Source organism: Ambystoma mexicanum, chromosome 3q (assembly GCF_040938575.1).
Source record: "Ambystoma mexicanum isolate Mex_15411 chromosome 3q, UKY_AmexF1_1, whole genome shotgun sequence".
Classification (NCBI taxonomy): Eukaryota; Metazoa; Chordata; class Amphibia; order Caudata; family Ambystomatidae; genus Ambystoma; species Ambystoma mexicanum.
In genome coordinates this window covers 1,287,467,758-1,287,751,050 of record NC_090926.1, presented here as the reverse complement: position 1 = coordinate 1,287,751,050, position 283,293 = coordinate 1,287,467,758, and the positions used below count along the sequence as shown (strand labels likewise).

The window sequence follows — 283,293 nt, the reverse complement described above, 5'->3', positions numbered from 1 at the left end:
TGGCTACTCTATCTCTTCACCTCTCTCCCGACGATCCTACCAGATGCATTCTTCAAAACCCTACACTCCATGACCCAAAGATGTATCTGGAATAATAAGAGGCCAAGAATTAAATACACCACCCTGACTCTCCTGGGCTCTCGGGAGGGGGGGGGGGGGGGTTGGTTTCCCTGATTTACGGCAATACTATAAAGCGGCCCAACTTAGGGTAATGCTGGAACATATGAGAGATGAAATGCGCACTTACTGCACCTACATAGAAGACATCCACACACACCCCAAAAAAATAAGAGAACTCCTGTGTGCCCTGTCTAGAGATCTTTCCGACACCGTTAGAAGACACCCGACACTGTCTGTCCTGTGGGTCCTATGGAAGCATGACAAATCGAATGCAGCCCTCTCCTCCTGGCCCTCCACCCTGTCCTACTTGTGCCCCCCCCCCTTAATCTGGGCAAGAGAGGCTTCCGGGATACCCAAAGTTGGTTGGATATGGGACTGGAACAAGCTGCTCAGCTATTTCAACATAACACCTTTATCGAGTGCGACAAACTAGTGGAAGCCATGGCGGTCAGCCCGATGTCAATCTTTGAGTACCTCAGAGTAAAAGGAATCCTGACCAGCCCCCAGTGGGGCGAATCCCTGGTCCACCCTCTCCGGCACCTGGAGAGAGTACTCTCGGAGTCCACCTCGAGAAGAGGGTCTCTGTCTAGGATATACAAAGTTCTGATCACAGCGCAGTTTGAAGGGGTTCAAACGTTTCTGGGAGGAAAAACTGGGAGGGGTGCTGGAAGAAGAGACCTGGTCTAAACTTAAACACAACTTCCCACATGGCATCCCCCCCCCGACAGGTTGTCTAAAATGTTCTCTGGAGTTTCTCCCCTCTGTCCGAGGGAGTGTGGCCAACGGGGGACCTGGTATCACTTGTGGTGGGATTACCCCTACATCCAGACTTACTGGTCGGAGCTCTTGAGCTGGATCAAGGATATACTGGGCCTCTCTCTCCCCTTACACCCCATTGAACTCCTGTTTGGTATCCCCTCCCCTGAATCAGGAGTGAGTAGTATTCTTAAGGTGGTCCAGGCCGTGTTGAGAGCTGGGAGACTGGCCCTTGCTCAGAAATGGAAGAATACTTTAGTTCCCACCAGAGCAGAGTGGCTTGCCTTATGAGAAACTAACAGCACTGGCCCACGACACAATGAATGCCTTTTTGCTGGAATGGACAGTGGTGCTCCTTCATGAAGACTGTGGTACAATGAGACTCTGATGATCTCTGCCCTGAAATGACTCATCCTATTGCCTCCTCGCAAAACATTTCCAACACCCACATTGTTTTTATTGCATTCAGTGAAACCTACTTGTCAGCCTACATATGGCTTATGGTCCCCAAGCAATATCCAGTGCCCGGTTGGGCCTGATTGTTCACAAATGGGGGGAGGGGAGGGGGGGGCAAAAGTTGAATCTGATATTGTTCCTTGTGATGTATTGATTGTTCTGTCATTTGAAATTTTTCAATAAAAATTAAGTGGAAAAAAATATTAACTAAAGGGGGGAATGTTGGGGTGGTGAGGAAGGGTCCCCTTGATCACGAAGGGTTTACGTTGCATGCACCATTTTGATGACTGCGGGGCGGCGGCAAATTGGGCGCAAGGTTTCATTTTTATATATACATCGAGTGTAGGTAATTATGGATGGGCGATGTTGCTTTAGTGTTACTGTTGGTCTAGAAATTGATTCATATTAGCTTGTAGAAAGATAAAATGTTAAACCCACCAAATGTAAAAACATACATGCACAAAAATACAAATACATGGGGAATTTGTATTTATTTATTTATTTGCATATGGTTATGTTAGGCAGAAGCCTATGCAGTTCCCTTAGGGACCACTACACACAATTAAGACTACAAGTGGTAATACAAGTTCTTTTTTTTTTTTGTTTTTGTATTTTTCTTTGTATTTAATCATTTTAGATTTTTACAAATGAAGAAAACTTTCTTTGCTGACTAAGAGAAGGAAGTGTCGTTTCCTGGGTACAAGTAGTTTTCACAAACAAGCGTTTGACGAAAGTTCACTTTGCTGAATTTGCAGAGTTTTCTCCAAAGCAATGGTTATTAGTTTGGTAGCCGCTATTAGCCATCTCGTTTTGGCACCCGTGATCAGGCGATTCCACCAGATGTTGTTGTCGACAACGTATGAAGATTTGTACACAGTGCCGAGGAAGGCCTCTCTTTCATGGTCAATGGACGGACACGCCATCAAAAGATGCTTGATAGTTTCGGTGGCTTGCGGGTCTCTGCAAAGTCTACAAGATTTTTCTTTAGAAGCTGCCCGAATTTCTAGGACTTCCTGGGTAGGTAGGAGGTTTAAACGGGCTTTCAGCAGAGTTCTCATGAGGTGCTTGTTAGGATATTTCGTGCAGTATTCCATCGGTTGCTTTAGTTTATTGTAGGCTGGTGGCCGATGAGATAATAGCTTGTTCGAGACAGAGTTGTTGTTTGTTTTTATCCAATCAAGCCATTCCATTTTTGTTTTTATTCTCAATGGATTCTGGATGAATTCCTCTTCTGACCAGGCTATTTCTTGCAGCGTAAGCTTTTGTTTATCAGCCCAGTTGTTTAGGGATTTATTGCTTCCCTTAGATATTTCTTCGGAGATCATCTTGTATATTTCCAGGCTATCTTGGTTTCGTATTTTCCTGTAGAGCTGAATCGTACTCTGCGCGACAACTGCCTCTATGGAGAGCAACCCAGTTTGCGTCTTATGGGTGCCACAGCTGTCAATTTAGGCAAGCCTAAAGTTGCCCTCCAAATGAAACCTTCTAGTTTTGTCCATAGGGTCGTTGGAATTGAGAGATTGGCATCCATGCCATATGGCAATGTTGGAATTATTTTGGACTTGTAAAATTGGATTGCTGGAAGAAGGCTGAATTTGCCGTATTTTCTATCGACAGCGCGTAGTTGGGCTGTTAGGTTTTTTGTTTTAGACCACAGAGATTTCTGCATGCTTAGAGATTTTTTCAAACTGTCAATGACGACTCCCAGATATTTGAATGATGGAACGATTTTAATTTTCGATTGGTTCAAAAACCACTTCAATGATTCTTTTTTTTTATTCCCCTGCTTTTGCAGAATTAGTATTTTTGTTTTAGAGTTGTTAATCTCCAGATTGTTCTCCTTTGTGTACTTGTACAGATTGTCCAGCTGGCGTTGAAGGCCCACTTGGGTATGGTCCAAAATAATGAGATTGTCTGCGTATAGGAGTCTGGTAACTGTTGTCGTTCCGATTTTAGGAGGGAACGATCTAATCAGTTCTTGAGAAGTTTGAAAATCGCCAAGAAAGGAGATAAAAAGAGCTGGGGCCAGAGGACAGCCTTGTTTGACTCCTCGATTAGACGGTATGGACTTGGAGAGTAGACCATTATTGTTTAGCCTGACTGATATATGATTGTCCGTATGCAGAGCGATGATTGGGTCGAGAATCTGATTTGGGCAATTCCAGTTCTTCAGCTTGGACCACAGTTTAGATCTGTCTACTTTATCAAAAGCCTGGGAAAGATCCACAAAGGCGAGAAAGATTCTGGGAGCACCAAGCGAGCCCTTTTCTTTTAAGATGTTCAGGATCATTATGTTCGCCACAGTGCTGGCATTTTTTTGGAAACCTGATTGGAGAGGATCCCTGGCTGGAGAAGTAATTATCCAGTTCCGGAAGTGGCTCAGGAGAGTCGTAGCAAAGACTTTACCAATAACATCCAGTAGGGCAATAGGGCGGTAGTTGGATGGATCTTCTCTCGTGCCTTTTTTAAAGATCGGGACGATAATGGCTTGATTCCAGGAGCTCGGAATCATCCTTCGTTTCTTGCAATGTTTGAATATCAGGCTCAAGGCAGCTGACCAGGCCTCCGGATGTTGCTTCAAGTTGGTATTTGCTAGGCTGTCCGGTCCAGGTGCATGTGAAGGTTTCAATTTCATGATGATAGTCTTTATGTCGTCTGCATCAGATAGATCGACCCAATGAGATTTAGTTGGTGACTTTGCCCTCTCGGTATCTGTGGGAGGATGATCAAACAATTTAGAGAAGTGGCTGAACCAGCATTCTTCAGAAACTGCGTTTATCATTGGCGAGTTTGCATGAGGTTTCATGTCGTTGATCAATTTCCAAAATTCTCAGGTTTTTTTTGTTGGCTATAGTCTTGATCATGTTTTCGGCATCTGCTTGGTAGAGCGCTGATCTGTTGTTTCTTAGCCACTGTTTGTATGATCTGAGCTCCAGACGATAGGATTCCCATATATTAGTGGAGTTCACAGTGGTTGCCTCGTTTTTTAATTTTCTTAGGTGACGACGTCTGATCACTAGGGTCCGAATGTAGGAATGAGTAAAATTTCCTCTCTGACTATCAAGCCCTTTCCGAGGTTTTTTGAATTGCAGGAGCAGGGGGATGTAGCTAGTCCTGAATGTTGTATCATTAGCTTCTGTATCTGTGATGAGAGTATTATATTCGTCTGTCAAGGATCTGATGTCTTTAGCACTCATACGCAAACGGGAGAGCTGAGTGTTCACCTCGACCGCAACGTTGTAGACTTGGTGGTCATATCTCTTTGTTCTACATGTAAGGTTTAACAAGTTGTGGTCACTGAATTCCGTTCTGATTACTTCAAAAGAAGCTATGTTCGGGTAAATCTTTTCTGCAACAAAGATGTAATCAAGGGTTGCTGTAGAGTGGTCGCGCTCCCATGTAGGGATAGAAGGATGATTGTTGGATTTTGCGGCGTTTTGAAGGTTCTTAGTGTTCATTAACGAAACCCACAGTTTTCCTCTTTCTGTTGCTGGCGTATTGTCGGTCGACTTCAGGCAGTTACAGTTCAAATCTCCACAGATGAGAATGTTCGAAGTTTTGTGTTTAATCATTATTTCATCGATGTTGGCTGCTTCGTCACAGAATTTGCAGGATGAAGTTCTTTGGGGGTTCCAGTAAGTGTTAATGATAACCCAAACTTCAGAGTTATTTTCATTGTTCGTTCTTATGAGCACTGCCAAGAAAGCGTAGGTGGCTACAATTTTCTTGGTGATGAATATATTCGACCCAGTCCGAATGGCTGTCAATAGGCCAGAAGACGGTCTGCCGAAAGGACCCTTTACGGCTGGGGAGATCTCGATGGTGTAGCCGTCAAGTGCAGGTTTATTCACTAGCCACGTTTCTTGGAGACCTAGAATGTCATGGGTTCCTAGATTGTAGCTGCCGATTTTGGTTAGGTGCGTGTGGCCTCTAGTGTTCCATGACGCTATGGATAGGGTAGCATTTCGTGGAGCTTCCTTTTTGGATTCAGGTCGCCATGATGGTGAATTGGCCCCCCTCGCTCGCTGCTATCTTTTAAGACCCGGAGTAAAGGCATCTCGCAACCAGGACCATGTATCCTTTGTTGGTTTGGGGTGTAGGCGGGTCGTAGACTGGTATGTGTTTTGTTTCGGTCGTACACAGTGTACTGGGGATGGAGGTCTTCGTTCGTTTCGGCGCACTGATGATGTATGTGATGACGGGGATGTTCTTCTAAAGTTGTTGCAATTTCTTGAATCACTTCTATCTTCATGTCTTTCGTTAACATCCCTATAGTATTTCGAATGAGCGGTTCTAGATGAGTCTTTACCCGAAGTTCTGAATTCATGGTAGATGGGTTTTTCCCAGCAGGGCGGTGTTCTTCCCCGTCTTCTCAATCTATACAGGTCTTCAGTCTGTGATTTGTATCTGTAGTTCTTTACTGCAGGGATTTTGTTGCTTTCCGTCTGACTCTTGCTATTTTTTGTGGTCTGGATCTCCGTCAGGATGAAACCTTCATGGGCCACTTTTGCGTATGCTTCTTGAGGAATCGCTCGAAGCGCCAAATTTTTTATATGAAGATATGCCTTTGCTTGCTTGTTTCTGTGGTACGGCTCTATGAGCGTAAAGTCGTCAGACTTTAGTGTGTTAAGTATGTCGACCTGTTTGAGGATTTTGAGAACAGTTCTTCTATTCAGGATCATATAATTATCTTCTGATGATTTTTGTTCGATCTTGAATAAGCGCACTGAATCAGAAGTCTTGCCATTGGATCTTGTAGTGGATTCATGCTGATATTTAGATTTAGCCCCTTTTTCTTTGGTAGGCAAAGATTTGCTCGAGACGATTGGTCTGGTGGATTTTAATTTATTGATCAATTGTTCGATACTCAAGTCATCCGCCTGATTTTAGTTAGAGGGTCCCTTGCTCAGGTGGGTGGGTGCAGATTTGTTGGCGCCTTTTATTGGTGTGCGCGATTGAGTTTCAAGTTGATTTCCAGGGCTGTCTCCCGTTTCAGTGTCAAGTTCAATGATTTCCGCTGAGTCCTCGTGTTGTGATAAATCAATCAGCGAACTTTGGCAGATAAATTTGTCGGGAGTTCGTGGTGATTGAATGAACTGGTTGGTAGTAGTAGTACCGTTTTCGTAGTCCGTCACTTCATTCGTGGAAGCTGTTCTAATTTCTTTAGGGTTTCCCTTAGGAGAGGACGGTGGGTCTACTATGGATTCTTTACGCCTTATGCTCGAATCTTGTTGAGGGCTTATTGTTAGCTTCAATAGGGGTTGTTTGAGCGTAGGGAATGACGGTTTTTTGGAAGTGACTTTTGTGAGTGTCATTTTCAGGGGCTCTGTCGTTTGAGAAGGTGATTTATTTTTTCGGTTAACGAAGAGCGGTGCAGTTTTCATGGATTGTGTTTGAGGTATGGTCTGGGTTTCTTTATCATCTGAGTTCCTTTTTTCCAGACTTTCGGATTGTAGCAGTCGTATCTTTTCTTCCAATACCGATAGCTTCAGGTCCCAGGTTTCTCTGTGTTTCTTGTTTGTTTGCTCCAAGGCAGTGATGAAACCTTCTACAAATGTCAACTTGGTATGCATCATTGCTGTTACTGTGATGCTGTCCTTTAACGATTCGTTGATGTTTTCATAGAGCTTCCCAAATGGTGCTAGGGATATTGTAATTGCCGACATGATGGTGGCTAAGTCATTTTTTTTTGACGGAGAGTCCTTTGGGTTAGGAGGAACTATTTTGCTTAGTCTCCTGTTCCTTGGTGGCGAACGTGGACGTGGTGTTGAATTCAACAATTGCTCTGGGAGAAGTAGACTTTCATCTGTTTGAGTAGGTTGGTCTTGATTTTTAGGTTTCCCAATTTGTTGATGCAGAGGAAGTTGTGTCGATGGTTGCGTCCCGAATAATTGTCAGTTGTTAGGGACTGAGGGAAACAGTGGTGCATTTTTGTCAACAGGTTTTTCTTTAATAGGGGATTCAGTGATTAGTGGCAGCAGTACGCCAGTTCGATCTTCCCCTTTTGGAGGTGTAAGAGATTTGTTATTAATTGCAGCCTCTGTTGTTCCCAAGCTACTCACGCTCGATGGAGATAAGTGCACGGGATTCAAGGTGGTGGACATGGAATCCGGAGTGCTTTCTTTCAAGATGGGTGGAGTTGCTTCATCTTGGATTTTCGTAGAAAGTCTTCCTTTTTTTAGGGCATCGTTTAAATCAGGTTCACTTTTGTCGGCACTTGCAGGATCCATTTGTTTTTTGACGTGCAAAGTTGTTTTTCTTGCTTTGGTGGTGGGTGGGAGATCCTGGATTGCTTCCAGAATTTCCGCATCCGAAAGTTCATTTGCCTCGTCCAACTTTCTTTTGCATTGTTTTTTGAAGAAGTCTTTTAACGCTGATGATAGCAATGGGCACGGTAGGTTTTTTTTCCTATGTCTTTTTTCTTATATTTTCTTTTTATGCTTTGCGATTTTTTTGGGTCGAGCGTCTTGTTGTAAATTCTTTGCCAATGTTTGGGGAACAGTAGATTCAGGGACCGATTCTTCCGGTAGTTCTTCAATAAGTTTGTAGGATGTATTGGCCTTGCAGGTTTTATTTGTTCTAGGAATAGAAGGATTTTTGGCACTTGGATGGTTTCCCGCATTTAATTCCAGGGTGTTTTGTCCGGCTTGCTCGCCTGTGGGAGAGTTCTTGTTGGTTCGACTGCTCGCCGATTTTGTCGTTGATTGTTTATTAAACGGGGTTTTCGTGTGAACACTGTTGTTTTTTTTCCTTTGCGGACTTGTTGAGCAACTTGTTCCTTGGCTGAGTGGATTTGGGCCAGAGTTGTGGCTGGCGACAACAGTGAATTATCTGGGTAACAGATGGGCTCCTGAACGGGCGCCGCAGAGCTGGTCGCACGCTCTTCTGGTACGGAGTAGGTTACTGCCACAGGTCTCAGAGCCTTGCTTGGAGCGGCATCTACGCTGCCAAGAGAACAGAGTTCCCGCATTGGTGCACAAGACTGCGTCTCTACAGTCATGGGGTCTCTTCCTTCGTCCGGGAGGTCACCCGCTGTTTCCTCCTCATCCCTGTTTTCTGCCCAGGGTACTAGCACAGGGGCAGACGCCGACCGTCCTCCGACCGTCGAATCGTCCGCACCTCTCGCCACCGTGAGGGCCTGGCGGGAAGGCTGAGCAGGCTGGGCGTTGATGGAGGAAGAGGAGGAAGAAGATTCCAGTGCGGTGGACTGCGGGAGTGTCGTAGAGGCCGCCGCGTCTTGGGCGTTCAGTGAATCCGGTGGGTCCTCCATGCTCCGACCCCTCCCTACAGGGGAGACGGGAGACTCCAAGGTAAGAACGTCTATGTTTATTGTAGCACATGAGGGTTTAGATGGCACTTCCTCCGCTCCTGTAGCGCACGGTAGTGGCTCTGTGGGAGTCGAGCAGGATATGGAAGGCGAACGCTGGGCCCCGTCAAAAGGATTTTCAAAGTCGAAACGGGTTGCCGGGGTTGGCAAGGTACCGCTGGCTATATCACAGACTGAGGGGGTCAGGGAAATAATCCTTGGAGCCTTCGTTTTAAGTGTAGATGGTTTCATTGACATAACTTCTACACTTTTAAAGTTACTTCTTAGAAGTCGTTGCTCCGCAGCGCGTTCTGTGTGTAGTTCTTGCGGACATGTAGAAATCGTTGAGCTTTCGTGCAAGTGGGTTTCACAAGGTCCACAAGGTTTCATTACGAGGGGTTGTGGGCCACGAGAGCCGCAGGGATGCCGCGGACTGCCGGAGACTGCCTCAACCTCACCTCAAGCTCCGCTCACCGCTCCGCGGTATACACTGGTTTTAAGTAGTTCTGTGGGATCCTCCCACAATAGACAAGGTAGAGACTGCCGGAGACTGCCTCAACCTCGCCTCAAGCTCCGCCTTTGGTACAAGCCTGTACTACACTGTTAAAGTGGTAGCAGTAGCGGAGCAGCCAGCCAGACTTATCTCAATGAGCAGTAGTAGAGATTACACAAAGGACTACAATTACTGTGACTCAAGCAAACACTGACTCATGGTTTTTGGTTAAAAAGTAAAAGTACATTTATTTCTCGACCATCTGTTCACAAAACACTTCACTTCTATTAATTTAAAACCACACGTAAAATACACTACACACAACCAATTCACTTTGTGCAGCACAATTCAAGGTTAGTACCTTTGGCTTTGACAGACCGGTGTTGTGAAACAACGACGTTACCGAGGATACAGATGCGATCACTTTTTGACAGTAATGACAGTTCGGTCTTACAAAAGACCCACGTACCTGCGGGACTAAATATTACTGGAGTTAAAACACACTTAGCACATGAATCAACACAAGAGAGTTGGGGATACAAATCATAGGCAATACTTTTGTCAAGGCAGATAGAATCAGAAGACACTTTCCTACAAGTGAATAAAAGTCAATAGGCCTGCGCCAGTGTCAAGTGGAACAGGGTTCCTGTTGCCGAGGATCACACGGGTAGTACAGTTCACGATTCGAGATTGCCAGGATTACTTAGATATTGTCAAAAGAGGAAGCAAAAGTTATAAGAGGGAAGGAAGATAAGGACAAGCCTTTAGTGAGGAGAAAGGGGTTCACCCCAGTTCCTCGAAGTTGGACACAGTACCTTATTCAAAGTGAAGAAGAGCTGGTGCTATGGCAGTTGTTCGTGGTAGTTCCTGCAGACTCACGGTTCCTGTGGCTTCAGTCGTGGAGAAAAGAAGGACGACGTCTGGAGCGATCTGCACTACCCAGGGATGAAGCCAGCAGCAGCAAAAGCAACAGTGAATAAAAGGTGCGCTCCTTTAACCCTTTAAGTGCCATGGGTATTTCTCCCCAGTGCCAGGGCCTTTTTTGGTGATTTTGGTATGTGGCCATTCAATGGCTTGTAACTTTTTCGTTACATGAGATATCTCGGCCAAATGTGGCTCTTTATTTTCCCACATGTAGGCGGTCGTAACGCCACCCAGGAATCCCAGGTTGCTGTAGGGGGGTCAGAGAAAATAAGCAAACAGGGCGAAAAGTTTGGGTTTTTTCAAAAAATGCCAATAAAATGATGTACAAACAAGCCTGTGGTTTTTTCCTTGTAAGAGCTAGGAACAAATGGTTTGCTGTGCTGAGTTCCCCAATTTCCTGGCTTTCGGGAACAGGTTGAGTGGAAATGGAAAAAAAATATTTTGATGTGGTTATCAACCGTTTTGTGAGAGGTAGGCGATTTTGGCCATTTTTGCCAATTGGACATGCATGGACGGAATGGAAGAAAAGGGCAGGAAAGCCAAATTGGAGGACAGAAAGGCATATATTTCTGAAAAGTAGACAGAATTCCAAGTTTAGGAAGGGGTGATTTGCATAGGTCAGGCAACAACTAGGAAGGGGAAACTGCCATCGAATGGGGGAAAAGCGGGAAAATGACTGAAAAAAAGGTATGTGTTGGACATGGTTGGCTTGGTATGGCAATGGCTTCTATGAATTTTGAGAAAAGCAATGCTCCGCTACATTCCCCCGACTCTTGCAGTTAGGAGAGCATACATTTTTTGTAGTGTTTTACAAAACAAGCAATACCACAAGCCAAACACTGAGCCATGGTACACAGGAGTTTTACGCTCACGGCCTGATCAGACGCACTTAGCATGTGTAAATCGGGAAAACCAATGTGGTGAGGAACGGCAAGCATACATTTTTTGAAAGAGCACAGGCAGACCTTTTCAAGGGTAGGTGACTTGTGCAGGTTACAAAAGTGTATGGTGGCTAAAGCAGCGACTAAATGTAGGTCACATTTGGGAAATAAAAGGGTTGTGAGACAAAGGGCACCAGCAAATGGGTCAAAACGTTATGAAAAACACACAAACACAACACATGGCCTACTGTCCTGCGTTCCCACAGGTGTCCTGATGGAAACGGTACCTCACATGTGTGGGTGCACCTACCTGGCCGCCAAGGGGAAAGCCTAAAACACAAGTAACCCCAAGTCTGTTTTGAGAGCGAAATCTCAGACATTCTGCCGACCGGCACAACATACAGATATGGGCCTCGGGTGTCCAAGCCACTGAGGAAAATAGGGAACCCCATGCATTTCTGAAAAGAGGACACCCGTGGGAATCCGCAGAGGTATGATTTGTGCACATCGCCCCAGAATTTTTTTACCCAGACAGCCCCGCAAAGTCTGAAATGTGGGGAAAAAAACACTTTTTGCGCACATTTCGCTCGACGCACCCATTGAAACACGCCCCCAACAACACATGGCCTACCGTCCCGCGTTCCCACAGGTGTCCCGATGAAAACGGTACCTCACATGTGTGGGTGCACCTAGCTGACTGCAAAGGGAAAAGCCTAAAACACAAGTAACCCCAAGTCTGTTTTCAGAGCGAAATCTCAGACATTCTGCCGTCCGGCACAACATACAGATATGGGCCTCGGGTGTCCAAGCCACCGAGGAAACCAGGGAACCCCATGCATTTCCGAAAAGAGGACACCCGTGGGAATCCGCAGAGGTCTGCCTTGAGCAAATTGCCCCAGTTTTTATTAGCCACAATCCCCGACAAAGTGTGATATTTGGTGGGGAAAAAACACAATGTTCACTTTGTCTGGGGTTCTGGGTAATAAATTCTGAGCCGCTTCGCGCAGGTCAGACCTCTGCGCATTCCCACGGGTGTCCTCTTTTGGGAAATGCATGGGGTTCCCCGTTTTCCTTGCTGGCTTCGACACCCTAGGCCCAAATCTGTAGGTTGCCCACATGAACAAATTGTGCTGTGGCGAAAGGCTTGGCGTTACCAGCGGGTTACCCTTTTCCTTTTGCGCCCCCGGTAGGTGCACCCACACATGTGAGGTACCTTTTTCGTCGGGACACCTGTGGGAACGCGAGAAGGTATGACATCTGTTGGTGACATTTCCCTCTGGCCACTCACCGAAACACACCGCCAACAGCACATGGCCTACTGCGCCGATCCGTGACCAGCAATGCCTCATATGTGGTGTTCTTGGAAAGGGGAGAAAGTCCCCTTTCCAGGGACACCACTTTTTGCTCAATCCCTGGTGGCCTAGTGGGCCCCAGGGCCCTAAACCCCCTCCTACCTCCCACCTCCGCTCGATTTTTTTAAATTTATTTATTTCTTTATTTTTATTTTCACCCCTGGGGGCAGTGATTATCTTCCCCCAGGGGTCTCTGGTGCTGTGGCCCCATGCTTTGGGGCCACAGGGGGAAGGGGGGCTGCTTACCTTGTAAGCAGCCTCCCTCCCCCCGCGTCACAAACGGATCTGAGTTGATCCGGTGACATTGCTGCCCACGGATCGCGCGCCCTGCACCCGATCCACGGGCAGCAATGCCACACAATGAGTATCGCTGGAAAGGGGACAATCTCCCCTTTCCAGCGATACCCGCCTCAATCTCTGGCTTGAAATACAGCTGGAGATCGAGGCTGACAAAGAAGGGCTCTTACCTTCTCTCTCCACCGCAGCAGCCGAAAATGGTTGCTGCGGTGGATTTACTTTCAGTTTCACGCCGACATGAAACTAAAGGTAATCCAGCCCCCTGACACCTCACATAGCCCGGTGGTTGGATTACTGTTTTGAGCGATCCCTGCTTTGCAGGGATCGCTACAACAACGTGCTGAAAAGGACGAGCTATCTCGTCCTTGGCGCTGCACATGCACTTCCAACGATGAGATACCTCGTCCTTGGCACTAAAGAGGTTAAAACAGGAGAGGCTCTTCAGGTGGCCATCTGGACCACTACAGCTGTGTGCAGTGATTTCGACCAAGAAGAGGATCCTCTGCCTGTGGAAGATGAGCTGGTTGATCCCACCAGGCTCAAGGGAAGAAGACTCTGGACTGGATCTTCTCTTGTCGTTGAAAGGTAGATAGCTCAGGACTGCAGCAGGGCTTCACCGGGACTCGGTAGTTGCAGCAGCCGTCTTCTTCTCCACTTCTCTTCGGTTCCTTGCAGTTCCAGTGGTGACTCTGACTTCCAGCCCAAGAGTCCTGCCTTTTATGCGAAAATCCCCCATTCACACTGCTTGGCTGTCAATCACTCAGCAGGGGGGTTGTCCAGCCTGTACAACCCATTCAGCCAATGGACGCAAAGTGCGACTTGGGTTTCCAAGGAGACCCTGTGCAGGGGGTGACTACACCCTCCCTCACATTCAGCCCACCTAGACACCCATGTGCCAAAAGGAGGGCTTCTTGGGAGAAGCCTGCCAAAAGACAGTGAACAAAGAAGGCAAACCTGGTTTGCCGCGCAAAGTAAAACACAAGAAGGACTTTAACAAAAAGAAATGGCGAATAAACCCAACCGGAGCCAAAAGAAAGAGTATTTGGTCAAGCGGGTTTATGTTCGAGGCTAATATAATAGCCTGGAACAGTACCACGGTTATATAGTATAATCGCGGTAGAAAAGTTAGGGTAGATACCACTGCCACCAGCCAAGTCTAAATGTTAAAAGAGCAAAACAAAGCTCAGAGAGGCACAGACAAAAAGGGATAGGAGTTAACCCTTTCCAGTACTCCATGTAAGATGGGGGGGGGTGTCCTGGGTCTGTAGTTTTAAATGACTACATAAAGTAAATGGCAACTTTACCTGTTTTCTGGGGGACAGTAGTCAGCCCCAGAAAACTTGAGTCAGTGGGAAGTCTCAAAGACAACCCTTTGTCACTGCACTGAAGGTGCTGTGTAACATACATAAAAAGTGGGGCTCGTGGAGTGGTGTACTCCAGAGCCCAGGATCACACAAACAGTAGAAGTACACATGGCAAAACACATGTAAGAGTGGTAAAAAGGCTCACACTCTTACCAAGTGGAAAAGGTAAACTCCAGAAATCCAGCAAAGCTGCTGCGGGACTCACTAGGTGAGGGAAATTAGCCATAGATTGAGAATTCTTCCTAACAGGTTAACAAAATAACCTTTGCAAAAAGAAAGAATAAACAGTCATACAAAAATTCCTTACATATACTGCAATTCAATACACTATAAACACTCAAACAGAAAAAAGTTAGAACATCTAACATTCATACTAATACAAGATATAAACTATTTCATTTGATAAAGAACAAATTTAAAAACTTTAAAACTGATATATTCAGGCAGAGTTCACAGCTGTTTAAAATACTTGACCAAAACCACTCAGTATTGAATGCGTCTTTGTCTTAGACAAAACAGGCAAAAAATGTAACACGTAATTCAGAGAGGGCAGGGCATTAAATTAAAGATGGAAAATTGTTTCAATTTGCATAGTGTAATACCTACAAATCTGCAAAGTGAATTTAATTCCTTCTCTAGCACCCATTCCCTTTCTGCTAGGGAGTAAGTTCAGTTTAAAATGTATAATTTCAAACCGATGTTTCCTTGAGGGGTGCTTTCTAAAATAAAAAGGCATCTTGTTAAATGCTCTTACTTTGTGCTCTAAATGGTAGAACAAATGATACTCCAGTGTTGTTGCTCTGTTCTTGATCCAATCTAACTCATAAATAGTCCTATTTTTATCTATCCACAAAGCAAAATGTTTCTTAAGGTCCAAATCGTAGTCAGCCAGAAGTTGTATACTTGCTTGAAACTATTTGACCAGGACTGTAGAGGTATTGCAAAACAGCACAGTGCGTAATTCAGACAGCACGCAGTTGTCTGGAGGAAGCAAGAGTGATCTCAAGAGTTACAGCCGCTTCCAATCTACACGCGCTTGAAGTGAAAGCAAACCCACCTCATGTCTTATAACAGAGATCGGGTCCCATTTGGAAGGACAAGCAACATTTTCCACACTAACGACTCCACTCCAGATATTGGGCAATAAACCTGTTTCAGCTACATAAAACAAGCGGGGGAACCACTTTTTGGTGTTAAAGCTTGACCATTGGTATAGCCGAAAACCTGCCAAATCTCCTGTCAACCACTGATATTTCAGACATATTCATTCTTGTTTTCTTCATCATCCGATCACAGTCAATTTGGTTGGTTTTCTTTGCACTAATCTCAATGCCAAGATATTTAAAATCCTGGATAGCTTCCAGGTGCTTTTTAGATATACACCAATTGAAATTCAATAAACTTTTTTTGACATAATTTATCAATAAGATTTTTGATTTATTTACACTCAATTGTAAATCTAATTATACAAAATAGGCGCTGGTTGCTGTCAAGGCCCTTTGGAGGCCAATAGGGTCATATCAGATATAACTATGTCGTTGGCGTATGCCAGGCAACTGATTGGCAAATGTCCTACCTTCGGTGGGAAGTTTTGAATTTTCCTAAAAACTTCACCCGTTTGCTAATATGTAAATTAAATAAAAATGGCGCCAGGACACATCTCTGGTGCAACCCGCAACAACTTTTTATCCACCTTGTGTAGTTCCCTTTTTGGTCAAGATGCACCCTCACCTGAGTGTCAGAGTGCAAGGCAATCAAAATATCCACCAATCCAAGAAGGCATCACATCTCAATGAGCTTTTTCCAAAGGCATCGATGGTTAACCCAATCAAAGGCCTTATAAATGTCCAAAAACGCACAGTACAATACTGTATGACCGGAGTTTGTAAGAGGTTAATTACAAAACAATTATGAGCAGTATTCAAATCTGGTCGAAAACCAGACGGAAATTTGTTGATGCTACCATTCTTATCTGCGCAAACCCATAGGCGATCCAGAATAATAGCCCCAAAAATCGTACTAGAGGCATCAATAGGGGAGATAGGACAAATATGTGATGGACTTGACTAATCTCCCTTCTTGTAAATGACCACAATGTTTGCTTTCCTCTATGAGTGCGGCAGGTGTTTATCCTTCACAATCTCACAGAATAAAGCATACAAGATTGCGGCCCAGAGGTTCGGATTTGATATTAATGTGGCATTCGCCAAACCATTGGGCCTGAAGTATTGGAAGCTTTGCTTTTTTAATTAACTCCTTTATCACCAACAGGACTATCTCCACCTGGTCCGACCAACTGATGTTATAAGAGGGAAACCATTGTATTCCTTTGTTTTGGCATATTCATGAAATACATGGGGAATTCATGAATCTCAGAAATGAATCAGAAACATGGTAGTTGGGGCCCTTTTGCCAAAATGCACTTTAACTTTTAAACTGACTTTGCCAGGTTTTCAGAAGGCAGAGGGCGGGTGAATGAGTAACTGCACAACCTTGGCGTTTAGCAGCTGCGTGATGAGTTTTAGATAGCTGGGACATTGTGGCTTTCTGGGCCAGTGAAAAGGTACGTTTGCAAACAGGGCAAGGGTTTGTGATTTAACAGTTCTGCAAGGGAACAGATGTAATCTCGCTCATAGCATTGAAGTTGCACAGAAGAGGGTTACCATTTGCTTAGGCCGGCAATAAAGATGTGGCCCGAGGATAGGGTGTTTGGCGGTCAATTGTTTTTGCAGGTTGAAACTAAAGGATTTATGTGCTGGAGTAGTGGTTGCATACATTAGTATGTCTTAAGAGGAATCAGGAGTCTAGGGCAGATGAAATTGCAATCAGTAGTTCAAAGAAAAACCTGTTTATTCAGGCCTTCCTAGTATTGCTAAAATATTGAAGCAGACCATGTGCAAACACACTTAAGGTTAAAGGCCCTAGGCCAGTTATTGCTAGTAATTAATTATGTTTCAATACCAATGTTTAACCATGTGCTGACGTCATGACCTACTACGAACGAAACCTAAGAAGACGTGTGTAATGAATATGATTTGAAGATGACTATTAAGATAAAACTGGCCAATGAAAACATAGGAATTAAGAAAAGATGGTATTTCTCTGTAGAGGTTTTTGTCCCGTCATGTTTAGGGAGTGGATTGTAATAAAATAGCCGGGAATTATCACTATGTAATTGGAATACGAGAGGATCAACACACATGATCCAAAATGAACAGTTTTCTTCGGCGCTTTCAGATAATCTGCTTACAAGAAACATGGCTTGTGATTCCTCCGTTATGTGAAGGCTACGAAGTACATATTAACCTGGCAATTAAAAAGGATAAAGATAAGGGTTGTCCAGCAGGCAGGGCTTATAACCCTAATTAGGCGCAATGGGAATTTAACCACCCTTGAATCCGTAAACCCAAACCCATGGATCCAAATGACTATATTACAACTTAAGACTTAAAGAAAATCCACAAACACCTAATATTAAAAAGATCATAGGAATATTTAATTTGTATTGGAATCCTGCGGCGATTGCAACCCAGACATTCATCGACATAGTCTCAACTAATATTGATGAAATAAGACTAAAATATAAAAACACTGATATTATAGTCTGTGGAGACCTCAATATACACTTATATTCAGAACAAGGAGATAGTCTTGGAAAACAACAAAAGACCATGAAAGCTCACTTATGGACTAAAGAAATGGGGAAGAAACAACTAATACTTATCAATGAAAAGATCTTTAATAACTCCATTCCTAAACCAACATGGAAAGGCCCAAAAGGAACAGCTATCTTGGATTGCATATATGTATCGAATAATTTAGCGTTAAAGCTGACAACCTTTACCAACAGTTAAACGAAAAATAGTGATCACAATAGAACATCCATTTCTTGGACAGAAACACTGATAAATCGTGAGACATGTAATCTCCCTAACCTGGAATTATATAGTGGAGCAACAAGACTGAGAATAGCGGCAAGAAAATTACCACAGTTGGTTGACCATGCTAGAAGCCTTTTAAGACAACATGATGGAAATGTAGACTACACAGAAACCCTAAAACCGTTCATAGTCATTTCAAAAGAGAACTCGAAAAAAACAGCGACTCATACACACGCATACAATACATTAATAGCACAGAAGAAAAAACAACTAAAAAAGAACCTAAGACAATTAAAAAGAACAACAACGGCATCATCGAAGGAAATAGCTTTGAAATTAAAACAACGCTATACCAACTGGATTAAATCAATCAAAGCAGACTTCCGCCAACATGATGCTGAAAGCATGTTACTCGCATTAAATAACCGGAATTCAAGAAATTTATGGGCACTATTAAATCAGAACTCAAACGATACAGAGAAAATGATCCAAAATGTATCGGAAGATGATTGGATTAAACATTTCACCTCTTTATACGCTTACTCAAGTCCACTGAAAACTCCAACTAACGAGAACAAATGGGACGTAAAGTGGGAAGATTCAGAGATACTAAATCAAATCAAAAAAATGAATCCATCCCATGCACCAGGCCCAGATGCAATGAGTAATGCCCTTATAAAACAACACCCCGGAATATTGGCCGAAATTTGCCAAGAAATATTCAGCGCTATCAACAGACAAAAAAAGATTCCTCAAACATGGAAAACAGCGGTCCTTATCCCAATTTACAAGACTGGCCCAAGGAATATACCAGTAAACTATAGACCAATAGCACTTTTAGATCCAATGGGGAAAATATTTGCCTCCCTACTATTGGAAAAGCTGGTAAATTGGGCCAAAGATAAAGGAAGGTTGGACTACAGACAAACCGGCTTTACTAAAAACGTTGGGACCAATATTATTGGTCTCCCGTCTTCATTTCCGGGACCCTGCATTCGGCATGAATTATGTCTCCAATCCCTCGAGGCAGTTCGGAATTGGAATTCCCTTATGTTGTTTAGGAAAACACAGGTAACAGAGACCATACCAGCAATAAGCATCATAAGAGATAATCACCTTGCAACAAACTCCATGGTACTAAACCAATGGAAACAAGCATGCAAAAACGTGTTAATTCGCGAAGATATACAGCTTGAGATGCTTTTGAATCGCCCTCAGAAGGCTAAACTAAGATTGCAGAGAAATGATTGGATCAAAACACTCACAATAAATGCAACTTATAAATTGTCTCTAACAAGCAATATTGAGAATAGGTCCCTGCATCATCTTCCGGAATATCTGACGAAATTTCCAGACATGAAAATTAGAAATACATTCTTACGACTTCGTCTCAATTTATTACCCACAAGACAGAGATTAGCCATGATAAATCAACTACCAGAAGAGAATGCATATTGTCGCTTCTGTAAAGACCAATCTATAATCAAAACCCTATATCATCTAATCATGGAGTGTCCGATGCTAACTGACAAAAGAAACTTGATTAGAGACAGATGGATAACTACAACAGTAACGCTGGATCCACAGCAAAGATTGTCGACAATTTTGGCAGGGAATGACCAAAAACGTATCAATGCAATTGTTAAATTCTGGGAAACCATCACGATGGACCCTTCATTCATGTAATACGAACTTCAAGTAAATGATCAAACCCCAGATCAGCAAGTTGACTATAGACATTCGTGGATCATCAAAAATAAAAGGGAAAGGAAAAGAGGGAAAAAGAAGAGCCAAAAGGAAAGTAAATAGAAAGAAAAAGAAGGATAGAAGATACAAAGAGCAAATCTGAAAGCGTCAAAGAAAAGAAGTGTGAACTTCGTCTGTGTTTTTTAGTTTTTCATGTTATTTTTAAAAATAAATGCGTTAAAGATATTTCATTACAAAATATGTAAATAGAATAATGAAAAAGTTTATGTATAAACTAAATCATTTAAAAAACTTTTTTTTTTAAAAAGTAATAAAATATCAGGGAGTATTTCAACTAATTGAGACTTTGGTTAGTTTGGTCCTGCAACACCATCTAACAGCTCCCCAGAAAAAATGTACAATAAACCTGCTTTATGTACAACCGTGTACTTGCTTATTTATTTATTTCTTTCATTTGTAGTGCGCACAAAACCCAGAGGGATCAAGGCGCTTGTTACAGTAAGGCAAAATCGTATATAGCATAAGAACAGACATGCGGAACAGACACATAAAACCATTACTTATTTTCCAGGTGGGCTGGAAATAATGGTGGGTCTGTTTGGGTTACAGTGATCAAAAGCCTATCCGCACAAGACCCTTTCCATTACTGCATGCAGTAACCGTATTCATTAGGTGAGTCCCCATTTTATTGAGTCCCATTAGACCCCATGGGGCTTGCATACTACTGCATGTGGTAATGTTGTTGTGTGGAGGAAAGTGTTTCCACACAAATGTAGCCCCTGTTTTCTTGCCCTAACCCAAGACAGAGAGCATCCATTCGTGGACTTGGTCAAGGACAGTTCGGATGGAACACCCCCTGCCCCCAACCTGCTGGGTAGGGAGGGACGCAGCACCTGCTAAATAAAATTGCTGATAACAGGAGCTGGGCTGCACCCTGAGTTCGTAGATCACTAAGGGACACAGACACAAGAGTTAATTTTGTAGGGATGCCAATGGGGACCCCTCTTTATTTATAAAAAAAAACACTTTCACTTTTATCTATCATTCCCTTTCTGTTTCCCTAGGATTCCCATGGTGTGAGATCCAACTAAATGGGAACCTGCTACATCAGCTAACCTTCCTTGGAGGGGTCTTGGGGACCCTTAGGATGAGTCTGATGCAACAGACCCCCTACTTAAACTCAGGTACCACCCACAGGGAGTGTGAGGCCAGAGGATGGCCTCTGTGGCTGGGCCCCATCGCACTAGGCGGCCTCTGGCCTATCCCATTATCTCACACCAGGGTACCCTTGCCCAATATTGTGGCGTTAATACAGTATTTGTTTCTGAGCATGTAGATAATGACCCAACCAACTATAGGCCAATCACCACCGTTCCCTACATCCTAAAAATCCTAGACAGAGTGGCCTACTTGCAAATTCAGAAGCACCTGGAAGAGAACAACCTCCTGGGCCTTAGACAATCAGGCTTCAGACCAAGGCACGGAACAGAGACACCTCTCCTGGACTTAAAAATCCAGATGGACGAGGCTAAAGACAAGGGCAATCTAGCCGTTCTCTTACTGCTAGATCTTTCTGCAGCCTTTGACCTTGTATACCATCAGATCCTCACAGAACATCTGACAGCATCTGCGGCTTTCTCTAACCAGGCAACGGCCTAGCCAACCGAACCACCCGGGTCTTCTCCCCGGGGGCCTCAGCCCATCCCTATCCTCTGCGGCATTCCTCAAGGTTCGTGCGTATCTCCGACCTTATACAATATCTTCACTAAGCTATTGTTCGACCGCCTTGACAACCTGGGCGTCACATACGCAAACTATGCGGATGACACCCCGGTTCTCATCACCTTATCAGGGTGCTATGAGGAGGACTCCACAAAGATCAACAATCTTTACCTGGAGATCCAAGCCTGGATGGCAGAGCACGGCTTATGCCTCAACAACGAGAAAACGGAGCTCCTTCTCGTCAGCTCACAACCACGGCTAAACAAACTGGACCCCCGTTACGCGTCCATCAACATAGACGGTAACCTTATCATTGTGGCCAAAGAAATAAAAACTCTTGGGGTCTATCTAGACTCGACGCTCTCGCTCAAAAGGCAGGTGAACGCCACAGCCTCAGCCACAGCTTATACTAATAAGCTCATCAACACCTGCAAACCCTTCCTCTCTCCGTCCAGCTGCATCACCCTAGCCAAAGCAATAGTGCTCTCAAAAATTGACTCTCTTTCTCGGCACCTCAGAACGCAATCTGAACAAACTGCAAGTGCTTCAGAACAATGCACTAAGAGCCGCCCTGAGTGTCCCACATCACGCACACATCTCTAGCTTCAGACAAGATGCTCATTGGCTGCCTGTTCGAGACAGAATTACTCTCAGATCCCTAGTTATCGTCCACAAATACCTCTCCAACGACGCCCCCAAATACTTGGCAGACAAGTTCTCTAAACATACTTCATCCAGACCAACCAGAACACCTTACGCACGCTTGCTTTCCATCCCCAAATTCTCCCTAAAAAAAGCACTGGCTTTTAAAAATGTTGTTATTAATAAATGATGCAGGTAATTCGATTTCAGGAAGGGAAATCTGCTGGTCAGATTTCCCTTTCACAAGCTCCTTGCCAAATGTGCACACTTGTGCCCTGCTTCATTAGTATCCTGATCTGCATAGCCTCTTCTCCAGTGGCACAGATTCAGAGGTCCCAGGTAGCCACTTGACAGCTGCAGTGACAGCCAAGTCTCTGCAGTGCAGGGGCTGCATTTAAGATATGCACCACTGTCCCAAAAATAACACTACTTTGTGTATGTTATCCTGGTGGCACGTATAACTTAGAATATAAGCCAAGAGTTGTTCTAAGGAAGAGTTGTTATAAGGAAGGGGGTACCGCGTCTCACCCATCAATGTCCCACTTCCACTCCCTGAGGATCCCTCATCCAGGTGAGCCTCCCGCACTGGTCCACACCCAGGAACTGGATCCAATAGTGATGACCGTGTCCTGGCCACCTGGATGACAGATCCCCGGGGACTAGTTGGTGAGATACCAATGTTCCATCTAAATATTTTTGGGTAAGTGCGGAAATGGTTGGCTTTTGTGCGCACATTGTTTTACATGTGTGCAACTGACTAATGACGTTATGGACATGGCCCAAGACCCAACGCATGCCTAGTTAGTGAGCTATCCTCTCTGAAGAGAGTTTGAAAGGCATTTTCCCCTCCCCAACCACTCCAATTGTTTATAAATCAGTGTAAAAGGTGGATCTCACAGCACTTTTTTCTGAAGATATACATTAAAAAAAACCTAATATTTTATATGCGATTATAACAGGAGCTCATCAATCAGTGCAAGAATTTGAGATTTGCCACAGTACCTACCAAATGTTTTCCTGTGCAGAGAATAATGTGTATGCACCAAGAAAGCATTGTATGCTCTGTATAAACAATAGGTTTATTTGTGGCTTTTCATTTGTTGACACTGCTCAGAGACAATGCGGAAAGTGTTTTATGCCATTCGAGGAAAAAAAAACACAATTATAAAAACAAATATCACTTCTCATAACTAATGTGGCTGTCAAAAAAACAATTAGACATGGTACAAAATGTACAGAGGGAACAATGGCAATTAAAAGGAACGTGTCATAAAACCTGCCAATCGGATTCATGAGCAACGTCAACGAAGTAATTCAAGGGCCAGGAGAACATGCATCTCAATTTGTGTAAGGATGTCAATTCCATCAGAATAACTGCATCAGAGTATGATGATCAGAATACATGTGCCTCTGCTTACTATCGGCATTACATTGTTCTATGAGCATGGTTGCGTCAACACTTGAACAAAACCAGCCTTACAGCTAAGAGGCCTGCACACAAACTCATTTTTACTCCCTAAAAACAGGAAAATGTGGACAACAAAAATGGGAAACAAAGAACATATAGGAGCCTAACCTCTGCTCATACCCACAATGTTTTTCTAATATTTTCGAATCCATGACCAGCAGAGTAGTCACATAGGAAGGACCTCTCATGATATTACTGCTCGATCCTAAGAGGAATTTTAATGGGAAAGAACACCTTTTAATAAGCATAATGTATCCTTATTGTCATAGCTTTTTTACTCTCTGAAAAATCACTTGATTCCAGGTAAGCAGTAAAATATGAAACCCTGCCATAAGAAGTAAAATGAGAGGGCACATAATACAGCTTTTGATTTTTCTCTCCCTTCCTTACTGCAGCCTCGTCAACACTCAACAAGGACCTTACAGAGGTTTCTTATGGAGCATCACAGTAAATCACATTTATTTGCCTTTTAGGTTAATAGCTGCAGTGCTCAGAGCTACAAATGAATGACTGCCTTCTTCTGAAACTAGGGACCCAACTTTTGCAATTCCCTGTTGTCAGTTAAACAAGATGTATGGGGATGCTAGAGTAAAAAAACACAGAATACATGGTTATATTGGAAAGCCCTCTGGAGCTGAGCATAGAAAGAGCAGAAGGTGCAGTTTCGTAGATTGTTACTAGAGTTTCCTACCTTTAGCAAACTAACGCATTGCCTTTACTGTACTGCTGAACAGTCTGGTTCTGTTCTTCAACCCCAAGGAGTGTACACCCTTGCCCATGCCCAGTACCCTTCCCTGGCTCCTGTGTTAGCATCCAATACTAGTTGACAAGGGTCTGTAAAAGTGAGGTATTGTATCTATTAAGCACTCACTGGGATATTTGCATACCCACAGTACTTTGCAAGCAAAACATATATTTTAAGCCTCATCATCATATCATGGGCATTTTAAGAAAATGCTATGAATCTGCACGGACACGGTTATTTTACAATACACAGAAGATTGTTTGCAGCATATCTCGTCCTAATATTGTTACGTAGAATTGTACAAGTGCTCACTGCAACTGTTTTTGTATAGCAGAGAGTTACTGTATAATTTGTTAAGGCCTGTGCCCACTGGAACTCTGAACGTCTTGCTCTCACACTTACAGGCTATTTATACTGTCGGCCGCATTCGATTTGGTAGATCACAAGACCCTATGTCATCATCTGTCCTCCACTGCCAACTTCTCCCCAAAAGCCTGCAAATGGATATCATCCTTCCTCAAAGAGAGAGTGATGAAGGTATTCTCTGACTCCTCTAGTGCCGTCCCTAGCCCTATCAAATGCCGTGTCCCTCAAGGGTCCTGCATATCACCAACTCTCTACAACCTCTTCATAAGGCGACTGTTCCAACTTCTTGACGCCATGGGCATCGCATATACCAACTATGCGGATGACACACAGGTGCTCATACCTCTGACTGGTGGTCTCATTACCCAGAGTTCTGCATCTTGCATATTGTGTGCTCTTTCTACAGGGGTGGGTTTTTACAGTGTTCTCTTGTTAGTTATTATTGTACATGGTGTGTTTCATTAAAATTTATATATCTCTATAGAACCTTGAGTGGACATTCCCTTATTTCGGGCTCTTATGCTTCGCTGTTTGGGTTGCTACTGAACCACATTCACACCCCTCTTAAAAGTATAGTCTTCCATCGGCCCCAGTTACCACAAAAGACGAAGGAGGTATATCTCTTAACTGTGCCTGTTTTACCTTTATGATTGCGTTGTATCTTGGTTTGTAGAAGTGTGAGGGCTGAGTAGGCACATGAGACTCTACTCATCCTTGTACTCCTGCGGTGCAGAATTCAACTTGTCACAGAGGTTTAGCCACTAGTTATCACTGTACTCTTGCAGAATAGTAGTAATTCTGTCACATGGGGGCTCTCCACTGATGGCCACTGCTCTTTGTTGATTCCCATGCTAGTCGTGGGCACTAACAGCCCTGGTGCTTGGTGTTCTGTCCTTGTTCCCACCCTGGCCAGGCTGGTGCTTGGTGGTCTGTTCTGGTTTCCAGTCTCACCCGGATGGTAACAGCATTGGTGTTCGGTCCTCTGTCAAGCTCCCACGCTCGTCTAGTGCTGTGTTCTGGTTCTCAGCCTGGCATTGGGCACTTGCTGTCCTGGTGCTCCATGCCCTGTCCTGTTACTCAGCTATCCCCAGGGCTCTTTACTGGTAACCAGACTGACTATCCCTGGGCACTTGCAGCCCTGGTAATTAGTGCTGTTTTCTGGTTCCCAGCCTGGTTGTGGACACTAGCAGACTTAGGGCCTGATCACGAGTTGGGCGGTAGCCCTTAAATGCAGCCTTAACAGTATTAGCGCCTGGAATACTGTTCCACCCGATCATGACCCTGCAAAATTAGCGCCAGACCCAAAAGGGACCACCGTTAATACAGCCAGCGTTATTACAGTCAGCGTCATTGCAGCTGACGGTAATACCACTGTCAACACATAGTGTTAACACAGACCTATCACAACTCAATTTCCAGTGGTATTACCACCCGAAAAACCGTTGATAATATAGCTGGAATTACCCCCAGCCTCCAGCTCTAGGTAAATGAACCCAGGTACCACCACACCTGGACCCACACATGGTGATGGACACAAACCGCTGCAAACACAACACATCTGACCCCAATGACCAGAATGCACCTTGAATGTGATACAGTGCAGAGCCACACCCCATCACCCAACATCGAGTCCACCCAGGGCCCAAGATAGAAATCCGAAGTGAGAGGATCACACTCCCTATTCCCTAAAGTAATGTGTGTGATGAATACCGAGGAGCAAACATGCACATCAACGTCACAGAGAGAGTATTCCATTAGTTCATCTAAACATGTGGTGTAATGAACGTTTATCAGCATCTAGTGATACAGGCACCTCAAAAGACAAATTCCTATTTCCCCTGATCAGTCAGTCATAACAGCCCCATCCTGTGGGACTCCATGCACCACTGGCCCAACCATATCCAAGGAGCGGTGCAGGTGGAACCCGGGGCAGAAGGCTTCCGGTGTCCCTTGCACAATGATTGAAGGGAATATTAGTACACCCTATTACAAGTCAGACATGGGAGTTCATGCCTATTCATAATGAGTAAAAGTGGCTCATGCACCCCCTTACCTGTTGTGCCGTGTCCACCCGTGCCACAGCAGCCATCTCATGTGCAGTCAACTGTCAGCCGCCACAGGACAACCACCTCAACAACCCAGGGTGCATGTACAGGACAAATAATGCATGGCATGAAATAGGAAGGACGTACACCCGTAATACATACACATTGCATGGCTCTGTTGCACACAGGAATGCCCACAGTGTATAATGGCTAAATATTTGGAATCTGCAAACCCATTAATGGTACAAATGCCTGATATTGTCATCCCATCTCATGCAGTTGACTCAGGATACCCGCAGCTCACCTGGCTGATGACTCCTGTGGGTGACCCAAGAACACCACATGACCACGCATACAACCATGCCCAGAGCCGGACACACATCTGCAACAAATACACTTTTGGACTATTGAAGGCACTATTCAGGTGCCTAGATCGCACTGGAGGGGACCTTCCTTAGAAAGTTGGAAAAATCGTCTTGACATGTGCAATGCTGCACAACAGTTGCCTCAGGCGGAATGTGCCCCAACCCCCCCGATGCTTACAGGCAACCCCCTGGGGAGGGGATGATGATGACAATGACCATGTGGCTGGAGCCAGGGCTGATACACACAGGGATGGGGTGAGGGAGGGGGGGCTGGCCCAGCAGGCACAGATAGATATTTTATTTTAGCACAGTGACCGGTCCCAGAACACGACATGCACATTTTGAATACAGAGCACTAGTACACAATCATGATTGCCCTTGCATTTTCTCATATTTATACGGGCTTTGATGTATGTGAAACTTAGCCCAACTCCCCAGCACAGTCCCCCTTTTCCCTCACCCACCACCATCTTCCCAGCACACAGTCCCCCCTGTCCCCGCCCAACCATGTGTCCATGTGATGGCCCCTCAAGCAACAGTGCACAGTCCATTCACTGGGGACATGACCGCTTCCCATGTGCACCGGATTCGGGAGAGCGCTGTAGCAGCCTGAGCTGTGACCTCCGCCGTGGGGTACCCTGTTGGAACTCCTCGATGGGGAGGGTGGAGGTAGATGGGATGGAGGCAGACAGTTGAATTTGCTGCCAGAGGAGGTTATTGGTTTCCCTCATTTGTTTTGCAAATGCAGAGTGCCCCTCCCATAGCTCCCTTAACCTCTGCCCAAACCCTGTGAGGGATGCTGTGCACGCCTCCACCACCAGCTCATGCGGGCATTGTCCCTGGCCATGGTCTTCATGCACCCCTGATGGCACGGCTGATGGCCTTTAGGGGTGTTGCCTATTCTGTTCTCTGGCAAGGCCCTCAATTTTTAGCTGATGTGCCTCTATCACGTCCAGTCGCACCCTCACAGCAGCCATGGAACCAGTAGGGGGTGTTGGGGTGGGGATGCCATACCTTGTGGGCTGTCCTGCCTGGCGGGGCTGTACCACCTTGGGGGGCTGCCTGATGATGAGGCTTATGATGGTGTGTCCTTGTCAGCCACCGGGGTGAAGGCGTGATGGCAGCGTGCCCGGCACTGTGGCCTTGCGCTGTGCGCCTCCACACAATTCATGGCTCGCCGGTGGTGTGCTCATTTCCGGCACATGCATGTCTTCAGGTGTGGGGGTCGGCAGCAGCCTGCTGGTCGTCGCTGTTTGCCCCTCTCTCCTCCTGGGTAGTTAATATTGGGGGCGCTTCAATGGCCTCCTCCTGGTCGGCCCTGGAGGGTTGGGCCATTGGTGGTGGTGTGGTACTGCTGCAGTGTGTAGTGATGGGGTGGGTGTTCCGCATTGAAGTGCCCTGTCGGCCCCTTTGCAACCCCGGTGATAGAAGCTGTGTTCTGGTTCCTAACCTGACTCTGGACACTTAAAGACCTGGTGCTATGTCCTTGTACCTGGTCTGGGCACAGACACTCACTGCCCTGGTGTTCGGTGCTGTGTACTGTTCCCAGCCTGGACACTTGCAGCCCTGATGATTGCTGCTATGCCCTGGTGCCTAGCCTGGCCCTGGACACTCTCAACCCTGATGTTCAGTGCTGCGGCCTGTTCCCAGCTTGGCTTTGGGCACTTGCAGCCCTGGTTATCAGTACAATGCCCTGATACCCTGTTTGGCACTGGGCACTGTGAAGGTATCAAGCAGCAGAAACAGACAACAGAAGCAAGTTTGATCTACAAACATTTATTAACTTAAAATGTAGGATGGAGTTAGGCCTAATTTGCCCTATACTAAGGTGGCAAATTCCTACCTAAAGAAAACTAAAGATAGGCTGTGTCAGGAAGTCCAATGCAAATGTCTGTCTATGTCCGAAACCTATACTTGCCCTCACAACCAACTGTATACAATGTGTAGGGATCTCACCATCAAAATGAGTAGTGTTCACAGGAAAGTTCACAGCTTCTTCCAGCTCTCGGCTGCAATCAGCTTCCCTTCCCCAAGTTTAAAATAGTTCATAAGGTACCGGGGTTCCCTCCCCCAAGAGTTCAAATATTCCAGCTTTTCAAAACAAACACAGTTCCTTGGGTAACTTCCCAGCTCTATTGGTGCTGTTACTGTTCACTAGTTCACATGGGTAGTCTGTCTTCCTTATTTCAGAACCACATATGCACTGTTGCAGTTTAAACACAAGCTTCTTTATGGGTTTCTCTCAGTGGCTTTTCTGTACAGGGGTGCACTAGGTCTAGGCGCAGTTGTTGGACCACACGGTCCACCCATTACAGGTCACACAACCGGTAACCCTTCTTTGCTGCTTTTCCATCAACATTGGGCCACTGCTTTAATCTTGGTAATACTGCTTGGTTGGTTCCCTTGTGTACCACTCTTCTGACCCTCTACCGTGACTGGATTGGCCACTATGCACTTGTTATGCTTGCTTGTGTTTTCTTGGCTCTTGCCCATGCGTGCTGTCACATAACAAACACTTCCTTGTATTCTCGTGGCTTCAGCCAATCATTGTTTTCTCATATAAAGCAGTTCTTGGTATCATCCAGATTTCACAAACTTTCTTTCACACCGCTCCAATATTCAAGAGGGCTCAAAACGTGCTTTTCACTCTGTTCAGTATTCAAAAAGTACTTTTGTTTTGCTTTCACTGAAATCGGCATTCATATAAATGCTTGTTTCTGTTCCAATCAATATTCATTGTCCGTTTTGCATATTTGCCGGCCAACCCGGTGGTTCCCCTTCTTGGTACTCACCGGTCAGAGCTTGCGGCTGTTGCGTGCTGTACCTCGCTTCTTCTCCAGGCACTCTCCGTGGCTCTGCTCACCAGGCGATGCTCCTCCTGCAGCTTGGGTCGCACACGACTGCTTTGCTTGGTCACGCCGGTGTCCATCTCGTGGCTTCCCACTGACCTCCAATGCCTCTCAGCTTCGCTTCTTGCTGCATAAACTCTGCATCCGTTCTTGCATCTCGAGCAATCTGCTTGCCCCACCGCTGATCCGGGAGAGGTCTGTCTGCACCCAAAAGTTCGAAGCACTGCCTCTGAAGCTGACACAATTTCCAGGAGGATTTCAGCTTTTAAATTTCCCGCCACCATGATTGTTGCAAAAACGACTAGACCACTCATTGCTGAAGCAGCAGTCCTGTGTCACTCTTGCTGTCCTCCTCCTCGTCTCAGTACACGGCTGAGGCTGGCATGTATGTGTGTTAATAAAATGAGGATGTGCTGTCGAGTTGGTCTCTTGCTCGTCTGAGTGTCAAATTGATGTTTTTGGGGACTGTTTGAAGGGAAGAACAGGGGAAGGACTGACAATAGCCTATTAAGGCTTAAGGAAAGGAGAGTGGGTTATGACAAGGAAATGGGGGATACCATGTCTCACATAAGGACATTCTCTCCCCACGTCTCCTCCACCCAGGGGATCCCCCCTCGAATATCCACCTCCAGGGTCCGGATCCAAAAGCAATTGCCTTTCCCTGGACAACCGATAGGGGGGAAAATAAGTGAGGACGCCCTCAGGTTCCTCACAGCACTCACAGCCCTGGTGCTCGATGCTGTGTCCTGATACCCAGCCTGGCCCTCGACACTTGCCGCCCTGGTGTTCGATGTTGTGTTCGGTTAGCAGCCTGGCCTTGGGCACTTGCAGCCCTGGTTATTGGTGCTTTGCCCTGATATCCAATCTGGCACTGGGCACTCACAACCCTGGTGCACAGTTCTGTGTCCTGGTACTGGGCACGGGCCCTGGCAGTCCTGGTGCTTGGTGCAATGCCCTGGTACCCAGCCTCACCGTGGGCTCTCACAGCTCCTGTGCTCAGTGCTGTGTCCTGGTACCAAGACTGGACATAGGAACATGCATCCCTGGTGCTCTATGCTGTGCCCTGGCTCCCAGCCTGGCTCTGAGTACTCACAGCCCTGGCGTCTGGTACCAACACATGAAAGAAGTTGGAAGACGAAATTCAGAGGAGGAATGCTTTGTTTGTGCACTCCTACCTTACAGCATGGGGAAATCAAAGATCTTTGTAGCTGTTGAAATAGATGTGCAGACGGTGCACTGTCTATCACATGTAGCTATGTGCAAGACCAGAGGCCAGTTCATGGGAAGTGATGCCTCATTGAAATGGGCAACTGAAGCAACGGATCGAAATGAAGACGATTATGTCCAGGACATAAAGACAAGGAACAATGGAAAAATAAAACACATTATGATCAGATATGAAAAGCCTGGAGTTAAAGGAGCAGAGATCAGAAGAGAAGCAAATCAAAAACTGAACGTTCTGGGCAGTCTTCAATTAAACGAAAGAATAGCACGCTGACAAGCCTATTCGCTTCTTCTTCTGCTTGGGACATTTGTTTTTTCCTCTCTGTATTCCGGAAGCAGGAGGAACTGCTCTGCGATCACAGTGAGCAGCCTCCTTATTGTCTTTTCGTTTTCAGGGTCTTGAAGAAATTCAGCAATGTTAGTGAGCCTTCCCACTAGCGACTGGTACGATCTCAAGACTAAGTCAATGTAATTTAGAGCGTCTTTAGTAATGTCACTGCTGTGGGACACCATAAGGGAGTCCAAATAATGCTCCTGTCTGGAACGAGTCTGGATACTGTATTTTCTTCCAGTTTGTGTGTCCTCGATCAAAATTTGGCATATCCTTTTCTCATCAAGGCTTAAATATGCCTCAGTCCAAAGTTGAAAGTCAATAGAATATGTTGTGACTTATACGTGCAATTTTCTTCTTCACCCTGCAACTAGGATGCACAGAGTGGATGCACAGAGTGTCTGTCTTTATGTCCTTTTCCCCTTTTTTGCATAGAGGAAATTTAGAGTAAGCTTCAACTTAGCTATCCTTTCCTTTAACAAGCCGTTGAGCTTCTCACATATGCCATTACCTTGTGGATGATATGCCAACGAGAACTTGTGCTTTATACCAAGCAGCAAGCTGATCTGTTCAAATACTGTATTAACAAAGTGAGGACCAGTATCTGGCCTCATGACCTCATACACTCCCTCCCCACCTGGGAAATACCTCTCTCACCAGAAATGTGGCCGCACAGTTAGAGTCTGGGTGTGTACATGGACCAGCTTCTATCCATCTAGAGAATGGACACACCACAACAATTAGATACCTGTACCCGTTACATACTTGAATCATATCGACATAATCGACATGCAAGTGCTGAAAAGGTCAATTGGGCCTTGGGATGACTCCTCTAATTACTCTTAGTGTATGCCCAGCCGTGAACTGTTGGCAGATTATACAGTTCACCATAAAAAATGCAAGGTGTTCTGCTAAATTTGGAATAAACCAGTCTTCAGCGATCGTTGCTGCTAGATTCTCTTTTGACATGTGCACTGGATAATGCAATTGTTCCAATGCTATTTTTAACAGGGCTATAGGCATACCTGGTTTACCAGTGCTGTCTTGTCGCCACAAGCTTTCGGAGGGATTTGAAGAACACCCTCGTCGCTTCCAGAGATTCTTTTCCTCCTGTGGTGCTTCCCCTTGGAGTTCCATTAACTGGGTTTGCCCCATGTTACTATAACCCTCAGGTTCACTTCGTGAAACAATAATTTTTTCATGTACATCAGTTATCTCCACATTCATTATTGTTTCGCCCTTGGTCGCCATACGCTTGGCTTCCGTGTCTGCTGCTTGAATTCCTCATGAGATAAATCTGTCCCTTTCGTGTGGGCAGCGCATTTCACGACTGCGATGCCCACTGGGAGCTGTAGTGCCTTAATCACTCTGTCCAATAGGGCTGAGTGCTGCACTGGCGTGCCATCCGCTCGGATGTAGCCCCTCCTTTTCCAGCACGCTAGGCCTGCGTGCACTGTTAACGTCACATAGGCGGAGTCGCTGTACACCATCACTTCCTGGTCTGCGTGATTCTGAATAGCGAGTATCAATGCCAATAATTCTGCAGCTGGCGCTGAATAATGAGATGGTAATCGTGCACTAATGAGTACTCGAAATTCTCCATTTGCTGTGTGCTTTACCACAGCAGTGCCTGTATATCTTTGCCCATCATTTTGATTGATTCTCGAGGATCTGTCAACGAAGACACTTTCTCCTTCTGCCAATGCATTTTCTTTCACTCTGGGAATCTCATCATAGAATTCTTCATAGTTTGCGCAGTCATGGATTGGCTCTCCGTCAGTGACTGGCTCTGCTATAAACATAGCTGGGTTCACTATATTACATCGAATTATCTTAATTGATGGGTTCGATATGATCCCTTCATATGCAGAAGCTCTCTGAGATGTCAATGTGCCTTTTGGTTTCTCTAGAATGGCAAATAATGTGTGCTCGACGAACAACAACATTGAGCATCCCATCACAATGGTTGCAGCCTTCTCTATGGCGAACGCTGCAGCAGGTAAACTTTGTTCGCAAGGCAAGTGACCTCTTATCACTGGGTCTAGATTTCCACTGTAGTACGCCAGGGGCTTGTACCCCAACGTGGTTCTCTGTTTGAGTACTGCTGTCATAACACTGCCATTCGTGTGTGAACACAGGTAGAATTCCTCTGCATAATTGGGAATCCCTAAAACTGGTGCCGTGCAAATGGCTCTTTTTAGTTCGACAAATCCTTCTTCCATAGTGTCAGTCCATTAAATGTTTTCTTTTATCCCCTGTGCCTTCTTTAGGGCTTGTAACAAGTATATGAGCTGTAGTCAAAGATCCATGCTCTGACATAATTGCATAATCCTAGGAAACTCTGTAACTGTTTTATCGTGTGTGGCTTAGCTGTGTTCAGTATGGCTTCAGCCCTTTCAGGGGTAACCCTTTTCCCCTCATGTGAGATTAGCTGGCCTATGTACAGCACTTCTTGCTGACAATATTGTAACTTTTCTTTGTCAACTTTATATCCTTTTTCAGCCAATATAGTCAATAGCTGGATAGAATCGTGTCTGCACGTTCCTTCTGTTGTGCTCCCGGCGCTTGCTGCTGCACCGTGTGATTTTGTGCAACTTCATTTCCACCCTCCTGTAAAAACATAGGTGGATTCACCATCCCTACTCTTGTTCCTTGGTCGTTTTGCACCATTCCTTGACTTCTGCATGTGCGTGCTAGATGCCCTGTCATTCCACACGTCCAACATATTGGCGGTGGTCCGATTATTTGCCCATTTGACATATCCTGATTGCCATTTTGAATGTTTTGAAAACCTCCCTGATTACCTTGGAAACCTCCTTGATTACTCTGCTATCCTCTTCCTCAAAAGCCTCTCCCTCTGGGGTAAAACCCATTACTGCCCTGATTAACCCGCTGTTGACTATTGACCTGCTGTATGTTCGATGCGTCTGTGCTAGTTATCATTGCCCCTTCAATGGCATATTTTGACAATTCTTTCTGCACTAATTTTGCCTCTTCAGCTTTTCGTGCAGCCTCTTTTTTGCGATTCTTTTCTTGCAGTAGCCTGCAATAGTGAGCTATGGTTAACTGTATTTTGGACCACGGTTTGGCCTTGATTCCTACCCATTTCTTGAGCTGCTTCTGTACCTGATCTGGCAGCCCTTGGCATAATATATGATAAAACACAGGTATAGATTTCCCCCAGAATTACCGCGTTTCCAGCACCCATGCATCTTGAAAATTCTGAATGTAAAGCAAAGGATCTTCTCATTCCTTCATTTTGTGTGTCATTATAGCTCCCATGTCAGATGTATCCGGGTATAGCAATCGTAATGCTTTCAATACCGCGGCTCTGCAATTGTTAAATGGAGCTCCATCGTGTGCAGTATTAACTGTAGGCACACCAGGATAACCTGCCTCTGCCCACACATCATCAGCTCTATCACCAAGTATAGCGATTAAAAGATCCTTAATATCCCCAATAGCCAATGTGTTCCCTTCCGTCATTTTTTCTAGCTCATGTATCCATTTTCCCGCTCCGGATGTTAACATTGGAAGCTTATTTTTCAGATTCTCTCGATCAATGTGTGGCCAGGGAATATACTGTGACCTCGTTCCTCCTTTTTCGAGCGAGGGGAATTGTAATACATGACACTCCTTTTCCTCTCTCATCATTTTTATATCCACTGGAGGGGTAATGGTCCCTCAGCGCCGTCTACCTGGCAATCTCCTTAGTCTACTCACATAAGGCGGTGGAGACACCCCCCTCTGAACATAAGATACTCCTTCATGTCGATCTGATTGTGTGGCTGACTCTGATGCCTTAGGTGCAGACTCGCTAGAATCCGACCATCTTATTGCTTTTCCTCCAGAGAAATGTTTTTCGCATCTCCTCTCATCTTCCTTTTCTTCATAGTCCTCTCTTTCTGCATCTGATATTGTCTGTGCCCAACTCGTGTAACTCCTCTCATCTTCCTCGTTCCTATTTAGTGTCATCCTATCTAGGGTCAGCTCTCTATTTCTACTACTTCGGGAGGCGTCCTCAGTGTCATACAACTGAGTGCTCTCAAGACGCTTGTCCTCTCCTCTCCCTTCGGGTACCTGTTCCAGCCCCATTTCATCATATATTCTATCAATTGTTTCTCCGATTCTTCTGGTGTCGAAGTCATCTTCTATATTTGCCCTAGCTGTGCCTGGTACTGAATCGTACTCATGAAAGAATTCTTCTATGTCTTCCCAGTCTACTACTGGATCGGGTTTTTTACCTCTCTCTCTCCAGATATCCGTGCTCTCTGTCTTAGCTTGTGTTCTATGTCGTCATCGAACTCTCTGCGCTTCCTCGCTTCCTCTCTGACCCTATCTTCTTCCTGTTTCTTCGCATCTCTACGTTCATTTGCCCTTCGTATTGTTAGGGAGAATTCTCACTTATGGCTAATTTCCCTTACCTATAGAGTCCCCCAGCAGCTTTGCTGGAAGTGAAGGGTTTATTTCTATTTTACCTGCTAAAAGTGAGACTCTTTTTCCCACTCTTAGGCATCTTCGCTATGTGTGTTCTAGGCTATTTTTGTGTTTAATGCCTATGGGATCTTTTCTCTCACCCATAGGAACCATCTTTATGCACATGTGTTACACAGCATCCCCAGTGCAGTGACACAGGGGTGTCGTAGCGACCCCCAAACATAGACTCCATACCCTGGGGCTGACTACTGTCTCCTAGGGCATGTAAAGTCCCCATTGACTTTACTAGTCAATCTCTATGAAATAAACCAGTACAACCCATCTTAATATGGAAGTACTGGAAGGGGTTAATAGTTTTTCCCCTATGTTTATTTTCTAGAGGGTACCTTAAAGTCCCCCTCTACAAAGTTTCTGGCTGGTGGCAGTGGTTACTACCTTTTATATTCGACCGTGAATATTTCCCTATGGGATTTTCCCATTCTTCGAGGCTAACACTTTTACTTACAGCCTCTAACATACCGCCGGTTTATTTTATTATTAACTTTACTCCGGTAGGTTTTATTTGCCAGAACTTTGATATAATTTCTTTCTCGTGTCTTACTCTAAACTCCTAACCCAGGTCGGGGATCCTTTGTTTGCTCTTTTGGCTGGGCTTCTGCCAAGAAGCCCTCCTTTCGGCGCCTCTGAGTCTAGGGTGGGTCTGTTGTTTGGGAGGGGGAGTAGAACCCCTGGACAGAGTTGCCGCAGCAACTCAGGTCGCACTCTAACCTGATAGGCTGGAGGGTCTCCCGCCAAGAAGACCACTCCACTGTGTGAGTGACAGCTAGGCTGTATGAATGGTCTCTTTCTGCATAAAAGCAGGGTCCTGAGGACTGGAAGAGCAAGACGTCACCACTGGAACTACGGAACCGAAGGGGAGAGAAGCCAGACATCTTCAGCATCTACACCATCGTTGAAGCCCTGCCGGATCGTCTCACCACTTTTCTTCCAAACGACGAGAGGAGATCTTCAGCGATCCTTCCCTTGAGCTGGTGGGGTCAACCAGTTCACCTATTGCTTCCTCGGATCTGCCTTGGTCGAATTGACAGTGCCCAGCACTTGGAGACGAGATAGCCAGGCAGCTATCGACCCGGACCGCGATTAAAAGGAGCATACCATTTAAACTTTGTTTTGGCAGCACCGCGGCTGGTTTCAACCCTGGGTAGTGCAGCGACTCGAACCTTCCTCCACGACGAGAGCCTCTCTTCCTCTGCTGGACCCCTTGACCTGCAGGAACTACCAGGAACAACCACCACCGCAGGAGCCGCTTCTTCACGTTTAAGGTACATTGTTCCGCTAGGCCGCCCTTTCTCCGTGGTAGCTCTAAAGGTGTTTTAAATCCTTTATCTACTTGTGGGGTCGGCCGCCCGCTCTCTTAACATTGTCTTTCGCCTCGCATCTACCTCTTCAATATTTTTCTACTAAAGACTTGACTGCAGCTACAAGAACATTTTTGCTCCTAAACTCTTGGTCTCACTAGATTGGTTTTCAATGAGAAATGTGTTGATGCACCTAAATCTTCTAAACCCCTCTTCCTTCCTACTGTTTTAACTTGTGGAGTGCCATTTTGCTCGTTTTTCATCCACTTATCTTTCTGCTAAAGTGTTACTGTGCATTACTTGTTCACAAAACTTCAGGGAAGTGTTGCTAGGGAGTGTCTGAAGGTATTTCGGTTTAACTTGTGCTTTCCCTCCCTTTCGTTAAATTGCTAGAGTGCCATTTGTAGTTGGTTTTCACTGTGCTGTTCTGCTCAGTTTTCACTCTACCACAAACTTGTCTACAATTGAATAGGGAGTTGTATTTACTTTTCCTTGACTGAATCTTAACTTATGAGAAGTAAGCTTGTGCCCGCACCCTCCTGCGCCAAGATAAGTCAGTAACAACAATGAAACAGCCGTTGTTTCTCAAGTGCAATTTTAATTTGTTTAGTTTGTTCTGTTTCTTAGCCCCTTATGGATGACACGTGTTTCGGCATATATACTGCGCCTTTTTCAAATCCAGGCTAGTCTTGTTCAAAAAAGAAAACAAATGGAAAAAAGAAACACATTGCAAAAAATAAAAATCATATATATAAACCTAATTGGTTATTAAGCATATAATGCTGAAAGTGACTTCTTTTGTGTGTACACCACTTTTCCCGTATTAGAAAACACGTTTCAACCATATCTTAAAACCTTGACACCTCGTGCATTTCACTAGTGAGTTTTATGGTACGTTATTTCGTATAGTGCAAAGGTAAAAGAGTTGCAGGTTCTGGTTCTTGGTATTAAAAACATCTGTTGTATTATGCACATTCATCAATAATTATGTCACTTCTTACCCTTTATATGATGCTGTGGTATCCCCTAAAAGGTACAATGTTTATCTTGTCCAGTGGCTAAACAATTCCTGGGTTCAATCCCACCTATGTTGAAAAACATAGATAATTATGTATCTTCATTCGTTTACATCTGGTTGAGCCTGTCACTAGTTAAATGTCAAAAAAGCCAACATATGGCTCCAGGTCTCATACCTGCTTTATTTATTCCCATATTCATATAGTCATAATGCCTACTCATGACACAAAATTCTTGCCACTTCGAAAATGTATTGCGGTGCTTGCAGGTAAGTGTAAGCGGTGCTTGATAAGAACATTGGTCTGCTCGTGTTATGTTAAACCCCAAAGACATTAACACCGGACCTGCCTCAAGCAGTGCATCGACAATGAGTTTCGACTGAAGATGTAGAATGACAACATCATTTTTCTTCAAATCACAAAATTCGACAATTCTAAGGTCATCTGATTCAATTGCCCTTAAGCTCCGGATCAGGTGACACAGGCAAAGTACATTATGTCGATTTAGAATTAAATCATCCGAGGATTCGATACGTTCTAATATTAGCCGATGCAGGCCCTGTTGACCTTGCTTCTGTAAGTGTCCCTCTTTCTTTTTATCGGCTTGAAGGTTCGTCTTCGTCAGTTTTCACCTATCATGTTGGGGATTATCCTGAGTTTTAGGAGATGGTAGGCTAGTAACCACTCTCACTTCACTTGGTAAGATAGACAGACCACAGGGCACTGTCGAGCCTACCACCGGCACAGTAGCCTGCCCATCCCGTTTAACTGTGCCAACCTTGCTGCACAACGGTACATTTAAGGTACTCGCCTTTGCCTCCAGGAGTTTTCTTTTGACATCCAGAGTTAAGAATTGTGGTCTCAAAGTAGCTTTTTCCTGGATAGGCCGTGTCGGCAGTTGAATCAGCTGACATGTTCTAGATGCTATATTAGGGTTAACTATGCCTTTTATTCCCTTGTTTGATGATTTCTGCAGCAGCATAGGGGGCAACTTTGCAGCACTTACGGCTGGATTAGTAGCCAACTGTTGATTACTTGCAGATTGAATCGGTGATGATAATTGGATCACTTTTGGCGCTATAGTTGGAGCAGCCTCTTCAGTTGGCCGCTCTTTTTGGGCGAGCATCTGGCTCGTAGCTGGATTCTTTGCTACGCCCCATGCCAAATTGTCGACAGCCATTACATCATGGAATGAAGGGTCTTGAGTGAACAAAGTGGCCGTCTGTACCTCGGCTGCAGTGGTGGCACTATCACACAACTGATCGTCCTCATACGTTGAAACATTCATTAGGGTGTCAGATGCATTACTGATGCAAGCATAAAACCCTTCCAATTCACTATCCACTTTTTTGGCATTTTTTGCAGGTGGAATAGTTTCTGGTAACACACCATTGACAGTTACGTTCACAGTTTTAATATTCTGCAAGAATTTTCGCGAATTGCTGTTGCCTGTCTTCACTTTGCTTGCCGGTTGATTTTTTTGTCTTCATTCCAAGAGCAGCATTCGCAAAGCCCTTAGGCTTACATGTCTTCTGTGGGTCTACAACAGATTTGAAGATGTCATATGTAGTCATAGGTTTTCCCACGACATTCGTTGGTACTTGTACTAGATCTTGAGAGCATGTCTCTTGAAGAGTGCCAGCTGTTGATGAGGAGGGCCTTTGCGGGTTGTGTAAGGCTAGATTTGCAGCGTCTTGAGACTCCTTTACAGCTTTTGCAAAGCCGCTAGTGGTTTTAGTTTGCTCGTTAGGTATGAGAATGTGGGCCTTTGCAAGGGTTAGGCAGCTATCTTTTGATGCATCTGGAAGGGGAGGACAGGGTTCAACATGAGAGCTCCTCTCTGGAAACATCTGGTCCTCTGTGGCGGCCTTTACCAGTACCTGGTCCTCATTTGTGTTTTTCGGGTGAAACATCTGTGGTGACTTAAATATCGTATGCCTGAACAAGAAAAATCAACTAGAACAGAAAGCAGCTCAATGGTGCCTAGAAATGGACATACGTGGTATGTACATGTTAAATGGCAACACTGTGTAGACACGCCAGCCCAGCCTACATGGAGACGAATGGATCAATCTTCGGTCCTTGATTATATTTTTGTCACAGAAAATCTTCACAAGAGAGTACAGCATCTAAACGTTCTTCAAATGACCTATAGTGACCATGGTATGGTACAACTCACACTTAACAACCAGGCTAACTGTGGCCAAGCGAACTGGCCTTACTTGGTAAGCACAGGGTGAAACAGTATCCGTCTAAACCTCCTGGACACTGAAGTAATTGACATAACATCAAACTTCATAGAAAACACAGAGGGTTTAGAATACCAACATCTCCTAGCTCAATTTGAAGAACGAAGATCTAAACTGAGACAGGTCGAATTGCGGCCAAAACACAAATTCGACTTGATCGTTCTGCAACTAAAAAGAGTGATGAGACAGGAATTAAGGAAAATAAAAGGGCAATATAACAAAATCACGAAACAGACCAGAAGGGCGATTAAGCAAAAGTATAAGAACTGGCTTAAGTCACACGCGGCCATCATGATGCAAAACGACTCGGAGATGATGTTGGCAAAAATGGAAGGGAAGAACTCAGCAGACTCTTCGAAATTGATAAATAACAGTCTGGCACCTCAGTATTCCATACAGGCCAACGTTGTCACGGAAAAAGCATGGATAGAGTTCTACTCAGCCCTGTTTTGTAAAGACGAAATAACAAATTCATGTGACCCACTGGCTGTAACCAAATGGAACCTGGAATTCGAAAGAGAAGACATCTTACTTATAATCTAGAATCCAGAGCCCCAGGCCCCGATGGTCTAACAAACCATACAATCAAACGTAATCCGGGACTGTGGGCAGACTTTTTTGTCACTTAATTTAACCGTAATACCAAGAGCCGCTCTACCCCTACTTCTTGGAAAAGCACTGTTGTGGTCCCCATCTTTAAAAAGGGGGATTGATCCAACCCTAAAAATTATCGACCTTTAGCACTTCTTGATGTTGTGGGGAAGATCTATGCCACTCTTCTCCAACGTAAAATCTTGAGGCGGGCTGAAGAATCCAACCATATAGACCCCCGCCAAGCAGGTTTTGTAAGAGGGGTAGGCTGCGGCTTAAATCTGTTCCTTTTGAACCTGCTAAAGATGGAGGCAATCAGATCCAATTCAAAGATCTATCTGGCCCTGATAGATCTCTCTCAGGCGTTTGATAGTATCAACAGAGAGCTCTTGTGGAGAAAACTAGTTAAGTGGAACTGCCCGCCCGGCCTAATGGGTGCAATTCGATAATTGCACACGAAAACGTCCATTAGAGTCCGACTCGATATGAAGGGCACATTGTCAACTAAAATCAAGACATTTAAGGGCGTTAAACAGGGCTGTCCTTTGGCAGCACAATATTCTATATGTTTAAATCAGACGTAAAAGATGTATTCTGTGGCGACAATTTGTTCCCCCCTAAAATACATGGATCACCCATCAACTATCTAGTGTACACTGACGACCTGGTATTAATAGATCAGACACCGATAGGTCTTCAGTGCAAAATGAACCTTATAGATAGTTACATAACATCGAACGGGCTGCAAATTAACAGATAAAAATCTGAAATCCTGATTTTAGAGAAACTATCAGGTCCACATGGTCGGAAGTTCAACTGGCATATAGCCAAGGAGCCAATTCAGCTTATAAAATATACAACATACTTAGGCATGACAATCAGTGCGAGCAAAAACGACGCACCGTGTCCAGAAGTAGCGAAAAGTAAGTGTAGACAGCTGGCATGTCAGGCATGTTTGATTAATAACAAATATGGAAAATTCTCGTTAAAACCTATCATTATGTTTTTCCAACAAAAAGCTGTGCCTAGTCTAATTTATGGAGGCGAAAATATTTGGTTGCTCCAGTGACTTATGGAACTCACTAGAAAATATTTTCTGGACTCGTGTGCTTCTTTTACCGAGGGGTACTGCAACCGTGTGCATACGATATGAACTAGGCTTAATCTCTATACATGCAAGTGTCTCATGGAATCTCTTGAGTCTGTATCGTAAAGCAATGTTGAAGACACCGGCATTACAATTTTCAATTCTTCACAACCCAGTATCCGCGAAGGACTACACAATTCTTTTTAAATAGAATCGGCTTTGCCAAGATCTGTTAGAAGAGTATGATATCACTCAGTCAATGCTAATAGAAAATCCAGAGTCAGCCAAAAAGAAGATGCGGAGGCTGGACTGGATTAAGACCTGCGATTTAAGAGCCAAATCTAAATCATTGCATGAAGCACCGGGAGAGGCGAAAGCCTTTAATCAACGCCATTCCTATTTAACTCGCCTGCCAAACCAGCACGCAAGAGCACTCTACATGTGCTTCAGATTAAATGCATTTCGTACAAAAGAATGCATATGTATTTGGCCAAAATACGCAGATCTTAACCCCATGTGCCGCTTTTGTAACCTTGCCAGAGAAACGTTAAAACATTTTTGTGATTGTGGACTCTGAAGTACACCACTTCAGTAGCTCTCTCCTTTTTGTGTGTCACACAGCACCTTCAGTGCCGTGGCACAGGGTTGTCTTTGAGACTTCCCTCGACTCCATTTCTGAGGCGACTACCGTCCCCCAGAAAAGGTTAAAGTTACCATTAACTTTACTTAGTCAAATCTACCACAGATCCAGTACACCCCATCTTCCATGGAGTGCTGGAAAGGGTTAATTCGTATCCCTTTGTATCTGAACCTCCTAGAGCATTGTTTCGCTCTTCTTCATTTAGACTTGGCTGGTGGCAGTGGCATCTACCCTAACTTTTCTACCGCAATTATATTAGATAAACGTGGTACTGTTCGTGGCTATTATATTAGCCTCGAACATAAACCCGCTTGACCAAATCGTCTTTCTTTTGGCTCCGGTTGGGTTTATTCGCCATTTCTTTTTGTTAAAGTCCTTCTTGTGTTTTACTTTGCGCGGCAAACTAGGTTCGCCTTCTTTGTTCACTGTCTTTTGGCGGGCTTCTGCTCAGAAGCCCTCCTCAAGGCGCCTGGGTGTCTAGTTGGCTGAATGTGAGGGAGGGGTGTAGTCACCCCCTGCCCAGGGTATCCTAGGAAACCCAAGTCACACTTTGTCATGATTGGCCAGGGTAGTTGTCCGGGCTGGACAACCCCCCTGCTGGGTGATTGACAGCCAGGCTGTGTGAATGGTTTTTTTTTCGCATAAAAGGCAGGTCTCTTGGGCTAGAAGTCAGAGAGTCGCCACTAGAACGACAAGGAACTGAAGAGAAGCGGAGAGAACAACAGCTGCTGCAACTACCCCGTCCCAGTGAAGCCCTGCTGCAGTCCTGAGCTATCTTCCCTTCAACGACTTAGAGAAGATCCAGTCCGGAGTCTTCATCCCTTGAGCTTGGTGGGGATAACCAGCTCATCTTCTACAGCCAGAGGATCCTCTTCCTTGGTCGAAATCGCTGCACGCTGCTGTAGTGGTCCGGATAGCCACCTGAAGAGCCTCTCCTGTTTTTAAGGAGCGCACCTTTTATTCCTCGTCGCTGCTGCCGGCTTCATCCCTGTGTGGTGCAGACCCCCTTCAGACGTCCTCCCTCACAACGAAGCTCCAGGAATCGTGGGTCTGCGGGAAACCAACAGGAACAACTGCCAGGGCACCAGCTGCACCTTTGGAACAAGGCACTGTGTTCTACTTGAGGAAACTGGGTGAATCCCTTTTCTTCATTTTCCAAGGCTTGCCCTTGTCTTCCCTCCTTCTTATAACTTTTGCTTCCGAACATTGAGAATATCGAAGTACTTTTGGCTACGTTGAATCGTGAACTGTCTGACTGTGTGATCTTCGGCAACAGGCCCCGGTGTCTTTCGACCCTGGCGCCGGCCCTTTCACTTTGAACTCGTGTCCCTGAGTGTCTCTTGATTCTGCCTGCCTAACAAAATATTGCCTGTGATTTTTGCCTCCAACTCCCTCTGGTTATCTCAGGTGCTAAGTGTGTTTTTGCCCCGGTAGCATTTCATGTCACAGATACGCGTTTATTTAGTAGAACGAACTGTCAAAAAGTGATCGCAATCGTATTCACAGTAACGTTTTTTTGTTCGTAACACCGGTTCATTGAAACATAGGGTACTTACCTTGAGACTTACTGTACAAAGTGAATTGTTTAGTTGTAGTATATTTAACTTGTGGTTTTTATTTAAGTTTAATCGAAGTGTTGTGTTTATAACGAATGGTTTAAGAATAAATGTACTTATATTTTTTACATGAAACCTTGAGTCAGTGTTTGCTTGAGTCACAGTAATTGTGGTCCCTTTGTGTAATCTCTGCTACTGCTCATATACTCTTGAGATAAGCCTGGCTGCTCCGCCACTGCTACCACTCTGACATAGTAGTACAGGCTTGTACCAAAGGTAAAACGTGTATTGCCACCTGTAGTCTTAATTGTGTGTAGTGGTCCCTAAGGGACTGTACAGGATTCTGCCTAACACTCCAATACCGTTTTTTCACAAAAAATTATTTTTCCTTTTCCAAACAACAACCATCAATTCATATTATACAATATCCTAGCTAAACAATCGTGCAATTTTTGTGCTAATTCCTCCCCAAAAAATTCTTATTCTGTGACGTCAGAAAAGAAGAAAGAACACAAGACAGACCTGACAGACTAGACAGACTCCGGCCGGCTACACAAATATCATGCCCCTAACATTATCGCGACATGGAATTTAAGCCCAAACCTTTCAGATCGCCTCTTTCATCGATTCTGGTTTTCTAGTGTGCCCTATCTTTTCAGGACTTTGAATGCAGGCTTCTTCTTGCGTTATATTAAAGCGTAGGTATCTGGGCGTATCTTCTCTCTGCTCAGGTATCCTCCTGGTATCCTCTCTCTAGCTCTGGTAACCTCCTGGTATCCTCTATCTAGCTCCGGTAACCTCCTGGTACCTTAATCTATTGCTCGGTCACCCTCGAGTCAATGTTTCTTTCCCCTTATATATATATACATTCTACTCTTATCCTAACGTTATTTTTGTCCCACCTCCCTCCGTTACCTTCCCTTACTTGTTGTAAGGCATGCAACTGTTTGCCAAAATATTCAGTCTTTTTCACTCACCGTTCGCATTTTTTTTCCTCTCTGGATGCTCGGGATCACCGCCTTCGTTACCGCCTCACCTTGCTTTTTGGCCAGTCAGCTGCTCGTGGAAGTGGGAAGGGGTTTGTGGGAGAAAACACAAGTTCCTTCAGACCTCAACCTGCAGGTTTCCCACATTAGTCTAGCCACTATCTACGGGGAGCCTCTCGGTCGACTTAGCCGGATGGCAAAGGACTTGTGATATTGCTGAGGACCTAGAGTTACTTTATGTCGACGGTCAATGGGTGTCTCATCTAATCGATAGTCGATAAACCATCCTCTGCTACCAAGTGTGCACTAGGACCGCAACCGGCCCATAGAGCTGGGGGTTACCCAATAGCACTTTAAGATGAGCCAGCATCACCTGTGAGATGGATGGGGATGCAGATTAATATTCACGCATCAGATCAATAATGACAACTCAATGGTTTGGCAAGGGAGTCCGTTTAATGACAAGTACAAAAAACGGGGAGTTAATGAATATCAGCAATCGCTCGATCTTCCTTGTCGCTTCAACTCCAATTAATTTCATAAAAAAACACATTATTTTTTTTTTTTTTTTTTTTTTTTTATTTACTTGTGTATAATCAAAGAAAATGATTTTTACAAGAAGTTGATGGTTATAGTAGATGAAAATCATAAAAAAAAATCAAAAGAAAGGTTCGCCAAGTTAAGACCCAGTGACTCAGCTGCACAGTAGTTTTTTAGAAGTAGCAGAAAATCATCAGTTAAACATCCATGGTCTGCAGGCCACTAGCTATGCCGCCAATTTTAGTGAAGGCTGCTTCTAATATTTTGGCCGTGACAACCGCCCAACGAGACTTCTCGCCAGATATTAAGCGGCACCACCATGTGTGCTCGTCGATCAAGACCGAGTCTGACCGAAGCGGAGACAGAAATGGGGCGCGAATGTCCAAAGCCGGGCAGGTTAGGAGCAGGTGGCGGATGTTCTCCACAGAGTCAGGGTCTTCACACAGTCTGCAAGTAGTTGAAGTGGTCTGCAGTCTTCTTCCCAAGGTTTCGCGGGTGTGGAGCAGATTTAAACGAGCCCTTAGAAAAGTTGAGCGCAGTTTTTTATCTGGAAATCGCAGACAGTACGTCATAGGAGATTTCAGTTTATTGTAGGTTGGAGGAAGATGGTTTAAGCACTTGATGGAAGCTGCTTTGTCCACAGTGGTGATCCAGTCCTGCAGTTTTAGTTTTTCACTTACTCTTTGTGGGTTCGTTATCAGGTCAGTAAGTGAACATTGCAGGCCTTCCAATTTGGTTTTTTGAAGATCCACCCACTTTTGGACCGACTTGGTAGTGGTTGATTCAAGTTCCTGCCCAATTGTTTTAAAAATTGGGAGACTGTCTTTAATTAAGGTTTTCCTGAATAGGGCAAGAGCAGCCCCACTGACAGTGGCGCCTAGAGACAAAAGGCCCAGATCTCGTCTGATTGCTTCTATGGGAATAGCGTTCGGCAGACCTAAAAGGGACTTCCATATGTAGGCCTCTAGTTTACGCCATAGTTGGGGCGGTATGGTGAACATGGCATCCATGCCGTAGGTCAGAGAGGGTACCATTTTACCCTTGTAGAAATTGATGGCCGGCATTAATGAAAATTTGCCAAACTTCCTGTCGAGTGCTCGTAATTGGGAAGTCAGTTGCCTTGTTTTGGACCAGAGGTGTTGCTGCATTTTGATTTCATGTGGCGACCCGTCTAAGAGCACACCTAGATATTTAAATTGTTGAACCACTTCGATTCTGGTTTTGCAAACTGACCAAGACCCGGTGGTTTTTGGCGGGTGGCGTGAAGAGGACAAGATCATAATTTTAGTTTTGGTCTGGTTTATTTGAAGATTGTTGGTGGTCATGTAGGTTGCCAGATTGTCCAGCTGCCTTTGGAGGCCGATCGGAGTTTGGTCAAACAGGATCATATCGTCGGCATATAAGAGGCGAGACAGAGGGAGATTGCCAAACTTTGGGGGGAAGCAGCGCACCAACGCTTCCGAATCTTTGAAGTCCCCCAAAAAAGCCACGAAAAGTGCCGGAGCTAGAGGACAGCCTTGTTTGACACCTCTGAACGTCTGAATATTTCTGGACAGGGCCCCCTGTCTGTTTAGACGGACGTTAAGGGAGGTATTGGTGTGCAGGGCTATTATAGGGTGTAATATGGCCGGTGGACAGTTCCAGTTTGCCAGCTTTCTCCATAGTCTAGGTCGGTCCACTTTGTCGAACGCCTGAGAAAGGTCGATAAAAGCCACGTACACCGCAGGAGATCCCTGTTTTATTTTGGCTTTTAGAATTGAAAGTATGAAGATGTTCACTGTGGTGCTACCGTTTTTCTTGAAGCCTAGTTGGTAAGGATCGCTGCAGGGAGCTGTTTTCTCCCAGCGGTGGAAATGATCTAAAAGAAGGGAGGCAAATATTTTTCCCATTATGTCCAATAGGGCAATCGGACGGTAGTTTTCCGGTGCTTCTCTGGTTCCACGTTTGAAAATAGGGATGATGATTGCTTTGCACCATGATGATGGGATCTGTCTGGTAGATCTGCAGTGGACGAACAGAATGCTCATAAAGGCAGCCCATTCCGCGTGGTACTTTTTTAGATCTATGTTCGACAGGCCGTCCGGGCCTGGGGCTCTGGAAGATTTTAACTTTTGGATGGCAGTACTTATGGTTGATGTTAGAGAGAGGTCGATCCAGGGTGCTCCGGTGGTGACAAAGGACGGATTCGTATCTCGGGCTAAGCTGGGGAAAAGATCAGTGTAGAACGTGACCCAAACTTGTTCTGGGACAGAATTACTCATGTTATAGGTTGTGGATCCTTGCGAGGCGTTTACCAAGTCCCAGAAATCTGCCGTTTTTTTTGCGTGTAGAACTTTCATCATAGCCTCTGCGTCCTGTTGGTATAAAACAGCACGACGTGTCCTGATCCATGATTTGTAGGCTTTTTTTGCAGATCTCCAGCAGTCCCATGCCTCTTCGGTGTTGGTGGTCTTTGCACGTCTTCTGAGATTTCTCAGGCCGTTTTTTTTCCCCGCAGTTTCCAGGTCATACTGGTGGGTGCAAGATTTGGGGGTGGATAGACCCACTACCGGGTGACTCGTATATTTTAAAAGCATGGGATAGTAGTCCGGCCTGGACGATGGCACGGAAGGTTGGTCGATCCCAAATTCAGCCACGTACTGATCGGTGATAGCTCTAATGTTGGTCCGGGTCAGTCGCAGGCGTGATTGTTTGGGATTTGTTTCAATCGATGGTAAATAGGAAGTTGAATTCCTCGCTAGGGAGCTCCAAGAAGTGGTGAGCATGTTATGGTCGCTGGCGGCCGTTTTAACCACCTTAAAGTCTTGAATTACAGCACACAAAGCTTGAGACGCAAAAATATAATCCAATGTGGCTGTCAGTCGGCCCCTCTCCCAGGTCGGGAGAAGCGTCTGCCCTTTGCGGATCCAGGCAACGTTGTGTAGATTCCGGGATGCCATGAGGGTCATCCATGCTTGTCCTCTGTGCTCTGCTTCAGTTGCGTCGGATGATTTTTTTCGGTCTGTCTTCTGCTGGCTGCACTTCGCATTGAGATCACCGCATACCAGTATGAAGGGAGTGTTCCATTCAATAAGGATCTCATCCAGGACCTCTGCCATATTTTGGCAGAAGAGTTGCGTTGTGGTTCTTTGCGGATTCCAGTACGTGGTGATCACAGCGAGTGGTGGGGATGAAGGTTGCTTTGACCGGCGATTTAGAGGTCCCGAAGCAGGGTTCCAATCAATTAGGACTGCCAATACTCCGTATGAACTAGCTGTGGTCCGGAGCATTTTTAGATTTTGGTCTGACTGTACACCGATGAGCAGACCCGCTGAGGGACGGCCTAGAGGCCCTTTTGTCGCCGGCGAAATCACAATGTCATACCCGTCCATAGAGGGTGTATCTTGGAGCCAAGTTTCTTGTAGACAGAAGATGTCAAAATGGCCCAGGTCAGAGGTATTAGGGTCAGTCAGATGGGCGTGACCTCTGGTATTCCAGGAGGCCAGTGACAAGAGTTTGTCGCATAGGTGGTCATCGGCTTCCTTGGGTAATTGCTATCTGAGGCGGTAGGATGATAGAGCCCCTTTTACCCAGTCCCAAGGGCCGGTTTGAGAGGCAGACTTTTTTGGAACTGGCGACGATGGTGGTTTGGGTTGCCCACCCGATCTGTGGGGTGCGAGGGCTCTTCGTGGAGATTGCTCTCTCCAACTTAGTTTCCTTTGCGCCCTGCGCGGTCGCTGATAAGGGGAGTGCCGCCGACGTTGTCTGGCTTGGTCTTGAGTGTCGATAGACCGCTTGGAAAGCTGTGATGGCCGTGGCAGTGGGTCCGGAGATCCCCCGGCGGGTCTTGTGGGGCGTTCAGGTGAGTCTTGTCTTGGCTTCCGGGTTCTTGATGGATAAAAAAAGTGCGACTTCAGTGTCTCTCTTCGATCGGTATGCCATTGGGATGGACTATGGGCATCAGGTCTTTCGAATGGGGATTGCCGGTCCTGTATGTTGTTCTTAAGGGCAGGAGTCTTTAATTCTGACAGTAGAAGGCCTTGTGCTTTAAGTTCCTCGCTAGCTAGGGGGCCTATATCCTGAGTTCCACACGAGTAGATGTGTAGGTAGGCTTTCGCTTTATTGCCTCTATGATAAGGCTCCACCCTTTTGAAATCATCCGAGGTTAATTTGCGTAGCGAGGGTGTAGTCGATGTGATTTTTAACACAGTTTTTCTATTCAAGATGATGTACTTATCTTTGTCAGAAAGTTGCTCTATTTTAAAGACGCGAGTAGAGTTGTCCCTTGTGCGGAGAGTGTGGTTGTCTGTTGCACTTCTGGATGTCCGCAGCTCCTGCAGGGACGATCTGGCTGAGTGGATTCTTGTCCTGGGTCTGCTTTGGGCATCCGACAAGTATCTTGATGGAGCATCAGTATGTCGGGTCTTCGTCGTTTTGTTCAGCTCAGGGGTCTCCCTCCGGCTGGAGTGATGAGGCGCTCTGGAATTCAGGTTAGTCTCACAGGGAGTAGAGTCGTTCGCTGGGGCGGAATGCCCCTTGCCAGGCGGCGTAGATGATTGTATGCCTGAGGTCACACATTCTGTTATCGGTCTAGGGGAATGGGTGAGATCCATCACGGAGCATACGCGTGTGATATTTACAGCCGTGCTTCCAGGATCTCTTGAGGTGGAGGGCAGGTCCTCCCGTGGGGGGGTACATTCATTTAGTTTGTCGACTAGTGGGATTGGAATATCGATCCCGCTTAATTTCAGGATTTTCTTTCCTTTAGGCAAGGGTTGAATCGGACCTAGGCAGGTTCCCAAAGCCAGGTTTGGGATCGGTGTAGGCAGGTTGGGTGTTTGCGACACTTTTGCTTTGTGTAGGAACACTGGAGCATTTTCGTTTGAATATTTTGCCTGGGACGTCTGTGTAGATTTGTGCTTTAACGTTGGAGGTAAAGGGCCATGTGTTGATGATGAGGCCACAGACCGCTCCAGATCTGAGGCTATCGCCTCTTTTGTTAAGGGCGGGGATTCGTACTTTAAGTCAATAGCTGTTATGTAGCCTTCTAAGAAGGTTAGCTTCGACTGTATACTTGCTAAGATGGCTGTGTTGTCTTTTGAAACATCACTTAGCGTTTCGTACAATTTGCAGAACGGGGCCATAGAGATGGTAATTGCCGACATTATTGTTGTCAGGTCTTTTCTGGTGTTGGGTGAGTCTTTCTGAAATGATGAGGACAGATCAGATCTGCCGTTTGCTGACGAGACCTTTGGTCCTGGAGCCGCCGGGTTTGCCAGGGAGTGCCTGCGCCTGGTATTGTGCTCTCCAGGATCAGACGTACTGAAAGATCTCAGATTTAGGTCCCTTGTTTGAGGAATCTGAGTCAAGGCGTCTTGGTGACTGGCAGCGGGCAGCGTGGTGAGCAGGTGGTTCGTTGTCCAGGGTTGAGGCGATGTTTCTCTTTGTGGCCCCCCTTTGGGGTGCTGTAAGTCAAAGATTTCTAAAAGGGGCTGATAGGAGGTCCTTTTGTTGCTTAGTGGATCGGTCGCTGTGGTGACCGCCGGCTTTGGAGGCGGTGGTGATGGGGCCTTCGCCTGACCAAGCTCTGGTGGACTTGAAGCTGAGACCTGCCATCTTGGCGTGGCTGGCGCTGGTGCAATTGGTTGAACAGCTTCGGATACGGTTTGAGTCAGGGTGACCAAATGGACGGATCCTACATCAGGTTGCGGGAAAGGCTTTTCTAGTGGCCTGCAGGGTGATGGCGTTGGAGCCGGGACTTGCCCGGGAAACGTGCCCTGAGGATTGACGGAAGTGGAGATTTTCCTAGACTTTGACGTCTGAGGCGTCTCATCCAGGGCTTGAAGGATTTCCGCATCTGAGAGTTCTGAGTCATTGGACAGTTTCCGTTTGCCTTGCGTCTGGAAGAAATTCAGCAGAGCATTCGACAGAAGTGGAATAGGTAGAGTAGTTTTTGTGTGGGGCTTCTTCTTCTGGCCTTGTTGCAAAGCAGCCTTTTTAGGCTGTCTGGAGGCGACTGTAGGTTTGACTGTGAGCAATGGGTCGGTGGACTTAGAAGCCGTATTGCCTTTTTTTTTGAAGATAGGTCTTTTTTTCTTTTGGTGAGTTGTCAGTTTACGGCTGCCCCTTTCTGAAGTTTCAGAACAGGGATCGGAGTCTGCCTCACTAGGCTCCTCCAGGAGGGGATTCGAGGAAGTTGGGAGATTATGCAAAACTGGGGACAGGATGTCGAACGTCCTTGATGCCCCGGTGTCAGGGATGTTGCCGGGCGAGGCTGGCGCTTTGCCCGTCTCTGGTGGTATAAACGCCTCCGGTGCGGGGTGGTGGACTATCTTAACTGGGGTGGGAGAGGCCGTTGGATTCTCTAGACGTCCTTCACCACCTTCAGTAGGAAGGGACCCGGCTGCCCGGCGTAGCAGGATGAATTAAGGCCGTGGTGGTGGTCTGAGCAGCCGGAATGACATGTGAAATGAAGAGCAGGTCCTGAGCGGAAAGGTTGGTGGTCCGGTGGAGTGACCGCTGGGCGTCTTGTGGCTGTTGGGACAAATCGGAAACACTTGAACTTTCTTGGAGGTTGGTGGCCGGCCGAGCAGGCGGGTTTGGAGGAAGTTGTGTTTCGCATGTCGCTTCACTTAGAACTGGGCCCGCCCCCAGACCCCCTGACAGGGGCCCTCCGGTCCCCGCACAGGGGTGGTCACTCGCCGAAGCGGTGCGGGGGGGGGCCGTGAAGGGTTCGATGTCCCAAGACTGCCGCTGGCCCAAGCGGCCTCCAAGTGCTCTGTCTTTGTGAGCCTGAAGAGACAGAGAGGACCGTGGCTCTAAAGGCGGGCAGAATGTAGGTAGTACAGATGCATTGCTTGGTCCCACCAGATGGAAGGGTGGGTTCTGTCCATGCTCATTGTCTCTACCAGGGAGAGAGAATTCTTTGGTGGACCCAGGGTGAGCGTGATCCAGGTTTTCTCGCGAAAGCGGGTTGCTGGCCGCTAACGCTCTTGACGAATGCAGAGACGGGACAGAACCTGCGGCGCTGCTGGGTGTTGATTTATACTAAAAACTCGTCATCGCTGACGTGTAACGGTTAAAATTTGGCATGCAAGTCTATTGGTTCTAGGAAGGTAACTTTAATATAGGTACTATATCTGTATATGTTAATGAAGTGAGGGGATTGGATAAACAGTGTCAGGTGGGGCATCTAAGCCCTTCCTTCAAAATGGCTACTGTAGACGTCACTAAAAGTATGACATCTCATTGGTTCTATTAACTATAGGGCCCAAGATTACTTGGTCCATTATGATTGAGTTGACATCAACTCCACTCATACTTTTCTAGTAGTTTAGCAGCGTGCAGAATAGCCGGCCAGGTGCAGGGAGTTCGTCTGCTCTCCCAGCTTCCCTCCAATTATTGCAACAATCAATCATCACTTCAGTGGTCATGTGTCAATTATTTCTTTGTATTTTGGCCTTGAAACAGCTTCTAGGTCTAGAAAAGTTAAGGCGTCTGGGCATGGCACAAATCCATGCGTAGGTGTGAAAGTTTCATCCCTTATGCTTGCTCGGTCACGTGATTTCGACACCGTGAAATCGTCTTATTCTTCATGCAATCTGTGTATTTGATTTAATTTTGCCAGCTATCTGCCTTCTGTGGCTTATCTTGACCTTTCAGAATAGGATACTTTGTTCTTCTCTTCATTAATTGTATGCACTGTTGGTCTATTTCAGCCGATATGACTTTGGCTTCTTGGCATGACCTTCATCTGCGTTTCGTTCTGTCTTTAATTCGTGATTTTCTTGCTGCCAGGCTCTCCTCTTGAGACCTTTAATAACCTTTGGTTGATTCTGCTCTTGTGCATAGTGGAAATATACTTGAATAAAGTGCTCCTTTTGAGGTAGATATGTATAGGTGGCGCTTGACGCAATCTATCTTATTACTAAGCTTAAGCAAGCCTCATGAATTCTCGCTTCTTGCCGTTCCTTGCGTATGTACACGTGTAAACTAACTGAGTATCTTCATCGTGCTCATGGCATAAGATTCTGACATTTTGACATTGTTATTTCACTTTAGGTTCATGATGTCCCTTATCCATTGTGTTTCGTCTCTTTTCATCATTCACAGGTCGTCATATCTTCTATATGTGAGTCAGTTGGTTCTTATGATGTCATCATTCGTCTTCTTTTCGTATCTTCTTGGCTTCTTCAGGTATTGCATTTTGACAATCATCATTCTGTCTCATTTGTCAGTATGGTTTTCTCAATGGGTACCTCACTGTCCAGGTTTTCTTCGGTGTTTGTATTTCAATAGGTGCTGTCAGTCTGAAAGGTACTGGACAGAGCCCCACTGCGGCTCACTGCTGGTTTATTTGTTCATCATACGTCACATATTTCGGCGTGAATGTTCCTGGTACTTCAAAATGGGTGCCTGGAGTGAGAATCGTGCTTGGGACCTCCTCTACACTGCTGTGTTCTGGTACCTAGCTTGGTGCCGGTGTTCTGGTACCCAGTGTGGCCCAAGGCACTCGCAGTCCTGGTGCTCAGTGCTGTGTTCTGGTACCTAGCTTGGGGCTGGGCAATCGTAGTCCTGTTGCAGTCCTGGTACTCGGTGCTGTGTTCTGGTACCTAGCTTGAGGTCAAGTAATTGCAGTCCTGGTGCTCGGTGCTGTGTTCTGGTACCTAGCTTGAGGCCAGGCGATTGCAGTCCTGGTGCTGGGTGCTGTGTTCTGGTACCCAGCATGGCCGAGGGCACTCACAGCCCTGGTGCTCGGTGCTGTGTTCTGGTACCTAGCTTGGGGCCGGGCACTCGCAGCATTGGTGCTCGGTGCTGTGTTCTGGTACCCAGCGTGGCCGAGGAAACTTGCAGTCCTGGTACTGTGTTCTGGTACCTAGCTTGGGACTGGGCACTCACAGCCCTGGTGCTCGGTGCTGTGTTCTGGTACCCAGCATGGCCCAGGGCACCTGTATCCCTGGTGCTCGGTGCTGTGTTCTGGTACCTAGTTTGGGGCCAGGCACTCACAGTCCTGGTGCTCGGTGCTGTGTTCTGGTACCTAACTTGGTGTCGGGGCACTCACAGACCTGGTTCTCAGTGCTGTGTTCTGGTACCCAGCGTGGCCGAAGGCACTCGCAGCCCTGGTGCTCGGTGCTGTGTTCTGGTACCTAGCTTGGGGCCGGGCACTCGCAGCCCTGGTGCTCAGTGCTGTGTTCTGGTACATAGCTTGGGGACGGGCACTCACAGCCCTGGTGCGCGGTGCTGTGTTCTGGTACCCAGCGTGGCCGAGGGCACTCGCAGCCCTGGTGCTCGGTGCTGTGTTCTGGTACCTAGGTTGGAGCCGGGCACTCGCAGCCCTGGTGCTTGATGCTGTGTACAGGTACCTAGCTTGGGACTGGGCACTCGCAGCCCTGGTACTTGGTGCTGTGTTCTGGTACCCAGCATGGCCCAGGGCACCTGTATCCCTGGTGCTCGGTGCTGTGTTCTGGTACCTAGTTTGGGGCCAGGCACTCACAGTCCTGGTGCTCGGTGCTGTGTTCTGGTACCTAGCTTGGTGTCGGGCACTCGCAGACCTGGTTCTCAGTGCTGTGTTCTGGTACCCAGCGTGGCCGAAGGCACTCGCAGCCCTGGTGCTCGGTGCTGTGTTCTGGTACCTAGCTTGGGGCTGGGCACTCGCAGCCCTGGTGCTCAGTGCTGTGTTCTGGTACACATCTTGGGGAAGGGCACTCACAGCCCTGGTGCGCGGTGCTGTGTTCTGGTACCCAGCGTGGCCGAGGGCACTCGCAGCCATGGTGCTCAGTGCTGTGTTCTGGTACCTAGGTTGGAGCCGGGCACTTGCAGCCCTGGTGCTTGGTGCTGTTTTCTGGTACCTAGCTTGGGGCTGGGCACTCGCAGCCCTGGTGCTCGGTGCTGTGTTCTGGTACCTAGCTTGGGGCTGGGCACCTGCATCCCTGGTGCTCAGCGCTGTGTTCTGGTACCTAGCTTGGTGTCGGGCACTCACAGGCCTGGTACTCAGTGCTGCGTACTGGTACCCAGCGTGGCTGCAGGCACTCGCAGCCCTGGTGCTCGGTGCTGTGTTCTGGTACCTAGCTTGGGGCCAGGCACTCGCAGCCTTGGTGCTCGGTGCTGTGTTCTGGTACCTAGCTTGGGGCCGGGCACTCACAGCCCTTGTGCTCGGTGCTGTGTTCTGGCACCCAGCGTGGCCAAGGGAACTTGCAGCCCTAGTGCTCAGTGCTGTGTTCTGGTACCTAGGTTGGAGCCGGGCACTCACAGTCCTGGTGCTTGGTGCTGTGTTCTGGTACCCAACTTGGGGTCAGGCACTCACAGCCCTCGTGCTCAGTGCTGTGTTCTGGTACCTAGGGTGGCCAAGGGCACTTGCAGTCCTGGTGCTCGGTGCTGTGTTCTGGTACACATCTTAGGGCCGGGCACTAGCAGCCCTGGTGCTCGGTGCTGTGTTCTGGTACCCAGTGTGGCCCAAGGCACTCGCAGTCCTGGTGCTCAGTGCTGTGTTCTGGTACCTAGCTTGGGGCTGGGCATTCGCAGCCCTGGAGCTCGTTGCTGTGTTTTGGTACCCAGCGTGGCCCAGGGCACTCGTAGCCATGGTGCTCGGAGCTGTGTTCTGGTACCTAGCTTGGGGTCGGGTACTCACAGCCCTGGTGCTCGGTGCTGTGTTCTGGTACCTAGCTTGGGGCTGGGCACTCGCAGCCCTGGTGTTCAGTGCTGAGTTCTGGTACCCAGCATGGCCCAGGGCACTCGCAGCCCTGGTGCTCGGTACTGTGTTCTGGTACCTAGCTTGGGGCTGGGCAATCGTAGTCCTGTGGCAGTCCTGGTACTCGGTGCTGTGTTCTGGTACCTAGCTTGAGGTCAAGTAATTGCAGTCCTGGTGCTCGGTGCTGTGTTCTGGTACCTAGCTTGAGGCCAGGCGATTGCAGTCCTGGTGCTGGGTGCTGTGTTCTGGTACCCAGCATGGCCGAGGGCACTCACAGCCCTGGTGCTCGGTGCTGTGTTCTGGTACCTAGCTTGGGGCCGGGCACTCGCAGCATTGGTGCTCGGTGCTGTGTTCTGGTACCCAGTGTGGCCGAGGAAACTTGCAGTCCTGGTGCTGTGTTCTGGTACCTAGCTTGGGGCTGGGCACTCACAGCCCTGGTGCTCGGTGCTGTGTTCTGGTACCTAGCTTGGGGCTGGGCACTCGCATCCCTGGTACTTGGTGCTCTGTTCTGGTACCCAGCATGGCCCAGAGCACCTGTATCCCTGGTGCTCGGCGATGTGTTCTGGTACCTAGCTTGGTGTCAGGCACTCGCAGACCTGGTTCTCAGTGCTGTGTTCTGGTAACCAGCATGGCCGAAGGCACTCGCAGCCCTGGTGCTCGGTGCTGTGTTCTGGTACCTAGCTTGGGGCCGGGCACTTGCAGCCCTGGTGCTCAGTGCTGTGTTCTGGTACATAGCTTGGGGACGGGCACTCACAGCCCTGGTGCGCGGTGCTGTGTTCTGGTACCCAGCGTGGCCGAGGGCACTCGCAGCCCTGGTGCTCGGTGCTGTGTTCTGATACCTAGGTTGGAGCTGGGCACTCGCAGCCCTGGTGCTTGGTGCTGTGTTCTGGTACCTAGCTTGGGGCCGGGCACTCGCAGCCCTGGTGCTCAGTGCTGTGTTCTGGTACCTAGCTTGGGGCTGGGCACTCGCAGCCCTGGTACTTGGTGCTGTGTTCTGGTACCCAGCATGGCCCAGGGCACCTGCATCGCTGGTGCTCGGTACTGTGTTCTGGTACCTAGCTTGGTGTCGGGCACTCACAGCCCTGGTTCTCAGTGCTGCGTTCTGGTACCCAGCGTGGCCGCAGGCACTCGTAGCCCTGGTGCTCGGTGCTGTGTTCTGGTACCTAGCTTGGGGCCAGGCACTCGCAGCCTTGGTGCTCAGTGCTGTGTTCTGGTACCTAGCTTGGGGCCGGGCACTCACAGCCCTGGTGCTCGGTGCTGTGTTCTGGTACCCAGCATGGCCGAGGGCACTCGCAGCCCTGGTGCTCGGTGCTGTGTTCTGGTACCTAGGTTGGAGCCGGGCAATCGCAGCCCTGGTGCTCGGTGCTGTGTTCTGGTACCCAGCATGGCCGAGGGCACTCGCAGCCCTGGTGCTCGGTGCTGTGTTCTGGTACCTAGGTTGGAGCCGGGCAATCGCAGCCCTGGTGCTTGGTGCTGTGTTCTGGTACCCAGCTTGGGGTCAGGCACTCACAGCCCTTGTGCTCAGTGCTGTGTTCTGGTACCCAGCATGGCCAAGGGCACTTGCAGTCCTGGTGCTCGGTGCTGTGTTCTGGTACACATCTTAGGGCCGGGCACTAGCAGCCCTGGTGCTTGGTGCTGTGTTCTGGTACCTAGCTTGGGGCCGGGCGTTCGCAGCCCTGGTGCTCGGTGCTGTGTTCTGGTACCTAGCTTGGGGCCGGGCATTCGCAGCCCTGGTGCTCGGTGCAGTGTTCTGGTACCTAGCTTGGGGCCGGGCACTTGCAGCCCTGGTGCTCGGTGCTGTGTTCCATGTGTTATGGTATCCAGCATGGCCACTCACAGCCCTGCTGCTCGGTGCTGTGTTGGCACTCGCAGCCCTGATGCTCAGTGCTGTATTCTGGTACCTAGCTTGGGGCCGGGCAATAACAGCCCTGGTGCTCGGTGCTGTGTTCTGGTACCTAGCTTGGGGCTGGCACTTGCAGCCCTGGTACTCGGTGCTGTGTTCTGGTACCTAGTTTTGGCCCGGGCACTCACAGTTTTGGTGCTTGGTGCTGTGTTCTGGTACCTAGCTTGGTGTCGGGCACTCGCAGCCCTGGTGGTTAGTGCTGTGTTCTGGTACCCAGCGTGGCCGAAAGCACTCGCAGCCCTGGTGCTCGGTGCTGTGTTCTAGTACCTATCTTGGGGCTGGGCACTCACAGCCCTGGTGCTCAGTGCTTTGTTCTAGTACCTAGTTGGGGCCGGGCACTCACAGCCCTGGTGCTCGGTGCTGTGTTCTGGTACCCAGCGTGGCCCAGGACACTCACAGCCCTGGTGCTCGGTGCTGTGTTCTGGTACCTAGCTTGGGTCTGGGCATTCGCAGCCCTGGTGCTCGGTGCTATGTTCTGGTACCTAGCTTGGGGCGGGGCACTCGCAGCCCTGGTGCTCAGTGCTGTGTTCTGTGTGTCATGGTATCCAGCGTGGCCACTCGCAGCCCTGGTGCTCGGTGCTGTGTTCTGGTACTTACCTTGGGGCCGTGCATTTGCAGCCCTGTTGCTCGGTGCTGCGTTCTGGTACCTAGCTTGGAGATGGGCACTAACCGCCCTGGTGCTCAGTGCTGTGTTCTGGTACCCAGCATGGCCCAGGACACTCCCAGCCCTTGCGCTCGGTACTATGTTCTGGTACCCAGCATGGCCCAGGGCACTCGCAGCCCTGGTTCTCCCTGTTGTGTTCTGGTACCTAGCTTGAGGCCGGGCACTCACAGCCCTGGCGCTTGGTGCTGTGTTCTGGTACCTAGCTTGGGGCTGGGCACCTGCATCCCTGGTGCTCAGCGCTGTGTTCTGGTACCTAGCTTGGTGTCGGGCACTCACAGGCCTGGTACTCAGTGCTGCGTACTGGTACCCAGCGTGGCTGCAGGCACTCGCAGCCCTGGTGCTCGGTGCTGTGTTCTGGTACCTAGCTTGGGGCCAGGCACTCGCAGCCTTGGTGCTCGGTGCTGTGTTCTGGTACCTAGCTTGGGGCCGGGCACTCACAGCCCTTGTGCTCGGTGCTGTGTTCTGGCACCCAGCGTGGCCAAGGGAACTTGCAGCCCTAGTACTCAGTGCTGTGTTCTGGTACCTAGGTTGGAGCCGGGCACTCACAGTCCTGGTGCTTGGTGCTGTGTTCTGGTACCCAACTTGGGGTCAGGCACTCACAGCCCTCGTGCTCAGTGCTGTGTTCTGGTACTTAGGGTGGCCAAGGGCACTTGCAGTCCTGGTGCTCGGTGCTGTGTTCTGGTACACATCTTAGGGCCGGGCACTAGCAGCCCTGGTGCTCGGTGCTGTGTTCTGGTACCCAGTGTGGCCCAAGGCACTCGCAGTCCTGGTGCTCAGTGCTGTGTTCTGGTACCTAGCTTGGGGCTGGGCATTCGCAGCCCTGGAGCTCGTTGCTGTGTTTTGGTACCCAGCGTGGCCCAGGGCACTCGTAGCCATGGTGCTCGGAGCTGTGTTCTGGTACCTAGCTTGGGGTCGGGTACTCACAGCCCTGGTGCTCGGTGCTGTGTTCTGGTACCTAGCTTGGGGCTGGGCACTCGCAGCCCTGGTGTTCAGTGCTGAGTTCTGGTACCCAGCATGGCCCAGGGCACTCGCAGCCCTGGTGCTCGGTACTGTGTTCTGGTACCTAGCTTGGGGCTGGGCAATCGTAGTCCTGTGGCAGTCCTGGTACTCGGTGCTGTGTTCTGGTACCTAGCTTGAGGTCAAGTAATTGCAGTCCTGGTGCTCGGTGCTGTGTTCTGGTACCTAGCTTGAGGCCAGGCGATTGCAGTCCTGGTGCTGGGTGCTGTGTTCTGGTACCCAGCATGGCCGAGGGCACTCACAGCCCTGGTGCTCGGTGCTGTGTTCTGGTACCTAGCTTGGGGCCGGGCACTCGCAGCATTGGTGCTCGGTGCTGTGTTCTGGTACCCAGTGTGGCCGAGGAAACTTGCAGTCCTGGTGCTGTGTTCTGGTACCTAGCTTGGGGCTGGGCACTCACAGCCCTGGTGCTCGGTGCTGTGTTCTGGTACCTAGCTTGGGGCTGGGCACTCGCATCCCTGGTACTTGGTGCTCTGTTCTGGTACCCAGCATGGCCCAGAGCACCTGTATCCCTGGTGCTCGGCGATGTGTTCTGGTACCTAGCTTGGTGTCAGGCACTCGCAGACCTGGTTCTCAGTGCTGTGTTCTGGTAACCAGCATGGCCGAAGGCACTCGCAGCCCTGGTGCTCGGTGCTGTGTTCTGGTACCTAGCTTGGGGCCGGGCACTTGCAGCCCTGGTGCTCAGTGCTGTGTTCTGGTACATAGCTTGGGGACGGGCACTCACAGCCCTGGTGCGCGGTGCTGTGTTCTGGTACCCAGCGTGGCCGAGGGCACTCGCAGCCCTGGTGCTCGGTGCTGTGTTCTGATACCTAGGTTGGAGCTGGGCACTCGCAGCCCTGGTGCTTGGTGCTGTGTTCTGGTACCTAGCTTGGGGCCGGGCACTCGCAGCCCTGGTGCTCAGTGCTGTGTTCTGGTACCTAGCTTGGGGCTGGGCACTCGCAGCCCTGGTACTTGGTGCTGTGTTCTGGTACCCAGCATGGCCCAGGGCACCTGCATCGCTGGTGCTCGGTACTGTGTTCTGGTACCTAGCTTGGTGTCGGGCACTCACAGCCCTGGTTCTCAGTGCTGCGTTCTGGTACCCAGCGTGGCCGCAGGCACTCGTAGCCCTGGTGCTCGGTGCTGTGTTCTGGTACCTAGCTTGGGGCCAGGCACTCGCAGCCTTGGTGCTCAGTGCTGTGTTCGGGTACCTAGCTTGGGGCCGGGCACTCACAGCCCTGGTGCTCGGTGCTGTGTTCTGGTACCCAGCATGGCCGAGGGCACTCGCAGCCCTGGTGCTCGGTGCTGTGTTCTGGTACCTAGGTTGGAGCCGGGCAATCGCAGCCCTGGTGCTTGGTGCTGTGTTCTGGTACCCAGCTTGGGGTCAGGCACTCACAGCCCTTGTGCTCAGTGCTGTGTTCTGGTACCCAGCATGGCCAAGGGCACTTGCAGTCCTGGTGCTCGGTGCTGTGTTCTGGTACACATCTTAGGGCCGGGCACTAGCAGCCCTGGTGCTTGGTGCTGTGTTCTGGTACCTAGCTTGGGGCCGGGCGTTCGCAGCCCTGGTGCTCGGTGCTGTGTTCTGGTACCTAGCTTGGGGCCGGGCATTCGCAGCCCTGGTGCTCGGTGCAGTGTTCTGGTACCTAGCTTGGGGCCGGGCACTTGCAGCCCTGGTGCTCGGTGCTGTGTTTCATGTGTTATGGTATCCAGCATGGCCACTCACAGCCCTGCTGCTCGGTGCTGTGTTGGCACTCGCAGCCCTGATGCTCAGTGCTGTATTCTGGTACCTAGCTTGGGGCCGGGCAATAACAGCCCTGGTGCTCGGTGCTGTGTTCTGGTACCTAGCTTGGGGCTGGCACTTGCAGCCCTGGTACTCGGTGCTGTGTTCTGGTACCCAGCATGGCCCAGGGCACCTGCATCCCTGGTGCTCGGCGCTGTGTTCTGGTACCTAGTTTTGGCCCGGGCACTCACAGTTTTGGTGCTTGGTGCTGTGTTCTGGTACCTAGCTTGGTGTCGGGCACTCGCAGCCCTGGTGGTTAGTGCTGTGTTCTGGTACCCAGCGTGGCCGAAAGCACTCGCAGCCCTGGTGCTCGGTGCTGTGTTCTAGTACCTATCTTGGGGCTGGGCACTCACAGCCGTGGTGCTCAGTGCTTTGTTCTAGTACCTAGTTGGGGCCGGGCACTCACAGCCCTGGTGCTCGGTGCTGTGTTCTGGTACCCAGCGTGGCCCAGGACACTCACAGCCCTGGTGCTCGGTGCTGTGTTCTGGTACCTAGCTTGGGTCTGGGCATTCGCAGCCCTGGTGCTCGGTGCTATGTTCTGGTACCTAGCTTGGGGCGGGGCACTCGCAGCCCTGGTGCTCAGTGCTGTGTTCTGTGTGTCATGGTATCCAGCGTGGCCACTCGCAGCCCTGGTGCTCGGTGCTGTGTTCTGGTACTTACCTTGGGGCCGTGCATTCGCAGCCCTGTTGCTCGGTGCTGCGTTCTGGTACCTAGCTTGGAGATGGGCACTAACCGCCCTGGTGCTCAGTGCTGTGTTCTGGTACCCAGCATGGCCCAGGACACTCCCAGCCCTTGCGCTCGGTACTATGTTCTGGTACCCAGCATGGCCCAGGGCACTCGCAGCCCTGGTTCTCCCTGTTGTGTTCTGGTACCTAGCTTGAGGCCGGGCACTCACAGCCCTGGCGCTTGGTGCTGTGTTCTGGTACCTAGCTTGGAGCCGGGCACTCGCAGCCCTGGTGCTTGGTGCTGTGCTCTGGTACCTAGCTTGGGGCCAGATACTTGCAGCCCTGGTGCTTGGTGCTGTGTTCTGGTACCCAGCGTGGCCCAGGGCACTCGCAGCTCTGGTTCTCGGTGCTGTGTTCTGGTACCTAGCTTGGGGCCAGGCACTCGCAGCCCTGGTGCTTGGTGCTGGGTTCTGGTGCCCAGTCTGGGCCAGGGCACCTGCAGCCCTGGTGCTCGGTGCTGTGTTCAGGTGCCCAGTGTGATCCTGGGAACACGCTGCCCTGGTGCTCGGTGCTGTGTTCTGGTTCCTAGCTTGGGGCCGGGCACTTGCAGCCCTGGTGCTCAGTGCTGTGTTCTGGTACCCAGCATGGCCCAGGGCACTCGCAGCCCTGGTTCTCGGTACTGTGTTCTGGTACCTAGCTTGGGGCCGGGCACTTGAGCCCTGGTGCTCAGTGCTGTGTTCTGGTATCCAGCATGGCCCAGGGCACTCGCAGCCCTGGTGCTCGGTACTGTGTTCTGGTACCTAGCTGGGGGCCGGGCACTTGCAGCCCTGGTGCTTAGTGCTGTATTCTGGTGACCAGTGTGGCCCTAGGAACCCACAGCCCTGGTGCTTGGTGCTGTGTTTGGGTACTAAGCTTGGGGCCAGGCATTCAAAGCCCTCGTGCTCGGTGCTGTGTTCTGGTGCTCCATGTGGGCCAGGGCACCTGTAGCCCTGGTGCTCGGTTCTGTGTTCTTGTGCCCAGCGTGGCCCTGGGCACTTACAGCCTTGGTGCTCGATGCTGTGTTCTGGTACCTAGCTTGGGCCCATGCACTCGCAGCCCTGGTGCTTCCTTCTGTGTTCTGGTACCTAGCTTGGGGCCGGGCACTTGCAACCCTGGTGCTCTGTGCTGTGTTTTGGTACCTACCCTGGAGCCGGGCACTCACAGCACTGGTGCTTGGTGCTGTGTTCCGGTGCCCAGGGTGGCCCTGGCAACCCACTCGCAGCCCTGGTGTTCGGTGCTTTGTTCTGGTGCCCAGCGTGGCCAAGGGCACCTGTAGCCCTGGTGCTCGGTGCTGTGTTCTGGTACCTAGTTTGGGACTGGGGACCTGCAGCCCTGGTGCTCCCTGCTGTGTTCTGGTATCTCGCTTGGGGCCGGGCACTCACAGCCCTGGTGCTCGGTGCTGAGTTCTGGTACCTAGCTTGGGGCCGGGCACTTGCAACCCTGGTGCTCTGTGCTGTGTTTTGGTACCTACCCTGGAGCCGGGCACTCACAGCACTGGTGCTTGGTGCTGTGTTCCGGTGCCCAGGGTCGCCCTGGCAACCCACTCGCAGCCCTGGTGTTCGGTGCTTTGTTCTTGTGCCCAGGGTGGCCCTGGGAACCCACTCGCAGCCCTGGTGCTCCCTGCTGTGTTCTGGTATCTCGCTTGGGGCCGGGCACCTGCATCCCTGGTGCTCGGTGCTTTGTTCTGGTACCTAGCTTGGGGCCAGGCACTCGCAGCCTTGGTGCTCGGTGCTGTGTTCTGGTGCCCGGGTGGCCCTGGGAACCCACTCGCAGCCCTGGTGCTCGGTGCTGTGTTCTGGTGCCCAGCGTGGCCCAGGGAACCTGCAGCCCTGGTTCCCAGCCGGGCCAGTGCTTTGTTTGGTGGTTGCTAGGTGACCGACGTCATGCGGAGTGCTCTGGGCTTTCCCTGGCTTCTTGCTACTGTTTTGCTCTGTTGTCTGTACACAGACTCACGTCAGACCCGGGCTCGGCCGAACACCCCCTAATACTGGGCCAGCCCACATCCTGTGGGTACCAAGGAGCCCTGGTACACTACTTGCAAAGGGGCATGTTAAACCCTTAAAATGGGCGGGCGGGGGACACGTGTATGGAAGAGACCATCATGCCCTTCTGTGCAGAACGGGCCCCGCTGCATTCCTTGCACAGGGGCCCCTGGTACACGAGAACAGAGTTACACATCCAACCCATGATGTGGCCCCAGCGTGTGCGAAACACCCAACATATGCAGAGGGGGTCTGTGACGACCAGAGTGTGTGCAGAGAGGGTCCTACGTCCCTAACATGTCCAGAGAGGGGCCCTCCCTGCTTTACCCCACGCCTTAGATTCCCCGCACCCCCCAGGGTGATGCTCCCGGGCGCCTCGCACCACAGTGTACACAGGTGGGCGCTGAACATGAGCAGTACAACACTAAAAGGCCACACCATAGAGGCGTGCAGTGAGAGCCTGCACTGTGCATCAGGTCTGGGCCGCGTGGCGGGTGCTGGGTTCCTGCACGGCATGTGATGTGCAGTGGACCCTGTTACACGGGGTGACCCCAAGGTGTACAGGGGTGGCCCTGCTGCACCCCTGATCTGGATACGATTGCAGAGTAGGGCTTCACACGGCTTAGAGGCGTGCAGGGAGTGGATGCCCCGTGCATGAGGCGTGGGCGTGGGCGTGGCGGTGCTGGTGCATGCACGGCCTGTGCTGGGGGCGCAGCTACACGCTACAATACGGCACTCCGTGCCCTCCGCTCCTGGTGGAGGCTTTAAAAGGAATCCCCTCCACGCAATGCGAGCCACAGCAGCGGGGCCTCTCTCTCTCCCTCTCCCTCTCCCTCTCCCTCTCCCTCTCTCTCTCTCTCTCCCCCTCTCTCCCTCTCCCTCTCTCTCCCTCTCCCCTCTCCCCCCCCGGGCTGGGGTCTGACCCCGTCGAGCTGTCTCAGTCCTTCTGTCTGCCTTTCTGTCCTCATTGTCTGTCTCTGTTCCTGTCTCTCTCCACTCCATGTCTCTGTCTCTGTCTGCTGTCTTCAGCCCTTTACCTGTATGTCTATTTACTTGTCCCCCACCTGCCTGTCTTCAGCTATTCCTGTCTCTTTTCACCTGGTTGTCCCCCCCACCCCCCAGCTCCCTCGTCTGTACCCGTCTCAGTCCTTCTGTTACCAGCGTCGAGCCCCCACCATGAACACCCACATGGTAAGTACCTGCCACCATGGACCACCGACTCACAGTGGCCTGCCGGGCCCACCACCTGAAGTACCCACCATGCAATGACCCACCGGGACGCCTCCACAACCATGGACCACAGACCCACAGTGGCCTACTGGCCCACCACCCGAAGTACCCACCATGGAACAGTGACCCACAGGGAGGCGCCCACAACCATGGACCACAGACCCACAGTCGGCTACTGGCCCACCACCCGAAGTACCCAACATGGAACAGTGAGCCACAGGGAGGCGCCCAACACCATGGACCACAGACCCACAGTGTACTACTGGCCCACCACCCGAAGTACCCACCATGGAACAGTGACCCACCGGGAGGCGCCCAATACCATGGACTACTGACCCACTGTGGCCTACTGCCCACCCTGGAGAAATGACACACACTGGATCTCACACCCCACCCAGAGTGGACCACCAGACCACCCGAACTACCCACCATGGAGCAAAGACCCCCAGTGGTGGAGCTCCCAATGTCTTGCCGCAACCTATACCGACACAGCCTACCCAGAGTGGATCACCGACCCACAGCGGACTTCTGGCCCACCTGATGTTACCAACCTGAAGCAGAGCCCACCCCGCCCCGGTGTGCGTTCACCCTTGGAGCACGCACCTCTCTGTGAGTACGACAGCCTTTGTTATTAACCAAGAACACGACACGTGGGCGGATGTGGGGGAGAGGCGGGGTGGGGGTGCAACAGGCCGCACAGCGGGCACCCCAGAGTGGAGGGTACCGGATGTCCGGGCCCGACCCACGCCATGTGTAGGCTCTAGGGCACGTTCCCACTGTGGGCAGGATGTAGGGCGGGATGTCTCACCACCGCACCCGCTACGCTCCATCCCCCTTCCTCGCCCGCTGAACCCCCGCCTGTGCCCCGCTTCACCCAGTTACTGCGTCCCTCTGCCCTGATCGGCTCTTGCTGCTTCAGCATAGCCACTGACCTACTGATCCTAAGAGCTTCCTTCAGTTGACCCCAAAAATCCCAACAACTATGTCCTGTGTCTTTCCCCACTACTCTAAAATCATTGTCCACCCACCCATCCCCCGTCAAAGTCTGAAGTTATCTGCCCCCCCCACCCCCCTCTACTTCTCTCACTGATATCCGTTCCCCCTGAACCCGCTGCCGCATCCCCTGAGGTTTGCAATCTCGGGCTCCAATGACAATTACCCGGCTCGACCTACACCACTCAATGCAGGGACGTCATTTCACCAAAGCCTGTCCGATAGCACAGCGAGTAGAGCGCTCGCTTTGACGTCTGTGCGGAGCCTGCTGACAGGTCCGAAACCCGGCAGTGCCAAACTCAGCCTTTCATCCTTCAGGGGTCAATAAACGAGCACCACACACCGTAATGCTTGAGGGTTCGTAGCGCTATATAAATGCTAAAAATAAAATGCCCGGTAGCAGAAGTCACCTCACACGACCCTTGACCTCCGATGACATCACAGGAAGTGATGTCATTTCACTCCATCCCGAAGTGACATCATGGTAAGCGATGACCTTGAACAAGACCTTTCACCCCTTGACAAAAAAGGAAGTGGCATCACATAGCATTGTTCCTCAGAACACTATGAAAAATATGGTTATGATATCACTGTAATGCGATATACATTTCATACAAGAATGGGTCACCATATGTACCGTTAATATCACTCTGTATAGGCCCATATCTTATTACTTACTAAAACCTTTACAAAATCAAAAATGAGATAAATACAACAATCTAATACAGTATAATGAGTTTCCTGCTCTGGACCTCCAGTCAAACTAGCTTCCCAGCCATGACACCAGCACTCATCCTATAGTATAATGAGTTTTACCTCTAGTGAGTCTAGCTTCCCAGCCATGACACCAGCACTCATCCTATAGTATAAACTCAGTTTCCTGCTCTGGACGGTACCTCTAGTGAGTCTAGCTTCCCAGCCATGACACCAGCACTCATCCTATAGTATAATGAGTTTCCTGCTCTGGACCTCGACCTCCAGTGAGTCTAGCTTCCCAGCCATGACACCAGCACTCATCCTATAGTATAATGAGTTTTACCTCTAGTGAGTCTATCTTCCCAGCCATGACACCAGCACTCATCCTTTAGTATAATGAGTTTCCTGCTCTGGATGGTACCTCTAGTGATTCTAGCTTCCCAGCCATGACACCAGCACTCATCCTATAGTATAATGAGTTTTACCTATAGGGAGTCTAGCTTCCCAGCCATGACACCAGCACTCATCCTATAGTATAATGAGGACAGTACCTCCAGTGAGTCTAGCTTCCCAGTCATGACACCAGCACTCATCCTATAGTATAATGAGTTTTACCTCTAGTGAGTCTAGCTTCCCAGCCATGACACCAGCACTCATCCTTTAGTATAATGAGTTTCCTGCTCTGGACGGTACCTCTAGTGATTCTAGCTTCCCAGCCATGACACCAGCACTCATCCTATAGTATAATGTGTTTTACCTCTAGGGAGTCCAGCTTCCCAGCCATGACACCAGCACTCATTCTATAGTATAATGAGGACAGTACCTCCAGTGAGTCTAGCTTCCCAGTAATGACACCAGCACTCATCCTATAGTATAATGAGTTTTACCTCTAGTGAGTCTAGCTTCCCAGCCATGACACCAGCACTCATCCTATAGTATAATGAGGACAGTACCTCCCAGTGAGTCTAGCTTCCCAGCCATGACACCAGCACCCATCCTATAATATAACGAGGACAGGACCTCCACTGAGTCTAGCTTCCCTGCCATGACACCAGCACTCATCCTATAGTATAATGAGTTTTACCTCCAGTGAGTCTAGCTTCCCAGCGATGACACCAGCACTCATCCTATAGTATAATGAGTTTCCTGCTCTGGACCTGGACCTCCAGTGAGTCTAGCTTCCCAGCCATGACACCAGCACTCATCCTATAGTATAATGAGGACAGTACCTCCAGTGAGTCTAGCTTCCCAGCCATGACACCAGCACTCATCCCATAGTCTAATGAGGTTTACCTCTAGTGAGTCTAGCTTCCCAGCCATGACACCAGCACTCATCCTATAGTATAATGAGGTTTACCTCTAGTGAGTCTAGCTTCCCAGCCATGACACCAGCACTCATCCTATAATATAATGAGGACAGTACCTCTAGTGAGTCTAGCTTCCCAGCCATGACACCAGCACTCATCCTACAGTATAATGAGGTTTACCTCTAGTGAGTCTAGCTTCCCAGCCATGACACCAGCACTCTTCCTATAGTATAATGAGGTTTACCTCTAGTGAGTCTAGCTTCCCAGCCATGACACCAGCACTCATCCTATAATATAATGAGGACAGTACCTCCAGTGAGTCTAGCTTCCCAGCCATGACACCAGCACGCATCCCATAGTATAATGGGGTTTACCTCTAGTGAGTCTAGCTTCCCAGCCATGACACCAGCACTCATCCTATAGTATAATGAGGTTTACCTCTAGTGAGTATAGCTTCCCAGCCATGACACCAGCACTCATCCCATAGTATAATGAGGTTTACCTCTAGTGAGTCTAGCTTCCCAGCCATGACACCAGCACTCATCCTATAGTATAATGAGGTTTACCTCTAGTGAGTATAGCTTCCCAGCCATGACACCAGCACTCATCCCATAGTATAATGAGGTTTACCTCTAGTGAGTCTAGCTTCCCAGCCATGACACCAGCACTCATCCTATAGTATAATGAGGTTTACCTCTAGTGAGTATAGCTTCCCAGCCATGACACCAGCACTCATCCCATAGTATAATGAGGTTTACCTCTAGTGAGTCTAGCTTCCCAGCCATGACACCAGCACTCATCCTATAGTATAATGAGGTTTACCTCTAGTGAGTATAGCTTCCCAGCCATGACACCAGCACTCATCCCATAGTATAATGAGGTTTACCTCTAGTGAGTCTAGCTTCCCAGCCATGACACCAGCACTCATCCTATAGTATAAACTCAGTTTCCTGCTCTGGACGGTACCTCTAGTGAGTCTAGCTTCCCAGCCATGACACCAGCACTCATCCTATAGTATAATGAGGTTTACCTCTAGTGAGTCTAGCTTCCCAGCCATGACACCAGCACTCATCCCATAGTATAATGAGGTTTACCTCTAGTGAGTCTAGCTTCCCAGCCATGACACCAGCACTCATCCCATAATTTAATGAGTTTTCCTTGTTGACATACAGTTTCCCAAGCAGATTTGATCTCTTCCATTGAATTTTATTTTAATTTTATTTATTTATTTATGTTATTTATTACATTTGTTACTCGCCCAGACCCGCAGGTATCACGGCGAAAATTCAATAAATAGTAGCATTTTTATACAGTGTTACAGTTACCATCACACAGAACATATTTAAACTAAAATGCACATGAATCATGTGATCACATTTCTTATACTGAATTCCAATCAGTCAGAAGCAGGTCATATTTTGTTTGAACACTAGTTGCAGATCTAGAGGCGACCCCTGGTGGAACATGAGGGCCATTGGGTAGCGTTAGTTGTTTAGATTCAAAGGGGGCGGTGACCCAATAGCATTTTGTTAGGTTATTTGTTAAATAACCAGGTTTTCAGTGCTTTTTTGAATCTTAGTAGGGAGTCCTCATTTTTGATACTAATGGGTAGTACGTTCCAGTGCGAAGGGGCTAGGACTTTGAAACTACTTCCTCCTGCTCTGCTGTATTTGTATTGAGGAACTTCCAAGAGGGCCAGTTTATTAGATCTCAGTGTCCTACAGGGGATTTTTTTTGGGATGATGTTGTTGAGGTAGCTAGGCGCTTTGTTGGTGATGCAGTGTTTTGAAGATGATTCTTGCTTCAATTGGCAGCCAGTGGTTGATGCTATGTAGAGAGAATAGACCTACGTCGTAAGGTATGCCTGTATACGTGACACTTTTCGGGATGTGAAATAACACTTGTCTCCATATCAGCGCCTCATATACATTAATCTCTTTTCGCGCCCAAGCAGGAAAAAATTCAAGCCCATAACAGAGTTTAAGAATCATTTTGGCAGCATAAAATCTAATAGCTGGAATCGCGATATCTACCAAATCTTTTATCAACGAGTCTTAGCTGGGCTGCCAATGTGAGAGCTCTGTCCCTCATATAGTTTCTGTAAAACGCCTGTGATGGATTTTCCAAGATTGCAGACCCCAAGTAAGCCATGATTCATTTGGCTGCTAGCCTTACATCACCTACTTTTCAAACGTTTCTTTTTTTCGAGATTTTTGAGACTTTGGATTTAGAAAATCCTAGAATAACTGTTTTTGCCGGGTTAATCCTCAAAACATTCAGCGTCAGGCACTAATCAAAGGCATCCATCTGTTCTTTGGTCCATATTACCAAATTACTGTGAATGCAAGCAGACGCCCATGGCCAAATGATAATGATGTGCTATTATATTACTCTTAAGCGCTTTAAATATACATGCAATATCACTCAACCCGTGTTGGTACTCATTTATCGACCTCAAAAGGCTGAGTTGAGGTGTTTAAGAACAGACTAAATCAGTGACTCACTCCCTGAAGTGTGCCTGAAACAAACCTTTAATGAGTCTAGCAATTATTGTATAGAATTCCATAAAGACACATTATTTGCTATTCCTATTCTTTCTTATTTAGGGTCAGTGCTGAAAGTGTCACACTTGGAGAACACCCTGTTTTTTAAGAGGCCTGACCAAGAAAGCCAGCCACTCTAGAAACAAAGAGCGACATGGCACTGGCCACAGCCCAGGAGCTTTCATTTAAAAAAAAAATATATATATTTTAGTAAATTGTTTTTCAGGGGTAGCAAGGGAGACCTCACCCCCAAATGACGGCCCTGCCTCCATTACTACTAACACTCCTAGGATGAACTTGATTCACATCAGGAAAATCAGCCCGAGTCTTCTCTTTGACACCCCCTCTTCCATTCTCCATTACAATTGCCAAATGCACCCTCTATAGTCTGCCCGCTCCTCCCCACTCCATGCCGGCTCTCTAGGAGGAACCCGTTTCCTATCAGATTCCTAGTACAGCGTCTATAGTCTCTCCTGCTCTTCTCCCACTTCCATCTCCCCCTCCATACTGGCTCTCTAGGAGGAACCCGTTTCCTATCAGATTCCTAGTGCAGCGTCTATAGTCTCTCCTGCTCTTCTCCCACTTCCATCTCCCCCTCCATACTGGCTCTCTAGGAGGAACCCGTTTCCTATCAGATTCCTAGTGCAGCGTCTATAGAGTCTCCTGCTCTTCCCCCACTTCCATCTCCCCCTCCATACTGGCTGTGTAGGAGGAACCCGTTTCCTATCTGATTCCTACTGCAGCGTCTATAGTCTCTCCTGCTCTTCTCCCACTTCCATCTCCCCCTCCATACTGGCTGTGTAGGAGGAACCCGTTTCCTATCAGATTCCTAGTGCAGCGTCTATAGTCTCTCCTGCTCTTCTCCCACTTCCATCTCCCCCTCCATACTGGCTCTCTAGGAGGAACCCGTTTCCTATCAGATTCCTAGTGCAGCGTCTATAGTCTCTCCTGCTCTTCTCCCACTTCCATCTCCCCCTCCATACTGGCTCTCTAGGAGGAACCCGTTTCCTATCAGATTCCTAGTGCAGCGTCTATAGTCTCTCCTGCTCTTCTCCCACTTCCATCTCCCCCTCCATACTGGCTCTCTAGGAGGAACCCGTTTCCTATCAGATTCCTAGTGCAGCGTCTATAGAGTCTCCTGCTCTTCCCCCACTTCCATCTCCCCCTCCATACTGGCTCTCTAGGAGGAACCCGTTTCCTATCAGATTCCTAGTGCAGCGTCTATAGTCTCTCCTGCTCTTCCCCCACTTCCATCTCCCCCTCCATACTGGCTCTCTTGGAGGAACCCGTTTCCTATCAGATTCCTAGTGCAGCGTCTATAGTCTCTCCTGCTCTTCTCCCACTTCCATCTCCCCCTCCATACTGGCTCTCTAGGAGGAACCCGTTTCCTATCAGATTCCTAGTGCAGCGTCTATAGTCTCTCCTGCTCTTCTCCCACTTCCATCTCCCCCTCCATACTGGCTCTCTAGGAGGAACCCGTTTCCTATCAGATTCCTAGTGCAGCGTCTATAGTCTCTCCTGCTCTTCTCCCACTTCCATCTCCCCCTCCATACTGGCTCTCTAGGAGGAACCCGTTTCCTATCAGATTCCTAGTGCAGCGTCTATAGAGTCTCCTGCTCTTCCCCCACTTCCATCTCCCCCTCCATACTGGCTCTCTAGGAGGAACCCGTTTCCTATCAGATTCCTAGTGCAGCGTCTATAGTCTCTCCTGCTCTTCCCCCACTTCCATCTCCCCCTCCATACTGGCTCTCTTGGAGGAACCCGTTTCCTATCAGATTCCTAGTGCAGCGTCTATAGAGTCTCCTGCTCTTCCCCCACTTCCATCTCCCCCTCCATACTGGCTCTCTAGGAGGAACCCGTTTCCTATCATATTCCTAGTGCAGCGTCTATAGTCTCTCCTGCTCTTCTCCCACTTCCATCTCCCCCTCCATACTGGCTCTCTAGGAGGAACCCGTTTCCTATCAGATTCCTAGTGCAGCGTCTATAGTCTCTCCTGCTCTTCTCCCACTTCCATCTCCCCCTCCATACTGGCTCTCTAGGAGGAACCCGTTTCCTATCAGATTCCTAGTGCAGCGTCTATAGTCTCTCCTTCTCTTCTCCCACTTCCATCTCCCCCTCCATACTGGCTCTCTAGGAGGAACCCGTTTCCTATCAGATTCCTAGTGCATCGTCTATAGTCTCTCCTGCTCTTCCCCCACTTCCATCTCCCCCTCCATACTGGCTCTCTAGGAGGAACCCGTTTCCTATCAGATTCCTAGTGCAGCGTCTATAGTCTCTCCTGCTCTTCCCCCACTTCCATCTCCCCCTCCATACTGGCTCTCTAGGAGGAACCCGTTTCCTATCAGATTCCTAGTGCAGCGTCTATAGAGTCTCCTGCTCTTCCCCCACTTCCATCTCCCCCTCCATACTGGCTCTCTAGGAGGAACCCGTTTCCTATCAGATTCCTAGTGCAGCGTCTATAGAGTCTCCTGCTCTTCCCCCACTTCCATCTCCCCCTCCATACTGGCTCTCTAGGAGGAACCCGTTTCCTATCAGATTCCTAGTGCAGCGTCTATAGTCTCTCCTGCTCTTCCCCCACTTCCATCTCCCCCTCCATACTGGCTCTCTTGGAGGAACCCGTTTCCTATCAGATTCCTAGTGCAGCGTCTATAGAGTCTCCTGCTCTTCCCCCACTTCCATCTCCCCCTCCATACTGGCTCTCTAGGAGGAACCCGTTTCCTATCAGATTCCTACTGCAGCGTCTATAGTCTCTCCTGCTCTGCCCCACTTCCATCACCCCCTCAATACTGGCTCTCTATGAACAATCAATCCCTTTTCAGTTTAATTCTACTGGCCTCTAGGCCCCCCCCATGGGTTGCTCTCCTCCTTACCGGGCCAAAATGATATCTCGGTACTCTCCTCCGCTCAAAGACTCTCCTTAATGTCTCTGCTCCTCACCCACCCCACACGTCCTGTCCCACCCCGCTCCTCAGCACTGCAATGCCGTGCCACCATGTCACTATCACCCACGCGTTTACATCTGCACTGGAGCTCCACCTACTTCCCAAGAAGGAGTACTCCCACCTCACCACGCACCAGATCCCCTGAGCAAGATCCCTAACTCCACCACATTCAGGACCGTGTACATACCCAGCCCCTGTGGACTACTGTCATTCCCTGGTTTATGTAGCCTGTGCTTCCCAACATCAACTGGTCACTCACCATCCTGCCCTCTTCTGTACAGCACCCGTTACAGTATTGCCCAATGTACTCTTCTTCCAATGTTTGTGTTTCCAGTCAACCCCCCCCCCTCACATAAATACATACACATATTATACAGAGGGTTCTGGACCAATCAAATTTCATCTTCCAAGGAGAGTTTATCGCAAGTGTACCGGGTAGCGATCAGCGAAGGGGTCGACAGCGCAGAGTTTTAATTTGGTAAAGGAGTGAGCAAGTGGAGGGGATGGAGCTTGGATTGAGATGTTTACTTGGTCGAGGTATGAGTTGGGCTTGAATTTACATTTCATGATAGATGTGGGAGGGGGGTGGGAGAGGAACAGTAGTGGTGAAGTGAACGAGAGAGCGGTCACAGGGCCCAGCAGCTCCAACATTAGCTACTCTCTTCAACTCACTAGTCAACCTGCATAACCCTCTGAACCACTCCCAAGTCCACTCTCTCGCTGCCGTGTTCCCATCGTCCAGCCTGATCTCCTCTGCTCCCACAGTATGCCCTTTCCCCCTCTGAGCACTCTCACATTCACTCCCCCTCCCTCAACCATCATTGAAGGCTGGCTCCATGCTCCCATACAAGGACCAAACCAACATCTCACTCCAGGTTCCCTCTCGGGCAGTTGGCACTCCATTGAACTCACCTTGTGCACCTCTCTCTACTCTTGTGCTACCTGTTGGTCTACACTGCTACTCTTTTTTGTTCTCGTCAACAAAGTCCTCAGCTTTGTGATACGCACCCTTTTCAACCTATCCAGATCCCCCCCCCACCGCTTCCAACCGTCACCACTGAGGCTGTCTCCATGCAAAATCACTCTCCCTTTACATTTCTGAAAGTCTGCTATTAATCCATCACTACGGCAGTGACTGCCTCTTGCTGTACTATTCCCTCTGGAACTCTCCGCTCTTTCTCTCATCACAACCTAGCAGTACCCCGCCTCCTGTGCCCCCTGGCGCTTTCGCTCCTTTGCCCTATGTTGAGATGGGCCTTTTGAGTAAGACAGATCATTCTGGAGCCTCAAGTGACAGGAGCAACTTTACTTAGGTTCACAGACGAAGGTAAGTACAGTAGGAAGTAAGTACAGTACATTCAGGACAAGTTCATGCTAAGAGAGACATCCACCGGTCCCCCTCTAGTCAAGCTCCAGGTACCAAGTGACACACAGTGGAATCTCCAGGAGACTTGCATCATCACAATCTACATAAAGCCTAACACTTCATACTCTCACACCCAGGTTGCAAACAGCCCAGGCAGATCACAACACCCTACTCTTCCCCCAACCCGCTCACTGGAATGCTCACTCTCCCACTATCAAAAGCATCTCTACAATGGAACCGTTCAAAATGAGGATCAAACTCCACCTGCTAGCAATGAAAGGAGCCTGTTAAGCCCTCCCACCCCCACTTCCAGAATCCTATCCTGTATTCTTCCCCCATCAACACTTTGTCATTTATAAATATGTAAACAATGGCCCCAGGCTCTCAATGCTAAGTTTTGTAATGCGCTCCAGCCCCTCTCCAAGTTCCATTTGTACCCCTTCATCCCCTGGTACACGTCATTCAGTCCAACAGTGCTCTCATGTAAAGGCTCCTTAGCCCCGGAAGGCCTCTGCCCCCTGTTAATGCCTGCTGGGTAAGTCATTTCTGTTCGATATGACACACTGTTCTTAAATATATACAAATATATTACGAGGCGCGTTCAGGACCAGTCAACGTTCACGTACAAGGAGGGTTCAGGTCCAGGCCACTTTCATCTGACAAGGAGGGTTCAGGACCAGTCAATGGTCCAGGACCAGTCAGCGTTCATCTTACAAGGAGGGTTCAGGACCAGGCCACTTTCATCTGACAAGGATGTAAGTCTCGGGAGGATAGCTCAGGGGCAACGTGCTCGCCTTGGAAGCAGGACGACACAGAGCAACACAGGTTTGATCCCCGGGTCCACGCTTAGAAACCTCTGGCTATTAAGCGCGTTATAAATAACCTATCATATCATATCAAGGAGGGTTCAAGACCAGTCACTGTTCATCTTACAAGGAGGGTTCAGAACCAGGCTACTTTCATCTGACAAGGAGGGTTCAGGACCAGGCTACTTTCATCTGACAAGGAGGGTTCATGACCAGGCCACTTTCCTCTGACAAGGAGGGTTCAGGAGCAGGCCACTTTCATCTTACAAGGAGGGTTCAGGACTAGGCCACTTTCATCTTACAAGGAGGGTTCAGGACTAGGCCACTTACATCTTACAAGGAGGGTTCAGGACTGGGCCACTTTCATCTTACAAGGAGGGTTCAGGACTAGGCCACTTACATCTTACAAGGAGGGTTCAGGACTGGGCCACTTTCATCTGACAAGGAGGGTTCAGGACTAGGCCACTTACATCTTACAAGGAGGGTTCAGGACTGGGCCACTTTCATCATACAAGGGGGGGTTCAGGACTGGGCCACTTTCATCTTACAAGGAGGGTTCAGGACTAGGCAACTTTCATGTCATAAGGAGGGGAGTCAGGAGGATGATTCCACGCTTATGCTGCTGGCAGGATCCAGGACCAGTCCATGTTCATTCCGCGGGCAATGGGGATTCCTGGTAATGGGATTTCATCTTGAAAGCAAGATCACATTGCCAGGGATTTCCAACTGACCGTGAGTTTCCATCTGCAATCGACAGGGCGCATGCGCATTGCCTCGGAGCCAGAGACACATACGGCAACTCGGAATCACAAATAGAAGAGAACCCCTCCCCCCAGCCACCGGCAACGTATGGGGGAGGTTCACTCCACAAACAGGACACGTGGGTGAGAGGGCAGAGTGTGGGCAGCACCACAGGTCACATGTCGGACAAGGTGAGTAGCCACACCTTGGACAGAGATCGGCACCACCCACACGCCTCATGTGGGTGAGGGTAGAGATTCACACCACTCACAGGCCGCAGAGGGAACACACTGGCACAACCCAGAGGCCTTAGGGGAGGAGGCAGAGACTGCTACCATCCACAGGCCTCAAGTGGAAGCAGAAAGCAATTCTAGGCTCAGATCTAGGGTGGGGAGGGTAGAGACCTATGTCGTGATGGCAAGAGGGAGTTATGCCACCCACAGGCCACTTCTGGTAGAGGGCAGAGCAAGGTACCGTGCAGAAGCGTCAAGTGGAAGAGGGCAGAGACTTCTATCAGATACAGGCCACACGTGTGAGTGGGCAGAGACTTCTGATATGATATGATAGTTTATTTATATAGCACCTATACACAATGTGTTTCAAAGCGCTTCAAGGCAAGGGAGCGATCAAGGGAAAATACGACATTCTTACAGGCCATGAACAGTAAGGATGTGAAATTAACTATCGTACTCGGCCTGAAGACATTTTAGATAGTGCAAGAGCTAAGACATAGATAAGGAAGGGAGGGGGAAGGAAATGGAAACAGACAGGCGACTACCGTACTAGGCCTGACAACATTTCATATAGTGCAAGAGCTAAGGAAGGGAGGGGGAGAGTGGGAAGGAAATGGAAACAGACAGGCAACTACCATACTAGGCCTGACAACATTTCTGGTAGAGCTGGAGAAAAACCAAAAGGTGAGGGCGAGGGGTGCAGAAAGGGAGGGGAGGAACAAAACAAGCGTCTATCATACTAGGCCTGACAACGTTTCAGATAGTGCTGGGGTGGAGGGGGGGCAGTAAGGGAAGGGGAGCAACAGACAAGGTTGCTATCATACTAGGTCCAGGGACAATTTTGATAGAGTAAGTGCATAGAAGAAAGTAAGGGGAGGAGGGGAGGAGATAGGAAAAAGGAGAGGGAGGAGAGAACAGAGAGTAAGTCGTCAAAAAGAGTGAAGCAAGAGTGAATACAAAGTCAGTAGTAACACATAATGTTGCAAGCCAGGATTTATTTATTTATTTGCATTTATTAAGCACCCAGTAGCCCGGGAGGATCGTGGCGTTGTTACAGAATATTCAACTTGGTGATTGATATTAACAGTGGTTACAGGCAAAAACATGTGTATTATTACAATAGAGAAGGGTGTTCCGTGTTTACAGTGGAACAGTGTGGGAGGCAGTAAGGAAGGTGCACAGTTTAGTTGAACAGCTTTGGTTTTAGCGCTTTTCTGAATGTGAGGAGGGATTCTTCGTTTCTTAGACTGGGCGGGAGTGAATTCCAGGCTTTAGGGGCTAGGACTTCAAAGCTGGTTCCCCTGGCTTTGCCTCTGTTGAATGTTGGGATTTGAAGTTGGTGTGAGTATTTTTTGAGTTTAGGTCTGTGGGTAGGCGCTTGATGTATTCTCTCTACTAGATAAGCTGGTGCTATCTGGGCAAGGCATCTGTGCGTGATTGTGAGGGCTTTGAATGTTATGCACTCTTTGACCGGGAGCCAGTGGGCATCTTTTCTTGCCTGGGAGATATGTTCTCTCTTAGGGATGCTGAGTGCTGCTCTAAGGGCATTGTTTTGTGCGATTTGCAGTCTGTTGATGTTGTTCGCGGAGGTGTCAAGGAGTAGGATGTTGCAATAATCCAGTTTTGTTCCAATTGTGGCTCTAGCATGGTTTAGGCAGTTCTTTGGCGATAGGTGAGGTTTCACTGCATTTATGATCTTTGAGGTGAGAGCTGCTGAGGATGAAATGGCGCTGACTTGCCTATTCATGGATAGTAGGTTTTTACTGCCGCTGAAGTGGTGATGTTTGTGTCTTCAATGATGAAGGAGTTATATGAGTCGTCTAGTCTTTTTAGGCCTTTTTTGGAGCCTACCAACAGTATTTTGTTTTTTTCCCCATTTAGGCATAAGCCATTGGCCGCCATCCAGGCCTGGATGCAGGCATATATGTCTTGGAGGGTGTTGAGGTCTTGTTCGTAGTTGCCTGTTAGTGGGACTAGAATTTGTGTGTCATCGGCATAGTTTGTAAAGGCTATGCCGAATTCTTCTAGGTCACTCAAGAGGGGGAGGGTGAAGAGATTGTAGAGTGTAGGAGAGGTACATGAGCCTTGTGGGACTCCACAATCGATGGGTGAAGGAGTGGCAGATGCTTGGTCAGAGAAGACTCTCATCGCTCGATAGTCTAAGAAGGAGGTAATCCAGGCGGTGGCTTCTTGGGAGAAATGGGCTGTGTCAGTCAGATGTCTGCAGAGGATCTTGTGATCAACCAGATCAAAGGCCGCCGAGAGGTCTAGGAGTAGGAGGAGTGATGTCTTGCCTTTGTCCATAGCCTCAAGTAGTTGGTTCTTGAGGTCAAGTAGAGCTGACTCTGTGCCATGGCGGGGCCGGAACCCCTATTGCCTTTTTCCGAGGATGTTGTGTGTTTCTAGATAGGACTGAATTTGTAGGTATGCATCCCTGTCTCGAATTTTCAACAGGAATGGCACGGTGGTAATGGGCTGATAGTTGTTTGGGGAGTCAGGGTCGAGGGTAGTTTTTTTTTAGTAAGGGCCGAACCCAGGCTTCCTTAAGGGAGGGTGGGACGGTACTGTTGGCGAAGGAGGCATTGACGAAAGTGGTGACAAAGTGGGCAAGGGCTGTGGCGCAGTCTTTGATTAAGTTAGCTGGGCAGATGTCTCCTTTGCATAACAATGGTTTAGTGTGTTTCATGATATGAAGGATACAAGATGAAGATGGGAACAGCATGATTCATGCCCTCTGACCTTTTGCCTCGCTCCCACTGACCCTCAGCCTCGCTCCCTCTGACCCTCACTCCCTCTGACCCATTCGCCTCACTCCCTCTGACCCATTCGCCTCACTCCCTCCTCCCCATTTGCCTCACTCCCTCTGACCCATTCGTCTGACTCCCTCTGACCCATTCGCCTTTGCCTTGCTCCCTCTGACACTTTGCCTTGCTCCCTCTGACCCTTTGCCTTGCTCCCTCTGACCCTTTGCCTTGCTTCCTCTGACCTTTTGCCTCGCTCCCTCTGACCCTTTGCCTCGCTCCCTCTGACCCTTTGCCTCGCTCCCTCTGACCCTTTGCCTCTCTCCCTCTGACCCTTTGCCTCGCTCCCTCTGACCCTTTGCCTCGCTCCCTCTGACCCTTTGCCTCGCTCCCTCTGGCCCTTTGCCTCGCTCCCTCTGGCCCTTGCTCTCTCTGACCCTTCTCCTCGCTCCCTCTGACCCTTTGCCTTGCTCCCTCTGACCCTTTGCCTTGCTCCCTCTGACCCTTTGCCTCGCTCCCTCTGACCCTTTGCCTCGCTCCCTCTGACCCCGCACCCTTTGCCTCATTCCCTCTAACCCTTTGCCTCACTCACTTTGACCCTTTGCCTCACTCACTTTGACCCTTTGCCTCACTCCCTCTGATCCTAAGCCTTGCTCCCTCTGACACTAAGCCTTGCTCCCTCTGACCCTCACTCCCTCTGACCCTTTGCCTCGCTCCCTCTGACCCTTTGCCTTGCTCCCTCTGACGCTTTGCCTCGCTCCCTCTGACGCTTTGCCTCGCTCCCTCTGACGCTTTGCCTCGCTCCCTCTGACGCTTTGCCTCGCTCTCTCTGACGCTTTGCCTCGCTCCCTCTGACCCTTTGCTTCGCTCCCTCTGACCCTTTGCTTCACTCCCGCTGACCCTTTGCTTCGCTCCCTCTGACCCTTTGCTTCGCTCCCTCTGACCCTTTGCTTCGCTCCCTCTGACCCTTTGCTTCGCTCCCGCTGACCCTTCGACTCGCTCCCGCTGACCCTTTGCCTCCTGCTGACCCTTTGAATTGCTCCCACTGATCCTTTGCCTCGCTCCCTCTGACCCTCTGCCTCGCTCCCTCTGACCCTTTGCCTCGCTCCCTCTGATCCTCGCTCCCTCTGACCCATTGCCTCGCTCCCTCTGACCCTTTGCCTCGCTCCCTCTGACCCTTTACCTCGCTCATCTTACCCTTTGCCTCGCTACCTCTTATCCTCGCTCCTTCTGACCCATTGCCTCGCTCCCTCTGATCCATTGCCTCGCTCCCTCTGACCCTTTGCCTCGCTCCCTCTGACCCTTTGCCTCAATCCCTCTGACCCTTTGCCTCACTCCCTCTGACCCTTTGCCTTGCTCCCTCTGACCCTCGCTCCCTCTGGCCCTTTGCCTCACTCCCTCTGACCCTTTGCCTCACTCCCTCTGATCCATTGCCTCGCTCCCTCTGACCCTTTGCCTCGCTCCCTCTAACCCTGCACCCTTTGCCTCGCTCCCTCTGACCCCGCACCCTTTGCCTCGCTCCCTCTGACTCTTTCCCTCGCTCCCTCTGACCCTTTTCCTGGCTCCCTCTGACCCTTTTCCTGGCTCCCTCTGACCCTTCTCCTTGCTCCCTCTGACCCTTCTCCTTGCTCCCTCTGACCCTTCTCCTTGCTCCCTCTGACCCTTCTCCTTGCTCCCTCTGACCCTTCTCCTTGCTCCCTCTGACCCTTTGCCTCGCTCCCTCTGGCCCTTTGCCTCGCTCCATCTGACCCTTTGCCTCGCTCCCTCTGGCCCTTTGCCTCACTCCCTCAGACCCTTTGCCTCGCTCCCTCAGACTTTTTTCCTCGCTCCCTCAGACTTTTTTCCTCGCTCCCTCTGACCCTTCTCCTTGCTCCCTCTGACCCTTCTCCTTGCTCCGTCTGACCCTTTGCCTCGCTCCCTCTGACCCTCGCTCCCTCTGGCCCTTTGCCTCGCTCCCTCTGACCCTTTGCCTCGCTCCCTCTGACCCTTTGCCTCACTCCCTCTGACCCATTGCCTCGCTCCCTCTGACCCTTTGCCTCGCTCCCTCTGACCCTGCACCCTTTGCCTCGCTCCCTCTGACCCTGCACCCTTTGCCTCGCTCCCTCTGACCCTGCACCCTTTGCCTCGCTCCCTCTGACTCTTTGCCTCACTCCCTCTGACTCTTTGCCTTGCTCTCTCTGACCCTTCTCCTTGCTCCCTCTGACCCTTCTCCTTGCTCCCTCTGGCCCTTTGCCTCACTCCCTCTGACCCATTGCCTTGCTCCCTCTAACCCTTTGCCTCGCTACCTCTAACCCCACACCCTTTGCCTCGCTCCCTCTGACTCTTTGCCTCGCTCCCTCTGACCCTTTGCCTCGCTCCATCTGACCCTTTGCCTCGCTCCATTTGACCTTGCCTCGCTCCATCTGACCCTTGCTCCCTCTGACCCATTGCCTCGCTCCCTCTGACCCATTGCCTCGCTCCGTCTGACCCTTTACCTCACTCCCTCTTACCCTTTGCCTCGCTCCCTCTTACCCTTTGCCTCGCTACCTCTTATCCTCGCTCCCTCTGACCCTTTGCCTCGCTCCCTCTGAGCTTTGCCTCACTCCCTCTGACCCTTTGCCTCGCTCCCTCTTACCCTCACTCCTTCTGACCCTTTGCCTCGCTCCCTCTGACTCTTTGCCTCGCTCCCTCTGACCCTTTGCCTTTCTCCCACTGACCCCTTGCCTCTCTCCCTCTGACCCTTTGCCTCACTCCCTCTGACCCTTTGCCTCGCTCCCTCTGACCCTTTGCCTTGATCCCTCTTACCCTTTGCCTCGCTCCCTCTTACCCTCACTCCCTCTGACCCTTTGCCTTGCTCCCTCTTACCCTCGCTCCCTCTGACTGTTTGCCTTGCTCCCTCTGACCCTTTGCCTCACTCCCTCTTACCCTCACTCCCTCTGACCCTTTGCCTCGCTCCCTCTTACCCTCGCTCCCTCTGACTGTTTGCCTTGCTCCATCTGACTGTTTGCCTCGCTCCCTCTGACCCTTTGCCTTGCACCCTCTGACCCTTTGCCTTGCTCCCTCTGACCCTTTGCCTCGCTCCCTCTGACCCTTGCTCCCTCTGACCCTTCTCCTTGCTCCCTCTGACCCTTCTCCTTGCTCCCTCTGACCCTCACTCCCTCTGACCCTCTCACCCTTTGCCTCGCTCCCTCTGACCCTTTGCCTCGCTCCCTCTGACCCATTGCCTCGCTCCCTCTGACCCTTTGCCTTGCTCCCTCTGACCCTGCACCCTTTGCCTCGCTCCCTCTGACCCTGCACCCTTTGCCTCGCTCCCTCTGACTCTTTGCCTCACTCCCTCTGACTCTTTGCCTCGCTCTCTCTGACCCTTCTCCTTGCTCCCTCTGACCCTTCTCCTTGCTCCCTCTGACCCTTCTCCTTGCTCCCTCTGACCATTTGCCTCGCTCCCTCTGACCCTTTGCCTCACTCCCTCTGACCCATTGGCTTGCTCCCTCGGACCCTTTGCCTCGCTACCTCTAACCCTGCACCCTTTGCCTCGCTCCCTCTGACCCCACACCCTTTGCCTTGCTCCCTCTGACCCTTTGCCTCGCTCCCTCTGACCCTTTGCCTCGCTCCCTCTGGCCCTTGCTCCCTCTGACCCTTCTCCTTGCTCCCTCTGACCCTTCTCCTTGCTCCCTCTGACCCTCACTCCCTCTGACCCTCTCACCCTTTGCCTCGCTCGCTCTGACCCTTTGCCTTGCTCCCTCTGACCCATTGCCTCGCTCCTTCTGATCCTTTGCCTTGCTCCCTCTAACCCTGCACCCTTTGCCTCGCTCCCTCTGACCCTGCACCCTTTGCCTCGCTCCCTCTGACTCTTTGCCTCACTCCCTCTGACTCTTTGCCTCGCTCTCTCTGACCCTTCTCCTTGCTCCCTCTGACCCTTCTCCTCGCTCCCTCTGACCCTTTGCCTCACTCCCTCTGACCCATTGCCTTGCTCCCTCTGACCCTTTGCCTCGCTACCTCTAACCCTGCACCCTTTGTCTCGCTCCCTCTGACCCCACACCCTTTGCCTCGCTCCCTCTGACCCTTTGCCTCGCTCCCTCTGACCCTTTGCCTCGCTCCCTCTGACCCTTTGCCTCACTCCATCTGACCCTTTGCCTCGCTCCATCTGACCCTTGCTCCCTCTGACCCATTGCCTCGCTCCCTTTGACCCATTGCCTCGCTCCCTCTGACCTTTTGCCTCGCTCCCTCTTACCCTTTGCCTCACTCCCTCTTACCCTTTGCCTCGCTACCTCTTATCCTCACTCCCTCTGACCCTTTGCCTTGCTCCCTCTGAGCTTTGCCTCGCTCCCTCTGACCCTTTGCCTCGCTCCATCTGACCCTTTGCCTTGATCCCTCTTACCCTTTGCCTCGCTCCCTCTTACCCTCACTCCTTCTGACCCTTTGCCTCGCTCCCTCTTACCCTCGCTCCCTCTGACTCTTTGCCTCGCTCCCTCTGACTCTTTGCCTCGCTCCCTCTGACCCTTTGCCTCTCTCCCTCTGACCCTTTGCCTCACTCCCTCTGACCCTTTGCCTCACTCCCTCTGACCCTTTGCCTCGCTCCCTCTGACCCTTTGCCTTGATCCCTCTTACCCTTTGCCTCACTCCCTCCTACCCTCTTACCCTCTGACTCTTTGCCTCACTCCCTCTGACCCTTTGCCTCGCTCCCTCTGGCCCTTTGCCTCGCTCCCTCTGACCCTTGCTCCCTCTGACCCTTCTCCTTGCTCCCTCTGACCCTTCTCCTTGCTCCCTCTGACCCTCTCACCCTTTGCCTCGCTCGCTCTGACCCTTTGCCTTGCTCCCTCTGACCCATTGCCTCGCTCCCTCTGACCCTTTGCCTTGCTCCCTCTAACCCTGCACCGTTTGCCTCGCTCCCTCTGACCCTGCACCCTTTGCCTCACGCCCTCTGACCCTGCACCCTTTGCCTCGCTCCCTCTGACCCTGCACCCTTTGCCTCACTCCCTCTGACTCTTTGCCTCGCTCTCTCTGACCCTTCTCCTCGCTCCCTCTGACCCTTCTCCTTGATCCCTCTGACCCTTCTCCTCGCTCCCTCTGACCCTTTTTCCTCGCTCCCTCTTATCCTTTGCCTTGATCCCTCTTACCCTTTGCCTCGCTCCCTCCTACCCTCGCTCTCTCTGACCCTTTGTCTCACTCCCTCTTACCCTCTTACCCTCTGACCATTTGCCTCGCGCTCTCTGACCCTCGCTCCCTCTGACTCTTTGCCTCGCTCCCTCTGACTCTTTGCCTCGCTCCCTCTGACTCTTTGCCTCGCTCCCTCTGACTCTTTGCCTCGCTCCCTTTGACTCTTTGCTTCGCTCCCTCTGACTCTTTTCCTCGCTCCCTCTGAACCTTCTCCTTGCTCTCTCTGACCCTTTGACTCGCTCCCTCTGACCCCTTGCCTCGCTCCCTCAGACCCTGGCTCCCTCTGGCCCTTTGCCTCGCTCCCTCTGGCCCTTTGCCTCGCTCTCTCTGGCCCTTCTCCTCGCTCCCTCTGACCCTTCTCCTTGCTCCCTCTGACCCTTTTCCTCGCTCCCTCTGACCCTTTTCCTCGCTCCCTCTGACCCTTCTCCTCGCTCCCTCTGACCCTTTGCCTCGCTCCCTCTGACCCTTTGCCTCGCTCCCTCTGACCCTTTGCCTCGCTCCCTCTGACCCTTTGCCTCGCTCCCTCTGACCCTTTGCCTCGCTCCCTCTGACCCTTTGCCTCGCTCCCTCTGACCCTTGCTCCCTCTGGCCCTTTGCCTCACTCCCTCTGACCCATTGCCTCACTCCCTCTGACCCATTGACTCGCTCCCTCTGACCCTTTGCCTCGCTCCCTCTGACCCTGCACCCTTTGCCTCGCTCCCTCTGACTCTTTGCCTCGCTCCCTCTGACTCGTTACCTCGCTCTCTCTGACCCTTCTCCTGGCTCCCTCTGACCCTTCTCCTTGCTCCCTCTGACCCTTTTCCTCGCTCCCTCTGACCCTTTTCCTCGCTCCCTCTGACCCTTTGCCTCGCTCCATCTGACCCTTGTTCCCTCTGGCCCTTTGCCTCGCTCCCTCTGGCCCTTTGCCTCGCTCCCTCAGACCCTTTGCCTCGCTCCCTCTGACCCTTTTCCTTGCTCCCTCTGACTCTTTTCCTCGCTCCCTCTGACCCTTCTCCTCGCTCCCTCTGACCCTTCTCCTTGCTCCCTCTGACCCTCGCTCTCTCTGGCCCTTTGCCTCGCTCCCTCTGACCCTCACTCCCTCTGACCCTTTGCCTCGCTCCCTCTGACCCTTTGCCTCGCTCCCTCTGACCCTTTGCCTCACTCCCTCTGACCCATTGCCTCGCTCCATCTGACCCTTTGCCTCGCTCCCACTAACCCTGCACCCTTTGCCTTGCTCCCTCTGACCCTGCACCCTTTGCCTCGCTCCCTCTGACTCTTTGCCTCACTCCCTCTGACTCTTTGCCTCGCTCTCTCTGACCCTTCTCCTTGCTCCCTCTGACCCTTATCCTTGCTCCCTCTGACCCTTTGCCTCACTCCCTCTGACCCATTGGCTTGCTCCCTCTGACCCTTTGCCTCGCTACCTCTAACTCTGCACCCTTTTCCTCGCTCCCTCTGACCCCACACCCTTTGCCTCGCTCCCTCTGACCCTTTGCCTCGCTCCCTCTGACCCTTTGCCTCGCTCCCTCTTACCCTTTACCTCGCTCCCTCTTACCCTTTGCCTCGCTACCTCTTATCCTCGCTCCCTCTGACCCTTTGCCTCGCTCCCTCTGAGCTTTGCCTCGCTCCCTCTGACCCTTTGCCTCGCTCCATCTGACCCTTTGCCTTGATCCCTCTTACCCTTTGCCTTACTCCCTCTTACCCTCACTCCTTCTGACTCTTTGCCTCGCTCCCTCTGACCCTTTGCCTCGCTCCCTCTGACCCTTTGCCTCTCTCCCTGTGACCCTTAGCCTCTCTCCCTGTGACCCTTTGCCTCTCTCCCTGTGACCCTTTGCCTCACTCCCTCTCACCCTTTGCCTCACTCCCTCTGACCCTTTGCCTCACTCCCTCTGACCCTTTGCCTCACTCCCTCCTACCCTCTTACCCTCTGACCCTTTGCCTCACTCCCTCTGACCCTTTGCCTCACTCCCTCTGGCCCTTTGCCTCGCTCCCTCTGGCCCTTGCTCCCTCTGACCCTTCTCCTTGCTCCCTCTGACCCTTCTCCTTGCTCCCTCTGACCCTTCTCCTTCCTCCCTCTTACCCTCACTCCCTCTGACCCTCTCACCCTTTGCCTCGCTCGCTCTGACCCTTTGCCTTGCTCCCTCTGAACCTTCGCATTGCTCCCTCTAACCCTGCACTCTTTGCCTCGCTCCCTTTGATCCTGCACCCTTTGCCTCACTCCCTCTGACTCTTTGCCTCGCTCCCTCTGACTCTTTGCCTCGCTCCCTCTGACTCTTTGCCTCGCTCCCTCTGACTCTTTGCCTCGCTCCCTCTGACTCTTTGCTTCGCTCCCTCTGACTCTTTTCCTCGCTCCCTCTGAACCTTCTCCTTGCTCTCTCTGACCCTTTGACTCGCTCCCTCTGACCCCTTGCCTCGCTCCCTCTGACCCTGGCTCCCTCTGGCCCTTTGCCTCGCTCCCTCTGGCCCTTTGCCTCGCTCTCTCTGGCCCTTCTCCTCGTTCCCTCTGACCCTTCTCCTTGCTCCCTCTGACCCTTTTCCTCACTCCCTCTGACCCTTTTCCTCGCTCCCTCTGACCCTTCTCCTCGCTCCCTCTGACCCTTCTCCTCGCTCCCTCTGACCCTTTGCCTCGCTCCCTCTGACCCTTTGCCTCGCTCCCTCTGACCCTTTGCCTCGCTCCCTCTGACCCTTTGCCTCGCTCCCTCTGACCCTTTGCCTCGCTCCCTCTGACCCTTGCTCCCTCTGGCCCTTTGCCTCACTCCCTCTGACCCATTGCCTCACTCCCTCTGACCCATTGACTCGCTCCCTCTGACCCTTTGCCTCGCTCCCTCTGACCCTGCACCCTTTGCCTCGCTCCCTCTGACTCTTTGCCTCGCTCCCTCTGACTCGTTACCTCGCTCTCTCTGACCCTTCTCCTGGCTCCCTCTGACCCTTCTCCTTGCTCCCTCTGACCCTTTTCCTCGCTCCCTCTGACCCTTTTCCTCGCTCCCTCTGACCCTTTGCCTCGCTCCATCTGACCCTTGTTCCCTCTGGCCCTTTGCCTCGCTCCCTCTGGCCCTTTGCCTCGCTCCCTCAGACCCTTTGCCTCGCTCCCTCTGACCCTTTTCCTTGCTCCCTCTGACTCTTTTCCTCGCTCCCTCTGACCCTTCTCCTCGCTCCCTCTGACCCTTCTCCTTGCTCCCTCTGACCCTCGCTCTCTCTGGCCCTTTGCCTCGCTCCCTCTGACCCTCACTCCCTCTGACCCTTTGCCTCGCTCCCTCTGACCCTTTGCCTCGCTCCCTCTGACCCTTTGCCTCACTCCCTCTGACCCATTGCCTCGCTCCATCTGACCCTTTGCCTCGCTCCCACTAACCCTGCACCCTTTGCCTTGCTCCCTCTGACCCTGCACCCTTTGCCTCGCTCCCTCTGACTCTTTGCCTCACTCCCTCTGACTCTTTGCCTCGCTCTCTCTGACCCTTCTCCTTGCTCCCTCTGACCCTTATCCTTGCTCCCTCTGACCCTTTGCCTCACTCCCTCTGACCCATTGGCTTGCTCCCTCTGACCCTTTGCCTCGCTACCTCTAACTCTGCACCCTTTTCCTCGCTCCCTCTGACCCCACACCCTTTGCCTCGCTCCCTCTGACCCTTTGCCTCGCTCCCTCTGACCCTTTGCCTCGCTCCCTCTGACCCTTTGCCTCGCTCCCTCTGACCCTTTGCCTCGCTCCCTCTTACCCTTTGCCTCGCTCCCTCTTACCCTTTGCCTCGCTACCTCTTATCCTCGCTCCCTCTGACCCTTTGCCTCGCTCCCTCTGAGCTTTGCCTCGCTCCCTCTGACCCTTTGCCTCGCTCCATCTGACCCTTTGCCTTGATCCCTCTTACCCTTTGCCTTACTCCCTCTTACCCTCACTCCTTCTGACTCTTTGCCTCGCTCCCTCTGACCCTTTGCCTCGCTCCCTCTGACCCTTTGCCTCTCTCCCTGTGACCCTTTGCCTCTCTCCCTGTGACCCTTTGCCTCTCTCCCTGTGACCCTTTGCCTCACTCCCTCTCACCCTTTGCCTCACTCCCTCTGACCCTTTGCCTCACTCCCTCTGACCCTTTGCCTCACTCCCTCCTACCCTCTTACCCTCTGACCCTTTGCCTCACTCCCTCTGACCCTTTGCCTCACTCCCTCTGGCCCTTTGCCTCGCTCCCTCTGGCCCTTGCTCCCTCTGACCCTTCTCCTTGCTCCCTCTGACCCTTCTCCTTGCTCCCTCTGACCCTTCTCCTTCCTCCCTCTTACCCTCACTCCCTCTGACCCTCTCACCCTTTGCCTCGCTCGCTCTGACCCTTTGCCTTGCTCCCTCTGAACCTTCGCATTGCTCCCTCTAACCCTGCACTCTTTGCCTCGCTCCCTTTGATCCTGCACCCTTTGCCTCACTCCCTCTGACTCTTTGCCTCGCTCCCTCTGACTCTTCTCCTTGCTCCCTCTGACCCTTCTCCTTGCTCCCTCTGACCCTTCTCCTTGCTCCCTCTGACCCTTTGCCTCACTCCCTCTGACCCATTGCCTTTCTCCCTCTGACCCTTTGCCTAGCTACCTCTAACCCTGCACCCTTTGCCTCACTCCCTCTGACCCCGCACCCTTTGCCTCGCTCCCTCAGACTCTTTACCTCGCTCCCTCAGACTCTTTGCCTCGCTCCCTCTGACTCTTTGCCTCGCTCCCTCTGACCCTTTGCCTCGCTCCATCTGACCCTTTGCCTCGCTCCCTTTGACCCTTTGCCTCGCTCCCTTTGACCCTTTGCCTCGCTCCATCTGACCCTTGCTCCCTCTGACCCTTTGCCTCGCTCCCTCTGGCCCTTTGCCTCGCTCCCTCTGGCCCTTTGCCTCGCTCCCTCTGACCCTTTGCCTCGCTCCCTCTGACCCTTTGCCTCACTCCCTCTGATCCTTTGCCTCACTCCCACTGACCATCAGCCTCGCTCCCTCTGACCCTCACTCCCTCTGACCCTTCGACTCACTCCCTCTGGCCCCTTCACCTTGCTCCCTCTGACCCTTTGCCTCGCTCCCTCTTACCCTTTGCCTCGCTCCCTCTGACCCTCAGCCTCGCTCCCTCTGACCCTCACTCCCACTGACCCATTCGCCTCACTCCCTCTGACCCATTCGCCTCGCTCCCTCTGACCCATTCGTCTCGCTCCCTCTGACCCATTTGCCTTGCTCCCTCTGACCCATTTGCCTTGCTCCCTCTGACCCATTCACCTCACTCCCTCTGACCCATTCACCTCACTCTGACCCTTTGCCTCACTCCCTCTGACCCTCTGCCTCGCTCCCTCTGACCCTTTGCCTCGCTCCCTCTGACCCTCACTCCCTCTGGCCCTTTGCCTCGCTCCCTCTGGCCCTTTGCCTCGCTCCCTCTGGCCCTTTGCCTCGCTCCCTCTGACCCTTTGCCTCGCTCCCTCTGACCCTAAGCCTCGCTCCCTCTGACCCTCACTCCCTCTGACCCATTGCCTCGCCCCCTCTGACCCTTTGCCTTGCTCCCTCTAACCCTGCACCCTTTGCCTCGCTGTCAAGAATGGCACTCTGTCAAGAGTGGCACAGGGTACCCAAGTAGGGTTTGGGTGGCTGTGCTGAGGTAAGGTAGCAGATAAGTACACACAGCAAGAAGTTCAACAAGAAAGAAGAGTAGGAAACAGTAGCTGTGAGCCAAAAGGGGCAAAAGATACAAAGGTACAAACAAACTGGATTCCCTCTTGGGGTGTATGCTGAAATGGGAAAGAGTGTTCCACGAACCTTAGGAAACTCCAGCCTTCTGCACAGATTGCTATAACAGAGGCCCACGCTGTATGCTCATGGCTGGGAACAACAGCAGTGGGTGTCTGTAACACTGAAAACGCAACAAAGGAAGGGGCAGATGTTGCCTGCCGGAAACCAACAGGCAAGCTCTGTACAAAGGGATTACATAAGACACATGAGAAGACAAGAACAGAAATATCCAGCGAAAAGGAAGTCAATGAGCAATCTAGCAGAAGGAAATGAAGGAAAGGCAGATAGACTGAAATAGATAACCTAAGGTGGAGTACAGAGGACTCAAGGAAGAGAACAAGGAGCAGCAGTCACGAAAACAGAAGGCTGCAAAGTAGGAAGCAGGTCTGCAGTCAAGAGTGGCACTAGGTGCAGGCAAACTGTATTGGACTGCGGAGGACTGTAGTAGGCTGAAAGGCAGGGAGTCCAGAAGAACAGGACAGAGAGAGATTAGTAGTAGGTGAGAGACAGAGAGCCCAAAAGAATAGGGCCGCTAGGTAGGGAGCCCAGAGGAGCAGGGCTGTAGGCAGCGAAGAGGTACAGGCTGCAAGGTAGGGAGCCCAGGGAACAAGGGCTTGGAGACAGCAGAAGGTTGCAAGCTGCACGGTAGGAGCCCAGAAGACAAGGACGGTAGGCAGCCGGAGTGAGGCAGGCTGCAGGGCAGGGAGCCCAGAGGACAAGGATTGTAGGCAGCCGGAGTGAGGCAGGCTGCAAGGCGGGCTGCAGAGGACTAGGACTGTAGGCAGCCGGAGTGAGGTAGGCTGCAGGATAGGGAGCCCAGAGGACAAGGACTGTAGGCAGCCGGAGTGAGGCAGGCTGCAGGGCAAGAAGCCCAGAGGAGCAGGGCAGCAAGGAGTGAGCCCAGAGGAGCAGGGCCGCTGACTGTAGAGGGCTGCAGAGGACTGTAATAGGCTGCAAGGCAGGAAGCCCAGAGGACAAGGGCTGTAGGTAGAAGGCAGCGGAGTGTGATCAGCTGCAAGGCAGGGAGCCCGGAAAGGGCACTGGAACAAAACAGGATAATGCAGCAACAGGAAATGCATACAAAGTAAAGGGTCAAGGCAAACAGGAGCGGGGAGAACTCAAGATGCAAGACCCTGTGCTCCTGCAGGCAGCTGCTTATATACAGCCCTGCCCTGTTCTGAGGCAGGCTAATTGGCAGCACACCTGAAGACAATCTGCCTCCTCCCTCTCTGGTCCTGAGCAGGTGGAAGCAGCACTGGCCGCTAGGGCTTCTGGGGATTGTGGTCCCAACACCGATGAATGAGAATAGCCAGGAATTTAGGACTGCAGCCAGGTGCATTATGGTAAATGTAGTTAATTGAATAAAATAAGAAAGAACCAAAGTTGAGCAAATGGAAATAAAAGACCAAGGCGTGAAAAGGAGTTGTTCAAGGACTATTAGGAGGATAAATGAGTACCAAGTAGTCCATGATGGTTGCCAATGCGTGCGCCTGCGGCGCGGGCATGACACTCGCTCCCTCTGACCCCGCACCCTTTGCCTCACTCCCTCTGACCCTTTGCCTCGCTCCCTCTGACCCTTTGCCTCGCTCCTCTGACCCTAAGCCTTGCTCCCTCTGATCCTAAACCTTGCTCACTCTGACCCTCACTCCCTCTGAACCTTTGCCTCGCTCCCTCTGAGCCTTTGCCATGCTCCCTCTGACCCTTTGCCTTGCTCCTGCTGACCCCTTGCCACACTCCCACTGACCCTTTGCCTCGCTCCCGCTGATCCTTTGCCTCGCTCCCGCTGATCCTTTGCCTTGCTCGCTCTGATCCTTTGCCTCGCTCCCTCCGACCCTCTGCCTCGCTCCCTCTGACCCTTTGCCTCGCTCCCTCTGATCCTCGCTCCCTCTGACCCATTGCCTCGCTCCCTCTGACCCTTTGCCTCACTCCCTCTGACCCTTTGCCTCGCTCCCTCTTACCCTTTGCCTCGCTACCTCTTATCCTCGCTCCCTCTGACCCTTTTCCTCGCTCCCTCTGACCCTTTGCCTCGCTCCCTCTGACCCTTTGCCTCGCTCCCTCTGACCCTTTGCCTTGCTTTCTCTGACCCTTTGCCTCGCTCCCTCTGACCCTTTGCCTTGCTCCCTCAGACCCTTTGCCTCAGTCCCTCTGACCCTTTGCCTTGATCCCTCTTACCCTTTGCCTCACTCCCTCCTACCCTTGCTCCCTCTGACCCTTTGCCTCGCTCCCTCTTACCCTCTTACCCTCTGACCCTTTGCCTCGCTCCCTCTGACCCTCGCTCCCTCTGACTCTTTGCCTCGCTCCCTCTGACACTTTGCCTCATTCCCTCTGACCCTCTACCACGCTCTCTCTGACCCTTTGCCTCACTCCCTCTGATCCTCGCTCCCTCTGACCCTTTGCATCACTCCCTCTGATGCTTTGCCTCGCTCCCTCTGACCCTTTGCCTCGCTCCCTCTTACCCTTTGCCTCGCTCCCTCTTATCCTTGCTCCCTCTGAACCTTTGCCTCGCTCCCTCAGACCCTTTGCCTCACTCCCTCTGACCCTTTGCCTCGCTCCCTCTGACCCTTTGCCTCGCTCCCTCTGACCCTTTGCCTCGCTCCCTCAGACCCTGTGCCTCGCTCCCTCAGACCCTTTGCCTCACTCCCTCTGACCCTTTGCCTTGATCCCTCTTACCCTTTGCATCGCTCCCTCTTACCCTCACTCCCTCTAACCCTTTGCCTCACTCCCTCCTACCCTCACTCCCTCTGACTCTTTGCCTCGCTCCCTCTGACCCTTTGCCTCGCTCCCTCTGACCCTTTGCCTCGCTCCCTTTGACTCTTTGCCTCGCTCCCTTTGACTCTTTGCCTCGCTCTCTCTGACCCTTTGCCTTGCTCCCTCTGACCCTTTGCCTCTCTCCCTCTGACCCTTTGCCTCGCTCCCTTTGACTCTTTGCCTCGCTCCCTTTGACTCTTTGCCTCGCTCTCTCTGACCCTTTGCCTCGCTCCCTCTGACCCTTTGCCTTGATCCCTCTTACCCTTTGCCTCTCTCCCTCCTACCCTCGCTCCCTCTGACCCTTTGCCGCGCTCCCTATTACCCTCTTACCCTCTGACCCTTTGCCTCGCTCCCTCTGACCCTTGCTCCCTCTGACTCTTTGCCTCGCTCCCTCTGACTCTTTGCCTCGCTCCCTCTGACTCTTTGCCTTGCTCTCTCTGACCCTTCTCTTTGCTCCCTCTGACCCTTCTCCTTGCTCCCTCTGACCCTTTGCCTCGCTCCCTCTGACCCTTTGCCTCGCTCCCTCTGACCCTTTGCCTCGCTCCCTCTGACCCTTTGCCTTGATCCCTCTTACCCTTTGCCTCGCTCCTCTTACCCTCACTCCCTCTGACCCTTTGCCTCACTCCCTCTTACCCTCGCTCCCTCTGACCCTTTGCCTCGCTCCCTCTTACCCTCACTCCCTCTGACCCTTTGCCTCGCTCCCTTTTACCCTCGCTCCCTCTGACCCTTTGCCTCGCTCCCTTTTACCCTCACTCCCTCTGACCCTTTGCCTCGCTCCCTTTTACCCTCGCTCCCTCTGACTCTTTGCTTTGCTCCCTCTGACTGTTTGCCTTGCTCCCTCTGACTGTTTGCCTTGCTCCCTCTGACCCTTTGCCTCACTCCCTCTTACCCTCACTCCCTCTGACCCTTTGCCTCGCTCCCTTTTACCCTCGCTCCCTCTGACTCTTTGCTTTGCTCCCTCTGACTGTTTGCCTTGCTCCCTCTGACCCTTTGCCTCGCTCCCTCTGACCATTTGCCTTGATCCCTCTTACCCTTTGCGTCACTCCCTCTTACCCTCACTCCCTCTGACCCTTTGCCTCGCTCCCTCTGACCCTTTGCCTCTCTCCCTCTGACCCTTTGCCTCACTCCCTCTGACCCTTTGCCTCGCTCCATCTTATCCTCGCTCCCTCTGAACCTTTGCCTCGCTCCCTCTGACCCTTTGCCTCGCTCCCCTGATCCTTGCTCCCTCTGACCCATTGCCTCGCTCCCTCTGACCTTTTGTCTCGCTTCCTCTGACCCTTTGCCTCGCTCCCTCTTACCCTTTGCCTCGCTCCATCTTATCCTCGCTCCCTCTGAACCTTTTCCTCGCTCCCTCTGACCCTTTGCCTCACTCCCTCTGACCCTTTGCCTCGCTCCCTCTGACCCTTTGCCTCGCTCCCTCTAACCCTTTGCCTCGCTCCCTCTGACCCTTTGCCTCACTCCCTCTGACCCTTTGCCTCGCTCCCTCTGACCCTTTGCCTTGATCCCTCTTACCCTTTACCTTGCTCCCTCTTACCCTCGCTCCCTCTGACCCTTTGCCTCGCTCCCTCTGACCCTTTGCCTCGCTCCCTCTGACCGTTTGCCTCACTCCCTCTGACCCTTTGCCTCACTCCCTCTGACCCTTTGCCTCACTCCCTCAGACCCTTTGCCTCACTCCCTCTGACCCTTTGCCTTGATCCCTCTTACCCTTTGCATTGCTTCCTCTTACCCTCGCTCCCTCTGACCCTTTGCCTCGCTCCCTCTGATCCTTTGCCTTGATCCCTCTTACCCTTTGCCTGATCCCTCTTACCCTTTGCCTCGTTCCCTCTTACCCTTTGCCTCGCTCCCTCCTACCCTCGCTCCCTCTGACCCTTTGCCTCGCTCCCTCTTACCCTCTTACCCTCTGATCCTTTGCCTCGCTCCCTCTGACCCTCGCTCCCACTGACTCTTTGCCTCGCTCCCTCTGACTCTTTGCCTCGCTCCCTCTGACTCTTTGCCTCGCTCCCTCTGACCCTTTGCCTCGCTCCCTCTGACCCTTTGCCTTGCTCCCTCTGACTCTTTGCCTCGCTCCCTCTGACTCTTTGCCTTGATCCCTCTTACCCTTTGCCTCGCTCCCTCCTACCCTCGCTCCCTCTGACCCTTTGCCTCGCTCCCTCTTACCCTCTTACCCTCTGACCCTTTGCCTCGCTCCCTCTGACCCTCGCTCCCTCTGACTCTTTGCCTCGCTCCCTCTGACTCTTTGCCTCGCTCCCTCTGACTTTTTGCCTCGCTCCCTCTGACTCTTTGCCTTGCTCTCTGACCCTTCTCTTTGCTCCCTCTGACCCTTCTCCTTGCTCCCTCTGACCCTTTGCCTCGCACCCTCTGACCCTTTGCCTCGCTCCCTCAGACCCTTTGCTTCGCTCCCTCTGACCCTTTGCCTTGATCCCTCTTACCCTTTGCCTTGCTCCCTCTTACCCTCACTCCCTCTGACCCTTTGCCTCGCTCCCTCTTACCCTTGCTCCCTCTGACTCTTTGCCTTGCTCCCTCTGACCCTTTGCCTTGCTCCTTCTGACCCTTTGCCTCGCTCCTTCTGACCCTTTGCCTCGCTCCCTCTGACCCTTTGCCTCAATCCCTCTTACCCTTTGCCTCGCTCCCTCTTACCCTCACTCCCTCTGACCCTTTGCCTTGCTCCCTCTTACCCTCGCTCCCTCTGACTGTTTGCCTTGCTCCCTCTGACCCTTTGCCTCACTCCCTCTTACCCTCACTCCCTCTCACCCTTTGCCTCGCTCCCTCTTACCCTCGCTCCCTCTGACCCTTTGCCTCGCTCCCTCTGACCCTTTGCCTCGCTCCCTCTGACCCTTTGCCTCGCTCCCTCTGACCCTTTGCCTTGATCCCTCTTACCCTTTGCCTCGCTCCCTCTTACCCTCACTCCCTCTGACCCTTTGCCTCGCTCCCTCTTACCCTCGCTCCCTCTGACTCTTTGCCTCGCTCCCTCTGACTCTTTGCCTCGCTCCCTCTGACTCTTTGCCTCGCTCCCTCTGACTCTTTGCCTTGCTCCCTCTGACTGCCTTGCTCCCTCTGACCCTTTGCCTCACTCCCTCTGGCCCTTTGCCTCGCTCCCTCTGGCCCTTTGCCTAGCTCCCTCTGGCCCTTTGCCTCGCTCCCTCTGGCCCTTTGCCTTGCTCCCTCTGACCCTTTGCCTCGCTCCCTCTGACCCTTTGCCTTGATCCCTCTTACCCTTTGCCTCGCTCCCTCCTACCCTCGCTCCCTCTGACCCTTTGCCTCGCTATCTCTTACCCTCTGACCCTTTGCCTCGCTCCCTTGAACCCTCGCTCCCTCTGACTCTTTGCCTCGCTCCCTCTGACTCTTTGCCTCACTACCTCTGACCCTCTACCACACTCCCTCTGACCCTTTGCCTCGCTCCCTCTGACCCTTTGCCTCGCTCCCTCTTACCCTTTGCCTCGCTCCCTCTTACCCTTTGCCTCGCTCCCTTTTATCCTTGCTCCCTCGGACCCTTTGCCTCGCTCCCTCGGACCCTTTGCCTCGCTCCCTCTGACCCTTTGCCTCGCTCCCTCTGACCCTTTGCCTCGCTCCCTCAGACCCTTTGCCTCGCTCCCTCAGACCCTTTGCCTCACTCCCTCTGACCCTTTGCCTTGATCCCTCTGGCCCTTTGCCTAGCTCCCTCTGGCCCTTTGCCTCGCTCCCTCTGGCCCTTTGCCTTGCTCCCTCTGACCCTTTGCCTCGCTCCCTCTGACCCTTTGCCTTGATCCCTCTTACCCTTTGCCTCGCTCCCTCCTACCCTCGCTCCCTCTGACCCTTTGCCTCGCTATCTCTTACCCTCTGACCCTTTGCCTCGCTCCCTTGAACCCTCGCTCCCTCTGACTCTTTGCCTCGCTCCCTCTGACTCTTTGCCTCACTACCTCTGACCCTCTACCACACTCCCTCTGACCCTTTGCCTCGCTCCCTCTGACCCTTTGCCTCGCTCCCTCTTACCCTTTGCCTCGCTCCCTCTTACCCTTTGCCTCGCTCCCTTTTATCCTTGCTCCCTCGGACCCTTTGCCTCGCTCCCTCGGACCCTTTGCCTCGCTCCCTCTGACCCTTTGCCTCGCTCCCTCAGACCCTTTGCCTCGCTCCCTCAGACCCTTTGCCTCACTCCCTCTGACCCTTTGCCTTGATCCCTCTTACCCTATGCATCGCTCCCTCTTACCCTCACTCCCTCTGACCCTTTGCCTCGCTCCCTCTTACCCTTTTACCCTCTGACCCTTTGCCTCGCTCCCTCTGACCCTCGCTCCCTCTGACTCTTTGCCTCGCTCCCTCTGACTCTTTGCCTCGCTCCCTCAGACCCTTTGCCCTGATCCCTCTTACCCTTTGCCTAGCTCCCTCTTACCCTCACTCCCTCTGACCCTTTGCCTCATTCCCTCTTACCCTTGCTCCCTCTGACTGTTTGCCTTGCTCCCTCTGACTGTTTGCCTTGCTCCCTCTGACCCTTTTCCTCACTCCCTCTTACCCTCACTCCCTCTGACCCTTTGCCTCGCTCCCTCTGACCCTTTGCCTCAATCCCTCTTACCCTTTGCCTCGCTCCCTCTTACCCTCACTCCCTCTGACCCTTTGCCTTGCTCCCTCTTACCCTCGCTCCCTCTGACTGTTTGCCTTGCTCCCTCTGACCCTTTGCCTCACTCCCTCTTACCCTCACTCCCTCTCACCCTTTGCCTCGCTCCCTCTTACCCTCGCTCCCTCTGACCCTTTGCCTCGCTCCCTCTGACCCTTTGCCTCGCTCCCTCTGACCCTTTGCCTCGCTCCCTCTGACCCTTTGCCTTGATCCCTCTTACCCTTTGCCTCGCTCCCTCTTACCCTCACTCCCTCTGACCCTTTGCCTCGCTCCCTCTTACCCTCGCTCCCTCTGACTCTTTGCCTCGCTCCCTCTGACTCTTTGCCTCGCTCCCTCTGACTCTTTGCCTCGCTCCCTCTGACTCTTTGCCTTGCTCCCTCTGACTGCCTTGCTCCCTCTGACCCTTTGCCTCACTCCCTCTGGCCCTTTGCCTCGCTCCCTCTGGCCCTTTGCCTAGCTCCCTCTGGCCCTTTGCCTCGCTCCCTCTGGCCCTTTGCCTTGCTCCCTCTGACCCTTTGCCTCGCTCCCTCTGACCCTTTGCCTTGATCCCTCTTACCCTTTGCCTCGCTCCCTCCTACCCTCGCTCCCTCTGACCCTTTGCCTCGCTATCTCTTACCCTCTGACCCTTTGCCTCGCTCCCTTGAACCCTCGCTCCCTCTGACTCTTTGCCTCGCTCCCTCTGACTCTTTGCCTCACTACCTCTGACCCTCTACCACACTCCCTCTGACCCTTTGCCTCGCTCCCTCTGACCCTTTGCCTCGCTCCCTCTTACCCTTTGCCTCGCTCCCTCTTACCCTTTGCCTCGCTCCCTTTTATCCTTGCTCCCTCGGACCCTTTGCCTCGCTCCCTCGGACCCTTTGCCTCGCTCCCTCTGACCCTTTGCCTCGCTCCCTCTGACCCTTTGCCTCGCTCCCTCAGACCCTTTGCCTCGCTCCCTCAGACCCTTTGCCTCACTCCCTCTGACCCTTTGCCTTGATCCCTCTGGCCCTTTGCCTAGCTCCCTCTGGCCCTTTGCCTCGCTCCCTCTGGCCCTTTGCCTTGCTCCCTCTGACCCTTTGCCTCGCTCCCTCTGACCCTTTGCCTTGATCCCTCTTACCCTTTGCCTCGCTCCCTCCTACCCTCGCTCCCTCTGACCCTTTGCCTCGCTATCTCTTACCCTCTGACCCTTTGCCTCGCTCCCTTGAACCCTCGCTCCCTCTGACTCTTTGCCTCGCTCCCTCTGACTCTTTGCCTCACTACCTCTGACCCTCTACCACACTCCCTCTGACCCTTTGCCTCGCTCCCTCTGACCCTTTGCCTCGCTCCCTCTTACCCTTTGCCTCGCTCCCTCTTACCCTTTGCCTCGCTCCCTTTTATCCTTGCTCCCTCGGACCCTTTGCCTCGCTCCCTCGGACCCTTTGCCTCGCTCCCTCTGACCCTTTGCCTCGCTCCCTCAGACCCTTTGCCTCGCTCCCTCAGACCCTTTGCCTCACTCCCTCTGACCCTTTGCCTTGATCCCTCTTACCCTATGCATCGCTCCCTCTTACCCTCACTCCCTCTGACCCTTTGCCTCGCTCCCTCTTACCCTTTTACCCTCTGACCCTTTGCCTCGCTCCCTCTGACCCTCGCTCCCTCTGACTCTTTGCCTCGCTCCCTCTGACTCTTTGCCTCGCTCCCTCAGACCCTTTGCCCTGATCCCTCTTACCCTTTGCCTAGCTCCCTCTTACCCTCACTCCCTCTGACCCTTTGCCTCATTCCCTCTTACCCTTGCTCCCTCTGACTGTTTGCCTTGCTCCCTCTGACTGTTTGCCTTGCTCCCTCTGACCCTTTTCCTCACTCCCTCTTACCCTCACTCCCTCTGACCCTTTGCCTCACTCCCTTTTACCCTCGCTCCCTCTGACCCTTTGCCTTGCTCCCTCTGACCCTTTGCCTTGCTCCCTCTGACCCTTTGCCTTGCTCCCTCTGACCCTTTGCCTCGCTCCCTCTGACCCTTTGCCTCGCTCCCTCTGACCCTTTGCCTCACTCCCTCTGACCCTTTGCCTTGATCCCTCTTACCCTTTGCCTCGCTCCCTCTTACTCTCACTCCCTCTGACCCTTTGCCTCGCTCCCTCTTACCCTCGCTCCCTCTGACTCTTTGCCTTGCTCCCTCTGACTCTTTGCCACGCTCCCTCTGACCCTTTGCCACGCTCCCTCTGACCCTTTGCCTCGCTCCCTCTGACCCTTTGCCTCGCTCCCTCTGACCCTTTGCCTCGCTCCCTCTGACCCTTTGCCTTGATCCCTCTTACCCTTTGCCTCGCTCCCTCCTACCCTCGCTCCCTCTGACCCTTTGCCTCACTCCCTCTTACCCTCTTACCCTCTGACCCTTTGCCTCACTCCCTCTGACCCTCTTCCCCTCTGACCCTTTGCCTCGCTCCCTCTGACTCTTTGCCTCACTACCTCTGACCCTCTACCATGCTCCCTCTGACCCTTTGCCTCGCTCCCTCTGATCCTTGCTCCCTCTGACCCATTGCCTCGCTCCCTCTGACCCATTGCCTCGCTCCCTCTGACCTTTTGCCTCGCTCCCTCTGACCCTTTGCCTCGCTCCCTCTTACCCTTTGCCTCGCTCCATCTTATCCTTGCTCCCTCTGAACCTTTGCCTCGCTCCCTCTGAACCTTTGCCTCGCTCCCTCTGACCCTTTGCCTCGCTCCCTCTGACCCTTTGCCTCGCTCCCTCTGACCCTTTGCCTCGCTCCCTCTGACCCTTTGCCTCGCTCCCTCTGACCCTTTGCCTCGCTCCCTTTGACTCTTTGCCTCGCTCTCTCTGACCCTTTGCCTTGCTCCCTCTGACCCTTTGGCTCGCTCCCTCTGACCCTTTGCCTCGCTCCCTCTGACTCGTTGCCTCGCTCCCTCTGACCCTTTGCCTTGATCCCTCTTACCCTTTGCCTCGCTCCCTCCTACCCTCTCTCCCTCTGACCCTTTGCCGCGCTCCCTATTACCCTCTTACCCTCTGACCCTTTGCCTCGCTCCCTCTGACCCTCGCTCCCTCTGACTCTTTGCCTCGCTCCCTCTGACTCTTTGCCTCGCTCCCTCTGACTCTTTGCCTTGCTCCCTCTGACTCTTTGCCTTGCTCTCTCTGGCCCTTCTCTTTGCTCCCTCTGACCCTTCTCCTTGCTCCCTCTGGCCCTTTGCCTCGCTCCCTCTGACCCTTTGCCTCGCTCCCTCTGACCCTTTGCCTCGCTCCCTCTGACCCTTTGCATTGATCCCTCTTACCCTTTGCCTCGCTCCTCTTACCCTCACTCCCTCTGACCCTTTGCCTCTTTCCCTCTGACCGTTTGCCTTGATCCCTCTTACCCTTTGTCTCGCTCCCTCTTACCCTCACTCCCTCTGACCCTTTGCCTTGCTCCCTCTTACCCTTGCTCCCTCTGACTGTTTGCCTTGCTCCCTCTGACCCTTTGCCTCACTCCCTCTTACCCTCACTCCCTCTGACCCTTTGCCTCGCTCCCTCTTACCCTCGCTCCCTCTGACTCTTTGCCTTGCTCCATCTGACTGTTTGCCTCGCTCCCTCTGACCCTTTGCCTCGCTCCCTCTGACCCTTTGCCTCGCACCCTCTGACCCTTTGCCTTGATCCCTCTTACCCTTTGCCTTGTTCCCTCTTACCCTCACTCCCTCTGACTCTTTGCCTCGCTCCCTCTGACTCTTTGCCTCGCTCCCTCTGACTCTTTGCCTCGCTCCCTCTGACTCTTTGCCTCGCTCCCTCTGACTCTTTGCCTCGCTCCCTCTGACTGCCTTGCTCCCGCTGACCCTTTGCCTCACTCCCTCTGGCCCTTTGCCTCGCTCCCTCTGGCCCTTTGCCTCGCTCCCTCTGGCCCTTTGCCTCGCTCCCTCTGACCCTTTGCCTCGCTCCCTCTGACCCTTTGCCTCGCTCCCTCTGACCCTTTGCCTCGATCCCTCTTACCCTTTGCCTCGCTCCCTCCTACCCTCGCTCCCTCTGACCCTTTGCCTCGCTATCTCTTACCCTCTGACCCTTTGCCTCACTCCCTTGAACCCTCGCTCCTTCTGACTCTTTGCCTCGCTCCCTCTGACTCTTTGCCTCACTACCTCTGACCTTCTACCACACTCCCTCTGACCCTTTTCCTCACTCCCTCTGATCCTTGCTCCCTCTGACCCTTTGCCTCGCTCCCTCTTACGCTTTGCCTCGCTCCCTTTTATCCTTGCTCCCTCTGAACCTTTGCCTCGCTCCCTCGGACCCTTTGCCTCGCTCCCTCAGACCCTTTGCCTCGCTCCCTCTGACCCTTTGCCTTGCTCCCTCTGACCCTTTGCCTTGCTCCCTCTGACCCTTTGCCTTGCTCCCTCTGACCCTTTGCCTCGTTCCCTCTGACCCTTTGCCTCGCTCCCTCAGACCCTTTGCCTCACTCCCTCTGACCCTTTGCCTTGATCCCTCTTACCCTATGCATCGCTCCCTCTTACCCTCACTCCCTCTGACCCTTTGCCTCGCTCCCTCTTACCCTTTTACCCTCTGACCCTTTGCCTCGCTCCCTCTGACCCTCGCTCCCTCTGACTCTTAACTCGCTCCCTCTGACTCTTTGCCTCGCTCCCTCAGACCCTTTGCCTTGATCCCTCTTACCCTTTGCCTCGCTCCCTCTTACCCTTGCTCCCTCTGACTCTTTGCCTTGCTCCCTCTGACTGTTTGCCTTGCTCCCTCTGACCCTTTTCCTCACTCCCTCTTACCCTCACTCCCTCTGACCCTTTGCCTCACTCCCTTTTACCCTCGCTCCCTCTGACTCTTTGCCTTGCTCCCTCTGACCCTTTGCCTCGCTCCCTCTGACCCTTTGCCTCGCTCCCTCTGACCCTTTGCCTCGCTCCCTCTGACCCTTTGCCTTGATCCCTCTTACCCTTTGCCTCGCTCCCTCTTACTCTCACTCCCTCTGACCCTTTGCCTCGCTCCCTCTTACCCTCGCTCCCTCTGACTCTTTGCCTTGCTCCCTCTGACTCTTTGCCACGCTCCCTCTGACCCTTTGCCACGCTCCCTCTGACCCTTTGCCTCGCTCCCTCTGACCCTTTGCCTTGATCCCTCTTACCCTTTGCCTCGCTCCCTCCTACCCTCGCTCCCTCTGACCCTTTGCCTCGCTCCCTCATACCCTCTTACCCTCTTACCCTCTGACCCTTTGCCTCACTCCCTCTGACCCTCTTCCCCTCTGACCCTTTGCCTCGCTCCCTCTGACTCTTTGCCTCACTACCTCTGACCCTCTACCATGCTCCCTCTGACCCTTTGCCTCGCTCCCTCTGATCCTTGCTCCCTCTGACCCATTGCCTCGCTCCCTCTGACCTTTTGCCTCGCTCCCTCTGACCCTTTGACTCGCTCCCTCTTACCCTTTGCCTCGCTCCATCTTATCCTTGCTCCCTCTGAACCTTTGCCTCGCTCCCTCTGAACCTTTGCCTCGCTCCCTCTGACCCTTTGCCTTGCTCCCTCTGACCCTTTGCCTCGCTCCCTCTGACTCGTTGCCTCGCTCCCTCTGACCCTTTGCCTTGATCCCTCTTACCCTTTGCCTCGCTCCCTCCTACCCTCGCTCCCTCTGACCCTTTGCCGCGCTCCCTATTACCCTCTTACCCTCTGACCCTTTGCCTCGCTCCCTCTGACCCTCGCTCCCTCTGACTCTTTGCCTCGCTCCCTCTGACTCTTTGCCTCGCTCCCTCTGACTCTTTGCCTCGCTCCCTCTGACTCTTTGCCTTGCTCTCTCTGGCCCTTCTCTTTGCTCCCTCTGACCCTTCTAGCTCCCTCTGACCCTTTGCCTCGCTCCCTCTGGACCTTTGCCTCGCTCCCTCTGGCCCTTTGCCTCGCTCCCTCTGACCCTTTGCCTCGCTCCCTCTGACCCTTTGCCTCGCTCCCTCTGGCCCTTTGCCTCGCTCCCTCTGGCCCTTTGCCTCGCTCCCTCTGACCCTTTGCCTCGCTCCCTCTGACCCTTTGCCTTGATCCCTCTTACCCTTTGCCTCGCTCCTCTTACCCTCACTCCCTCTGACCCTTTGCCTCACTCCCTCTTACCCTCGCTCCCTCTGACTCTTTGCCTTGCTCCCTCTGACTGTTTGCCATGCTCCCTCTGACCCTTTGCCTCACTCCCTCTTACCCTCACTCCCTCTGACCCTTTGCCTCGCTCCCTTTTACCCTCGCTCCCTCTGACTCTTTGCCTTGCTCCCTGTGACCCTTTGCCTCGCTCCCTGTGACCCTTTGCCTCGCTCCCTGTGACCCTTTGCCTCGCTCCCTGTGACCATTTGCCTCGCTCCCTCTGACCCTTTGCCTTGATCCCTCTTACCCTTTGCCTCACTCCCTCTTACCCTCACTCCCTCTGACCCTTTGCCTCGCTCCCTCTTACCCTCGCTCCCTCTGACTCTTTGCCTTGCTCCCTCTGACTCTTTGCCTTGCTCCCTCTGACCCTTTGCCTCGCTCCCTCTGACCCTTTGCCTCGCTCCCTCTGACCCTTTGCCTCACTTCCTCTGACCCTTTGCCTTGATCCCTCTGATCCTCGCTCCCTCTGACCCATTGCCTCGCTCCCTCTGACCTTTTGCTTCGCTCCCTCTGAACCTTTGCCTCGCTCCCTCTGACCCTTTGCCTCGCTCCCCTGATCCTCGCTTCCTCTGACCTTTTGTCTCGCTTCCTCTGACCCTTTGCCTCGCTCCCTCTTACCCTTTGCCTCGCTCCATCTTATCCTCGCTCCCTCTGAACCTTTGCCTTGCTCCCTCTGAACCTTTGCCTCGCTCCCTCTGACCCTTTGCCTCACTCCCTCTGACCCTTTGCCTCGCTCCCTCTGACCCTTCGCCTCGCTCCCGCTGACCCTTTGCCTCCTGCTGACCCTTTGAATCGCTCCCACTGATCCTTTGCCTCGCTCCCTCTGACCCTCTGCCTCGCTCCCTCTCACCCTTTGCCTCGTTCCCTCTGATCCTCGCTCCCTCTGACCCATTGCCTCGCTCCCTCTGACCCTTTGCCTCGCTCCCTCTGACCCTTTACCTCGCTCCATCTTACCCTTTGCCTCGCCACCTCTTATCCTCGCTCCTTCTGACCCATTGCCTCGCTCCCTCAGACCCTTTGCCTCGCTCCCTCAGACCCTTTGCCTCACTCCCTCTGACCCTTTGCCTTGATCCCTCTTACCCTATGCATCGCTCCCTCTTACCCTCACTCCCTCTGACCCTTTGCCTCGCTCCCTCTTACCCTTTTACCCTCTGACCCTTTGCCTCGCTCCCTCTGACCCTCGCTCCCTCTGACTCTTTGCCTTGCTCCCTCTGACTCTTTGCCTCGCTCCCTCAGACCCTTTGCCTTGATCCCTCTTACCCTTTGCCTCGCTCCCTCTTACCCTCACTCCCTCTGACCCTTTGCCTCACTCCCTCTTACCCTTGCTCCCTCTGACTCTTTGCCTTGCTCCCTCTGACTGTTTGCCTTGCTCCCTCTGACCCTTTTCCTCACTCCCTCTTACCCTCACTCCCTCTGACCCTTTGCCTCACTCCCTTTTACCCTCGCTCCCTCTGACTCTTTGCCTTGCTCCCTCTGACCCTTTGCCTCGCTCCCTCTGACCCTTTGCCTCGCTCCCTCTGACCCTTTGCCTCGCTCCCTCTGACCCTTTGCCTCGCTCCATCTTACCCTTTGCCTTGCTACCTCTTATCCTCGCTCCTTCTGACCCATTGCCTCGCTCCCTCAGACCCTTTGCCTCGCTCCCTCAGACCCTTTGCCTCACTCCCTCTGACCCTTTGCCTTGATCCCTCTTACCCTATGCATCGCTCCCTCTTACCCTCACTCCCTCTGACCCTTTGCCTCGCTCCCTCTTACCCTTTTACCCTCTGACCCTTTGCCTCGCTCCCTCTGACCCTCGCTCCCTCTGACTCTTTGCCTCGCTCCCTCAGACCCTTTGCCTCGCTCCCTCAGACCCTTTGCCTTGATCCCTCTTACCCTTTGCCTCGCTCCCTCTTACCCTCACTCCCTCTGACCCTTTGCCTCACTCCCTCTTACCCTTGCTCCCTCTGACTCTTTGCCTTGCTCCCTCTGACTGTTTGCCTTGCTCCCTCTGACCCTTTTCCTCACTCCCTCTTACCCTCACTCCCTCTGACCCTTTGCCTCACTCCCTTTTACCCTCGCTCCCTCTGACCCTTTGCCTTGCTCCCTCTGACCCTTTGCCTTGCTCCCTCTGACCCTTTGCCTTGCTCCCTCTGACCCTTTGCCTTGCTCCCTCTGACCCTTTGCCTTGCTCCCTCTGACCCTTTCCTCGCTCCCTCTGACCCTTTGCCTCGCTCCCTCTGACCCTTTGCCTCGCTCCCTCTGACCCTTTGCCTTGATCCCTCTTACCCTTTGCCTCGCTCCCTCTTACTCTCACTCCCTCTGACCCTTTGCCTCGCTCCCTCTTACCCTCGCTCCCTCTGACTCTTTGCCACGCTCCCTCTGACTCTTTGCCACGCTCCCTCTGACCCTTTGCCACGCTCCCTCTGACCCTTTGCCTCGCTCCCTCTGACCCTTTGCCTTGATCCCTCTTACCCTTTGCCTCGCTTCCTCCTACCCTCGCTCCCTCTGACCTTTTGCCTCACTCCCTCTTACCCTCTTACCCTCTGACCCTTTGCCTCACTCCCTCTGACCCTCTTCCCCTCTGACCCTTTGCCTCGCTCCCTCTGACTCTTTGCCTCACTACCTCTGACCCTCTACCACGCTCTCTCTGACCCTTTGCCTCGCTCCCTCTGATCCTTGCTCCCTCTGACCCATTGCCTCGCTCCCTCTGACCCATTGCCTCGCTCCCTCTGACCTTTTGCCTCGCTCCCTCTGACCCTTTGCCTCGCTCCCTCTTACCCTTTGCCTCGCTCCATCTTATCCTTGCTCCCTCTGAACCTTTGCCTTGCTCCCTCTGAACCTTTGCCTCACTCCCTCTGACCCTTTGCCTCGCTCCCTTTGACTCTTTGCCTCGCTCTCTCTGACCCTTTGCCTCGCTCCCTCTGACTCGTTGCCTCGCTCCCTCTGACCCTTTGCTTTGATCCCTCTTACCCTTTGCCTTGATCCCTCTTACCCTTTGCCTCGCTCCCTCCTACCCTCGCTCCCTCTGACCCTTTGCCGCGCTCCCTATTACCCTCTTACCCTCTGACCCTTTGCCTCGCTCCGTCTGACCCTCGCTCCCTCTGACTCTTTGCCTCGCTCCCTCTGACTCTTTGCCTTGCTCTCTCTGGCCCTTCTCTTTGCTCCCTCTGACCCTTCTCCTTGCTCCCTCTGACCCTTTGCCTCGCTCCCTCTGGCCCTTTGCCTCGCTCCCTCTGACCCTTTGCCTCGCTCCCTCTGACCCTTTGCCTTGATCCCTCTTACCCTTTGCTTCGCTCCTCTTACCCTCACTCCCTCTGACCCCTTGCCTCACTCCCTCTTACCCTCGCTCCCTCCGACTCTTTGCCTTGCTCCCTCTGACTGTTTGCCTTGCTCCCTCTGACCCTTTGCCTCACTCCCTCTTACCCTCACTCCCTCTGACCCTTTGCCTCGCTCCCTTTTACCCTCGCTCCCTCTGACTGTTTGCCTTGCTCCCTCTGACTGTTTGCCTTGCTCCCTCTGACCCTTTGCCTCGCTCCCTCTGACCATTTGCCTCGCTCCCTCTGACCCTTTGCCTTGATCCCTCTTACCCTTTGCCTCACTCCCTCTTACCCTCACTCCCTCTGACCCTTTGCCTCGCTCCCTCTTACCCTTGCTCCCTCTGACTCTTTGCCTTGCTCCCTCTGACTCTTTGCCTTGCTCCCTCTGACCCTTTGCCTCGCTCCCTCTGACCCTTTGCCTCGCTCCCTCTGACCCTTTGCCTCGCTCCCTCTGACCCTTTGCCTCACTCCCTCTGACCCTTTGCCTTGATCCCTCTGATCCTCGCTCCCTCTGACCCATTGCCTCGCTCCCTCTGACCTTTTGCCTCGCTCCCTCTGACCCTTTGCCTCACTCCCTCTTACCCTTTGCCTCGCTCCATCTTAGCCTTGCTCCCTCTGAACCTTTGCCTCGCTCCCTCTGACCCTTTGCCTCGCTCCCCTGATCCTCGCTCCCTCTGACCTTTTGTCTCGCTTCCTCTGACCTTTTGTCTCGCTTCCTCTGACCCTTTGCCTCGCTCCCTCTTACCCTTTGCCTCGCTCCATCTTATCCTCGCTCCCTCTGAACCTTTGCCTCGCTCCCTCTGAACCTTTGCCTCGCTCCCTCTGACCCTTTGCCTCGCTCCCTCTGACCCTTTGCCTCGCTCCCTCTGACCCTTTGCCTCGCTCCCTCTGACCCTTTGCCTCGCTCCCTCTGACCCTTTGCCTTGATCCCTCTGACCCTTTGCCTTGATCCCTCTGACCCTTTGCCTCACTCCCTCTGACCCTTTGCCTCACTCCCTCTGACCCTTTGCCTCACTCCCTCTGACCCTTTGCCTCACTCCCTCTGACCCTTTGCCTCACTCCCTCAGACCCTTTGCCTCACTCCCTCTGACCCTTTGCCTTGATCCCTCTTACCCTTTGCATCGCTCCCTCTTACCCTTTGCCTCGCTCCCTCCTACCCTCGCTCCCTCTGACCCTTTGCCTCGCTCCCTCTTACCCTCTGATCCTTTGCCTCGCTCCCTCTGACCCTCGCTCCCTCTGACTCTTTGCCTCGCTCCCTCTGACCCTTTGCCTCGCTCCCTCTGACCCTTTGCCTCGCTCCCTCTGACTCTTTGCCTCGCTCCCTCTGACTCTTTGCCTCGCTCCCTCTGACTCTTTGCCTCGCTCCCTCTGACTCTTTGCCTTGATCCCTCTTACCCTTTGCCTCACTCCCTCCTACCCTCGCTCCCTCTGACCCTTTGCCTCGCTCCCTCTTACCCTCTTACCCTCTGACCCTTTGCCTCGCTCCCTCTGAACCCTCGCTCCCTCTGACTCTTTGCCTCGCTCCCTCTGACTCTTTGCCTCGCTCCCTCTGACTTTTTGCCTCGCTCTCTCTGACCCTTCTCTTTGCTCTCTCTGACCCTTCTCTTTGCTCTCTCTGACCCTTCTCTTTGCTCCCTCTGACCCTTCTCCTTGCTCACTCTGACCCTTTGCCTCGCTCCCTCAGACCCTTTGTCTTGCTCCCTCAGACCCTTTGCTTCGCTCCCTCTGACCCTTTGCCTTGATCCCTCTTACCCTTTGCCTTGCTCCCTCTTACCCTCACTCCCTCTGACCCTTTGCCTTGCACCCTCGCTCCCTCTGACTGTTTGCCTTGCTCCCTCTGACCCTTTGCCTCACTCCCTCTTACCCTCACTCCCTCTGACCCTTTGCCTCGCTCCCTCTTACCCTCGCTCCCTCTGACTGTTTGCCTTGCTCCATCTGACTGTTTGCCTCGCTCCCTCTGACCCTTTGCCTCACTCCCTCTGACCCTTTGCCTCGCTCCCTCTGACCCTTTGCCTCGCTCCCTCTGACCCTTTGCCTCGCTCCCTCTGACCCTTTGCCTTGATCCCTCTTACCCTTTGCCTCGCTCCCTCTGACCCTTTGCCTCACTCCCTCTGACCCTTTGCCTCACTCCCTCTGACCCTTTGCCTCACTCCCTCTGACCCTTTGCCTCACTCCCTCTGACCCTTTGCCTCACTCCCTCAGACCCTTTGCCTCACTCCCTCTGACCCTTTGCCTTGATCCCTCTTACCCTTTGCATCGCTCCCTCTTACCCTTTGCCTCGCTCCCTCCTAACCTCGCTCCCTCTGACCCTTTGCCTCGCTCCCTCTTACCCTCTGATCCTTTGCCTCGCTCCCTCTGACCCTCGCTCCCTCTGACTCTTTGCCTCGCTCCCTCTGACTCTTTGCCTCGCTCCCTCTGACCCTTTGCCTCGCTCCCTCTGACCCTTTGCCTCGCTCCCTCTGACTCTTTGCCTCGCTCCCTCTGACTCTTTGCCTCGCTCCCTCTGACTCTTTGCCTTGATCCCTCTTACCCTTTGCCTCACTCCCTCCTACCCTCGCTCCCTCTGACCCTTTGCCTCGCTCCCTCTTACCCTCTTACCCTCTGACCCTTTGCCTCGCTCCCTCTGAACCCTCGCTCCCTCTGACTCTTTGCCTCGCTCCCTCTGACTCTTTGCCTCGCTCCCTCTGACTTTTTGCCTCGCTCTCTCTGACCCTTCTCTTTGCTCTCTCTGACCCTTCTCTTTGCTCTCTCTGACCCTTCTCTTTGCTCCCTCTGACCCTTCTCCTTGCTCCCTCTGACCCTTTGCCTCGCTCCCTCAGACCCTTTGCCTTGCTCCCTCAGACCCTTTGCTTCGCTCCCTCTGACCCTTTGCCTTGATCCCTCTTACCCTTTGCCTTGCTCCCTCTTACCCTCACTCCCTCTGACCCTTTGCCTTGCACCCTCGCTCCCTCTGACTGTTTGCCTTGCTCCCTCTGACCCTTTGCCTCACTCCCTCTTACCCTCACTCCCTCTGACCCTTTGCCTCGCTCCCTCTTACCCTCGCTCCCTCTGACTGTTTGCCTTGCTCCATCTGACTGTTTGCCTCGCTCCCTCTGACCCTTTGCCTCGCTCCCTCTGACCCTTTGCCTCTCTCCCTCTGACCCTTTGCCTTGATCCCTCTTACCCTTTGCCTCGCTCCCTCCTACCCTCACTCCCTCTGACCCTTTGCCTCACTCCCTCTTACCCTCTTACCCTCTGACCCTTTGCCTCGCTCCCTCTGACCCCCGCTCCCTCTGACTCTTTGCCACGCTCCCTCTGACCCTTTGCCACGCTCCCTCTGACCCTTTGCCTCGCTCCCTCTGACCCTTTGCCTTGATCCCTCTTACCCTTTGCCTCGCTCCCTCTTACCCTTGCTCCCTCTGACTCTTTGCCTTGCTCCCTCTGACTGTTTGCCTTGCTCCCTCTGACCCTTTTCCTCACTCCCTCTTACCCTCACTCCCTCTGACCCTTTGCCTCACTCCCTTTTACCCTCGCTCCCTCTGACTCTTTGCCTTGCTCCCTCTGACCCTTTGCCTCGCTCCCTCTGACCCTTTGCCTCGCTCCCTCTGACCCTTTGCCTCGCTCCCTCTGACCCTTTGCCTTGATCCCTCTTACCCTTTGCCTCGCTCCCTCTTACTCTCACTCCCTCTGACCCTTTGCCTCGCTCCCTCTTACCCTCGCTCCCTCTGACTCTTTGCCTTGCTCCCTCTGACTCTTTGCCACGCTCCCTCTGACCCTTTGCCACGCTCCCTCTGACCCTTTGCCTGCTCCCTCTGACCCTTTGCCTTGATCCCTCTTACCCTTTGCCTCGCTCCCTCCTACCCTCGCTCCCTCTGACCCTTTGCCTCGCTCCCTCATACCCTCTTACCCTCTTACCCTCTGACCCTTTGCCTCACTCCCTCTGACCCTCTTCCCCTCTGACCCTTTGCCTCGCTCCCTCTGACTCTTTGCCTCACTACCTCTGACCCTCTACCATGCTCCCTCTGACCCTTTGCCTCGCTCCCTCTGATCCTTGCTCCCTCTGACCCATTGCCTCGCTCCCTCTGACCTTTTGCCTCGCTCCCTCTGACCCTTTGACTCGCTCCCTCTTACCCTTTGCCTCGCTCCATCTTATCCTTGCTCCCTCTGAACCTTTGCCTCGCTCCCTCTGAACCTTTGCCTCGCTCCCTCTGACCCTTTGCCTCGCTCCCTCTGACCCTTTGCCTCGCTCCCTCTGACTCGTTGCCTCGCTCCCTCTGACCCTTTGCCTTGATCCCTCTTACCCTTTGCCTCGCTCCCTCCTACCCTTGCTCCCTCTGACCCTTTGCCGCGCTCCCTATTACCCTCTTACCCTCTGACCCTTTGCCTCGCTCCCTCTGACCCTCGCTCCCTCTGACTCTTTGCCTCGCTCCCTCTGACTCTTTGCCTCGCTCCCTCTGACTCTTTGCCTTGCTCTCTCTGGCCCTTCTCTTTGCTCCCTCTGACCCTTCTAGCTCCCTCTGACCCTTTGCCTCGCTCCCTCTGGCCCTTTGCCTCGCTCCCTCTGGCCCTTTGCCTCGCTCCCTCTGACCCTTTGCCTCGCTCCCTCTGACCCTTTGCCTCGCTCCCTCTGGCCCTTTGCCTCGCTCCCTCTGACCCTTTGCCTCGCTCCCTCTGACCCTTTGCCTTGATCCCTCTTACCCTTTGCCTCGCTCCTCTTACCCTCACTCCCTCTGACCCTTTGCCTCACTCCCTCTTACCCTCGCTCCCTCTGACTCTTTGCCTTGCTCCCTCTGACTGTTTGCCATGCTCCCTCTGACCCTTTGCCTCACTCCCTCTTACCCTCACTCCCTCTGACCCTTTGCCTCGCTCCCTTTTACCCTCGCTCCCTCTGACTCTTTGCCTTGCTCCCTGTGACCCTTTGCCTCGCTCCCTGTGACCCTTTGCCTCGCTCCCTGTGACCCTTTGCCTCGCTCCCTGTGACCATTTGCCTCGCTCCCTCTGACCCTTTGCCTTGATCCCTCTTACCCTTTGCCTCACTCCCTCTTACCCTCACTCCCTCTGACCCTTTGCCTCGCTCCCTCTTACCCTCGCTCCCTCTGACTCTTTGCCTTGCTCCCTCTGACTCTTTGCCTTGCTCCCTCTGACCCTTTGCCTTGCTCCCTCTGACCCTTTGCCTCGCTCCCTCTGACCCTTTGCCTCGCTCCCTCTGACCCTTTGCCTCACTTCCTCTGACCCTTTGCCTTGATCCCTCTGATCCTCGCTCCCTCTGACCCATTGCCTCGCTCCCTCTGACCTTTTGCCTCGCTCCCTCTGAACCTTTGCCTCGCTCCCTCTGACCCTTTGCCTCGCTCCCCTGATCCTCGCTTCCTCTGACCTTTTGTCTCGCTTCCTCTGACCCTTTGCCTCGCTCCCTCTTACCCTTTGCCTCGCTCCATCTTATCCTCGCTCCCTCTGAACCTTTGCCTTGCTCCCTCTGAACCTTTGCCTCGCTCCCTCTGACCCTTTGCCTCACTCCCTCTGACCCTTTGCCTCGCTCCCTCTGACCCTTCGCCTCGCTCCCGCTGACCCTTTGCCTCCTGCTGACCCTTTGAATCGCTCCCACTGATCCTTTGCCTCGCTCCCTCTGACCCTCTGCCTCGCTCCCTCTCACCCTTTGCCTCGTTCCCTCTGATCCTCGCTCCCTCTGACCCATTGCCTCACTCCCTCTGACCCTTTGCCTCGCTCCCTCTGACCCTTTACCTCGCTCCATCTTACCCTTTGCCTCGCCACCTCTTATCCTCGCTCCTTCTGACCCATTGCCTCGCTCCCTCAGACCCTTTGCCTCGCTCCCTCAGACCCTTTGCCTCACTCCCTCTGACCCTTTGCCTTGATCCCTCTTACCCTATGCATCGCTCCCTCTTACCCTCACTCCCTCTGACCCTTTGCCTCGCTCCCTCTTACCCTTTTACCCTCTGACCCTTTGCCTCGCTCCCTCTGACCCTCGCTCCCTCTGACTCTTTGCCTTGCTCCCTCTGACTCTTTGCCTCGCTCCCTCAGACCCTTTGCCTTGATCCCTCTTACCCTTTGCCTCGCTCCCTCTTACCCTCACTCCCTCTGACCCTTTGCCTCACTCCCTCTTACCCTTGCTCCCTCTGACTCTTTGCCTTGCTCCCTCTGACTGTTTGCCTTGCTCCCTCTGACCCTTTTCCTCACTCCCTCTTACCCTCACTCCCTCTGACCCTTTGCCTCACTCCCTTTTACCCTCGCTCCCTCTGACTCTTTGCCTCGCTCCCTCTGACCCTTTGCCTCGCTCCCTCTGACCCTTTGCCTCGCTCCCTCTGACCCTTTGCCTCGCTCCCTCTGACCCTTTGCCTCGCTCCATCTTACCCTTTGCCTTGCTACCTCTTATCCTCGCTCCTTCTGACCCATTGCCTCGCTCCCTCAGACCCTTTGCCTCGCTCCCTCAGACCCTTTGCCTCACTCCCTCTGACCCTTTGCCTTGATCCCTCTTACCCTATGCATCGCTCCCTCTTACCCTCACTCCCTCTGACCCTTTGCCTCGCTCCCTCTTACCCTTTTACCCTCTGACCCTTTGCCTCGCTCCCTCTGACCCTCGCTCCCTCTGACTCTTTGCCTCGCTCCCTCAGACCCTTTGCCTCGCTCCCTCAGACCCTTTGCCTTGATCCCTCTTACCCTTTGCCTCGCTCCCTCTTACCCTCACTCCCTCTGACCCTTTGCCTCACTCCCTCTTACCCTTGCTCCCTCTGACTCTTTGCCTTGCTCCCTCTGACTGTTTGCCTTGCTCCCTCTGACCCTTTTCCTCACTCCCTCTTACCCTCACTCCCTCTGACCCTTTGCCTCACTCCCTTTTACCCTCGCTCCCTCTGACCCTTTGCCTTGCTCCCTCTGACCCTTTGCCTTGCTCCCTCTGACCCTTTGCCTTGCTCCCTCTGACCCTTTGCCTTGCTCCCTCTGACCCTTTGCCTTGCTCCCTCTGACCCTTTCCTCGCTCCCTCTGACCCTTTGCCTCGCTCCCTCTGACCCTTTGCCTCGCTCCCTCTGACCCTTTGCCTTGATCCCTCTTACCCTTTGCCTCGCTCCCTCTTACTCTCACTCCCTCTGACCCTTTGCCTCGCTCCCTCTTACCCTCGCTCCCTCTGACTCTTTGCCACGCTCCCTCTGACTCTTTGCCACGCTCCCTCTGACCCTTTGCCACGCTCCCTCTGACCCTTTGCCTCGCTCCCTCTGACCCTTTGCCTTGATCCCTCTTACCCTTTGCCTCGCTTCCTCCTACCCTCGCTCCCTCTGACCTTTTGCCTCACTCCCCCTTACCCTCTTACCCTCTGACCCTTTGCCTCACTCCCTCTGACCCTCTTCCCCTCTGACCCTTTGCCTCGCTCCCTCTGACTCTTTGCCTCACTACCTCTGACCCTCTACCACGCTCTCTCTGACCCTTTGCCTCGCTCCCTCTGATCCTTGCTCCCTCTGACCCATTGCCTCGCTCCCTCTGACCCATTGCCTCGGTCCCTCTGACCTTTTGCCTCGCTCCCTCTGACCCTTTGCCTCGCTCCCTCTTACCCTTTGCCTCGCTCCATCTTATCCTTGCTCCCTCTGAACCTTTGCCTCGCTCCCTCTGAACCTTTGCCTCACTCCCTCTGACCCTTTGCCTCGCTCCCTTTGACTCTTTGCCTCGCTCTCTCTGACCCTTTGCCTCGCTCCCTCTGACTCGTTGCCTCGCTCCCTCTGACCCTTTGCCTTGATCCCTCTTACCCTTTGCCTTGATCCCTCTTACCCTTTGCCTCGCTCCCTCCTACCCTCGCTCCCTCTGACCCTTTGCCGCGCTCCCTATTACCCTCTTACCCTCTGACCCTTTGCCTCGCTCCGTCTGACCCTCGCTCCCTCTGACTCTTTGCCTCGCTCCCTCTGACTCTTTGCCTTGCTCTCTCTGGCCCTTCTCTTTGCTCCCTCTGACCCTTCTCCTTGCTCCCTTTGACCCTTTGCCTCGCTCCCTCTGGCCCTTTGCCTCGCTCCCTCTGACCCTTTGCCTCGCTCCCTCTGACCCTTTGCCTTGATCCCTCTTACCCTTTGCTTCGCTCCTCTTACCCTCACTCCCTCTGACCCCTTGCCTCACTCCCTCTTACCCTCGCTCCCTCCGACTCTTTGCCTTGCTCCCTCTGACTGTTTGCCTTGCTCCCTCTGACCCTTTGCCTCACTCCCTCTTACCCTCACTCCCTCTGACCCTTTGCCTCGCTCCCTTTTACCCTCGCTCCCTCTGACTCTTTGCCTTGCTCCCTCTGACTGTTTGCCTTGCTCCCTCTGACCCTTTGCCTCGCTCCCTCTGACCATTTGCCTCGCTCCCTCTGACCCTTTGCCTTGATCCCTCTTACCCTTTGCCTCACTCCCTCTTACCCTCACTCCCTCTGACCCTTTGCCTCGCTCCCTCTTACCCTTGCTCCCTCTGACTCTTTGCCTTGCTCCCTCTGACTCTTTGCCTTGCTCCCTCTGACCCTTTGCCTCGCTCCCTCTGACCCTTTGCCTCGCTCCCTCTGACCCTTTGCCTCGCTCCCTCTGACCCTTTGCCTCACTCCCTCTGACCCTTTGCCTTGATCCCTCTGATCCTCGCTCCCTCTGACCCATTGCCTCGCTCCCTCTGACCTTTTGCCTCGCTCCCTCTGACCCTTTGCCTCACTCCCTCTTACCCTTTGCCTCGCTCCATCTTAGCCTTGCTCCCTCTGAACCTTTGCCTCGCTCCCTCTGACCCTTTGCCTCGCTCCCCTGATCCTCGCTCCCTCTGACCTTTTGTCTCGCTTCCTCTGACCTTTTGTCTCGCTTCCTCTGACCCTTTGCCTCGCTCCCTCTTACCCTTTGCCTCGCTCCATCTTATCCTCGCTCCCTCTGAACCTTTGCCTCGCTCCCTCTGAACCTTTGCCTCGCTCCCTCTGACCCTTTGCCTCGCTCCCTCTGACCCTTTGCCTCGCTCCCTCTGACCCTTTGCCTCGCTCCCTCTGACCCTTTGCCTTGATCCCTCTGACCCTTTGCCTTGATCCCTCTGACCCTTTGCCTTGATCCCTCTTACCCTTTGCCTCGCTCCCTCTGACCCTTTGCCTCACTCCCTCTGACCCTTTGCCTCACTCCCTCTGACCCTTTGCCTCACTCCCTCTGACCCTTTGCCTCACTCCCTCAGACCCTTTGCCTCACTCCCTCTGACCCTTTGCCTTGATCCCTCTTACCCTTTGCATCGCTCCCTCTTACCCTTTGCCTCGCTCCCTCCTACCCTCGCTCCCTCTGACCCTTTGCCTCGCTCCCTCTTACCCTCTGATCCTTTGCCTCGCTCCCTCTGACCCTCGCTCCCTCTGACTCTTTGCCTCGCTCCCTCTGACTCTTTGCCTCGCTCCCTCTGACTCTTTGCCTCGCTCCCTCTGACCCTTTGCCTCGCTCCCTCTGACTCTTTGCCTCGCTCCCTCTGACTCTTTGCCTCGCTCCCTCTGACTCTTTGCCTCGCTCCCTCTGACTCTTTGCCTTGATCCCTCTTACCCTTTGCCTCACTCCCTCCTACCCTCGCTCCCTCTGACCCTTTGCCTCGCTCCCTCTTACCCTCTTACCCTCTGACCCTTTGCCTCGCTCCCTCTGAACCCTCGCTCCCTCTGACTCTTTGCCTCGCTCCCTCTGACTCTTTGCCTCGCTCCCTCTGACTTTTTGCCTCGCTCTCTCTGACCCTTCTCTTTGCTCTCTCTGACCCTTCTCTTTGCTCTCTCTGACCCTTCTCTTTGCTCCCTCTGACCCTTCTCCTTGCTCCCTCTGACCCTTTGCCTCGCTCCCTCAGACCCTTTGTCTTGCTCCCTCAGACCCTTTGCTTCGCTCCCTCTGACCCTTTGCCTTGATCCCTCTTACCCTTTGCCTTGCTCCCTCTTACCCTCACTCCCTCTGACCCTTTGCCTTGCACCCTCGCTCCCTCTGACTGTTTGCCTTGCTCCCTCTGACCCTTTGCCTCACTCCCTCTTACCCTCACTCCCTCTGACCCTTTGCCTCGCTCCCTCTTACCCTCGCTCCCTCTGACTGTTTGCCTTGCTCCATCTGACTGTTTGCCTCGCTCCCTCTGACCCTTTGCCTCACTCCCTCTGACCCTTTGCCTCGCTCCCTCTGACCCTTTGCCTCGCTCCCTCTGACCCTTTGCCTCGCTCCCTCTGACCCTTTGCCTTGATCCCTCTTACCCTTTGCCTCGCTCCCTCTGACCCTTTGCCTCACTCCCTCTGACCCTTTGCCTCACTCCCTCTGACCCTTTGCCTCACTCCCTCTGACCCTTTGCCTCACTCCCTCTGACCCTTTGCCTCACTCCCTCAGACCCTTTGCCTCACTCCCTCTGACCCTTTGCCTTGATCCCTCTTACCCTTTGCATCGCTCCCTCTTACCCTTTGCCTCGCTCCCTCCTAACCTCGCTCCCTCTGACCCTTTGCCTCGCTCCCTCTTACCCTCTGATCCTTTGCCTCGCTCCCTCTGACCCTCGCTCCCTCTGACTCTTTGCCTCGCTCCCTCTGACTCTTTGCCTCGCTCCCTCTGACCCTTTGCCTCGCTCCCTCTGACCCTTTGCCTCGCTCCCTCTGACTCTTTGCCTCGCTCCCTCTGACTCTTTGCCTCGCTCCCTCTGACTCTTTGCCTTGATCCCTCTTACCCTTTGCCTCACTCCCTCCTACCCTCGCTCCCTCTGACCCTTTGCCTCGCTCCCTCTTACCCTCTTACCCTCTGACCCTTTGCCTCGCTCCCTCTGAACCCTCGCTCCCTCTGACTCTTTGCCTCGCTCCCTCTGACTCTTTGCCTCGCTCCCTCTGACTTTTTGCCTCGCTCTCTCTGACCCTTCTCTTTGCTCTCTCTGACCCTTCTCTTTGCTCTCTCTGACCCTTCTCTTTGCTCCCTCTGACCCTTCTCCTTGCTCCCTCTGACCCTTTGCCTCGCTCCCTCAGACCCTTTGCCTTGCTCCCTCAGACCCTTTGCTTCGCTCCCTCTGACCCTTTGCCTTGATCCCTCTTACCCTTTGCCTTGCTCCCTCTTACCCTCACTCCCTCTGACCCTTTGCCTTGCACCCTTGCTCCCTCTGACTGTTTGCCTTGCTCCCTCTGACCCTTTGCCTCACTCCCTCTTACCCTCACTCCCTCTGACCCTTTGCCTCGCTCCCTCTTACCCTCGCTCCCTCTGACTGTTTGCCTTGCTCCATCTGACTGTTTGCCTCGCTCCCTCTGACCCTTTGCCTCGCTCCCTCTGACCCTTTGCCTCTCTCCCTCTGACCCTTTGCCTTGATCCCTCTTACCCTTTGCCTCGCTCCCTCCTACCCTCACTCCCTCTGACCCTTTGCCTCACTCCCTCTTACCCTCTGACCCTTTGCCTCGCTCCCTCTGACCCCCGCTCCCTCTGACTCTTTGCCTCGCTCCCTCTGACTCTTTGCCTCGCTCCCTCTGACTCTTTGCCTCGCTCCCTCTGACCCTTTGCCTCGCTCCCTCTGACCCTTTGCCTCGCTCCCTCTGACCCTTTGCCTCGCTCCCTCTGACTCTTTGCCTCGCTCCCTTTGATGCTTTGCCTCACTCCTTCTGACCCTTTGCCTCGCTCCCTCTGACCCTTTGCCTTGATCTCTCTTACCCTTAGCCTCGCTCCCTCCTACCCTCGCTCCCTCTGACCCTTTGCCTCGCTCCCTCTTACCCTCTAAACTTTTGCCTTGCTCCATCTTATCCTCGCTCCCTCTGACCCTTTGCCTCGCTCCCTCTGACCCTTTGCCTCGCTCCCTCTGACCCTTTGCCTCGCTCCCTCTGACCCTTTGCCTCGCTCCCTCTGACCCTTTGCCTCGCTCCCTCTGACCCTTTGCCTTGCTCCCTCAGACCCTTTGCCTCGCTCCCTCTGACCCTTTGCCTTGATCCCTCTTACCCTTTGCCTCGCTCCCTCTTACCCTCACTCCCTCTGACCCTTTGCCTCGCTCCCTCTTAGCCTCGCTCCCTCTGACTATTTGCCTCACTCCCTCTGACCCTTTGCCTCGCTCCCTCTGACCCTTTGCCTCGCTCCCTCTGACCCTTTGCCTCGATCCCTCTTACCCTTTGCCTTGATCCCTCTTACCCTTTGCCTCGCTCCCTCTTACCCTCACTCCCTCTGACCCTTTGCCTCGCTCCCTCTTAGCCTCGCTCCCTCTGACTCTTTGCCTCGCTCCCTCTGACCCTTTGCCTTGCTCCCTCAGACCCTTTGCCTCGCTCCCTCTGACCCTTTGCCTTGATCCCTCTTACCCTTTGCCTCGCTCCCTCTTACCCTCACTCCCTCTGACCCTTTGCCTCGCTCCCTCTTAGCCTCGCTCCCTCTGACTATTTGCCTCGCTCCCTCTGACCCTTTGCCTCGCTCCCTCTGACCCTTTGCCTCGCTCCCTCTGACCCTTTGCCTCGATCCCTCTTACCCTTTGCCTTGATCCCTCTTACCCTTTGCCTCACTCCCTCTTACCCTCTTACCCTCTGACCCTTTGCCTCGCTCCCTCTGACCCCTGCTCCCTCTGACTCTTTGCCTCGCTCCCTCTGACTCTTTGCCTCGCTCCCTCTGACTCTTTGCCTCGCTCCCTCTGACTCTTTGCCTCGCTCCCTCTGACCCTTTGCCTCGCTCCCTCTGACCCTTTGCCTCGCTCCCTCTGACCCTTTGCCTCGCTCCCTCTGACTCTTTGCCTCGCTCCCTTTGACGCTTTGCCTCACTCCTTCTGACCCTTTGCCTCGCTCCCTCTGACCCTTTGCCTTGATCCCTCTTACCCTTAGCCTCGCTCCCTCCTACCCTCGCTCCCTCTGACCCTTTGCCTCGCTCCCTCTTACCCTCTGACCCTTTGCCTTGCTCCATCTTATCCTCGCTCCCTCTGAACCTTTGCCTCGCTCCCTCTGACCCTTTGCCTCACTCCCTCTGACCCTTTGCCTCGCTCCCTCTGACCCTTTGCCTCGCTCCCTCTGACCCTTTGCCTCGCTCCCTCTGACCCTTTGCCTCGCTCCCTCTGACCCTTTGCCTCGCTCCCTCAGACCCTTTGCCTCGCTCCCTCTGACCCTTTGCCTTGATCCCTCTTACCCTTTGCCTCGCTCCCTCTTACCCTCACTCCCTCTGACCCTTTGCCTCGCTCCCTCTTAGCCTCGCTCCCTCTGACTATTTGCCTCGCTCCCTCTGACCCTTTGCCTCGCTCCCTCTGACCCTTTGCCTCGCTCCCTCTGACCCTTTGCCTCGATCCCTCTTACCCTTTGCCTTGATCCCTCTTACCCTTTGCCTCGCTCCCTCTTACCCTCACTCCCTCTGACCCTTTGCCTCGCTCCCTCTTAGCCTCGCTCCCTCTGACTCTTTGCCTCGCTCCCTCTGACTCTTTGCCTCACTCCCTCTGACCCTTTGCCTCGCTCCCTCTGACCGTTTGCCTCGCTCCCTCTGACCGTTTGCCTTGATCCCTCTTACCCTTTGCCTTGATCCCTCTTACCCTTTGCCTCTCTCCCTCCTACCCTCGCTCCTTCTGACCCTTTGCCTCACTCCCTCTTACCCTTTTACCCTCTGACTCTTTGCCTCGCTCCCTCTGACTCTTTGCCTCGCTCCCTCTGACTCTTTGCTTAGCTCCCTCTGACTTTTTGCCTCGCTCTCTCTGACCCTTCTCCTTGCTCCCTCTGACCCTTCTCCTTGCTCCCTCTGACCCTTTGCCTCGCTCCCTCTGACCCTTTGCCTCACTACCTCTGACCCTCGCTCTCTCTGGCCCTTTGCCTCGCTCTCTCTGGCCCTTTGCCTCGCTCCCTCTGACCCTTTGCCTCGCTCCCTCAGACCCTTTGCCTCACTCCCTCTGACCCTTTGCCTTGATCCCTCTTACCCTATGCATCGCTCCCTCTTACCCTCACTCCCTCTGACCCTTTGCCTCGCTCCCTCCTACCCTTTTACCCTCTGACCCTTTGCCTCGCTCCCTCTGACCCTCGCTCCCTCTGACTCTTTGCCTTGCTCCCTCTGACTCTTTGCCTCGCTCCCTCAGACCCTTTGCCTTGATCCCTCTTACCCTTTGCCTCGCTCCCTCTTACCCTCACTCCCTCTAACCCTTTGCCTCACTCCCTCTTACCCTTGCTCCCTCTGACTGTTTGCCTTGCTCCCTCTGACCCTTTTCCTCACTCACTCTTACCCTCACTCCCTCTGACCCTTTGCCTCACTCCCTTTTACCCTCGCTCCCTCTGACTCTTTGCCTCGCTCCCTCTGACCCTTTGCCTCGCTCCCTCTGACCCTTTGCCTCGCTCCCTCTGACCCTTTGCCTTGATCCCTCTTACCCTTTGCCTCGCTCCCTCTTACTCTCACTCCCTCTGACCCTTTGCCTCGCTCCCTCTTACCCTCGCTCCCTCTGACCCTTTGCCACGCTCCCTCTGACCCTTTGCCACGCTCCCTCTGACCCTTTGCCACGCTCCCTCTGACCCTTTGCCTCGCTCCCTCTGACCCTTTGCCTTGATCCCTCTTACCCTTTGCCTCGCTTCCTCCTACCCTCGCTCCCTCTGACCCTTTGCCTCACTCCCTCTTACCCTCTTACCCTCTGACCCTTTGCCTCACTCCCTCTGACCCTCTTCCCTTCTGACCCTTTGCCTCGCTCCCTCTGACTCTTTGCCTCACTACCTCTGACCCTCTACCACGCTCTCTCTGACCCTTTGCCTCGCTCCCTCTGATCCTTGCTCCCTCTGACCCATTGCCTCGCTCCCTCTGACCCATTGCCTCGCTCCCTCTGACCTTTTGCCTCGCTCCCTCTGACCCTTTGCCTCGCTCCCTCTTACCCTTTGCCTCGCTCCATCTTATCCTTGCTCCCTCTGAACCTTTGCCTCGCTCCCTCTGAACCTTTGCCTCACTCCCTCTGACCCTTTGCCTCGCTCCCTTTGACTCTTTGCCTCGCTCTCTCTGACCCTTTGCCTCGCTCCCTCTGACTCGTTGCCTCGCTCCCTCTGACCCTTTGCCTTGATTCCTCTTACCCTTTGCCTCGCTCCCTCCTACCCTCGCTCCCTCTGACCCTTTGCCGTGCTCCCTATTACCCTCTTACCCTCTGACCCTTTGCCTCGCTCCCTCTGACCCTCGCTCCCTCTGACTCTTTGCCTCGCTCCCTCTGACTCTTTGCCTTGCTCTCTCTGGCCCTTCTCTTTGCTCCCTCTGACCCTTCTCCTTGCTCCCTCTGACCCTTTGCCTCGCTCCCTCTGGCCCTTTGCCTCGCTCCCTCTGACCCTTTGCCTCGCTCCCTCTGACCCTTTGCCTCGCTCCCTCTGACCCTTTGCCTTGATCCCTCTTACCCTTTGCTTCGCTCCTCTTACCCTCACTCCCTCTGACCCTTTGCCTCACTCCCTCTTACCCTCGCTCCCTCCGACTCTTTGCCTTGCTCCCTCTGACTGTTTGCCTTGCTCCCTCTGACCCTTTGCCTCACTCCCTCTTACCCTCACTCCCTCTGACCCTTTGCCTCGCTCCCTTTTACCCTCGCTCCCTCTGACTCTTTGCCTTGCTCCCTCTGACTCTTTGCCTTGCTCCCTCTGACTGTTTGCCTTGCTCCCTCTGACCCTTTGCCTCGCTCCCTCTGACCATTTGCCTCGCTCCCTCTGACCCTTTGCCTTGATCCCTCTTACCCTTTGCCTCACTCCCTCTTACCCTCACTCCCTCTGACCCTTTGCCTCGCTCCCTCTTACCCTTGCTCCCTCTGACTCTTTGCCTTGCTCCCTCTGACTCTTTGCCTTGCTCCCTCTGACCCTTTGCCTCGCTCCCTCTGACCCTTTGTCTCGCTCCCTCTGACCCTTTGCCTCGCTCCCTCTGACCCTTTGCCTCACTCCCTCTGACCCTTTGCCTTGATCCCTCTGATCCTCGCTCCCTCTGACCCATTGCCTCGCTCCCTCTGACCTTTTGCCTCGCTCCCTCTGACCCTTTGCCTCACTCCCTCTTACCCTTTGCCTCGCTCCATCTTAGCCTTGCTCCCTCTGAACCTTTGCCTCGCTCCCTCTGACCCTTTGCCTCGCTCCCCTGATCCTCGCTCCCTCTGACCTTTTGTCTCGCTTCCTCTGACCTTTTGTCTCGCTTCCTCTGACCCTTTGCCTCTCTCCCTCTTACCCTTTGCCTCGCTCCATCTTATCCTCGCTCCCTCTGAACCTTTGCCTCGCTCCCTCTGACCCTTTGCCTCACTCCCTCTGACCCTTTGCCTCGCTCCCTCTGACCCTTTGCCTCGCTCCCTCTGACCCGTTGCCTTGATCCCTCTGACCCTTTGCCTTGATCCCTCTGACCCTTTGCCTCGCTCCCTCTGACCCTTTGCCTCGCTCCCTCTGACCCTTTGCCTCACTCCCTCTGACCCTTTGCCTCACTCCCTCTGACCCTTTGCCTCACTCCCTCTGACCCTTTGCCTCACTCCCTCTGACCCTTTGCCTCACTCCCTCAGACCCTTTGCCTCACTCCCTCTGACCCTTTGCCTTGATCCCTCTTACCCTTTGCATCGCTCCCTCTTACCCTTTGCCTCGCTCCCTCCTACCCTCGCTCCCTCTGACCCTTTGCCTCGCTCCCTCTTACCCTCTGATCCTTTGCCTCGCTCCCTCTGACCCTCGCTCCCTCTGACTCTTTGCCTCGCTCCCTCTGACCCTTTGCCTCGCTCCCTCTGACCCTTTGCCTCGCTCCCTCTGACCCTTTGCCTCGCTCCCTCTGACTCTTTGCCTCGCTCCCTCTGACTCTTTGCCTCGCTCCCTCTGACTCTTTGCCTTGATCCCTCTTACCCTTTGCCTCACTCCCTCCTACCCTCGCTCCCTCTGACCCTTTGCCTCGCTCCCTCTTACCCTCTTACCCTCTGACCCTTTGCCTCGCTCCCTCTGAACCCTCGCTCCCTCTGACTCTTTGCCTCGCTCCCTCTGACTCTTTGCCTCGCTCCCTCTGACTTTTTGCCTCGCTCTCTCTGACCCTTCTCTTTGCTCTCTCTGACCCTTCTCTTTGCTCTCTCTGACCCTTCTCTTTGCTCCCTCTGACCCTTCTCCTTGCTCCCTCTGACCCTTTGCCTCGCTCCCTCAGACCCTTTGCCTTGCTCCCTCAGACCCTTTGCTTCGCTCCCTCTGACCCTTTGCCTTGATCCCTCTTACCCTTTGCCTTGCTCCCTCTTACCCTCACTCCCTCTGACCCTTTGCCTTGCACCCTCGCTCCCTCTGACTGTTTGCCTTGCTCCCTCTGACCCTTTGCCTCACTCCCTCTTACCCTCACTCCCTCTGACCCTTTGCCTCGCTCCCTCTTACCCTCGCTCCCTCTTACCCTCGCTCCCTCTGACTGTTTGCCTTGCTCCATCTGACTGTTTGCCTCGCTCCCTCTGACCCTTTGCCTCGCTCCCTCTGACCCTTTGCCTCTCTCCCTCTGACCCTTTGCCTTGATCCCTCTTACCCTTTGCCTCGCTCCCTCCTACCCTCACTCCCTCTGACCCTTTGCCTCACTCCCTCTTACCCTCTTACCCTCTGACCCTTTGCCTTGCTCCCTCTGACCCTCGCTCCCTCTGACTCTTTGCCTCGCTCCCTCTGACTCTTTGCCTCGCTCCCTCTGACTCTTTGCCTCACTCCCTCTGACCCTTTGCCTCGCTCCCTCTGACCCTTTGCCTCGCTCCCTCTGACCCTTTGCCTCGCTCCCTCTGACTCTTTGCCTCGCTCCCTTTGACGCTTTGCCTCACTCCTTCTGACCCTTTGCCTCGCTCCCTCTGACCCTTTGCCTTGATCCCTCTTACCCTTAGCCTCGCTCCCTCCTACCCTCGCTCCCTCTGACCCTTTGCCTCGCTCCCTCTTACCCTCTGACCCTTTGCCTTGCTCCATCTTATCCTCGCTCCCTCTGAACCTTTGCCTCGCTCCCTCTGACCCTTTGCCTCGCTCCCTCTGACCCTTTGCCTCGCTCCCTCTGACCCTTTGCCTCGCTCCCTCTGACCCTTTGCCTCGCTCCCTCTGACCCTTTGCCTCGCTCCCTCAGACCCTTTGCCTCGCTCCCTCTGACCCTTTGCCTTGATCCCTCTTACCCTTTGCCTCGCTCCCTCTTACCCTCACTCCCTCTGACCCTTTGCCTCGCTCCCTCTTAGCCTTGCTCCCTCTGACTATTTGCCTCGCTCCCTCTGACCCTTTGCCTCGCTCCCTCTGACCCTTTGCCTCGCTCCCTCTGACCCTTTGCCTCGCTCCCTCTGACCCTTTGCCTCGATCCCTCTTACCCTTTGCCTTGATCCCTCTTACCCTTTGCCTCGCTCCCTCTTACCCTCACTCCCTCTGACCCTTTGCCTCGCTCCCTCTTAGCCTCGCTCCCTCTGACTCTTTGCCTCGCTCCCTCTGACTCTTTGCCTCACTCCCTCTGACCCTTTGCCTCGCTCCCTCTGACCGTTTGCCTTGATCCCTCTTACCCTTTGCCTTGATCCCTCTTACCCTTTGCCTCTCTCCCTCCTACCCTCGCTCCTTCTGACCCTTTGCCTCACTCCCGCTTACCCTTTTACCCTCTGACTCTTTGCCTCGCTCCCTCTGACTCTTTGCCTCGCTCCCTCTGACTCTTTGCTTAGCTCCCTCTGACTTTTTGCCTCGCTCTCTCTGACCCTTCTCCTTGCTCCCTCTGACCCTTCTCCTTGCTCCCTCTGACCCTTTGCCTCGCTCCCTCTGACCCTTTGCCTCACTACCTCTGACCCTCGCTCTCTCTGGCCCTTTGCCTCGCTCTCTCTGGCCCTTTGCCTCGCTCCCTCTGACCCTTTGCCTCGCTCCCTCTGACCCTTTGCCTCGCTCCCTCAGACCCTTTGCCTCACTCCCTCTGACCCTTTGCCTTGATCCCTCTTACCTTATGCATCGCTCCCTCTTACCCTCACTCCCTCTGACCCTTTGCCTCGCTCCCTCTTACCCTTTTACCCTCTGACCCTTTGCCTCGCTCCCTCTGACCCTCGCTCCCCCTGACTCTTTGCCTTGCTCCCCCTGACTCTTTGCCTCGCTCCCTCAGACCCTTTGCCTTGATCCCTCTTACCCTTTGCCTCGCTCCCTCTTACCCTCACTCCCTCTGACCCTTTGCCTCACTCCCTCTTACCCTTGCTCCCTCTGACTGTTTGCCTTGCTCCCTCTGACCCTTTTCCTCACTCACTCTTACCCTCACTCCCTCTGACCCTTTGCCTCACTCCCTTTTACCCTCGCTCCCTCTGACTCTTTGCCTTGCTCCCTCTGACCCTTTGCCTTGCTCCCTCTGACCCTTTGCCTCGCTCCCTCTGACCCTTTGCCTCGCTCCCTCTGACCCTTTGCCTCGCTCCATCTTACCCTTTGCCTTGCTACCTCTTATCCTCGCTCCTTCTGACCCATTGCCTCGCTCCCTCAGACCCTTTGCCTCGCTCCCTCAGAACCTTTGCCTCACTCCCTCTGACCCTTTGCCTTGATCCCTCTTACCCTATGCATCGCTCCCTCTTACCCTCACTCCCTCTGACCCTTTGCCTCGCTCCCTCTTACCCTTTTACCCTCTGACCCTTTGCCTCGCTCCCTCTGACCCTCGCTCCCTCTGACTCTTTGCCTCGCTCCCTCTGACTCTTTGCCTCGCTCCCTCAGACCCTTTGCCTTGATCCCTCTTACCCTTTGCCTCGCTCCCTCTTACCCTCACTCCCTCTGACCCTTTGCCTCACTCCCTCTTACCCTTGCTCCCTCTGACTCTTTGACTTGCTCCCTCTGACTGTTTGCCTTGCTCCCTCTGACCCTTTTCCTCACTCCCTCTTACCCTCACTCCCTCTGACCCTTTGCCTCACTCCCTTTTACCCTCGCTCCCTCTGACTCTTTGCCTTGCTCCCTCTGACCCTTTGCCTCGCTCCCTCTGACCCTTTGCCTCGCTCCCTCTGACCCTTTGCCTCGCTCCCTCTGACCCTTTGCCTCGCTCCCTCTGACCCTTTGCCTCGCTCCCTCTGACCCTTTGCCTTGATCCCTCTTACCCTTTGCCTCGCTCCCTCTTACCCTCACTCCCTCTGACCCTTTGCCTTGCTCCCTCTTACCCTCGCTCCCTCTGACTCTTTGCCTTGCTCCCTCTGACTCTTTGCCACGCTCCCTCTGACCCTTTGCCACGCTCCCTCTGACCCTTTGCCACGCTCCCTCTGACCCTTTGCCTCGCTCCCTCTGACCCTTTGCCTTGATCCCTCTTACCCTTTGCCTCGCTCCCTCCTACCCTCGCTCCCTCTGACCCTTTGCCTCACTCCCTCTTACCCTCTTACCCTCTGACCCTTTGCCTCACTCCCTCTGACCCTCTTCCCCTCTGACCCTTTGCCTCGCTCCCTCTGACTCTTTGCCTCACTACCTCTGACCCTCTACCACGCTCTCTCTGACCCTTTGCCTCGCTCCCTCTGATCCTTGCTCCCTCTGACCCATTGCCTCGCTCCCTCTGACCTTTTGCCTCGCTCCCTCTGACCCTTTGCCTCGCTCCCTCTTACCCTTTGCCTCTCTCCATCTTATCCTTGCTCCCTCTGAACCTTTGCCTCGCTCCCTCTGAACCTTTGCCTCACTCCCTCTGACCCTTTGCCTCGCTCCCTTTGACCCTTTGCCTCGCTCCCTTTGACTCTTTGCCTCACTCTCTCGGACCCTTTGCCTCGCTCCCTCTGACCCTTTGCCTCGCTCCCTCTGACTCGTTGCCTCGCTCCCTCTGACCCTTTGCCTTGATCCCTCTTACCCTTTGCCTCGCTCCCTCCTACCCTCGCTCCCTCTGACCCTTTGCCGCGCTCCCTATTACCCTCTTACCCTCTGACCCTTTGCCTCGCTCCCTCTGACCCTCGATCCCTCTGACTCTTTGCCTCGCTCCCTCTGACTCGTTGCCTCGCTCCCTCTGACCCTTTGCCTTGATCCCTCTTACCCTTTGCCTCGCTCCCTCCTACCCTCGCTCCCTCTGACCCTTTGCCGCGCTCCCTATTACCCTCTTACCCTTTGACCCTTTGCCTCGCTCCCTCTGACCCTCGATCCCTCTGACTCTTTGCCTCGCTCCCTCTGACTCTTTGCCTTGCTCTCTCTGGCCCTTCTCTTCGCTCCCTCTGACCCTTCTCCTTGCTCCCTCTGACCCTTTGCCTAGCTCCCACTGGCCCTTTGCCTCGCTCCCTCTGACCTTTTGCCTCGCTCCCTCTGACCCTTTGCCTTGATCCCTCTTACCCTTTGCCTCGCTCCTCTTACCCTCACTCCCTCTGACCCTTTGCCTCACTCCCTCTTACCCTCGCTCCCTCTGACTGTTTGCCTTGCTCCCTCTGACCCTTTGCATCACTCCCTCTTACCCTCACTCCCTCTGACCCTTTTCCTCGCTCCCTTTTACCCTCGCTCCATCTGACTCTTTGCCTTGCTCCCTCTGACCCTTTGCCTCGCTCCCTCTGACCCTTTGCCTCACTCCCTCTGACCCTTTGCCTCGCTCCCTCTGACCATTTGCCTCGCTCCCTCTGACCCTTTGCCTTGATCCCTCTTACCCTTTGCCTCACTCCCTCTTACCCTCACTCCCTCTGACCCTTTGCCTCGCTCCCTCTTACCCTCGCTCCCTCTGACTCTTTGCCTTGCTCCCTCTGACTCTTTGCCTTGCTCCCTCTGACTCTTTGCCTTGCTCCCTCTGACCCTTTGCCTTGCTCCCTCTGACCCTTTGCCTCACTCCCTCTGACCCTTTGCCTCACTCCCTCTGACCCTTTGCCTTGATCCCTCTGATCCTCGCTCCCTCTGACCATTGCCTCGCTCCCTCTGACCTTTTGCCTCGCTCCCTCTTACCCTCGCTCCCTCTGACTCTTTGCTTTGCTCCCTCTGACTGTTTGCCTTGCTCCCTCTGACCCTTTGCCTCGCTCCCTCTGACCATTTGCCTTGATCCCTCTTACCCTTTGCGTCACTCCCTCTTACCCTCGCTCCCTCTGACCCTTTGCCTCGCTCCCTCTGACCCTTTGCCTCTCTCCCTCTGACTCTTTGCCTCACTCCCTCTGACCCTTTGCCTCGCTCCATCTTATCCTCGCTCCCTCTGAACCTTTGCCTCACTCCCTCTGACCCTTTGCCTCGCTCCCCTGATCCTTGCTCCCTCTGACCCATTGCCTCGCTCCCTCTGACCTTTTGTCTTGCTTCCTCTGACCCTTTGCCTCGCTCCCTCTTACCCTTTGCCTCGCTCCATCTTATCCTCGCTCCCTCTGAACCTTTTCCTCGCTCCCTCTGACCCTTTGCCTCACTCCCTCTGACCCTTTGCCTCGCTCCCTCTGACCCTTTGCCTCGCTCCCTCTAACCCTTTGCCTCGCTCCCTCTGACCCTTTGCCTCACTCCCTCTGACCCTTTGCCTCGCTCCCTCTGACCCTTTGCCTTGATCCCTCTTACCCTTTGCCTTGCTCCCTCTTACCCTCGCTCCCTCTGACCCTTTGCCTCGCTCCCTCTGACCCTTTGCCTCGCTCCCTCTGACCGTTTGCCTCACTCCCTCTGACCCTTTGCCTCACTCCCTCTGACCCTTTGCCTCACTCCCTCTGACCCTTTGCCTCACTCCCTCAGACCCTTTGCCTCACTCCCTCTGACCCTTTGCCTTGATCCCTCTTACCCTTTGCATTGCTTCCTCTTACCCTCGCTCCCTCTGACCCTTTGCCTCGCTCCCTCTGATCCTTTGCCTTGATCCCTCTTACCCTTTGCCTGATCCCTCTTACCCTTTGCCTCGTTCCCTCTTACCCTTTGCCTCGCTCCCTCCTACCCTCGCTCCCTCTGACCCTTTGCCTCGCTCCCTCTTACCCTCTTACCCTCTGATCCTTTGCCTCGCTCCCTCTGACCCTCGCTCCCTCTGACTCTTTGCCTCGCTCCCTCTGACTCTTTGCCTCGCTCCCTCTGACTCTTTGCCTCGCTCCCTCTGACCCTTTGCCTCGCTCCCTCTGACCCTTTGCCTCGCTCCCTCTGACTCTTTGCCTCGCTCCCTCTGACTCTTTGCCTTGATCCCTCTTACCCTTTGCCTCGCTCCCTCTGACCCTTTGCCTCGCTCCCTCTGACCCTTTGCCTCGCTCCCTCTTACCCTCTTACCCTCTGACCCTTTGCCTCGCTCCCTCTGACCCTCGCTCCCTCTGACTCTTTGCCTCGCTCCCTCTGACTCTTTGCCTCGCTCCCTCTGACTTTTTGCCTCGCTCCCTCTGACTCTTTGCCTTGCTCTCTCTGACCCTTCTCTTTGCTCCCTCTGACCCTTCTCCTTGCTCCCTCTGACCCTTCTCCTTGCTCCCTCTGACCCTTTGCCTCGCACCCTCTGACCCTTTGCCTCGCTCCCTCAGACCCTTTGCTTCGCTCCCTCTGACCCTTTGCCTTGATCCCTCTTACCCTTTGCCTTGCTCCCTCTTACCCTCACTCCCTCTGACCCTTTGCCTCGCTCCCTCTTACCCTTGCTCCCTCTGACTCTTTGCCTTGCTCCCTCTGACCCTTTGCCTTGCTCCTTCTGACCCTTTGCCTCGCTCCTTCTGACCCTTTGCCTCGCTCCCTCTGACCCTTTGACTCAATCCCTCTTACCCTTTGCCTCGCTCCCTCTTACCCTCACTCCCTCTGACCCTTTGCCTTGCTCCCTCTTACCCTCGCTCCCTCTGACTGTTTGCCTTGCTCCCTCTGACCCTTTGCCTCACTCCCTCTTACCCTCACTCCCTCTCACCCTTTGCCTCGCTCCCTCTTACCCTCGCTCCCTCTGACCCTTTGCCTCGCTCCCTCTGACCCTTTGCCTCGCTCCCTCTGACCCTTTGCCTTGATCCCTCTTACCCTTTGCCTCGCTCCCTCTTACCCTCACTCCCTCTGACCCTTTGCCTCGCTCCCTCTTACCCTCGCTCCCTCTGACTCTTTGCCTCGCTCCCTCTGACTCTTTGCCTCGCTCCCTCTGACTCTTTGCCTCGCTCCCTCTGACTCTTTGCCTTGCTCCCTCTGACTGCCTTGCTCCCTCTGACCCTTTGCCTCACTCCCTCTGGCCCTTTGCCTCGCTCCCTCTGGCCCTTTGCCTAGCTCCCTCTGGCCCTTTGCCTCGCTCCCTCTGGCCCTTTGCCTTGCTCCCTCTGACCCTTTGCCTCGCTCCCTCTGACCCTTTGCCTTGATCCCTCTTACCCTTTGCCTCGCTCCCTCCTACCCTCGCTCCCTCTGACCCTTTGCCTCGCTATCTCTTACCCTCTGACCCTTTGCCTCGCTCCCTTGAACCCTCGCTCCCTCTGACTCTTTGCCTCGCTCCCTCTGACTCTTTGCCTCACTACCTCTGACCCTCTACCACACTCCCTCTGACCCTTTGCCTCACTCCCTCTGATCCTTGCTCCCTCTGACCCTTTGCCTCGCTCCCTCTGACCCTTTGCCTCGCTCCCTCTTACCCTTTGCCTCGCTCCCTCTTACCCTTTGCCTCGCTCCCTTTTATCCTTGCTCCCTCTGACCCTTTGCCTCGCTCCCTCGGACCCGTTGCCTCGCTCCCTCTGACCCTTTGCCTCGCTCCCTCTGACCCTTTGCCTCGCTCCCTCAGACCCTTTGCCTCGCTCCCTCAGACCCTTTGCCTCACTCCCTCTGACCCTTTGCCTTGATCCCTCTTACCCTATGCATCGCTCCCTCTTACCCTCACTCCCTCTGACCCTTTGCCTCGCTCCCTCTTACCCTTTTACCCTCTGACCCTTTGCCTCGCTCCCTCTGACCCTCGCTCCCTCTGACTCTTTGCCTCGCTCCCTCTGACTCTTTGCCTCGCTCCCTCAGACCCTTTGCCCTGATCCCTCTTACCCTTTGCCTAGCTCCCTCTTACCCTCACTCCCTCTGACCCTTTGCCTCATTCCCTCTTACCCTTGCTCCCTCTGACTGTTTGCCTTGCTCCCTCTGACTGTTTGCCTTGCTCCCTCTGACCCTTTTCCTCACTCCCTCTTACCCTCACTCCCTCTGACCCTTTGCCTCACTCCCTTTTACCCTCGCTCCCTCTGACCCTTTGCCTTGCTCCCTCTGACCCTTTGCCTTGCTCCCTCTGACCCTTTGCCTTGCTCCCTCTGACCCTTTGCCTCGCTCCCTCTGACCCTTTGCCTCGCTCCCTCTGACCCTTTGCCTCACTCCCTCTGACCCTTTGCCTTGATCCCTCTTACCCTTTGCCTCGCTCCCTCTTACTCTCACTCCCTCTGACCCTTTGCCTCGCTCCCTCTTACCCTCGCTCCCTCTGACTCTTTGCCTTGCTCCCTCTGACTCTTTGCCACGCTCCCTCTGACCCTTTGCCACGCTCCCTCTGACCCTTTGCCTCGCTCCCCCTGACCCTTTGCCTCGCTCCCTCTGACCCTTTGCCTTGATCCCTCTTACCCTTTGCCTCGCTCCCTCCTACCCTCGCTCCCTCTGACCCTTTGCCTCACTCCCTCTTACCCTCTTACCCTCTGACCCTTTGCCTCACTCCCTCTGACCCTCTTCCCCTCTGACCCTTTGCCTCGCTCCCTCTGACTCTTTGCCTCACTACCTCTGACCCTCTACCATGCTCCCTCTGACCCTTTGCCTCGCTCCCTCTGATCCTTGCTCCCTCTGACCCATTGCCTCGCTCCCTCTGACCCATTGCCTCGCTCCCTCTGACCTTTTGCCTCGCTCCTTCTGACCCTTTGCCTCGCTCCCTCTTACCCTTTGCCTCGCTCCATCTTATCCTTGCTCCCTCTGAACCTTTGCCTCGCTCCCTCTGAACCTTTGCCTCGCTCCCTCTGACCCTTTGCCTCGCTCCCTCTGACCCTTTGCCTCGCTCCCTCTGACCCTTTGCCTCGCTCCCTCTGACCCTTTGCCTCGCTCCCTCTGACCCTTTGCCTCGCTCCCTTTGACTCTTTGCCTCGCTCTCTCTGACCCTTTGCCTTGCTCCCTCTGACCCTTTGCCTCGCTCCCTCTGACCCTTTGCCTCGCTCCCTCTGACTCGTTGCCTCGCTCCCTCTGACCCTTTGCCTTGATCCCTCTTACCCTTTGCCTCGCTCCCTCCTACCCTCTCTCCCTCTGACCCTTTGCCGCGCTCCCTATTACCCTCTTACCCTCTGACCCTTTGCCTCGCTCCCTCTGACCCTCGCTCCCTCTGACTCTTTGCCTCGCTCCCTCTGACTCTTTGCCTCGCTCCCTCTGACTCTTTGCCTCGCTCCCTCTGACTCTTTGCCTCGCTCCCTCTGACTCTTTGCCTTGCTCTCTCTGGCCCTTCTCTTTGCTCCCTCTGACCCTTCTCCTTGCTCCCTCTGGCCCGTTGCCTCACTCCCTCTGACCCTTTGCCTCGCTCCCTCTGACCCTTTGCCTCGCTCCCTCTGACCCTTTGCATTGATCCCTCTTACCCTTTGCCTCGCTCCTCTTACCCTCACTCCCTCTGACCCTTTGCCTCTTTCCCTCTGACCGTTTGCCTTGATCCCTCTTACCCTTTGTCTCGCTCCCTCTTACCCTCACTCCCTCTGACCCTTTGCCTTGCTCCCTCTTACCCTTGCTCCCTCTGACTGTTTGCCTTGCTCCCTCTGACCCTTTGCCTCACTCCCTCTTACCCTCACTCCCTCTGACCCTTTGCCTCGCTCCCTCTTACCCTCGCTCCCTCTGACTCTTTGCCTTGCTCCATCTGACTGTTTGCCTCGCTCCCTCTGACCCTTTGCCTCGCTCCCTCTGACCCTTTGCCTCGCACCCTCTGACCCTTTGCCTTGATCCCTCTTACCCTTTGCCTTGTTCCCTCTTACCCTCACTCCCTCTGACTCTTTGCCTCGCTCCCTCTGACTCTTTGCCTCGCTCCCTCTGACTCTTTGCCTCGCTCCCTCTGACTCTTTGCCTCGCTCCCTCTGACACTTTGCCTCGCTCCCTCTGACTGCCTTGCTCCCGCTGACCCTTTGCCTCACTCCCTCTGGCCCTTTGCCTCGCTCCCTCTGGCCCTTTGCCTCGCTCCCTCTGGCCCTTTGCCTCGCTCCCTCTGACCCTTTGCCTCGCTCCCTCTGACCCTTTGCCTCGCTCCCTCTGACCCTTTGCCTCGATCCCTCTTACCCTTTGCCTCGCTCCCTCCTACGCTCGCTCCCTCTGACCCTTTGCCTCGCTATCTCTTACCCTCTGACCCTTTGCCTCACTCCCTTGAACCCTCGCTCCTTCTGACTCTTTGCCTCGCTCCCTCTGACTCTTTGCCTCACTACCTCTGACCTTCTACCACACTCCCTCTGACCCTTTTCCTCACTCCCTCTGATCCTTGCTCCCTCTGACCCTTTGCCTCGCTCCCTCTTACGCTTTGCCTCGCTCCCTTTTATCCTTGCTCCCTCTGAACCTTTGCCTCGCTCCCTCGGACCCTTTGCCTCGCTCCCTCAGACCCTTTGCCTTGCTCCCTCTGACCCTTTGCCTTGCTCCCTCTGACCCTTTGCCTTGCTCCCTCTGACCCTTTGCCTTGCTCCCTCTGACCCTTTGCCTCGCTCCCTCTGACCCTTTGCCTCGCTCCCTCAGACCCTTTGCCTCACTCCCTCTGACCCTTTGCCTTGATTCCTCTTACCCTATGCATCGCTCCCTCTTACCCTCACTCCCTCTGACCCTTTGCCTCGCTCCCTCTTACCCTTTTACCCTCTGACCCTTTGCCTCGCTCCCTCTGACCCTCGCTCCCTCTGACTCTTTGCCTCGCTCCCTCTGACTCTTTGCCTCGCTCCCTCAGACCCTTTGCCTTGATCCCTCTTACCCTTTGCCTCGCTCCCTCTTACCCTTGCTCCCTCTGACTCTTTGCCTTGCTCCCTCTGACTGTTTGCCTTGCTCCCTCTGACCCTTTTCCTCACTCCCTCTTACCCTCACTCCCTCTGACCCTTTGCCTCACTCCCTTTTACCCTCGCTCCCTCTGACTCTTTGCCTTGCTCCCTCTGACCCTTTGCCTCGCTCCCTCTGACCCTTTGCCTCGCTCCCTCTGACCCTTTGCCTCGCTCCCTCTGACCCTTTGCCTTGATCCCTCTTACCCTTTGCCTCGCTCCCTCTTACTCTCACTCCCTCTGACCCTTTGCCTCGCTCCCTCTTACCCTCGCTCCCTCTGACTCTTTGCCTTGCTCCCTCTGACTCTTTGCCACGCTCCTTCTGACCCTTTGCCACGCTCCCTCTGACCCTTTGCCTCGCTCCCTCTGACCCTTTGCCTTGATCCCTCTTACCCTTTGCCTCGCTCCCTCCTACCCTCGCTCCCTCTGACCCTTTGCCTCGCTCCCTCTTACCCTCTTACCCTCTGACCCTTTGCCTCACTCCCTCTGACCCTCTTCCCCTCTGACCCTTTGCCTCGCTCCCTCTGACTCTTTGCCTCACTACCTCTGACCCTCTACCATGCTCCCTCTGACCCTTTGCCTCGCTCCCTCTGACCCTTTGCATTGATCCCTCTTACCCTTTGCCTCGCTCCTCTTACCCTCACTCCCTCTGACCCTTTGCCTCTTTCCCTCTGACCGTTTGCCTTGATCCCTCTTACCCTTTGTCTCGCTCCCTCTTACCCTCACTCCCTCTGACCCTTTGCCTTGCTCCCTCTTACCCTTGCTCCCTCTGACTGTTTGCCTTGCTCCCTCTGACCCTTTGCCTCACTCCCTCTTACCCTCACTCCCTCTGACCCTTTGCCTCGCTCCCTCTTACCCTCGCTCCCTCTGACTCTTTGCCTTGCTCCATCTGACTGTTTGCCTCGCTCCCTCTGACCCTTTGCCTCGCTCCCTCTGACCCTTTGCCTCGCACCCTCTGACCCTTTGCCTTGATCCCTCTTACCCTTTGCCTTGTTCCCTCTTACCCTCACTCCCTCTGACTCTTTGCCTCGCTCCCTCTGACTCTTTGCCTCGCTCCCTCTGACTCTTTGCCTCGCTCCCTCTGACTCTTTGCCTCGCTCCCTCTGACTCTTTGCCTCGCTCCCTCTGACTGCCTTGCTCCCGCTGACCCTTTGCCTCACTCCCTCTGGCCCTTTGCCTCGCTCCCTCTGGCCCTTTGCCTCGCTCCCTCTGGCCCTTTGCCTCGCTCCCTCTGACCCTTTGCCTCGCTCCCTCTGACCCTTTGCCTCGCTCCCTCTGACCCTTTGCCTCGATCCCTCTTACCCTTTGCCTCGCTCCCTCCTACCCTCGCTCCCTCTGACCCTTTGCCTCGCTATCTCTTACCCTCTGACCCTTTGCCTCACTCCCTTGAACCCTCGCTCCTTCTGACTCTTTGCCTCGCTCCCTCTGACTCTTTGCCTCACTACCTCTGACCTTCTACCACACTCCCTCTGACCCTTTTCCTCACTCCCTCTGATCCTTGCTCCCTCTGACCCTTTGCCTCGCTCCCTCTTACGCTTTGCCTCGCTCCCTTTTATCCTTGCTCCCTCTGAACCTTTGCCTCGCTCCCTCGGACCCTTTGCCTCGCTCCCTCAGACCCTTTGCCTTGCTCCCTCTGACCCTTTGCCTTGCTCCCTCTGACCCTTTGCCTTGCTCCCTCTGACCCTTTGCCTTGCTCCCTCTGACCCTTTGCCTCGCTCCCTCTGACCCTTTGCCTCGCTCCCTCAGACCCTTTGCCTCACTCCCTCTGACCCTTTGCCTTGATCCCTCTTACCCTATGCATCGCTCCCTCTTACCCTCACTCCCTCTGACCCTTTGCCTCGCTCCCTCTTACCCTTTTACCCTCTGACCCTTTGCCTCGCTCCCTCTGACCCTCGCTCCCTCTGACTCTTTGCCTCGCTCCCTCTGACTCTTTGCCTCGCTCCCTCAGACCCTTTGCCTTGATCCCTCTTACCCTTTGCCTCGCTCCCTCTTACCCTTGCTCCCTCTGACTCTTTGCCTTGCTCCTTCTGACTGTTTGCCTTGCTCCCTCTGACCCTTTTCCTCACTCCCTCTTACCCTCACTCCCTCTGACCCTTTGCCTCACTCCCTTTTACCCTCGCTCCCTCTGACTCTTTGCCTTGCTCCCTCTGACCCTTTGCCTCGCTCCCTCTGACCCTTTGCCTCGCTCCCTCTGACCCTTTGCCTCACTCCCTCTGACCCTTTGCCTTGATCCCTCTTACCCTTTGCCTCGCTCCCTCTTACTCTCACTCCCTCTGACCCTTTGCCTCGCTCCCTCTTACCCTCGCTCCCTCTGACTCTTTGCCTTGCTCCCTCTGACTCTTTGCCACGCTCCTTCTGACCCTTTGCCACGCTCCCTCTGACCCTTTGCCTCGCTCCCTCTGACCCTTTGCCTTGATCCCTCTTACCCTTTGCCTCGCTCCCTCCTACCCTCGCTCCCTCTGACCCTTTGCCTCGCTCCCTCTTACCCTCTTACCCTCTGACCCTTTGCCTCACTCCCTCTGACCCTCTTCCCCTCTGACCCTTTGCCTCGCTCCCTCTGACTCTTTGCCTCACTACCTCTGACCCTCTACCATGCTCCCTCTGACCCTTTGCCTCGCTCCCTCTGATCCTTGCTCCCTCTGACCCATTGCCTCGCTCCCTCTGACCTTTTGCCTCGCTCCCTCTGACCCTTTGACTCGCTCCCTCTTACCCTTTGCCTCGCTCCATCTTATCCTTGCTCCCTCTGAACCTTTGCCTCGCTCCCTCTGAACCTTTGCCTCGCTCCCTCTGACCCTTTGCCTCGCTCCCTCTGACCCTTTGCCTCGCTCCCTCTGACTCGTTGCCTCGCTCCCTCTGACCCTTTGCCTTGATCCCTCTTACCCTTTGCCTCGCTCCCTCCTACCCTCGCTCCCTCTGACCCTTTGCCGCGCTCCCTATTACCCTCTTACCCTCTGACCCTTTGCCTCGCTCCCTCTGACCCTCGCTCCCTCTGACTCTTTGCCTCGCTCCCTCTGACTCTTTGCCTCGCTCCCTCTGACTCTTTGCCTTGCTCTCTCTGGCCCTTCTCTTTGCTCCCTCTGACCCTTCTAGCTCCCTCTGACCCTTTGCCTCGCTCCCTCTGGCCCTTTGCCTCGCTCCCTCTGGCCCTTTGCCTCGCTCCCTCTGACCCTTTGCCTCGCTCCCTCTGACCCTTTGCCTCGCTCTCTCTGACCCTTTGCCTCGCTCCCTCTGGCCCTTTGCCTCGCTCCCTCTGGCCCTTTGCCTCGCTCCCTCTGGCCCTTTGCCTCGCTCCCTCTGACCCTTTGCCTCGCTCCCTCTGACCCTTTGCCTTGATCCCTCTTACCCTTTGCCTCGCTCCTCTTACCCTCACTCCCTCTGACCCTTTGCCTCACTCCCTCTTACCCTCGCTCCCTCTGACTCTTTGCCTTGCTCCCTCTGACTGTTTGCCATGCTCCCTCTGACCCTTTGCCTCACTCCCTCTTACCCTCACTCCCTCTGACCCTTTGCCTCGCTCCCTTTTACCCTCGCTCCCTCTGACTCTTTGCCTTGCTCCCTGTGACCCTTTGCCTCGCTCCCTGTGACCCTTTGCCTCGCTCCCTGTGACCCTTTGCCTCGCTCCCTGTGACCATTTGCCTCGCTCCCTCTGACCCTTTGCCTTGATCCATCTTACCCTTTGCCTCACTCCCTCTTACCCTCACTCCCTCTGACCCTTTGCCTCGCTCCCTCTTACCCTCGCTCCCTCTGACTCTTTGCCTTGCTCCCTCTGACTCTTTGCCTTGCTCCCTCTGACTCTTTGCCTTGCTCCCTCTGACCCTTTGCCTTGCTCCCTCTGACCCTTTGCCTCGCTCCCTCTGACCCTTTGCCTCGCTCCCTCTGACCCTTTGCCTCACTTCCTCTGACCCTTTGCCTTGATCCCTCTGATCCGCGCTCCCTCTGACCCATTGCCTCGCTCCCTCTGACCTTTTGCCTCGCTCCCTCTGAACCTTTGCCTCGCTCCCTCTGACCCTTTGCCTCGCTCCCCTGATCCTCGCTTCCTCTGACCTTTTGTCTCGCTTCCTCTGACCCTTTGCCTCGCTCCCTCTTACCCTTTGCCTCGCTCCATCTTATCCTCGCTCCCTCTGACCCTTTGCCTCGCTCCCTCTGACCCTTTGCCTCGCTCCCTCTGACCCTTTGCCTCACTCCCTCTGACCCTTTGCCTCGCTCCCTCTGACCCTTCGCCTCGCTCCCGCTGACCCTTTGCCTCCTGCTGACCCTTTGAATCGCTCCCACTGATCCTTTGCCTCGCTCCCTCTGACCCTCTGCCTCGCTCCCTCTCACCCTTTGCCTCGTTCCCTCTGATCCTCGCTCCCTCTGACCCATTGCCTCACTCCCTCTGACCCTTTGCCTCGCTCCCTCTGACCCTTTACCTCGCTCCATCTTACCCTTTGCCTCGCCACCTCTTATCCTCGCTCCTTCTGACCCATTGCCTCGCTCCCTCAGACCCTTTGCCTCGCTCCCTCAGACCCTTTGCCTCACTCCCTCTGACCCTTTGCCTTGATCCCTCTTACCCTATGCATCGCTCCCTCTTACCCTCACTCCCTCTGACCCTTTGCCTCGCTCCCTCTTACCCTTTTACCCTCTGACCCTTTGCCTCGCTCCCTCTGACCCTCGCTCCCTCTGACTCTTTGCCTTGCTCCCTCTGACTCTTTGCCTCGCTCCCTCAGACCCTTTGCCTTGATCCCTCTTACCCTTTGCCTCGCTCCCTCTTACCCTCACTCCCTCTGACCCTTTGCCTCACTCCCTCTTACCCTTGCTCCCTCTGACTCTTTGCCTTGCTCCCTCTGACTGTTTGCCTTGCTCCCTCTGACCCTTTTCCTCACTCCCTCTTACCCTCACTCCCTCTGACCCTTTGCCTCACTCCCTTTTACCCTCGCTCCCTCTGACTCTTTGCCTTGCTCCCTCTGACCCTTTGCCTCGCTCCCTCTGACCCTTTGCCTCGCTCCCTCTGACCCTTTGCCTCGCTCCCTCTGACCCTTTGCCTCGCTCCATCTTACCCTTTGCCTTGCTACCTCTTATCCTCGCTCCTTCTGACCCATTGCCTCGCTCCCTCAGACCCTTTGCCTCGCTCCCTCAGACCCTTTGCCTCACTCCCTCTGACCCTTTGCCTTGATCCCTCTTACCCTATGCATCGCTCCCTCTTACCCTCACTCCCTCTGACCCTTTGCCTCGCTCCCTCTTACCCTTTTACCCTCTGACCCTTTGCCTCGCTCCCTCTGACCCTCGCTCCCTCTGACTCTTTGCCTCGCTCCCTCAGACCCTTTGCCTCGCTCCCTCAGACCCTTTGCCTTGATCCCTCTTACCCTTTGCCTCGCTCCCTCTTACCCTCACTCCCTCTGACCCTTTGCCTCACTCCCTCTTACCCTTGCTCCCTCTGACTCTTTGCCTTGCTCCCTCTGACTGTTTGCCTTGCTCCCTCTGACCCTTTTCCTCACTCCCTCTTACCCTCACTCCCTCTGACCCTTTGCCTCACTCCCTTTTACCCTCGCTCCCTCTGACCCTTTGCCTTGCTCCCTCTGACCCTTTGCCTTGCTCCCTCTGACCCTTTGCCTTGCTCCCTCTGACCCTTTGCCTTGCTCCCTCTGACCCTTTGCCTTGCTCCCTCTGACCCTTTCCTCGCTCCCTCTGACCCTTTGCCTCGCTCCCTCTGACCCTTTGCCTCGCTCCCTCTGACCCTTTGCCTTGATCCCTCTTACCCTTTGCCTCGCTCCCTCTTACTCTCACTCCCTCTGACCCTTTGCCTCGCTCCCTCTTACCCTCGCTCCCTCTGACTCTTTGCCACGCTCCCTCTGACTCTTTGCCACGCTCCCTCTGACCCTTTGCCATGCTCCCTCTGACCCTTTGCCTCGCTCCCTCTGACCCTTTGCCTTGATCCCTCTTACCCTTTGCCTCGCTTCCTCCTACCCTCGCTCCCTCTGACCCTTTGCCTCACTCCCTCTTACCCTCTTACCCTCTGACCCTTTGCCTCACTCCCTCTGACCCTCTTCCCCTCTGACCCTTTGCCTCGCTCCCTCTGACTCTTTGCCTCACTACCTCTGACCCTCTACCACGCTCTCTCTGACCCTTTGCCTCGCTCACTCTGATCCTTGCTACCTCTGACCCATTGCCTCGCTCCCTCTGACCCATTGCCTCGCTCCCTCTGACCCATTGCCTCGCTCCCTCTGACCTTTTGCCTCGCTCCCTCTGACCCTTTGCCTCGCTCCCTCTTACCCTTTGCCTCGCTCCATCTTATCCTTGCTCCCTCTGAACCTTTGCCTCGCTCCCTCTGAACCTTTGCCTCACTCCCTCTGACCCTTTGCCTCGCTCCCTTTGACTCTTTGCCTCGCTCTCTCTGACCCTTTGCCTCGCTCCCTCTGACTCGTTGCCTCGCTCCCTCTGACCCTTTGCCTTGATCCCTCTTACCCTTTGCCTTGATCCCTCTTACCCTTTGCCTCGCTCCCTCCTACCCTCGCTCCCTCTGACCCTTTGCCGCGCTCCCTATTACCCTCTTACCCTCTGACCCTTTGCCTCGCTCCGTCTGACCCTCGCTCCCTCTGACTCTTTGCCTCGCTCCCTCTGACTCTTTGCCTTGCTCTCTCTGGCCCTTCTCTTTGCTCCCTCTGACCCTTCTCCTTGCTCCCTCTGACCCTTTGCCTCGCTCCCTCTGGCCCTTTGCCTCGCTCCCTCTGACCCTTTGCCTCGCTCCTTCTGACCCTTTGCCTTGATCCCTCTTACCCTTTGCCTTGATCCCTCTTACCCTTTGCTTCGCTCCTCTTACCCTCACTCCCTCTGACCCCTTGCCTCACTCCCTCTTACCCTCGCTCCCTCCGACTCTTTGCCTTGCTCCCTCTGACTGTTTGCCTTGCTCCCTCTGACCCTTTGCCTCACTCCCTCTTACCCTCACTCCCTCTGACCCTTTGCCTCGCTCCCTTTTACCCTCGCTCCCTCTGACTCTTTGCCTTGCTCCCTCTGACTGTTTGCCTTGCTCCCTCTGACCCTTTGCCTCGCTCCCTCTGACCATTTGCCTCGCTCCCTCTGACCCTTTGCCTTGATCCCTCTTACCCTTTGCCTCACTCCCTCTTACCCTCACTCCCTCTGACCCTTTGCCTCGCTCCCTCTTACCCTTGCTCCCTCTGACTCTTTGCCTTGCTCCCTCTGACCCTTTGCCTCGCTCCCTCTGACCCTTTGCCTCGCTCCCTCTGACCCTTTGCCTCGCTCCCTCTGACCCTTTGCCTCGCTCCCTCTGACCCTTTGCCTCACTCCCTCTGACCCTTTGCCTTGATCCCTCTGATCCTCGCTCCCTCTGACCCATTGCCTCGCTCCCTCTGACCTTTTGCCTCGATCCCTCTGACCCTTTGCCTCACTCCCTCTTACCCTTTGCCTCGCTCCATCTTAGCCTTGCTCCCTCTGAACCTTTGCCTCGCTCCCTCTGACCCTTTGCCTCGCTCCCCTGATCCTCGCTCCCTCTGACCTTTTGTCTCGCTTCCTCTGACCTTTTGTCTCGCTTCCTCTGACCCTTTGCCTCGCTCCCTCTTACCCTTTGCCTCGCTCCATCTTATCCTCGCTCCCTCTGAACCTTTGCCTCGCTCCCTCTGAACCTTTGCCTCGCTCCCTCTGACCCTTTGCCTCGCTCCCTCTGACCCTTTGCCTCGCTCCCTCTGACCCTTTGCCTCGCTCCCTCTGACCCTTTGCCTTGATCCCTCTGACCCTTTGCCTTGATCCCTCTGACCCTTTGCCTTGATCCCTCTTACCCTTTGCCTCGCTCCCTCTGACCCTTTGCCTCACTCCCTCTGACCCTTTGCCTCACTCCCTCTGACCCTTTGCCTCACTCCCTCTGACCCTTTGCCTCACTCCCTCTGACCCTTTGCCTCACTCCCTCAGACCCTTTGCCTCACTCCCTCTGACCCTTTGCCTTGATCCCTCTTACCCTTTGCATCGCTCCCTCTTACCCTTTGCCTCGCTCCCTCCTACCCTCGCTCCCTCTGACCCTTTGCCTCGCTCCCTCTTACCCTCTGATCCTTTGCCTCGCTCCCTCTGACCCTCGCTCCCTCTGACTCTTTGCCTCGCTCCCTCTGACCCTTTGCCTCGCTCCCTCTGACCCTTTGCCTCGCTCCCTCTGACTCTTTGCCTCGCTCCCTCTGACTCTTTGCCTCGCTCCCTCTGACTCTTTGCCTCGCTCCCTCTGACTCTTTGCCTTGATCCCTCTTACCCTTTGCCTCACTCCCTCCTACCCTCGCTCCCTCTGACCCTTTGCCTCGCTCCCTCTTACCCTCTTACCCTCTGACCCTTTGCCTCGCTCCCTCTGAACCCTCGCTCCCTCTGACTCTTTGCCTCGCTCCCTCTGACTCTTTGCCTCGCTCCCTCTGACTTTTTGCCTCGCTCTCTCTGACCCTTCTCTTTGCTCTCTCTGACCCTTCTCTTTGCTCTCTCTGACCCTTCTCTTTGCTCCCTCTGACCCTTCTCCTTGCTCCCTCTGACCCTTTGCCTAGCTCCCTCTGGCCCTTTGCCTCGCTCCCTCTGACCCTTTGCCTCGCTCCCTCTGACCCTTTGCCTTGATCCCTCTTACCCTTTGCCTTGCTCCCTCTTACCCTCACTCCCTCTGACCCTTTGCCTTGCACCCTCGCTCCCTCTGACTGTTTGCCTTGCTCCCTCTGACCCTTTGCCTCACTCCCTCTTACCCTCACTCCCTCTGACCCTTTGCCTCGCTCCCTCTTACCCTCGCTCCCTCTGACTGTTTGCCTTGCTCCATCTGACTGTTTGCCTCGCTCCCTCTGACCCTTTGCCTCACTCCCTCTGACCCTTTGCCTCGCTCCCTCTGACCCTTTGCCTCGCTCCCTCTGACCCTTTGCCTCGCTCCCTCTGACCCTTTGCCTTGACCCTTTGCCTCACTCCCTCAGACCCTTTGCCTCACTCCCTCTGACCCTTTGCCTTGATCCCTCTTACCCTTTGCATCGCTCCCTCTTACCCTTTGCCTCGCTCCCTCCTAACCTCGCTCCCTCTGACCCTTTGCCTCGCTCCCTCTTACCCTCTGATCCTTTGCCTCGCTCCCTCTGACCCTCGCTCCCTCTGACTCTTTGCCTCGCTCCCTCTGACCCTTTGCCTCGCTCCCTCTGACCCTTTGCCTCGCTCCCTCTGACTCTTTGCCTCGCTCCCTCTGACTCTTTGCCTCGCTCCCTCTGACTCTTTGCCTTGATCCCTCTTACCCTTTGCCTCACTCCCTCCTACCCTCGCTCCCTCTGACCCTTTGCCTCGCTCCCTCTTACCCTCTTACCCTCTGACCCTTTGCCTCGCTCCCTCTGAACCCTCGCTCCCTCTGACTCTTTGCCTCGCTCCCTCTGACTCTGCCTCGCTCCCTCTGACTTTTTGCCTCGCTCTCTCTGACCCTTCTCTTTGCTCTCTCTGACTCTTCTCTTTGCTCTCTCTGACCCTTCTCTTTGCTCCCTCTGACCCTTCTCCTTGCTCCCTCTGACCCTTTGCCTCGCTCCCTCAGACCCTTTGCCTTGCTCCCTCAGACCCTTTGCTTCGCTCCCTCTGACCCTTTGCCTTGATCCCTCTTACCCTTTGCCTTGCTCCCTCTTACCCTCACTCCCTCTGACCCTTTGCCTTGCACCCTCGCTCCCTCTGACTGTTTGCCTTGCTCCCTCTGACCCTTTGCCTCACTCCCTCTTACCCTCACTCCCTCTGACCCTTTGCCTCGCTCCCTCTTACCCTCGCTCCCTCTGACTGTTTGCCTTGCTCCATCTGACTGTTTGCCTCGCTCCCTCTGACCCTTTGCCTCGCTCCCTCTGACCCTTTGCCTCTCTCCCTCTGACCCTTTGCCTTGATCCCTCTTACCCTTTGCCTCGCTCCCTCCTACCCTCACTCCCTCTGACCCTTTGCCTCACTCCCTCTTACCCTCTTACCCTCTGACCCTTTGCCTCGCTCCCTCTGACCCCCGCTCCCTCTGACTCTTTGCCTCGCTCCCTCTGACTCTTTGCCTCGCTCCCTCTGACTCTTTGCCTCGCTCCCTCTGACCCTTTGCCTCGCTCCCTCTGACCCTTTGCCTCGCTCCCTCTGACCCTTTGCCTCGCTCCCTCTGACTCTTTGCCTCGCTCCCTTTGATGCTTTGCCTCACTCCTTCTGACCCTTTGCCTCGCTCCCTCTGACCCTTTGCCTTGATCCCTCTTACCCTTAGCCTCGCTCCCTCCTACCCTCGCTCCCTCTGACCCTTTGCCTCGCTCCCTCTTACCCTCTGACCCTTTGCCTTGCTCCATCTTATCCTCGCTCCCTCTGAACCTTTGCCTCGCTCCCTCTGACCCTTTGCCTCGCTCCCTCTGACCCTTTGCCTCGCTCCCTCTGACCCTTTGCCTCGCTCCCTCTGACCCTTTGCCTCGCTCCCTCTGACCCTTTGCCTTGCTCCCTCAGACCCTTTGCCTCGCTCCCTCTGACCCTTTGCCTTGATCCCTCTTACCCTTTGCCGCGCTCCCTCTTACCCTCACTCCCTCTGACCCTTTGCCTCGCTCCCTCTTAGCCTCGCTCCCTCTGACTATTTGCCTCGCTCCCTCTGACCCTTTGCCTCGCTCCCTCTGACCCTTTGCCTCGCTCCCTCTGACCCTTTGCCTCGATCCCTCTTACCCTTTGCCTTGATCCCTCTTACCATTTGCCTTGCTCCCTCTTACCCTCACTCCCTCTGACCCTTTGCCTCGCTCCCTCTTAGCCTCGCTCCCTCTGACTCTTTGCCTCGCTCCCTCTGACCCTTTGCCTTGCTCCCTCAGACCCTTTGCCTCGCTCCCTCTGACCCTTTGCCTTGATCCCTCTTACCCTTTGCCTCGCTCCCTCTTACCCTCACTCCCTCTGACCCTTTGCCTCGCTCCCTCTTAGCCTCGCTCCCTCTGACTATTTGCCTCGCTCCCTCTGACCCTTTGCCTCGCTCCCTCTGACCCTTTGCCTCGCTCCCTCTGACCCTTTGCCTCGATCCCTCTTACCCTTTGCCTTGATCCCTCTTACCCTTTGCCTCACTCCCTCTTACCCTCTTACCCTCTGACCCTTTGCCTCGCTCCCTCTGACCCCCGCTCCCTCTGACTCTTTGCCTCGCTCCCTCTGACTCTTTGCCTCGCTCCCTCTGACTCTTTGCCTCACTCCCTCTGACCCTTTGCCTCGCTCCCTCTGACCCTTTGCCTCGCTCCCTCTGACCCTTTGCCTCGCTCCCTCTGACTCTTTGCCTCGCTCCCTTTGACGCTTTGCCTCACTCCTTCTGACCCTTTGCCTCGCTCCCTCTGACCCTTTGCCTTGATCCCTCTTACCCTTAGCCTCGCTCCCTCCTACCCTCGCTCCCTCTGACCCTTTGCCTCGCTCCCTCTTACCCTCTGACCCTTTGCCTTGCTCCATCTTATCCTCGCTCCCTCTGAACCTTTGCCTCGCTCCCTCTGACCCTTTGCCTCACTCCCTCTGACCCTTTGCCTCGCTCCCTCTGACCCTTTGCCTCGCTCCCTCTGACCCTTTGCCTCGCTCCCTCTGACCCTTTGCCTCGCTCCCTCTGACCCTTTGCCTCGCTCCCTCTGACCCTTTGCCTCGCTCCCTCAGACCCTTTGCCTCGCTCCCTCTGACCCTTTGCCTTGATCCCTCTTACCCTTTGCCTCGCTCCCTCTTACCCTCACTCCCTCTGACCCTTTGCCTCGCTCCCTCTTAGCCTCGCTCCCTCTGACTATTTGCCTCGCTCCCTCTGACCCTTTGCCTCGCTCCCTCTGACCCTTTGCCTCGCTCCCTCTGACCCTTTGCCTCGATCCCTCTTACCCTTTGCCTTGATCCCTCTTACCCTTTGCCTCGCTCCCTCTTACCCTCACTCCCTCTGACCCTTTGCCTCGCTCCCTCTTAGCCTCGCTCCCTCTGACTCTTTGCCTCGCTCCCTCTGACTCTTTGCCTCACTCCCTCTGACCCTTTGCCTCGCTCCCTCTGACCGTTTGCCTCGCTCCCTCTGACCGTTTGCCTTGATCCCTCTTACCCTTTGCCTTGATCCCTCTTACCCTTTGCCTCTCTCCCTCCTACCCTCGCTCCTTCTGACCCTTTGCCTCACTCCCTCTTACCCTTTTACCCTCTGACTCTTTGCCTCGCTCCCTCTGACTCTTTGCCTCGCTCCCTCTGACTCTTTGCTTAGCTCCCTCTGACTTTTTGCCTCGCTCTCTCTGACCCTTCTCCTTGCTCCCTCTGACCCTTCTCCTTGCTCCCTCTGACCCTTTGCCTCGCTCCCTCTGACCCTTTGCCTCACTACCTCTGACCCTCGCTCTCTCTGGCCCTTTGCCTCGCTCTCTCTGGCCCTTTGCCTCGCTCCCTCTGACCCTTTGCCTCGCTCCCTCTGACCCTTTGCCTCGCTCCCTCAGACCCTTTGCCTCACTCCCTCTGACCCTTTGCCTTGATCCCTCTTACCCTATGCATCGCTCCCTCTTACCCTCACTCCCTCTGACCCTTTGCCTCGCTCCCTCTTACCCTTTTACCCTCTGACCCTTTGCCTCGCTCCCTCTGACCCTCGCTCCCTCTGACTCTTTGCCTTGCTCCCTCTGACTCTTTGCCTCGCTCCCTCAGACCCTTTGCCTTGATCCCTCTTACCCTTTGCCTCGCTCCCTCTTACCCTCACTCCCTCTAACCCTTTGCCTCACTCCCTCTTACCCTTGCTCCCTCTGACTGTTTGCCTTGCTCCCTCTGACCCTTTTCCTCACTCACTCTTACCCTCACTCCCTCTGACCCTTTTCCTCACTCCCTTTTACCCTCGCTCCCTCTGACTCTTTGCCTCGCTCCCTCTGACCCTTTGCCTCGCTCCCTCTGACCCTTTGCCTCGCTCCCTCTGACCCTTTGCCTTGATCCCTCTTACCCTTTGCCTCGCTCCCTCTTACTCTCACTCCCTCTGACCCTTTGCCTCGCTCCCTCTTACCCTCGCTCCCTCTGACCCTTTGCCACGCTCCCTCTGACCCTTTGCCACGCTCCCTCTGACCCTTTGCCACGCTCCCTCTGACCCTTTGCCTCGCTCCCTCTGACCCTTTGCCTTGATCCCTCTTACCCTTTGCCTCGCTTCCTCCTACCCTCGCTCCCTCTGACCCTTTGCCTCACTCCCTCTTACCCTCTTACCCTCTGACCCTTTGCCTCACTCCCTCTGACCCTCTTCCCCTCTGACCCTTTGCCTCGCTCCCTCTGACTCTTTGCCTCACTACCTCTGACCCTCTACCACGCTCTCTCTGACCCTTTGCCTCGCTCCCTCTGATCCTTGCTCCCTCTGACCCATTGCCTCGCTCCCTCTGACCCATTGCCTCGCTCCCTCTGACCTTTTGCCTCGCTCCCTCTGACCCTTTGCCTCGCTCCCTCTTACCCTTTGCCTCGCTCCATCTTATCCTTGCTCCCTCTGAACCTTTGCCTCGCTCCCTCTGAACCTTTGCCTCACTCCCTCTGACCCTTTGCCTCGCTCCCTTTGACTCTTTGCCTCGCTCTCTCTGACCCTTTGCCTCGCTCCCTCTGACTCGTTGCCTCGCTCCCTCTGACCCTTTGCCTTGATTCCTCTTACCCTTTGCCTCGCTCCCTCCTACCCTCGCTCCCTCTGACCCTTTGTCGTGCTCCCTATTACCCTCTTACCCTCTGACCCTTTGCCTCGCTCCCTCTGACCCTCGCTCCCTCTGACTCTTTGCCTTGCTCCCTCTGACTCTTTGCCTTGCTCTCTCTGGCCCTTCTCTTTGCTCCCTCTGACCCTTCTCCTTGCTCCCTCTGACCCTTTGCCTCGCTCCCTCTGGCCCTTTGCCTCGCTCCCTCTGACCCTTTGCCTCGCTCCCTCTGACCCTTTGCCTCGCTCCCTCTGACCCTTTGCCTTGATCCCTCTTACCCTTTGCTTCGCTCCTCTTACCCTCACTCCCTCTGACCCTTTGCCTCACTCCCTCTTACCCTCGCTCCCTCCGACTCTTTGCCTTGCTCCCTCTGACTGTTTGCCTTGCTCCCTCTGACCCTTTGCCTCACTCCCTCTTACCCTCACTCCCTCTGACCCTTTGCCTCGCTCCCTTTTACCCTCGCTCCCTCTGACTCTTTGCCTTGCTCCCTCTGACTCTTTGCCTTGCTCCCTCTGACTGTTTGCCTTGCTCCCTCTGACCCTTTGCCTCGCTCCCTCTGACCATTTGCCTCGCTCCCTCTGACCCTTTGCCTTGATCCCTCTTACCCTTTGCCTCACTCCCTCTTACCCTCACTCCCTCTGACCCTTTGCCTCGCTCCCTCTTACCCTTGCTCCCTCTGACTCTTTGCCTTGCTCCCTCTGACTCTTTGCCTTGCTCCCTCTGACCCTTTGCCTCGCTCCCTCTGACCCTTTGCCTCGCTCCCTCTGACCCTTTGCCTCGCTCCCTCTGACCCTTTGCCTCACTCCCTCTGACCCTTTGCCTTGATCCCTCTGATCCTCGCTCCCTCTGACCCATTGCCTCGCTCCCTCTGACCTTTTGCCTCGCTCCCTCTGACCCTTTGCCTCACTCCCTCTTACCCTTTGCCTCGCTCCATCTTAGCCTTGCTCCCTCTGAACCTTTGCCTCGCTCCCTCTGACCCTTTGCCTCGCTCCCCTGATCCTCGCTCCCTCTGACCTTTTGTCTCGCTTCCTCTGACCTTTTGTCTCGCTTCCTCTGACCCTTTGCCTCTCTCCCTCTTACCCTTTGCCTCGCTCCATCTTATCCTCGCTCCCTCTGAACCTTTGCCTCGCTCCCTCTGAACCTTTGCCTCGCTCCCTCTGACCCTTTGCCTCACTCCCTCTGACCCTTTGCCTCGCTCCCTCTGACCCTTTGCCTCGCTCCCTCTGACCCGTTGCCTTGATCCCTCTGACCCTTTGCCTTGATCCCTCTTACCCTTTGCCTCGCTCCCTCTGACCCTTTGCCTCGCTCCCTCTGACCCTTTGCCTCACTCCCTCTGACCCTTTGCCTCACTCCCTCTGACCCTTTGCCTCACTCCCTCTGACCCTGTGCCTCACTCCCTCAGACCCTTTGCCTCACTCCCTCTGACCCTTTGCCTTGATCCCTCTTACCCTTTGCATCGCTCCCTCTTACCCTTTGCCTCGCTCCCTCCTACCCTCGCTCCCTCTGACCCTTTGCCTCGCTCCCTCTTACCCTCTGATCCTTTGCCTCGCTCCCTCTGACCCTCGCTCCCTCTGACTCTTTGCCTCGCTCCCTCTGACCCTTTGCCTCGCTCCCTCTGACCCTTTGCCTCGCTCCCTCTGACTCTTTGCCTCGCTCCCTCTGACTCTTTGCCTCGCTCCCTCTGACTCTTTGCCTTGATCCCTCTTACCCTTTGCCTCACTCCCTCCTACCCTCGCTCCCTCTGACCCTTTGCCTCGCTCCCTCTTACCCTCTTACCCTCTGACCCTTTGCCTCGCTCCCTCTGAACCCTCGCTCCCTCTGACTCTTTGCCTCGCTCCCTCTGACTCTTTGCCTCGCTCCCTCTGACTTTTTGCCTCGCTCTCTCTGACCCTTCTCTTTGCTCTCTCTGACCCTTCTCTTTGCTCTCTCTGACCCTTCTCTTTGCTCCCTCTGACCCTTCTCCTTGCTCCCTCTGACCCTTTGCCTCGCTCCCTCAGACCCTTTGCCTTGCTCCCTCAGACCCTTTGCTTCGCTCCCTCTGACCCTTTGCCTTGATCCCTCTTACCCTTTGCCTTGCTCCCTCTTACCCTCACTCCCTCTGACCCTTTGCCTTGCACCCTCGCTCCCTCTGACTGTTTGCCTTGCTCCCTCTGACCCTTTGCCTCACTCCCTCTTACCCTCACTCCCTCTGACCCTTTGCCTCGCTCCCTCTTACCTTCGCTCCCTCTGACTGTTTGCCTTGCTCCATCTGACTGTTTGCCTCGCTCCCTCTGACCCTTTGCCTCGCTCCCTCTGACCCTTTGCCTCTCTCCCTCTGACCCTTTGCCTTGATCCCTCTTACCCTTTGCCTCGCTCCCTCCTACCCTCACTCCCTCTGACCCTTTGCCTCACTCCCTCTTACCCTCTTACCCTCTGACCCTTTGCCTCGCTCCCTCTGACCCTCGCTCCCTCTGACTTTGCCTCGCTCCCTCTGACTCTTTGCCTCGCTCCCTCTGACTCTTTGCCTCGCTCCCTCTGACTCTTTGCCTCGCTCCCTCTGACCCTTTGCCTCGCTCCCTCTGACCCTTTGCCTCGCTCCCTCTGACCCTTTGCCTCGCTCCCTCTGACCCTTTGCCTCGCTCCCTCTGACCCTTTGCCTCGCTCCCTCTGACTCTTTGCCTCGCTCCCTTTGACGCTTTGCCTCACTCCTTCTGACCCTTTGCCTCGCTCCCTCTGACCCTTTGCCTTGATCCCTCTTACCCTTAGCCTCGCTCCCTCCTACCCTCGCTCCCTCTGACCCTTTGCCTCGCTCCCTCTTACCCTCTGACCCTTTGCCTTGCTCCATCTTATCCTCGCTCCCTCTGAACCTTTGCCTCGCTCCCTCTGACCCTTTGCCTCGCTCCCTCTGACCCTTTGCCTCGCTCCCTCTGACCCTTTGCCTCGCTCCCTCTGACCCATTGCCTCGCTCCCTCAGACCCTTTGCCTCGCTCCCTCTGACCCTTTGCCTTGATCCCTCTTACCCTTTGCCTCGCTCCCTCTTACCCTCACTCCCTCTGACCCTTTGCCTCGCTCCCTCTTAGCCTCGCTCCCTCTGACTATTTGCCTCGCTCCCTCTGACTATTTGCCTCGCTCCCTCTGACCCTTTGCCTCGCTCCCTCTGACCCTTTGCCTCGCTCCCTCTGACCCTTTGCCTCGCTCCCTCTTACCCTTTGCCTTGATCCCTCTTACCCTTTGCCTCGCTCCCTCTTACCCTCACTCCCTCTGACCCTTTGCCTCGCTCCCTCTTAGACTCGCTCCCTCTGACTCTTTGCCTCGCTCCCTCTGACTCTTTGCCTCACTCCCTCTGACCCTTTGCCTCGCTCCCTCTGACCGTTTGCCTTGATCCCTCTTACCCTTTGCCTTGATCCCTCTTACCCTTTGCCTCTCTCCCTCCTACCCTCGCTCCTTCTGACCCTTTGCCTCACTCCCTCTTACCCTTTTACCCTCTGACTCTTTGCCTCGCTCCCTCTGACTCTTTGCCTCGCTCCCTCTGACTCTTTGCTTAGCTCCCTCTGACTTTTTGCCTCGCTCTCTCTGACCCTTCTCCTTGCTCCCTCTGACCCTTCTCCTTGCTCCCTCTGACCCTTTGCCTCGCTCCCTCTGACCCTTTGCCTCACTACCTCTGACCCTCGCTCTCTCTGGCCCTTTGCCTCGCTCTCTCTGGCCCTTTGCCTCGCTCCCTCTGACCCTTTGCCTCGCTCCCTCTGACCCTTTGCCTCGCTCCCTCAGACCCTTTGCCTCACTCCCTCTGACCCTTTGCCTTGATCCCTCTTACCCTATGCATCGCTCCCTCTTACCCTCACTCCCTCTGACCCTTTGCCTCGCTCCCTCTTACCCTTTTACCCTCTGACCCTTTGCCTCGCTCCCTCTGACCCTCGCTCCCTCTGACTCTTTGCCTTGCTCCCCCTGACTCTTTGCCTCGCTCCCTCAGACCCTTTGCCTTGATCCCTCTTACCCTTTGCCTCGCTCCCTCTTACCCTCACTCCCTCTGACCCTTTGCCTCACTCCCTCTTACCCTTGCTCCCTCTGACTGTTTGCCTTGCTCCCTCTGACCCTTTTCCTCACTCACTCTTACCCTCACTCCCTCTGACCCTTTGCCTCACTCCCTTTTACCCTCGCTCCCTCTGACTCTTTGCCTTGGTCCCTCTGACCCTTTGCCTTGCTCCCTCTGACCCTTTGCCTCGCTCCCTCTGACCCTTTGCCTCGCTCCCTCTGACCCTTTGCCTCGCTCCCTCTGACCCTTTGCCTCGCTCCATCTTACCCTTTGCCTTGCTGCCTCTTATCCTCGCTCCTTCTGACCCATTGCCTCGCTCCCTCAGACCCTTTGCCTCGCTCCCTCAGACCCTTTGTCTCACTCCCTCTGACCCTTTGCATTGATCCCTCTTACCCTATGCATCGCTCCCTCTTACCCTCACTCCCTCTGACCCTTTGCCTCGCTCCCTCTTACCCTTTTACCCTCTGACCCTTTGCCTCGCTCCCTCTGACCCTCGCTCCCTCTGACTCTTTGCCTCGCTCCCTCTGACTCTTTGCCTCGCTCCCTCAGACCCTTTGCCTTGATCCCTCTTACCCTTTGCCTCGCTCCCTCTTACCCTCACTCCCTCTGACCCTTTGCCTCACTCCCTCTTACCCTTGCTCCCTCTGACTCTTTGACTTGCTCCCTCTGACTGTTTGCCTTGCTCCCTCTGACCCTTTTCCTCACTCCCTCTTACCCTCACTCCCTCTGACCCTTTGCCTCACTCCCTTTTACCCTCGCTCCCTCTGACTCTTTGCCTTGCTCCCTCTGACCCTTTGCCTCGCTCCCTCTGACCCTTTGCCTCGCTCCCTCTGACCCTTTGCCTCGCTCCCTCTGACCCTTTGCCTCGCTCCCTCTGACCCTTTGCCTTGATCCCTCTTACCCTTTGCCTCGCTCCCTCTTACTCTCACTCCCTCTGACCCTTTGCCTTGCTCCCTCTTACCCTCGCTCCCTCTGACTCTTTGCCTTGCTCCCTCTGACTCTTTGCCACGCTCCCTCTGACCCTTTGCCACACTCCCTCTGACCCTTTGCCACGCTCCCTCTGACCCTTTGCCTCGCTCCCTCTGACCCTTTGCCTTGATCCCTCTTACCCTTTGCCTCGCTCCCTCCTACCCTCGCTCCCTCTGACCCTTTGCCTCAATCCCTCTTACCCTCTTACCCTCTGACCCTTTGCCTCACTCCCTCTGACCCTCTTCCCCTCTGACCCTTTGCCTCGCTCCCTCTGACTCTTTGCCTCACTACCTCTGACCCTCTACCACGCTCTCTCTGACCCTTTGCCTCGCTCCCTCTGATCCTTGCTCCCTCTGACCCATTGCCTCGCTCCCTCTGACCTTTTGCCTCGCTCCCTCTGACCCTTTGCCTCGCTCCCTCTTACCCTTTGCCTCTCTCCATCTTATCCTTGCTCCCTCTGAACCTTTGCCTCGCTCCCTCTGAACCTTTGCCTCACTCCCTCTGACCCTTTGCCTCGCTCCCTCTGACCCTTTGCCTCGCTCCCTTTGACCCTTTGCCTCGCTCCCTTTGACTCTTTGCCTCGCTCTCTCTGACCCTTTGCCTCGCTCCCTCTGACTCGTTGCCTCGCTCCCTCTGACCCTTTGCCTTGATCCCTCTTACCCTTTGCCTTGATCCCTCTTACCCTTTGCCTCGCTCCCTCCTACCCTCGCTCCCTCTGACCCTTTGCCGCGCTCCCTATTACCCTCTTACCCTCTGACCCTTTGCCTCGCTCCCTCTGACCCTCGATCCCTCTGACTCTTTGCCTCGCTCCCTCTGACTCTTTGCCTTGCTCTCTCTGGCCCTTCTCTTCGCTCCCTCTGACCCTTCTCCTTGCTCCCTCTGACCCTTTGCCTAGCTCCCTCTGGCCCTTTGCCTCGCTCCCTCTGACCCTTTGCCTCGCTCCCTCTGACCCTTTGCCTTGATCCCTCTTACCCTTTGTCTCGCTCCTCTTACCCTCACTCCCTCTGACCCTTTGCCTCACTCCCTCTTACCCTCGCTCCCTCTGACTGTTTGCCTTGCTCCCTCTGACCCTTTGCCTCACTCCCTCTTACCCTCACTCCCTCTGACCCTTTTCCTCGCTCCCTTTTACCCTCGCTCCATCTGACTCTTTGCCTTGCTCCCTCTGACCCTTTGCCTCGCTCCCTCTGACCCTTTGCCTCGCTCCCTCTGACCCTTTGCCTCGCTCCCTCTGACCATTTGCCTCGCTCCCTCTGACCCTTTGCCTTGATCCCTCTTACCCTTTGCCTCACTCCCTCTTACCCTCACTCCCTCTGACCCTTTGCCTCGCTCCCTCTTACCCTCGCTCCCTCTGACTCTTTGCCTTGCTCCCTCTGACTCTTTGCCTTGCTCCCTCTGACTCTTTGCCTTGCTCCCTCTGACCCTTTGCCTTGCTCCCTCTGACCCTTTGCCTCACTCCCTCTGACCCTTTGCCTCACTCCCTCTGACCCTTTGCCTTGATCCCTCTGATCCTCGCTCCCTCTGACCATTGCCTCGCTCCCTCTGACCTTTTGCCTCGCTCCCTCTGACCCTTTGCCTCACTCCCTCTTACCCTTTGCCTTGCTCCATCTTAGCCTCGCTCCCTCTGAACCTTTGCCTCGCTCCCTCTGACCCTTTGCCTCGCTCCCCTGATCCTCGCTCCCTCTGACCTTTTGTCTCGCTTCCTCTGACCTTTTGTCTCGCTTCCTCTGACCCTTTGCCTCGCTCCCTCTTACCCTTTGCCTCGCTCCATCTTATCCTCGCTCCCTCTGAACCTTTGCCTCGCTCCCTCTGAACCTTTGCCTCGCTCCCTCTGACCCTTTGCCTCACTCCCCATGACCCTTTGCCTCGCTCCCTCTGACCCTTTGCCTCGCTCCCTCTGACCCTTTGCCTCGCTCCCTCTGACCCTTTGCCTTGATCCCTCTGACCCTTTGCCTTGATCCCTCTGACCCTTTGCCTCGCTCCCTCTGACCCTTTGCCTCGCTCCCTCTGACCCTTTGCCTCACTCCCTCTGACCCTTTGCCTCACTCCCTCTGACCCTTTGCCTCACTCCCTCAGACCCTTTGCCTCACTCCCTCTGACCCTTTGCCTTGATCCCTCTTACCCTTTGCATCGCTCCCTCTTACCCTTTGCCTCGCTCCCTCCTACCCTCGCTCCCTCTGACCCTTTGCCTCGCTCCCTCTTACCCTCTTACCCTCTGATCCTTTGCCTCGCTCCCTCTGACCCTCGCTCCCTCTGACCCTTTGCCTCGCTCCCTCTGACCCTTTGCCTCGCTCCCTCTGACCCTTTGCCTCGCTCCCTCTGACCCTTTTCCTTGCTCCCTCTGACTCTTTGCCTCGCTCCCTCTGACTCTTTGCCTCGCTCCCTCTGACTCTTTGCCTCGCTCCCTCTGACTCTTTGCCTCGCTCCCGCTGACTCTTTGCCTTGATCCCTCTTACCCTTTGCCTCACTCCCTCCTACCCTCGCTCCCTCTGACCCTTTGCCTCGCTCCCTCTTACCCTCTTACCCTCTGACCCTTTGCCTCGCTCCCTCTGAACCCTCGCTCCCCCTGACACTTTGCCTCGCTCCCTCTGACTCTTTGCCTCGCTCCCTCTGACTTTTTGCCTCACTCCCTCTGACTCTTTGCCTTGCTCTCTCTGACCCTTCTCTTTGCTCCCTCTGACCCTTTGCCTCGCTCCCTCTGACCCTTTGCCTCGCTCCCTCTGACCCTTTGCTTCGCTCCCTCTGACCCTTTGCTTCGCTCCCTCTGACCCTTTGCCTTGATCCCTCTTACCCTTTGCCTTGCTCCCTCTTACCCTCACTCCCTCTGACCCTTTGCCTTGCACCCTCGCTCCCTCTGACTGTTTGCCTTGCTCCCTCTTACCCTTTGCCTCGCTCCCTCTTACTCTCACTCCCTCTGACCCTTTGCCTCGCTCCCTCTTACCCTCGCTCCCTCTGACTCTTTGCCTTGCTCCCTCTGACTCTTTGCCACGCTCCTTCTGACCCTTTGCCACGCTCCCTCTGACCCTTTGCCTCGCTCCCTCTGACCCTTTGCCTTGATCCCTCTTACCCTTTGCCTCGTCCCTCCTACCCTCGCTCCCTCTGACCCTTTGCCTCGCTCCCTCTTACCCTCTTACCCTCTGACCCTTTGCCTCACTCCCTCTGACCCTCTTCCCCTCTGACCCTTTGCCTCGCTCCCTCTGACTCTTTGCCTCACTACCTCTGACCCTCTACCATGCTCCCTCTGACCCTTTGCCTCGCTCCCTCTGACCCTTTGCATTGATCCCTCTTACCCTTTGCCTCGCTCCTCTTACCCTCACTCCCTCTGACCCTTTGCCTCTTTCCCTCTGACCGTTTGCCTTGATCCCTCTTACCCTTTGTCTCGCTCCCTCTTACCCTCACTCCCTCTGACCCTTTGCCTTGCTCCCTCTTACCCTTGCTCCCTCTGACTGTTTGCCTTGCTCCCTCTGACCCTTTGCCTCACTCCCTCTTACCCTCACTCCCTCTGACCCTTTGCCTCGCTCCCTCTTACCCTCGCTCCCTCTGACTCTTTGCCTTGCTCCATCTGACTGTTTGCCTCGCTCCCTCTGACCCTTTGCCTCGCTCCCTCTGACCCTTTGCCTCGCACCCTCTGACCCTTTGCCTTGATCCCTCTTACCCTTTGCCTTGTTCCCTCTTACCCTCACTCCCTCTGACTCTTTGCCTCGCTCCCTCTGACTCTTTGCCTCGCTCCCTCTGACTCTTTGCCTCGCTCCCTCTGACTCTTTGCCTCGCTCCCTCTGACCCTTTTCCTTGCTCCCTCTGACTCTTTGCCTCGCTCCCTCTGACTCTTTGCCTCGCTCCCTCTGACTCTTTGCCTCGCTCCCTCTGACCCTTTGCCTCGCTCCCTCTGACCCTTTTCCTTGCTCCCTCTGACTCTTTGCCTCGCTCCCTCTGACTCTTTGCCTCGCTCCCTCTGACTCTTTGCCTCGCTCCCTCTGACTCTTTGCCTCGCTCCCGCTGACTCTTTGCCTTGATCCCTCTTACCCTTTGCCTCACTCCCTCCTACCCTCGCTCCCTCTGACCCTTTGCCTCGCTCCCTCTTACCCTCTTACCCTCTGACCCTTTGCCTCGCTCCCTCTGAACCCTCGCTCCCCCTGACACTTTGCCTCGCTCCCTCTGACTCTTTGCCTCGCTCCCTCTGACTTTTTGCCTCACTCCCTCTGACTCTTTGCCTTGCTCTCTCTGACCCTTCTCTTTGCTCCCTCTGACCCTTTGCCTCGCTCCCTCTGACCCTTTGCCTCGCTCCCTCTGACCCTTTGCTTCGCTCCCTCTGACCCTTTGCTTCGCTCCCTCTGACCCTTTGCCTTGATCCCTCTTACCCTTTGCCTTGCTCCCTCTTACCCTCACTCCCTCTGACCCTTTGCCTTGCACCCTCGCTCCCTCTGACTGTTTGCCTTGCTCCCTCTTACCCTTTGCCTCGCTCCCTCTTACTCTCACTCCCTCTGACCCTTTGCCTCGCTCCCTCTTACCCTCGCTCCCTCTGACTCTTTGCCTTGCTCCCTCTGACTCTTTGCCACGCTCCTTCTGACCCTTTGCCACGCTCCCTCTGACCCTTTGCCTCGCTCCCTCTGACCCTTTGCCTTGATCCCTCTTACCCTTTGCCTCGCTCCCTCCTACCCTCGCTCCCTCTGACCCTTTGCCTCGCTCCCTCTTACCCTCTTACCCTCTGACCCTTTGCCTCACTCCCTCTGACCCTCTTCCCCTCTGACCCTTTGCCTCGCTCCCTCTGACTCTTTGCCTCACTACCTCTGACCCTCTACCATGCTCCCTCTGACCCTTTGCCTCGCTCCCTCTGACCCTTTGCATTGATCCCTCTTACCCTTTGCCTCGCTCCTCTTACCCTCACTCCCTCTGACCCTTTGCCTCTTTCCCTCTGACCGTTTGCCTTGATCCCTCTTACCCTTTGTCTCGCTCCCTCTTACCCTCACTCCCTCTGACCCTTTGCCTTGCTCCCTCTTACCCTTGCTCCCTCTGACTGTTTGCCTTGCTCCCTCTGACCCTTTGCCTCACTCCCTCTTACCCTCACTCCCTCTGACCCTTTGCCTCGCTCCCTCTTACCCTCGCTCCCTCTGACTCTTTGCCTTGCTCCATCTGACTGTTTGCCTCGCTCCCTCTGACCCTTTGCCTCGCTCCCTCTGACCCTTTGCCTCGCACCCTCTGACCCTTTGCCTTGATCCCTCTTACCCTTTGCCTTGTTCCCTCTTACCCTCACTCCCTCTGACTCTTTGCCTCGCTCCCTCTGACTCTTTGCCTCGCTCCCTCTGACTCTTTGCCTCGCTCCCTCTGACTCTTTGCCTCGCTCCCTCTGACTCTTTGCCTCGCTCCCTCTGACTGCCTTGCTCCCGCTGACCCTTTGCCTCACTCCCTCTGGCCCTTTGCCTCGCTCCCTCTGGCCCTTTGCCTCGCTCCCTCTGGCCCTTTGCCTCGCTCCCTCTGACCCTTTGCCTCGCTCCCTCTGACCCTTTGCCTCGCTCCCTCTGACCCTTTGCCTCGATCCCTCTTACCCTTTGCCTCGCTCCCTCCTACCCTCGCTCCCTCTGACCCTTTGCCTCGCTATCTCTTACCCTCTGACCCTTTGCCTCACTCCCTTGAACCCTCGCTCCTTCTGACTCTTTGCCTCGCTCCCTCTGACTCTTTGCCTCACTACCTCTGACCTTCTACCACACTCCCTCTGACCCTTTTCCTCACTCCCTCTGATCCTTGCTCCCTCTGACCCTTTGCCTCGCTCCCTCTTACGCTTTGCCTCGCTCCCTTTTATCCTTGCTCCCTCTGAACCTTTGCCTCGCTCCCTCGGACCCTTTGCCTCGCTCCCTCAGACCCTTTGCCTTGCTCCCTCTGACCCTTTGCCTTGCTCCCTCTGACCCTTTGCCTTGCTCCCTCTGACCCTTTGCCTTGCTCCCTCTGACCCTTTGCCTCGCTCCCTCTGACCCTTTGCCTCGCTCCCTCAGACCCTTTGCCTCACTCCCTCTGACCCTTTGCCTTGATCCCTCTTACCCTATGCATCGCTCCCTCTTACCCTCACTCCCTCTGACCCTTTGCCTCGCTCCCTCTTACCCTTTTACCCTCTGACCCTTTGCCTCGCTCCCTCTGACCCTCGCTCCCTCTGACTCTTTGCCTCGCTCCCTCTGACTCTTTGCCTCGCTCCCTCAGACCCTTTGCCTTGATCCCTCTTACCCTTTGCCTCGCTCCCTCTTACCCTTGCTCCCTCTGACTCTTTGCCTTGCTCCCTCTGACTGTTTGCCTTGCTCCCTCTGACCCTTTTCCTCACTCCCTCTTACCCTCACTCCCTCTGACCCTTTGCCTCACTCCCTTTTACCCTCGCTCCCTCTGACTCTTTGCCTTGCTCCCTCTGACCCTTTGCCTCGCTCCCTCTGACCCTTTGCCTCGCTCCCTCTGACCCTTTGCCTCGCTCCCTCTGACCCTTTGCCTTGATCCCTCTTACCCTTTGCCTCGCTCCCTCTTACTCTCACTCCCTCTGACCCTTTGCCTCGCTCCCTCTTACCCTAGCTCCCTCTGACTCTTTGCCTTGCTCCCTCTGACTCTTTGCCACGCTCCTTCTGACCCTTTGCCACGCTCCCTCTGACCCTTTGCCTCGCTCCCTCTGACCCTTTGCCTTGATCCCTCTTACCCTTTGCCTCGCTCCCTCCTACCCTCGCTCCCTCTGACCCTTTGCCTCGCTCCCTCTTACCCTCTTACCCTCTGACCCTTTGCCTCACTCCCTCTGACCCTCTTCCCCTCTGACCCTTTGCCTCGCTCCCTCTGACTCTTTGCCTCACTACCTCTGACCCTCTACCATGCTCCCTCTGACCCTTTGCCTCGCTCCCTCTGATCCTTGCTCCCTCTGACCCATTGCCTCGCTCCCTCTGACCTTTTGCCTCGCTCCCTCTGACCCTTTGACTCGCTCCCTCTTACCCTTTGCCTCGCTCCATCTTATCCTTGCTCCCTCTGAACCTTTGCCTCGCTCCCTCTGAACCTTTGCCTCGCTCCCTCTGACCCTTTGCCTCGCTCCCTCTGACCCTTTGCCTCGCTCCCTCTGACTCGTTGCCTCGCTCCCTCTGACCCTTTGCCTTGATCCCTCTTACCCTTTGCCTCGCTCCCTCCTACCCTCGCTCCCTCTGACCCTTTGCCGCGCTCCCTATTACCCTCTTACCCTCTGACCCTTTGCCTCGCTCCCTCTGACCCTCGCTCCCTCTGACTCTTTGCCTCGCTCCCTCTGACTCTTTGCCTCGCTCCCTCTGACTCTTTGCCTTGCTCTCTCTGGCCCTTCTCTTTGCTCCCTCTGACCCTTCTAGCTCCCTCTGACCCTTTGCCTCGCTCCCTCTGGCCCTTTGCCTCGCTCCCTCTGGCCCTTTGCCTCGCTCCCTCTGACCCTTTGCCTCGCTCCCTCTGACCCTTTGCCTCGCTCCCTCTGACCCTTTGCCTCGCTCCCTCTGACCCTTTGCCTCACTCCCTCTGACCCTTTGCCTCGCTCCCTCTGACCCTTTGCCTCGCTCCCTCTGACCCTTTGCCTCGCTCCCTCTGACCCTTTGCCTTGATCCCTCTTACCCTTTGCCTCGCTCCCTCTGACCCTTTGCCTCACTCCCTCTGACCCTTTGCCTCACTCCCTCTGACCCTTTGCCTCACTCCCTCTGACCCTTTGCCTCACTCCCTCTGACCCTTTGCCTCACTCCCTCAGACCCTTTGCCTCACTCCCTCTGACCCTTTGCCTTGATCCCTCTTACCCTTTGCATCGCTCCCTCTTACCCTTTGCCTCGCTCCCTCCTAACCTCGCTCCCTCTGACCCTTTGCCTCGCTCCCTCTTACCCTCTGATCCTTTGCCTCGCTCCCTCTGACCCTCGCTCCCTCTGACTCTTTGCCTCGCTCCCTCTGACTCTTTGCCTCGCTCCCTCTGACCCTTTGCCTCGCTCCCTCTGACCCTTTGCCTCGCTCCCTCTGACTCTTTGCCTCGCTCCCTCTGACTCTTTGCCTCGCTCCCTCTGACTCTTTGCCTTGATCCCTCTTACCCTTTGCCTCACTCCCTCCTACCCTCGCTCCCTCTGACCCTTTGCCTCGCTCCCTCTTACCCTCTTACCCTCTGACCCTTTGCCTCGCTCCCTCTGAACCCTCGCTCCCTCTGACTCTTTGCCTCGCTCCCTCTGACTCTTTGCCTCGCTCCCTCTGACTTTTTGCCTCGCTCTCTCTGACCCTTCTCTTTGCTCTCTCTGACCCTTCTCTTTGCTCTCTCTGACCCTTCTCTTTGCTCCCTCTGACCCTTCTCCTTGCTCCCTCTGACCCTTTGCCTCGCTCCCTCAGACCCTTTGCCTTGCTCCCTCAGACCCTTTGCTTCGCTCCCTCTGACCCTTTGCCTTGATCCCTCTTACCCTTTGCCTTGCTCCCTCTTACCCTCACTCCCTCTGACCCTTTGCCTTGCACCCTCGCTCCCTCTGACTGTTTGCCTTGCTCCCTCTGACCCTTTGCCTCACTCCCTCTTACCCTCACTCCCTCTGACCCTTTGCCTCGCTCCCTCTGACCCTTTGCCTCTCTCCCTCTGACCCTTTGCCTTGATCCCTCTTACCCTTTGCCTCGCTCCCTCCTACCCTCACTCCCTCTGACCCTTTGCCTCACTCCCTCTTACCCTCTTACCCTCTGACCCTTTGCCTCGCTCCCTCTGACCCCCGCTCCCTCTGACTCTTTGCCACGCTCCCTCTGACCCTTTGCCACGCTCCCTCTGACCCTTTGCCTCGCTCCCTCTGACCCTTTGCCTTGATCCCTCTTACCCTTTGCCTCGCTCCCTCTTACCCTTGCTCCCTCTGACTCTTTGCCTTGCTCCCTCTGACTGTTTGCCTTGCTCCCTCTGACCCTTTTCCTCACTCCCTCTTACCCTCACTCCCTCTGACCCTTTGCCTCACTCCCTTTTACCCTCGCTCCCTCTGACTCTTTGCCTTGCTCCCTCTGACCCTTTGCCTCGCTCCCTCTGACCCTTTGCCTCGCTCCCTCTGACCCTTTGCCTCGCTCCCTCTGACCCTTTGCCTTGATCCCTCTTACCCTTTGCCTCGCTCCCTCTTACTCTCACTCCCTCTGACCCTTTGCCTCGCTCCCTCTTACCCTCGCTCCCTCTGACTCTTTGCCTTGCTCCCTCTGACTCTTTGCCACGCTCCCTCTGACCCTTTGCCACGCTCCCTCTGACCCTTTGCCTGCTCCCTCTGACCCTTTGCCTTGATCCCTCTTACCCTTTGCCTCGCTCCCTCCTACCCTCGCTCCCTCTGACCCTTTGCCTCGCTCCCTCATACCCTCTTACCCTCTTACCCTCTGACCCTTTGCCTCACTCCCTCTGACCCTCTTCCCCTCTGACCCTTTGCCTCGCTCCCTCTGACTCTTTGCCTCACTACCTCTGACCCTCTACCATGCTCCCTCTGACCCTTTGCCTCGCTCCCTCTGATCCTTGCTCCCTCTGACCCATTGCCTCGCTCCCTCTGACCTTTTGCCTCGCTCCCTCTGACCCTTTGACTCGCTCCCTCTTACCCTTTGCCTCGCTCCATCTTATCCTTGCTCCCTCTGAACCTTTGCCTCGCTCCCTCTGAACCTTTGCCTCGCTCCCTCTGACCCTTTGCCTCGCTCCCTCTGACCCTTTGCCTCGCTCCCTCTGACTCGTTGCCTCGCTCCCTCTGACCCTTTGCCTTGATCCCTCTTACCCTTTGCCTCGCTCCCTCCTACCCTCGCTCCCTCTGACCCTTTGCCGCGCTCCCTATTACCCTCTTACCCTCTGACCCTTTGCCTCGCTCCCTCTGACCCTCGCTCCCTCTGACTCTTTGCCTCGCTCCCTCTGACTCTTTGCCTCGCTCCCTCTGACTCTTTGCCTTGCTCTCTCTGGCCCTTCTCTTTGCTCCCTCTGACCCTTCTAGCTCCCTCTGACCCTTTGCCTCGCTCCCTCTGGCCCTTTGCCTCGCTCCCTCTGGCCCTTTGCCTCGCTCCCTCTGACCCTTTGCCTCGCTCCCTCTGACCCTTTGCCTCGCTCCCTCTGGCCCTTTGCCTCGCTCCCTCTGACCCTTTGCCTCGCTCCCTCTGACCCTTTGCCTTGATCCCTCTTACCCTTTGCCTCGCTCCTCTTACCCTCACTCCCTCTGACCCTTTGCCTCACTCCCTCTTACCCTCGCTCCCTCTGACTCTTTGCCTTGCTCCCTCTGACTGTTTGCCATGCTCCCTCTGACCCTTTGCCTCACTCCCTCTTACCCTCACTCCCTCTGACCCTTTGCCTCGCTCCCTTTTACCCTCGCTCCCTCTGACTCTTTGCCTTGCTCCCTGTGACCCTTTGCCTCGCTCCCTGTGACCCTTTGCCTCGCTCCCTGTGACCCTTTGCCTCGCTCCCTGTGACCATTTGCCTCGCTCCCTCTGACCCTTTGCCTTGATCCCTCTTACCCTTTGCCTCACTCCCTCTTACCCTCACTCCCTCTGACCCTTTGCCTCGCTCCCTCTTACCCTCGCTCCCTCTGACTCTTTGCCTTGCTCCCTCTGACTCTTTGCCTTGCTCCCTCTGACCCTTTGCCTTGCTCCCTCTGACCCTTTGCCTCGCTCCCTCTGACCCTTTGCCTCGCTCCCTCTGACCCTTTGCCTCACTTCCTCTGACCCTTTGCCTTGATCCCTCTGATCCTCGCTCCCTCTGACCCATTGCCTCGCTCCCTCTGACCTTTTGCCTCGCTCCCTCTGAACCTTTGCCTCGCTCCCTCTGACCCTTTGCCTCGCTCCCCTGATCCTCGCTTCCTCTGACCTTTTGTCTCGCTTCCTCTGACCCTTTGCCTCGCTCCCTCTTACCCTTTGCCTCGCTCCATCTTATCCTCGCTCCCTCTGAACCTTTGCCTTGCTCCCTCTGAACCTTTGCCTCGCTCCCTCTGACCCTTTGCCTCACTCCCTCTGACCCTTTGCCTCGCTCCCTCTGACCCTTCGCCTCGCTCCCGCTGACCCTTTGCCTCCTGCTGACCCTTTGAATCGCTCCCACTGATCCTTTGCCTCGCTCCCTCTGACCCTCTGCCTCGCTCCCTCTCACCCTTTGCCTCGTTCCCTCTGATCCTCGCTCCCTCTGACCCATTGCCTCACTCCCTCTGACCCTTTGCCTCGCTCCCTCTGACCCTTTACCTCGCTCCATCTTACCCTTTGCCTCGCCACCTCTTATCCTCGCTCCTTCTGACCCATTGCCTCGCTCCCTCAGACCCTTTGCCTCGCTCCCTCAGACCCTTTGCCTCACTCCCTCTGACCCTTTGCCTTGATCCCTCTTACCCTATGCATCGCTCCCTCTTACCCTCACTCCCTCTGACCCTTTGCCTCGCTCCCTCTTACCCTTTTACCCTCTGACCCTTTGCCTCGCTCCCTCTGACCCTCGCTCCCTCTGACTCTTTGCCTTGCTCCCTCTGACTCTTTGCCTCGCTCCCTCAGACCCTTTGCCTTGATCCCTCTTACCCTTTGCCTCGCTCCCTCTTACCCTCACTCCCTCTGACCCTTTGCCTCACTCCCTCTTACCCTTGCTCCCTCTGACTCTTTGCCTTGCTCCCTCTGACTGTTTGCCTTGCTCCCTCTGACCCTTTTCCTCACTCCCTCTTACCCTCACTCCCTCTGACCCTTTGCCTCACTCCCTTTTACCCTCGCTCCCTCTGACTCTTTGCCTTGCTCCCTCTGACCCTTTGCCTCGCTCCCTCTGACCCTTTGCCTCGCTCCCTCTGACCCTTTGCCTCGCTCCCTCTGACCCTTTGCCTCGCTCCATCTTACCCTTTGCCTTGCTACCTCTTATCCTCGCTCCTTCTGACCCATTGCCTCGCTCCCTCAGACCCTTTGCCTCGCTCCCTCAGACCCTTTGCCTCACTCCCTCTGACCCTTTGCCTTGATCCCTCTTACCCTATGCATCGCTCCCTCTTACCCTCACTCCCTCTGACCCTTTGCCTCGCTCCCTCTTACCCTTTTACCCTCTGACCCTTTGCCTCGCTCCCTCTGACCCTCGCTCCCTCTGACTCTTTGCCTCGCTCCCTCAGACCCTTTGCCTCGCTCCCTCAGACCCTTTGCCTTGATCCCTCTTACCCTTTGCCTCGCTCCCTCTTACCCTCACTCCCTCTGACCCTTTGCCTCACTCCCTCTTACCCTTGCTCCCTCTGACTCTTTGCCTTGCTCCCTCTGACTGTTTGCCTTGCTCCCTCTGACCCTTTTCCTCACTCCCTCTTACCCTCACTCCCTCTGACCCTTTGCCTCACTCCCTTTTACCCTCGCTCCCTCTGACCCTTTGCCTTGCTCCCTCTGACCCTTTGCCTTGCTCCCTCTGACCCTTTGCCTTGCTCCCTCTGACCCTTTGCCTTGCTCCCTCTGACCCTTTGCCTTGCTCCCTCTGACCCTTTCCTCGCTCCCTCTGACCCTTTGCCTCGCTCCCTCTGACCCTTTGCCTCGCTCCCTCTGACCCTTTGCCTTGATCCCTCTTACCCTTTGCCTCGCTCCCTCTTACTCTCACTCCCTCTGACCCTTTGCCTCGCTCCCTCTTACCCTCGCTCCCTCTGACTCTTTGCCACGCTCCCTCTGACTCTTTGCCACGCTCCCTCTGACCCTTTGCCACGCTCCCTCTGACCCTTTGCCTCGCTCCCTCTGACCCTTTGCCTTGATCCCTCTTACCCTTTGCCTCGCTTCCTCCTACCCTCGCTCCCTCTGACCTTTTGCCTCACTCCCCCTTACCCTCTTACCCTCTGACCCTTTGCCTCACTCCCTCTGACCCTCTTCCCCTCTGACCCTTTGCCTCGCTCCCTCTGACTCTTTGCCTCACTACCTCTGACCCTCTACCACGCTCTCTCTGACCCTTTGCCTCGCTCCCTCTGATCCTTGCTCCCTCTGACCCATTGCCTCGCTCCCTCTGACCCATTGCCTCGGTCCCTCTGACCTTTTGCCTCGCTCCCTCTGACCCTTTGCCTCGCTCCCTCTTACCCTTTGCCTCGCTCCATCTTATCCTTGCTCCCTCTGAACCTTTGCCTCGCTCCCTCTGAACCTTTGCCTCACTCCCTCTGACCCTTTGCCTCGCTCCCTTTGACTCTTTGCCTCGCTCTCTCTGACCCTTTGCCTCGCTCCCTCTGACTCGTTGCCTCGCTCCCTCTGACCCTTTGCCTTAATCCCTCTTACCCTTTGCCTTGATCCCTCTTACCCTTTGCCTCGCTCCCTCCTACCCTCGCTCCCTCTGACCCTTTGCCGCGCTCCCTATTACCCTCTTACCCTCTGACCCTTTGCCTCGCTCCGTCTGACCCTCGCTCCCTCTGACTCTTTGCCTCGCTCCCTCTGACTCTTTGCCTTGCTCTCTCTGGCCCTTCTCTTTGCTCCCTCTGACCCTTCTCCTTGCTCCCTTTGACCCTTTGCCTCGCTCCCTCTGGCCCTTTGCCTCGCTCCCTCTGACCCTTTGCCTCGCTCCCTCTGACCCTTTGCCTTGATCCCTCTTACCCTTTGCTTCGCTCCTCTTACCCTCACTCCCTCTGACCCCTTGCCTCACTCCCTCTTACCCTCGCTCCCTCCGACTCTTTGCCTTGCTCCCTCTGACTGTTTGCCTTGCTCCCTCTGACCCTTTGCCTCACTCCCTCTTACCCTCACTCCCTCTGACCCTTTGCCTCGCTCCCTTTTACCCTCGCTCCCTCTGACTCTTTGCCTTGCTCCCTCTGACTGTTTGCCTTGCTCCCTCTGACCCTTTGCCTCGCTCCCTCTGACCATTTGCCTCGCTCCCTCTGACCCTTTGCCTTGATCCCTCTTACCCTTTGCCTCACTCCCTCTTACCCTCACTCCCTCTGACCCTTTGCCTCGCTCCCTCTTACCCTTGCTCCCTCTGACTCTTTGCCTTGCTCCCTCTGACTCTTTGCCTTGCTCCCTCTGACCCTTTGCCTCGCTCCCTCTGACCCTTTGCCTCGCTCCCTCTGACCCTTTGCCTCGCTCCCTCTGACCCTTTGCCTCACTCCCTCTGACCCTTTGCCTTGATCCCTCTGATCCTCGCTCCCTCTGACCCATTGCCTCGCTCCCTCTGACCTTTTGCCTCGCTCCCTCTGACCCTTTGCCTCACTCCCTCTTACCCTTTGCCTCGCTCCATCTTAGCCTTGCTCCCTCTGAACCTTTGCCTCGCTCCCTCTGACCCTTTGCCTCGCTCCCCTGATCCTCGCTCCCTCTGACCTTTTGTCTCGCTTCCTCTGACCTTTTGTCTCGCTTCCTCTGACCCTTTGCCTCGCTCCCTCTTACCCTTTGCCTCGCTCCATCTTATCCTCGCTCCCTCTGAACCTTTGCCTCGCTCCCTCTGAACCTTTGCCTCGCTCCCTCTGACCCTTTGCCTCGCTCCCTCTGACCCTTTGCCTCGCTCCCTCTGACCCTTTGCCTCGCTCCCTCTGACCCTTTGCCTTGATCCCTCTGACCCTTTGCCTTGATCCCTCTGACCCTTTGCCTTGATCCCTCTTACCCTTTGCCTCGCTCCCTCTGACCCTTTGCCTCACTCCCTCTGACCCTTTGCCTCACTCCCTCTGACCCTTTGCCTCACTCCCTCTGACCCTTTGCCTCACTCCCTCAGACCCTTTGCCTCACTCCCTCTGACCCTTTGCCTTGATCCCTCTTACCCTTTGCATCGCTCCCTCTTACCCTTTGCCTCGCTCCCTCCTACCCTCGCTCCCTCTGACCCTTTGCCTCGCTCCCTCTTACCCTCTGATCCTTTGCCTCGCTCCCTCTGACCCTCGCTCCCTCTGACTCTTTGCCTCGCTCCCTCTGACTCTTTGCCTCGCTCCCTCTGACTCTTTGCCTCGCTCCCTCTGACCCTTTGCCTCGCTCCCTCTGACTCTTTGCCTCGCTCCCTCTGACTCTTTGCCTCGCTCCCTCTGACTCTTTGCCTCGCTCCCTCTGACTCTTTGCCTTGATCCCTCTTACCCTTTGCCTCACTCCCTCCTACCCTCGCTCCCTCTGACCCTTTGCCTCGCTCCCTCTTACCCTCTTACCCTCTGACCCTTTGCCTCGCTCCCTCTGAACCCTCGCTCCCTCTGACTCTTTGCCTCGCTCCCTCTGACTCTTTGCCTCGCTCCCTCTGACTTTTTGCCTCGCTCTCTCTGACCCTTCTCTTTGCTCTCTCTGACCCTTCTCTTTGCTCTCTCTGACCCTTCTCTTTGCTCCCTCTGACCCTTCTCCTTGCTCCCTCTGACCCTTTGCCTCGCTCCCTCAGACCCTTTGTCTTGCTCCCTCAGACCCTTTGCTTCGCTCCCTCTGACCCTTTGCCTTGATCCCTCTTACCCTTTGCCTTGCTCCCTCTTACCCTCACTCCCTCTGACCCTTTGCCTTGCACCCTCGCTCCCTCTGACTGTTTGCCTTGCTCCCTCTGACCCTTTGCCTCACTCCCTCTTACCCTCACTCCCTCTGACCCTTTGCCTCGCTCCCTCTTACCCTCGCTCCCTCTCACTGTTTGCCTTGCTCCATCTGACGGTTTGCCTCGCTCCCTCTGACCCTTTGCCTCACTCCCTCTGACCCTTTGCCTCGCTCCCTCTGACCCTTTGCCTCGCTCCCTCTGACCCTTTGCCTCGCTCCCTCTGACCCTTTGCCTTGATCCCTCTTACCCTTTGCCTCGCTCCCTCTGACCCTTTGCCTCACTCCCTCTGACCCTTTGCCTCACTCCCTCTGACCCTTTGCCTCACTCCCTCTGACCCTTTGCCTCACTCCCTCTGACCCTTTGCCTCACTCCCTCAGACCCTTTGCCTCACTCCCTCTGACCCTTTGCCTTGATCCCTCTTACCCTTTGCATCGCTCCCTCTTACCCTTTGCCTCGCTCCCTCCTAACCTCGCTCCCTCTGACCCTTTGCCTCGCTCCCTCTTACCCTCTGATCCTTTGCCTCGCTCCCTCTGACCCTCGCTCCCTCTGACTCTTTGCCTCGCTCCCTCTGACTCTTTGCCTCGCTCCCTCTGACTCTTTGCCTCGCTCCCTCTGACCCTTTGCCTCGCTCCCTCTGACTCTTTGCCTCGCTCCCTCTGACTCTTTGCCTCACTCCCTCTGACTCTTTGCCTTGATCCCTCTTACCCTTTGCCTCACTCCCTCCTACCCTCGCTCCCTCTGACCCTTTGCCTCGCTCCCTCTTACCCTCTTACCCTCTGACCCTTTGCCTCGCTCCCTCTGAACCCTCGCTCCCTCTGACTCTTTGCCTCGCTCCCTCTGACTCTTTGCCTCGCTCCCTCTGACTTTTTGCCTCGCTCTCTCTGACCCTTCTCTTTGCTCTCTCTGACCCTTCTCTTTGCTCTCTCTGACCCTTCTCTTTGCTCCCTCTGACCCTTCTCCTTGCTCCCTCTGACCCTTTGCCTCGCTCCCTCAGACCCTTTGCCTTGCTCCCTCAGACCCTTTGCTTCGCTCCCTCTGACCCTTTGCCTTGATCCCTCTTACCCTTTGCCTTGCTCCCTCTTACCCTCACTCCCTCTGACCCTTTGCCTTGCACCCTCGCTCCCTCTGACTGTTTGCCTTGCTCCCTCTGACCCTTTGCCTCACTCCCTCTTACCCTCACTCCCTCTGACCCTTTGCCTCGCTCCCTCTTACCCTCGCTCCCTCTGACTGTTTGCCTTGCTCCATCTGACTGTTTGCCTCGCTCCCTCTGACCCTTTGCCTCGCTCCCTCTGACCCTTTGCCTCTCTCCCTCTGACCCTTTGCCTTGATCCCTCTTACCCTTTGCCTCGCTCCCTCCTACCCTCACTCCCTCTGACCCTTTGCCTCACTCCCTCTTACCCTCTGACCCTTTGCCTCGCTCCCTCTGACCCCCGCTCCCTCTGACTCTTTGCCTCGCTCCCTCTGACTCTTTGCCTCGCTCCCTCTGACTCTTTGCCTCGCTCCCTCTGACCCTTTGCCTCGCTCCCTCTGACCCTTTGCCTCGCTCCCTCTGACCCTTTGCCTCGCTCCCTCTGACTCTTTGCCTCGCTCCCTTTGATGCTTTGCCTCACTCCTTCTGACCCTTTGCCTCGCTCCCTCTGACCCTTTGCCTTGATCTCTCTTACCCTTAGCCTCGCTCCCTCCTACCCTCGCTCCCTCTGACCCTTTGCCTCGCTCCCTCTTACCCTCTAAACTTTTGCCTTGCTCCATCTTATCCTCGCTCCCTCTGACCCTTTGCCTCGCTCCCTCTGACCCTTTGCCTCGCTCCCTCTGACCCTTTGCCTCGCTCCCTCTGACCCTTTGCCTCGCTCCCTCTGACCCTTTGCCTCGCTCCCTCTGACCCTTTGCCTTGCTCCCTCAGACCCTTTGCCTCGCTCCCTCTGACCCTTTGCCTTGATCCCTCTTACCCTTTGCCTCGCTCCCTCTTACCCTCACTCCCTCTGACCCTTTGCCTCGCTCCCTCTTAGCCTCGCTCCCTCTGACTATTTGCCTCACTCCCTCTGACCCTTTGCCTCGCTCCCTCTGACCCTTTGCCTCGCTCCCTCTGACCCTTTGCCTCGATCCCTCTTACCCTTTGCCTTGATCCCTCTTACCCTTTGCCTCGCTCCCTCTTACCCTCACTCCCTCTGACCCTTTGCCTCGCTCCCTCTTAGCCTCGCTCCCTCTGACTCTTTGCCTCGCTCCCTCTGACCCTTTGCCTTGCTCCCTCAGACCCTTTGCCTCGCTCCCTCTGACCCTTTGCCTTGATCCCTCTTACCCTTTGCCTCGCTCCCTCTTACCCTCACTCCCTCTGACCCTTTGCCTCGCTCCCTCTTAGCCTCGCTCCCTCTGACTATTTGCCTCGCTCCCTCTGACCCTTTGCCTCGCTCCCTCTGACCCTTTGCCTCGCTCCCTCTGACCCTTTGCCTCGATCCCTCTTACCCTTTGCCTTGATCCCTCTTACCCTTTGCCTCACTCCCTCTTACCCTCTTACCCTCTGACCCTTTGCCTCGCTCCCTCTGACCCCTGCTCCCTCTGACTCTTTGCCTCGCTCCCTCTGACTCTTTGCCTCGCTCCCTCTGACTCTTTGCCTCGCTCCCTCTGACTCTTTGCCTCGCTCCCTCTGACCCTTTGCCTCGCTCCCTCTGACCCTTTGCCTCGCTCCCTCTGACCCTTTGCCTCGCTCCCTCTGACTCTTTGCCTCGCTCCCTTTGACGCTTTGCCTCACTCCTTCTGACCCTTTGCCTCGCTCCCTCTGACCCTTTGCCTTGATCCCTCTTACCCTTAGCCTCGCTCCCTCCTACCCTCGCTCCCTCTGACCCTTTGCCTCGCTCCCTCTTACCCTCTGACCCTTTGCCTTGCTCCATCTTATCCTCGCTCCCTCTGAACCTTTGCCTCGCTCCCTCTGACCCTTTGCCTCACTCCCTCTGACCCTTTGCCTCGCTCCCTCTGACCCTTTGCCTCGCTCCCTCTGACCCTTTGCCTCGCTCCCTCTGACCCTTTGCCTCGCTCCCTCTGACCCTTTGCCTCGCTCCCTCAGACCCTTTGCCTCGCTCCCTCTGACCCTTTGCCTTGATCCCTCTTACCCTTTGCCTCGCTCCCTCTTACCCTCACTCCCTCTGACCCTTTGCCTCGCTCCCTCTTAGCCTCGCTCCCTCTGACTATTTGCCTCGCTCCCTCTGACCCTTTGCCTCGCTCCCTCTGACCCTTTGCCTCGCTCCCTCTGACCCTTTGCCTCGATCCCTCTTACCCTTTGCCTTGATCCCTCTTACCCTTTGCCTCGCTCCCTCTTACCCTCACTCCCTCTGACCCTTTGCCTCGCTCCCTCTTAGCCTCGCTCCCTCTGACTCTTTGCCTCGCTCCCTCTGACTCTTTGCCTCACTCCCTCTGACCCTTTGCCTCGCTCCCTCTGACCGTTTGCCTCGCTCCCTCTGACCGTTTGCCTTGATCCCTCTTACCCTTTGCCTTGATCCCTCTTACCCTTTGCCTCTCTCCCTCCTACCCTCGCTCCTTCTGACCCTTTGCCTCACTCCCTCTTACCCTTTTACCCTCTGACTCTTTGCCTCGCTCCCTCTGACTCTTTGCCTCGCTCCCTCTGACTCTTTGCTTAGCTCCCTCTGACTTTTTGCCTCGCTCTCTCTGACCCTTCTCCTTGCTCCCTCTGACCCTTCTCCTTGCTCCCTCTGACCCTTTGCCTCGCTCCCTCTGACCCTTTGCCTCACTACCTCTGACCCTCGCTCTCTCTGGCCCTTTGCCTCGCTCTCTCTGGCCCTTTGCCTCGCTCCCTCTGACCCTTTGCCTCGCTCCCTCTGACCCTTTGCCTCGCTCCCTCAGACCCTTTGCCTCACTCCCTCTGACCCTTTGCCTTGATCCCTCTTACCCTATGCATCGCTCCCTCTTACCCTCACTCCCTCTGACCCTTTGCCTCGCTCCCTCTTACCCTTTTACCCTCTGACCCTTTGCCTCGCTCCCTCTGACCCTCGCTCCCTCTGACTCTTTGCCTTGCTCCCTCTGACTCTTTGCCTCGCTCCCTCAGACCCTTTGCCTTGATCCCTCTTACCCTTTGCCTCGCTCCCTCTTACCCTCACTCCCTCTAACCCTTTGCCTCACTCCCTCTTACCCTTGCTCCCTCTGACTGTTTGCCTTGCTCCCTCTGACCCTTTTCCTCACTCACTCTTACCCTCACTCCCTCTGACCCTTTGCCTCACTCCCTTTTACCCTCGCTCCCTCTGACTCTTTGCCTCGCTCCCTCTGACCCTTTGCCTCGCTCCCTCTGACCCTTTGCCTCGCTCCCTCTGACCCTTTGCCTTGATCCCTCTTACCCTTTGCCTCGCTCCCTCTTACTCTCACTCCCTCTGACCCTTTGCCTCGCTCCCTCTTACCCTCGCTCCCTCTGACCCTTTGCCACGCTCCCTCTGACCCTTTGCCACGCTCCCTCTGACCCTTTGCCACGCTCCCTCTGACCCTTTGCCTCGCTCCCTCTGACCCTTTGCCTTGATCCCTCTTACCCTTTGCCTCGCTTCCTCCTACCCTCGCTCCCTCTGACCCTTTGCCTCACTCCCTCTTACCCTCTTACCCTCTGACCCTTTGCCTCACTCCCTCTGACCCTCTTCCCTTCTGACCCTTTGCCTCGCTCCCTCTGACTCTTTGCCTCACTACCTCTGACCCTCTACCACGCTCTCTCTGACCCTTTGCCTCGCTCCCTCTGATCCTTGCTCCCTCTGACCCATTGCCTCGCTCCCTCTGACCCATTGCCTCGCTCCCTCTGACCTTTTGCCTCGCTCCCTCTGACCCTTTGCCTCGCTCCCTCTTACCCTTTGCCTCGCTCCATCTTATCCTTGCTCCCTCTGAACCTTTGCCTCGCTCCCTCTGAACCTTTGCCTCACTCCCTCTGACCCTTTGCCTCGCTCCCTTTGACTCTTTGCCTCGCTCTCTCTGACCCTTTGCCTCGCTCCCTCTGACTCGTTGCCTCGCTCCCTCTGACCCTTTGCCTTGATTCCTCTTACCCTTTGCCTCGCTCCCTCCTACCCTCGCTCCCTCTGACCCTTTGCCGTGCTCCCTATTACCCTCTTACCCTCTGACCCTTTGCCTCGCTCCCTCTGACCCTCGCTCCCTCTGACTCTTTGCCTCGCTCCCTCTGACTCTTTGCCTTGCTCTCTCTGGCCCTTCTCTTTGCTCCCTCTGACCCTTCTCCTTGCTCCCTCTGACCCTTTGCCTCGCTCCCTCTGGCCCTTTGCCTCGCTCCCTCTGACCCTTTGCCTCGCTCCCTCTGACCCTTTGCCTCGCTCCCTCTGACCCTTTGCCTTGATCCCTCTTACCCTTTGCTTCGCTCCTCTTACCCTCACTCCCTCTGACCCTTTGCCTCACTCCCTCTTACCCTCGCTCCCTCCGACTCTTTGCCTTGCTCCCTCTGACTGTTTGCCTTGCTCCCTCTGACCCTTTGCCTCACTCCCTCTTACCCTCACTCCCTCTGACCCTTTGCCTCGCTCCCTTTTACCCTCGCTCCCTCTGACTCTTTGCCTTGCTCCCTCTGACTCTTTGCCTTGCTCCCTCTGACTGTTTGCCTTGCTCCCTCTGACCCTTTGCCTCGCTCCCTCTGACCATTTGCCTCGCTCCCTCTGACCCTTTGCCTTGATCCCTCTTACCCTTTGCCTCACTCCCTCTTACCCTCACTCCCTCTGACCCTTTGCCTCGCTCCCTCTTACCCTTGCTCCCTCTGACTCTTTGCCTTGCTCCCTCTGACTCTTTGCCTTGCTCCCTCTGACCCTTTGCCTCGCTCCCTCTGACCCTTTGTCTCGCTCCCTCTGACCCTTTGCCTCGCTCCCTCTGACCCTTTGCCTCACTCCCTCTGACCCTTTGCCTTGATCCCTCTGATCCTCGCTCCCTCTGACCCATTGCCTCGCTCCCTCTGACCTTTTGCCTCGCTCCCTCTGACCCTTTGCCTCACTCCCTCTTACCCTTTGCCTCGCTCCATCTTAGCCTTGCTCCCTCTGAACCTTTGCCTCGCTCCCTCTGACCCTTTGCCTCGCTCCCCTGATCCTCGCTCCCTCTGACCTTTTGTCTCGCTTCCTCTGACCTTTTGTCTCGCTTCCTCTGACCCTTTGCCTCTCTCCCTCTTACCCTTTGCCTCGCTCCATCTTATCCTCGCTCCCTCTGAACCTTTGCCTCGCTCCCTCTGAACCTTTGCCTCGCTCCCTCTGACCCTTTGCCTCACTCCCTCTGACCCTTTGCCTCGCTCCCTCTGACCCTTTGCCTCGCTCCCTCTGACCCGTTGCCTTGATCCCTCTGACCCTTTGCCTTGATCCCTCTGACCCTTTGCCTCGCTCCCTCTGACCCTTTGCCTCGCTCCCTCTGACCCTTTGCCTCACTCCCTCTGACCCTTTGCCTCACTCCCTCTGACCCTTTGCCTCACTCCCTCTGACCCTTTGCCTCACTCCCTCAGACCCTTTGCCTCACTCCCTCTGACCCTTTGCCTTGATCCCTCTTACCCTTTGCATCGCTCCCTCTTACCCTTTGCCTCGCTCCCTCCTACCCTCGCTCCCTCTGACCCTTTGCCTCGCTCCCTCTTACCCTCTGATCCTTTGCCTCGCTCCCTCTGACCCTCGCTCCCTCTGACTCTTTGCCTCGCTCCCTCTGACCCTTTGCCTCGCTCCCTCTGACCCTTTGCCTCGCTCCCTCTGACCCTTTGCCTCGCTCCCTCTGACTCTTTGCCTCGCTCCCTCTGACTCTTTGCCTCGCTCCCTCTGACTCTTTGCCTTGATCCCTCTTACCCTTTGCCTCACTCCCTCCTACCCTCGCTCCCTCTGACCCTTTGCCTCGCTCCCTCTTACCCTCTTACCCTCTGACCCTTTGCCTCGCTCCCTCTGAACCCTCGCTCCCTCTGACTCTTTGCCTCGCTCCCTCTGACTCTTTGCCTCGCTCCCTCTGACTTTTTGCCTCGCTCTCTCTGACCCTTCTCTTTGCTCTCTCTGACCCTTCTCTTTGCTCTCTCTGACCCTTCTCTTTGCTCCCTCTGACCCTTCTCCTTGCTCCCTCTGACCCTTTGCCTCGCTCCCTCAGACCCTTTGCCTTGCTCCCTCAGACCCTTTGCTTCGCTCCCTCTGACCCTTTGCCTTGATCCCTCTTACCCTTTGCCTTGCTCCCTCTTACCCTCACTCCCTCTGACCCTTTGCCTTGCACCCTCGCTCCCTCTGACTGTTTGCCTTGCTCCCTCTGACCCTTTGCCTCACTCCCTCTTACCCTCACTCCCTCTGACCCTTTGCCTCGCTCCCTCTTACCCTCGCTCCCTCTTACCCTCGCTCCCTCTGACTGTTTGCCTTGCTCCATCTGACTGTTTGCCTCGCTCCCTCTGACCCTTTGCCTCGCTCCCTCTGACCCTTTGCCTCTCTCCCTCTGACCCTTTGCCTTGATCCCTCTTACCCTTTGCCTCGCTCCCTCCTACCCTCACTCCCTCTGACCCTTTGCCTCACTCCCTCTTACCCTCTTACCCTCTGACCCTTTGCCTTGCTCCCTCTGACCCTCGCTCCCTCTGACTCTTTGCCTCGCTCCCTCTGACTCTTTGCCTCGCTCCCTCTGACTCTTTGCCTCGCTCCCTCTGACCCTTTGCCTCGCTCCCTCTGACCCTTTGCCTCGCTCCCTCTGACCCTTTGCCTCGCTCCCTCTGACCCTTTGCCTCGCTCCCTCTGACTCTTTGCCTCGCTCCCTTTGACGCTTTGCCTCACTCCTTCTGACCCTTTGCCTCGCTCCCTCTGACCCTTTGCCTTGATCCCTCTTACCCTTAGCCTCGCTCCCTCCTACCCTCGCTCCCTCTGACCCTTTGCCTCGCTCCCTCTTACCCTCTGACCCTTTGCCTTGCTCCATCTTATCCTCGCTCCCTCTGAACCTTTGCCTCGCTCCCTCTGACCCTTTGCCTCGCTCCCTCTGACCCTTTGCCTCGCTCCCTCTGACCCTTTGCCTCGCTCCCTCTGACCCTTTGCCTCGCTCCCTCTGACCCTTTGCCTCGCTCCCTCAGACCCTTTGCCTCGCTCCCTCTGACCCTTTGCCTTGATCCCTCTTACCCTTTGCCTCGCTCCCTCTTACCCTCACTCCCTCTGACCCTTTGCCTCGCTCCCTCTTAGCCTTGCTCCCTCTGACTATTTGCCTCGCTCCCTCTGACCCTTTGCCTCGCTCCCTCTGACCCTTTGCCTCGCTCCCTCTGACCCTTTGCCTCGCTCCCTCTGACCCTTTGCCTCGATCCCTCTTACCCTTTGCCTTGATCCCTCTTACCCTTTGCCTCGCTCCCTCTTACCCTCACTCCCTCTGACCCTTTGCCTCGCTCCCTCTTAGCCTCGCTCCCTCTGACTCTTTGCCTCGCTCCCTCTGACTCTTTGCCTCACTCCCTCTGACCCTTTGCCTCGCTCCCTCTGACCGTTTGCCTTGATCCCTCTTACCCTTTGCCTTGATCCCTCTTACCCTTTGCCTCTCTCCCTCCTACCCTCGCTCCTTCTGACCCTTTGCCTCACTCCCGCTTACCCTTTTACCCTCTGACTCTTTGCCTCGCTCCCTCTGACTCTTTGCCTCGCTCCCTCTGACTCTTTGCTTAGCTCCCTCTGACTTTTTGCCTCGCTCTCTCTGACCCTTCTCCTTGCTCCCTCTGACCCTTCTCCTTGCTCCCTCTGACCCTTTGCCTCGCTCCCTCTGACCCTTTGCCTCACTACCTCTGACCCTCGCTCTCTCTGGCCCTTTGCCTCGCTCTCTCTGGCCCTTTGCCTCGCTCCCTCTGACCCTTTGCCTCGCTCCCTCTGACCCTTTGCCTCGCTCCCTCAGACCCTTTGCCTCACTCCCTCTGACCCTTTGCCTTGATCCCTCTTACCTTATGCATCGCTCCCTCTTACCCTCACTCCCTCTGACCCTTTGCCTCGCTCCCTCTTACCCTTTTACCCTCTGACCCTTTGCCTCGCTCCCTCTGACCCTCGCTCCCCCTGACTCTTTGCCTTGCTCCCCCTGACTCTTTGCCTCGCTCCCTCAGACCCTTTGCCTTGATCCCTCTTACCCTTTGCCTCGCTCCCTCTTACCCTCACTCCCTCTGACCCTTTGCCTCACTCCCTCTTACCCTTGCTCCCTCTGACTGTTTGCCTTGCTCCCTCTGACCCTTTTCCTCACTCACTCTTACCCTCACTCCCTCTGACCCTTTGCCTCACTCCCTTTTACCCTCGCTCCCTCTGACTCTTTGCCTTGCTCCCTCTGACCCTTTGCCTTGCTCCCTCTGACCCTTTGCCTCGCTCCCTCTGACCCTTTGCCTCGCTCCCTCTGACCCTTTGCCTCGCTCCATCTTACCCTTTGCCTTGCTACCTCTTATCCTCGCTCCTTCTGACCCATTGCCTCGCTCCCTCAGACCCTTTGCCTCGCTCCCTCAGACCCTTTGCCTCACTCCCTCTGACCCTTTGCCTTGATCCCTCTTACCCTATGCATCGCTCCCTCTTACCCTCACTCCCTCTGACCCTTTGCCTCGCTCCCTCTTACCCTTTTACCCTCTGACCCTTTGCCTCGCTCCCTCTGACCCTCGCTCCCTCTGACTCTTTGCCTCGCTCCCTCTGACTCTTTGCCTCGCTCCCTCAGACCCTTTGCCTTGATCCCTCTTACCCTTTGCCTCGCTCCCTCTTACCCTCACTCCCTCTGACCCTTTGCCTCACTCCCTCTTACCCTTGCTCCCTCTGACTCTTTGACTTGCTCCCTCTGACTGTTTGCCTTGCTCCCTCTGACCCTTTTCCTCACTCCCTCTTACCCTCACTCCCTCTGACCCTTTGCCTCACTCCCTTTTACCCTCGCTCCCTCTGACTCTTTGCCTTGCTCCCTCTGACCCTTTGCCTCGCTCCCTCTGACCCTTTGCCTCGCTCCCTCTGACCCTTTGCCTCGCTCCCTCTGACCCTTTGCCTCGCTCCCTCTGACCCTTTGCCTCGCTCCCTCTGACCCTTTGCCTTGATCCCTCTTACCCTTTGCCTCGCTCCCTCTTACCCTCACTCCCTCTGACCCTTTGCCTTGCTCCCTCTTACCCTCGCTCCCTCTGACTCTTTGCCTTGCTCCCTCTGACTCTTTGCCACGCTCCCTCTGACCCTTTGCCACGCTCCCTCTGACCCTTTGCCACGCTCCCTCTGACCCTTTGCCTCGCTCCCTCTGACCCTTTGCCTTGATCCCTCTTACCCTTTGCCTCGCTCCCTCCTACCCTCGCTCCCTCTGACCCTTTGCCTCACTCCCTCTTACCCTCTTACCCTCTGACCCTTTGCCTCACTCCCTCTGACCCTCTTCCCCTCTGACCCTTTGCCTCGCTCCCTCTGACTCTTTGCCTCACTACCTCTGACCCTCTACCACGCTCTCTCTGACCCTTTGCCTCGCTCCCTCTGATCCTTGCTCCCTCTGACCCATTGCCTCGCTCCCTCTGACCTTTTGCCTCGCTCCCTCTGACCCTTTGCCTCGCTCCCTCTTACCCTTTGCCTCTCTCCATCTTATCCTTGCTCCCTCTGAACCTTTGCCTCGCTCCCTCTGAACCTTTGCCTCACTCCCTCTGACCCTTTGCCTCGCTCCCTTTGACCCTTTGCCTCGCTCCCTTTGACTCTTTGCCTCACTCTCTCTGACCCTTTGCCTCGCTCCCTCTGACCCTTTGCCTCGCTCCCTCTGACTCGTTGCCTCGCTCCCTCTGACCCTTTGCCTTGATCCCTCTTACCCTTTGCCTCGCTCCCTCCTACCCTCGCTCCCTCTGACCCTTTGCCGCGCTCCCTATTACCCTCTTACCCTCTGACCCTTTGCCTCGCTCCCTCTGACCCTCGATCCCTCTGACTCTTTGCCTCGCTCCCTCTGACTCGTTGCCTCGCTCCCTCTGACCCTTTGCCTTGATCCCTCTTACCCTTTGCCTCGCTCCCTCCTACCCTCGCTCCCTCTGACCCTTTGCCGCGCTCCCTATTACCCTCTTACCCTCTGACCCTTTGCCTCGCTCCCTCTGACCCTCGATCCCTCTGACTCTTTGCCTCGCTCCCTCTGACTCTTTGCCTTGCTCTCTCTGGCCCTTCTCTTCGCTCCCTCTGACCCTTCTCCTTGCTCCCTCTGACCCTTTGCCTAGCTCCCACTGGCCCTTTGCCTCGCTCCCTCTGACCTTTTGCCTCGCTCCCTCTGACCCTTTGCCTTGATCCCTCTTACCCTTTGCCTCGCTCCTCTTACCCTCACTCCCTCTGACCCTTTGCCTCACTCCCTCTTACCCTCGCTCCCTCTGACTGTTTGCCTTGCTCCCTCTGACCCTTTGCATCACTCCCTCTTACCCTCACTCCCTCTGACCCTTTTCCTCGCTCCCTTTTACCCTCGCTCCATCTGACTCTTTGCCTTGCTCCCTCTGACCCTTTGCCTCGCTCCCTCTGACCCTTTGCCTCACTCCCTCTGACCCTTTGCCTCGCTCCCTCTGACCATTTGCCTCGCTCCCTCTGACCCTTTGCCTTGATCCCTCTTACCCTTTGCCTCACTCCCTCTTACCCTCACTCCCTCTGACCCTTTGCCTCGCTCCCTCTTACCCTCGCTCCCTCTGACTCTTTGCCTTGCTCCCTCTGACTCTTTGCCTTGCTCCCTCTGACTCTTTGCCTTGCTCCCTCTGACCCTTTGCCTTGCTCCCTCTGACCCTTTGCCTCACTCCCTCTGACCCTTTGCCTCACTCCCTCTGACCCTTTGCCTTGATCCCTCTGATCCTCGCTCCCTCTGACCATTGCCTCGCTCCCTCTGACCTTTTGCCTCGCTCCCTCTTACCCTCGCTCCCTCTGACTCTTTGCTTTGCTCCCTCTGACTGTTTGCCTTGCTCCCTCTGACCCTTTGCCTCGCTCCCTCTGACCATTTGCCTTGATCCCTCTTACCCTTTGCGTCACTCCCTCTTACCCTCGCTCCCTCTGACCCTTTGCCTCGCTCCCTCTGACCCTTTGCCTCTCTCCCTCTGACTCTTTGCCTCACTCCCTCTGACCCTTTGCCTCGCTCCATCTTATCCTCGCTCCCTCTGAACCTTTGCCTCACTCCCTCTGACCCTTTGCCTCGCTCCCCTGATCCTTGCTCCCTCTGACCCATTGCCTCGCTCCCTCTGACCTTTTGTCTTGCTTCCTCTGACCCTTTGCCTCGCTCCCTCTTACCCTTTGCCTCGCTCCATCTTATCCTCGCTCCCTCTGAACCTTTTCCTCGCTCCCTCTGACCCTTTGCCTCACTCCCTCTGACCCTTTGCCTCGCTCCCTCTGACCCTTTGCCTCGCTCCCTCTAACCCTTTGCCTCGCTCCCTCTGACCCTTTGCCTCACTCCCTCTGACCCTTTGCCTCGCTCCCTCTGACCCTTTGCCTTGATCCCTCTTACCCTTTGCCTTGCTCCCTCTTACCCTCGCTCCCTCTGACCCTTTGCCTCGCTCCCTCTGACCCTTTGCCTCGCTCCCTCTGACCGTTTGCCTCACTCCCTCTGACCCTTTGCCTCACTCCCTCTGACCCTTTGCCTCACTCCCTCTGACCCTTTGCCTCACTCCCTCAGACCCTTTGCCTCACTCCCTCTGACCCTTTGCCTTGATCCCTCTTACCCTTTGCATTGCTTCCTCTTACCCTCGCTCCCTCTGACCCTTTGCCTCGCTCCCTCTGATCCTTTGCCTTGATCCCTCTTACCCTTTGCCTGATCCCTCTTACCCTTTGCCTCGTTCCCTCTTACCCTTTGCCTCGCTCCCTCCTACCCTCGCTCCCTCTGACCCTTTGCCTCGCTCCCTCTTACCCTCTTACCCTCTGATCCTTTGCCTCGCTCCCTCTGACCCTCGCTCCCTCTGACTCTTTGCCTCGCTCCCTCTGACTCTTTGCCTCGCTCCCTCTGACTCTTTGCCTCGCTCCCTCTGACCCTTTGCCTCGCTCCCTCTGACCCTTTGCCTCGCTCCCTCTGACTCTTTGCCTCGCTCCCTCTGACTCTTTGCCTTGATCCCTCTTACCCTTTGCCTCGCTCCCTCTGACCCTTTGCCTCGCTCCCTCTGACCCTTTGCCTCGCTCCCTCTTACCCTCTTACCCTCTGACCCTTTGCCTCGCTCCCTCTGACCCTCGCTCCCTCTGACTCTTTGCCTCGCTCCCTCTGACTCTTTGCCTCGCTCCCTCTGACTTTTTGCCTCGCTCCCTCTGACTCTTTGCCTTGCTCTCTCTGACCCTTCTCTTTGCTCCCTCTGACCCTTCTCCTTGCTCCCTCTGACCCTTCTCCTTGCTCCCTCTGACCCTTTGCCTCGCACCCTCTGACCCTTTGCCTCGCTCCCTCAGACCCTTTGCTTCGCTCCCTCTGACCCTTTGCCTTGATCCCTCTTACCCTTTGCCTTGCTCCCTCTTACCCTCACTCCCTCTGACCCTTTGCCTCGCTCCCTCTTACCCTTGCTCCCTCTGACTCTTTGCCTTGCTCCCTCTGACCCTTTGCCTTGCTCCTTCTGACCCTTTGCCTCGCTCCTTCTGACCCTTTGCCTCGCTCCCTCTGACCCTTTGACTCAATCCCTCTTACCCTTTGCCTCGCTCCCTCTTACCCTCACTCCCTCTGACCCTTTGCCTTGCTCCCTCTTACCCTCGCTCCCTCTGACTGTTTGCCTTGCTCCCTCTGACCCTTTGCCTCACTCCCTCTTACCCTCACTCCCTCTCACCCTTTGCCTCGCTCCCTCTTACCCTCGCTCCCTCTGACCCTTTGCCTCGCTCCCTCTGACCCTTTGCCTCGCTCCCTCTGACCCGTTGCCTCGCTCCCTCTGACCCTTTGCCTTGATCCCTCTTACCCTTTGCCTCGCTCCCTCTTACCCTCACTCCCTCTGACCCTTTGCCTCGCTCCCTCTTACCCTCGCTCCCTCTGACTCTTTGCCTCGCTCCCTCTGACTCTTTGCCTCGCTCCCTCTGACTCTTTGCCTCGCTCCCTCTGACTCTTTGCCTTGCTCCCTCTGACTGCCTTGCTCCCTCTGACCCTTTGCCTCACTCCCTCTGGCCCTTTGCCTCGCTCCCTCTGGCCCTTTGCCTAGCTCCCTCTGGCCCTTTGCCTCGCTCCCTCTGGCCCTTTGCCTTGCTCCCTCTGACCCTTTGCCTCGCTCCCTCTGACCCTTTGCCTTGATCCCTCTTACCCTTTGCCTCGCTCCCTCCTACCCTCGCTCCCTCTGACCCTTTGCCTCGCTATCTCTTACCCTCTGACCCTTTGCCTCGCTCCCTTGAACCCTCGCTCCCTCTGACTCTTTGCCTCGCTCCCTCTGACTCTTTGCCTCACTACCTCTGACCCTCTACCACACTCCCTCTGACCCTTTGCCTCACTCCCTCTGATCCTTGCTCCCTCTGACCCTTTGCCTCGCTCCCTCTGACCCTTTGCCTCGCTCCCTCTTACCCTTTGCCTCGCTCCCTCTTACCCTTTGCCTCGCTCCCTTTTATCCTTGCTCCCTCTGACCCTTTGCCTCGCTCCCTCGGACCCGTTGCCTCGCTCCCTCTGACCCTTTGCCTCGCTCCCTCTGACCCTTTGCCTCGCTCCCTCAGACCCTTTGCCTCGCTCCCTCAGACCCTTTGCCTCACTCCCTCTGACCCTTTGCCTTGATCCCTCTTACCCTATGCATCGCTCCCTCTTACCCTCACTCCCTCTGACCCTTTGCCTCGCTCCCTCTTACCCTTTTACCCTCTGACCCTTTGCCTCGCTCCCTCTGACCCTCGCTCCCTCTGACTCTTTGCCTCGCTCCCTCTGACTCTTTGCCTCGCTCCCTCAGACCCTTTGCCCTGATCCCTCTTACCCTTTGCCTAGCTCCCTCTTACCCTCACTCCCTCTGACCCTTTGCCTCATTCCCTCTTACCCTTGCTCCCTCTGACTGTTTGCCTTGCTCCCTCTGACTGTTTGCCTTGCTCCCTCTGACCCTTTTCCTCACTCCCTCTTACCCTCACTCCCTCTGACCCTTTGCCTCACTCCCTTTTACCCTCGCTCCCTCTGACCCTTTGCCTTGCTCCCTCTGACCCTTTGCCTTGCTCCCTCTGACCCTTTGCCTTGCTCCCTCTGACCCTTTGCCTCGCTCCCTCTGACCCTTTGCCTCGCTCCCTCTGACCCTTTGCCTCACTCCCTCTGACCCTTTGCCTTGATCCCTCTTACCCTTTGCCTCGCTCCCTCTTACTCTCACTCCCTCTGACCCTTTGCCTCGCTCCCTCTTACCCTCGCTCCCTCTGACTCTTTGCCTTGCTCCCTCTGACTCTTTGCCACGCTCCCTCTGACCCTTTGCCACGCTCCCTCTGACCCTTTGCCTCGCTCCCTCTGACCCTTTGCCTCGCTCCCTCTGACCCTTTGCCTTGATCCCTCTTACCCTTTGCCTCGCTCCCTCCTACCCTCGCTCCCTCTGACCCTTTGCCTCACTCCCTCTTACCCTCTTACCCTCTGACCCTTTGCCTCACTCCCTCTGACCCTCTTCCCCTCTGACCCTTTGCCTCGCTCCCTCTGACTCTTTGCCTCACTACCTCTGACCCTCTACCATGCTCCCTCTGACCCTTTGCCTCGCTCCCTCTGATCCTTGCTCCCTCTGACCCATTGCCTCGCTCCCTCTGACCCATTGCCTCGCTCCCTCTGACCTTTTGCCTCGCTCCTTCTGACCCTTTGCCTCGCTCCCTCTTACCCTTTGCCTCGCTCCATCTTATCCTTGCTCCCTCTGAACCTTTGCCTCGCTCCCTCTGAACCTTTGCCTCGCTCCCTCTGACCCTTTGCCTCGCTCCCTCTGACCCTTTGCCTCGCTCCCTCTGACCCTTTGCCTCGCTCCCTCTGACCCTTTGCCTCGCTCCCTCTGACCCTTTGCCTCGCTCCCTTTGACTCTTTGCCTCGCTCTCTCTGACCCTTTGCCTTGCTCCCTCTGACCCTTTGCCTCGCTCCCTCTGACCCTTTGCCTCGCTCCCTCTGACTCGTTGCCTCGCTCCCTCTGACCCTTTGCCTTGATCCCTCTTACCCTTTGCCTCGCTCCCTCCTACCCTCTCTCCCTCTGACCCTTTGCCGCGCTCCCTATTACCCTCTTACCCTCTGACCCTTTGCCTCGCTCCCTCTGACCCTCGCTCCCTCTGACTCTTTGCCTCGCTCCCTCTGACTCTTTGCCTCGCTCCCTCTGACTCTTTGCCTCGCTCCCTCTGACTCTTTGCCTCGCTCCCTCTGACTCTTTGCCTTGCTCTCTCTGGCCCTTCTCTTTGCTCCCTCTGACCCTTCTCCTTGCTCCCTCTGGCCCGTTGCCTCACTCCCTCTGACCCTTTGCCTCGCTCCCTCTGACCCTTTGCCTCGCTCCCTCTGACCCTTTGCATTGATCCCTCTTACCCTTTGCCTCGCTCCTCTTACCCTCACTCCCTCTGACCCTTTGCCTCTTTCCCTCTGACCGTTTGCCTTGATCCCTCTTACCCTTTGTCTCGCTCCCTCTTACCCTCACTCCCTCTGACCCTTTGCCTTGCTCCCTCTTACCCTTGCTCCCTCTGACTGTTTGCCTTGCTCCCTCTGACCCTTTGCCTCACTCCCTCTTACCCTCACTCCCTCTGACCCTTTGCCTCGCTCCCTCTTACCCTCGCTCCCTCTGACTCTTTGCCTTGCTCCATCTGACTGTTTGCCTCGCTCCCTCTGACCCTTTGCCTCGCTCCCTCTGACCCTTTGCCTCGCACCCTCTGACCCTTTGCCTTGATCCCTCTTACCCTTTGCCTTGTTCCCTCTTACCCTCACTCCCTCTGACTCTTTGCCTCGCTCCCTCTGACTCTTTGCCTCGCTCCCTCTGACTCTTTGCCTCGCTCCCTCTGACTCTTTGCCTCGCTCCCTCTGACACTTTGCCTCGCTCCCTCTGACTGCCTTGCTCCCGCTGACCCTTTGCCTCACTCCCTCTGGCCCTTTGCCTCGCTCCCTCTGGCCCTTTGCCTCGCTCCCTCTGGCCCTTTGCCTCGCTCCCTCTGACCCTTTGCCTCGCTCCCTCTGACCCTTTGCCTCGCTCCCTCTGACCCTTTGCCTCGATCCCTCTTACCCTTTGCCTCGCTCCCTCCTACGCTCGCTCCCTCTGACCCTTTGCCTCGCTATCTCTTACCCTCTGACCCTTTGCCTCACTCCCTTGAACCCTCGCTCCTTCTGACTCTTTGCCTCGCTCCCTCTGACTCTTTGCCTCACTACCTCTGACCTTCTACCACACTCCCTCTGACCCTTTTCCTCACTCCCTCTGATCCTTGCTCCCTCTGACCCTTTGCCTCGCTCCCTCTTACGCTTTGCCTCGCTCCCTTTTATCCTTGCTCCCTCTGAACCTTTGCCTCGCTCCCTCGGACCCTTTGCCTCGCTCCCTCAGACCCTTTGCCTTGCTCCCTCTGACCCTTTGCCTTGCTCCCTCTGACCCTTTGCCTTGCTCCCTCTGACCCTTTGCCTTGCTCCCTCTGACCCTTTGCCTCGCTCCCTCTGACCCTTTGCCTCGCTCCCTCAGACCCTTTGCCTCACTCCCTCTGACCCTTTGCCTTGATCCCTCTTACCCTATGCATCGCTCCCTCTTACCCTCACTCCCTCTGACCCTTTGCCTCGCTCCCTCTTACCCTTTTACCCTCTGACCCTTTGCCTCGCTCCCTCTGACCCTCGCTCCCTCTGACTCTTTGCCTCGCTCCCTCTGACTCTTTGCCTCGCTCCCTCAGACCCTTTGCCTTGATCCCTCTTACCCTTTGCCTCGCTCCCTCTTACCCTTGCTCCCTCTGACTCTTTGCCTTGCTCCCTCTGACTGTTTGCCTTGCTCCCTCTGACCCTTTTCCTCACTCCCTCTTACCCTCACTCCCTCTGACCCTTTGCCTCACTCCCTTTTACCCTCGCTCCCTCTGACTCTTTGCCTTGCTCCCTCTGACCCTTTGCCTCGCTCCCTCTGACCCTTTGCCTCGCTCCCTCTGACCCTTTGCCTCGCTCCCTCTGACCCTTTGCCTTGATCCCTCTTACCCTTTGCCTCGCTCCCTCTTACTCTCACTCCCTCTGACCCTTTGCCTCGCTCCCTCTTACCCTCGCTCCCTCTGACTCTTTGCCTTGCTCCCTCTGACTCTTTGCCACGCTCCTTCTGACCCTTTGCCACGCTCCCTCTGACCCTTTGCCTCGCTCCCTCTGACCCTTTGCCTTGATCCCTCTTACCCTTTGCCTCGCTCCCTCCTACCCTCGCTCCCTCTGACCCTTTGCCTCGCTCCCTCTTACCCTCTTACCCTCTGACCCTTTGCCTCACTCCCTCTGACCCTCTTCCCCTCTGACCCTTTGCCTCGCTCCCTCTGACTCTTTGCCTCACTACCTCTGACCCTCTACCATGCTCCCTCTGACCCTTTGCCTCGCTCCCTCTGACCCTTTGCATTGATCCCTCTTACCCTTTGCCTCGCTCCTCTTACCCTCACTCCCTCTGACCCTTTGCCTCTTTCCCTCTGACCGTTTGCCTTGATCCCTCTTACCCTTTGTCTCGCTCCCTCTTACCCTCACTCCCTCTGACCCTTTGCCTTGCTCCCTCTTACCCTTGCTCCCTCTGACTGTTTGCCTTGCTCCCTCTGACCCTTTGCCTCACTCCCTCTTACCCTCACTCCCTCTGACCCTTTGCCTCGCTCCCTCTTACCCTCGCTCCCTCTGACTCTTTGCCTTGCTCCATCTGACTGTTTGCCTCGCTCCCTCTGACCCTTTGCCTCGCTCCCTCTGACCCTTTGCCTCGCACCCTCTGACCCTTTGCCTTGATCCCTCTTACCCTTTGCCTTGTTCCCTCTTACCCTCACTCCCTCTGACTCTTTGCCTCGCTCCCTCTGACTCTTTGCCTCGCTCCCTCTGACTCTTTGCCTCGCTCCCTCTGACTCTTTGCCTCGCTCCCTCTGACTCTTTGCCTCGCTCCCTCTGACTGCCTTGCTCCCGCTGACCCTTTGCCTCACTCCCTCTGGCCCTTTGCCTCGCTCCCTCTGGCCCTTTGCCTCGCTCCCTCTGGCCCTTTGCCTCGCTCCCTCTGACCCTTTGCCTCGCTCCCTCTGACCCTTTGCCTCGCTCCCTCTGACCCTTTGCCTCGATCCCTCTTACCCTTTGCCTCGCTCCCTCCTACCCTCGCTCCCTCTGACCCTTTGCCTCGCTATCTCTTACCCTCTGACCCTTTGCCTCACTCCCTTGAACCCTCGCTCCTTCTGACTCTTTGCCTCGCTCCCTCTGACTCTTTGCCTCACTACCTCTGACCTTCTACCACACTCCCTCTGACCCTTTTCCTCACTCCCTCTGATCCTTGCTCCCTCTGACCCTTTGCCTCGCTCCCTCTTACGCTTTGCCTCGCTCCCTTTTATCCTTGCTCCCTCTGAACCTTTGCCTCGCTCCCTCGGACCCTTTGCCTCGCTCCCTCAGACCCTTTGCCTTGCTCCCTCTGACCCTTTGCCTTGCTCCCTCTGACCCTTTGCCTTGCTCCCTCTGACCCTTTGCCTTGCTCCCTCTGACCCTTTGCCTCGCTCCCTCTGACCCTTTGCCTCGCTCCCTCAGACCCTTTGCCTCACTCCCTCTGACCCTTTGCCTTGATCCCTCTTACCCTATGCATCGCTCCCTCTTACCCTCACTCCCTCTGACCCTTTGCCTCGCTCCCTCTTACCCTTTTACCCTCTGACCCTTTGCCTCGCTCCCTCTGACCCTCGCTCCCTCTGACTCTTTGCCTCGCTCCCTCTGACTCTTTGCCTCGCTCCCTCAGACCCTTTGCCTTGATCCCTCTTACCCTTTGCCTCGCTCCCTCTTACCCTTGCTCCCTCTGACTCTTTGCCTTGCTCCCTCTGACTGTTTGCCTTGCTCCCTCTGACCCTTTTCCTCACTCCCTCTTACCCTCACTCCCTCTGACCCTTTGCCTCACTCCCTTTTGCCCTCGCTCCCTCTGACTCTTTGCCTTGCTCCCTCTGACCCTTTGCCTCGCTCCCTCTGACCCTTTGCCTCGCTCCCTCTGACCCTTTGCCTCACTCCCTCTGACCCTTTGCCTTGATCCCTCTTACCCTTTGCCTCGCTCCCTCTTACTCTCACTCCCTCTGACCCTTTGCCTCGCTCCCTCTTACCCTCGCTCCCTCTGACTCTTTGCCTTGCTCCCTCTGACTCTTTGCCACGCTCCTTCTGACCCTTTGCCACGCTCCCTCTGACCCTTTGCCTCGCTCCCTCTGACCCTTTGCCTTGATCCCTCTTACCCTTTGCCTCGCTCCCTCCTACCCTCGCTCCCTCTGACCCTTTGCCTCGCTCCCTCTTACCCTCTTACCCTCTGACCCTTTGCCTCACTCCCTCTGACCCTCTTCCCCTCTGACCCTTTGCCTCGCTCCCTCTGACTCTTTGCCTCACTACCTCTGACCCTCTACCATGCTCCCTCTGACCCTTTCCTCGCTCCCTCTGATCCTTGCTCCCTCTGACCCATTGCCTCGCTCCCTCTGACCTTTTGCCTCGCTCCCTCTGACCCTTTGACTCGCTCCCTCTTACCCTTTGCCTCGCTCCATCTTATCCTTGCTCCCTCTGAACCTTTGCCTCGCTCCCTCTGAACCTTTGCCTCGCTCCCTCTGACCCTTTGCCTCGCTCCCTCTGACCCTTTGCCTCGCTCCCTCTGACTCGTTGCCTCGCTCCCTCTGACCCTTTGCCTTGATCCCTCTTACCCTTTGCCTCGCTCCCTCCTACCCTCGCTCCCTCTGACCCTTTGCCGCGCTCCCTATTACCCTCTTACCCTCTGACCCTTTGCCTCGCTCCCTCTGACCCTCGCTCCCTCTGACTCTTTGCCTCGCTCCCTCTGACTCTTTGCCTCGCTCCCTCTGACTCTTTGCCTTGCTCTCTCTGGCCCTTCTCTTTGCTCCCTCTGACCCTTCTAGCTCCCTCTGACCCTTTGCCTCGCTCCCTCTGGCCCTTTGCCTCGCTCCCTCTGGCCCTTTGCCTCGCTCCCTCTGACCCTTTGCCTCGCTCCCTCTGACCCTTTGCCTCGCTCTCTCTGACCCTTTGCCTCGCTCCCTCTGGCCCTTTGCCTCGCTCCCTCTGGCCCTTTGCCTCGCTCCCTCTGGCCCTTTGCCTCGCTCCCTCTGACCCTTTGCCTCGCTCCCTCTGACCCTTTGCCTTGATCCCTCTTACCCTTTGCCTCGCTCCTCTTACCCTCACTCCCTCTGACCCTTTGCCTCACTCCCTCTTACCCTCGCTCCCTCTGACTCTTTGCCTTGCTCCCTCTGACTGTTTGCCATGCTCCCTCTGACCCTTTGCCTCACTCCCTCTTACCCTCACTCCCTCTGACCCTTTGCCTCGCTCCCTTTTACCCTCGCTCCCTCTGACTCTTTGCCTTGCTCCCTGTGACCCTTTGCCTCGCTCCCTGTGACCCTTTGCCTCGCTCCCTGTGACCCTTTGCCTCGCTCCCTGTGACCATTTGCCTCGCTCCCTCTGACCCTTTGCCTTGATCCCTCTTACCCTTTGCCTCACTCCCTCTTACCCTCACTCCCTCTGACCCTTTGCCTCGCTCCCTCTTACCCTCGCTCCCTCTGACTCTTTGCCTTGCTCCCTCTGACTCTTTGCCTTGCTCCCTCTGACTCTTTGCCTTGCTCCCTCTGACCCTTTGCCTTGCTCCCTCTGACCCTTTGCCTCGCTCCCTCTGACCCTTTGCCTCGCTCCCTCTGACCCTTTGCCTCACTTCCTCTGACCCTTTGCCTTGATCCCTCTGATCCGCGCTCCCTCTGACCCATTGCCTCGCTCCCTCTGACCTTTTGCCTCGCTCCCTCTGAACCTTTGCCTCGCTCCCTCTGACCCTTTGCCTCGCTCCCCTGATCCTCGCTTCCTCTGACCTTTTGTCTCGCTTCCTCTGACCCTTTGCCTCGCTCCCTCTTACCCTTTGCCTCGCTCCATCTTATCCTCGCTCCCTCTGACCCTTTGCCTCGCTCCCTCTGACCCTTTGCCTCGCTCCCTCTGACCCTTTGCCTCACTCCCTCTGACCCTTTGCCTCGCTCCCTCTGACCCTTCGCCTCGCTCCCGCTGACCCTTTGCCTCCTGCTGACCCTTTGAATCGCTCCCACTGATCCTTTGCCTCGCTCCCTCTGACCCTCTGCCTCGCTCCCTCTCACCCTTTGCCTCGTTCCCTCTGATCCTCGCTCCCTCTGACCCATTGCCTCACTCCCTCTGACCCTTTGCCTCGCTCCCTCTGACCCTTTACCTCGCTCCATCTTACCCTTTGCCTCGCCACCTCTTATCCTCGCTCCTTCTGACCCATTGCCTCGCTCCCTCAGACCCTTTGCCTCGCTCCCTCAGACCCTTTGCCTCACTCCCTCTGACCCTTTGCCTTGATCCCTCTTACCCTATGCATCGCTCCCTCTTACCCTCACTCCCTCTGACCCTTTGCCTCGCTCCCTCTTACCCTTTTACCCTCTGACCCTTTGCCTCGCTCCCTCTGACCCTCGCTCCCTCTGACTCTTTGCCTTGCTCCCTCTGACTCTTTGCCTCGCTCCCTCAGACCCTTTGCCTTGATCCCTCTTACCCTTTGCCTCGCTCCCTCTTACCCTCACTCCCTCTGACCCTTTGCCTCACTCCCTCTTACCCTTGCTCCCTCTGACTCTTTGCCTTGCTCCCTCTGACTGTTTGCCTTGCTCCCTCTGACCCTTTTCCTCACTCCCTCTTACCCTCACTCCCTCTGACCCTTTGCCTCACTCCCTTTTACCCTCGCTCCCTCTGACTCTTTGCCTTGCTCCCTCTGACCCTTTGCCTCGCTCCCTCTGACCCTTTGCCTCGCTCCCTCTGACCCTTTGCCTCGCTCCCTCTGACCCTTTGCCTCGCTCCATCTTACCCTTTGCCTTGCTACCTCTTATCCTCGCTCCTTCTGACCCATTGCCTCGCTCCCTCAGACCCTTTGCCTCGCTCCCTCAGACCCTTTGCCTCACTCCCTCTGACCCTTTGCCTTGATCCCTCTTACCCTATGCATCGCTCCCTCTTACCCTCACTCCCTCTGACCCTTTGCCTCGCTCCCTCTTACCCTTTTACCCTCTGACCCTTTGCCTCGCTCCCTCTGACCCTCGCTCCCTCTGACTCTTTGCCTCGCTCCCTCAGACCCTTTGCCTCGCTCCCTCAGACCCTTTGCCTTGATCCCTCTTACCCTTTGCCTCGTTCCCTCTTACCCTCACTCCCTCTGACCCTTTGCCTCACTCCCTCTTACCCTTGCTCCCTCTGACTCTTTGCCTTGCTCCCTCTGACTGTTTGCCTTGCTCCCTCTGACCCTTTTCCTCACTCCCTCTTACCCTCACTCCCTCTGACCCTTTGCCTCACTCCCTTTTACCCTCGCTCCCTCTGACCCTTTGCCTTGCTCCCTCTGACCCTTTGCCTTGCTCCCTCTGACCCTTTGCCTTGCTCCCTCTGACCCTTTGCCTTGCTCCCTCTGACCCTTTGCCTTGCTCCCTCTGACCCTTTCCTCGCTCCCTCTGACCCTTTGCCTCGCTCCCTCTGACCCTTTGCCTCGCTCCCTCTGACCCTTTGCCTTGATCCCTCTTACCCTTTGCCTCGCTCCCTCTTACTCTCACTCCCTCTGACCCTTTGCCTCGCTCCCTCTTACCCTCGCTCCCTCTGACTCTTTGCCACGCTCCCTCTGACTCTTTGCCACGCTCCCTCTGACCCTTTGCCATGCTCCCTCTGACCCTTTGCCTCGCTCCCTCTGACCCTTTGCCTTGATCCCTCTTACCCTTTGCCTCGCTTCCTCCTACCCTCGCTCCCTCTGACCCTTTGCCTCACTCCCTCTTACCCTCTTACCCTCTGACCCTTTGCCTCACTCCCTCTGACCCTCTTCCCCTCTGACCCTTTGCCTCGCTCCCTCTGACTCTTTGCCTCACTACCTCTGACCCTCTACCACGCTCTCTCTGACCCTTTGCCTCGCTCCCTCTGATCCTTGCTACCTCTGACCCATTGCCTCGCTCCCTCTGACCCATTGCCTCGCTCCCTCTGACCCATTGCCTCGCTCCCTCTGACCTTTTGCCTCGCTCCCTCTGACCCTTTGCCTCGCTCCCTCTTACCCTTTGCCTCGCTCCATCTTATCCTTGCTCCCTCTGAACCTTTGCCTCGCTCCCTCTGAACCTTTGCCTCACTCCCTCTGACCCTTTGCCTCGCTCCCTTTGACTCTTTGCCTCGCTCTCTCTGACCCTTTGCCTCGCTCCCTCTGACTCGTTGCCTCGCTCCCTCTGACCCTTTGCCTTGATCCCTCTTACCCTTTGCCTTGATCCCTCTTACCCTTTGCCTCGCTCCCTCCTACCCTCGCTCCCTCTGACCCTTTGCCGCGCTCCCTATTACCCTCTTACCCTCTGACCCTTTGCCTCGCTCCGTCTGACCCTCGCTCCCTCTGACTCTTTGCCTCGCTCCCTCTGACTCTTTGCCTTGCTCTCTCTGGCCCTTCTCTTTGCTCCCTCTGACCCTTCTCCTTGCTCCCTCTGACCCTTTGCCTCGCTCCCTCTGGCCCTTTGCCTCGCTCCCTCTGACCCTTTGCCTCGCTCCCTCTGACCCTTTGCCTTGATCCCTCTTACCCTTTGCCTTGATCCCTCTTACCCTTTGCTTCGCTCCTCTTACCCTCACTCCCTCTGACCCCTTGCCTCACTCCCTCTTACCCTCGCTCCCTCCGACTCTTTGCCTTTCTCCCTCTGACTGTTTGCCTTGCTCCCTCTGACCCTTTGCCTCACTCCCTCTTACCCTCACTCCCTCTGACCCTTTGCCTCGCTCCCTTTTACCCTCGCTCCCTCTGACTCTTTGCCTTGCTCCCTCTGACTGTTTGCCTTGCTCCCTCTGACCCTTTGCCTCGCTCCCTCTGACCATTTGCCTCGCTCCCTCTGACCCTTTGCCTTGATCCCTCTTACCCTTTGCCTCACTCCCTCTTACCCTCACTCCCTCTGACCCTTTGCCTCGCTCCCTCTTACCCTTGCTCCCTCTGACTCTTTGCCTTGCTCCCTCTGACCCTTTGCCTCGCTCCCTCTGACCCTTTGCCTCGCTCCCTCTGACCCTTTGCCTCGCTCCCTCTGACCCTTTGCCTCGCTCCCTCTGACCCTTTGCCTCACTCCCTCTGACCCTTTGCCTTGATCCCTCTGATCCTCGCTCCCTCTGACCCATTGCCTCGCTCCCTCTGACCTTTTGCCTCGATCCCTCTGACCCTTTGCCTCACTCCCTCTTACCCTTTGCCTCGCTCCATCTTAGCCTTGCTCCCTCTGAACCTTTGCCTCGCTCCCTCTGACCCTTTGCCTCGCTCCCCTGATCCTCGCTCCCTCTGACCTTTTGTCTCGCTTCCTCTGACCTTTTGTCTCGCTTCCTCTGACCCTTTGCCTCGCTCCCTCTTACCCTTTGCCTCGCTCCATCTTATCCTCGCTCCCTCTGAACCTTTGCCTCGCTCCCTCTGAACCTTTGCCTCGCTCCCTCTGACCCTTTGCCTCGCTCCCTCTGACCCTTTGCCTCGCTCCCTCTGACCCTTTGCCTCGCTCCCTCTGACCCTTTGCCTTGATCCCTCTGACCCTTTGCCTTGATCCCTCTGACCCTTTGCCTTGATCCCTCTTACCCTTTGCCTCGCTCCCTCTGACCCTTTGCCTCACTCCCTCTGACCCTTTGCCTCACTCCCTCTGACCCTTTGCCTCACTCCCTCTGACCCTTTGCCTCACTCCCTCTGACCCTTTGCCTCACTCCCTCAGACCCTTTGCCTCACTCCCTCTGACCCTTTGCCTTGATCCCTCTTACCCTTTGCATCGCTCCCTCTTACCCTTTGCCTCGCTCCCTCCTACCCTCGCTCCCTCTGACCCTTTGCCTCGCTCCCTCTTACCCTCTGATCCTTTGCCTCGCTCCCTCTGACCCTCGCTCCCTCTGACTCTTTGCCTCGCTCCCTCTGACCCTTTGCCTCGCTCCCTCTGACCCTTTGCCTCGCTCCCTCTGACTCTTTGCCTCGCTCCCTCTGACTCTTTGCCTCGCTCCCTCTGACTCTTTGCCTCGCTCCCTCTGACTCTTTGCCTTGATCCCTCTTACCCTTTGCCTCACTCCCTCCTACCCTCGCTCCCTCTGACCCTTTGCCTCGCTCCCTCTTACCCTCTTACCCTCTGACCCTTTGCCTCGCTCCCTCTGAACCCTCGCTCCCTCTGACTCTTTGCCTCGCTCCCTCTGACTCTTTGCCTCGCTCCCTCTGACTTTTTGCCTCGCTCTCTCTGACCCTTCTCTTTGCTCTCTCTGACCCTTCTCTTTGCTCTCTCTGACCCTTCTCTTTGCTCCCTCTGACCCTTCTCCTTGCTCCCTCTGACCCTTTGCCTAGCTCCCTCTGGCCCTTTGCCTCGCTCCCTCTGACCCTTTGCCTCGCTCCCTCTGACCCTTTGCCTTGATCCCTCTTACCCTTTGCCTTGCTCCCTCTTACCCTCACTCCCTCTGACCCTTTGCCTTGCACCCTCGCTCCCTCTGACTGTTTGCCTTGCTCCCTCTGACCCTTTGCCTCACTCCCTCTTACCCTCACTCCCTCTGACCCTTTGCCTCGCTCCCTCTTACCCTCGCTCCCTCTGACTGTTTGCCTTGCTCCATCTGACTGTTTGCCTCGCTCCCTCTGACCCTTTGCCTCACTCCCTCTGACCCTTTGCCTCGCTCCCTCTGACCCTTTGCCTCGCTCCCTCTGACCCTTTGCCTCGCTCCCTCTGACCCTTTGCCTTGACCCTTTGCCTCACTCCCTCAGACCCTTTGCCTCACTCCCTCTGACCCTTTGCCTTGATCCCTCTTACCCTTTGCATCGCTCCCTCTTACCCTTTGCCTCGCTCCCTCCTAACCTCGCTCCCTCTGACCCTTTGCCTCGCTCCCTCTTACCCTCTGATCCTTTGCCTCGCTCCCTCTGACCCTCGCTCCCTCTGACTCTTTGCCTCGCTCCCTCTGACCCTTTGCCTCGCTCCCTCTGACCCTTTGCCTCGCTCCCTCTGACTCTTTGCCTTGCTCCCTCTGACTCTTTGCCTCGCTCCCTCTGACTCTTTGCCTTGATCCCTCTTACCCTTTGCCTCACTCCCTCCTACCCTCGCTCCCTCTGACCCTTTGCCTCGCTCCCTCTTACCCTCTTACCCTCTGACCCTTTGCCTCGCTCCCTCTGAACCCTCGCTCCCTCTGACTCTTTGCCTCGCTCCCTCTGACTCTGCCTCGCTCCCTCTGACTTTTTGCCTCGCTCTCTCTGACCCTTCTCTTTGCTCTCTCTGACCCTTCTCTTTGCTCTCTCTGACCCTTCTCTTTGCTCCCTCTGACCCTTCTCCTTGCTCCCTCTGACCCTTTGCCTCGCTCCCTCAGACCCTTTGCCTTGCTCCCTCAGACCCTTTGCTTCGCTCCCTCTGACCCCCGCTCCCTCTGACTCTTTGCCTCGCTCCCTCTGACTCTTTGCCTCGCTCCCTCTGACTCTTTGCCTCGCTCCCTCTGACCCTTTGCCTCGCTCCCTCTGACCCTTTGCCTCGCTCCCTCTGACCCTTTGCCTCGCTCCCTCTGACTCTTTGCCTCGCTCCCTTTGATGCTTTGCCTCACTCCTTCTGACCCTTTGCCTCGCTCCCTCTGACCCTTTGCCTTGATCCCTCTTACCCTTAGCCTCGCTCCCTCCTACCCTCGCTCCCTCTGACCCTTTGCCTCGCTCCCTCTTACCCTCTGACCCTTTGCCTTGCTCCATCTTATCCTCGCTCCCTCTGAACCTTTGCCTCGCTCCCTCTGACCCTTTGCCTCGCTCCCTCTGACCCTTTGCCTCGCTCCCTCTGACCCTTTGCCTCGCTCCCTCTGACCCTTTGCCTCGCTCCCTCTGACCCTTTGCCTTGCTCCCTCAGACCCTTTGCCTCGCTCCCTCTGACCCTTTGCCTTGATCCCTCTTACCCTTTGCCGCGCTCCCTCTTACCCTCACTCCCTCTGACCCTTTGCCTCGCTCCCTCTTAGCCTCGCTCCCTCTGACTATTTGCCTCGCTCCCTCTGACCCTTTGCCTCGCTCCCTCTGACCCTTTGCCTCGCTCCCTCTGACCCTTTGCCTCGATCCCTCTTACCCTTTGCCTTGATCCCTCTTACCATTTGCCTTGCTCCCTCTTACCCTCACTCCCTCTGACCCTTTGCCTCGCTCCCTCTTAGCCTCGCTCCCTCTGACTCTTTGCCTCGCTCCCTCTGACCCTTTGCCTTGCTCCCTCAGACCCTTTGCCTCGCTCCCTCTGACCCTTTGCCTTGATCCCTCTTACCCTTTGCCTCGCTCCCTCTTACCCTCACTCCCTCTGACCCTTTGCCTCGCTCCCTCTTAGCCTCGCTCCCTCTGACTATTTGCCTCGCTCCCTCTGACCCTTTGCCTCGCTCCCTCTGACCCTTTGCCTCGCTCCCTCTGACCCTTTGCCTCGATCCCTCTTACCCTTTGCCTTGATCCCTCTTACCCTTTGCCTCACTCCCTCTTACCCTCTTACCCTCTGACCCTTTGCCTCGCTCCCTCTGACCCCCGCTCCCTCTGACTCTTTGCCTCGCTCCCTCTGACTCTTTGCCTCGCTCCCTCTGACTCTTTGCCTCACTCCCTCTGACCCTTTGCCTCGCTCCCTCTGACCCTTTGCCTCGCTCCCTCTGACCCTTTGCCTCGCTCCCTCTGACTCTTTGCCTCGCTCCCTTTGACGCTTTGCCTCACTCCTTCTGACCCTTTGCCTCGCTCCCTCTGACCCTTTGCCTTGATCCCTCTTACCCTTAGCCTCGCTCCCTCCTACCCTCGCTCCCTCTGACCCTTTGCCTCGCTCCCTCTTACCCTCTGACCCTTTGCCTTGCTCCATCTTATCCTCGCTCCCTCTGAACCTTTGCCTCGCTCCCTCTGACCCTTTGCCTCACTCCCTCTGACCCTTTGCCTCGCTCCCTCTGACCCTTTGCCTCGCTCCCTCTGACCCTTTGCCTCGCTCCCTCTGACCCTTTGCCTCGCTCCCTCTGACCCTTTGCCTCGCTCCCTCTGACCCTTTGCCTCGCTCCCTCAGACCCTTTGCCTCGCTCCCTCTGACCCTTTGCCTTGATCCCTCTTACCCTTTGCCTCGCTCCCTCTTACCCTCACTCCCTCTGACCCTTTGCCTCGCTCCCTCTTAGCCTCGCTCCCTCTGACTATTTGCCTCGCTCCCTCTGACCCTTTGCCTCGCTCCCTCTGACCCTTTGCCTCGCTCCCTCTGACCCTTTGCCTCGATCCCTCTTACCCTTTGCCTTGATCCCTCTTACCCTTTGCCTCGCTCCCTCTTACCCTCACTCCCTCTGACCCTTTGCCTCGCTCCCTCTTAGCCTCGCTCCCTCTGACTCTTTGCCTCGCTCCCTCTGACTCTTTGCCTCACTCCCTCTGACTCTTTGCCTCGCTCCCTCTGACCCTTTGCCTCGCTCCCTCTGACCGTTTGCCTTGATCCCTCTTACCCTTTGCCTTGATCCCTCTTACCCTTTGCCTCTCTCCCTCCTACCCTCGCTCCTTCTGACCCTTTGCCTCACTCCCTCTTACCCTTTTACCCTCTGACTCTTTGCCTCGCTCCCTCTGACTCTTTGCCTCGCTCCCTCTGACTCTTTGCTTAGCTCCCTCTGACTTTTTGCCTCGCTCTCTCTGACCCTTCTCCTTGCTCCCTCTGACCCTTCTCCTTGCTCCCTCTGACCCTTTGCCTCGCTCCCTCTGACCCTTTGCCTCACTACCTCTGACCCTCGCTCTCTCTGGCCCTTTGCCTCGCTCTCTCTGGCCCTTTGCCTCGCTCCCTCTGACCCTTTGCCTCGCTCCCTCTGACCCTTTGCCTCGCTCCCTCAGACCCTTTGCCTCACTCCCTCTGACCCTTTGCCTTGATCCCTCTTACCCTATGCATCGCTCCCTCTTACCCTCACTCCCTCTGACCCTTTGCCTCGCTCCCTCTTACCCTTTTACCCTCTGACCCTTTGCCTCGCTCCCTCTGACCCTCGCTCCCTCTGACTCTTTGCCTTGCTCCCTCTGACTCTTTGCCTCGCTCCCTCAGACCCTTTGCCTTGATCCCTCTTACCCTTTGCCTCGCTCCCTCTTACCCTCACTCCCTCTAACCCTTTGCCTCACTCCCTCTTACCCTTGCTCCCTCTGACTGTTTGCCTTGCTCCCTCTGACCCTTTTCCTCACTCACTCTTACCCTCACTCCCTCTGACCCTTTTCCTCACTCCCTTTTACCCTCGCTCCCTCTGACTCTTTGCCTCGCTCCCTCTGACCCTTTGCCTCGCTCCCTCTGACCCTTTGCCTCGCTCCCTCTGACCCTTTGCCTTGATCCCTCTTACCCTTTGCCTCGCTCCCTCTTACTCTCACTCCCTCTGACCCTTTGCCTCGCTCCCTCTTACCCTCGCTCCCTCTGACCCTTTGCCACGCTCCCTCTGACCCTTTGCCACGCTCCCTCTGACCCTTTGCCACGCTCCCTCTGACCCTTTGCCTCGCTCCCTCTGACCCTTTGCCTTGATCCCTCTTACCCTTTGCCTCGCTTCCTCCTACCCTCGCTCCCTCTGACCCTTTGCCTCACTCCCTCTTACCCTCTTACCCTCTGACCCTTTGCCTCACTCCCTCTGACCCTCTTCCCCTCTGACCCTTTGCCTCGCTCCCTCTGACTCTTTGCCTCACTACCTCTGACCCTCTACCACGCTCTCTCTGACCCTTTGCCTCGCTCCCTCTGATCCTTGCTCCCTCTGACCCATTGCCTCGCTCCCTCTGACCCATTGCCTCGCTCCCTCTGACCTTTTGCCTCGCTCCCTCTGACCCTTTGCCTCGCTCCCTCTTACCCTTTGCCTCGCTCCATCTTATCCTTGCTCCCTCTGAACCTTTGCCTCGCTCCCTCTGAACCTTTGCCTCACTCCCTCTGACCCTTTGCCTCGCTCCCTTTGACTCTTTGCCTCGCTCTCTCTGACCCTTTGCCTCGCTCCCTCTGACTCGTTGCCTCGCTCCCTCTGACCCTTTGCCTTGATTCCTCTTACCCTTTGCCTCGCTCCCTCCTACCCTCGCTCCCTCTGACCCTTTGTCGTGCTCCCTATTACCCTCTTACCCTCTGACCCTTTGCCTCGCTCCCTCTGACCCTCGCTCCCTCTGACTCTTTGCCTTGCTCCCTCTGACTCTTTGCCTTGCTCTCTCTGGCCCTTCTCTTTGCTCCCTCTGACCCTTCTCCTTGCTCCCTCTGACCCTTTGCCTCGCTCCCTCTGGCCCTTTGCCTCGCTCCCTCTGACCCTTTGCCTCGCTCCCTCTGACCCTTTGCCTCGCTCCCTCTGACCCTTTGCCTTGATCCCTCTTACCCTTTGCTTCGCTCCTCTTACCCTCACTCCCTCTGACCCTTTGCCTCACTCCCTCTTACCCTCGCTCCCTCCGACTCTTTGCCTTGCTCCCTCTGACTGTTTGCCTTGCTCCCTCTGACCCTTTGCCTCACTCCCTCTTACCCTCACTCCCTCTGACCCTTTGCCTCGCTCCCTTTTACCCTCGCTCCCTCTGACTCTTTGCCTTGCTCCCTCTGACTCTTTGCCTTGCTCCCTCTGACTGTTTGCCTTGCTCCCTCTGACCCTTTGCCTCGCTCCCTCTGACCATTTGCCTCGCTCCCTCTGACCCTTTGCCTTGATCCCTCTTACCCTTTGCCTCACTCCCTCTTACCCTCACTCCCTCTGACCCTTTGCCTCGCTCCCTCTTACCCTTGCTCCCTCTGACTCTTTGCCTTGCTCCCTCTGACTCTTTGCCTTGCTCCCTCTGACCCTTTGCCTCGCTCCCTCTGACCCTTTGCCTCGCTCCCTCTGACCCTTTGCCTCGCTCCCTCTGACCCTTTGCCTCACTCCCTCTGACCCTTTGCCTTGATCCCTCTGATCCTCGCTCCCTCTGACCCATTGCCTCGCTCCCTCTGACCTTTTGCCTCGCTCCCTCTGACCCTTTGCCTCACTCCCTCTTACCCTTTGCCTCGCTCCATCTTAGCCTTGCTCCCTCTGAACCTTTGCCTCGCTCCCTCTGACCCTTTGCCTCGCTCCCCTGATCCTCGCTCCCTCTGACCTTTTGTCTCGCTTCCTCTGACCTTTTGTCTCGCTTCCTCTGACCCTTTGCCTCTCTCCCTCTTACCCTTTGCCTCGCTCCATCTTATCCTCGCTCCCTCTGAACCTTTGCCTCGCTCCCTCTGAACCTTTGCCTCGCTCCCTCTGACCCTTTGCCTCACTCCCTCTGACCCTTTGCCTCGCTCCCTCTGACCCTTTGCCTCGCTCCCTCTGACCCGTTGCCTTGATCCCTCTGACCCTTTGCCTTGATCCCTCTTACCCTTTGCCTCGCTCCCTCTGACCCTTTGCCTCGCTCCCTCTGACCCTTTGCCTCACTCCCTCTGACCCTTTGCCTCACTCCCTCTGACCCTTTGCCTCACTCCCTCTGACCCTTTGCCTCACTCCCTCAGACCCTTTGCCTCACTCCCTCTGACCCTTTGCCTTGATCCCTCTTACCCTTTGCATCGCTCCCTCTTACCCTTTGCCTCGCTCCCTCCTACCCTCGCTCCCTCTGACCCTTTGCCTCGCTCCCTCTTACCCTCTGATCCTTTGCCTCGCTCCCTCTGACCCTCGCTCCCTCTGACTCTTTGCCTCGCTCCCTCTGACCCTTTGCCTCGCTCCCTCTGACCCTTTGCCTCGCTCCCTCTGACTCTTTGCCTCGCTCCCTCTGACTCTTTGCCTCGCTCCCTCTGACTCTTTGCCTTGATCCCTCTTACCCTTTGCCTCACTCCCTCCTACCCTCGCTCCCTCTGACCCTTTGCCTCGCTCCCTCTTACCCTCTTACCCTCTGACCCTTTGCCTCGCTCCCTCTGAACCCTCGCTCCCTCTGACTCTTTGCCTCGCTCCCTCTGACTCTTTGCCTCGCTCCCTCTGACTTTTTGCCTCGCTCTCTCTGACCCTTCTCTTTGCTCTCTCTGACCCTTCTCTTTGCTCTCTCTGACCCTTCTCTTTGCTCCCTCTGACCCTTCTCCTTGCTCCCTCTGACCCTTTGCCTCGCTCCCTCAGACCCTTTGCCTTGCTCCCTCAGACCCTTTGCTTCGCTCCCTCTGACCCTTTGCCTTGATCCCTCTTACCCTTTGCCTTGCTCCCTCTTACCCTCACTCCCTCTGACCCTTTGCCTTGCACCCTCGCTCCCTCTGACTGTTTGCCTTGCTCCCTCTGACCCTTTGCCTCACTCCCTCTTACCCTCACTCCCTCTGACCCTTTGCCTCGCTCCCTCTTACCTTCGCTCCCTCTGACTGTTTGCCTTGCTCCATCTGACTGTTTGCCTCGCTCCCTCTGACCCTTTGCCTCGCTCCCTCTGACCCTTTGCCTCTCTCCCTCTGACCCTTTGCCTTGATCCCTCTTACCCTTTGCCTCGCTCCCTCCTACCCTCACTCCCTCTGACCCTTTGCCTCACTCCCTCTTACCCTCTTACCCTCTGACCCTTTGCCTCGCTCCCTCTGACCCTCGCTCCCTCTGACTCTTTGCCTCGCTCCCTCTGACTCTTTGCCTCGCTCCCTCTGACTCTTTGCCTCGCTCCCTCTGACCCTTTGCCTCGCTCCCTCTGACCCTTTGCCTCGCTCCCTCTGACCCTTTGCCTCGCTCCCTCTGACCCTTTGCCTCGCTCCCTCTGACCCTTTGCCTCGCTCCCTCTGACTCTTTGCCTCGCTCCCTTTGACGCTTTGCCTCACTCCTTCTGACCCTTTGCCTCGCTCCCTCTGACCCTTTGCCTTGATCCCTCTTACCCTTAGCCTCGCTCCCTCCTACCCTCGCTCCCTCTGACCCTTTGCCTCGCTCCCTCTTACCCTCTGACCCTTTGCCTTGCTCCATCTTATCCTCGCTCCCTCTGAACCTTTGCCTCGCTCCCTCTGACCCTTTGCCTCGCTCCCTCTGACCCTTTGCCTCGCTCCCTCTGACCCTTTGCCTCGCTCCCTCTGACCCATTGCCTCGCTCCCTCAGACCCTTTGCCTCGCTCCCTCTGACCCTTTGCCTTGATCCCTCTTACCCTTTGCCTCGCTCCCTCTTACCCTCACTCCCTCTGACCCTTTGCCTCGCTCCCTCTTAGCCTCGCTCCCTCTGACTATTTGCCTCGCTCCCTCTGACTATTTGCCTCGCTCCCTCTGACCCTTTGCCTCGCTCCCTCTGACCCTTTGCCTCGCTCCCTCTGACCCTTTGCCTCGCTCCCTCTTACCCTTTGCCTTGATCCCTCTTACCCTTTGCCTCGCTCCCTCTTACCCTCACTCCCTCTGACCCTTTGCCTCGCTCCCTCTTAGACTCGCTCCCTCTGACTCTTTGCCTCGCTCCCTCTGACTCTTTGCCTCACTCCCTCTGACCCTTTGCCTCGCTCCCTCTGACCGTTTGCCTTGATCCCTCTTACCCTTTGCCTTGATCCCTCTTACCCTTTGCCTCTCTCCCTCCTACCCTCGCTCCTTCTGACCCTTTGCCTCACTCCCTCTTACCCTTTTACCCTCTGACTCTTTGCCTCGCTCCCTCTGACTCTTTGCCTCGCTCCCTCTGACTCTTTGCTTAGCTCCCTCTGACTTTTTGCCTCGCTCTCTCTGACCCTTCTCCTTGCTCCCTCTGACCCTTCTCCTTGCTCCCTCTGACCCTTTGCCTCGCTCCCTCTGACCCTTTGCCTCACTACCTCTGACCCTCGCTCTCTCTGGCCCTTTGCCTCGCTCTCTCTGGCCCTTTGCCTCGCTCCCTCTGACCCTTTGCCTCGCTCCCTCTGACCCTTTGCCTCGCTCCCTCAGACCCTTTGCCTCACTCCCTCTGACCCTTTGCCTTGATCCCTCTTACCCTATGCATCGCTCCCTCTTACCCTCACTCCCTCTGACCCTTTGCCTCGCTCCCTCTTACCCTTTTACCCTCTGACCCTTTGCCTCGCTCCCTCTGACCCTCGCTCCCTCTGACTCTTTGCCTTGCTCCCCCTGACTCTTTGCCTCGCTCCCTCAGACCCTTTGCCTTGATCCCTCTTACCCTTTGCCTCGCTCCCTCTTACCCTCACTCCCTCTGACCCTTTGCCTCACTCCCTCTTACCCTTGCTCCCTCTGACTGTTTGCCTTGCTCCCTCTGACCCTTTTCCTCACTCACTCTTACCCTCACTCCCTCTGACCCTTTGCCTCACTCCCTTTTACCCTCGCTCCCTCTGACTCTTTGCCTTGGTCCCTCTGACCCTTTGCCTTGCTCCCTCTGACCCTTTGCCTCGCTCCCTCTGACCCTTTGCCTCGCTCCCTCTGACCCTTTGCCTCGCTCCCTCTGACCCTTTGCCTCGCTCCATCTTACCCTTTGCCTTGCTACCTCTTATCCTCGCTCCTTCTGACCCATTGCCTCGCTCCCTCAGACCCTTTGCCTCGCTCCCTCAGACCCTTTGCCTCACTCCCTCTGACCCTTTGCATTGATCCCTCTTACCCTATGCATCGCTCCCTCTTACCCTCACTCCCTCTGACCCTTTGCCTCGCTCCCTCTTACCCTTTTACCCTCTGACCCTTTGCCTCGCTCCCTCTGACCCTCGCTCCCTCTGACTCTTTGCCTCGCTCCCTCTGACTCTTTGCCTCGCTCCCTCAGACCCTTTGCCTTGATCCCTCTTACCCTTTGCCTCGCTCCCTCTTACCCTCACTCCCTCTGACCCTTTGCCTCACTCCCTCTTACCCTTGCTCCCTCTGACTCTTTGACTTGCTCCCTCTGACTGTTTGCCTTGCTCCCTCTGACCCTTTTCCTCACTCCCTCTTACCCTCACTCCCTCTGACCCTTTGCCTCACTCCCTTTTACCCTCGCTCCCTCTGACTCTTTGCCTTGCTCCCTCTGACCCTTTGCCTCGCTCCCTCTGACCCTTTGCCTCGCTCCCTCTGACCCTTTGCCTCGCTCCCTCTGACCCTTTGCCTCGCTCCCTCTGACCCTTTGCCTTGATCCCTCTTACCCTTTGCCTCGCTCCCTCTTACTCTCACTCCCTCTGACCCTTTGCCTTGCTCCCTCTTACCCTCGCTCCCTCTGACTCTTTGCCTTGCTCCCTCTGACTCTTTGCCACGCTCCCTCTGACCCTTTGCCACACTCCCTCTGACCCTTTGCCACGCTCCCTCTGACCCTTTGCCTCGCTCCCTCTGACCCTTTGCCTTGATCCCTCTTACCCTTTGCCTTGCTCCCTCCTACCCTCGCTCCCTCTGACCCTTTGCCTCAATCCCTCTTACCCTCTTACCCTCTGACCCTTTGCCTCACTCCCTCTGACCCTCTTCCCCTCTGACCCTTTGCCTCGCTCCCTCTGACTCTTTGCCTCACTACCTCTGACCCTCTACCACGCTCTCTCTGACCCTTTACCTCGCTCCCTCTGATCCTTGCTCCCTCTGACCCATTGCCTCGCTCCCTCTGACCTTTTGCCTCGCTCCCTCTGACCCTTTGCCTCGCTCCCTCTTACCCTTTGCCTCTCTCCATCTTATCCTTGCTCCCTCTGAACCTTTGCCTCGCTCCCTCTGAACCTTTGCCTCACTCCCTCTGACCCTTTGCCTCGCTCCCTCTGACCCTTTGCCTCGCTCCCTTTGACCCTTTGCCTCGCTCCCTTTGACTCTTTGCCTCGCTCTCTCTGACCCTTTGCCTCGCTCCCTCTGACTCGTTGCCTCGCTCCCTCTGACCCTTTGCCTTGATCCCTCTTACCCTTTGCCTTGATCCCTCTTACCCTTTGCCTCGCTCCCTCCTACCCTCGCTCCCTCTGACCCTTTGCCGCGCTCCCTATTACCCTCTTACCCTCTGACCCTTTGCCTCGCTCCCTCTGACCCTCGATCCCTCTGACTCTTTGCCTCGCTCCCTCTGACTCTTTGCCTTGCTCTCTCTGGCCCTTCTCTTCGCTCCCTCTGACCCTTCTCCTTGCTCCCTCTGACCCTTTGCCTAGCTCCCTCTGGCCCTTTGCCTCGCTCCCTCTGACCCTTTGCCTCGCTCCCTCTGACCCTTTGCCTTGATCCCTCTTACCCTTTGTCTCGCTCCTCTTACCCTCACTCCCTCTGACCCTTTGCCTCACTCCCTCTTACCCTCGCTCCCTCTGACTGTTTGCCTTGCTCCCTCTGACCCTTTGCCTCACTCCCTCTTACCCTCACTCCCTCTGACCCTTTTCCTCGCTCCCTTTTACCCTCGCTCCATCTGACTCTTTGCCTTGCTCCCTCTGACCCTTTGCCTCGCTCCCTCTGACCCTTTGCCTCGCTCCCTCTGACCCTTTGCCTCGCTCCCTCTGACCATTTGCCTCGCTCCCTCTGACCCTTTGCCTTGATCCCTCTTACCCTTTGCCTCACTCCCTCTTACCCTCACTCCCTCTGACCCTTTGCCTCGCTCCCTCTTACCCTCGCTCCCTCTGACTCTTTGCCTTGCTCCCTCTGACTCTTTGCCTTGCTCCCTCTGACTCTTTGCCTTGCTCCCTCTGACCCTTTGCCTTGCTCCCTCTGACCCTTTGCCTCACTCCCTCTGACCCTTTGCCTCACTCCCTCTGACCCTTTGCCTTGATCCCTCTGATCCTCGCTCCCTCTGACCATTGCCTCGCTCCCTCTGACCTTTTGCCTCGCTCCCTCTGACCCTTTGCCTCACTCCCTCTTACCCTTTGCCTTGCTCCATCTTAGCCTCGCTCCCTCTGAACCTTTGCCTCGCTCCCTCTGACCCTTTGCCTCGCTCCCCTGATCCTCGCTCCCTCTGACCTTTTGTCTCGCTTCCTCTGACCTTTTGTCTCGCTTCCTCTGACCCTTTGCCTCGCTCCCTCTTACCCTTTGCCTCGCTCCATCTTATCCTCGCTCCCTCTGAACCTTTGCCTCGCTCCCTCTGAACCTTTGCCTCGCTCCCTCTGACCCTTTGCCTCACTCCCCATGACCCTTTGCCTCGCTCCCTCTGACCCTTTGCCTCGCTCCCTCTGACCCTTTGCCTCGCTCCCTCTGACCCTTTGCCTTGATCCCTCTGACCCTTTGCCTTGATCCCTCTGACCCTTTGCCTCGCTCCCTCTGACCCTTTGCCTCGCTCCCTCTGACCCTTTGCCTCACTCCCTCTGACCCTTTGCCTCACTCCCTCTGACCCTTTGCCTCACTCCCTCAGACCCTTTGCCTCACTCCCTCTGACCCTTTGCCTTGATCCCTCTTACCCTTTGCATCGCTCCCTCTTACCCTTTGCCTCGCTCCCTCCTACCCTCGCTCCCTCTGACCCTTTGCCTCGCTCCCTCTTACCCTCTTACCCTCTGATCCTTTGCCTCGCTCCCTCTGACCCTCGCTCCCTCTGACCCTTTGCCTCGCTCCCTCTGACCCTTTGCCTCGCTCCCTCTGACCCTTTGCCTCGCTCCCTCTGACCCTTTTCCTTGCTCCCTCTGACTCTTTGCCTCGCTCCCTCTGACTCTTTGCCTCGCTCCCTCTGACTCTTTGCCTCGCTCCCTCTGACTCTTTGCCTCGCTCCCGCTGACTCTTTGCCTTGATCCCTCTTACCCTTTGCCTCACTCCCTCCTACCCTCGCTCCCTCTGACCCTTTGCCTCGCTCCCTCTTACCCTCTTACCCTCTGACCCTTTGCCTCGCTCCCTCTGAACCCTCGCTCCCCCTGACACTTTGCCTCGCTCCCTCTGACTCTTTGCCTCGCTCCCTCTGACTTTTTGCCTCACTCCCTCTGACTCTTTGCCTTGCTCTCTCTGACCCTTCTCTTTGCTCCCTCTGACCCTTTGCCTCGCTCCCTCTGACCCTTTGCCTCGCTCCCTCTGACCCTTTGCTTCGCTCCCTCTGACCCTTTGCTTCGCTCCCTCTGACCCTTTGCCTTGATCCCTCTTACCCTTTGCCTTGCTCCCTCTTACCCTCACTCCCTCTGACCCTTTGCCTTGCACCCTCGCTCCCTCTGACTGTTTGCCTTGCTCCCTCTTACCCTTTGCCTCGCTCCCTCTTACTCTCACTCCCTCTGACCCTTTGCCTCGCTCCCTCTTACCCTCGCTCCCTCTGACTCTTTGCCTTGCTCCCTCTGACTCTTTGCCACGCTCCTTCTGACCCTTTGCCACGCTCCCTCTGACCCTTTGCCTCGCTCCCTCTGACCCTTTGCCTTGATCCCTCTTACCCTTTGCCTCGCTCCCTCCTACCCTCGCTCCCTCTGACCCTTTGCCTCGCTCCCTCTTACCCTCTTACCCTCTGACCCTTTGCCTCACTCCCTCTGACCCTCTTCCCCTCTGACCCTTTGCCTCGCTCCCTCTGACTCTTTGCCTCACTACCTCTGACCCTCTACCATGCTCCCTCTGACCCTTTGCCTCGCTCCCTCTGACCCTTTGCATTGATCCCTCTTACCCTTTGCCTCGCTCCTCTTACCCTCACTCCCTCTGACCCTTTGCCTCTTTCCCTCTGACCGTTTGCCTTGATCCCTCTTACCCTTTGTCTCGCTCCCTCTTACCCTCACTCCCTCTGACCCTTTGCCTTGCTCCCTCTTACCCTTGCTCCCTCTGACTGTTTGCCTTGCTCCCTCTGACCCTTTGCCTCACTCCCTCTTACCCTCACTCCCTCTGACCCTTTGCCTCGCTCCCTCTTACCCTCGCTCCCTCTGACTCTTTGCCTTGCTCCATCTGACTGTTTGCCTCGCTCCCTCTGACCCTTTGCCTCGCTCCCTCTGACCCTTTGCCTCGCACCCTCTGACCCTTTGCCTTGATCCCTCTTACCCTTTGCCTTGTTCCCTCTTACCCTCACTCCCTCTGACTCTTTGCCTCGCTCCCTCTGACTCTTTGCCTCGCTCCCTCTGACTCTTTGCCTCGCTCCCTCTGACTCTTTGCCTCGCTCCCTCTGACCCTTTTCCTTGCTCCCTCTGACTCTTTGCCTCGCTCCCTCTGACTCTTTGCCTCGCTCCCTCTGACTCTTTGCCTCGCTCCCTCTGACCCTTTGCCTCGCTCCCTCTGACCCTTTTCCTTGCTCCCTCTGACTCTTTGCCTCGCTCCCTCTGACTCTTTGCCTCGCTCCCTCTGACTCTTTGCCTCGCTCCCTCTGACTCTTTGCCTCGCTCCCGCTGACTCTTTGCCTTGATCCCTCTTACCCTTTGCCTCACTCCCTCCTACCCTCGCTCCCTCTGACCCTTTGCCTCGCTCCCTCTTACCCTCTTACCCTCTGACCCTTTGCCTCGCTCCCTCTGAACCCTCGCTCCCCCTGACACTTTGCCTCGCTCCCTCTGACTCTTTGCCTCGCTCCCTCTGACTTTTTGCCTCACTCCCTCTGACTCTTTGCCTTGCTCTCTCTGACCCTTCTCTTTGCTCCCTCTGACCCTTTGCCTCGCTCCCTCTGACCCTTTGCCTCGCTCCCTCTGACCCTTTGCTTCGCTCCCTCTGACCCTTTGCTTCGCTCCCTCTGACCCTTTGCCTTGATCCCTCTTACCCTTTGCCTTGCTCCCTCTTACCCTCACTCCCTCTGACCCTTTGCCTTGCACCCTCGCTCCCTCTGACTGTTTGCCTTGCTCCCTCTTACCCTTTGCCTCGCTCCCTCTTACTCTCACTCCCTCTGACCCTTTGCCTCGCTCCCTCTTACCCTCGCTCCCTCTGACTCTTTGCCTTGCTCCCTCTGACTCTTTGCCACGCTCCTTCTGACCCTTTGCCACGCTCCCTCTGACCCTTTGCCTCGCTCCCTCTGACCCTTTGCCTTGATCCCTCTTACCCTTTGCCTCGCTCCCTCCTACCCTCGCTCCCTCTGACCCTTTGCCTCGCTCCCTCTTACCCTCTTACCCTCTGACCCTTTGCCTCACTCCCTCTGACCCTCTTCCCCTCTGACCCTTTGCCTCGCTCCCTCTGACTCTTTGCCTCACTACCTCTGACCCTCTACCATGCTCCCTCTGACCCTTTGCCTCGCTCCCTCTGACCCTTTGCATTGATCCCTCTTACCCTTTGCCTCGCTCCTCTTACCCTCACTCCCTCTGACCCTTTGCCTCTTTCCCTCTGACCGTTTGCCTTGATCCCTCTTACCCTTTGTCTCGCTCCCTCTTACCCTCACTCCCTCTGACCCTTTGCCTTGCTCCCTCTTACCCTTGCTCCCTCTGACTGTTTGCCTTGCTCCCTCTGACCCTTTGCCTCACTCCCTCTTACCCTCACTCCCTCTGACCCTTTGCCTCGCTCCCTCTTACCCTCGCTCCCTCTGACTCTTTGCCTTGCTCCATCTGACTGTTTGCCTCGCTCCCTCTGACCCTTTGCCTCGCTCCCTCTGACCCTTTGCCTCGCACCCTCTGACCCTTTGCCTTGATCCCTCTTACCCTTTGCCTTGTTCCCTCTTACCCTCACTCCCTCTGACTCTTTGCCTCGCTCCCTCTGACTCTTTGCCTCGCTCCCTCTGACTCTTTGCCTCGCTCCCTCTGACTCTTTGCCTCGCTCCCTCTGACTATTTGCCTCGCTCCCTCTGACTGCCTTGCTCCCGCTGACCCTTTGCCTCACTCCCTCTGGCCCTTTGCCTCGCTCCCTCTGGCCCTTTGCCTCGCTCCCTCTGGCCCTTTGCCTCGCTCCCTCTGACCCTTTGCCTCGCTCCCTCTGACCCTTTGCCTCGCTCCCTCTGACCCTTTGCCTCGATCCCTCTTACCCTTTGCCTCGCTCCCTCCTACCCTCGCTCCCTCTGACCCTTTGCCTCGCTATCTCTTACCCTCTGACCCTTTGCCTCACTCCCTTGAACCCTCGCTCCTTCTGACTCTTTGCCTCGCTCCCTCTGACTCTTTGCCTCACTACCTCTGACCTTCTACCACACTCCCTCTGACCCTTTTCCTCACTCCCTCTGATCCTTGCTCCCTCTGACCCTTTGCCTCGCTCCCTCTTACGCTTTGCCTCGCTCCCTTTTATCCTTGCTCCCTCTGAACCTTTGCCTCGCTCCCTCGGACCCTTTGCCTCGCTCCCTCAGACCCTTTGCCTTGCTCCCTCTGACCCTTTGCCTTGCTCCCTCTGACCCTTTGCCTTGCTCCCTCTGACCCTTTGCCTTGCTCCCTCTGACCCTTTGCCTCGCTCCCTCTGACCCTTTGCCTCGCTCCCTCAGACCCTTTGCCTCACTCCCTCTGACCCTTTGCCTTGATCCCTCTTACCCTATGCATCGCTCCCTCTTACCCTCACTCCCTCTGACCCTTTGCCTCGCTCCCTCTTACCCTTTTACCCTCTGACCCTTTGCCTCGCTCCCTCTGACCCTCGCTCCCTCTGACTCTTTGCCTCGCTCCCTCTGACTCTTTGCCTCGCTCCCTCAGACCCTTTGCCTTGATCCCTCTTACCCTTTGCCTCGCTCCCTCTTACCCTTGCTCCCTCTGACTCTTTGCCTTGCTCCCTCTGACTGTTTGCCTTGCTCCCTCTGACCCTTTTCCTCACTCCCTCTTACCCTCACTCCCTCTGACCCTTTGCCTCACTCCCTTTTACCCTCGCTCCCTCTGACTCTTTGCCTTGCTCCCTCTGACCCTTTGCCTCGCTCCCTCTGACCCTTTGCCTCGCTCCCTCTGACCCTTTGCCTCGCTCCCTCTGACCCTTTGCCTTGATCCCTCTTACCCTTTGCCTCACTCCCTCTTACTCTCACTCCCTCTGACCCTTTGCCTCGCTCCCTCTTACCCTAGCTCCCTCTGACTCTTTGCCTTGCTCCCTCTGACTCTTTGCCACGCTCCTTCTGACCCTTTGCCACGCTCCCTCTGACCCTTTGCCTCGCTCCCTCTGACCCTTTGCCTTGATCCCTCTTACCCTTTGCCTCGCTCCCTCCTACCCTCGCTCCCTCTGACCCTTTGCCTCGCTCCCTCTTACCCTCTTACCCTCTGACCCTTTGCCTCACTCCCTCTGACCCTCTTCCCCTCTGACCCTTTGCCTCGCTCCCTCTGACTCTTTGCCTCACTACCTCTGACCCTCTACCATGCTCCCTCTGACCCTTTGCCTCGCTCCCTCTGATCCTTGCTCCCTCTGACCCATTGCCTCGCTCCCTCTGACCTTTTGCCTCGCTCCCTCTGACCCTTTGACTCGCTCCCTCTTACCCTTTGCCTCGCTCCATCTTATCCTTGCTCCCTCTGAACCTTTGCCTCGCTCCCTCTGAACCTTTGCCTCGCTCCCTCTGACCCTTTGCCTCGCTCCCTCTGACCCTTTGCCTCGCTCCCTCTGACTCGTTGCCTCGCTCCCTCTGACCCTTTGCCTTGATCCCTCTTACCCTTTGCCTCGCTCCCTCCTACCCTCGCTCCCTCTGACCCTTTGCCGCGCTCCCTATTACCCTCTTACCCTCTGACCCTTTGCCTCGCTCCCTCTGACCCTCGCTCCCTCTGACTCTTTGCCTCGCTCCCTCTGACTCTTTGCCTCGCTCCCTCTGACTCTTTGCCTTGCTCTCTCTGGCCCTTCTCTTTGCTCCCTCTGACCCTTCTAGCTCCCTCTGACCCTTTGCCTCGCTCCCTCTGGCCCTTTGCCTCGCTCCCTCTGGCCCTTTGCCTCGCTCCCTCTGACCCTTTGCCTCGCTCCCTCTGACCCTTTGCCTCGCTCCCTCTGACCCTTTGCCTCGCTCCCTCTGGCCCTTTGCCTCGCTCCCTCTGGCCCTTTGCCTCGCTCCCTCTGGCCCTTTGCCTCGCTCCCTCTGACCCTTTGCCTCGCTCCCTCTGACCCTTTGCCTTGATCCCTCTTACCCTTTGCCTCGCTCCTCTTACCCTCACTCCCTCTGACCCTTTGCCTCACTCCCTCTTACCCTCGCTCCCTCTGACTCTTTGCCTTGCTCCCTCTGACTGTTTGCCATGCTCCCTCTGACCCTTTGCCTCACTCCCTCTTACCCTCACTCCCTCTGACCCTTTGCCTCGCTCCCTTTTACCCTCGCTCCCTCTGACTCTTTGCCTTGCTCCCTGTGACCCTTTGCCTCGCTCCCTGTGACCCTTTGCCTCGCTCCCTGTGACCCTTTGCCTCGCTCCCTGTGACCATTTGCCTCGCTCCCTCTGACCCTTTGCCTTGATCCCTCTTACCCTTTGCCTCACTCCCTCTTACCCTCACTCCCTCTGACCCTTTGCCTCGCTCCCTCTTACCCTCGCTCCCTCTGACTCTTTGCCTTGCTCCCTCTGACTCTTTGCCTTGCTCCCTCTGACTCTTTGCCTTGCTCCCTCTGACCCTTTGCCTTGCTCCCTCTGACCCTTTGCCTCGCTCCCTCTGACCCTTTGCCTCGCTCCCTCTGACCCTTTGCCTCACTTCCTCTGACCCTTTGCCTTGATCCCTCTGATCCGCGCTCCCTCTGACCCATTGCCTCGCTCCCTCTGACCTTTTGCCTCGCTCCCTCTGAACCTTTGCCTCGCTCCCTCTGACCCTTTGCCTCGCTCCCCTGATCCTCGCTTCCTCTGACCTTTTGTCTCGCTTCCTCTGACCCTTTGCCTCGCTCCCTCTTACCCTTTGCCTCGCTCCATCTTATCCTCGCTCCCTCTGACCCTTTGCCTCGCTCCCTCTGACCCTTTGCCTCGCTCCCTCTGACCCTTTGCCTCACTCCCTCTGACCCTTTGCCTCGCTCCCTCTGACCCTTCGCCTCGCTCCCGCTGACCCTTTGCCTCCTGCTGACCCTTTGAATCGCTCCCACTGATCCTTTGCCTCGCTCCCTCTGACCCTCTGCCTCGCTCCCTCTCACCCTTTGCCTCGTTCCCTCTGATCCTCGCTCCCTCTGACCCATTGCCTCACTCCCTCTGACCCTTTGCCTCGCTCCCTCTGACCCTTTACCTCGCTCCATCTTACCCTTTGCCTCGCCACCTCTTATCCTCGCTCCTTCTGACCCATTGCCTCGCTCCCTCAGACCCTTTGCCTCGCTCCCTCAGACCCTTTGCCTCACTCCCTCTGACCCTTTGCCTTGATCCCTCTTACCCTATGCATCGCTCCCTCTTACCCTCACTCCCTCTGACCCTTTGCCTCGCTCCCTCTTACCCTTTTACCCTCTGACCCTTTGCCTCGCTCCCTCTGACCCTCGCTCCCTCTGACTCTTTGCCTTGCTCCCTCTGACTCTTTGCCTCGCTCCCTCAGACCCTTTGCCTTGATCCCTCTTACCCTTTGCCTCGCTCCCTCTTACCCTCACTCCCTCTGACCCTTTGCCTCACTCCCTCTTACCCTTGCTCCCTCTGACTCTTTGCCTTGCTCCCTCTGACTGTTTGCCTTGCTCCCTCTGACCCTTTTCCTCACTCCCTCTTACCCTCACTCCCTCTGACCCTTTGCCTCACTCCCTTTTACCCTCGCTCCCTCTGACTCTTTGCCTTGCTCCCTCTGACCCTTTGCCTCGCTCCCTCTGACCCTTTGCCTCGCTCCCTCTGACCCTTTGCCTCGCTCCCTCTGACCCTTTGCCTCGCTCCATCTTACCCTTTGCCTTGCTACCTCTTATCCTCGCTCCTTCTGACCCATTGCCTCGCTCCCTCAGACCCTTTGCCTCGCTCCCTCAGACCCTTTGCCTCACTCCCTCTGACCCTTTGCCTTGATCCCTCTTACCCTATGCATCGCTCCCTCTTACCCTCACTCCCTCTGACCCTTTGCCTCGCTCCCTCTTACCCTTTTACCCTCTGACCCTTTGCCTCGCTCCCTCTGACCCTCGCTCCCTCTGACTCTTTGCCTCGCTCCCTCAGACCCTTTGCCTCGCTCCCTCAGACCCTTTGCCTTGATCCCTCTTACCCTTTGCCTCGCTCCCTCTTACCCTCACTCCCTCTGACCCTTTGCCTCACTCCCTCTTACCCTTGCTCCCTCTGACTCTTTGCCTTGCTCCCTCTGACTGTTTGCCTTGCTCCCTCTGACCCTTTTCCTCACTCCCTCTTACCCTCACTCCCTCTGACCCTTTGCCTCACTCCCTTTTACCCTCGCTCCCTCTGACCCTTTGCCTTGCTCCCTCTGACCCTTTGCCTTGCTCCCTCTGACCCTTTGCCTTGCTCCCTCTGACCCTTTGCCTTGCTCCCTCTGACCCTTTGCCTTGCTCCCTCTGACCCTTTCCTCGCTCCCTCTGACCCTTTGCCTCGCTCCCTCTGACCCTTTGCCTCGCTCCCTCTGACCCTTTGCCTTGATCCCTCTTACCCTTTGCCTCGCTCCCTCTTACTCTCACTCCCTCTGACCCTTTGCCTCGCTCCCTCTTACCCTCGCTCCCTCTGACTCTTTGCCACGCTCCCTCTGACTCTTTGCCACGCTCCCTCTGACCCTTTGCCATGCTCCCTCTGACCCTTTGCCTCGCTCCCTCTGACCCTTTGCCTTGATCCCTCTTACCCTTTGCCTCGCTTCCTCCTACCCTCGCTCCCTCTGACCCTTTGCCTCACTCCCTCTTACCCTCTTACCCTCTGACCCTTTGCCTCACTCCCTCTGACCCTCTTCCCCTCTGACCCTTTGCCTCGCTCCCTCTGACTCTTTGCCTCACTACCTCTGACCCTCTACCACGCTCTCTCTGACCCTTTGCCTCGCTCCCTCTGATCCTTGCTACCTCTGACCCATTGCCTCGCTCCCTCTGACCCATTGCCTCGCTCCCTCTGACCCATTGCCTCGCTCCCTCTGACCTTTTGCCTCGCTCCCTCTGACCCTTTGCCTCGCTCCCTCTTACCCTTTGCCTCGCTCCATCTTATCCTTGCTCCCTCTGAACCTTTGCCTCGCTCCCTCTGAACCTTTGCCTCACTCCCTCTGACCCTTTGCCTCGCTCCCTTTGACTCTTTGCCTCGCTCTCTCTGACCCTTTGCCTCGCTCCCTCTGACTCGTTGCCTCGCTCCCTCTGACCCTTTGCCTTGATCCCTCTTACCCTTTGCCTTGATCCCTCTTACCCTTTGCCTCGCTCCCTCCTACCCTCGCTCCCTCTGACCCTTTGCCGCGCTCCCTATTACCCTCTTACCCTCTGACCCTTTGCCTCGCTCCGTCTGACCCTCGCTCCCTCTGACTCTTTGCCTCGCTCCCTCTGACTCTTTGCCTTGCTCTCTCTGGCCCTTCTCTTTGCTCCCTCTGACCCTTCTCCTTGCTCCCTCTGACCCTTTGCCTCGCTCCCTCTGGCCCTTTGCCTCGCTCCCTCTGACCCTTTGCCTCGCTCCCTCTGACCCTTTGCCTTGATCCCTCTTACCCTTTGCCTTGATCCCTCTTACCCTTTGCTTCGCTCCTCTTACCCTCACTCCCTCTGACCCCTTGCCTCACTCCCTCTTACCCTCGCTCCCTCCGACTCTTTGCCTTGCTCCCTCTGACTGTTTGCCTTGCTCCCTCTGACCCTTTGCCTCACTCCCTCTTACCCTCACTCCCTCTGACCCTTTGCCTCGCTCCCTTTTACCCTCGCTCCCTCTGACTCTTTGCCTTGCTCCCTCTGACTGTTTGCCTTGCTCCCTCTGACCCTTTGCCTCGCTCCCTCTGACCATTTGCCTCGCTCCCTCTGACCCTTTGCCTTGATCCCTCTTACCCTTTGCCTCACTCCCTCTTACCCTCACTCCCTCTGACCCTTTGCCTCGCTCCCTCTTACCCTTGCTCCCTCTGACTCTTTGCCTTGCTCCCTCTGACCCTTTGCCTCGCTCCCTCTGACCCTTTGCCTCGCTCCCTCTGACCCTTTGCCTCGCTCCCTCTGACCCTTTGCCTCGCTCCCTCTGACCCTTTGCCTCACTCCCTCTGACCCTTTGCCTTGATCCCTCTGATCCTCGCTCCCTCTGACCCATTGCCTCGCTCCCTCTGACCTTTTGCCTCGATCCCTCTGACCCTTTGCCTCACTCCCTCTTACCCTTTGCCTCGCTCCATCTTAGCCTTGCTCCCTCTGAACCTTTGCCTCGCTCCCTCTGACCCTTTGCCTCGCTCCCCTGATCCTCGCTCCCTCTGACCTTTTGTCTCGCTTCCTCTGACCTTTTGTCTCGCTTCCTCTGACCCTTTGCCTCGCTCCCTCTTACCCTTTGCCTCGCTCCATCTTATCCTCGCTCCCTCTGAACCTTTGCCTCGCTCCCTCTGAACCTTTGCCTCGCTCCCTCTGACCCTTTGCCTCGCTCCCTCTGACCCTTTGCCTCGCTCCCTCTGACCCTTTGCCTCGCTCCCTCTGACCCTTTGCCTTGATCCCTCTGACCCTTTGCCTTGATCCCTCTGACCCTTTGCCTTGATCCCTCTTACCCTTTGCCTCGCTCCCTCTGACCCTTTGCCTCACTCCCTCTGACCCTTTGCCTCACTCCCTCTGACCCTTTGCCTCACTCCCTCTGACCCTTTGCCTCACTCCCTCTGACCCTTTGCCTCACTCCCTCAGACCCTTTGCCTCACTCCCTCTGACCCTTTGCCTTGATCCCTCTTACCCTTTGCATCGCTCCCTCTTACCCTTTGCCTCGCTCCCTCCTACCCTCGCTCCCTCTGACCCTTTGCCTCGCTCCCTCTTACCCTCTGATCCTTTGCCTCGCTCCCTCTGACCCTCGCTCCCTCTGACTCTTTGCCTCGCTCCCTCTGACCCTTTGCCTCGCTCCCTCTGACCCTTTGCCTCGCTCCCTCTGACTCTTTGCCTCGCTCCCTCTGACTCTTTGCCTCGCTCCCTCTGACTCTTTGCCTCGCTCCCTCTGACTCTTTGCCTTGATCCCTCTTACCCTTTGCCTCACTCCCTCCTACCCTCGCTCCCTCTGACCCTTTGCCTCGCTCCCTCTTACCCTCTTACCCTCTGACCCTTTGCCTCGCTCCCTCTGAACCCTCGCTCCCTCTGACTCTTTGCCTCGCTCCCTCTGACTCTTTGCCTCGCTCCCTCTGACTTTTTGCCTCGCTCTCTCTGACCCTTCTCTTTGCTCTCTCTGACCCTTCTCTTTGCTCTCTCTGACCCTTCTCTTTGCTCCCTCTGACCCTTCTCCTTGCTCCCTCTGACCCTTTGCCTAGCTCCCTCTGGCCCTTTGCCTCGCTCCCTCTGACCCTTTGCCTCGCTCCCTCTGACCCTTTGCCTTGATCCCTCTTACCCTTTGCCTTGCTCCCTCTTACCCTCACTCCCTCTGACCCTTTGCCTTGCACCCTCGCTCCCTCTGACTGTTTGCCTTGCTCCCTCTGACCCTTTGCCTCACTCCCTCTTACCCTCACTCCCTCTGACCCTTTGCCTCGCTCCCTCTTACCCTCGCTCCCTCTGACTGTTTGCCTTGCTCCATCTGACTGTTTGCCTCGCTCCCTCTGACCCTTTGCCTCACTCCCTCTGACCCTTTGCCTCGCTCCCTCTGACCCTTTGCCTCGCTCCCTCTGACCCTTTGCCTCGCTCCCTCTGACCCTTTGCCTTGACCCTTTGCCTCACTCCCTCAGACCCTTTGCCTCACTCCCTCTGACCCTTTGCCTTGATCCCTCTTACCCTTTGCATCGCTCCCTCTTACCCTTTGCCTCGCTCCCTCCTAACCTCGCTCCCTCTGACCCTTTGCCTCGCTCCCTCTTACCCTCTGATCCTTTGCCTCGCTCCCTCTGACCCTCGCTCCCTCTGACTCTTTGCCTCGCTCCCTCTGACCCTTTGCCTCGCTCCCTCTGACCCTTTGCCTCGCTCCCTCTGACTCTTTGCCTCGCTCCCTCTGACTCTTTGCCTCGCTCCCTCTGACTCTTTGCCTTGATCCCTCTTACCCTTTGCCTCACTCCCTCCTACCCTCGCTCCCTCTGACCCTTTGCCTCGCTCCCTCTTACCCTCTTACCCTCTGACCCTTTGCCTCGCTCCCTCTGAACCCTCGCTCCCTCTGACTCTTTGCCTCGCTCCCTCTGACTCTGCCTCGCTCCCTCTGACTTTTTGCCTCGCTCTCTCTGACCCTTCTCTTTGCTCTCTCTGACCCTTCTCTTTGCTCTCTCTGACCCTTCTCTTTGCTCCCTCTGACCCTTCTCCTTGCTCCCTCTGACCCTTTGCCTCGCTCCCTCAGACCCTTTGCCTTGCTCCCTCAGACCCTTTGCTTCGCTCCCTCTGACCCTTTGCCTTGATCCCTCTTACCCTTTGCCTTGCTCCCTCTTACCCTCACTCCCTCTGACCCTTTGCCTTGCACCCTCGCTCCCTCTGACTGTTTGCCTTGCTCCCTCTGACCCTTTGCCTCACTCCCTCTTACCCTCACTCCCTCTGACCCTTTGCCTCGCTCCCTCTTACCCTCGCTCCCTCTGACTGTTTGCCTTGCTCCATCTGACTGTTTGCCTCGCTCCCTCTGACCCTTTGCCTCGCTCCCTCTGACCCTTTGCCTCTCTCCCTCTGACCCTTTGCCTTGATCCCTCTTACCCTTTGCCTCGCTCCCTCCTACCCTCACTCCCTCTGACCCTTTGCCTCACTCCCTCTTACCCTCTTACCCTCTGACCCTTTGCCTCGCTCCCTCTGACCCCCGCTCCCTCTGACTCTTTGCCTCGCTCCCTCTGACTCTTTGCCTCGCTCCCTCTGACTCTTTGCCTCGCTCCCTCTGACCCTTTGCCTCGCTCCCTCTGACCCTTTGCCTCGCTCCCTCTGACCCTTTGCCTCGCTCCCTCTGACTCTTTGCCTCGCTCCCTTTGATGCTTTGCCTCACTCCTTCTGACCCTTTGCCTCGCTCCCTCTGACCCTTTGCCTTGATCCCTCTTACCCTTAGCCTCGCTCCCTCCTACCCTCGCTCCCTCTGACCCTTTGCCTCGCTCCCTCTTACCCTCTGACCCTTTGCCTTGCTCCATCTTATCCTCGCTCCCTCTGAACCTTTGCCTCGCTCCCTCTGACCCTTTGCCTCGCTCCCTCTGACCCTTTGCCTCGCTCCCTCTGACCCTTTGCCTCGCTCCCTCTGACCCTTTGCCTCGCTCCCTCTGACCCTTTGCCTTGCTCCCTCAGACCCTTTGCCTCGCTCCCTCTGACCCTTTGCCTTGATCCCTCTTACCCTTTGCCGCGCTCCCTCTTACCCTCACTCCCTCTGACCCTTTGCCTCGCTCCCTCTTAGCCTCGCTCCCTCTGACTATTTGCCTCGCTCCCTCTGACCCTTTGCCTCGCTCCCTCTGACCCTTTGCCTCGCTCCCTCTGACCCTTTGCCTCGATCCCTCTTACCCTTTGCCTTGATCCCTCTTACCATTTGCCTTGCTCCCTCTTACCCTCACTCCCTCTGACCCTTTGCCTCGCTCCCTCTTAGCCTCGCTCCCTCTGACTCTTTGCCTCGCTCCCTCTGACCCTTTGCCTTGCTCCCTCAGACCCTTTGCCTCGCTCCCTCTGACCCTTTGCCTTGATCCCTCTTACCCTTTGCCTCGCTCCCTCTTACCCTCACTCCCTCTGACCCTTTGCCTCGCTCCCTCTTAGCCTCGCTCCCTCTGACTATTTGCCTCGCTCCCTCTGACCCTTTGCCTCGCTCCCTCTGACCCTTTGCCTCGCTCCCTCTGACCCTTTGCCTCGATCCCTCTTACCCTTTGCCTTGATCCCTCTTACCCTTTGCCTCACTCCCTCTTACCCTCTTACCCTCTGACCCTTTGCCTCGCTCCCTCTGACCCCCGCTCCCTCTGACTCTTTGCCTCGCTCCCTCTGACTCTTTGCCTCGCTCCCTCTGACTCTTTGCCTCACTCCCTCTGACCCTTTGCCTCGCTCCCTCTGACCCTTTGCCTCGCTCCCTCTGACCCTTTGCCTCGCTCCCTCTGACTCTTTGCCTCGCTCCCTTTGACGCTTTGCCTCACTCCTTCTGACCCTTTGCCTCGCTCCCTCTGACCCTTTGCCTTGATCCCTCTTACCCTTAGCCTCGCTCCCTCCTACCCTCGCTCCCTCTGACCCTTTGCCTCCCTCCCTCTTACCCTCTGACCCTTTGCCTTGCTCCATCTTATCCTCGCTCCCTCTGAACCTTTGCCTCGCTCCCTCTGACCCTTTGCCTCACTCCCTCTGACCCTTTGCCTCGCTCCCTCTGACCCTTTGCCTCGCTCCCTCTGACCCTTTGCCTCGCTCCCTCTGACCCTTTGCCTCGCTCCCTCTGACCCTTTGCCTCGCTCCCTCTGACCCTTTGCCTCGCTCCCTCAGACCCTTTGCCTCGCTCCCTCTGACCCTTTGCCTTGATCCCTCTTACCCTTTGCCTCGCTCCCTCTTACCCTCACTCCCTCTGACCCTTTGCCTCGCTCCCTCTTAGCCTCGCTCCCTCTGACTATTTGCCTCGCTCCCTCTGACCCTTTGCCTCGCTCCCTCTGACCCTTTGCCTCGCTCCCTCTGACCCTTTGCCTCGATCCCTCTTACCCTTTGCCTTGATCCCTCTTACCCTTTGCCTCGCTCCCTCTTACCCTCACTCCCTCTGACCCTTTGCCTCGCTCCCTCTTAGCCTCGCTCCCTCTGACTCTTTGCCTCGCTCCCTCTGACTCTTTGCCTCACTCCCTCTGACCCTTTGCCTCGCTCCCTCTGACCGTTTGCCTCGCTCCCTCTGACCGTTTGCCTTGATCCCTCTTACCCTTTGCCTTGATCCCTCTTACCCTTTGCCTCTCTCCCTCCTACCCTCGCTCCTTCTGACCCTTTGCCTCACTCCCTCTTACCCTTTTACCCTCTGACTCTTTGCCTCGCTCCCTCTGACTCTTTGCCTCGCTCCCTCTGACTCTTTGCTTAGCTCCCTCTGACTTTTTGCCTCGCTCTCTCTGACCCTTCTCCTTGCTCCCTCTGACCCTTCTCCTTGCTCCCTCTGACCCTTTGCCTCGCTCCCTCTGACCCTTTGCCTCACTACCTCTGACCCTCGCTCTCTCTGGCCCTTTGCCTCGCTCTCTCTGGCCCTTTGCCTCGCTCCCTCTGACCCTTTGCCTCGCTCCCTCTGACCCTTTGCCTCGCTCCCTCAGACCCTTTGCCTCACTCCCTCTGACCCTTTGCCTTGATCCCTCTTACCCTATGCATCGCTCCCTCTTACCCTCACTCCCTCTGACCCTTTGCCTCGCTCCCTCTTACCCTTTTACCCTCTGACCCTTTGCCTCGCTCCCTCTGACCCTCGCTCCCTCTGACTCTTTGCCTTGCTCCCTCTGACTCTTTGCCTCGCTCCCTCAGACCCTTTGCCTTGATCCCTCTTACCCTTTGCCTCGCTCCCTCTTACCCTCACTCCCTCTAACCCTTTGCCTCACTCCCTCTTACCCTTGCTCCCTCTGACTGTTTGCCTTGCTCCCTCTGACCCTTTTCCTCACTCACTCTTACCCTCACTCCCTCTGACCCTTTTCCTCACTCCCTTTTACCCTCGCTCCCTCTGACTCTTTGCCTCGCTCCCTCTGACCCTTTGCCTCGCTCCCTCTGACCCTTTGCCTCGCTCCCTCTGACCCTTTGCCTTGATCCCTCTTACCCTTTGCCTCGCTCCCTCTTACTCTCACTCCCTCTGACCCTTTGCCTCGCTCCCTCTTACCCTCGCTCCCTCTGACCCTTTGCCACGCTCCCTCTGACCCTTTGCCACGCTCCCTCTGACCCTTTGCCACGCTCCCTCTGACCCTTTGCCTCGCTCCCTCTGACCCTTTGCCTTGATCCCTCTTACCCTTTGCCTCGCTTCCTCCTACCCTCGCTCCCTCTGACCCTTTGCCTCACTCCCTCTTACCCTCTTACCCTCTGACCCTTTGCCTCACTCCCTCTGACCCTCTTCCCCTCTGACCCTTTGCCTCGCTCCCTCTGACTCTTTGCCTCACTACCTCTGACCCTCTACCACGCTCTCTCTGACCCTTTGCCTCGCTCCCTCTGATCCTTGCTCCCTCTGACCCATTGCCTCGCTCCCTCTGACCCATTGCCTCGCTCCCTCTGACCTTTTGCCTCGCTCCCTCTGACCCTTTGCCTCGCTCCCTCTTACCCTTTGCCTCGCTCCATCTTATCCTTGCTCCCTCTGAACCTTTGCCTCGCTCCCTCTGAACCTTTGCCTCACTCCCTCTGACCCTTTGCCTCGCTCCCTTTGACTCTTTGCCTCGCTCTCTCTGACCCTTTGCCTCGCTCCCTCTGACTCGTTGCCTCGCTCCCTCTGACCCTTTGCCTTGATTCCTCTTACCCTTTGCCTCGCTCCCTCCTACCCTCGCTCCCTCTGACCCTTTGTCGTGCTCCCTATTACCCTCTTACCCTCTGACCCTTTGCCTCGCTCCCTCTGACCCTCGCTCCCTCTGACTCTTTGCCTTGCTCCCTCTGACTCTTTGCCTTGCTCTCTCTGGCCCTTCTCTTTGCTCCCTCTGACCCTTCTCCTTGCTCCCTCTGACCCTTTGCCTCGCTCCCTCTGGCCCTTTGCCTCGCTCCCTCTGACCCTTTGCCTCGCTCCCTCTGACCCTTTGCCTCGCTCCCTCTGACCCTTTGCCTTGATCCCTCTTACCCTTTGCTTCGCTCCTCTTACCCTCACTCCCTCTGACCCTTTGCCTCACTCCCTCTTACCCTCGCTCCCTCCGACTCTTTGCCTTGCTCCCTCTGACTGTTTGCCTTGCTCCCTCTGACCCTTTGCCTCACTCCCTCTTACCCTCACTCCCTCTGACCCTTTGCCTCGCTCCCTTTTACCCTCGCTCCCTCTGACTCTTTGCCTTGCTCCCTCTGACTCTTTGCCTTGCTCCCTCTGACTGTTTGCCTTGCTCCCTCTGACCCTTTGCCTCGCTCCCTCTGACCATTTGCCTCGCTCCCTCTGACCCTTTGCCTTGATCCCTCTTACCCTTTGCCTCACTCCCTCTTACCCTCACTCCCTCTGACCCTTTGCCTCGCTCCCTCTTACCCTTGCTCCCTCTGACTCTTTGCCTTGCTCCCTCTGACTCTTTGCCTTGCTCCCTCTGACCCTTTGCCTCGCTCCCTCTGACCCTTTGCCTCGCTCCCTCTGACCCTTTGCCTCGCTCCCTCTGACCCTTTGCCTCACTCCCTCTGACCCTTTGCCTTGATCCCTCTGATCCTCGCTCCCTCTGACCCATTGCCTCGCTCCCTCTGACCTTTTGCCTCGCTCCCTCTGACCCTTTGCCTCACTCCCTCTTACCCTTTGCCTCGCTCCATCTTAGCCTTGCTCCCTCTGAACCTTTGCCTCGCTCCCTCTGACCCTTTGCCTCGCTCCCCTGATCCTCGCTCCCTCTGACCTTTTGTCTCGCTTCCTCTGACCTTTTGTCTCGCTTCCTCTGACCCTTTGCCTCTCTCCCTCTTACCCTTTGCCTCGCTCCATCTTATCCTCGCTCCCTCTGAACCTTTGCCTCGCTCCCTCTGAACCTTTGCCTCGCTCCCTCTGACCCTTTGCCTCACTCCCTCTGACCCTTTGCCTCGCTCCCTCTGACCCTTTGCCTCGCTCCCTCTGACCCGTTGCCTTGATCCCTCTGACCCTTTGCCTTGATCCCTCTTACCCTTTGCCTCGCTCCCTCTGACCCTTTGCCTCGCTCCCTCTGACCCTTTGCCTCACTCCCTCTGACCCTTTGCCTCACTCCCTCTGACCCTTTGCCTCACTCCCTCAGACCCTTTGCCTCACTCCCTCTGACCCTTTGCCTTGATCCCTCTTACCCTTTGCATCGCTCCCTCTTACCCTTTGCCTCGCTCCCTCCTACCCTCGCTCCCTCTGACCCTTTGCCTCGCTCCCTCTTACCCTCTGATCCTTTGCCTCGCTCCCTCTGACCCTCGCTCCCTCTGACTCTTTGCCTCGCTCCCTCTGACCCTTTGCCTCGCTCCCTCTGACCCTTTGCCTCGCTCCCTCTGACTCTTTGCCTCGCTCCCTCTGACTCTTTGCCTCGCTCCCTCTGACTCTTTGCCTTGATCCCTCTTACCCTTTGCCTCACTCCCTCCTACCCTCGCTCCCTCTGACCCTTTGCCTCGCTCCCTCTTACCCTCTTACCCTCTGACCCTTTGCCTCGCTCCCTCTGAACCCTCGCTCCCTCTGACTCTTTGCCTCGCTCCCTCTGACTCTTTGCCTCGCTCCCTCTGACTTTTTGCCTCGCTCTCTCTGACCCTTCTCTTTGCTCTCTCTGACCCTTCTCTTTGCTCTCTCTGACCCTTCTCTTTGCTCCCTCTGACCCTTCTCCTTGCTCCCTCTGACCCTTTGCCTCGCTCCCTCAGACCCTTTGCCTTGCTCCCTCAGACCCTTTGCTTCGCTCCCTCTGACCCTTTGCCTTGATCCCTCTTACCCTTTGCCTTGCTCCCTCTTACCCTCACTCCCTCTGACCCTTTGCCTTGCACCCTCGCTCCCTCTGACTGTTTGCCTTGCTCCCTCTGACCCTTTGCCTCACTCCCTCTTACCCTCACTCCCTCTGACCCTTTGCCTCGCTCCCTCTTACCTTCGCTCCCTCTGACTGTTTGCCTTGCTCCATCTGACTGTTTGCCTCGCTCCCTCTGACCCTTTGCCTCGCTCCCTCTGACCCTTTGCCTCTCTCCCTCTGACCCTTTGCCTTGATCCCTCTTACCCTTTGCCTCGCTCCCTCCTACCCTCACTCCCTCTGACCCTTTGCCTCACTCCCTCTTACCCTCTTACCCTCTGACCCTTTGCCTCGCTCCCTCTGACCCTCGCTCCCTCTGACTCTTTGCCTCGCTCCCTCTGACTCTTTGCCTCGCTCCCTCTGACTCTTTGCCTCGCTCCCTCTGACCCTTTGCCTCGCTCCCTCTGACCCTTTGCCTCGCTCCCTCTGACCCTTTGCCTCGCTCCCTCTGACCCTTTGCCTCGCTCCCTCTGACCCTTTGCCTCGCTCCCTCTGACTCTTTGCCTCGCTCCCTTTGACGCTTTGCCTCACTCCTTCTGACCCTTTGCCTCGCTCCCTCTGACCCTTTGCCTTGATCCCTCTTACCCTTAGCCTCGCTCCCTCCTACCCTCGCTCCCTCTGACCCTTTGCCTCGCTCCCTCTTACCCTCTGACCCTTTGCCTTGCTCCATCTTATCCTCGCTCCCTCTGAACCTTTGCCTCGCTCCCTCTGACCCTTTGCCTCGCTCCCTCTGACCCTTTGCCTCGCTCCCTCTGACCCTTTGCCTCGCTCCCTCTGACCCATTGCCTCGCTCCCTCAGACCCTTTGCCTCGCTCCCTCTGACCCTTTGCCTTGATCCCTCTTACCCTTTGCCTCGCTCCCTCTTACCCTCACTCCCTCTGACCCTTTGCCTCGCTCCCTCTTAGCCTCGCTCCCTCTGACTATTTGCCTCGCTCCCTCTGACTATTTGCCTCGCTCCCTCTGACCCTTTGCCTCGCTCCCTCTGACCCTTTGCCTCGCTCCCTCTGACCCTTTGCCTCGCTCCCTCTTACCCTTTGCCTTGATCCCTCTTACCCTTTGCCTCGCTCCCTCTTACCCTCACTCCCTCTGACCCTTTGCCTCGCTCCCTCTTAGACTCGCTCCCTCTGACTCTTTGCCTCGCTCCCTCTGACTCTTTGCCTCACTCCCTCTGACCCTTTGCCTCGCTCCCTCTGACCGTTTGCCTTGATCCCTCTTACCCTTTGCCTTGATCCCTCTTACCCTTTGCCTCTCTCCCTCCTACCCTCGCTCCTTCTGACCCTTTGCCTCACTCCCTCTTACCCTTTTACCCTCTGACTCTTTGCCTCGCTCCCTCTGACTCTTTGCCTCGCTCCCTCTGACTCTTTGCTTAGCTCCCTCTGACTTTTTGCCTCGCTCTCTCTGACCCTTCTCCTTGCTCCCTCTGACCCTTCTCCTTGCTCCCTCTGACCCTTTGCCTCGCTCCCTCTGACCCTTTGCCTCACTACCTCTGACCCTCGCTCTCTCTGGCCCTTTGCCTCGCTCTCTCTGGCCCTTTGCCTCGCTCCCTCTGACCCTTTGCCTCGCTCCCTCTGACCCTTTGCCTCGCTCCCTCAGACCCTTTGCCTCACTCCCTCTGACCCTTTGCCTTGATCCCTCTTACCCTATGCATCGCTCCCTCTTACCCTCACTCCCTCTGACCCTTTGCCTCGCTCCCTCTTACCCTTTTACCCTCTGACCCTTTGCCTCGCTCCCTCTGACCCTCGCTCCCTCTGACTCTTTGCCTTGCTCCCCCTGACTCTTTGCCTCGCTCCCTCAGACCCTTTGCCTTGATCCCTCTTACCCTTTGCCTCGCTCCCTCTTACCCTCACTCCCTCTGACCCTTTGCCTCACTCCCTCTTACCCTTGCTCCCTCTGACTGTTTGCCTTGCTCCCTCTGACCCTTTTCCTCACTCACTCTTACCCTCACTCCCTCTGACCCTTTGCCTCACTCCCTTTTACCCTCGCTCCCTCTGACTCTTTGCCTTGGTCCCTCTGACCCTTTGCCTTGCTCCCTCTGACCCTTTGCCTCGCTCCCTCTGACCCTTTGCCTCGCTCCCTCTGACCCTTTGCCTCGCTCCCTCTGACCCTTTGCCTCGCTCCATCTTACCCTTTGCCTTGCTACCTCTTATCCTCGCTCCTTCTGACCCATTGCCTCGCTCCCTCAGACCCTTTGCCTCGCTCCCTCAGACCCTTTGCCTCACTCCCTCTGACCCTTTGCATTGATCCCTCTTACCCTATGCATCGCTCCCTCTTACCCTCACTCCCTCTGACCCTTTGCCTCGCTCCCTCTTACCCTTTTACCCTCTGACCCTTTGCCTCGCTCCCTCTGACCCTCGCTCCCTCTGACTCTTTGCCTCGCTCCCTCTGACTCTTTGCCTCGCTCCCTCAGACCCTTTGCCTTGATCCCTCTTACCCTTTGCCTCGCTCCCTCTTACCCTCACTCCCTCTGACCCTTTGCCTCACTCCCTCTTACCCTTGCTCCCTCTGACTCTTTGACTTGCTCCCTCTGACTGTTTGCCTTGCTCCCTCTGACCCTTTTCCTCACTCCCTCTTACCCTCACTCCCTCTGACCCTTTGCCTCACTCCCTTTTACCCTCGCTCCCTCTGACTCTTTGCCTTGCTCCCTCTGACCCTTTGCCTCGCTCCCTCTGACCCTTTGCCTCGCTCCCTCTGACCCTTTGCCTCGCTCCCTCTGACCCTTTGCCTCGCTCCCTCTGACCCTTTGCCTTGATCCCTCTTACCCTTTGCCTCGCTCCCTCTTACTCTCACTCCCTCTGACCCTTTGCCTTGCTCCCTCTTACCCTCGCTCCCTCTGACTCTTTGCCTTGCTCCCTCTGACTCTTTGCCACGCTCCCTCTGACCCTTTGCCACACTCCCTCTGACCCTTTGCCACGCTCCCTCTGACCCTTTGCCTCGCTCCCTCTGACCCTTTGCCTTGATCCCTCTTACCCTTTGCCTCGCTCCCTCCTACCCTCGCTCCCTCTGACCCTTTGCCTCAATCCCTCTTACCCTCTTACCCTCTGACCCTTTGCCTCACTCCCTCTGACCCTCTTCCCCTCTGACCCTTTGCCTCGCTCCCTCTGACTCTTTGCCTCACTACCTCTGACCCTCTACCACGCTCTCTCTGACCCTTTGCCTCGCTCCCTCTGATCCTTGCTCCCTCTGACCCATTGCCTCGCTCCCTCTGACCTTTTGCCTCGCTCCCTCTGACCCTTTGCCTCGCTCCCTCTTACCCTTTGCCTCTCTCCATCTTATCCTTGCTCCCTCTGAACCTTTGCCTCGCTCCCTCTGAACCTTTGCCTCACTCCCTCTGACCCTTTGCCTCGCTCCCTCTGACCCTTTGCCTCGCTCCCTTTGACCCTTTGCCTCGCTCCCTTTGACTCTTTGCCTCGCTCTCTCTGACCCTTTGCCTCGCTCCCTCTGACTCGTTGCCTCGCTCCCTCTGACCCTTTGCCTTGATCCCTCTTACCCTTTGCCTTGATCCCTCTTACCCTTTGCCTCGCTCCCTCCTACCCTCGCTCCCTCTGACCCTTTGCCGCGCTCCCTATTACCCTCTTACCCTCTGACCCTTTGCCTCGCTCGCTCTGACCCTCGATCCCTCTGACTCTTTGCCTCGCTCCCTCTGACTCTTTGCCTTGCTCTCTCTGGCCCTTCTCTTCGCTCCCTCTGACCCTTCTCCTTGCTCCCTCTGACCCTTTGCCTAGCTCCCTCTGGCCCTTTGCCTCGCTCCCTCTGACCCTTTGCCTCGCTCCCTCTGACCCTTTGCCTTGATCCCTCTTACCCTTTGTCTCGCTCCTCTTACCCTCACTCCCTCTGACCCTTTGCCTCACTCCCTCTTACCCTCGCTCCCTCTGACTGTTTGCCTTGCTCCCTCTGACCCTTTGCCTCACTCCCTCTTACCCTCACTCCCTCTGACCCTTTTCCTCGCTCCCTTTTACCCTCGCTCCATCTGACTCTTTGCCTTGCTCCCTCTGACCCTTTGCCTCGCTCCCTCTGACCCTTTGCCTCGCTCCCTCTGACCCTTTGCCTCGCTCCCTCTGACCATTTGCCTCGCTCCCTCTGACCCTTTGCCTTGATCCCTCTTACCCTTTGCCTCACTCCCTCTTACCCTCACTCCCTCTGACCCTTTGCCTCGCTCCCTCTTACCCTCGCTCCCTCTGACTCTTTGCCTTGCTCCCTCTGACTCTTTGCCTTGCTCCCTCTGACTCTTTGCCTTGCTCCCTCTGACCCTTTGCCTTGCTCCCTCTGACCCTTTGCCTCACTCCCTCTGACCCTTTGCCTCACTCCCTCTGACCCTTTGCCTTGATCCCTCTGATCCTCGCTCCCTCTGACCATTGCCTCGCTCCCTCTGACCTTTTGCCTCGCTCCCTCTGACCCTTTGCCTCACTCCCTCTTACCCTTTGCCTTGCTCCATCTTAGCCTCGCTCCCTCTGAACCTTTGCCTCGCTCCCTCTGACCCTTTGCCTCGCTCCCCTGATCCTCGCTCCCTCTGACCTTTTGTCTCGCTTCCTCTGACCTTTTGTCTCGCTTCCTCTGACCCTTTGCCTCGCTCCCTCTTACCCTTTGCCTCGCTCCATCTTATCCTCGCTCCCTCTGAACCTTTGCCTCGCTCCCTCTGAACCTTTGCCTCGCTCCCTCTGACCCTTTGCCTCACTCCCCATGACCCTTTGCCTCGCTCCCTCTGACCCTTTGCCTCGCTCCCTCTGACCCTTTGCCTCGCTCCCTCTGACCCTTTGCCTTGATCCCTCTGACCCTTTGCCTTGATCCCTCTGACCCTTTGCCTCGCTCCCTCTGACCCTTTGCCTCGCTCCCTCTGACCCTTTGCCTCACTCCCTCTGACCCTTTGCCTCACTCCCTCTGACCCTTTGCCTCACTCCCTCAGACCCTTTGCCTCACTCCCTCTGACCCTTTGCCTTGATCCCTCTTACCCTTTGCATCGCTCCCTCTTACCCTTTGCCTCGCTCCCTCCTACCCTCGCTCCCTCTGACCCTTTGCCTCGCTCCCTCTTACCCTCTTACCCTCTGATCCTTTGCCTCGCTCCCTCTGACCCTCGCTCCCTCTGACCCTTTGCCTCGCTCCCTCTGACCCTTTGCCTCGCTCCCTCTGACCCTTTGCCTCGCTCCCTCTGACCCTTTTCCTTGCTCCCTCTGACTCTTTGCCTCGCTCCCTCTGACTCTTTGCCTCGCTCCCTCTGACTCTTTGCCTCGCTCCCTCTGACTCTTTGCCTCGCTCCCGCTGACTCTTTGCCTTGATCCCTCTTACCCTTTGCCTCACTCCCTCCTACCCTCGCTCCCTCTGACCCTTTGCCTCGCTCCCTCTTACCCTCTTACCCTCTGACCCTTTGCCTCGCTCCCTCTGAACCCTCGCTCCCCCTGACACTTTGCCTCGCTCCCTCTGACTCTTTGCCTCGCTCCCTCTGACTTTTTGCCTCACTCCCTCTGACTCTTTGCCTTGCTCTCTCTGACCCTTCTCTTTGCTCCCTCTGACCCTTTGCCTCGCTCCCTCTGACCCTTTGCCTCGCTCCCTCTGACCCTTTGCTTCGCTCCCTCTGACCCTTTGCTTCGCTCCCTCTGACCCTTTGCCTTGATCCCTCTTACCCTTTGCCTTGCTCCCTCTTACCCTCACTCCCTCTGACCCTTTGCCTTGCACCCTCGCTCCCTCTGACTGTTTGCCTTGCTCCCTCTGACCCTTTGCCTCACTCCCTCTTACCCTCACTCCCTCTGACCCTTTGCCTCGCTCCCTCTTTCCCTCGCTCCCTCTGACTGTTTGCCTTGCTCCCTCTGACCCTTTGCCTCGCTCCCTCTGACCCTTTGCCTTGATCCCTCTTACCCTTTGCCTCGCTCCCTCTTACCCTCACTCCCTCTGACCCTTTGCCTTGCTCCCTCTGACTGTTTGCCTTGCTCCCTCTGACCCTTTGCCTCACTCCCTCTTACCCTCACTCCCTCTGACCCTTTGCCTCGCTCCCTCTTACCCTCGCTCCCTCTGACTCTTTGCCTTGCTCCATCTGACCCTTTGCCTCGCTCCCTCTGACCCTTTGCCTCGCTCCCTCTGACCCTTTGCCTCGCTCCCTCTGACCCTTTGCCTCGCTCCCTCTGACCCTTTGCCTTGATCCCTCTTACCCTTTGCCTTGCTCCCTCTGACTCTTTGCCTCGCTCCCTCTGGCCCTCTGCCTCGCTCCCTCTGGCCCTCTGCCTCGCTCCCTCTGGCCCTTTGCCTCGCTCCCTCTGGCCCTTTGCCTCGCTCCCTCTGGCCCTTTGCCTCGCTCCCTCTGACCCTTTGCCTCGCTCTCTCTGACCCTTTGCCTTGCTCCCTCTTACCCTCGCTCCCTCTGACTGTTTGCCTTTCTCCCTCTGACCCTTTGCCTCACTCCCTCTTACCCTCACTCCCTCTGACCCTTTGCCTCGCTCCCTCTTACCCTCGCTCCCTCTGACTCTTTGCCTCGCTCCCTCTGACCCTTTGCCTCGCTCCCTCTGACCCTTTGCCTCGCTCCCTCTGACCCTTTGCCTCGCTCCCTCTGACCCTTTGCCTTGATCCCTCTTACCCTTTGCCTCGCTCCCTCCTACCCTCGCTCCCTCTGACCCTTTGCCTCGCTATCTCTTACCCTCTGACCCTTTGCCTCGCTCCCTCTAACCCTCGCTCCCTCTGACTCTTTGCCTCGCTCCCTCGAACCCTTGCTCCCTCTGACTCTTTGCCTCACTACCTCTGACCCTCTACCACACTCCCTCTGACCCTTTGCCTCACTCCCTCTGATCCTTGCTCCCTCTGACCCTTTGCCTTGCTCCCTCTGACCCTTTGCCTCGCTCCCTCTTACCCTTTGCCTCGCTCCCTTTTATCCTTGCTCCCTCGGACCCTTTGCCTCGCTCCCTCTGACCCTTTGCCTCGCTCCCTCGGACCCTTTGCCTCGCTCCCTCGGACCCTTTGCCTCGCTCCCTCTGACCCTTTGCCTCGCTCCCTCTGACCCTTTGCCTCGCTCCCTCAGACCCTTTGCCTCACTCCCTCTGACCCTTTGCCTCGCTCCCTCTTACCCTTTAACCCTCTGACCCTTTGCCTTGCTCCCTCTGACCCTCGCTCCCTCTGACTCTTTGCCTCGCTCCCTCTGACTCTTTGCTTCGCTCCCTCAGACCCTTTGCCTTGATCCCTCTTACCCTTTGCCTCGCTCCCTCTTACCCTCACTCCCTCTGACCCTTTGCCTCACTCCCTCTTACCCTTGCTCCCTCTGACTCTTTGCCTTGCTCCCTCTGACTGTTTGCCTTGCCCCCTCTGACCCTTTTCCTCACTCCCTCTTACCCTCACTCCCTCTGACCCTTTGCCTCACTCCCTTTTACCCTCGCTCCCTCTGACCCTTTGCCTCGCTCCCTCTGACCCTTTGCCTCGCTCCCTCGAACCCTCGCTCCCTCTGACTCTTTGCCTCGCTCCCTCCAACCCTCGCTCCCTCTGACCCTTTGCCTCGCTCCCTCTGACCCTTTGCCTCGCTCCCTCTGACCCGTTGCCTCGCTCTCTCTGACCCTTTGCCTTGATCCCTCTTACCCTTTGCCTGGCTCCCTCTTACTCTCACTCCCTCTGACTCTTTGCCTCACTCCCTCTGACCCTTTGCCTCGCTCCCTCTGACCCTTTGCCTCGCTCCCTCTGACCCTTTGCCTCGCTCCCTCTGACCCTTTGCCTCGCTCCCTCTGACCCTTTGCCTTGATCCCTCTTACCCTTTGCCTCGCTCCCTCCTACCCTCGCTCCCTCTTACCCTCTGACCCTTTGCCTCACTCCCTCTGACCCTCTTCCCCTCTGACTGTTTGCCTCGCTCCCTCTGACTCTTTGCCTCACTACCTCTGACCCTCTACCACGCTCCCTCTGACCCTTTGCCTCGCTCCCTCTGATCCTTGCTCCCTCTGACCCATTGCCTCGCTCCCTCTGACCTTTTGCCTCGCTCCCTCTGACCCTTTGCCTCGCTCCCTCTTACCCTTTGCCTCGCTCCATCTTATCCTTGCTCCCTCTGAACCTTTGCCTCGCTCCCTCTGAACCTTTGCCTCGCTCCCTCTGAACCTTTACCTCGCTCCCTCTGAACCTTTACCTCGCTCCCTCTGAACCTTTGCCTCGCCCCCTCTGAACCTTTGCCTCGCTCCCTCTGACCCTTTGCCTCGCTCCCTCTGACCCTTTGCCTCGCTCCCTTTGACCCTTTGCCTCGCTCCCTCTAATCCTTTGCCTCGCTCCCTCAGACCCTTTGCCTCACTCCCTCTGACCCTTTGCCTTGATCCCTCTTACCCTTTGCATCGCTCCCTCTTACCCTCACTCCCTCTGACCCTTTGCCTCGCTCCCTCTGACCCTTTGCCTTGATCCCTCTTACCCTTTGCCTCGATCCCTCCTACCCTCACTCCCTCTGACCCTTTGCCTCACTCCCTCTTACCCTCTGACCCTTTGCCTCGCTCCCTCTGACCCTCGCTCCCTCTGACTCTTTGCCTCGCTCGCTCTGACTCTTTGCCTCGCTCCCTCTGACCCTTTGCCTCGCTCCCTCTGACCCTTTGCCTCGCTCCCTCTGACCCTTTGCCTCGCTCCCTCTGACCCTTTGCCTCGCTCCCTCTGACTCTTTGCCTCGCTCCCTTTGACGCTTTGCCTCACTCCTTCTGACCCTTTGCCTCGATCCCTCTGACCCTGTGCCTTGATCCCTCTTACCCTTAGCCTCGCTCCCTCCTACCCTCGCTCCCTCTGACCGTTTGCCTCGCTCCCTCTTACCCTCTGACCCTTTGCCTCGCTCCATCTTATCCTCGCTCCCTCTGAACCTTTGCCTCACTCCCTCTGACCCTTTGCCTCGCTCCCTCTGACCCTTTGCCTCGCTCCCTCTGACCCTTTGCCTCGCTCCCTCTGACCCTTTGCCTCGCTCCCTCTGACCCTTTGCCTCGCTCCCTCTGACCCTTTGCCTTGATCCCTCTTACCCTTTGCCTCGCTCCCTCTTACCCTCACTCCCTCTGACCCTTTGCCTCGCTCCCTCTGACCCTTTGCCTCGCTCCCTCTGACCCTTTGCCTCGCTCCCTCTGACCCTTTGCCTCGCTCCCTCTGACCCTTTGCCTTGATCCCTCTTACCCTTTGCCTTGATCCCTCTTACCCTTTGCCTCGCTCCCTCTTACCCTCACTCCCTCTGACCCTTTGCCTCGCTCCCTCTTAGCCTCGCTCCCTCTGACTCTTTGCCTCGCTCCCTCTGACTCTTTGCCTCGCTCCCTCTGACTCTTTGCCTCACTCCCTCTGACCCTTTGCCTCGCTCCCTCTGACCGTTTGCCTCGCTCCCTCTGACCCTTTGCCTTGATCCCTCTTACCCTTTGCCTTGATCCCTCTTACCCTTTGCCTCTCTCCCTCCTACCCTCGCTCCTTCTGACCCTTTGCCTCACTCCCTCTTACCCTTTTACCCTCTGACTCTTTGCCTCGCTCCCTCTGACTCTTTGCCTCGCTCCCTCTGACTCTTTGCCTCGCTCCCTCTGACTCTTTGCCTCGCTCCCTCTGACTCTTTGCCTCGCTCTCTCTGACCCTTCTCCTTGCTCCCTCTGACCCTTCTCCTTGCTCCCTCTGACCCTTTGCCTCGCTCCCTCTGACCCTTTGCCTCACTACCTCTGACCCTCGCTCTCTCTGGCCCTTTGCCTCGCTCCCTCTGACCCTTTGCCTTGCTCCCTCTGGCCCTTTGCCTTGCTCCCTCTGACCCTTTGCCTTGCTCCCTCTGACCCTGAGCTTCGCTCCCTCTGACCCTCACGCCCTCTGACCCATTGCCTCGCTCCCTCTGACCCTTTGCCTTGCTCCCTCTAACCCTGCACCCTTTGCCTCGCTCCCTCTGACCCCGCACTCTTTGCCTCGCTCCCTCTGACCCTTTGCCTCGCTCCCTCTGGCCCTTTGCCTCACTCCCTCTGACCCTAAGCCTTGCTCCCTCTGACCCTAAGCCTTGCTCCCTCTGACCCTCACTCCATCTGACCCTTTGCCTCGCTCCCTCTGACCCTTTGCCATGCTCCCTCTGACCCTTTGCCTCGCTCCTGCTGTCCCTTTGCCTCGCTCCTGCTGACCCTTTGCTTTGCTCCCTCTGACTCTTAGCCTCGCTCCCTTTGCCTCGCTCCCTTTGCCTCGCTCCCTCTGACCCTTTGCCTCGCTCCCTCTGACCCTTTGCCTCGCTCCCTCTGACCCTTTGCCTCGCTCCCTCTGACCCTTTGCCTCGCTCCCTCTGACCCTTTGCCTCGCTCCTTCTGACCCTTTGCCTCGCTCCTTCTGACCCTTTGCCCCGCTCCCTCTGACCCTTTGCCCCGCTCCCTCTGACCCTTTGCCCCGCTCCCTCTGACCCTTTGCCTCGGCCCCTCTGACCCTTTGCCTCGCTCCCTCTGACCCTTTGTCTCGGTCCCTTGGACCCTTTGCCTCGCTCCCTCTGACCCTTTGCCTCGCTCCCTCTGACCCTTCGCTTCTGGATACCATTCTTTTACATCCATGTGGCGACCCTGAGTGCTGGGATACCCGCTTTTATCCATGGTCCAGGGGCGCAGGGCTTAGCTGCTTGTGAACAGTGACACCATGACATGTTCACAGTGGCTAAGTTCCACATCCCTGGGCTGCCTTCTTCAAAAGCGTCTGCCAACAGCCAAGGAAGTGGTGATAAGTGCAGCCAGTGTCCAAGCCTGCATGCAGGCAAGTGAAGCCGTACCCAGGACTTGCCATTGAGATGAGTGTAGCCCTACCTAGGCCTTGCCGTGGAGGTGAGTGCAGCCCTATCCAGGCCTTGCCGTGGAGGTGAGTGCAGCCCTACCCAGGCCTTGCCATGGAGGTGAGTGCAGCCCTACCCAGCCCTTGCCATGGAGGTGAGTGTAGCCCTACCCAGGCCGTGCCATGGAGGTGAGTGCAGCCCTATCAGTCCTACCATGAAGGTGAGTGCAGCCTTACCAGGCCTTGCCATGGAGGTGAGTGCAGCCCTTCCCAGTCCTTGCCATGGAGGTGAGTGCAGCCCTACCCAGTCCTTGCCGTGGAGGTGAGTGCAGCCCTACCCAGTCCTTGCCGTGGAGGTGAGTGCAGCCCTACCCAGTCCTTGCATGGAGGTGAGTGCACCCCTACCCAGGCCTTGCCATGGAGGTGAGTGCAGCCCTTCCCAGGCCTTGCCATGGAGGTGAGTGCCGCCCTACCCAGTCCTTGCATGGAGGGGAGTGCAGCCCTACCCAGGCCTTGGCATGGAGGGGAGTGCAGCCCTACCCAGGCCTTGCCATGGAGGGGAGTGCAGCCCTACCCAGGACTTGCCATGGAGATGAGTGTAGCCCTACCCAGTGCAGCCCTTCCCAGGCCTTGCCATGGAGGTGAGTGCAGCCCTACGCAGGCCTTGCCATGGAGGTGCGTGCAGCCCTACCCAGGCCTTGCCATGGAGGTGAGTGTAGCCGTACACAGTCCTGCCGTGGAGGTGAGCGTAGCCCTACCCAGTCCTGCCGTGGAGGTGAGGGCAGCCCTACCCAGTCCTTGCCATGGAGGTGAGTGCAGCCCTACCCAGGCCTTGCCATGGAGGGGAGTGCAGCCCTACCCAGGCCTTGCCATGGAGGGGAGTGTATCCCTACCCAGTGCAGCCCTTCCCAGGCCTTGCCATGGAGGTGAGTGCAGCCCTACCCAGTCCTTGCCATGTAGGTGAGTGCAGCCCTACCCAGTCCTTGCCATGGAGGTGAGTGCAGCCCTACCCAGCCCTACCATGAAGGTGAGTGCAGCCCTACCAGGCCTTGCCATGGAGGTGAGTGCAGCCCTACCAGGCCTTGCCATGGAGGTGAGTGCAGCCCTACCCAGTGCAGCCCTTCCCAGGCCTTGCCATGGAGGTGAGTGCAGCCCTACCCAGTCCTTGCCATGGAGGTGAGTGCAGCTCTACCCAGTCCTTGCCATGGAGGTGAGCGCGGGCCGACCCATGCCTTCCCATGGAGGTGAGTGCAGCCCTGCCCAGTCCTTGCCATGTAGGTGAGTGCAGCCCTACCCAGGCCTTGCCATGGAGGGGAGTGTATCCCTACCCAGTGCAGCCCTACCCAGGCCTTGCCATGGAGGTGAGTGCAGCCCTACCCAGCCCTTGCCATGGAGGTGAGTGTAGCCCTACCCAGGCCGTGCCATGGAGGTGAGTGCAGCCCTATCAGTCCTACCATGAAGGTGAGTGCAGCCTTACCAGGCCTTGCCATGGAGGTGAGTGCAGCCCTTCCCAGTCCTTGCCATGGAGGTGAGTGCAGCCCTAACCCAGTCCTTGCCGTGGAGGTGAGTGCAGCCCTACCCAGTCCTTGCATGGAGGTGAGTGCACCCCTACCCAGTCCTTGCCATGGAGGTGAGTGCAGCCCTACCCAGGCCTTGCCGTGGAGGGGAGTGCAGCCCTTCCCAGGCCTTGCCATGGAGGTGAGTGCCGCCCTACCCAGTCCTTGCATGGAGGGGAGTGCATCCCTACCCAGGCCTTGGCATGGAGGGGAGTGCAGCCCTACCCAGGCCTTGCCATGGAGGGGAGTGCAGCCCTACCCAGGACTTGCCATGGAGATGAGTGTAGCCCTACCCAGTGCAGCCCTTCCCAGGCCTTGCCATGGAGGTGAGTGCAGCCCTACGCAGGCCTTGCCATGGAGGTGCGTGCAGCCCTACCCAGGCCTTGCCATGGAGGTGAATGTAGCCGTACACAGTCCTGCCGTGGAGGTGAGCGTAGCCCTACCCAGTCCTGCCGTGGAGGTGAGGGCAGCCCTACCCAGTCCTTGCCATGGAGGTGAGTGCAGCCCTACCCAGGCCTTGCCATGGAGGGGAGTACAGCCCTACCCAGGCCTTGCCATGGAGGGGAGTGTATCCCTACCCAGTGCAGCCCTTCCCAGGCCTTGCCATGGAGGTGAGTGCAGCCCTACCCAGTCCTTGCCATGTAGGTGGGTGCAGCCCTACCCAGTCCTTGCCATGGAGGTGAGTGCTGCCCTACCCAGCCCTACCATAAAGGTGAGTGCAGCCCTACCAGGCCTTGCCATGGAGGTGAGTGCAGCCCTACCAGGCCTTGCCATGGAGGTGAGTGCAGCCCTACCCAGTGCAGCCCTTCCCAGGCCTTGCCATGGAGGTGAGTGCAGCCCTACCCAGTCCTTGCCATGGAGGTGAGTGCAGCTCTACCCAGTCCTTGCCATGGAGGTGAGTGCAGCTCTACCCAGTCCTTGCCATGGAGGTGAGCGCGGGCCGACCCATGCCTTCCCATGGAGGTGAGTGCAGCCCTGCCCAGTCCTTGCCATGTAGGTGAGTGCAGCCCTAGCCAGGCCTTGCCATGGAGGGGAGTGTATCCCTACCCAGTGCAGCCCTTCCCAGGCCTTGCCATGGAGGTGAGTGCAGCCCTACCCAGTCCTTGCCATGGAGGTGAGTGCAGCTCTACCCAGTCCTTGCCATGGAGGTGAGCGCGGGCCTACCCATGCCTTCCCATGGAGGTGAGTGCAGCCATACCCAGTCCTTGCCATGTAGGTGAGTGCAGCCCTACCCAGCCCTTGCCATGGAGATGAGTGCAGCCCTACCCAGCCCTACCATGAAGGTGAGTGCAGCCCTATCAGGCCTTGCCATGGAGGTGAGTGCAGCCCTACCAGGCCTTGCCATGGAGGTGAGTGCAGCCCTACCCAGTGCAGCCCTTCCCAGGCCTTGCCATGGAGGTGAGTGCAGCCCTACCCAGTCCTTGCCATGGAGGTCAGTGCAGCTCTACCCAGTCCTTGCCATGGAGGTGAGCGCAGCCCTACCCAGCCCTTGCCATGGAGGTAATTGCATCCCTATCAGGCCTACCATGAAGGTGAGTGCAGCCCTGCCCAGGCCTTGCCATGGAGGTGATTGCATCCCTATCAGGCCTACCATGAAGGTGAGTGCAGCCCTACCCTGGCCTTGCCATGGAGGTGAGTGCAGCCCTACCGAGGCCTTGCCATGGAGGTGAGTGCAGCCCTACCCAGGCCTTGCCATGGAGGTGAGTGCAGCCCTACCCAGGCCTTGCCATGGAGGTGAGAGCAGCCCTACCCAGGCCTTGCCAGGACAGCCACCCTGCTGTGTGATTGACAGCCAGGCTGTATGAATGGGGGAAAACTGCATAAAAAGCAGGTCTCTGGGACTGGAAGAGCAGAGTTGCCACTGGAACGAAAGAACCAACGAGGAGCTGACAGAAGTGGACCCCTACATCGACTGAGCCGCCCGATGAAGCCCTGTCCGAATCTTCAGAATCTGACGACAGAGTAGATCCTCCAGGAATCTTCTAACCTTGAGCTGGTGGGACCAACCATTTCGCCCAAACTTCAAGCCAGGACCCCTCCTCTGGTTGAATTCACTGTACAGAGCAACAGTGGGCCGGATAGCCAGGAAGGTCGGACCCTGCTTGGGTTTTAAGGAGCGCACCTTTTATTCGTTGCTTTGCTCTGCTGCTGGTTTCTTCCCTGGGTAGTGCAGGACCCTCCAGTCTTCCTACTTCTTGTCAGTCTGACAGTCGCTTCGGTAACCATGAGCCTGCAGGAACTACCAGGAACGTCCGCCTCAGCTACAGCTCCCTCTCCGTTTTAAGGTACTGTGCAAATCCGGTTGTTCGTTTCGTTCAGATGCGGTGAAAATATGTGAAATCTTTCTCCAGTCCGAGGGCTTGTCCTTCTCTTCTCTTTGAACTAACTTTTCTGCCAACCAACCTCGTCCGGAACACGTGGCACGAACTTTACTGCAAATTACCCTGAACTGTGTGATCTTGAGCAAAAGACTTTTGTTCTATTGACTTTGGCTCTAAGCCTTTTCTACCTGATTCTGTCATTGTAGTTCCTCTTGCTCATCTGCCCTGAGTACTTACCTGTTGGTGTGGTTCAATTTTTATTAACTTTGTCTTTCCCTCCCTTTTAAATTGCTGGAGTGCCATTTTGCTCCCACTTCATTTTGTGAGCTTAACTTGTCTGGAACTTATTGGGAGTTGTGTGGTGTATTAAGAGTGTGATTCTTAAACTGCTAAGAATAGTGAAATGTTATACAACTGAAAACCTTGAGTCAGTGTTTGTTTGAATCATAGTAATTGTTGTCCTTTGTGTAACTATTTGATACTGCTCACTTACTCTTGAGATAAGTCTGGCTGCTCAGCCATCGCTACCACTTTTACTGTGTAGTAGAGGCTTGTACCAAAGGTGAATTTGTACTGTCACTTGTAGTCTTAATTGTGTGTGGTGTTCCCTAAGGGTACTGCATATAATTCTGCCTAACACTGGTGTACAGCGGTGAGGATCAAGTATAGTAATTACACTTAGAGTGCTGATATTACCTTGGATCAACTAACCACAAGGCTAACATCACTAAAAAGCAATATTAATCATGTCTGATATGGAAAGCCACAGTCAGGAGACCCTCTGGAGTTACACTGCTGATAATTTAAAAAACATGTGTAAAGAAAGGAAACTCTCTGCCAAAGGCAAAAAGTCTGAATTGATTGAAAGGTTGTTAAAGAGTCCAAGTCCGTGGAGTGGGTCTGAAATGCCTGACTCCCTAGCAAATATGGAAAGTATTGGGGATGATAACATGTCTGTTACTGATGAGTTGGAAGAGGCAGATGTGTCTCCTAATGTAGGCCTCTCTGCTCCCTTGCCTGCTCAGCAACCTTAACCCTTGTCCACTGGGACCCCCACAGGTCCTACACTCAGTCCTGAATTCATTGCTCTACAGAAAATGAGGCTTGAATTGGAATTCAAACGTTTAAATGCTCAAACTGAACAAAAGCATCAAGAACTGAAATTCATAGAAGTTGAGTTGAATCATGAACTAGAAATGAAAAGGTTATCTCTTGAAAATGCTTCTCTCCCAGAGTCTTATGGGTCCAGTCCTAAGAGACCCGTATGCCTAAATAAATTGTGGGTATGTATGAGGTTAAGCTTGATATTTTGGATTGGTTGGCAATGTTTGAATATAACCATGGTATTCAATGTCTTACAGGGAATCAGTTGCTTCCCTGGCTCTTCTCTAGGCTACCCACTGTTGCATCTGATGTTGTGATGGAGTTGGGGGAGGTGGATAGGATGGATTATGAGTGTGTAAAGCTAGCTTTAATTGCTAGATTTGGAAATACCCCTTCCCAGTACCTTAAGAGGTTAAGGACCCTCAAAAAGCATGATGGTAACCCTTGGGCTACCTGGGTATGTGAATGTTTGAAAAACTTAGATGGTTGGATTAAGGGTTACAGAGTAAAAACTTATGAAGGAATGGGAGATCTTGTTACGTTGGAGTCAATTTTTGATGTCTGCTCTCCTGAGCTCAGACAGCATTTGACTGATTCTAAGGAGATAGATCCAAAGAAGTTAGCTAAAGCTGCCGGCTTGTGGGTTGCCAACAGGACTACTCACAAGGCTTCTGGGGCTACTCAGAAGAAGGATGAGGGAAAGCAGCCAAAGAAAGACAACCAAGAGAATTCTAATACCTCCAATCCAAAAGAGGGCCACAAACAGCAACATAAGGGTAAACCACAAGGGAAACCAAATCAGGCTAGTGCACCATCTGGACCCAAACCAGACGGAGGTCAGAACAAACCCCCATTCATCAAGACATTTGGGAAATGTTATGTTTGTGGGTCAACTGACCATGTGAAAGGGGATCCCAGATGTAAGGGTAAACCTTCAGGTGTCCACACTGTCTCCTTAGCCTTCTCCCCAGAGGAAGAAGTACATATGGCAAGTGGAAACTTTCACCTACAGGCTGATGAACCCATGAGAGTCTCAGCTAGTGTTTCTTTAGTGTCCCTGGGCTTGTGGGAACAACATAATATAGATGTCTATAATTCCATCCCAGATAATACTTAAGAGTATTATAAAGATAGTGATCTTGTGAATGGCCTGGAGACTCCTGCCATCAGAGACACTGGAGCCAGCATAACTGTGGTGGATGAATCATTTTTCAAGGTGGAGAATGTTGCTAAGGCACCCAAATGCCTCACCAAGTTAGCTGGAGCCCCTGTGCAAATGCTTCCCCAGTTACCAGCTCTCATCCAGTGTAATGATATGACTGTTAAAATACCTGTTAGTGTGCAGACTGAAGTGCCTGGGAGAGTCCTGTTGGGTAATGACCTGAAAACACTTGGAGTTGTATCACGCACCCCCAGGCCTCCCAGTAAAAGGAAACAGGAGCTCACTAGGTCTGTAAGGGAGAGAACCTTGAGAGGCTCTCCAGAGGAGTTGATAGAGGAAACTATCACTCCCACTCCACAGGAGTTGCTCACTGCTATTTCTAGGAAAACAGAGGCAAAGGGGAAACCCAAGACCTCCAGGAAAAAGACAGACAGCCCCCCTGTGCTACCAACAAGGACATCACAGAGATTGTCCTAGATCACACCTGTGATCCCTCCACCTGCTGAGGTAGAGTGGGAGGTGCAACCTTGTGTGGTTGAGCCAGTATCTGAAGAATCAGATTTGGAAGAAGACACTGTCTTAGTTGGAGACTTGACCCTGTTGACCATCCTGAGCTGCAGCAGGCTTCAGTAAAGGACAGAGAGAGTGTCCTACTCTTGAAGGTCTTTGACAACAGACTACTAACCAACTTGATGGTAAAGAAGTTGGGAAGCACAGGTTAAGCTGGGAAGATGGCCTCTTCTACAGTGAACCGAATGAGTCTATCCCTTGGGACTGCAAAATAATTGTAGTGCCCCTTGCCAACAGACTCCAGTTCCTACAGTTAGTCCATGAGATACCTTTGGCTGGTCACTTGAGTTTCAAGAAGACCAAGGAAGGGCTCTCTCTTTACTTCTACTGGCCTAAAATGGGTTCAGAAGTTGACAAATTCTGTAGGAGCTGTCACACTTGCCAAACCTCTGGCAAGAGTGGAGCCAAGAATGTGGCACCCCTGGTGCCTCTCCCAGTGGTGGGAGTTCCTTTTGAGAGGGTGGGCATCGACATTGTCGGTCCCCTTGACCCTCCCACATCTTCAGGGAACAGGTTAATCCTGGTTGTAGTAGACCATGCTGCAAGATACCCAGAAGCCATACCTATGAGAACTATTACGGCTCAGGCTGTGGCTAAGGCTCTACTTGGTATTTTTACCAGAGTAGGGGTTTCATAAGGAAGTGATATCTGACAGGGGAGCCAATTTTATGTCCCACTACATGCAAGCCATGTGGAAAAACTGTGGTGTCACTTACAAGTTCTCTACAGCCTACCATCCACAGACAAATGGACTGGTAGAGAGGTTTAATTGTACTATGAAGAGCATGATAGGTGCTTTAGAAGAACCCCTTAAAAGAAAGTGGGACCTTCTACTGCCATGCCTTCTCTTTGCATATAGAGAAGTCCCTCAGGAAGGAGTTGGTTACAGTCCCTTTGAACGTCTCTATGGCCATCCAATCAGAGGTCCATTGGCCCTTATCAAGGAGGGGCTGGAGAGTGCTCCTTCCCCCAAGCCAGTCAGAGTGACTGTCTATGTGATAGATCTCCGGAGGAGAATGTCCCACATGATGGCAGAAGCAAGTGATAACTTGAAAGCAGGTCAGGCTCTGGTCAAACATTGGCGTGACCAGAAGGCCAGCATGGTTGAGTTTACTCAAGACCAGCTTGTATTAGTTATGGTGCCAACAAGGCAGAGGGCCTTGCAGGACAAATGGATGGGACCCTTCAAGGTTGTGGGCAAACTTGGAGAGGTGAACTATTTGGTGGACTTAGGCAGATCTAAGGAGGCTCCCAGAGTCTTTCACACCAATCGTTTAAAGGATTATGTCTCAAGGCCAGAAGTGGGAGCTTTGCTTCTAGCCTCAGCTCAAGAGGAAGAGGAGAGTGAACCTCTGTCTGACCTCCTCAGGGGCCAACCTTTAGATGAAAAAATAGGAGTTAATCTCTCTTCTCAGCTCACTTCTGAACAACAGGAGGAGTGCAAAGTTCTGTTGAACAGGTTTGCCTCCCTGTTTTCACTATCACCAGGCTTGACCCCTTGGGGCCAGCATTATATTCTCACTGGTGACTGTTTACCTGCGAAAAGCAGAGGTTACAGAATGCCAGAACATGTGAGATCCCACATCAAAGGAGAGGCCAACAAGATGCTTGTTCTCGGGGTTATAGAGTCACCTACAAGTCCATGGTCTAGTCCAGTTGTTCTAGTACCAAAGGCAGGATCCAAGGAGTTGAGATTCTGTGTGGACTATAGAGCTCTAAATGCAGTCACTAAGACTGATGCCCATCCTTTGCTAAGGACAGCTGAACTGGTGGATAGACTTGGTTCAGCCAAGTACCTCAGTACATTTGACCTAACCTCAGGCTATTGGCAAATAGCACTGACAGACCATGCCAAGGAGAAAACTGCATTCTCCACCCCAGCAGGCCTCTACCAGTTTAAGGTTATGCCTTTTGGACTAAAGAATGCACCTGCTACATTTCAAAGGATGGTTAATCAATTTCTGAATGGGATGGAGGACATCTGCATGGCATACTTGGATGACATTGCAGTGTTCAGCCCTACATGGAAAGAACATATTGATCACCTGGGATATGTTTTGCAGGCTGTTGAGCAGGTCGATCTGACCATAAAGGCAAGCAAATGTCAAATTGGTCAGAGTAAAGTGGTCTACTTTGGTCATGAGGTAGGAGGAGGTGAAATAAGGCCATTGCCTAGCAAAGTACAAGCTGTACAAAACTGGGCCACCCCTACTACTCAAACCCAAGTGAGAGCTTTCCTAGGTCTCACTGGGTACTGCAGGAATTTCATAGAGAACTATGGGACCATAGCTTCTCCCTTGAATGTGATCTCCTCTCCAGAATTCCCTAAAAAGTTAGATGGAATGAGGAGTGCACTCAAGCCTTTGAAAACCTGAAGAAAGCCCTTTGTCAAGCTCCAGTCCTAAGAGCTCCTGATTACCACCAACCCTTCATTGTGCAGACAGATGCCTCCAATATAGGTATAGGTGCAGTCCTTAGTCAACTGGATGATCATTTGCTTCATCAGTAGGAAACTGAAGGAACCAGAAACAAGGTGGGCAACCATAGAGCGTGAATGTTTTGCCATTTTGTGGTCTCTGAAGAGGTTTAGACCATACTTGTATGGATCTACCTTTGTCATTCAGACAGACCACCAACCCTTGAGATGGTTAATGCAAATGAAAGGGGAGAATCCAAAACTTCTAAGATGGTCAATCTGCCTGCAAGGGTTTGATTTCACCATGGAGCACAGAGCAGGATGTCACCACCAAAATTATGATGGTCTCTCTAGGATGTTTTTAACCGACTAGAGGTAGAGATTCATCCAGGAGTGGATTAAATCCTCCTGTCCCTTAGTCTGGTGGGGGGGCGAGTGTTAGGGAGAATTCTCATAAATGGCTGATTTCCCTTACCTAATGAGTCCCTCAGAAGCTTTGCTGGATTTCTAGGGTTTATTTCTTTTTTACCTGGTAAGAGTGTGAGCCTTTTTCCCACTCCTACATGTGTTTTGCTGTGTGTGGTTCTACTTTTTGTGTGATCTTGGGCAATGGAGCCTCACCTACTCCATGGCATCATATAGGTCATGTTTGTTACACAGCACCTTCAGTGCAGTGACACGGGGTTGTCTTTAAGACTTCCCACGGACTCCATTTTCTGGGGCTGACTACTGTCCCCCAGAAAAGATAAAGTTGAAAAGATAAAGTTGCCATTAAGTTTATTCAGTCACTTTAAACCACAGACCCAGTACACCCCATCTTACATGGAGTATTGGAAAGGGTTAATTCTTATCCCCTTTTGTCTGTCTCTTGGAGCATTGTTTCGCTCCATTTACATCAAGACTTGGGTGGTGGCAGTGGTAACTACTCTATCGTTTATACCGCAGTTATCTTAAATAACCATGGTATTGTTTTAGGCTATTATATTAGCCTCAAACATAAACCCGCTTGATCATATATATATTACGGTTCCGGCTGGGTTTATTCGCTATTTCTTTTTGTAAATGTCTTTCTCGTGTTTTATTCTGCACGCCAAACCAGGTTTGGTTCCTTTGTTTGCCGTCTTTTCGCAGGCTTCTGCACAGAAGCCCTCCTTAAGGCGCCTGAAAGTCTGGGTAGGCAGGATGTGAGGGAGGGGTCTTAGGACCCTTGGTACCTCAAGTCGCACTCCAGTTTGATTGGCTGGGTGACTGTCCTTGCCAGATCAGCCACCCTCCTGTGTGATTGACAGCCAGGCTGTATGAATGGGGGAAAACTGCATAAAAAGCAGGTCTCTGGGACTGGAAGAGCAGTCGCCACTGGAACGAAAGAACCAACAAGGAGCTGACAGAAGAGGACCCCTACAACGACTGAACCGCCCGGTGAAGCCCTGCTGCAGGTCCGAATCTTCAGAATCTGACGACAGAGAAGATCCTCCAGGAATCTTCTTCCCTTGAGCTGGTGGGACCAACCAGTTCACCCAAACTTCAAGCCAGGACCCCTTCTCTGGTTGAATTCACTGTACAGAGCTACAGTGGGCTGGATAGCCAGGAAGGTCGGACCCTGCTTGGGTTTTAAGGAGCGCACCTTTTTATTTGTTGCTTTGCTCTGCTGCTGGTTTCTTCCCTGGGTAGTGCAGGACCCTCCAGTCTTCCTACTTCTTGTCAGTCTGACAGTCGCTTCAGGAACCTTGAGCCTGCAGGAACTACCAGGAACGTCCGCCTCAGCTACAGCTCCCTCTCCGTTTTAAGGTACTGTGCAAATCCGGTTGTTGGTTTCGTTCAGCCGCGGTGAAAGTGTGTGAAATCTTTCTCCAATCCGAGGGCTTGTCCTTCTCTTCTCTTTGAACTAACTTTTCCACCAACCAACCTCGTCCGGAACCCGTGGCACGAACTTTACCGCGAATTACCCTGAACCGTGTGATCTTGAGCAAAAGACTTTTGTCCTATTGACTTTGGCTCTAAGCCTTTTCTACCTGATTCTGTCATTGTAGTTCCTCTTTCTCAGCTGCCCCGAGTACTTACCTGTTGGTGTGGTTCAATTTTTATTAACTTTGTCTTTCCCTCGCTTTTAAATTGCTGGAGTGCCATTTTGCTCCCACTTCATTTTGTGAGCTTAACTTGTCTGGAACTTATTGGGAGTTGTGTGGTGTACTAAGAGTGTGATTTTTTAAACTGTTAAGAATAGTGAAATGTTATACAACTGAAGAGTAAAATAAATGTATTTTCTTTTACTTGAAAACCTTGAGTCAGTGTTTGTTTGAATCATAGTAATTGCTGTACTTTGTGTAACTATTTGATACTGCTCACTTACTCTTGAGATACGTCTGGCTGCTCAGCCACTGCTACCACTTTAACTGTGTAGTACAGGCTTATACCAAAGGTGAATTTGTACTGTCACTTGTAGTCTTAATTGTGTGTGGTGTTCCCAAAGGGTACTGCATATAATTCTGGTTAACACCAGGCCTTGCCATGGAGGTGAGTGCACCCCTACCCAGGTGGAGGTGAGTGCAGCCCTAACCAGCTCTTGCCATGGAGGTGAGTGCAACCCTACCCAGGCCTTGCCATGGAGGTGAGTGCAGCCCTATCAGTCCTACCCTGAAAGTGAGTGCAGCCCTACCCAGGCCTTGCCATGGAGGTGAGTGCAGCCCTACCTAGGCCTTGCCATGGAGGTGAGTGCTGCCCTACCTAGGCCTTTCCATGGAGGTGAGTGCAGCCCTACCCCATGGAGGTGAGTGCAGCCCTACCCAGGCCTTGCCATGGAGGGTGAGCGCTGCCCTACCTAGGCCTTTCCATGGAGGTGAGTGCAGCCCTACCCCATGGAGGTGAGTGCAGCCCTACCCAGTCCTTGCCATGGAAGTGAGCGCTGCCCTACCCAGTCCTTGCCATGGAGGTGAGCGCCGCCCTACCTAGGCCTTTCCATGGAGATGAGCGCTGCCCTACCTAGGCCTTTCCATGGAGGTGAGTGCAGCCCTACCCCATGGAGGTGAGTGCAGCCCTACCCAGTCCTTGCCATGGAAGTGAGCGCTGCCCTACCCAGTCCTTGCCATGGAGGTGAGCGCCGCCCTACCCAGTCCTTGCCATGGAGGTGAGCGCCGCCCTACCCAGTCCTTGCCATGGAGGTGAGCGCAGCCCTACCCAGGCCTTGCCATGGAGGTGAGCGCAGCCCTACCCAGGCCTTGCCATGGAGGTGAGCGCAGCCCTACCCAGGCCTGCCATGGAGGGGAGTGCAGCCCTACCCAGGCCTTGCCATGGAGGTGAACGCAGCCCTAACCAGGCCTTGCCATGGAGGTGAGCGCTGCCCTACCCAGGCCTGCCATGGAGGGGAGTGCAGCCCTACCCAGGCCTGCCATGGAGGGGAGTGCAGCCCTACCCAGGCCTGCCATGGAGGGGAGTGCAGCCCTACCCAGGCCTGCCATGGAGGTGAGAGCAGCCCTACCCAGGCCTTGCCATGGAGGTGAGTGCAGCCCTGCCCAGCCCTTGCCATGGAGGTGAGTGCAGCCCTGCCCAGCCCTTGCCATGGAGGTGAGTGCAGCCCTGCCCGGGCCTTGCCATGGAGGTGAGCGCTGCCCTACCCAGGCCTTGCCATGGAGTGGAGTGCAGCCCTGCCCGGGCCTTGCCATGGAGGTGAGGGCCTCCCTACCCAGGCCTTGTCATGGAGGTGAGGGCCTCCCTACCCAGGCCTTGTCATGGAGGTGAGCGCTGCCCTACCCACTCCTTGCCATGGAGGTGAGCACTGCCCTACCCAGTCCTTGCCATGGAGGTGAGTGTTGCCCTACCCAGTCCATGCCATGGAGGTGAGTGCAGCCCTACCCAGGCCTTGGCATGGAGGTGAGTGCAGCCCTACCCAGGCTTTGCCATGGAGGTGAGTGCAGCCCTACCCAGGCCCTGCCATGGAGGTGGGCGCAGCCCTACCCAGGCCCTGCCATGGAGGTGAGCGCAGCCCTACCCAGGCCTTGCCATGGAGGTGAGCGCAGCCCTACCCAGGCCTGCCATGGAGGGGAGTGCAGCCCTACCCAGGCCTGCCATGGAGGGGAGTGCAGCCCTAACAAGGCCTGCCACGGAATGGAGTGTAGCCCAGTAGGGGTGTACCGAATAGTAGAATTAAGTATTCGGCCGAATAGTTGGACAAGTGTTCGACCAGAGCCGGATACAAAGCTGAATTGTTGTCTTTATAATAAATAAAGTTATGTAGACAAGAAAAACACTTTGTTATCTAAAAATATACTTTAAAATATGTCTATCCATTCTTTTTCATTTCATTTCTTTGTTGTCTACTGAAGATGTTTGTGTAAACCACGAAAGGAATACATTATCAGAATAGAAACTGTTCAATATCAGCACAGTTTGTATTTTTGTGCATTCATAGGTGGCGCTTGTTGGACAGGGCCCCAGTAACTAAGACTAGCCTGAAAGTATTGTATCTATGTATGCCCTCACTGTGAGGGGAGACAGGGATGTGTCTACCTGTACTTTCAAATGTTCCTTTTGGACTTGCCTGTCTTTAGCCTTCTGGCTCCAGCGGGGCGCTGAAACACAACATGAGGGATTCCAGCATTTCGTACCCTACTGCCTGTTGAAGTGCTACTGAGTGCAAACCTTTGGGGATGCTAGAGCCATGCTTTCTTTTTTGGGTGGGGTATGTTTGTGGTGTTTTGGGGTATGGTGAAAGACACCAAATATATATATACATATATATATTACATGGCCGCGGTAGCGGCCATCTAGTTATGGTTAAGTTGGTGTTTCCATAGGAAGAGCACTTTAGGCGGCTTATAACTTCGCTCCCCCTGGACGAATCCTCAGCAAACTTTGCAAAAAAAGTTTATGGCCCACTCTGAATTTTTTTGTAAAGTTTGGTGAGTATTCGTCCAGGGGGGGAAAAGTTATAAGGGGGGTCCCAAAACTTTTTGTTTCCCATAGACTGAATGGGAAAAAACTTTGCGCATGGCTACAGCCCAAACCGCTGGACGGATTTACACCAAATTTACGGCAGGAGCAGCGGCCTGGTCCCGAAAGCGTGCTTTTGCAAATTTGGTGTAAATCCGTCCAGTAGTTTTTAAAAAAATGACCAAAATGTAAGGCAAAAAAATTAGTGATATCTGTGTTCGCTTCGCGGACGGACTTCCCTGTTCGCTCCGCGGACAGCACCCCGATTGGCCCAGCGGCTTGCGTCATGTCCGCGGACATGCGACGTGTTCGCTGATTGGGCGGCGTGGTGCGTGATGCGCGTCAGATTTTCTGTCGCGCCCGCCATCTTGCATTTGCGGACGTCCGTGGACAGCGCGGTGAAAGTTTGTTCAAAATGTGAATTTAGTAGAGTGTGTTGGTGTGTAGACGTCTTTGGGGAGGATGGGGGAGGATGAGATAGGTTCAAAGTTGTATTTTATTTATGTGCTAGACGTTTTTGTTGCGTTTGATTTGTCTGCGGAGAACACGGCTGTTCTGACATTTTGTAAATAAACTAAATGTTGGGGTGTTTAGAGGACGGAGTATGTGTCATTTTTGTTCGCAAGGAAGGTAAAAATGAGCTATGAACACTCGCGGTGTACTTAATTGTTCGTAAATACACAAACTGGGGGTGTCCTCAGGACGCTGTCCGTATTGTAATCTGTCTAGTTGAATATGTTCTAAGAACACTCGCGGTGTCCCGAAATGGTTGCAATTACACAAAATGGGGGTGTTCTGAGAACGTTGTTTGTATTGTTCGTTGTCAGGGTGAAAGTGTTTTAAGACCACTCCTTTTGTCCGCTAATAGTACATTTTCCTATGGGTGTCAACCGACTTTTTGTCCACTAAAAAAACGATAAATCCGGCTGGTGTGTGCCGACATTATGTCATAATCCTATGACTGGCGCTATTGACCTGGCTGACTTGCTTTTGCGACACTAAATCATATCTCCCGCCCCTAAGCCTGATATTATCAAAGCATTCATATTCCCTGCCTCTCTTCGTGACGTTACAGGGTGCGTCATCAAACGCGCCCAGTCCTCTCCAGTCCTAAGTGACTTTACACAGAACCCGGAAGACAACACATATTATGTCACAACACAGCGCACCACAATTCGGAATATGAAACAGTGATTTAAAAGCAAACAGCAAGATTGTAAATTTTGTAAAGTACATTTATTTGACATCAAATGTTTAGAGAATATTCAGCAATTTGCATTTGTCTTTGCTGGCGATCCGCAAAAGTTAATGTTGAGGCACGCGATGTTCCTTTGCGGTACAGAGGGTGGTAGATCAGCTTACAACTCAGTGCGCCACAATTCGGAATATGAAACTGTGGTTTAAAAGTAAACAGCAGGATTGTACATTTGGTAAAGTACATTTATTTCACATGAAATGTTTAGTGAATATTCAGCGATTTGCTATTGTCTCTGCTGTCGATCAGCAAAAGTTTATGTGGAGCCACTCGTTGTTCCTTTGCGGTAGATAGGCTGTTGGTTTATGATAAAAGCAGTAAATGGTCGCTCTGATAATCGGAAGGTTGCTGCAAAAACGAGCCATTAGACCACCCTATTGGTTGGTATGTTGTTTGTAGCCGCTAGTACTGCGTAAGGGCATATTGGTCCTTGGCGATTGTCCCATAAAATGGTGAGGGTCATGAAGTTGCATATTTGGACCTGCACCTGGCAGTTGAAGACCCCATCCGCTGGAGTCTGTAAATCGTGACATAGGCAAAATGGAGCCACATACCTGTTTTAAAAAACATAAATTAGTCTCACCAGCCGATCTTCATTAAAAATCATCATTTTATTTATTAGGGCGTGAAACTATTTGCTATCGAAGATAGTGCAACGGAGTATGTTAATAATAAAATAATAATATTTTCCCATTCATATAGCGCTAAGAACCGTAAGGTATATAAGCGGTGCTTATTATTAACCATGGTGTGTGGTGCTCATTTATCGACCACGGAAGGATGAAAGGCTGAGTTTGGCCTTGCCGGGATTCGAACTTGTACTCGCTGTGCCATTTGACAGGCTACAGTGAAGTGGCACAGCGAGTAGAGCGCTTGACCGCCTATAGACCGGTTAAATTATTTGTATTAACCCACCCTGTGTCGCCTGCCTTTTTCAGAGCCCTCTAAACAACAGGGGATCAATTCGGCAGTGATAGTGCGCAGTAGAAAACATTATGCCACTTTCAACGAACAAGTTCAACTTGAGCGGTCTTTAATGCTACGCTATTGTAATTATATTTGGTATAAAATAATCTAAAGGGTTACTTACAGTACAATTGCAATTTCCATTGTCTACGAGTGGTGCAGTCCCAAAATACGACTCCGCGTGTGCCAACGATCTTTCGCAATGTGATATAATATATAAAAGTGGTTTCGTTTCATAAATTTCATCCTTATCTTCTCTTACGTTTTAGCAACACTCCTTCAAGAGAAGACTTTCATCACAATCTCTGTCTGTCAAGGTCAAAACACAATACAACCTTATAGTCCGCTTCGTGAGCCTCTCCGGGGCCCAAGAAAAAAATGGAAGCAGCTCACCTTCACTGTAAATGAGCATAAATTCTTACTTTGCAACATTCTGTGTAAAGCCATCTGTGAGAAGTTGGTTTTTGCACGCTATGTTTGTATATTTTTTGCGTGATATTAAAAAAAGTTTGTTTAAAGGACGTTATGGTTTTAAGTACAGCCGAAAGACCCCTGAAAATCGCAAGTTATGGTAAACTATGAAAAATAACTTGCGCCACCACCGTGCACTGCTAAGACTAACACCCAGGACATCAAAGATGACATCGCAAATGTCATTGATGAAATCACTGCTGACATCACATGTGTATGTACTTTTCATGGAATTTGTGTACTAGGGATTTTTATTATAATGTTGCGAAAAAAGTGTCAAGGATATTGCAATAAATATCATACCGTTATTAGTGCTTTGAACGATGCATTGATATAAATAGCATTGTATTATGGGATTCTATCTAGTATACTGAGCTACTAATGGAGAAACATAGCATTGTGTGCAGAGTACAAGATGAAAGTATAATATTTGTAATGTTAATATGTTGAATAATGAAATGATAATTGTCCTGAAATGTTAGAAAATTCACAAAATGGGGGTGTTCTGAGGACGTTATTCGTATTGTGTAATTGCTTAGCTGTATGCAATGAGGGAATGGCACAGAGAGTAAAGTGGACGCCGTCCGCGGACACCGCGGCTGTTCGTGGACAGGGCGTGCTACATCCGGGTTTTTCCAGGAAATCCAACATGGAAAGAAGACTGTACGGATCAGCCAATCAGATGTCGAGGTTGTGGATTTGTGTTGAAAGAGACTGTGTGTGGTGAAGATGGCAGAAGTGGAGAAAGTCAGGGTGTTGGTGCTCGGAGATATGTTTGTGCATGGTTTACAGCAATATTGCACCGTCATCATTTATGCTGAACACACTGCTTATGTTTCTGCATGAATAGCTTAGTATGCTGGATAGAACTTCATAATAGAATGCTATGTATATCAACACATTCCTTAATGCACTTATTAGCTCATGATATTTATTCCAATGATCCTTGACACTTTTTGTCAATATTACAATAAGAATCCCTTCTACAGAGTTTTCATGAAAAGTAAATGCACATGTGATGTCATCAGTGATGTCATCAATGACATGTGTGATGTCATCTTTGATGTCCTGGGTGTTAGTCTTAGCAGTGCATGGTGGCGGCGCGAGTTATGGTTGCTTATCTTACCATAACTGCCGAATTTCAGGGGTTTTTCGGTTTTACTTTGAACCATGACGTCCCTTTAACAAAGTTTTTTCACTGAATTTCATAGGTTTTTAGTAGCACAACTTAACCATAACGTCCCTTTAACAAAGTTTTTTTACTGAATATATATATATATATATATATATATATATATATATATATATATATATATATATATGGAACGCTGAGTCCTGCATGGTTCCTGGGTGATCCTGGAGGGAAGGGGCGGTGCTGATTTTCAGATCTTTAATTGGCGTGTGCATGTTTATTTGACTTATTGGTTTCACTTGTACATCCATTTAGTCCAATGTTTCTGAACGGGTATCTCCTTGTCGTTATTACACAAATCTCTCTCTTTTTTAACTCTCTAGTGTTGGGAGGAATATTATTGCTTGCAGAGGCTCGGGCATTTTGGTTACAAAAATATAGCCACGCTCTTTAGTGCCATCAGTCACTGTTACTCAATGGAAAGGGACTAATTTTGGCAACATGAGTCCGTTGGAGGGAAGGAATTGTCAGCTTCGTGTAACCTATGTGTTTATAAGCAGATCTCTGCCGCAGGCACACTTTCCACTGAGCCATCTTACTTGCTTTATAACCTTGGTCTGCAGGCTGAATACATTTTTATTTGCTGCAGGGACACTACCTCCTGAGCTATTTCAAACTGGTATCTATGCAACATATATATGAATCCACTTAATTATATTATTTGTATTGGGAATTGGTAGGATTGGAATCTGTACAATTCAGATTTCTCACACAGGTCATCAGCAAATCAATAAGCAATTAAAGAAAATATTTTGCAATAGTGACTTCACAAACTATTGTTCGAGCTCAATGGTTTTCAACTGAAAAATAGAGGGGATATTAGAGATCCATTCAAAATATTGAGAGTTTTGCTCCAGCTCACCCTGCCCAGCAAACCACCAGATGAGTATGTCTGTCTGTCCAGCACATTAAGGGCAGCTTTGTTTGCACTTTCACACCTCTGCTCTGCCTGCACTCAATCATCACAAAAGGGACAGCAGCGTTTGTTTAGTGATCCTTTTAAAGTATAAACATGACATGCCTGAATGATTCTTGGCCCAACTTCAAAGCAGTATTTAATGTATTTTTGTAGGGGAAACTATTCGGCTTCGAGTGATAATTAAGTATTTGGCCAAAGTCAAATAACTCCTTTTCAGCTGGGATTCGGCCGGATACTTACTCAAAGCTTTAGCTTGAATTCGGCCGGATATTTACTGAAAGCCAAATTCTGATACAGCCCTAGATGCAGCACCCAGTGGTGGGAAAGTACAGATGGCACCTCGGAGGACACAGTACAGGTGAGTGCTGCATTGTTTGGTGCCATGGACTGGGGCACACGGATTAAGTCTGCTGGAAGTCCAACAAGAGCCAATGGAAGCGTCATAGGGACCAGTGGTTTATGGCACAGCACCACACAAAAACCAGAGGTGCTCCACAGATTTATTTATATGCACAGGAAAAAGGGGAATTCAGAAATCAAACAACAAAAGGGTGAAGCCTCCATGCCACATTAAGTTGAGTTCACTATAATGTCAAACCGACAATTCTTTTTCAAATGTATTTTATTTAGTCATTTTCAACTGATAAAAACGTGTACAAACACATTTATCCAGTGTAACTACCATAAGTTGAATTCACACATCATATCTTTTCATCTATCACAACTAGTACTTACTCTCCCATCCATCCATTCACTCTACCACATAAACTCACCTGCATACAACAGGACCGTAGTGCAATGAATGGTGCCAAAACGGTCATAAATGCAATGATCACGCAAATATAGTGAAAAAGACAATTATCATATGTGCAAACAATGCCAATCCAAAACAAATGATTCAAACATATTCAAATCCGATGACTGCAATTCACCAGTCTACAGTATACAAGTGAAAAAGATGCAAAGGTGAAAAAATACCCACTATATTTCATAAAACAATCTCACAGATTAAAGCTGCGTCACTCTGGCTTGAAAAAAATCAAAACATCTTCTTGAGTTGGATTCCCTTTAATGATTAGCCTACTCAAGTTTCGGCTGCTTAGTGCTGAATGAGTTGGCGAGCCCAGCCTTCTTCAGGGCGAGAAAGTTCTGTTTGAAATGAGGGTGATGAACAAAGCCTATATCAGCAAAGAGATCAATGTAAGAAACTAATGTCCATGTCTCAGGGGTGATATAAAGAATTTACAATAGAGTCATTATCATTACCTGTTCAAATTAAGGAGCAGAGCTCCATGGGTGGTCACATCCACATTAGGCCACAAAGTGCCTGGGGGAACACAGACAGAGGGCGTGGGGCCGGACGGGCAGAAGGCCTGTAGACAAAAGTAAAAGTAAAACATGGTTTTAAAAGACATCTGGAGGTTTGGTTGTACAACACCCATCCTCTTTATAAATAGTCCTCTCTTCCTAATACGGTGCTAGAGAGTCTGACAGGAGGGTCCCAGCAACAGGGTTCAAAGAAGGCTGACCGGAGGGTCCCTCCTAAAGGGTCTGAAGAAAGCAAAGCAAAAGGTAGTAAGGCCAAAGGTGGACGAGAAAGCAGACATCAGTGTCCCTGAATAGCATCCAAAGAGAGCTGGCAGGAGAGGCAGACAAGATAGCAGAGACAAGGTTCCAGAGAAACCGGACAGGAGAGTCAGGGTCCAGGAGTGGGCAAGAGATCAGCAATGCAGGTCCAAAGAGACTGGACATGAGAGTCATAGGGGCTAGGGTTGGGTGAGGGAGGAGTGTTGAGGGTCCAAAGAGACCAGACAGAAGGTTCAGGTTCCAGTGGTAGGCAGAATAGCAGATAATTCCAGCATTGATAGTTAGGGACAGACAGAACAGATGTGATAGATTTAGGTGCAGCCCGGGGAGGAGCAGTTACAAGGTCTATAGTGATGGTGGCCTGTGGTCAATGAAAGAGCAGAGGCCAGAGGTGACCATAGAGCAGACAGACAGAACCCAGGAGCTAGGATGGGCGAGTGACCAGACAAGAGGGTTTCAGGAGCTAAGACACCAATGTGTATACATTATGCTGCGGTTTTGAGCAACGTTGCCTTCATGGAATTAAATAACATGGAGTAGTTGGCTTGGAAACACCTAGTTGGTATGACGAAATCTAGTATGATTGCAGCAGTCCCCCTGTTACTGGGCAATCCCACAGAGCATTGCTCTTCACCTGCCAATTCCTTACACAAAGGGGTAAGACCATATGCAAATACGGATTGGTCCCATCCCAAAATGGGAAGTCCTGATCATATCTCTTCTGCAAAAGAACACAAGCAACCCCAGACCTGTTTCAGCCTTGTTGGACGTCATCAGTGAGCTGTAGTTTGGGTCTCTAGGCCCAGCAGCTTTAAAGAGACTTAAAACATTTTTTTTAAATATAAAAAAAGAGAATTTAAAAAAAAATATGATGGTGGCAGTACTCAGTGGATATGTATGTGTTAGAATGGATTTCTAAACTCTGCTCTGGTGAAGATGTTCAGGAGGCACCCTTGTTAGTGAAACAGGGAACACTTCTGCGGCGTTAGCCAGGGAAAATTCCAGGTAGCTTGGAGAGTAGCCAAGGTTAAGTCTCAGGAGTAGTGTGGGGGGGGGTGATCTGAGGTCTTGGATGAGCACACACAGCAGGATATCAAGAATTACTCTTAGACAGTAGTATACCAAAAATATACAATTTATTAGGCCCAAAAAAACACAAGTGAATAATGGCAAACACAGTAATATCACCACTTAAACACACACTATGTAAAATATATGTAAAATCCCTTTTCGGTCAATGCAGTAAAGTGCGGTTTCCCACCAAAACCTGTCGGCAGATAAAGCTGACACATTTGAATACATTGGCCAACTCCAGGGTTGAATATCCCTAGCTTAAAAAGTCCAGCCCTACGAAGATTGGAGCCTTGAGTCCTAGTGGTGTCTTGTCAAAACAAAAATGGCTTATGCTAACAAAAACCTATTACCAGCCCTTACTCTAATACAACAAAATGTAAAAGGGATGTGAAATTCAAAAAAGGAACAGTGTTCAAAATCATATGTAAAAATGGTAGAGCAATAAAGTTCCCTTCCCACGTTTTCAGCACAGGGCAAGGTAGAGCACTTGGGGTCTATAGCACACTCTGGCTTCTCTTAGCATGAGGAGGCAGCCTGTAAGGCACAGCAGGACCTCAAAGACATAGGGCCTCATTACGACCCAGTCGGTAACCATGGCGCTATTAGCACCATGGTTGCCGCCGGTACCTTACCGATTCCGTCATGGTGAATGGCTGAAATACCGCCCCATTCCAAGGTTGGCGGGGCGGTAATTCCCCATTCACCATTGGCCCATTCCCATTTGAGCCCCCATAGGGCTCAATGGGAATGGAGAAGGCGGTAAGTACGGTACCGCAAATTGCAGTACCGTAATTACCTCCAAGGACCCTTTGCGGGTCCCGTCCTTAGGGACCCACAAAAGGACCTCGTAGTAAGGCGGTAAGGGATTGCCGGTACCGATACCCTTACCAGTACCGGTAATCCCTTACCGCCTGTGTCGTAATGAGGCCCATAATCTCTTAACTGCAATTAGTCTCTCGCTCGAAGAAAGTCTTGTTCAACAAAAAGATCTAACAACTTAAAGGGCCTCATTACACGGTAGGCGGTAGGCGGTAAGGGTTTACCGGTACCAGTTTTTTACCGGTACCGGTAAATCCTTACCGCCTTACTACAAGGTCCCTTTGCGTGTTGGCTATTTTAACGCCTGCTTTTTGCAGGCGTTAAAAACCATCCCGCAAAGGGACCCAGGGAGCTAATTACGGTACCGCAATTTGCGGTGCCGTAATTAGCGCCTTCCCCATTGCCATTATGCCCTATGGGGCAAAAATGGGAATGGGGAAGGGCAATGGTGGAAGGGAGAATTAGCGCCCCTCCAACCTTGGAATGGGGCGGTAATTCCCCTTTCCACCAAGGCGGTGCCGGTATTTTACCGGCATGAACCATGGCGCTAATTGCGCCATGGTTCACCACCTACCGTGTAATGAGGCCCAAAGTTCTCTTCCTTTCGCTTGTAGCACATATCAGGTGGATCATCGAACCCCGAGTCTGGCAACCTTTGTTCAACACAGCTCGATCTTGCATAAGTTCTCTCAACTCACCGGCTGCCTGGAGATACATCTCCCTCGCCATGCCACAGCCTCTCTCTCACTCTGAATCAGCATTTTGGCTTCACGTTCTTCTCCGGTCTCTTAAGGCTTCTTATAATGCACTCTGGCTTTCCTGGTCCGCTCCATGTTCGCAACTTCTCCCCAAAGGTTCTTGGGGTTCTCCCTCCATCAGGTTCGGACCCCTCCTTAATGTTTTACAAAAATGTCTCCCTCAGCCAGATTCGGACCCCTCTCAGTTCTCACAAAGATCCAGTTTTGGACTTCCAGTCCCAGAATGCATTGTGGTGTATTTTGCTGGTTTGGGAGCAGCAGGACCAAAAAAGGGGATGCTTGGTTGAGGTCAGGGTCCTACCACCTGCCCCATAAAGGCCTGGGTTCTCCTTTGTGGCACAGGGGAGGGGCTCTGATGTGGGTGCCACCCGGTAACCACATCTGCCCCTGGTTTGGCTCCCTGGAGGCACAGCTTGCACTCCACTGTGCAACCTTCCGTGTGCTCACAGGTCCAGTGTCTGGGCAGCTCTTCCTCCTCCAGGCCTTCCAGGTTCTCTCCAGTGCAAATCATCAACCTCTAGCATCTCAGCATCCCTAGCTCACTCAAAAGGCGGTTTCTGGCTGATGCTTTTATACTCTCAGCTAGAGTTGATTGGAGTCAGGTGTGAGTAGTTGTCCTTCCCTGCCTGACTCTGCCTGACCTCATTATTGGGACAACATGGAAACTGCCTATCGGAATGAACTGCCCATTGATTCCTATGTGTAATCCTCATGACTCCCACCTGCCTGTTCTTCATCCCAGTCCATGGGTATTCCAATAGGGGAATGGGATTATGGGAATTGTGGTGTTCTTCAAAAAAGGGATAAAGATGTAGATTTTTGTCAGCAAAAGGGGTTTGAATGTAGGGTTGCTGAAAAGTGGGTTTCCGGGAAAGAGGGTTAAAACTCATGCTGGAATTTAGGGATGGTCTTTGTTTTCCCTGATGGGGCTCTGTTGACAATATACCATGGCAACTGAGGGGGATTGCCGATAGGGGTGTATCGTAACGGGAGGAATACCATGTCTCGCCCAAGGGCGTGTCTCCCATATTCCCCAAGGACCCCCTGCCCAGGTGATCCTCCCTCGCTCGTTCGCCCCTAGTGTTGGGATTCAAGAGCGATGGCCCTAGCCTGGCTCACCTGAGCAAAGGATCCCCGGGAATAACCTGGTAGAAACGCCTCAGGTTTCTCACAATATACCAAGCAATGCTTTAGCAACTGACCTGGCAGTTACCGTCTTCAGTGGGATGGCTTCTGGATACCTGGTGCCATGGGTGACCAGCACCAGGATAAACCTATTGCCAGAAGATGTTGGAGGGTCAAGGGACCAACAATGTCAATCCCTACCCTCTCAAATGGTTCACACACTACATGGAGTGGCACCAATGGAGCCTGAATTGCTGTACCACTTTTCCCAAAGATCCGAGAAGTGGCACAACTCCTGCATTGGCCTTCTACCTGGACCCCCATCTTCGGCCAGTAAAAGTGCATGGATAACATCTCCTTAGTCTTCTTGATACCAAGATGACCTGCAAGGGGGACGTCATGCACCAACTGCAGGAGGATGGGTCTCACTTGAAGGGGGACCACCAACCTCCTATGGTCTCCTTCAGTGGACTCTGCAGGCTCACTATATAGTGGCCCACCTTCCCAATCCATTATATGTTTCCCAGGAGGTTTACCCTAAAGCTGGGTACAGGCCTGTCTCCTAAGGTCTTCCAAACATGGGCACTCTTGTTGGCCCTTACTGAACTCTTCCCTATCAGAACCACCTTCTGCAAGTAAACTGTGCAATTCAGGATGGTCAAGGGGGTCAAATACTTCAGGCAGCTCATCTTCCTCGTCAGGTTGATGAGCTTGGCCAACTGCTTCCAACTCGGTGGTAGTCGAGTTGGGGGAAATATTCTCATGCTCTCTCTTTTGGTTTGGACTCCTTTAGCCTTGGGTTTCCCCTTTTGCTTTGGCTCAGCCTTGGCCTTGGCCAGGGCAGCCTTGGGTAGAGACATGGTGCAGGGTCTCTCTGCTGTATCTCCCACAATACCTAAGTCTCTGAGATCATTTCCCAGCAGTACTCTCCCAGGGATTTGCCTCTGAACACTTGCAGGTATCCTTACTACTCCACCATTCACAGCTAGAGTTACAGGCATAACTGTAAACTTGAGAGGGGGCCCATCAGCCAACTTAGTGGGCACCTGAGGAGCTCTGGCCAGTTCCTCTGGGTTTACCAAAGTGGAATCCACTACAGGTCTGCTGGGCCCAGTGTCTCTGATGGCAGAGGTTTCTACACCATCTACCAGGACACTATCTATAAAGTAATGCTTGGTATTGCCAGGGATGGAGGCATATGCCTCAGACTCTCGAAGAACACAGGGAAACTAAGACTACTCCTGACCCTATTTATTTTATTTATATATGTATAGAGCACTGCTGGCATCAGGGCGATAACAAAGAGACACAGATAACAGCACGGGAACAGGACGTCCTAAGTAAAGGTGGTCAGTCAATAAAACACAAAGAGACAAAAACACATACAAATATGAGTATATACAGGGAAAGTGAACTAAGCAAAAAAGCAGCAGTAGTACCAGACAGTGTTCATAACGTGACTGATTATCTTTATGCAGAGAAATGATTGCTCTGTTTCAAAGCTGCTACTTACCCTATATATATGTATCACATGATTTGACTGGACCCTAAGGAAGGTAGTGTGAGTACAATGTATACAAATTTGAGCATATACAGGGAAAGTACAGTAATAAAAAAACAACAGAACTATCAGAAAGTGCTGATAACCCTACTGATTATCTTCATGTACAGAAACCATTGCTGTCTTCCAAGCCTGTGTCTTCCCCTACGTATATGTTTCATATGATGTGAGTGGACCCTAAGGGAATTACTGTAAGAACATACTTGAAGGATAAGTCTACAAATATAGTACCTTTTCAATTTTTTGCTCCCGACTGTTACTGAAGAAAACCATGTGGCCTAGATATGTCAGTAAAGGAAAAAAGGGGGAGCCAGACATGTGATGTCATCAGTGATGTCATCAATGACATTTGTGATGTCATCTTTGATGTCCTGGGTGTTAGTCTTGGTGGCACGGTGGCGGCGCGAGTTATGGTTGCTTAGCTTACCATAACTGGCGAATTTTAAGGGTTTTCCGGTTTTACTTCGAACCATAACGTCCCGTTAACAAAGTTTTATTTGGGAGATATATATATATATATATATATATATATGTAAAAAAAGGACTGGAAACCAATCCGGGTTACATCGGAACTCCGGCTAAGATGAAAGCGAAAGGCTGGATGTCTTCAATAAATCCACACACAGGCTTGTGTACCGTGCAGTCAAAGTGTCCTTTATTATTTAAAATACATGGACAAAGGAGGCAGCAACGGTGTTGGGTGCAAGAAAGGAACGACGCGTTTCACCCTACTCGGGCTTCGTCTGGTATGTGACATAGAGAGAGGACTGTAGTATTATAGAGAAAAGTGTATGAGTCCTTTTTCGATGTTTTGCACTTAAGTGAGGTAACAAGTAGTAGACAAGAATGCAGCCATGTTAGAACCTGCATGACCACCCATTTCAGTGCTTTCATGAGAGACACAGTGTTTTTATAAACACTGTAGCAGTTAGAAACATTTTTGTTTGATCAAACCAATTATCCCATGTGGGTAAGGGATGGACAAAATGCCTGAAATTGCTGATATTGAATCGTGTAATTTCATCTTAGTGTTTGCCAGTGTCAATGAAATTGGGAAAGACGATTGTGCATCGTCTTCTATTGTACTGGGTTTGTTTAATTCAGCCCAAGTGGGCCGACACAGTGTCTCAGCATGAACTGAAATGTGCTGTCAAAAAAGTTTACAAAATAAATGTTGCAGACATCAAAATTGAAATATACAGATGTTTCATAAGTAATAAAGTGCTATGTGCTATGTAAACATTGAAGGACTATTGATTGACAAAGTGCTGAGTGCTATCAATAAAGTGCATAATATAAAGTGCATATTGCAAAATCGCAAGTGGTTGAGAATTTGATCTAGAGGCTGTATGTAACCCTTGCGGGTGCCTCTATGGTATATTCTATCCTACTCTGATCTCATCACCTCCATAGAAATTGATTGAAAAACGCTAAAGGCGCTAAAAGACGTTAGAAAAACGCTAAAAAACGCAGGAAAGGGTAAAGGGTAAGGAAAGGGGCGGGGGGGGAGAGGGAGAGAGAAAGCAGGGGCATAAAACTATCATTAATATATATCATAAGTATCAAAAATATTAGTATTAAAACACATAAATTGATCTCATACAGCGCAATTGGGCAGTGTGTTACCCTCGCGGGCGTCCATATGCTGTGACTTGAGGCTGTATGTAACCCTTGCGGGTGCCTCATATATCGGTCGATTCCGCTGTACATAACTATACTAAGAAAAAACATACGGTTCATGATATATATTGTGAATATTCATAATAAAACATATAGGTTGGTCTAATATATACACATAGGCAGTGTGTTACCCTTGCGGGAACCTATATATTGTGACTATGCCAACCTGTATATTTAGCAATGTAGTCAAAAGTAATTAATGCGGATGCAAGAATAAATGTTGCCTTTTCAAATTGTTATACGGACATATTTTGAAAGAAGTTAAGGTGCTTGATGTTGTATGTTAAAATTACACCTTATAATTCGAGAACAAACAATTTAAAATATAAAAAAATCCACAATGTATGAATATATCATTTGATGAAAAAATGGAACCTACGACTTAAGATTAAGGTGCATAGTGCCGGATGTCACATTCATGTGTCTGTGTTTTATGCCTAAAGTTTTTAGTGGATATGGGACATGATATTTTTAACATTCAAATTATTGCCCTCTCCCATACTTCAATCCCATCGGTTACATTTGAAACAATCCTGCGGTTGATGCACGTTGTTTTAAGGAGACTTGCGATACAATTGACAACTAAATGATAAATGCACTTTACATATTGATAAAAACAGCACTTGGTAAAGCTAAAGATAAAACATCCTCTCCCTAGGCTAAGTTGCTAATTTAAAATGATTGGTGATATAAAAGAACACACAATCAAAGTGAAAAGTGCTTGCAGGGAAAACCGTGTAGGGATGCACAGGCGTCCAAATGAGCCTCAGTTTCCTAAAAACCTTATTTCATTGTGCATACACACCAAATAAACAAAATATACAAAAAATGCAAATAATATATACAGAAATTTCAAAAATGCGGAAAGTTTGGAAAGGTTGGGAAGGGCTCAGGTCTATCAAAGATTAAGATTTTGGAGTCTTATATATATATGGAACGCTGAGTCCTGCATGGTTCCTGGGTGATCCTGTAGGGAAGGGGCGGTGCTGATTTTCAGATCTTTAATTGGCGTGTGCATGTTTATTTGACTTATTGGTTTCACTTGTAAATCCATTTGGTCCAATGTTTCTGAACGGGTATCTCCTTGTCGTTATTACACAAATCTCTCTCTTTTTTAACTCTCTAGTGTTGGGAGGAATATTATTGCTTGCAGAGGCTCAGGCATTTTGGTTACAAAAATATAGCCACGCTCTTTAGTGCCATCTGTCACTGTTACTCAATGGAAAGGGACTAATTTTGGCAACATGAGTCCGTTGGAGGGAAGGAATTGTCAGCTTCGTGTAACCTATGTGTTTATAAGCAGATCTCTGCCGCAGGCACACTTTCCACTGAGACATCTTTCTTGCTTTATAACCTTGGTCTGCAGGCTGAATACATTTCTTTGCTGCAGGGACACTACCTCGTGAGCTATTTCAAACTGGTATCTATGCAACATATATATGAATCCACTTAATTATATTATTTGGATTGGGAATTGGTAGGATTGGAACCTGTACATTTGTGATTTCTCACACAGGTCATCAGCAAATCAATAAGCAATTAAAGAAAATATTATTTTCCAATAGTGACTTCACAAACTATTGTTCCAGCTCAATGGTTTTCAACTGAAAAATACAGGGGATATTAGAGATCCATTCAAAATATTGAGAGTTTTTTTCTCCAGATCACCCTGCCCAGCAAACCACCAGATGAGTATCTCTCTCTGTCCAGCACATTAAGGGCAGCTTTGTTTGCACTTTCACACCTCTGCTCTGCCTGCACTCAATCATCACAAAAGGGACAGCAGTGTTTGTTTAGTGATCCTTTTAAAGTATAAACATGACATGCCTGAATGATTCTTGGCCCAACTTCAAAGCAGTATTTAATGTATTTTTGTAGGGGAAACTATTCGGCTTCGAGTGATAATTAAGTATTTGGCCAAAGTCAAATAACTCCTTTTCAGCTGGGATTCGGCCGGATACTTACTCAAAGCTTTAGCTTGAATTCGGCCGGATATGTACTCAAAGCCAAATTCTGATACAGCCCTAGATGCAGCACCCAGTGGTGGGAAAGTACAGATGGCACCTCGGAGGACACAGTACAGGTGAGTGCTGCATTGTTTGGTGCCATGGACTGGGGCACACAGATTAAGTCTGCTGGAAGTCCAACAAGAGCCAATGGAAGCGTCATAGGGACCAGTGGTTTATGGCAAAGCACCACACAAAAACCAGAGGTGCTCCACAGATTTATTTATATGCACAGGAAAAAGTGGAGATCCCAAATCAAACAACAAAGGGGCGAAGCTCCCATGCCACATTAAGTTGCGTTCACTATAATGTCAAACCGACAATTCTTTTCCTAATTTATTTTATTTAGTCATTTTGGACTGACAAAAACATGTACAAACACATTTATCCAGTGTGACTGCCGAAAGGTGAATTCTAATATCATATCGTTTCATCTATCACAACTTCTAGTACATACTCTCTCATCCATCCATTCACTCTACCACATAAACTCACCTGCATACAACAGGACCGTAGTGCAAAGAATGGTGCCAAAACAGTCAGAAGTGCAATGATCACGCAAATATAGTGAAAAAGACAATTATCATATGTGCAAACGATGCCAATCCAAAACAAATGATTCAAACATATTCAAATCTGATGACTGCAATTCACCAGTCTACGGTATACAAAGGTGAAAAAATACCCACTATATTTCATAAGACAATCTCGCAGATTAAAGCTGCGTCTCTCTGGCTTGAAAAAAATCAATACATCTTCTTGAGTTGGATTCCCTTTAGTGGGTAGCCTACTCAAGTTTCGGCTGCTTTGCGCTGAATGAGTTGGCGAGCCCAGCCTTCTTCAGGGCGAGAAAGTTCTGTTTGAAATAAGGGTGATGAACAAAGCCTGTATCAGCAAAGAGATCAATGTAAGAAACTAATGTCCATGTCTCATGGGTGATATAAAGAATTTACAATAGAGTCATTATCATTACCTGTTAAAATTGAGGAGCAGAGCTCCACGGGTGGTCACATCCACATTAGGCCACAAAGTGCCTGGGGGGAACACAGACAGAGGGCGTGGGGCCGGACGGGCAGAAGGCCTGTAGACAAAAGTAAAAGTAAAAAATGATTTTGAAAGACATCTGGAGGTTTGGTTGTACAACGCCCATCCTATTTATAACTAGTCCTCTCTTCCTAATACTGTGCTAGAGAGTCTGACAGGAGGGTCCCAGGAACAGGGCTCAATGAAGGCTGACCGGAGGGTCCCTCCAACAGGGTCTGAAGAAAGCAAAGCAAAAGGTAGTAAGGCCAGAGGTGGATGAGACAGCAGACATCAGGGTCCCGGAATAGCATCCAAAGAGAGCTGGCAGGAGAGGCAGACAAGATAGCAGAGACAAGGGTCCAGAGAAACCGGACAGGAGAGCCAGGGGTCAGGAGTGGGCAAGAGATCAGAGATGCGGGTCCAAAGAGACTGGACATAAGAGTCATAGGGGCTAGGGTTGGGCAAGGGGGGCTGTGTTGAGGGTCCAAAGAGACCAGACAGAAGGTTCAGGTTCCAGTGGTAGGCAGGAGAGCAGAGACTTCCAGCATTGATGGTTAGGGACAGACAGAACAGATGTGATAGATTTAGGTGCAGCCCGGGGAGGAGCAGATACAGGCCGCTATAGTGATGGTGGCCTGTGGTCAATGAAAGATCAGATGCCAGAGGTGACCATAGAGCAGACAGAAAGAACCCGGGAGCTAGAATGGGCGAGTGGCCAGACAAGAGGGTTTCAGGCACTAAGACACCAAATTATGCTGCGGTTTTGAGCAACGTTGCCTTCATGGAATTAAATAACATGGAGTAGTTGGCTTGGAAACACCTAGTTGTTATGATGAAATCTAGTATGATTGCAGCAGTTCCCCTGTTACTGGGCAATCCCACAGAGCATTGCTCTTCACCTGCCAATTCCTTACACAAAGGGGTAAGACCATATGCAAATACGGATTGGTCCCATCCCAAAATGGGAAGTCCTGATCATATCTCTTCTGCAAAAGAACACAAGCAACCCCAGACCTGTTTCAGCCTTGTTGGACGTCATCAGTGAGCTGTAGTTTGGGTCTCTAGGCCCAGCATCTTTAAAGAGACTTAAAACATTTTTTTTTAAAATCTGAGATTTTTTAATAAAATATGATGGTGGCGGCAGTACTCAGTGGATATGTATGTGTTAGAATGGATTTCTAAACTCTGCTCTGGTGAACAGATGTTCAGGAGGCCACCCTTGTTAGTGAAACAGGGAACACTTTGGCGGCGTTAGCCAGGGAAAATTCCAGGTAGCTTGGAGAGTAGCCAAGGTTAAGTCTCAGGAGTAGTGGGTGGTGGGGGGGGTGATCTGAGGTCTTGGATGAGCACACACAGCAGGATATCAAGAATTACTCTTAGACAGTAGTATACCAAAAATATACAGTTTATTAGGCCCAAAACAAACACAAGTGAATAATGGCAAACACAGTAATATCACCACTTAAACACCCACTATGTAAAATATGTGTACAATCACTTTTCTGTCAGTGCGATAAAGTGCGGTTTCCCGCCAAAATCTGTTGGGAGGGAAAGCAGACAAACTTAAATAAATTGGCCAACTCCAGAGATGAATATCCCTAGCTTAAAAAGTCCAGCCCATACGAAGATTGGAGCCTTGTGCTCAGTGTCAAGTGTCTGCATAAAAACGATTGGTGGTGCGTAAAGCTTACAAAGGAAAATATTCACTGGGAAGGAAAAGTTAGCAAGAGATTCTGAAGTGTGGAAATTCGGTTCGGAGAGTCAGAGGAGGATCTACTGCAGAAAACAACGCTGTCCCCAACTTTCAGATGGCTTAGTGTGTAAAAACGGGTTGGATGAACTAGGGGCCACCGGTAAGTGGTAGGATTACTCACCGCCCTTAGCTGAAACCGAGTCCAAATTTGGAAGGCTTGGAGATGGTCACCTGGAGTACGAAATGCCCTCATTGGTTAAGCTTCAAAGTGCACGGGCACGCACTGAGTTATTGGGGGACCTGCTTGAGCGGTGCTGTCGGGCGCCTTGAGTTGTTTCTCCATGGTTAGTTGGCTGGGAACCCTGGGAAATACGAGGCCCACTTGCAAAACGCTGTCTAATCTGGTACTTGCTCGGGAACATCCCTCTTCCCATACCTTTCCAGATCTGAAATACTCGGCTATTGGTATGCTTGGGAAAGTAGGCGACCAGCAGTGACACGCGGGACTGTATACAGCGGAGGGTAGGGGGTTGCGCTGCTGGGAGGCAGGGCCCCGGCTAGACAGTGCGGAGCGGGATTGAAATCTGTTGCGAATTCTCTGTGGTCATCATTCATCGGGAGAGACGTTTTCCTGGGGTTCTTGGTGATTGCTCCCTTACCCGGTACGTGACTCCTGCTGGACTCTGAGCCCCTGGATCAGGAGACAGGAGTGTAAGTGGCCTCAGCTATCACATCCTGCACAATATTACTGGGTCGTGGTCTTCGCACCGATCATGTCCAAGTCAGGGAAAGGGGGTAAGCAGCAGTCCAAATTAAATTTTGAGATGACTGCGCAAGCCAAGAGTGGATGCTCGATGGGCGAGGTGGTGCGGGCGCCGGACGTGAGACCCGAGCGAGATCCGGCAGCTGCTTTTCAAAACATCAAAGCTATGTTACTACAGCTACAGTCTGGGATACAGTCTTTGGACGGCAAGCTAGATACCCTGAGGTGCAAGGTGGATCACATGCAGGTCCGGCTGGATAAACATGGGGAGAGGTTGGACGAGGCAGAAGGGCGGCTGTCGGGAGTAGAAGGAGTGACAACGGCGGTCTCTGGGGAAATGGAAGAGGTCAGGAGAGCCCTGAAAGAGCTTCGGGAGAAGCAGGATGACCTCAAATTGAGATCCCGCCGGAATAATATCCGAATTGTCGGCTTATCTGAGTCGGCAGGTCAAAGAGACATGGAGGCGTTGGTGGAGGAAATCCTGCAGGAAACCTTAGGCTCGGACATCTTTTTACCGCTCTGTGTCATGGAGAGGGCACACAGGATCCCCAGCGGCCGGAAACCGATCCTGGGTGCCTCGCCTCGTCCGCTGATTGCCCGACTGCTGAATTATAGAGATAGGGATGTGGCACTGAGGAAAGCCAGAGAGAATGGCACTTGGTCTTACAAGGGGGACGTGATCAAGCTCTTCCCGGACTTTTCTGATAAAGTGCAGGCTGCCAGGAAGTCTTTTTTTGGACGTCAAGAAACGACTGAGGGATAAAGTTCTGCAATATGCGATGTTGTTCCCGGCCAAACTGCGGGTGATACATGATGGGAAGTCATTGTTTTTTCAGTCCCCGGAGGAAGCCTCCTCTTTTCTTGATGTCTTGCCGAGGTCTCCTAGATCACGGATGGGGGAGGCCTGACTTTCTTTAACATCGGGGACGCCGGTTGCTGTTGCCGTTGTTTTGGGCAGTCAATGGCGGATTTGTATGCAGATACAGTTATCCTGAGTGGTGCGAAGGAGGGTCGGGCTCGTAGTTGCACCCTGAGCGCAAGCTGTTTGGGTGTATGTTGTCGGATGTTGGGGTGCTGGAAGGTTGGGGTTCCAGCATGGGTGGGAGGGGGTCTTTGTTGTGGGATGTGGAGGGGTGGGGCAGGGGGAGGAAGCAATCACTGACAAGTTGGGGGTTGTCGGTAGTATGGGGAGGCGGGAAGGGGGATAGGGAGAACTGACGGTACGCATTGGAGATCGGGGGATCTGCTGGGTCAATCAGAGCAAGGGGGTGTGTGGCTACTTATCTACAGATGGCGACAATACATCTCATGACCTGGAATGTTAGGGGTCTTAACGGTTTGCCCAAATGCCAGAAAGTTTTGCAATAGTTGGAACGGCATCGAATCGGAGTGGCATTCCTTCAGGAGACCCATTTTACACCGGGATCTGAGTCTAGATTTGGTAAGAGTTGGGGGTGCCATAGATATTTCTCTTCTTATTCCTCCTATTCTAGAAGTATAGGTATCTTGATACATAGATCAGTGGGGTTTAAGATGGTTAAGGTGGTGAGAGACTCGGAGGGGAGGGTCCTGATAGTACAGGGGGTTATCCAGGGGAGATTAAATACTTTGATATGCTATTATGGTCCTTTACCAAGATACCACAGAGCCCATAGACTGGATAGAGCGGCAACTGGGGACGCTTCCGAAGGGGAAATCATTTGGGCCGGGGACTTTAATTCTGTTCTGGATGCATCCCGGGATAGAGTGGGAAGCGTGGCGTGCCCAGTCAATAGGACTTCTATTAAACTTTGTGGCATGTGTCCAGTGTGGGATATTGACGACCTCTGGAGGGTGAGGAACCCTGGAATGAGCCAATTCACACATTACTCAGCGCTGCACGGCTCGGCGGCTCGACTAGATTATTTCCTGGTGTCTAGGGTAACCATGGGTCGGTCCGCTGTGGTGGGTATCCTGGCCCGCACTCTGTCAGACCACGCTCCGGTTTTGTTGTTGATCCGTTTGGAGGGCCGGGATAAGGTGAGGCCTCCCTGGAGGTTTAAGAGCGAAGTGCTTACGGACAGGGTCTTTAAGGAGGAATTGGCAAAGGCCATAGATGCATACTTTGAGGTTAATGAGTGGTCGGTGTCATCAGCTGGCATTCTATGGGAAGGATTTAAGTGCGTGATTAGGGGGGAAAGTATAGCTAAAGAGCTGGGGATTCTGAAAAAGCTGCAGAGAGATCTGGCCGATACAGAGGAGGAAATTCAGGTGTTACAAAAGGAGGCCCCGTTCCGAGTCGTACTCAACAGGGTGTCATCAAGCGGAAGCTACAGGAGTATCAGACACTGGCGCAGAGGGAAGTTAAGTATATGTGGGACAAAGCAGCTCCTCGGAAATATGGTGAGGGACAGGCCCCAGGGCGGTCACTTGCTAGGATAACTCGATCGGGTGGGTGGGATAATAGTGTAACAGTGATTACGGACGGGAAAAGAGTTGATCATTATGAAGATGAGGGCATCGCCCATGATTTGAGGAATTTTATGGCTACCTGTACTCGTCACAGTTGGCGGCGACACAGGCAGATCTGGAGGCGTTTCCCGATGAGGTGGGGTTATATTGGTGTTCAGAGGACCAGAGGGAGGGGCTCAATGGGCCGGTAACACTGGAGGAGGTGGTGGGCACTATCAAGTCTCTGCCGGGCGGGAAATCTCCAAACCCGGACGGCTTCACAGCCAAATTCTATAAGTGCTACGCTGAGAGCCTGGCACCGCGCTTGTTGGCAATGTGTCAGAAGGCGCTATCCATGGGGCGCTTGCCAGACACACTTAGGTAAGCCGTAGTAGTCGTACTTTTGAAACCCGGGAAGCCTGAGGGGGACTGCTCATCATATCGCCCAATTTCGCTTGTCAACCTTGATAAGATCTTGGCGAAAGTCATAGCGAGACGGCTTGCGCCGCTGATGCCCGCCTTGGTGAGAGTGGATCAGGCGGGATTCATTCCGGGTTGGTCGACTTCTTTCGGATTGCGGAGGATGTTCGGCCTGAGGTCGGCACTGCCGACAGAGGACCCGGTGGTGGCGGTCCTGTTGGATGCCACCAAAGCATTTGATTCCGTTGAATGGCCGTTTCTATTCACTGTTTTACAGAGGTTGGGCCTCGGCAAGTTTTTTATATCTCTGGTATCCCTTCTTTACACTGACCCGGTAGCCAGGGTAAGGGTGAATAGGCAGAATACTAAGGTACTGCCGCTGGGGCGGGGGACACGCCAGGGTTGCCCGCTGTTCCCTTTGCTCTTCACCTTGGCGATAGAGCCCTAGGTGGAGTGGGTTCGCGAGTTTCATCTACAGCGAGGGGTTCAGCTGCATACTCATAAAGTGGTTATATCGTTCTACACGGGCGATATGGTCCTGTTCATTCGTCATCCTAAAACTACTTTAGACCCGGTTATGTTGGATTTACGAGGTTTTGGCGAGCTTTTGGGGTTGCGCATAAACACCAGTAAGTCTGTTATCTTCCCATTGACGAACGGGGTGTCTCCCTTATGGGATAGTTGGGGATTCCAGTGGGGTTTGCTGAGTACTCAATACTTGGGGGTTATGGTGGCGAGGGAAGTGGGAGTGGTATACACTAGGAACTATGTGGAAGCGCTAGAGTCGGTCAGGCGAGCAATGGCGAGTTGGACCTCACTCCCGCTTAATCTATACGTAAGGATTTCGGTGGTCAAAATGACTATTCTCCCCAAATTTTTATATGTTTTTCTGAATGTGCCCATAAAGGTATCCCAAAAATATTTTCGGGATCTCCGGTCATCAGTGCTGCACTTTGTTTGGGCGGGCAAGAAAGCTCAGATTTCTTGGGAGAAGCTTACAGCGCCAGTTTGTGAAGGTGAGCTGGCACTGCCCGATTTTGAGTTGTACTATAAGGTGGCGCAAGCCAGCTATCTTCGGTACTGGTATGGAATGGTGGCGGAACACAGGCATGTGGAGATTGAGAGTGGAGATTGAGAGGTCAGTGGCGTCCCCTGCATTGTTGAGGTCGGTCATTCTGACAGCCCTGGGCCACTTCCAGACCCCCCGGAATTTGGTGGAACTGACATGCTGGGCTTGGGTGTTACTTGAGAGGGCTCCCAGTGGTGGCCTTCTCTATTCACCGAAACTCCCACCATTGTTCACTCCTGGGATTCCCCTGACTAGTGAGGCTTGTTATGTGACTATGATGAAGCGGCTCGGTGTCACCACAGGGGGTGAGTTGTTCCCCGATGGGAAGTTTATCTCCGTCGATCAAATGAAGGAAAGGGGAGATCTGTCGGCATTGGATGTGTTTCTGTACTATAGATTGAGGGTAACGCTACAGAGGCTGTTTCCTTCCTTTCCTGAACCGCCTAGGGTGGCCGCCATGCTTGATAAAGTGATTGGAGGGGACACAGGGAGGCGTATACTCTCCGAATTGTATGGATTGGCTTTGAGGGGCGGGTCTAGCACTGGGTTATCCTCGAAGGGGTTGTGGGAGAGGTCCCTAGGACGGGAGATACAAGCCAATGTCTAGGAATACTGTTGCATGATGATCAGGAAGGGGGCGATTAATTCGAACTATAAGTTGATTCACTTCAAATTTTTACATCAAGGTTATTATTCCCCAGCTCTGCTAAAGGGCAACTTTCCTCCGAGATCAGGGGCATGCCTCCGATGTGGCCAGGAGATGGCGGATTTTCTACATGTGGCTTGGGAGTGCGTGGAGCACTTTTGGCAGCGGGTGTTTGGGGTAATTGGGGATATCGTGGGGCAACGACTCGCACCGGGTCCAGTGGTGGCCCTGTTGGTATATACGAAACAGGTGTCTAATGGGACTAGGAAATTGGTGGGTCTCCTCTTGATTTTAGCGAAACGCCGGGTGGCTATGGGGTGAAGTCAAAGACAGAGCCCGATGGTTGAGCAATGGTCACGGGACATACTGTATTGTAACGATATGGAGACACATTGGGATGCGCTGCGGGGAGAGCATCAGAGTGACAGTCGGATTTTGGATGCATATACAATGTACCTTCTCAATCAGTCGGGAAGGGAGGACTCTGCATCTACTGCTGCGCGAGAATCCCCCAAGTAGTTTAGCCCCAGGAAGAGATCTCTGCGTGATCTCGGAAACCAGAAATGAGGACTGGACGGTGTGGACGCTATACCTCCGTTGGTGTGGAGGTCAAACTGGGAGGGTCGTATGCAGAACAACAGCTTTATGGTCCATCCGATCCTCTGGAATCTCTAGAACTACTTCATATGCGTACCGGGGGGAGGGAGGGGTAGGAGGGAGGGGTTTGATGATGCATTGTTTGAGTTGTTATTTGAAATGCCAATAAAGAAATAAAAAAATAAAAAAGTGCACGGGCACTGCAGGTGCGGATGCAGATCCGGTTTAAAACTGGAGCTGGATCTCTCGTCGCAAATGCAGGACAAAAAAAGCACTGATGTAGCTGGTCTCAAGAAAGGCCGGAAAATCACCAGCAGCGACTGCCACTGTTGTACAGTGACGCAGGGGCACCCAAGTCTCACGGTCTAACACATGCTCCTCTCTTGTGGCCTAAAGCAGCTGGGCCAACGAAATTTGGAAAGGAAATGCTTTACAGTGTGAACTAGGATTTCCCCAAAGGTCGAGGGAAAACTTGATGTAGCAACGCTCCAACTTAGGTGCCAATGTACAAGCTGGTCAGTCCACTGTAGGGCCCAGTGACCCTTCCAAGAGGGCTCATCTGCAGGGCAACAAGGAGGCATCGAGAGTGATTGGTCCCACTACTCCGAGGTGTTGAAGCACCTTTGCACGTCTTCGGAGATGGAGCACAAAGCAGTGCTCTACCAGGACAACAGCGGGCTCAAGGTGCCAAACCTTCTTGACTTGGTCCGGGCAGTCCTCTACCTACCGATATTTGGTGACACCCTAATGTATACAGATTTTTTAAAGAATCTGGGGTGCATTTGGCAGTCAGACATGGGATACAATCGGCAAGTGAACCAACTGAAACCACTCCTCCCCCTCATTTCAGAAGGCGATCGACTCACTTGTTAATGCCAGGTTGGACAATTGTAATGGCCTCCTGGCTGGTTGCCCTAAATATCAGTTGCAATGTCTTGTAGTAGCACAGAATGCTGCCGTAGGCGTAGTGTTCTCATTACCCTGGAAATAATCAGGAGGAAACTACATTGGCTTCCAGTCCACTGAAGAATCCAATTTAAGTTATTGTGTTTGATATTTAAGTGCATATACAACCTTGCACCTTCCTACTTAGTGGCTAAGATTCTAATCTATACCCCACGTAGATCCTTGAGATCTATGGCCCTAAATCAATTGGTAGTTCCTACCTCTAGATTTGTCCGTTCGGGGGACAGAAGGTTTACAGTGGCTGGTGCCCGTGCATGGAATGGTCTACCACACCAACTAAGGAAGATAGAATCTCTGACAGCCTTCAGAAAACATCTAATAACATATCTGTTTGAATAATGCCTTGTGGATGGTGACGGGTGTTCATTAACTGTACTTAAGATCTGCGCCTAGATGCAGCCTGCCGCTTGGTTTCCACTGGGGGTATGCGCTATATAAATTTTAAATCAATCAATCAATTACTTCTCTGCATACTTGGCTTCGTGTATGGGTCGATTCGGACCTAAGGCTGAACTCTGGGGCGGCACTCAGGCCCCCTCCTCATATCCCAAAGTCCAGTGACTGCTCGCACCGAGCTGGCCAATTAGGAGATCTGCCTCACTCATGCACGCCATCAGTGGGCCAATTAGGGACCACAGCGGCTCATGCTCTCGTGCACACCAGACATTCTGGCACCAGTAGTGTGGATTAGGACCAGAGAGTCCCAGCCCACTTCCTGGGTACCTACCCACGTGACATGCATTATCCTGTGAAAAGCGCCAGCTTTCGTGGGTGAATGCATGCTCAAATAAGAACTCCCCGGGTCACAAAGACCAGGAGGAAGGCCAACAGACGAAATGGCCAAAGGAGAAGACAAAAGACCTTGTGGCATGGCCATGACGGACACTAGCCACAGTCATGAGCCAAACGTGTTAAGCACAGTATGGCTCGGTAAAGACATGTAAAAAGACATGAAAAAGCTTCTGCTGCCACCAGTCTACTTCTAGGCACCTTGTCCAGTTACCAAAAAATCCTTTAGGGATGCCTAGGGTCCGAAAACGCAAGGACACTAGTGTGCGGTACAGTAATGTACTTTGTGCACTGAAATACAGTTACCAAAAGGGCCACAGTTGACCAGTGCTGCAGTCTCTACCTCTCCTGTCTCCTCCCAGGCCTTGTCTACTAGCCTGGCTTCTCATTTCATCTCTAAAACCCAGGACATCCTGTCCACCATCTCATCCTCTCCTGCTTCTCTCCCCACTCTTTCCTCTTACTCCTGCCCCCTTGAGACCACCACCCTCTCTTCTCTGCCTTTCCTCTCTTCACCTGTGATGAGGTTTCTAGACAAATCCAATCTGTGAAAGCCTTGTCAAAACAGGCTCTTCCCTGTCCTTCCAAAACCATCAAGGACCACATTGACACCCTTGCTCCAGCCTTGGCCCACTTCTGATACCACTCTTTCACCACTGGAACCTTCCCTTCCCCGCTGTAGCACTCTCTTGTGCACACTCTTCTCAAGAAACCCTGAGCCGACCGCTCCTGTCCGGTTAATGATTGCCCGATCTCCATCAATCCTTTCATGGGCAAACTCCTGTAAAAGCTGGCCATCTCCCAGCTTAGTCTTCACACTGAATCTCTTGGTTGTCTCCATGACCATCAATCTGGCTTCAGAGTAGCCAGAAGCATGTTAACTGCTCTCCTGAACATCCGTGAAGACCTGCTCTCTAACATCGATGCTAATCTCACCTCTGTCCTCATCTTACTTGATCTCTCTTCTGCCTATGACATGGTCAACCATGCCATCCTGCTTAACCAGCTCTGTGATAACATGGGTATCAGTGATCAGGCTCTGGCCTGGCTGACTTCTTTCCTCTCAGACTGATCCTCCCATGTCCAACTTGGGTCCTTCCTCTCCTCTATCTCTCTCTCCACCTGTGGTGTTCCCCAGGGGTCTAACCTTTCTCCCTGGTTGTTCAACCAATACCTGGCACCTCTCACCCACCGCATTGCTGCTCTCTGCTCCAACTTTCAGTGCTATGCGGACGACACTCAGCTTGCTTTCAGGCTTCCCTCTGCTGCCTCTTCTCCTTCTCTCATCCTGGATTGTGTGTCTGCAATCCAGGAATGGTGTGCCACCAATGATCTCTGCCTGAATGCCAGTAAGACTGAGATCCTCCTCATCGGCACACCTGCACCTTCTTTTCCTGCCACTCTCTGGCCGGCCTCCGTTGACCCTCTGTCTGCTCCCACGTGTGAGGTTAAGAACCTCTGAGTCATCTTTGACTCCACACATCTCTGACGTCTCTAAGAAGTCAAACTACCAACTGCACCTCCTCAGAGGTATTCTTCCTTTCCTCTCCTTCCCCCAGAAGCTCACTGTCTCCAGAGCTCTGGTTCTCACTAGGCTGGACAACTGCCACAGCCTCTTTTTAAATCTGCCTGCCTCTACTCTCCGTCCTCTACAACTCATCCAGAAGAGGAGACTTGTCCTTGGCCTCAAGCCAGGGATCGTATCTCTCCAGCCCTGACATCTCTCCATTGGTGCCCAGTGACTGCAAGGATCAAGTTCAAGACCCTTTGCATTGTCCACAAGGCTTCTGGGGCCTGGGACCGCAATACCTCCTATCTCTCTCTTTGCAAATATCTTCCTACTCAAGCTCTTTGCTCCTCCACCTCCAACTCCTTGAGGTTCAGGCACTTCTCCAAGCAACGAGTTAGTGGCAGATCTCTCGCTCCGGCTGGCGCCTACCTCGGGAACAGCCTCCTTGCCTCCCTGAAACTTCAGCAGAACCATCTCTGGTTGCGGAAGCATCTGAAGACATTCCTCTTTGCTTCTTCCTTCTCTCTTCCTCTTCTGCTGATCTCCTGTCTCACACTGCACTGGTCACCTGGCTACCCTCTGAAGTTTGGGCCCAGGTTCCTGCCCGCCCAGTTGCACAACTGCACAGTCTCCTGGCAACCCTTGCACTTGGGTCTGTATCTGCAACCCTATAGTCCCTTTACCTGCACTTATCAGACACTTTTTGTCTGCACGTTAACCTTGCACTGCTACCTGCTGGCCGCAGTACTTGTTTTTGATCCTGTGTCATGCACTTGCTCCTCTTCCCCTTCCCCTGGCACTTTTCCCCTTCCCTCTCCCCGGCACTTGCGTGATCTCAATGTCACTAGAACTAGTAAGATCGTTGTCTTGGCCTCCCTTTGTTTCCCCTCCCTTGCATCGTCGCGCCTTGAAACACTTGTGTATAGGTGCGTTATAAATGTCATGTCATATCATATCATATATCATAAGACTAAGAGAAACAACATTTCTCAGTACTGACTGCCTGAAGGACAAGTCAGTTTCCCCCTTGTTAGGATAGAGAGTTCTTCAGGCAGCACAGGTAAGGCAAAACCTATTACTTTATTAGGTAACTTCAGGTAGGAACATAAGATGACAGAACAAGTGCAGGAGCAGGAAGGAAGACCACTGGCTCCCACCACCCAGGCTACATGGTTTCAAGTGCCTTGGGTGGAACACTCGCACAAGACAACATTCCAGCTCATCCAACAATCTACACATGTCATCACTCGGTCACTGACATCATTCAAACTCTGCACACTCCAGTCCAGCCATATACCCTCAAATCCAGTCATAACACTTCCTTCCCTGCACAACCAAATCACAGCAACATAACACACATCCTCTCCATAAAATAAGACACAACCTGCACACCACCATGAACACATCACAGCCCACACCACACATACTCCAGCTGAGCCAACATCACAACCAGCCAAACGCAGGGAGGAAACAGACCAAAAGGGCGTAACTAACTATCCGTTGACTTACCTGGACCAACCAAAACAACATTCACCAACCACCAAAGCCAAACATATCAAGCACCTTCTATTCATGGCTGTCACCCACGAATCTAAAGGCTGCCACCCCAAGCACAAACCTGCCCACCAAGGGCAACCACACTAATACTCCAATACCTCCTGAAACACAGACCACCTTTTACCCCTCGCTGCCACCGAGTGGTCTTGGGGCTGCCACCCCTAAACGTAACTGCCCAATACGGGCACTGACACACAGGTAAGCCACTCAACAAGAAAGTGCCTAACACTCCACCAGAATCCGACACTAAGAATGGCCATCACTCTTCAAATAAGATCCCAGAACGCCAAACAGAACGGATGCACACACAATGAATGACTCCGAAAACAAACCACAACACAGAATGGCAGACCCCGTACCACATCATGCCAACCAGTGGGTCCAAAGACAGCAAATCTATACCACACCCAAAAATGCAGGTTTTAGGCCAGACAAAGATGCAATCAGCAAGAAATAAAACAACTTCCCAGAAGGCGGTAAAACATGTTGAGTGCCACAGCTCAACACTTGGATGTACAAAGTACTAACCGCATAAGCATGGGTATACCACACAGTGCTGCCGGATTGATGAAAATATTATAAAAATGTTGTCAAAAGCAAACCTCCACAAAATGGCAACTAGGATCCACACTCCAGTCCAATCCTACAGTCATGTTAGCAACTACTTACTGTGAGCACCTTATGCCACAGCATTAACCACACTCTGCACACAGCAAGCATGAAACAGCGTTTTACCACTGGGGCCAGCAAAACTCATGCCTTTGACCACAAGCACTAACTTGCCAACCGAGGACAACCACTAATACGCCTTTGACCAATACACTAACCTGCCCATAAGGCATCATTTCTAAAACACTTTGGCATGACTGCAAATTCACACACAGTTGCATGTCATCACCATCACTATGGTACACACCCATCTGACGGTACCACAGTGTTCCTCAGCTCACTAGCATGACTACACCCTTTCACACACAGGCATGTCATCACACTCACTGTGGTACACACCCATCTGACGGTACCACAGTGTTCCTCAGCTCACTAGCATGACTATACCCTTTCACACACAGGCATGTCATCACACTCACTGTGGTACACAGCCATCTGACGGTACCACAGTGTTCCTCAGCTCACTAGCATGACTATACCCTTTCACACACAGGCATGTCATCACACTCACTGTGGTACACAGCCATCTGACGGTACCACAGTGTTCCTCAGCTCACTAGCATGACTATACCCTTTCACACACAGGCATGTCATCACACTCACTGTGGTACACACCCATCTGACGGTACCACAGTGTTCCTCAGCTCACTAGCATGACTATACCCTTTCACACACAGGCATGTCATCACACTCACTGTGGTACACACCCATCTGACGGTACCACAGTGTTCCTCAGCTCACTAGCATGACTATACCCTTTCACACACAGGCATGTCATCACACTCACTGTGGTACACAGCCATCTGACGGTACCACAGTGTTCCTCAGCTCACTGGCTTGACTATACCCTTTCACACACAGGCATGTCATCACACTCACTGTGGTACACACCCATCTGACGGTACCACAGTGTTCCTCAGCTCACTGGCATGACTATACCCTTTCACACACAGGCATGTCATCACACTCACTGTGGTACACAGCCATCTGACGGTACCACAGTGTTCCTCAGCTCACTGGCATGACTATACCCTTTCACACACAGGCATGTCATCACACTCACTGTGGTACACAGCCATCTGACGGTACCACAGTGTTCCTCGGCTCACTGGCATGACTATACCCTTTCACACACAGGCATGTCATCACACTCACTGTGGTACACACCCATCTGACGGTACCACAGTGTTCCTCGGCTCACTGGCATGACTATACCCTTTCACACACAGGCATGTCATCACACTCACTGTGGTACACACCCATCTGACGGTACCACAGTGTTCCTCGGCTCACTGGCATGACTATACCCTTTCACACACAGGCATGTCATCACACTCACTGTGGTACACACCCATCTGACGGTACCACAGTGTTCCTCGGCTCACTGGCATGACTATACCCTTTCACACACAGGCATGTCATCACACTCACTGTGGTACACACCCATCTGACGGTACCACAGTGTTCCTCGGCTCACTAGCATGACTATACCCTTTCACACACAGGCATGTCATCACACTCACTGTGGTACACACCCATCTGACGGTACCACAGTGTTCCTCAGCTCACTAGCATGACTATACCCTTTCACACACAGGCATGTCATCACCCTCACTGTGGTACACACCCATCTGACGGTACCACAGTGTTCCTCAGCTCACTGGCATGACTATACCCTTTCACACACAGGCATGTCATCACACTCACTGTGGTACACAGCCATCTGACGGTACCACAGTGTTCCTCAGCTCACTGGCATGACTATACCCTTTCACACACAGGCATGTCATCACACTCACTGTGGTACACACCCATCTGACGGTACCACAGTGTTCCTCAGCTCACTGGCATGACTATACCCTTTCACACACAGGCATGTCATCACACTCACTGTGGTACACAGCCATCTGACGGTACCACAGTGTTCCTCAGCTCACTGGCATGACTATACCCTTTCACACACAGGCATGTCATCACACTCACTGTGGTACACAGCCATCTGACGGTACCACAGTGTTCCTCAGCTCACTGGCATGACTATACCCTTTCACACACAGGCATGTCATCACACTCACTGTGGTACACACCCATCTGACGGTACCACAGTGTTCCTCAGCTCACTAGCATGACTATACCCTTTCACACACAGGCATGTCATCACACTCACTGTGGTACACACCCATCTGACGGTACCACAGTGTTCCTCAGCTCACTAGCATGACTATACCCTTTCACACACAGGCATGTCATCACACTCACTGTGGTACACACCCATCTGACGGTAGCACAGTGTTCCTCAGCTCACTAGCATGACTATACCCTTTCACACACAGGCATGTCATCACACTCACTGTGGTACACACCCATCTGACGGTAGCACAGTGTTCCTCAGCTCACTAGCATGACTATACCCTTTCACACACAGGCATGTCATCACACTCACTGTGGTACACACCCATCTGACGGTACCACAGTGTTCCTCAGCTCACTAGCATGACTATACCCTTTCACACACAGGCATGTCATCACACTCACTGTGGTACACAGCCATCTGACGGTACCACAGTGTTCCTCAGCTCACTAGCATGACTATACCCTTTCACACACAGGCATGTCATCACACTCACTGTGGTAAACAGCCATCTGACGGTACCACAGTGTTCCTCAGCTCACTAGCATGACTATACCCTTTCACACACAGGCATGCCATCGCACTCACTGTGGTACACAGCCATCTGACGGTACCACAGTGTTCCTCAGCTCACTAGCATGACTATACCCTTTCACACACAGGCATGCCATCGCACTCACTGTGGTACACAGCCATCTGACGGTACCACAGTGTTCCTCAGCTCACTAGCATGACTATACCCTTTCACACACAGGCATGCCATCGCACTCACTGTGGTACACAGCCATCTGACGGTACCACAGTGTTCCTCAGCTCACTAGCATGACTATACCCTTTCACACACAGGCATGCCATCGCACTCACTGTGGTACACAGCCATCTGACGGTACCACAGTGTTCCTCAGCTCACTAGCATGACTATACCCTTTCACACACAGGCATGTCATCGCACTCACTGTGGTACACACCCATCTGACGGTACCACAGTGTTCCTCAGCTCACTAGCATGACTATACCCTTTCACACACAGGCATGTCATCACACTCACTGTGGTACACACCCATCTGACGGTACCACAGTGTTCCTCAGCTCACTAGCATGACTATACCCTTTCACACACAGGCATGTCATCACACTCACTGTGGTACACACCCATCTGACGGTACCACAGTGTTCCTCAGCTCACTAGCATGACTACACCCTTTCACACACAGGCATGTCATCACACTCACTGTGGTACACACCCATCTGACGGTACCACAGTGTTCCTCAGCTCACTAGCATGACTATACCCTTTCACACACAGGCATGTCATCAACTGCCTTGGGTGGAACACTCGCACAAGACAACATTCCAGCTCATCCAAGGGATCACTCGGTCACTGACATCTGCACACACTCAAGTCCAGTCATAACACCCACAACGATGAGCGAAAGCCCAGCGGAGTGCAGCGGAAGGCTGTGCTTTACTGGTAGGAAGTCAGGACAGGAGGCTGAAACAAAAGCAAAAAGTTGGAGGATTCACAAATGTAGAGGTAAAATAGCAGTAGGTGACATTTTACCTAACAGTATGGAGCAAACAGAGGTAAGATCAGGTGACTACCAATCGATACCAGCAAACTTAAACACCACCATGGACTGCCCGCGGCAACCTATAGAGGTGTAAACAAGGTATATATGGCGTTCCTCTCTGCAACAGCATGCAACAAGTTACTATGGAACATTGGAGCTTCAAGCCTCCAGGCTTTTCACAATTGTAAACATACGGGGGTAAAGTCTGCCAGGACTAGGACATTCTGCATGAATTTAAGGTCAGGACTAATGGCAGTAGTGCCATCATTTGGCTCTAGGTGTAATGCACCTAACAGAAAAATGGGTCTAGAGCCCTGGATATGCAGATACTTTTACGTCCCGTTCCCTTTCTGCCCTTCTCTTGGGATGTCCCAGGCAACTGAATAGAACTTTGATTTGTGCAAGCATGTCTCGGCGTGGGCCACTAGGTACCCACCGTTGAGCATCAAGCACCAGCTGCACCCTGTGCGCATGCAAATGTCACGATTCCATGGTACATGCCCAGCAGGGTTTTGAAGGTGC

At 54.2% G+C, this 283,293-nt stretch overlaps 1 long non-coding RNA gene across 1 annotated transcript; it reads left to right on the top strand.

Annotated features, from left to right (window-relative positions):
- Nucleotides 1–65,682: 65,682 nt before the first annotated feature.
- On the top strand, nt 65,683–252,524 carry LOC138447888 (uncharacterized). Its single transcript, XR_011259968.1, has 2 exons — nt 65,683–66,282; nt 252,015–252,524. It is a non-coding gene; the product is annotated as an uncharacterized lncRNA (long non-coding RNA).
- The last annotated feature ends 30,769 nt before the right edge of the window (nt 252,525–283,293 follow it).